This window comes from Panthera pardus, unplaced genomic scaffold, assembly GCF_024362965.1.
Source record: "Panthera pardus isolate Hobbes unplaced genomic scaffold, ASM2436296v1 HiC_scaffold_21, whole genome shotgun sequence".
Lineage (NCBI taxonomy): Eukaryota > Metazoa > Chordata > Mammalia > Carnivora > Felidae > Panthera > Panthera pardus.
In genome coordinates this window covers 4891597-5124690 of record NW_026526777.1, presented here as the reverse complement: position 1 = coordinate 5124690, position 233094 = coordinate 4891597, and the positions used below count along the sequence as shown (strand labels likewise).

Here is a 233094-nt window from a genome sequence, read left to right as displayed (position 1 = left end):
GAAATCATATGGAATTTGTCTTTATCTGTCTAACTTATTTCATTTAGGATAATGTCATCAGGGACCAAACATGTAGCTATGATTTCCCTTATATGTGGAATCTAAAAAACAAACAAACAAAAAAAAAAAAAAAAAGAAAATAGGGGCATCTGGGTGGCTCAGTAGGCTAAGCGTCCAACTTCAGCTCAGGTCATTACCTCGCAGTTTCTGAGTTCGAGTCCCATGTCGGGCTCTGCACTGGCAGCTCAGAACCTGGAGCCTGCTTCAGATTTTGTGTCTCCCTCTCTTTCTCTGTCCCTCTCCCACCTGCGCTCTCTCTCTCTTCAAAAATAAATAAACAAACATTTTTAAAAATAAAAAAAAAATCAAATTACGACAAGAACAACAAAAAACCCAAGCTCGCGGACACAGATAACAAATTAGTGGTTGCCAGAAGGGAGAGTGGCATGAGGGGAGGTTGAAGTGGGTGAAGGGGTTTAAAAGATAAAAACATCCAGGCATAAAATAAATAAGTCATGGGAGGTAATGTATATAATGGAAACAGCAGCTATAATACTGTATTGCATATTTGAAAGTTGCTAAGAGCAAATCTTAAAAGTTCTCGACATAAGAAAAAAGAAATGTGTGACTATGTATGTTGACCAATGATAACTAGACTTATCCTGGTGATTGTTTTCCATTGTATACAAATATGGAATCATTATGTTGTACACCTGAAGCTAATAAAATTATATGTCAATTAAACCTCAATAAAAAAAAAGAAAGAAAAGGAGTCACAGGTCCCAAGCAAGTCTAATACCTAGCAGGGAAGATTCTAGTGGATTTTAAGACATGGGAGTAATCCCCTTTGGCTCCATGCTCTGTCCTTTGGATCCACCTGGGTGGCCCTGCCTTCTGGGACCACCAGGTTCATCCTGTCCACCTTCAGCAGTGGCCCCACACCTCTGGAAGTAAGGATAAAGTAACCCTGACCCCTGAACTGTGCCCTATGGCCCATAGTGGCAAGATCAGCCCTGCCAACCCCTGAGCCACTTTTGAGGTCATTTTTCCCTCTTCTGGAAGGATAACACATGTTTGCAACTGGATAACTTTCCTGGTCTGTCCTGTAGAATTCCAGAAATCCCATGGCCTTCCTTCATCTAGTCCTGTCTCTGCCTCCTTCAGTCAAGTTGACAGCATTTCTGCTGCTAAAAAATTCCCAAAAGCCTTGTGGGTCTCCCCTGCAATTCACAGAGGCCCATGCCATCAGACAAGAGGGTCCTCCCCAGATCTTTCCTGGATAACCCCATCTCTATCCCTGGCTTCTGCTGAAATGAGTAAAATGACTGATTGTATCATAAGTCATACACCTGTGATTCAGCCCACAATAGGACATATATGAAAAACCCACAGCTAATATCATACTCAATAATGAAAGACGAAACACTTTCCCCCTAAGATAAGGAAGAAGACAAGGATGCCTGTTTTTACCATTTCTATTCAAAACAGTATTAGAAATTCTAGCCAGAGCAATTAAGCAAGAAAAAAGAAATAAAAGCATCCAAACTGGAAAGGAAGAAGTAAAATTATCTCTGTTCATAGATGACGCGATCCTATATATAGAAAACCCTAAAGATTCCATGCACACAAAACCTATTAGTGGTAATAAACGAGTTAAGCAAAGTTGCAGTATACAAAATGAACACACAAAACACAGTTGTTTTCATACACTAACAATGAACCATACAAACAGGAAATTGTGAAAACAATTCCATCTACAATAGCATTAAAAAGAATGAAATACTTAGGAATAAAATTAACCAAGGAGGCAAAAGTCTTAAACAAAGAAAATTATAATACATTACTCAATGATATTAAAGAAGGCAAAGATAGGGGCGCCTGGGTGGCTCAGTCGGTTAAGCGTCCGACTTCAGCTCAGGTCACGATCTCGCGGTCCGTGAGTTCGAGCCCCGCGTCGAGCTCTGGGCTGATGGCTCAGAGCCTGGAGCCTGCTTCCGATTCTGTGTCTCCCTCTCTCTCTGCCCCTCCCCCGTTCATGCTCTGTCTCTCTCTGTCTCAAAAATAAATAAACGTTAAAAAAAAAAATTTAAAGAAAGCAAAAATAATGGAAAACATTCTGTGTCCATGAATTGAAAGACTTAATACTATAAAATGAAAATAGTATCCAAAATGATCTACAGATTCAATGCAACCCCTACCAAACCCCAACAATGTTTTTTTGCAGAAATAAAAAAACTCATCCTAATATTCATAGGAATCTCAAGGGACCCTGAATGGACAAACAATCTTGAAAAAGAAAAACAAAGTTGTTTGATTCACACTTCCTGGTTTCAAAACTTACAAGAAAACTATAGTAACAAAAAATGGTAACAACAGGCATAAGACAGACCAATGGAATAAAATAGACAGCCTAGTTATAAACCCTTGATTTTTGACAAGGATATCAAAAACATTCAATAGGGAAAGGACAGTCTTGTCAACAAATTATGCTGGGAAAGCTGGACATCCACATACAAATGAAGTTGGACCCTTATCTTGTTCCATGAACAAAAATTAATTCATATAGATCAAAGTCCTAAATACAAGAGCTAAGACTAAAAACACTCTTAGAAGAAAACATGGAAGGAATCTTTATAACACTGCATTTGGCAACTATATTTTTGAATATAACACCAAAGCATAAGCAACAAGAGTAAAAAACAGATAAATGGGCCTTCATCGAAATTTAAAACTTTTGTACCTCAGAAGACACTATCAAGTGAATGGAAGACACAGTCACAGAATGGAAGAAAATATTTGCAAATCATATATCTTATAGGAGACTAATATCTAGAATATATAAAGAACTCCTATAACTCAGTAACAACAACGATAAAACCCAAACGAACAAATTTTAAAAGGGGCAAGGGACTTGAGTAGCTATCTCTCCAAAGAAGATACACAAATAGCCAGTGAGCACATGAAAAGAAGCTTCATATCTCTAATCATTAAAGACGTGTAAAGCAAGGGGCACCTGGATGGCTCAGTCGGTTAAGCGTCCAACTTGGGCTCAGGTCATGATCTCACGGCTTGTGAGCTCAAGCCCCGTGTCAGGCTCTGTGCTGACAGCTCAGAGCCTGGAGCTGCTTCAATTATGTGTCTCCTTCTCTCTCTGCCCCTACCCTGCTCACACTCTCCGTCTCTCATAAATGGATAAATATTTTTAAAATTTTTTTAAAAAGGGGAAAAAAAAAGAAATGTAAAGCAAACCACAATGAGATACTGCCTAACATCCATGAGGATGACTATTATATATAAAAAACACACGCGCAACACAGATGTTGGCAAAGATGTAGATACACTGGAACTTTTATGCATTGCTGGTGCAAACGTAAAATGGTGTAGCCACTATGGAGAACAGTTTCGTGGTTCCTCAAAAAGCTGACTATAGAATTATCAAATGACCCAGCAATTCCAATCCTAGGTATATATCCAAGGAATTGAAGGCAAGGACCCAAACAGATACAGGTACCCCAGCGTTCATCACAAAATTATTCACAATATGCAAAAGGTGGAAACACTCCAGTGTCCACAAGCAGATGAATGGATAAAGAAAATGTAGTCTATGCAAACAAGCGAATCTTTGAAATTGTCTTATTTAGCCATAAAAAACCAGGATGAAATTCGGATACATCCTCTAACATGGATACGCCTTGAAGCCGTTATGCTATTTGATATAAGCCAGACCCAAAAGGGCAAGTGTAATTCCACTTATATGAGGTATAGAGTAGGTTAGGTTACCGGGGGCTGAAGGAAAGGAGAGATGGGGAGTAATTGTCTAATGGTTATAGAGCTTCTGTTCCGGGTAATAAAAGGTTCTGCAATTTCATTGTGTGTTTTCGGTAGGGGGTGGGTGTCTGAACAAAGAAGGGGTTTTCCAACACCAGCTTGGTGTCCTATAATTCACCTCCATCCTGACACCATTTACCTGGAGGTAGCATCCGTTGCTACAGGTTAAATGTTTAGTCTCACAGGCTGCTTCCCCCCTGCCCACCACCACTTTTTCAGATACCAGTCACAAATGCAGGTTGTCATCAGGGCCACTGACCCCCAGGCTACAGATGGAAGGTTCCAGCAACCATCTCCTCAGGTTCAATTAATCTGCTAGAGCATCCCCCAGAATTCAAGGAAACTCTTCACTTACCAGATTACCAGTTTATTATGAAAGGGTATAACCCACGAATAGCCCAAGCACACACAGGGCACGGGCTGGAGAAAGGGTGAGGAGCTTCCATGCGCTCTGCGAGGTCACCATTCTCCCAAATCTCCACGTGTCCACCAACCCAGAAGCTCTCCCAACCCACCCCCTCCTTCTGGGTTTTCATGGAGATTTTGTTACCTAGGCATGATTGATGAACTCATTGACCACCGGTAACTGATTCAACCTCCAGCCCCCTCTCCTCCCGGGAGGTCAGGAAGTGGAACTAAAATTTTCAACCCTCTAACGATGTGGCCGGTTCCCCTGGCAACCAGCCCTCATCTTTTAAGGTGCAGTCCAAAAGCCACCTCATTAACATAAATCCAGTTGTGGTAAGAAAGATTTTTTATCCACGTGACGCCCGTTTCACTTTTAAGGCTCTGAAGAGACTTTAGGAACTGAAGCTGAGAGATCTTTAGAGCTTGAGATCTTGATCTTTAGACGCCAAATATTATAACAAAAGATACCTCCATTGCTCTACTCACTCAGAAAATTCCGAGGGTGTTGGGAGCTGTGAGCCAGGAACCATGAACAAAGACCAAATATATACAAGAAATGAATGACCCAATACGTATTTCTCACAAATCACAGTATCACAGGTCATGGAAACATTCTGGACCTCAATACAAGCACACCTCAGAGATATTGCAGGAACATCTCCAGAACACCGCAGTGAAGTGACTCTCACAATAAAGCAAACCAAGTGAATTTTTTTGGTTTCCCTGTGCATATAAAAGTTATGTTTACACTATATGGTAGTCTATTAGGTGTGCAATGGCATTTACATCTAGAAACAATACATACCTTCATTTAATAATACTTTATAGCAGGGGGTGGTGGGTGCCTGGGTGGCTCAGTCGGTTAAGCGTCCGACTTCAGCTCGGAAGTCATGGCTTGTGGGTTCGTGGCCCGCATCGGGCTCTGTGCTGGCAGCTCAGGGCCTGGAGTCTGCTTCAGATTCTGTGTCTCCCTCTCTTCTGCCCCTTCCCCTTCTTGAGCTCTGTCTCTTTCTCAAAAATAAACATTTAAAAAAATTTTTTTAATAAAAATACTTTATAGCAGGGGAGCCAGCCTGGCTCAGTCAGTAGAGCACTTGACTCTTAAACTCAGGGTCATGAGTTCAAGCCCCACGTTGGGCATGGAGCCTACTTAAAATAAAGAAATAAATAAAATATAACAAAATAAAGGACACCTCCAACTTGATACCAAAAACCCCCAATCAATGCAGTTAAAAATTGGGCAGAGAACCCAAATAGACATTTTTCCAAAGAAGACAGACAGATGGGCAATAGACACATGGAAAGATGCTTAACATCACTAATCAACAGAGAAAAGCAAATCGAAACCACAGTAAGATGCCACCTCACACTGGCCCGAGTGGCTAGTGTCAAAAAGATAAGAAATCACAAGCGTTGGCGAGGATTCGAGGAAAAGGGAACCTTCACGCACTGTTGGTGGGAATGCAAACTGGTGCAGCCACTCTGGAGAACAGTATGGGGGTTCCTCAAAAAATTAAGAATAGAACTACCCTATGAGCCAACTATTTCACTTCTGGATATTTACCCAAAGGAAGTATAAACACTAATTTGAAAAAAATATATGTATTTCCATGCTTATTAAGAATTATTCAGGGGCGCCTGGGTGGCTCAGTCGGTTGAGCGTCCGACTTCGGCTCAGGTCATGACCTCATGGTCCGTGAGTTCCAGCCCCGCGTCGGGCTCTGTGCTGATGGCTCAGAGCCTGGAGCCTGTTTCAGATTCTGTGTCTCCCTCTCTCTCTCTGACCCTCCCCCGTTCATGCTCTGTCTCTCTCTGTCTCAAAAATGAATAAACTTTAAAAAAAAAAAAAGAATTATTCACAATAGCCAAGATAAAGAATGGAATGCCCACTGATAGACAAATGGATAACGAAGATGTGGCGTGTATACACAAGGAAATATTACTCAGCCATAAAAACGAATGAAATCTCGCCCTTCGCGACAACAGGGGTGGACCAAGGGGGTATGAGGCTCAGTGAAATAAGTCAGACAGAGAAAGATCAATACCATATGCTTTCACTTGCATGTGAATATAAGCCATTCCACCATATGTGGAATCCAAAAAAACACCACCAGCAAAAACAGACTTATAAATACAGGGAAAAAACTGGTGACGGTCAGTTTGGGAAGGGACTAGGGGCCTGAGTGAAGTAGGTAAAGGGGATCAGGAAGTACAAACTTCCAGTTATAAAATAAACAAGTCACGGGCATGAAAAGTACAGCATAAGGAATACAGTCAAGAAATTGCGATAACCTTGTATGTTGACAGGCAATAACTATACTTATAGTACACCTGAAACGAATGATACTAGCTTTATAGTCAACTGTAGTCGATATCGTCAACTATGCTTCAATTTTTTTTTAAAAAGGGGGGGAAAAAAGAAAGAAAATATCTTGTAGTCCTTACGTCGGGTTACATTGCATTGCATGTATTCATTAACTTCATAAATATTTACTAAGTGCCTGTTGTGTTCCTAGGTGCTGTGTTAGGCTGTGGGTAAGGGTGGTTATCAACACATTCCGTGTCCTCAATTAGATTATAAAGAAATAAAGGAGACAGGCCAGTGGAAACATGCTGAACCATGCGAGAAATGCCAGGATGTGAATAGTAAGAAGTCACTTCACCTGGTTTTCAGGATGCTGGGGGAAGCTTTTCAAGGTAGATGATATCTTCTCTGTGAAATTGTGCTACATGTGCACATGTAGACATGTTTGGTTGTAGACACAACCAAACATACCTCAGTTTCAAGGTGATCATGGTTGGGGTGCGTGGGTGGCTCAGCCGGTCAAGCATCCGACTTCGGCTCAGGTCATGATCTCACAGTTTGTGAGTTCGAGCCTCGCCACAGGCTGTGTGCTGACAGCTCGGAGCCTGGAGCCTGCTTCGGATTCTGGGTCTCCCTCTCTCTGCCCCTGCCCCACTCACACTCTGTCTCTCTCCAATAATAAATAAACATTAAAAAAACATTTTTTTTTTAAAAAAAGGTGATCATGGTTTCAAACAGAAGATAAAAGGCAGGTCAACGAGGTGTTGGATAAAAAGTAGAAATATCCACTAGCATTCAAAGGACAAGGGGAAGCATTTCCGAAAGGAAGGATTTTTTAATTCAAAATTTCCAGAGCTGCAGAGGGCCAACAGCGTCACTTACCAAGTTCTAGGTAGGGGAGGAACAGGGCTACCACGGCTTACTTATATGGGGACTTCAAGAGTCTCTTCCGAATATCAGATACGTGTATACCCAGAGACAAATGACATCGTTCAAGGTGCTCTCTCCCTGTTCCTTGACTCTCATTATCTCTGCTCGTCTGTGGTGACCTAATTCTTTTCTCCAGCAAACACCCCTAAGTCAGCATCTTTAAACCTCAGCCATGCAGATACAAAATCATATCTCTTTATCTCTTAACATGCATATATCAGATATGATAAAAGAGCCTAAAACTGTTTTATTGCTAAAAACTGCCAACCCTCGTCCGAGCTTTCAGCGAGTTGTCATCTTTTTGCTGGAGGGGCGTCTTGCCCCCATGGTGCTGCTGCTGACTGGTGGGGGCGGAGGTTACTGAAGGCTGGGCTGGCTGCGGCAATTTCTTAAAATAAGACAACAATGAAGTTTGCCACATGAAATGACACTTCCTTTCAGGAGTGATTTCTCTGCCACGTGCAATGCTGTTTGATAGCATTTTTTTTTTTTTTAGGTTTTTTTTTTTTTTAACATTTGTTTATTTTTGAGACGGAGCAAGAGCCGGCGAGGGGCAGAGAGAGAGGGAGACACAGAATCCGAAGCAGGCTCCAGGCTCTGAGCTGTCAGCACTGAGCCCGACGACGCGGGGCTCGAACCCACGAACCAGGAGATAATGACCTGAGCTGAAGTCGGATGCTTAATCGACGGAGCCACCCAGGCGCCCTGCTGTTTGATGGCATTTTACCCGCAGCAGAGCTTCTTTCAAAATTGGAGTCAATTCTCTTCATCCCTGCCGCTGTTTTTTCAACTACGTTGATGGGACGTTCTCAATCCTTTGTTGTCATTTCAAGGATCTTCACAGCATCGTCCCCAGGAGTAGATTCCATCTCAAAAAAAAAAAATTTTTTTTTTCTTTTTCTCTGCTCCTCCGTGAGAAGCAAACCTTCATCCCTGAAAGTTTTATCCTGAGATTGAAGCCATCCATCCCGTCCAGAGGCTCCGCTTCTGATTTTAGTTCTCTTCCTGTTTCCACCCCATCCGCGGTTACAGCCTCCGCGGAAGTCTTGAACCCTCAGAGTTATCCGTGAAGGGCTGTGATCCGCTCCTTCTGGTTCCTGTGAGTGCTGATGTTTTGACCTCTTCTCACGAACCAGGAACGTTCTGAATGCATCTAGAATGAGGACTCCTTCCCAGAAGGTTTTCAGTTTTGTTTTCAGGTTTGCTTTGTCCAGACCCATCGGCAGAATCATTATCTAGGGCAGCCACGGCCTCACGAAATGCGTTTGTCAAACAATGAGACTCGAAAGTCGAAATGATTCCTTGATGCGTGAGCTGCAGAACGGGTGTTGTGTTCGCAGGCACAACAACACTCGTCTCGTTGTCCATCAGAGCTCTTGGGTGCCCGGGTCATGGTCAAGGAGCAGTAATATCTTGAAAGAAATCTTTTTTTCTGCACAGCAGCTCTCGACAGTGGACTTGATATTTGGTAACCCGTGTTGCAAACAGATGTGCTGTCATCCAGGCTTTGTTGTTCCATTTCTAGAGCACAGACATGGTAGGCTTAGCGTAATTCTTAAGGGCCCCGGGATTTGGGGAAAGGTCAATGAGTCACCAGCTGCATTAGCCTCTAACAAGAGAGGTGGCCCATCCTTTGAAGCTGGGGGACCAGGCATTGGCTTCTGTCTAGCCACGAGAGTCCTAGATGGCCTCCCCTTCCAATATGAGACTGTTTTGTCTACACTGAGAATCTGTTGGTGAGCGTGGCCACCTTCTCTTAGCCGGATCTCCCGGAGAACTTGCCACAACTTCTAAAAAAAATTTTTTTTTTAACGTTTTTATTCATTTTTGAGACAGAGAGAGACAGAGCATGAATGGGGGAGGGTCAGAGAGAGGGAGACACAGAATCTGAAACAGGCTCCGGGCTCTGAGCTGTCAGCACAGGGGCCCGATGCGGGGCTCGAACTCACGGACCGCGAGATCGTGACCTGAGCCGAAGTCGGCGCTCAACCGACTGAGCCACCCAGGCGCCCCATTGCCACAACTTCTATATCAGCACTGGCTGCTACTCCCTGAGCTTCGCTGTTCTGGAGGCAGTTTCTTTCTCGAAACGTCACAGACCAGCCTCTGCCAGCTTCTCGCTGTGCCTGCACAGCCGCCTCCCCTCGCGCGGGCTTCGCAGAATGAAGACAGTCCAGGCCTTGCCCCAGACCAGACTCTGGCTTACGGGGACGTGGCGCATGTGATGCTCCGTCCAGACCACTCAGACTTTCTCCACGTCAGCAGTAAGGCCATTTAGCTTTCTCATCATCTGCGTGTTCCCTGGAATGGCACTTTTCATTTCCTTCAAGAACTGCCCTTTGAGTTCACAACCTGGCCAACCGTCTGGCGCAAGAGACTTAAGCGTCCAGTGTATCTCAGTTTTGGACGCACCCTCCCCCCTGAGCTGAATCACCGCCAGCTTCTGATTTAAAGTGACGGGCGCGAGACTTTGCCTCTCACTTGCACACTTACCGGCCGTTGCAGGGTCCGTGATCCGCCTCATGTCACCGCTGCCCTGTCTCAGGGAACAGGGAGGCCCGAGGAGAGGGAGAGAGACCGGAAACAGCTGTCGGTGAAGCATCGGCACACACACAACATCTAGCAAGTTCGCCGTCTTATAGGGGCACAGCTTGTGGTGCCCCCAAATCATCACAATGCTGACATCAAAAATCACTGATCACAGATCACTGTAAAAATATAAAAATATGGGCCGCCATCGGTTGAGCGTCCGACTTCGGCTCAGGTCATGACCTCACGGTTCGTGGGTTCGAGCCCCGCGTCGGGCTCTGTGCCGACAGCTTGGAGCCTGGCGCCTGCTTCGGATTCCGTGTCTCCCTCTCTCTCTGCCCCTCCCCGGCTCGCGCTCTGTCTCTCTCTGTCTCAAAAATACATAAACATGAAAAAAATAAAATAAAATAAAATAAAAATAAAAACCGTGACGAAGTTTGAAGGACTGCGAAAATTGCCAAAACGTGTCACGGAGTAAAGAAAAGTTGGAAAATGGCACCAACAGTCTGGCTCGACCCAGGGTGGCCACGAAACCTCAGTTTGTAGAGAAACACGATGTCTGTGAGGCTCAACAAGGCAGAGCGCAACAGAACGAGGTAAGCCTGTCGTATTGGCCTCGAATGCCATTCATGCCACTGAATGGGACGGTTACAACAGTGACTCTTGGGTCACAACACCACAACCTGTCATTTGGGCCATTCCGCAACCCCCACCCCCACCCCCCCCCGCAAAAAAAAAAAAAAAAAAAAAGACAGGCAAAAAATGAAAAAAGGAACTAGACAGAAAATGAAAATGGCAATTCACGTCGCACACTTAAGAGCGTTGCACTCCACTCAGAAAAGAGTAAACAGAATAGTAGGCAAATGAGGACTGTCGGTGCGCAGGAAGGCTTACCACACCTCCGAGAGGAAGGAGAAGTCTGGGTGAGAACCACTTTCAGTTGATGACAGAAGCGCCCAGGGTGGACACCGGCCGCAGGAGGCCACCGGCTCCCGTCTGCCCCGCCGTCATGCTCTGCCTGCTCCTGCCTCTCGCGCTGGTCTCCTGCCTCGGCCCAGGTAAATGCGGGGGGTGGTCGCGCAGCCCCCGAGTGACTGTGGTTGTGTGCAGCTCGCTCCGTCTACACCACGCATGCATAGGTGTCTGTCTGTCCCCCGCGGGGCCGGGTGGGTGTCACCGCCTCTCCACTTGGCACACGAAGCGCTCCCTTGGACTGACAGCTTCCCCTGTGTCTGCATTTATCTGCGGGGCATGGGAGGTGAGCTTGTTCTAAGAGCAGACAGTTTGGAGTTTACAACCAGCATGCTGTGAAATACAGAGTTCTGCCGTTAGGAAAGTGAGTTCTCTCCCCAGATGAGCTACTCTCTTGCTGGGTGACCTCAGGTGGGTTCCTTATGCCTCTTGAGTTTCAGTGCCCGCGTCGAAAATATTGAAAACCCTATGGTTCAGTGTAGCCAAAATTTCTAGGCACAGGGAAAACGCTGGAAATAGCCCTATTTTACTACTGTGATCGCTGGCTCTCCCTTCCTGTGATTCATATCAGAGGCTAGCCAGGCTGCCAGAACTTTATATGGCCACAGAAAGTCCTGGCCCGTCCTGCCTCCCCGTTCCCCACTGACCAGTACGTGGAAAACGGGAAGGTTTGTGTCATGTTTGGGGAATCACCGGTGGTTATTGGAACCAAAGTATAGGCTTCAGGGACAGACGGGGCAGGAGACGAGACAGAAAAGCTAGGCCAGATGGGGCACCCGGGTGGCTCAGTCGGTTAAGCGTCCGACTTCAGCTCAGGTCACGGTCTCAGTCCGTGAGTTCAAGCCCCGCATCTGGCCCTGTGCTGACAGCTCAGAGCCTGGAGCCTGCTTCGGATTCTGTGTCTCCCTCTGTCTCTGCCCCTCCCCCGCTCATGCTCTGTTTCTCTCACTCGCAAAAATGAATAAATGTTAAAAAAAAAAAAAAGTTAAAAAAAAGAAAAGAAAAGCTAGGCCAGGGTAGCAGATGAAAATAGCTAATACTTCCTGACGCCTTCTGTTCAGGGCCCCGGGCCAAGTACTGTGCACGCATTATATACATAAGCCTCAGTACAGGTCTCGGGAGCTTGTGCTATATTGACCCCATTTTACAACAAGAATTTAAATAACTGGCCCAGATTTCGTTAGCCAGCAGGTGGCAAGCTCTTGCAACAGTTCTGAGAAACAGTGACCAGTGCCCAGACACAGCTGCAGTGCAAGAGAAAGGGCCGCGGTGACAGTCACCATGGATGCAGAATTAACAAGACGGACACCAGGAGGGTGGGGGAGGCTCTGCTTGTCTAGCTTCTGGGGACACATCGTGAAGAGAGCGGGTGAAAACTCTTCCCCGTGGAGCTCACATCGGAGCCGAGGAAACAAGTTTCCTAAGTGAAATGGCATAGCGGACAGTGACAAATGATAAGGAGGAAAAAAATCAAGCGGGGAATGGGGATATGAAGGATGGTGGAAGGAAGGGGCAGGGAGATTTCAGACAGAGTCGCCAGAGGTGATAAAGTTGGGGGACGAAGGGAAGGGAGGCGGGGAGTTCAATGTCGGATCTACCGATTTGAAGACATCAGGGTGATATCCGTGAGATTTCCGGGGAGTGGCTGGAAATTGAGGACTAGGGGCTGGAGGCGCGGACATCACGGCAGGGAGACCATCACCGAAGCTAAGAGAAAGTGCAAGGAAAGCAGAGCCGTGGGAGATAACGTGTCCGTCCTGTCCTGTCTTTCTAGAGGTCTCCAGGTACAGGGCGTGGCCTCCATGTGATGTCCCCAGCTCTGTCTATCCCAGACATGACCTTTGATGGGAAAGTCAATCCATTACTGCTTTGTAGCGACCTCAGTAGCCCAAATCAGGGGAATATCCATTTTGATTAGGGCCTTTGTCACCTCATTTGCCATTCCTGCCCCACAGGGAGAGGTCTCAATCCATCTAGTGAACGTAACTACAAATATCCAGTATTTGAAACCCCCAGGGGCTGCTGGCATGACGGTAAAACCCGTTTGCCCGTCTTCCGCAGGCAGTGTCCCCCTAGCCTGACTTGCCTCGGCTAATAATAATAATCTCTTTCATCCCTGGACCGTATATTGTCTCTGTTGACCACAGGCATGAAGCTTCTCTGCCACCGTCATTTGGATCTTGTGCACTCTTTAAACGCTTGTTTGTAATGTTTATTTATTTTTGAAGGAGAGAGAGGTAGGGACAGAGAGAGAAGGGGCGGGGCAGAGAGAGGAGACCCAGCATCCGAAGCAGGCTCCAGGCTCCGAGCTGTCAGCCCAGAACCCGGGAACCGTGAGAGCGTGACCTGAGCCGAAGTCGGATGCTTAAGTGACGGAGCCACCCGGGCGCCCCTAGATCACGTGCACTCTTAAGAAGCCCCCAAGAAGTCTGCTTGGGCACCTGGACTTTCCCACTGCTCTTTGTCATCTGATTATCAGGGCCCATCCTCAGCCCGGTTTTGCTGCCTCCTCTGTCCCCACATGGGGGTAGGTTGGGGCGGACTGATAACGAGGCAAGGAGGTTATCGCTGTGCTGCAAAATCTCCCGTGACCTAGCAGCCCTTCCTGTGGCTGCGGCCGCCAAGCTACTTGCCTGTGTGACTTCTGAATTTCCTTTCTGGTGACACTCACAATGCACCATGGGCACCTTGCTCGACTTGTGCGCGGTTTCCAACACCCCGCGGGCCTCTCTGCCAAAGCTGGTTTCTTTACATCCAGGTTTCGTAAGCCTTTCCTTCCATTTGGCTCCATGGGCATGGAAGACAGGGAAGGTGTATTTAGAATCTTTTATGTGGAATAAAGTGCTAATTGGTAGCACTTTATGTCTGCCTTTCGGGCCGAGGGGCCTGGGGTCGGCCTCTTGGCCTCTACAAGAGCATTCAGGGCCACCACGTCCCTGCCTTTCTTGCCCATTTGAAGCTGCCATCTACAAATCGGTCTTCCTCCGCACTGGCCAGGGATCCACTTGGGAGATCTCTGCGACTTGAGACTTGATCGGTTCCTTCTGGGCAACTGTGGGGGGTGGAGGAGCGAGGTCAGGAAGCAGGGTAGCTGGGTTTAAAGTGTGATGCGGCCTCAGCCGTAGCTGAGGGGGATCTGGCAGGTGGCTTGATATTGTCGTGTTCTGTGTTGGGGCAGCCACAGGTGTCCTTTGGTTTCTGATAAACCGGAGACCAGGTGCAGGGTCCAGACTGTCCTAGGTTGACCCCTACTTTCTTTTTACCTCTTTTATCAGAAGGCACGTGACTGCCCCAGCTCTCGGGCAGGGACACCAACTCCTGGCCACCATGTCCGAAGGTTCAAAGAAATCAGCTACCACGCTCTTATTTAAGGTCCCCAGCATCTGTGTTAACACCCCCACAGCCACGCCTTATCTTTCACGTCCATATAAATCAAATGCTTTTCAAGGTCTGGTAACGCTAAGGTTGGGGCTTCTGAACATATGGGATCTCTTACTTTTCTACAAAATAGTTTCCACTGCAATGTGCTGTTGAGTTTTAAAGTTCCATTTTCTGGGGGCGCCTGGGTGGCTCAGTCGGGTGAGCGTCCGACTTCGGCTCAGGTCACGATCTCGTTGTCCATAAGTTCGAGCCCCGCATCGGGCTCTGTGCTGACAGCCCGGAGTCTGGAGCCTGTTTCAGATTCTGTGTCTCCCTCTCTCTCTCCCCCTCCCCCACTCTTGCTCTGTCTCTCTCTCTCTGTCAAGAATAAATAAACATTTAAAAAAAAATTTTTTAATAAATAAAGTTCCATTTTCTGACCACTTTCCTCCATCCTCTAAAGTCTATTGTGGCCAGGCTGCTGCAAAACAACATCACTCGCTTTCACATCAAAGGGGAGTATCCAAAAGCCTTCCAGTGCTGGAGGCTACAGGCCACAGGCTGTTGTTCAGAATGGAACTTGTCCCATGTTCTGGGAACCTTCCTTAGAGCCTCTGAACTTCCAAAGGTCGCTTACAGTGATTAGGGGTGACACAAATGCCACACGATCTTGCTTACAGAATATTTAAGACTCGAGTGGCTTGTCCTTAAGAAAAAGGCCATGGGTGGCTCCGTCGGTTAAGTGTCTGACTGCGGCTCAGATCATGATCTTGCAGTTCGTGAGTTCGAGCCCCGCCTCAGGCTCTGTGCCGACAGCTCAGAGCCTGGAGCCCGCTTTGGATTCTGTGTCTCCCCCTCTCTCTGGCCCTTCCCCTCTCTCTCTCTCTGTCTCTCTCTCTCAAAAAAAATAAATAAACATTAAAAAAAATTTTTTTTAATTGTAAAGAAAAAGGCTAGAGAAAGAAAGGTCTTGGGGACTGCCGAGGACTCTGGGCGTCTATCTTAACTGTTAGTAAGCGAAGTCACACCAGAGAACCGGGGGCCCTACTTACAGATCGCCAGTACCGAAAAGAAGGGAAGGACAAGGTACACAACGGCCAGGCACGCAGGGTGGAGATTCAGACAGTCGACAACCGTCAATTGTGTGAAAACATACTCACAGATACTAGACCAGCCAGGACGGAGACGTCCGGCACATCTCCCGGACTCTAAGCACGAGACACCAGCACAACAGGGTCCAGCGTCCCCAGCGAAGAGGCCAAGTTTACCCTCTGACTAGTCTCAAAACGATCGCTCCCGTTTCGCCAGGCTGGAGCATCCAAGCCTCCCGGATAGCCAGGTTGTGCAGGCTTCCTAATGGTCTTTCCCAGTTCACCCAGACTTCGTGAGACACTCTCAATGTACCTCTAACATCTGTGCCGTAGACCCGGCCTATGCCAGCAGAGAGCCTTCCGAATAAAAACACTCGGTGCAGCCGCTGGATCTCGGGGGAGGGCCCAACACCGGTGGTCGTTACAGGCACCAAGGAGGGGGAAGCCCGCAAGGAAGCCTCTTCCAGCCCGGCCCCGGGAGCTTGACTGGGTGGGCCCAGGACGAGAGGACGCTGCCCTCTACTCCATTCACCGGACACCAGGGAATCGGAGGGCAGAGTCGCAGAAGGCCAAGAGTCCCCCCTGGGTCACCAACATTTGTTACCCAGCCAATGTGGGTGGGCCCCTCGGTGAGTGACAGAGAGAAGCTACACCGGCTGGAGCTGCCTTACCAAGTCCTCTATTTGCAGCAAATACGGAGAACAAAGCGGTGACTCCCCACACAGGAGTGAGCGGACTCCTTTTTTTCCTTTTTCAAACCACTTTTTTAAAATTCAAGTGTAATTATTTTATTTTATTTTATTTTATTTGTGTTTAATTATTTTCTTCATGAAATTTATTGTCCAGTCGGTCTCCATACAACACCCAGGGCTCATGCCCACAGGTGCCCTCCTCCATGCCTCTCCCCCACCCTCCCCTCCCTCCCACCCCCCATCAACCCGCAGTTTGTTCTCAGTTTTTAAGAGCCTCTTATGATTTGGCTCCCTCCCTCTCCAGCTTCTTTTCGAGTGTAGTTACCAAACAGTGTTACATTCGTTTCAGCTGTACGACGTAGTGATTCAACAATTCAATACATCACTCAGTGCTCATCACGATACGTGTGCTGTTCGCTCCTTTCACCTCTTTTCCCTGTCGCCCTACCCGGCCCCAGCTCCCCTTTAGTGACCAGCAGTTCGTTCTCTGTAGTGAAGAATCTGTTTCGTGGCCTGCCTCTTTTTTTCCTTTGTTTTATCCCTTAAATTCCACATAGGAGTGAGACCATATGTATTTGTCTTTCTCTGCCTGACTTACTGATTTCACTTAGCGTTATAGCCTTCGGGTCCATCCATGTTGCTGCAGATGGCAAGATTTCGTTCTTTTTTATGGCTGCATAATATTCCATCGAACGTACATGCCACCTACTCTTGGTCCATTCATCCCTCGATGGACACTTGGGCTGCCTCCATATCTTGGCTATCGTTAACAATGCTGCTGTAAACACGGGGGTGTGTGTATCCCTTTGAATTCGCGTCTGTGTATCTTTTTGGTAAAGACCCCGTAGTGCAACTGCTGGGTCGTAGGGTGGTTCTATTTTTCATTTTTTGGGGAACCTCCCTCCTGTTTTCCACAGTGGCTGCACCAGTTTGCATTCCCACCAGTTGCGCACAGGGTTCCTTTTCCTCCACAACCTCGCCAGCACCTGCTACTTCTTGTGTTTTTTATTTTAGCCACTCTGACGGGTGTGGGGTGACATCTCCTTGTGGTTTTGATTTGCATTTCCCTGATGACGAGTGGTGTTGAGCATCTTGTGTCTGTCGGCCATCTGGATGTCTTCTTTGGACACTGTTCATTTCTTCTGCCCATTTTTTAACTGAATTATTTGGTTTCGGGGTGTTGCGTTGTATAAGTTCTTTATATATTTTGGATACTAACCCTTCACCTGATATGTCATCTGCAAGCATCTTCTCCCATTCAATAGGCTGTCTTTTTATTTTGTCGATGGTTTCCTTCACTGGGAAACAGTTTTTATTTTGGTATAGCCCCAACGGTTTAATTCTGCTTTTGTTTGCCTTGCCAAAGGAGACGTATCTAGAAAAATGTTTCCATGGTTGACGTCAAAGAGATTACTCCTTGTGTTTTCTTCTAGGAATGTTATGGTTTCAGGTCTCGTATTTAGGTCTTTAATCCATTTTGAGTTTATTTTTGTGTATGGTGTAAGAGAGTGGTCCAGCTTCTTTCGCATGTAGCTGTCCAGTGTTCCCAACACCATTTGTTGAAGAGACCTTTTTATTTCCCATGGCATGTTCTTGCCTCCTTTGTCAGAGATTAATTGACCATATAATTGTGGGTTTATTTCTGGGCTCTGGGCTCTGTTCCTTTGATCTGTGTGCCTACTGTGTGCCAGTAACATGCTGTTTTGGTTACTACAGCTTTGTGGTATAATTCAAAATCTAAAATTGTGATACCTCCAGCTTTGTTCTACTTTTTCAAGATTGCTTTGGCCATTCAGGGTCTTTTGTGGTTCCATCCAAATTTTAGGATTGTTTGTTCTGTTCTGTGAAAAATGCTGTTGGTATTTTGACAGAGATTGCATTAGATTGGTAGATAAACAGTTAGAGAAAGACGCTATCACATGACTTCACTCACATGAGGAATTTAAGACACAAAACAGATGACCATCAGGGAAGGGAAATAAAAATAATATAAAAACAGGGAGGGGGACAAAACATAAAAGACTCTTAAATATAGACAACGAACAGGGTTGCTGGATGGGTTGTGGGAGGGGGGATGGTCTAAATGGGTAAAGGTCATTAAGGAACCTACTCCTGAAATCATTGTTGCACCAAGTTAGTTGTAAATTAAACAATAAATAAATTTTTAAAAAGAGAGTAAAAAGGCAATCCACAAAGTGGGAGAAAAAGATTTTCAAAATATATTTTGTATTTAGAATACACCAAGAGCTCCTAAGTAATAAGAAAAAAAACTGAGAATCCATTTAAAAGTGGATCAAAGATTTCAACAGACAAGTGGCTAAAGGAAATATTCAAATGGAAATGGCCAATAAATATATTAAAATGTATTGAATGTAACTGATCGTAAGGGAAAGGTAAATTAAAACCACCACAAGCTACCAATATATCCACATCAAACATTGGGAACTTTATAAAAACTGAATCTGGGTAATGGAAAAAAAAATTGTAGATAAGCAGGTTCCTCTTATTGGGGTCTGGGATGGATACTGAGAGGGGGAGGCCTGATCATCACGTGTCATGGGCAGGCATAGACCTTCACATGCACACCCAGAAAACGTGCCTATACATATAGTATACGGTATGCTAATGGGGTTTATGCCCGTCCCAGGGCAGGGATTTTAATATTGTCCTAGAGCTGAGGTACCTGTCCGGCACTTTATGACTCAGCTGCCCAGGCATGTCCTGGGGGGTCCTACTCAAAATGTTTCTTTTCCTCTTCCAGCAATTCACTAGTTGGTTTCTAAAAGATAAAACCGATAGCTGGGCAGAGGCTTTGAGGAGTTTCCGGAGTGGAGGGGTTCTCCCTGCTGACAGAATCACATCGCCTGGACCCCAAAGCAGCTCTCCTTGTGCCAAAATTCTCACAGAAGGGTTTTTGAACATTTCCTGTAACTTCTGACCTTCCCCTTCCCTGAGCAAAGTGCCCTAAGCCTTTTTCTTCTTCTTAGACCTCCAGGGGACTAATTCTACCTTCCCTTTCTCTACCTTCTTCCCCTTGGTCTCTTTTTCAGCCAGACTCTTTTCTCCTTCCCCTGAACCAAAACAAACTCCCCACAAATATAAGCAGAGGCAAACAGATATTTGAGCCCCTCCTTGAAGGATAAATAGGGACTCAGCAGGTGGAAAAAGCGACAAAGGGCATTCCGGGCAAAGGGAACAACAGGGGCAAAGAAAGAGCGGGGCACTCTTGGAAGAATCACAAATAGTTGGGCCGTAGGAACCTCTTGTTTTTATTCAGAACCCTGCTGTGATGTTATCGTCCCTGTGAAGGGTTCCCTGACAACCCCCAGCTCCCCCAGCCCCGGATGCTCATTTATTTGGGCTCCTTTACAGCACGTACCTCTGTTGGGTCAACATTTATTGAGCTAGAGATTGTGTTAAGTGCTAGGAACACAGAGATAACAAGCACAGTCTCTATCCCCAAGATTCTGGAAAAGAGAGGAAAACAGTCTCATAATTACAACAAGAAGAAAGAAGTACTTGGTGTTGAGTGTACCGGGTGCAATTGATGGTCCATACAAGGTCAATGCAGAAGTCAGCCCCTTCCTAGCTCCAGACCCAGCTCATGGCACTGAAACTACCCGCTTGCCTGTTAGGCTCCTCTTCGACATGGTGAGCCCAGAGGCCCAACATTTCTTATTCATGTTCCCAATCTTCAGCCCAGAAACTGGTCCGTAAAAGGGATCTAGTCCATATGGTCTGAATGCCGTGAGTTCTAAAGCTCTACTCACTGAACTGGCATAGAACTGAGCAAATGGTAGAAAGAATGACTTGGTCAATGAATAGTTGCCATCTATAAAAAAAAAAAAAGGAGGCGTCAAGGAATGTGCTAGGCAGGAGGCAACAGCTCCTGGGGAGTCCTTGGGCCCCAGGGTATGCCCAGGCTCCTTACAAAAGAGAAACTGCTCCTTAATATCTTGGACAGAAAACCTCCAAGAGAAAGAACGGAGTGTCCAGTCACTCAACAGATACTCACTGGATGAATCCTATGGGCCTATGCTGTGCCAAGCAGTGTTCAAGAGCGATCACAACAATGAAAAAGACAGACAGAAACCTTTGCTCTCAGGGAGCTTACATTCTAGCAGAAGGGAGAGAGAATTTTTTTCTTTAGGGCAAATTATAAAGTAGGCTAGGTGGTATTACGGAGAAAAAGAAGTCCAAAAGCAGCTGAATGTACAGGGGTGAGGGTTGGCGATAAGGGAAGAGCGGTCCTCTCCGAGAGGGAATGTGTGCGTTAAAGACCTTCTAGAGATGAAAGAGTGAGCCACATGCACACCTGAGAGACAACACCCTTCCGGGCGGAGGGAACGGCAGGTGAACCAGCCCTGGCCTGCTCAAGGAATGGCCAGGCCAGCGTAGTTTGAGCAAAGTCAACTGGTCTGGGGAGAGTTATAGAAAAAATAGGTCAAAGACACAAACATGAGCAGATCATTTTGGTCTTTAAAAAAAAAAAGTTTTCTTAATGTTTGTTTATTTTTGAGAGACAGAGAGAGAGAGAGAGACAGAGGAGAGCAGGGGAGGGGCAGAGAGAGAGGGAGACACAGAAACCAAAGCAGGCTCCAGGCTCCGAGCCATCAGCACAGAGCCCGACGCGGGGCTCAAACTCAGAGCTGCGAGGTCATGACCTGAGCCAAAGTCGGACGCTCAACCGACTGAGCCACCCAGGCGCCCCACCTTTTGGTCTTCATAGGTCATTGTAACTGTTTTGGTTTGGTTTGAGTTTTGTCGTCATTCTAACATATTTAACTGAAATATACACATGACGAGAAAACTGTACAAATCCTAAGTGTGAACTCAATGAATTATCACAAAATGAATAAATCCGAGTATCCAGACCCAGGTCAAGAACTAGGACATTCGCAGCACCCCAGAGTCCCCCTTTGTGCTCCCTCCTACCTGCTCTCTCTCGCTCCTCCTCAAAAGTAACCACTGTCCTGACTTCAAGCAACAGATCCGTTTTGCCTGTTTTTAAACTTTCAGTAAGTGGGATCAACAACAGAAAAAGGCAAAATACACTTTTTGCTCAAGATTTTGCTTGGGATCGTCCCCCATGCCGTTCCTAGAGGGAAGAGAGGTTAAGATGAGAAATCTTCCCCATCACGTTAAACCCCTGATGGGAAAGATGGAGTGCGGGGCGGGGGGGGTGGGAATGGCCGGCAGCGTTCAGTGCCTGGCTTCTGCACGACCGTCAAGGAAGGAGAGAGGCAGTGTGAGCTCGCCCAAGAGCTGAGCGTCAGGATCCCGAGAGGTAGTTCCTCCCTGCTTAGATCTTCTCCTGAGAAGTAAGAGATCTGGAGAAGGTTGGGGGTCCTGGTTACAGTTACATATTCACCGACTCACTCAAACATTTCCAGACCCTCCTTCATGTTAGACACGGTGCCGAAATAGAAAGATAATCAGGGCACGGCCAGTTAGACAAACAAGCACACACAGGACCACAAAATGGTGTGATGAGTGCTACGTATTTGCAGAGGATGCTCGGGAAGCATCCTCTTTAAGAATCGTTGTGACCGGGGGCGCCTGGGTGGCTCAGTCGGTTAAGCGCCAGACTTCGGCTCAGGTCACGATCTCATGGTTTGTGAGTTTGAGCCCCGCTCTGGCTCTGTGCTCACAGCTCAGAGCCTGGATCCTGCTTCAGATTCCGTGTGTGTGTGTGTCTCTCTCTCTGCCCCTCCCCTGCTTATGCTCTCTTTCTCTCTCTCTCTCTCTCTGTCAAAAAAGTAAATAAACATTTTAAAAAATTAAAAAAAAAAAAAGAATCGTTGCGACCATTTCACCTTTTTTGCTCAAACATGAATGGCTCTGAGATAGGCTCACGAGAACAGGACCACCGTCTATTCCTTTGAAGTTATATTTATCACTTCTGCATTTATCAGTTTTATCTCCTCCATTTTGAGAATAGAAAAGATATTTTCTGGTATCACAAAAAGAGCAAAAAGCAAGTGAGGTCAAAATCATTGGGTCTGAATCCTGACCCTTATTCTGTAGCTGTGTGACCCTGGGGAAAAAAAAAAATGAGTTAAACAATCTGTGCCCCCGCTCTTTTATCTATAAATGGAGATGATAATATCCATCCGATCTGCCTCCCAGAATTGCACCAGCATCGAAGGAAATAATGAATGTAAAGAGCTATAAATTCCTAGTATCAGTCCTCTAACCACCACCCCACCCACCCACAAACCTACTATGTTGGGCACAGCAGATAATCAGTGAGTGTTGAGCTTTCATTAAACTTCATCAGCAAAGACTTGTGATTGTTGGAGTCTATGCTCTGACGCAGTTCCCTCTCTCCCTCCACCTCGGGCCCGGAGAACTCAGAGGCTGGAGTCAGATATTGTGGTCATGACCCAAGAGTGACCAGCCCGGATAGGAGGATGGACTGGGCCAGAACCATCTGGGCCAACTTCCCATTATCCAAGAACACCAGACATTTTGTTGGGGGTGGGGCCTCTGTGATTGTCCATTTCCACACTTCTCCTAACCCTGTGTCTCTTCATCATATGTCTGGGCATCAGTATCAGAAGGCTCTAACAGATGGGCAGAGGTAGGGAAAGGGTGTGGGGAGCAAGGGGTGAGCCGGTGGGGGGGGGGGGGGCGGTTAAAGCAATTTCTCTTCTGTGTTTACAGGGAACACAGCTTCACAAGACAGCTCAACCCCACTGATGGTGAATGGGACTCTGGGGGAGTCGGTAACTTTTCCGTTGAAACTTCCTGTATCCGAGGATACTCGTTCCATCACCTGGCTTTACAAAGGAACATCTATAACCTTCATACAACTAAGCGATCCTTCAGATCCACAGATCATACTGACGAATCCAAAATGGAAAGACCGACTGCAATTCACCAGGAACTACTCCTTACAGCTCAGCAACCTGACAATGGCTGACGCAGGATCTTACCATGCCCAGATAACCACACAAACCTCTACAGTGTTTTCCAGTTACAAGCTGAGGATCTTCAGTGAGTGAAAGCATGGGGGTTAATTGTGTATGGACTGAAAGGTAGGACGTATGTCAATCCTATGTGACAGCCAGTGTCCACCATAGCCTGGTGGTAAACAGCGTCGTATTTGGAGTCAGACTGAGGTCCAGCAGTAAACAATCTCAATGGCATTGCTCGGCCAGTGAGTGACAGAGCGGAGAATAGAACCTAAGTCTTGTGGCTCCTGGCCCCCAATCACATCACTCTCCCTCACCCAATAAAATAGTCCCTCTTGGGGCACCTGAGTGGCTCAGTCAGTGAAGCATCTGACTTTTCATTTCGGCTCAGGTCATGATCTCAGAGTTGTGAGATCGAGTTCCACGTCCAACTCCATTTAGACATCATGGAGCCTGATAGGGATTCTCTCTCTCTCTCTCTCTCTCTCTCTCTCTCTCTCTGCCCCTCCCCTCACTCACTCTCTCTCTCTCTCTCTCTCTCTCAAAGTAAATAAATAAACTTAAAAAAAAATAGTCCCTCTTGACCAGAAATGTAATGGAAGTGGGGCACCTGGCTGGTTCAGTCAGAAGGGCATCACTCTTGATCTCGGGGTCACGAGTTCAAGCCCCACATTGGGTGTAGAGATTACTTAAATAAATAAAACTTAAAAAAAAAAAAAGAAACGTAATGGAAGTAACAGAAGTGAAATAGCTGTGACTGTGTTACCATGTGCATTACCTGTCTCTGTCGGGTAATCTTCACCAAAGCTCCACGAGGTGGATACGAACCCTTACCCCTGAGCCACAGCATCAGTCACAGCAACCTGCCTACAGTCACAGAGGAGACAGTAAGTGGGAGAGTTTCCCACATGATTAGCTGGCATGACACGTCCCTTTACACAAAGGCTCGTCTGGCTCAGTGGAGAATGATCAGTATACAGAACAGTGGTGTACCTAGAAAGTGCTCTGTAAGGATGAGTTGATAACGAGAAAGGTCTTTTCTACAAGGTTATTTAATCTCCAAGAACGTTTTCCCCAGATGGTTCATGTCCTCAACATAAAATTATGGAAACCATGAGACAGCTTGCCAATCAGTATCAGAAAAAAAAAAAAAAAAAGATCCTTCTAGCAATCAGTGGTGTTCGAGATGCCTTGAATGCCTTTAAGACCATCTCTTAGCAGGAATGTTGTATAGGAGATTCAAGCTTGAACTGGCAACTTTGAAGGTCACCGAGATTCCGTACGTCTCATCTACCCGAGAGCCTACAGTGTCTAAAACTCACCCAGAGCCCTTTGGGTTAAGACGTGGAATCCAAAAAAGCACTTCAGTTAAAATAAGATGTCACCACAAATAGGTTACTTGTGAACCTTTATAATCCCCTAAATATTTGGCAGATGTACCGTGTTAGATTGGTCAAAGTCATGTCCCTAAAAGAACAGGACACAGAACAGGGAAATATGATAGGAAAGAGAGGTTGTCTAGAAAAGTCTGCCACAGGAATTCCAACCAAATGGGCAAAATCACCCTGGGACAGGGTATTGATATCTTGATGCTGTTAAACCAATCACCACAAAGTCGGTGGCTAACATCAGAAATTTTATTCTCTCACAATCCTGGAGGCCCAAAGTCCAAAATCAAGGTGTGGGCAGGGCCACTGTCCCTCTGGAGGCCCTCGAGGGCAATCTGTTCTTGGCCTCTTCCAGCTTCTGCTGGAATGCTGCTGGCACTCCTTAATGTTTGTTGGCCTGTGTCTGTGTCACACGAGTCTCTGCCTCCCTGTCACATCGCCTCCTCCTTTCCCTGTGTTATCTCCTCTTCTGTCTCAAATATCTCTCTGCTCTCCTCTTGGAAGGACACTTATCACTGGATTTAGGGCCCACCCAGATAATCCAGAATCATGTCTTCATCTCACTTAATTACATCTGCAAAGACCCTTTTCTGAATAAGATTCTGGGAATTAGGACGTGGAGATATCTTTTGGGAGGGTGTCATCATTCAACCCACTACAGGCAGAATCACTCTGGGTGACCAGAGGTCATCAAGTCAGTGCTAGGACCCTGGAGAGAAGAGAGACATCCGGTAGAAAGTCTGAGAACAGACCCCGAATCAGTCTCCATCACACTGTTGAGACAATGTTCTTTAGCCACTGGTCAGAAGACAAAGCATGACTTCTGCAATAACCATACTCATGAGGTTCAACACCAAACCCTTCTCAGGACCTTTTGGCATCAGGAGTGACAAGGAACAGAAGTCATTGTTAAATGGAGGGGTCATGGGGTGCCTGAGTGGCTCGGTCAGTTGAGCTTCCGACTTTGACTCGGGTCACGATCTCACGGTTCATGAGTTGGAGCCCCGCGTCGGGCTCCGTGCTGACAGCTCAGAGCCTGGAGTCTGCTTCAGATTCTGTGCCTCCCTCTCTCTGCCCCTCCCCCATTTGCAGTCTGCCTCTCTCTCTCTCTCTCTCTGTCTCAAAAATAAATAAATATTTAAAAAAATTTTTTAAATAAATGGAGTGGTCATAATAGGCTGAGAAGATAGCATTTGAGCCAAGACCTGTTGGAGGTGAGGGAGTGAGCCACGCAGATAGTTGAATGGAGAGGCCTCCCCTGTGCCTGGCAGGCTCAAGGAACGCCAAAGAGGTCAAAGACCAAGGAGCAGAGTGAGGGGAGAGGAACAAGAAACAAGGTCAGTATGGAAACAGAGGCCACATCACGTATGGCTGTGAGAGCCTTCACAGGGACTTTGGTCTCTTCTCTTGGTGAGACTGAGAACCATCAGAGGGTTTTGTGAAGTGCTTGGATTCTGGATATACTTTGGAGGTAAAGCCACCAGGGTATCCTGATGTGGCGGCATGAGACGAAGAGGTAAGTCAGGGGTGGCTCCAGGGCTTTTGGCCTCAGCGACTGGAAAGGCGTGATTATCAACCAAGGTGTGGGAGGCTCCGGACTGACCAGGTTCGGGAGAGGAAACCAGGAATGCTTTTGAACATGTGCAGTTTGAGAGACACATTATGTCCAAGGGGAAATGTCAGGTAGGCAGTTTTATATTCATTAAGTGGGAAAAGGTAACGAGAGATTTTTGAGGCCAGCCACGGACACAGGTTGAGGGAAATGTGATATTTTACATATGAGGAAACTCATACGTAAGTTTGTGTAAGGCGTGGAGAGATTTAAAAATGTCTCCACGGTCACATAACCAGGAAATGACAAAGCCATAAGTCTGGCCAAGGTCTTCCTAACTCCAAATCCAACACCCTCCATTCCATGAAATTCCTTTCTGTCAGAATATGTCCCACCTCTGCTCCTCTAACTAAGCTTAGAGCATTCCTCAATATCTTCCCACCAGACAGTCGGGGTCATTCCGTTCTTTACTGGGTCATCGTTACCTCAGGCCAAGCCCCGCTCAGTGGCCTTTTTCTGTACCACTCCCACATCCCTACTGATTCACAGCTACAGACATTTGTTAAAGATATCTTTTAATGTTTATTTATTTTTGAGAAAAAGAGACAGAGCCCAAATCGGGGGGGCGGGGGCAGAGAGAGAGAGAGAGAGGGAGACACGGAATGTGAAGCAGGCTCCAGGTTCCGAGCTGTCAGCACAGAGCCCGACGCGGGGCTCGAACTCACGAACCACAAGATCGTGACCTGAGCCGAAGTCCGACTGAACCACCCAGGCACCGCGCTACTGGCGTCTCAAGAGCCAATATTTTCTGATCTTTGCCCTTAGAAATTTCTCAAATGCCTGGATATATCGTACTTCTTGGTTCTCCAGAATTACTTGCTCGTTCAGTTCCCTCACTTTTTCTTTCTCTAGTTTTTTGGCTCTCTTTCTGTCTCTTTCCCTTTCTGTCTTGCTGACATTCCGCATCAGGATCTCTTTGTCCTCACTGGAGCCAGCATCTGATACAATGAGGACCGGCATTCCTGCAGATTCGTGAGAAGTACAAGTCCCCAAGGACACCGAGCTTTTATCTTCCACCCCAGCTAGGGAACTCTGATGGTGGAGAGAATAGGGCTCTTGAGTCTGGTTTACTGGCTTCTGCCCTGACTAAGGGCCAGTTGGCCCTCAGCTGAACTCCCCAACGTCTTCACGCAAGGCCAGTGTACAAGGCTGGAAAGGATGCCAGGCATACACTGGGGCCCAGGAAGTAAATTGAGCAGCCCAGAATCACGCAACTAGTTGGTGATGGCCGTCGGGTGTCCCCACTCACTTCTCCCCCTGGCTGCTCTGTCTCATGCTGCTGTCCCTCATCACTGGTCACCCCAGACCCTGACACCATCCTTTAGGCAATACAAGCCAAGTTACTTACAGAGTAGACAGGCCATAGCATACAGTAGAGTGTTGGGAGGAACACAGAAGCATTTGGCGGTGGGAAGGGTATTTTTCACGATGGCCTGAAGACCAAGCCATTTGGTCTCAGGCCGGGCCTTTTCCCTGCGTGCAGGACCACTGAGGAACTTAGAAGTGGCCAACCACACTTGGCGATCCGAGAATGGGACCTGTGAGATCCACCTGGCCTGCTCTGTGGAGAATATGAATGACGACAACCTAGTAAGGTGGGAGGTCGCAGGAAGCATATCTATAAGAGAAGCCAACCTCACTCTGTCCTGGGACCCCAAGAAGTCCAGCGAAGAGAAGTACACCTGCATAGCTGAGAATCCTGTCAGCCAACTGTCCTTCTCTGTTTCCACCCAGAGTCTCTGCAAAGGTAACAGTCGGTCTCAGGTCTCCCCGAGAGCCTTGAGCAGCTGTGGGATGTGGTATGTCCCTCCTGCCCAAGGTGACTTCCCAAAACAGGGGCTCAGGGGGAGGCCACCCAACACTGCTGGGATAGGACTAACACCCCCCGCAGCTCCGTACCTCTCATTGCCTCCAGAGGCCTCTCCTCCCTCCCTCCCCCTAGTCCTCCAGCCCACTCAGGGCCCAGGGGCCAAGTCTTTGGGAAGTCAGAACTGCTCCCCACACCGGCTCTACCAGGCTCCTGCCCCGTCCACCACAGGGACTCCCACTCCCAGAAAGGCTGCCCAGAGCCGGAACCCACCCAGCCCCCAAAGGTGGCCTAGAAGAGGCTCAGCAGAGACCCTCAGGAGGGGTCTTTTCAGAAGAAAGACGCTCTTCTTTTTTTCTTTTTTCAGATTTTTTGAATGATGAATCCATTGGTACCCTATGGATTGTACCTGTGACTATTATTTTGATATGTCTAGTCATCGTGTTACTTGTTGTTTGGAGGAAGAAATACTGTTTGTGCAAGAGAGGTAAAGGGAGGGAGGAAGGTCCACTGGGACAGCCCCTGGGATGTGACCACACACGTGCTAATTTTCTCCAGAAAATGCATGACCAAGCCTCAAGGCCTGGCTGCCCTTCCCCTTCAGGTCCCCCTGCACCACATCCTCTAGAGAGACACCTGTGGGCGAAGGGTAGGGTGTGGGGACCTCTCACACTGCACTCACAAATTTCCATTTCCCTGATTTTATTTTCCAGGCATCTTTCATTTCTCTGCTCAGCAAACCCAGACTTCTGGTGAGCTTGTAGACTCTTAGCTCCCAATCCTAAGACAGAGGGGGAGTCCTAGTGAAGGAGGAAAGGGGCCGGTCAGAAGGCTGGGTGATGAGAGAGGAGGGAGTCAGAATACCATTACTCAGGGGGACCAGATGGTGAAAGAGAGGTGACCCGTAACTATGCATGTCTGTCCCTGAAGGATCTCAGGCGTTGGGATGAGGGTGGCTCCCCACCCCTTGATGAGAAACCAGGTACCGGTGGAAGGCTCACTGTCCATTATCAACCAGCAAGTCCAGGGCAGGGACAGGGTTAGAGCATCAAAGTTCCAAAGACAAACTGCCTGACCCTGTCACTCTTTCAGCCAGGGGACTTGAACACTGAGTAGACCCAGTCCAAAAAGAAAAGGGTGATACAGAGACAGGAGCACAGGCTCTGGACTCAGACTGGCTGTGAGTCTCATTTCAGGGGTCAGAGATACACGACATCGTGTGTAGAGGATGAACGTGAGGTTCAGAGTCAGAGGGCAGGCATCCGAGTTCCTGTTCCATCACTTCCTCTTTGACTTTGTGCCGAGTTCATTGAACTTCCTGAGCCTCCGGTTTCTCATCAGTAATAATAAATATAATATAATGTAACTATCCATAGTACAACCATCTGTAATAGACAGCTGAGAAGTCTCCTAATACTTTATATGTGACATAACCCGGCTCCATTAAAGCTTGCCAATGGCGTTCCCTGGCCCCTGTGGAGGCAGTGCTCTTTGGTCCCGGGAGCTCACTGGTCCACATGTGAATCCAGAGGGAGACGCTGAAGCTTTAGGACACCTCAAGACCACGTCCCCCCAAGAGATGAGGTCAGAAATAGAGCACACGGCTGAGAAGGTTCTAGTTCAACCCAGAACTTCAAAGAGTGTCAAAAATGAATGAACCCTAAGGAAGGGCATTGCCTCGACCAACCGCCTCTTTGGGGCCACAAAGTGCCGTGGAGTGGGACACTGAGAGAGCGGGACACTGACTGTGCCTTCCTGTGTTAACAGCAGAGAACATGAATAACTTAGAGTATGTCTCCATCTCTTCGGGGAACACCGTGTATGCTCATGTCACTCATCCAAAGAGGGTGAGTCCCTTCAGCTTTATATTCCGTCATTGGCACGGTTTTTAGAGTCTTCGTACGCAAACTTGTCACCACAGTCATCTCTTTAATCCAATGACACCCACTGTGGAGGAGAGGAGAGGCAGTGGCCGCAGCAATGACGTTGCACGGGGGACCTTGCCAGCCCCCAGGGCTCTCGCCCCATGATGTGTTCGCTCACGCCCTACTTTACACGGTCCTCTAACTGCGTGACGCATCAGTAAGTCTTGTCCCTTGGCAGCTTAATTACGAGCTGCCTGGAAATGAAAATGATGTTTTCCTCTCCGTTCCCTGAGCACGGTTCCCAGTAAACACTTGCTGAATAGATCAGAATTCAATGAAATTTGAGAGTTTCCAGAGAGCACAACTGTGTGGCAGGGGGGTTTCTTGCCCTGGATGGAGGAGAAATAGAGGAACTGAGAAACACTCTCTCAAGGGGGGAGGTGGGGCAAGGATTCGCAACAGTAGAAGACGGTAAAGGCATGAGCGGCCTTCAACGCTCCCCTCCCCTCTGCAACGTAGCAGATGGCCTTGGGCAGCCACCAGGAACTCCTTTGCCACACATCAGCAATTTCCCACCACCCCCCAAGTAAAGCACCCGCAGGTGGACCCTTCTAAATAACGCCATCCACCTTCTGAAAAGTAAGCCAAGATAACTCAGCACTCAGCACTCACCCACTGATGGAAGCCATGATCCCGCTAGAAATCTTAGGTTCCCCAAGCAAATATCCCTTCACACAGCTCCTCATGGTATTTCCAAGGTAGGCTCCTCGAAGGGAGGTGACAAGAAGGGTACTCCCCCTGGTCCAAATATTTCTGCTGCCTCTCTAATTCTCTCCTGGGGACAAGATGTATCACCCTCAACAACCCAATAAACGGCTCTCCAGCCAACTTGCTCACTTCTTCAGAAAAAAAAAAAAAAAAATCGTACTCTGGAGAGTTTCAGAGGTTTTCTCCATGCCCTAAATATTCCTTAGTTCGTTTTAAATGTCAAAACCCATGAGCACCGGGGACTTCTGCCGAAGGAGCTAAGACAAAAGATACAATACTCCTATACACTCTGGCATAAGGTGGAGGAAAGACAGCAGAGTCCGATGCAGGAAAGAATGCTCCCCTTTCTTCACACACCCGCCAACAAGGTTGCCCTTCTGTCCCTCTCTGGCTCTCGAGCCCACTGGTTTGCCGGGGTGTTGTGCTTCTCGCGTGGGCCTCGGGAAATGTCACTCAACTTTCTCTGGCTTGAGAGCTCGTGGTGTTTGGTCGCCAGCCCCTCTTGCTACACACTCTCTTCCTGGAGGATGTTGACATCGCCCCTCTGTGTTGCGTTGTCTTTCTCTGCACAGATATCTCTTTGTCTGTGAGCCGAATGTCTTATGATTATTTTTTTACAGCAAACAAGTAAGCCAACGCCTATGAAAAGCACTGATTCCTCCACGATTTACTCCACGGTTCATCAGTCCAAAGAGGTGAGCCCGTGAGGGTGCCCTGTTCTCACAGCTTACCTCTCTCCTTAGACTTAGAACTTTATAAGGGAAGTAAAAGTAAAGGGGGCCACGGGATAGATGGCACAGACACCGGCGGAATGTAGAAGGTCTCAGGGCATCACCAAAACGTAGAGGTTATCTTGTATGAGGCTCGTCACCCATCACTGAGTTTCCAACCTACCTGAATTCAGTTAAATTGTTTAAATTAAAATTTTAAGTCAGTTTTGCCTTAGCTCCGTATTCCTATCTGTCACTTAGTGCTTCCCAGACATCCTCTATGGCCACGAGAGACAGCCCGAGACACTGGTCCCCATTAACCTGCTTGATTTTCCTTTTTGCCATTAGAGTAAGCCCATTTCTCCCCGGACGACTGCCCTCGGCAACGTCATCCAAGTGGCTGAGGGGTCTCAGCAGGAATGCAGGAAGGACTTGGCTTCTCCCGATCCCTTGGGAGAGAACAAACACAGCGTGGTTTCTGCCTGGAGAACTTGAATATCTAGGATCATCACTTCCAGTTCTGAGGACCGGAACCTGTTCGCCTCCGTCAAATATCGAAGGAATGACATCATTTCCAACATGGGACCCAAATAACATTTTCTAATGTGCTCCGGGTCAAAACACGCCTCGGCGAACAAGCCTGGATATTGACTTTCTCTTTGGCAATGGATGGGGTTGCGATTGACAGGGAGTGGTAATTCAGAAGACAACGACTTCTCTCCTTGTAGACAGCAGCAGGACTGCGATTCGCTGGGAGAGAGTACTGTGTGTTACGTATGTTGTCTCCGGAATCGGACGGACCCATCCCCAAACCCTCACGCATCATTTACTAGACATACCTCCTGGGACCCGTTACGGAACCTCTTGAGCTCTGGTCTGCTAGACTGAAAAATGGGGATCAGCCCGTTATTCAAACCAGGAACCGGAGTTATCCTTGACTTCAGCTGTTTCGTCACCGGGCCCTTTGGACTCTACCTCCACACATGTATGTCAGATCAACCCGCTTCTCTCCAAACCTGCAACCTCCATCCCGTATTAACCCACCATCATCTCCAACCTGGGCTACAACAGTAAACTCCAAACAAATGTCCCCCAGGTTTGCTCTTATCTCCCTCCGGTCCATTCTCCACAAGACAGCCAGAGAAATATCTTTAATATAAATCAGACCCTTCACTTGTCTGCTTAAGATGAACGCTGCGGGACTTCCCGGTCACTCAGAAAGAAACTGAGTCTCCGTGGCTCTGGATGGCCTGGCGCATCTACAACCTCGGCCGTCACCACTCACCCCTCTCTCTCTGATTTGGCCTCTCTGGTTCTCTTTCAGCTCCTCGGAGGAGTTTGCTCACATCTGCCTCCAGACCCTTCTCTGCCTGCCTCCTTCCTCCTCATTCTATAGGTGTCGGTGCACATATGTCACTCTCCAAGAGAGACCTTCAGACCATTCTATCTGATGTGCGTCCCCTTGTATTCTGTCACACTTTCCACGTCGTCTATCACATGCCATCGACTATTTATTATATTTAATGTCTCCTTCTCCGACTACTCCATACGCTCTCGGGGAGCAAGGACCGCGATGATTTCATCTCAGTATCCTGACCACCTAGCACAGGATGTAGCGCCTAGAAAATGTTCAGCCGAGCTCCTGGGTGGCTCGGTCGGCTAAGCGACTGACTTCGGTTCAGGTCATGATCTCGCGGTCCGTGAGTTCGAGCCCCGCGGCGGGCTCTGCGCGGACAGCTCGGAGCCTGGAGCCTGCTTCGGAGTCTGTGTCTCCCCCTCTCTCTGCACCCCCCCCCCCACCCCCTGCTCATGCTCTCTCTGTGTCTCTCAAGAATAAACAAACGTTGAAAACAGTGTTCCATGATACTTTTTAAATAGATAAATGAGCATCTAGTGGAGTCCTGGAAGAATTAAAGACAATGTGCCTGCAGCCCTTGGTGTATTCACAGAGCCCGGGAAACACGAGCGTCAGTGTTGCGTTGTTACTATTCCTGTTGTTAAATTGCGACCTCCTGAACTCTTACAGTCTTCTCACAAACCCTCACCACAAGAAAGGAGAAGGGATACATTGCCTGGGGCCCGCTTCCCTGCCGGTTTGCCAGTTTGCATCATTCCCTACCAGCCTACTCGGCTCAGATTTTAAAACTTCATTCTTTTATCCCCAGAGCAGAATTCTCTGATGTTTTTGTGGGTTTGAGATCTTCAAGATAAAAAATTTTTTGACAACGCCCTATGGAGGTGTGATCGACATACAAGAAGCCGGACGTCCTTCATGGCACACAACTCGAGTCTGGAGAGAAGTATGCATTTGTGAAACTGACCACAGTCGGGACTATAAACATATCTGGCACCATGAGAAGTGTCCTCTAGCCTCTTTTACTTTCAATTTTTAGTTTTTGGTGGGACGCGGACACTTAACATAAGACCTACCCGATTAGAAAAATGTTAAGTACGATATTGTTAATTATAGGCCCTAGGATGTACGGTGAATCTCTCTAGGACTCATTCCTCGCGCTTAACTGAAATTTTATCCCCTTTCTCCCAACTCTGCGGAGCCAGGCCAAGTGCCGAGGCACCGGGTCTATCTTCCCCAGAGCAGCACACAGATGTGCCAGGATAACGGGTGCCAACTCCTACCTCTCCTTCCCTGGTGAAGGAGCAGTCGGGGGTGAGGTGCTTTCTCCCCCTCCTGTAGAGCCAAAGCCAACTGCTGGGATGCAGGCTGGCTGCCGAGCTGTGCGCGCGAGCCGTGTGGCTCCCCCCCATGGGGGACCGCTTGCAGGGGTGGATGCGGGCCTGCTGTGGGGGTCCACTGGTGGACCAGCTCACTGGCAGGGCCCCTAGGCTGGTTTCTGAGATCCACACGTCCGTTGCCGTGGGCCCCAGGCCCCTTGCTTTGTTCTTAGCTGCCCCCCAATGAGACAGAAATGCAACGTCCCTATGCGTTCCGGGGGACAGAAGCAAGCCTCCCGGGCCCATTGCGAAAGGCTGGGGAAGGAGGACGCTCATTTCACGGGGTCTCCTGTGGGAGGAACCAGACTGAGGGAGTCTCTCTAAGCACTGAGCTGTGCCAGCTTGGGGTGATGTGAGTTAAGTGAAATTGTTCTCACCCTTTGCAGTGTGCCTGCTCTCGGAGTCTGTGCTCCACTCGGGCGCTAGGACCTCTCCACGGGACCCCGGGGCTCTCGTAAAAGTGTATTTGTCCAGGAACGGCTGCTAAATCAGGGTTCCCCTGGGAGGAACTCTAATGTGCTGATGTCACTCTAATACACCATTTTTCAACGTGTCTCCTTCTGATCACAAAAATAATAAATACATGCTCATTATAAATGATTCAAACATTCCATAAACAGAAATTCCATACAATCCCCAACATAACTACCACAAATCGTTCCCTATCAAAGGCATAAGCTTTTTACCAAAATGAAATATTTTTTACAATTTTTCTGCTTAAGAATATCTCTTCAGGGGTCCCTGGCTGGCTCAGGTGTTAGAGCATGAAACTCTTTTATTTATTTATTTGTTTGTTTGTTTGTTTGTTTACTTTGAGAAAGAGAGAAAGAGAGAGAGAGAGAGGAGTGAAAGAATCCTAAGCAGGCTCTACGCTGACAGTGCACAGAGACAAAGCCCCAGGTGGGGCTCGATCTCACAAACTCTGAGATCATGACCTGAGCCAAAATCAAGAATCAGACGCTTACCCGACTGAGCCACCCAGGCACTCCTAGCGTGCAGCTCTTGATCTTGGGGTTGTGGGTTCGAGCCCCACACTGGGTGTAAAGATTACTTAAAAAATAAAAATAAACCGTTTTTAAAGAAAGAATATCTCTTAACTCTCCAATGTCAGAACATGTAGTTGTGCTACATTTTTTTTTTGCTTTTGATTAATTTTTATTAATTTTATCTACAAATAGTTCAAATAGTGCTTTAAAATGCTTATAACAACTGGGGTGGCTGGGTGGTGCAGTCCGTTAAGTGTCCGACTCTTATTTTTTTTTTTTTTAATTTTTTTTTTTTAACGTTTTATTTATTTTTGAGACAGAGAGAGACAGAGCATGAACGGGGGAGGGGCAGAGAGAGAGGGAGACACAGAATCGGAAACAGGCTCCAGGCTCCGAGCCATCAGCCCAGAGCCCGACGCGGGGCTCGAACTCGCGGACCGCGAGATCGTGACCTGAGCCGAAGTCGGACGCTTAACCGACTGAGCCACCCAGGCGCCCCAAGCGTCCGACTCTTGACCTCAGCTCAGATCATGATCTCACAGGTGGTGAGTTCGAGCCCGACATCGGGCTCTGTGCTGATGGCATAGACTCTGCTTGGGATCTTGTCTCTTCTTCTCTCTGCCCCTCCCCTGCTTGTGCGCTCTCTCTCTCACGCACACACTCTCTCTCTCTCAAAATAAATAAATAAACGTAAAAATTTTTTTAAATGCATGTGACAACTAACTACAGTCTCTCGCTTTATATCTGCCTCTCCCATACTGTCCTTTCTACACACACACACACACACACACACACACACACACACGCCCCACATTATCTACTGACATCTTATCTGTTTAGATTCATTCTTTCCTTAATCCATCCTCCTAATACGAAGACATCTCAATTTTGGCTAAACACATATTCAGATGCTTTCATCATTATGACTGTAAAATACAGTTGATTACTGAGCCAAGAAGTGACTATGATTACATTTCCCTTCTTGCACAATATTTAGTTTTTCTTAGAGTCAATTTCCTCATTTTCCTCTTTGCTTTGTTTTCATTGAACATCTATATTCCCATGCCCTCCATTATCTCTGTCAATGTGATTCTCAATTTAATTTTCCACTTAGTTAAATCTGTTAAATAATTTATCGGCTTTACATTCTTCTGGAGGCGTGCCTGTTGGAGCATCTGACCCCATATTCCACCCTGAGCTGGTTATTTTCTATGCCTGACACAGAGCAATTGTCCTGGGACTCCCTCACTGTCACCTTTGACAACCCTTTACCTGTCTCCTCTGTGAGATGGTCCAGCTTTTGTACCCTATAATTTCCTTTATGCGTTTCTGAATTATTTAAGTAGCAACAGGAATAGTGTATTGTTTTGTAATTTTAAACCAATTCAATTCTTCTAAAATTTTCAATCCATTTTTAAAGTTAAACGCAAAATTTGGGGGCACCTGGGTGGCTCAGTCAGTTGAGCATCCGACTTTGGCTCAGGTCATGATTGCACGGTTCATGAGTTCGAGCCCCGCGTCAGGCTCTGTGCTGACAGCTCAGAGCCTGGAGCCTGCTTCAGATTCTGTGTCTCCCTCTCTCTCTGCCCCTCAGCTCCCTCACTCTGTTTCTCTCTCTCTCTCTCTCTCTCTCTCAACAATAAGTAAACATTTAAAAAATTGATTAAATTTAAAGTTATATGCAAAATTTTAAACAGACCAGGACTGTTGGAGAGAGCCCATGTGCTAGAAACTATGTAATGGAGACCAGCTTTTAAGACCTCAAGATTCAGTGGGGATGGGTGGGGGAGTCCAAATGGGGAATAACAGAGATGATGGCTGCAAACAATAGATGAACCAAGCAAAATTCATCAAAGTTAAACTAATCTCACATAGTGGCTATCAATTACATTAACAGTGGAATAGGACAGGACTGGAGAAAACATTTGATCAGGAAGAAGGAAGAACTTCTAGGAACAGAGTTGTGGAGGCATGAAAGCAAAGAGAAGAGGGTGACTACCATGCCCGTGCAAGATGGCCTCAAGCTCAGAGGAAATCTCTTTGGGCACCAAAGGGTATCAATCAAAAAAAGCAAGACTTCTAAGGGCCTTCGGAGGGGAAGAAGGAATAATCTGTGACGTCAGGGCAGGTAGAGAAATGTTTTTCAACATCTAGGATGCCAAAACCCAGTCAGAAAATTAGAGATCGTGTCATGGCAGGGATGCTAATCCATCCAGAGCAGAAAATCTACAAGAATCTACCTCGAGTCGGGACAGCACTGAGGAGGGTCACCTACCAAAACAAGAATTAGAAATGTGTCCACGAATATCTGACAGGTGAGTGAGAAAAGAGCTTATAAGAAAAATTAAGCTGGGGCACCCGGGTGGCTCGGTTGGTTAAGCGTCTGACTTCAGCGCAGGTCCTGATCTCACAGTTCGTGGGTTCGAGCCCCACGTCAGGCTCTGTGCTGACAGCTCGGAGCCTGGAGCCCACTTGGGATTCTGTGTCTCCCTCTCTCTCTGCCCCTCCCCTACTTGCACTGTCTCCTCTCTCTTAAAGCAAAAATTTTTAAAAAATTGAGAAAAATTAAGCTTACATTTCACTATAGACCAGGTAATAAAATATAGACTTCTTGATTCTTATGTTTCCTTAAACCTTTTAAACATCCTCCATATTTATTATCGGTGCCACCCTCTCTTCTCTTGGCTTCTGTGACACCACGTTCCGCCTAGTTTTCCTCCTTCTTTACCAGCTGCTTCTCAGTTTCCTTCTGAACCTCCTTCTCCTCTGTGGGACCAGTAAACACTGGAGCTGAGGCTCAGACCTGGGCCCCTTTCACTCTTCCGTCAACATGTTCTTGTACAATGTCAACCAAGCCCATTGTCTTAATACTATTTATACGCCAGCGGTTCCCCAATTTCTATCTCTAGCCCTGGCCTGCGGGCTTATATCCCTAACTGCCTACTTGGCATCTCCCCTTAGACGTCCACCACACATATCAAGTTCGGGATGCCAAAAAGCAAAGAAAAAGAAAAGCATCGGATTTCCTTCTCCAAGGCTTTTCTTCCACCACTCTTTCCCATATCAGCAAATGGCACCATTGTTGTGGGACACGATCAGGTCTCCTCTACAGGCCCGGAGACCACCCAGCACTCACCCTATAATTAATCATTTTTTTTTTTCCTTTCTGGTGGGAAACAAAAAGAATTAGCCAACTGTAAGTAATCCATTGTTATGAAGGTAAACACATTAAGACCTGGATGCCCCATTCCCAAGGGATAGAAAACGCATTTTGCAGCAGGAGGCGGGTGGGGGGTGGGGTGGGGGAACCAGGCAATGCCTGCATGATTCTTACAAAAGGAAAACAAGCATCTTTCTTTGTCCAGAAAGTAAGCTTGTTCCTCAATGTTTTCATTGTAGAATGGAGGAAAGGGCACCGCAGTTCAACTGCTTTCGCTGAGGGAAGAAGTCTGTGATTGGCTGTCCCGGGAAGATAACGGAAGGGAAGAGAAACACTTCCCCCTTTTGAGCAGCCCCCCCCCCCCCAGTCACACCCACCGACAGTCCCACACCTTTGGCGTGACCTGCGAGAGCCCTACTTACCTCTCCACCCTTTCACAGCATCTCAGCCACACTGGTTTTCATCCGCTCCTGGACTAACGCCAACCCTCCTTCTTGCCTCTGTGCCTTTGCACATTCAGTTCCCTCTACTAGTCTACGAACGCACGCAGGCGCACGCACACACACAAGCCAGCTCCTAGGCATCCTTCAGGACTCCGCTTCTACATCATGTCTCCAGAGAAGCCTTCTCTGACATATTCTCCGTCGCTATTCCCGCGATGTGGTCTCAGAGCCCCGTGTGTTTCTCCAACCGTTGGTACAAATTCAAATTTTATGAGCATTTGCGTGATTTTGTGTTTGATGCATCTAATATATCTCATTGCGTTCAAAGTTCCAAGAGAATAGTGACTGGGTCCCAGGAACCTCACATGGTCCCGAATCTATCGAAGTAGACATTCACTAAATAGTTGTTGAATAAACAAGCAAACAATAGATCGGAAGTAATATGGTGGCTGGGGGTGGAGGAGGGAATTTAAAGGCTAGAGGAAGGAGGGGCACCTACCTGGGTGACTCAGTCAGTTGAGTGTCTGACTCTTGATTTCAGCTCAGGTCATGATCTCACGGTTCATGGGTTCGAGTCCCGCATCAGGCTCTGTGTTGGCAATGTGAAGCCTGCTTGGGATTCTCTCTTTCCCTCTCTCTCTGCCTGTCCCTCACTTACGCATTCTCCCTCCTTCTCTCTCTCTCTCTCTCTCCCTCTCAAAATAAATAAATAAACATTTAAAAAAAAGACTAGAGGAAGGACCAGGGTACAGAATGAATGACAGTAAGATTGTTAGAATACAGGGCAATTCTGATACTGGGTAAATCAGTCAGTTATAACTGTAAGCCTCTTGATTTCAGCTCAGATCATGATCTCACTGTTCGTGGGTTCGAGCCCCACATCGGCTTCCATGCTGGCAGCGTGGAGCCTGCTTTAGGTTCTCTGTCTCTCTTTCTGCCCCTCCCCAGCTTGCACTCTTTCTCAAAATAAATAAATAAACTTCAAAAAATCGTTAGAATACAACCAGTTTAGGTGAATGCCGGAAACACCAGAGGGGGTTCCTTGTATACAGAGGGACAGCTCTCCAGTCAAGTCACGCCAGGATGACAAACCCCAATGTCTCTCGTCGCAATGCCCTGATCTGCCTCTGAGATCTGAAATTTGAAATCACCACTCTTCCTTGTCCTTATATTTCCCCTACACTCACTCGTGTTTCCTCCCCGCTTCACTCATTGTGAGTCTCCAAGACCCTTGGTCCCTATCTGAATAGCCTTCATTCCCCGTCCACAGATCAATAAAGTCATCGTCAACACTCTATGTGTTCTCTTCCTTAGCTTTCCATATTGCTGGGCCAGCATCCAATCCAAAGGATTGCCTGTCCTCCATCTTGATTCCCCAGTGCAACCCACAAAGTCCATAGGAGAAAGCCCATGAACCGTGCAGCACATCACAAATCCACACAATTTCTCTTTGGACCTTGGCTCTACTCAGTGACGCTTTTGCTCCCCCAGCGAATCCAAACTCTCCCAACCTTCAGTATTCACCTATCCAGTGGTTAGGTGCTTAGGTGAATATTTTCAGTATTCACCCATCCGGTGGTTCTTAACCCTTGACCGCTCGCTAGAACCTCATGAGGAGCTTTTAAAACCACCAGTGCAGGAACATCCAGAGATACTGATCTAATTATTCTAGACTGGGATGCAGGTAAGCAGTTTGTTTGTTTGTTTTTTAACTCTCTGGGTGACTCCAGTCTACTTAATAGCAGACACATTTTCCAGTGCATGGAGACTACATGGGGCTGTCTTTGAGAGGAGAGTGATTCTCCTGGGGAGGTAACGTGTTGATCTTCAGGTATTTTAAGAGAACGCCAAAGGCATGCTTGTGGACTTGAGAGACTGAGCTAGAGGTCCATAGGCCACTGCCCACTTGCTCTCTCCCTCAGAGCCAGCACAACAGAGAGGAGGAGAAAACAATCTCAGTCAGTGAAGGGTTGAGGAAAGTGAGCATGGGAACCATGACGGGGGGTGTTGGGGGCTGGGGAGGAGTCAGTAATGGAGCAAGGAAGGAGGAAGGTAGACCTTGGCATATTTTCTTAAGTCCTACACCAGAAATCACAAACTGGCTGCTGGAGACCAGGATCCTATCTGTAGATATTTGGCCCCACAATGCTCTAATTTTGTGGTCGTTGTTATTGCCGTGCTGTGCTCACCACAAGGGTAGCCACCATTTGTCATCGTAGAGCGCCATTACAGCACAATTGACCATATGCTCTATGCCACCCCCTTCATCCCCATGACGTAGTCATTCCACAGCTGGAGGCCTGTATCTCCCACTCCCCTCCACCTTAATTTTAAAATTAGTAACATGAAAAATTGAGGCAATTTACCTGGAGATCCTCATTTCTCACTCTTCCTTAAAAATGTTTTCCAGATACCTGACTACATTGGGACCACATGCCTACAGGGCAACAATATCCGGTGCTGAGGGACATTTGTCCTGTTCTAAACGGGGCCCACACTCTACACTTCATCCTTGGCCTGGCCTGCCTACCTCAGTCGTTTATTTGATCTGCCTGATATCTAGAAACATCTAAGCTTTCAAACGCTGGCCTAAGCCATGAAGCTTTGCCCCATTCCATATTGGTCAAAGAAGCAAATCAACAAGTCAGGCAACGTCATAATGCCTGATCTCCCTTGTCCACTCCCATCCCCCCCAAACCAATAGTTGGACCCTGTGCGGCTTTTCTAAACGTTTTTCTAAAGCTCTTAGTAAAGAACCACTGAACGTCCACCAGGGTCTAGTGTATCTGTCGATAGGAGGAAGATCGTCACAGATGGACGCAGAACAGAGAGAAGGTAACTTTGTTCCAGAGTCTCAAGGCAGACATCTCATTCTAAACTTCACAGTGATGAGGGGCACCTGGGTGGCTCTGTCAGTTAAGCGTCCAACTTCGGCTCAGGTCCTGAACTCATAGCTCATGGGTTCGAGCCCCGCGTCGGGCTCTGTGCTGACGGCTCAGAGCCTGGAACCTGCTTCGGATTCTGTGTCTCCCTGTCTCTCTGCCCCTCCCCTGCTCACACTCTGTCTCTCTCTCCTTCAAAATAAATAAATATTTCAAAAAATTTTAAATTTCACAGTGATGAGAATGAGCTGAGAAGTGACTTCTCAACTAGAGAGAGAGAGAGGAAGTCTGAACCCCTGATTCCCCTCTTCCCAGAGATTATCTAAAGATACTTCCTGTGGGGAAGAAGGAAGGGGACATTGTTACTGACCTCTGACCACCAGACCATAGCATAAGTGACTATGCCCAAAGCTTTCACTTCCTCCTACTTGGTCCAACACTCTTCTGAAGTTTCCCTCTTAAAAGCACCAATGTCCAAGTGCATGCTGGTGCCCCCTGTGGCATTTGACATCACAGAGTCCCCTCCACCCCTAAAGTTTCTGTCTTTGGCTCTCAGTATATCTTGCCATGCTAGCCCTCTCCTCTGTCTTTCTGGCTCCTTCTCACCTCTCCTTGGCTTGGCTTCCCTTACATTCTTGTCTCATAAATAAATTTGTTTCCCTAGATCCTACTGACTGGATACTTCCTGGATGTCCAATAATCACCTTAAATTCTGCTTCTCTCCCTCCATTTGTTTCCATAGACAATATATCATAAATATTCCTGGTAACTCCAAGAAAGGAGAAAATCCCTATCAAAGCCCCTCTCGGGATCTAATAACAATCCCAATCATAGGATGAGTTCATGGCCATCTAAAACAGAGGGGAAGGTACGTTAAATGTTGAAGCTCTCACAACAGAGATTGTTGAGAGAAGAAGCGTGCAGGAAAGGAGCCTGCTTCTGACAGAGGGCAGAACATGCTAATGTGAAAAGGTGTAGTCAGTATTACACTCAGGGTTTACATTCCGAAAACAAAATGCACCTCTTCAACAGCTAATCCTATAGATGATCATATTTACTAAGCGGTTGTTACCTAGTTATTCATTCATTCAGTAAACATCCCTCTTCCCTGTGGGCTAGGTACTAGGTGCTAACCTTTAACAAGACGGGGCCTCAGTCCTCAGGAATGGCGGGGATAACAGGCGCTAAACAAATGTATAGTAGATCCAGGTAGATAAACACAAATACACGATTACCTCCACGGTAAGTGCTATAAACAAGTCCTTCAGAGGTACTGGCGGTATCGTTGAGCCCACCAGGCTCTACCGCCTCAGGGCCTTTACACCTGCTACTCTCTCCATGCACGTCTTCATCCCCAGGTCCTGGCGTGGCCAGCCCTTTCTCACTATTCATTACAAGGAGGCTTTCTCTGATTTTCCTACCTGTGCTATAGAAAGGGAACCTCTAACCAGCTAGATGTTCTACACTTCCATGAAGCTGGGAAGTGCCTTTCTGTTTTTCTTCACCAACTTTTCGTTGCACAGATATAGGTTTGAAGGAGGCAAAGAGTCAGACTCAATCAGGGTTAACAAATCAGATTTAGAACTCAGAGTTCAGAAATAGAATTCACAGAATTGGTGACTTGCCTATATATGGGAGACGAGGAAGAGAAACATGACCGTGATGAGTCAAATACATCAGTGATTGATTGAAATTCAAAAACAAAGAGAAGGAAGTTTGGAGAAGATGATTAATCTAGTCTTGGATGAATTTAAGCTGTCTGAAGGACATCCGAAGTCTCTTCAGTGAACAGTCAGAAATCAAGGACTAGAACAAGAGAGCACAGTCAGGGCTGGAGCTACAGATCCAGAAGCCTTTGGGTGGCGGCCAAAGCCATGGGATTGGGGGGTGGGGGGCCACCCAGGAAATGTATGTACAGTGAGAACAGAGGAGGACACACTGGGAGCCCTGGGTAACTGAGATGGAAAATCCAAGAGATGACAGCGGAAGGAATTGACAGAGAGACGGGAGAACCAAGAGATCTCAGAGTCACAACAGTTCAAGATAAAAGAAGTTCAAAAAAGTGGAAGCGATGACAAATTCTGCAGAAAACTTAAGATAAAAGTTGGGTAAACAGGAGATCACGCATGACCGGACAATGAGTAATTTTAGCTTTGAATCTAATGTTGTAAGACTGGAACGCTGTCACCCTTCCTATTAGAGTCACCTGCTATCCTCGGGTCACTGCCCCCCAACTTCTTGAAGAGTTCAGCTCCTGGCTGACTTGTACGCTCTCCAACCCTACTCCCCTTGAACTTCTATCCATGTACATGGTCCTTCCATTAGCCTCACTCTTCGGGTCTCTGACCTCTTCACCTCCAATGAGCTTGTCTTCCACTCCTTTCGGTCCATTAGCCTTTTGGTTGTTCCATCTTGGTTTTCTCCTCTGTCTTCCTGGCTCCCTTTTACCCCTCCTTGGCTTGGTTCCTCTTGTGTGCGATTCCTGCCCCTGAGGCTGATTTGTTTCTCTAGACATAGCTGATTAGACATCTCCTATAGTCATGCTCTAATGCCAAACTCTACACTCTTTCCGTAATCTTAGTTTTAAGCATCCCACTCTCTCTAATCGCCATCTTCTATCTTTCCATTTCACTCCTTCTTTTACCCCAACTCCAACAATCCCTTCACCTCCGTGCCCCAACCAAGAGTCCAATGATCCAACTACCTCTCGCTATCTCTCCTGACCCTTGTGGCAACACTCTTCTCCTTACCCAGTTTAATGTCCGTGGTGAGTCATTACCACCACTCCCTCCGATACGCCCTCACCTCCCTTGTTCCATTTCGAATTGTACTGCCCGGCCAAAAGCCAATTTAAAAAATCAATACGGCTTAGTTCCAACTGGGGCTCATTTGTACCTGAATTTGCACCACGAGCTGGAAAAAAGCATGCAACCATGCTATGACTAGCCTCACTTAAATGTAGGATCCTTAACTCCAATGCTGCCAGGCAATTATAACTTTATTTCTCTCGTTCATTCTTACTCTCCTGAACGACCAGGAGGTGAGAGCAGACCAGCTGCAGAGAGCATCGCCTTCCAATACTTCTTCCACTGTCCTCACTCTCAGTTTCCTCACTGAAAAGACAGATGCCATCTGAAAAGTATTTCCTCATGCTTCCGTTGTAACATCTATCCACCCCCCTTCCTTTGTGTCCTGCTCTGTCTTCTCTTCCTCTCTGCATCTTTCTCCATTCTCCCGTTACTCTGGGCGAATTGAACTGTGTCAAGTAAGGGACAGCTTCTCTACTTATGTGCTAGGACCTAGCTCCGCTCACCTGCTCGAGGGCATTGCCCCAGTAATTCTTCCCGTTTACACTTGACCTCAGCCGAAAGGCCAAGAAGCAATGCAGTTCTTCCCTTTTAAATCTGCTTTCGCAAATTCCCTCTCTGCCAGATCATCCCCATCAGATTACAAACATGTTATTTCTCCCGACTGATAAAACAAAACAAAACTCTTCTGATCCTATTCTCTCCCTAGCTACTACTGTTCTATTTCTCTCTTCATTTATTTACAGCAAAATTCATTCTTTTCTCCTCCCACTCTCGTGACCCATTGAAATATTCCGTCCTCAAAGTACGTGACCTATCAGCATCATTCGATTTGGTCCATCCCTCTCTCCTTCTTGACACATTTCTTAAGTCATCTCCCGGGACACCACGCTCTCCTGATTTTCTTCCCACTTCCTTCCCACTCTCCCAGCTCCCTCACCGGTTCATGCTCATCTTCCCGGCCCATTGGCATTAAATTGCTCCAAGGCTCAGCTCTTAGAACACTTCTCTTTTCTATTTAATCTCATTCCAATGATGATCTCATCCATCCTCATAAGTTTACATCCACCCGCAGGATGTTGACTCCCAAATGCCTATCTCCAGTCCCCTCGACAGCTAAACTCCCTCCTTTATCCAGTTCCCTCAAGACTTCATCTACAACTGAATGTCTTCTAATCACCATCGTATATTTCATTGGTACAAACCCTATCTCTCTTTCTTTGTGTGTTTTTTTTTTTTTGCACCTTTATACCTTTGTTTGACAGTCAGCAATTAGTTCTCGTCCACATTAACAGCCTGTAGATTTTGAAAGTGGTGACAGGTACATAGACAACCAAGGTATAGAGTTTATTTGATGAATCTCCATCCTCATTACATTCTCTGGACAACCACACATGGATATGGTATGGAACATTCCTTATTCCTTTGGCCCAGACAGCTTTTTTTAAAAATTTTTTTGATGTTTATTTATTTTGGAGAGAGAGAGAGAGAGAGAGAGCGTGAAACGGCAGAGAAAGAAGGAGACACAGAATCTGAAGCAGGCTCCAGGCTCCGAGCCATCAGCACGGAGCCTGATGTGGGGCTCGAACCCACGAACCGTGAGATCATGAGCTGAGCCGAAGTCAGATGCTCTGCCCACTGAGCCACCCAGGCACCCCAAGGGCCCAGACAGCTTTGTTGAGCCTGGGGTCGAGGCGCACATTTGGAGTTCCCATCTCCTTCAGAGCAAATTTCCGGATCTCTCTGAGTGCCCGAGGGGCACGCTTCTTGAAACCCACTCCATGGATGCACTTGTGAAGGCTGATGGTGAGTTCTCGGGTCACTACCTCGTGGATGGCAGAACGGCCCTTCTTCTTCTCGCCACCCTTCTTTGCGGGAGCCATTCTGCCAGGCCCGGGTTGGAGAGAAGTGCGCCAAACCCTCTCTCTTAATCTCTCCCCCCCAACCTACTTTTCCCACGGTACTCCCCAGCTCGGTAAACTGCAGCTCCGTCCTTCGGTTCCTCAGGACAAAAATCTCTGCGTCCTTATTTCTCAGACCCCACATCCCACCTCTTATCATGGGTTATCGGTTCTTCCTTCAAAATAGATCCATAACAGGTACGTCACTGCTACCTCCCTGATCTAGGTCACCATCATCTATCATCTGAATTATTGCAACAGCTTCCTAACTAGGCAGGCCCTGCTTCCTTTCTTGCTCTTTTCAATCTATTCTCAACACAGGGGGACCCTTCTCATCTTATTTTTGAACCCATTTCATTTATTTTCGACAGAGACAGAGACAGAATCTGAAGCAGGTTCCGGGCGCTGAGCTGTCAGCACAGAGCCTGACACGGGGCTCAAACCGACAAGCCCTGAGATCGTGACCTGAACCGAAGTTGGAGGCTTAACGGACTGAGCCACCCAGGGGCCCCCAGAGTGATCCTTTTAAAATTTCAGACAGAACGTATCACTCCTCTGCTCAAACCCCTCCAACAGTTTTTCAGTTTACTCACAGAAGTTGGGGCCATTAAGATGGTCTAAAAGGCTTGACGTGACTTGACCCTCCTCCCCTCCATTACTTCTCTGACCTCAACTCCTACTAATCTTTCCCCTCACTCTCAGCTCCAGCCACACTGGCTTTCCGGCCATTCTGAAAACATACCAAACACTCCTACTTGGGGCCTTTACACTTGGCTATTTCCACTAGAATGAGTGTGGTAAGAAATCATCAGGGACCTTAGCAGGGACAGTTTCCTTGACACGATGGGTTGAAACGAGTGAGAAAGTAGCTGAGACATGTTTGGAAAATGTGGAAATAGAGACAGAGATTGGTGGTTACTATTTCAAGAAGCTCGACTCAGTAGAGAAAGAGAGAAATCAGACGGTAGCTAGGGGGTAGATGCAGGGACATGAGAAGGAAGATTTTTGTTCTTCTGGGATTTCTGTGTCGATAGGTGGGGGTGGGGAGCTTGAATTTGTTCATAGGCTAAAAGGAGGTAGTAGAGGGAGAAGTGAAAGATCCGGTAACCGCCCTGCAAAGAAGATTTGATAGCATCCAACAAATACTAAATGATGCTGTGTTAAGATATGATAATGCATGAAATCAACATCAAGTGGCCCAAATAGATGTGAGCAAGGTTAAAACCGCAACTGTAGATTCTGGTTGTAAAGCTGAAAGGAACCAAGAAAGGAGGAAAGGATTGCTTATAGGAAGTTGAGAAACTTCATTATTTTTACAGCCTCTCTTTTCTCAGCATGCAAGAGACTGCAGTCTGTTGTCAGCGAGGGGAAGGGGAGAACGGGGCTTAAAGAAGGTATTTCAGGTCAAAGATCCGCGATAATAATTAAAGGGAATAGGAGAGGAAGCTAATGAAACCAGAAGGAAAAGAAAGATCAAGCAGCTCCGAATGCCTACATGAAACTGACTGCCATTAACTCGTAGAGGATCCATTGTCTCCAACCGTGTCATTTTTATCCACTAACCCTCAGCACTCAAGTACAGAATGGCTTGTAGAACCAGCAGGTGGTTGGTGGCTTCCGGGGCAGGGAAAGAGGTCAGGTGTAGTGCTAAGATCCCGGAAACAGCCAGCTGAGTTGTGTATTTCCAACCCATCTGCCTCTAATAGAGAGACAGTAAATGTCAAACACTTAATGCCCCAGCTCCCCTACAGCTAGGGGAAGCCATGCGTCGATGAGACATGGCAGAAGTCTACAAACGATGCCCTCCTGTTTTCCTTTCTAGTGTCACCAGCACAGTCATGAGGCCTAGAGAGGCAGCGGCCATTTGGTGACCTTGAGGCCACAAGAAGGCGCATAAATCCAGCATAGTAAGGACGTCAGGGCAGAGAGGGGGAAGGAACATGGGTTCCCGATGGCGTTCAGGGCTGCTGTTAGCTCTGTTGCCTATGCGGAACAAATAAACCCTTATTTATGTAGGACATGGGTGGTATGTTTTCTGGTCGTTTGCAACCCAATGGGTTCATAACGGAAGGTTAGGTAAGTACCAGGCTAGGTAAGTACCAGGCTAGGTAAGTACCAGGCTAGGTAAGTGTGTTAGTCACGATGCTTTTGGTTATAAAAAACATTAGGCAAATGTGGAAGCTTCTTTCGTATCCCAGGTGTGGGATGCAAAACAGACCAAGCTGCAATTCAGTATTGACTGGAGAGAGCCGCTACGTCAATGTTGTCTGTCTCAAGATGGCTCCAAATGATTTCCGTACTGCAAAATGAAGCCAAACTCGGGATGGGGGTGGGGGTAGGGAAGGATATTATAAAATAATATAAGGGGAAAGAAGTGGGAGAGGATTTAATGAGTCATATGGCTGCAACAGCCAAGAGATAGAATTGGCTTCAGGTCCAGGAGGGTCCATAGCTCAAATAATATCATGAGAAAAATTGTCTCCCTTCATCTCTCAGCTCTGCTTGCCTCTGTTTGACTCGATTCGTTCCCAAACCTCTCCAAGTATGCACGACAACTTCCAGCAGCTCTGTTTTTACACATTCCTTAGAGCTCATGACCCCATAAGCTGACCCCGACCCTTTCTCTGACAGTGTCCGTATCAATCCCCAACAAGCATTGCTTGGACGGCCTGGGTCAGGGGCCCACGTCTATATGGTGGAGGTGGTTAGGCTACATGACCAACAGCCCCACCAGTACCACGTGGAATGGAAGAAGGGTTCCCAAAAGATACAGGTGTTCAGCATACTAAGAAGCAATGGGCCAACGATGGCGGAAAAACAAAGTGAGGCCGGGAAGGAGACGAATAAACTGGGGGAAAAAATGAGTGGGTTATTGGACTAGAGCGATTGACGAGGCTTCTAATTTGTATGGAGAAATGACACAGGAGTTGGAACGATAAAAACTTGTGGTCACACAGTAAGATACAGACGTTCAGTATTTCAGACAGAACAGTCCTAGATGATAATTGGCAAGGTGTGCCTAGTAGAAAGTAGAAGATGGTGATAGAAATAAAGATCTGAGTCGGAAAAAAAAAAAAAAAAAAAGATCTGAGTCGACAAAATTAAGGTACTAGATCAAGAATCAAGATTATCAAGGATAGGGGCGCCTGGGTGGCGCAGTCGGTTAAGCGTCCGACTTCAGCCAGGTCACGATCTCGCGGTCCGTGAGTTCGAGCCCCGCGTCAGGCTCTGGGCTGATGGCTCGGAGCCTGGAGCCTGTTTCCGATTCTGTGTCTCCCTCTCTCTCTGCCCCTCCCCCATTCATGCTCTGTCTCTCTCTGTCCCAAAAATAAATAAAAAACGTTGAAAAAAAAAAAAAATTAAAAAAAATAAAAAAAAAGATTATCAAGGATAGATTTATATCTTAAGGCCTTAAACTAGTAAAATATTTACGGTACTTGTGTTAATTACATATTCTTATGCAACAGAGTCCCCCTGGGCTCAACCCCGTTGTAGCTTATGACAGAATTTCCTACCTTGTTAAGGCTGCACATCCACTGAGTTTTTAATTTCGGTGATCGTATGCCTCGTGCCTGGAAATTAAATTTTATGAAATCTTGCCTTTTGTTTTACTTTATGTTTTTAATGGTTTACGTATAAATATTTTACGATCTGTTATAGGATGTCAACCTATTATTTTAAGTGCTTGAGGGTTCAAATTTTCCCGTTTTAAGTATGCTGAATTTTACTCGTAATGAATTGCTCCCTTGTGTGCTTTGAATTTCCCATCAGAGGAAACATGGGAAGTTGTTTGTCAATGAGTATAGTTTCAATTTTGCAAGATGAAATAGGTCTAGAGATCTGTTATACAACAATGTGTATATAGTGAACACTCCTGGAGTGTATACTTTACAAGGGTTCAGAGGGTACATTTTATATTATGTATTTTTATTACAATTTAAAATTTTATTTAAAAAAAAAAAACTAGCCATGGAGCGCCTGGGTGGCTCAGTTGGTTAAGCATCTGACTTTGGCTCAGGTCATGATCTCACGGTTCGTGAGTTTGAGCCCCGCATCAGGCTCTGTGCTGACAGCTCGGAGCCTGGAGCCTGCTTTGGATTCTGTGTCTCCCTCTCTCTCTGCTTCTCCCCCGCTCATGCTCTGTCTCTCTCTCTCAAAAATGAATAAACTTGAAAAAATTAAAAAAAAAAAAAAAAAACCTCAGGTGCTCCTGGGTGGCTCAGTTGGTTGAGAGTCTGACTTTTTTTTTTTTAATTTCTTTTAGACATTTATTCATTTTTTGAGAGACAGAGAAAGACAGAGCATGAGTGGGGAGGGGCAGAGAGAGAGGGAGACACAGAATCCGAAGCAGGCTCCAGGCTCTGAGCTGTCAGCACAGAGCCCGACGTGGGGCTCGAACTCGTGGGCTGCAAGATCATGACCTGAGCTGAAGTCAGACACTTAACTGACTGAGACACCCAGGCGCCCCTGAGCATCTGAGTCTTGATATCAGCTCAGGTCATGATCCCTCAGTTCACGGGATCCAGCCCCCTGTCAAGCTCTGTTCTGACCGTGTGGAGCCTGCTTTGGATTCTTTTCTCCCTCTCTCTCTCCCTCCCCTGCTCAGGCATGCTCTTTCTCTCTCTCTCTCTCTCAAAATTAAAAAAAAAAAAAAGTGTTCTTTTCCTGATTTGAAGATATTTTATTTATCTTTTTAGGCACTATTGTTGTTTACCCTTTACAGATGAAGAAACTGAAGCTTAGGAACTAAATTTCTTGCTCAAGGTCCCACAAAAGAGAGAGGTAGAGTTGGGCCTAAAATCCGAGACGAAAGCAAATCCCATGCTTTCCATCAGTACGTAGCAGAAAGCAGTGGGTTTCAAAAGCCTCAGGCGACGACAGTGTATGGGATAGTCTGGAGAAAGAGTCAGGACGCCAGAAATCGTTACGGCGAGAGAGCTAAGGAATAACTTCGGTGTAAGAGGATCGGGGCTGGGGCGCCTGGGTGGCGCAGTCGGTTAAGCGGCCGACTTCAGCCAGGTCACGATCTCGCGGTCCGTGAGTTCGAGCCCCGCGTTGGGCTCTGGGCGGGCTCTGGGCTGATGGCTCGGAGCCTGGACCCTGCTTCCGATTCTGTGTCTCCCTCTCTCTCTGCCCCTCCCCCGTTCATGCTCTGTCTCTCTCTGTCCCAAAAATAAATAAAAAACATTGAAAAAAAAATTAAAAAAAAAAAGAGGATCGGGGCTAACCAGGAGGGTAAAAATGGGAGTCCCACAATTCAATTCGGTCCTGGCACTACCTGAAGTTCGTGTCACATCCCACAGGGTAAGGGCTCAGTCCCACAGAACTGTCCCCACCCCAGCTCCAGATGGCAATTGAAAGCCCCAGCTTGTCACCCGTACTTCTGACCAATTGACTATCAGTTGAGGTGCCCACGCCGCCCTCACTGAGTTTAATAATTTGCTAAAATGGCTCACAGAACTCAGAGAAACTTAGTTACATTTGCTGGTTTCTTATAACAATATATTACTTATTATAGGAATACAGATGGACTTCCAGACAGGGGAGATACATGAGGGCAAGGAGATGTGGCGGAAAGGACGTGAAGGTTCCATGCCCTCACCTTGTGCGCTGTCTTCCCAGCACTCCACGTGTTCAGGGGCACGAAAGCTCTCCAAACCCCATACCCGGGAGGTTTTTATGGAAACGTCACTACATAGGAATGATAGGTCATGAATTCACTCTCCAGCCCCTGCCCCGCTCTTGGAGGTTGGTGGTGGGGCTGAAAATTCCAAGTTTCTAATCAAGGCTTGGTCTTTCTGGTGACCAACCCCCATCCTGAAGCTGTCCAGAAGCCCACCCAGAGTAATTAGGACCAAACACCAACCCTATCACCCAGGAAATTCCAGGACTTAGGAGCCCTCTGTCAGGAACTGGGATCAAAGCCCAAATATGACAGCAAAAGATGTTCTCAGTGCTCTCCACACTTAGGAAACCACACGGATTTAGGAACTCTGTGTCAGGAACTGAGGAAAGAGACACATATATGTATATATTTTCTGCCATCTCACAGGAGAATCTATGAGTTTGGTTGTAGATAAGTTGAGAATTAGATGAAAGCAGAGCATTCAGTGAAAAAGAGTAGCCAGAGGCATAATTAACTTGTTAATATTCAAACACACAACTCTGACAAATGAGGACAGTGGTTACAGATGGGTTTTTATTAACTAAAAATGAGATAGTAAATCCTAACTTAAGGAACAAAGTGATTTGCATCAATGCATTTTTTTTTCCAGATAACTGAAGTTCACATCGTCAGCTAACTTTTTTGTTATAAACATTTTTTACAGAAATAAGTCTAGAATATTTCATTGGCGCCCTTCCTCTTAAATAGACGATAGTAACTATCATCTCACCGCCTCTTGATTAATCATGTTTGTCATTATAGCTATGACTTACAGTAGTCTCTTCGGTTCTTCTATAATCTCCCAACCTCCGGGAGGAACAGTAGTTACTTCTTGTGTCGTAGAGCCTGTCTCTTATCAACCAGTCCCTTCTAATCCGTTGTTGCATTTTTGCTGTGGTCTGAGAAATACAATTACCATCAGTTCATATGAATTAAGAGTTGGTGGCTCTGATGGTTGACCTCCCGTCCTGGGCTTGGGGACAAAGACATGGGGGCCGCCATTTTGATGGGTTAGCTCCTCTCTGCCTCCAGTTTCTCCTGGCCTGGTAATCGGTTGTTGAAAGTTTCTGGGAAGCTGGCAATCTTCCATAATACTTTTTGCTGGCATAACTTTGGGAACTTGCTTTTAGCACTGTCACATGACAAAACTAAAACTAAAAACGGGTTGGATGTCCTTTGTTCAAAGGCAAGTGGTCCAGGGATGGGGGAGCAGTTGGAGACTCTTCCTGAGGGATTTCGGCCAGAGCGAGTTTTATAGAGCGTTAGAAAAGGCAACGTGGAAACAGGCACGATTGGCTGGGAGGTCTGAGACTTCCCAATGAGGCTAATGGTCCTCTTTTCTAGAGTCAGGTAAGCTAGCCAAAGCTGAATTAGAGGATCTCGACTGGTGTATGCGAGGTTTCCTTGACAGGTGTTTCCCGAAGGCTCAGGCTGACTTGGGTTTAGATTTGTGACGTGGGCCAGGCCACTGGGAAGGGCGCGGGGGGCACTCATTTTGTGGGTCCCGTCACACAAACCAACTTCATCAGTACACATTGTCGGGCATCCCTGTTGTCGAGAGAGAAATGAGGATCAGAGTGGCCCCTCTAAATTGGAATAGCTCTTCATGTATCCAGTCTCCAAAGAAAATCATCAAGCTTCATTCTTCTCTTTGTGTCATGCTGATTCATGTAAACCATTTTTACAATGAAGTATTTTTTAAATGCCTTAACCAAATGTCTCTAAGTCCTGTAGACTCCTAGGGTCACCCTTTCATTTACTGTCGAAACAGGACAAGCCCATCCTACCCTCTGCAGACTACCCCTCTTTGTGAGGAGGGCGGGGAGGCAGGGAGCCCCTGATGGGCTGGGAGGGGCTTGGAGCTGGGGCTTTGGAGTCCCCACCCCTAGTGTCACCTCCCCTCCAATTGCTGTGTCCCTCTCCCCGCCACTTGGTCACCAGCGTGGCCCCTGACCCTCGAAGCACCACCAAACACGAGTCTGTGTGACTATCACTCCCTCGCATGTTGGAATAACCGTCGAGGCCTGAGGCAGCCGCCCTGCCGCCCCCCACCCCCACCCCCGCACCACATCGGCCAGCCGAAGGGGACGAGGCTCACGTCCCTGGAAATGCTCCACAGCATGTCCAGTCACCCGAGCCCCATCCCCAGGCCAACCCTGGGCTCTGTGCCAGGGTTTTATCCTATAAAGGCATCCTGCCTCCCACCCCATTTTGCAGGGCTCCGAACGGAGACTGCCCGCTTCATCAAGTGTTAGATAACGTTTGTTTGTCTCATCTAAATGGTCTTTTTAACCGTTTTTTAAAACACTTAATGATTTGGGGCTCCTGGGTGGCTCATTGGGTTAAGCAGCCTGACTCTTGGTTTCAGCTCAGGTCATGATCTCACGGTTCGTGGGATTGAGCCCCGCATCTGGCTCTGCCCTGACAGGATAGAGCCTGCGTAGGATTCTCTCTCCCTGTCTCTCTGCCCCTCCACCACTAGTGCTCTCTTGCTCTCTCTGTCAAAATAAATAAGCCTTAAAAAAATAAAAAAATTAAAAAAAAAAAACACTTAAAGATTTGAGGGAAAGGGCCGGAATCCGCAGAACAGCACAGAATAAGAAACAAATTAAAACGGAGTCCTTCGGGGCACCTGGGTGGCTCAGTCGGTTAAGCGTCCGACTTCAGCTCAGGTCACGATCTCACGGTCCGTGAGTTCGAGCCCCGCATCGGGCTCTGGGCTGATGGCTCAGAGCCTGGAGCTTGCTTCTGACTCTGTGTCTCCCTCTCTCTCTGCCCCTCCCCTGTTCATGCTCTGTCTCTCTCTGTCTCAAAAATAAATAAACATTAAAAAAAATAAATAATAAATAAAACTGAGTCCTTCAACCTTAGCTTGTACTACAAAGCTGTGATCATCAAGACAGTAACAGACATGTAGACACGTAGACCAAAGGAATAGAACAGAGAACCCAGAATCGGACCCACAAATCTATGGCCAACTAATCTTTGACAAAGCAGGGGAGAGCGTCCAATGGAAAAAAGACAGTCTCTCTAGCAAATGGTGCTGGGAGAACTGGACAGCAACATGCAGAAAGATGAAACTGGGCCACTTTCTTACACCAGACACAAAAATAAACTCAAACTGGGTGAAAGACCTAAATGTGAGACAGGAAACCATCAAAACCCTCGAGGAGAAAGCAGGCAACAACCTCTTTGACCTCAGCCGCAGCAACTTCTTGCTCGACGTGTCTCAAAGGCAAGGGAATTAAAAGCAAAAATGAACTGTTGGGACCTCATCAAGATAAAAAGCTGCTGCACAGGGAAGGAAACAATCGACAAAACTAAAAGGCAACCGACAGAGCGGGAAAAGATATTTGCAAATGACATATCGGATAAAGGGTTAGTATCCAAAATCTATAAAGAACTTCTCAAACTCAACACCTGAGAAGCAGATAATCCAGGGAAGAAATGGGCAGAAGACATGAATAGATACTTTCCCCAAGACGACATCCAGATGGCCAACAGATACATGAAAAGATGCTCAACCTCACTCCTCATCAGGGAAATACAAATCAAAACCACACTCAGATATCACCTCACGCCAGTCAGAGTGGCCAAAATGAACAAGTCAGGAGACTATAGATGCTGGCGAGGATGTGGAGAAACGGGAACCTTCTTGCACTGTTGGTGGGAACGCAAACTGGTGCAGCCACTCTGGAAAACAGTGTGGAGCTTCCTCAAAAAATGAAAAATAGAACTACCCTACGACCCCCAAGAGCACTGCTAGGAATTCACCCAAGGGGTCCAGGAGTGCTGACGCATAGGGGCACATGCACCCCCATGTTTATAGCAGTGCTTTCAACAATAGCCAAACTATGGAAGGAGCCTAAATGCCCATCAACTGATGAATGGATAAAGAAGATGTGGTTTATACATACAATGGAATACTCGGCGGCGAGAAAGAATGAAGTCCTGCCATTTGCAGCAACGTGGATGGAACTGGAGAGTGTTATGCTAAGTGAAATAAGTCAGTCAGAGAAGGACAGATACCATATGTTTCCACTCATACGGGGAATTTGAGAAACTTAACAGAAGACCATGGGGGAAGGGAAGGGGGAAAAAATAGTGTCAAACAGAGAGGGAGGGAAGCAAACCATAAGAGACTCTTAATACAGAGAAAAACTGAGGGTTGATGGGGGGTGGGGGGAGGGGAAATGGGTGATGGGCACTGAGGAGGGCACTTGTCGGGATGAGCACTGGGTGTCGTAGGTAAGCGACGAATCATGGGAATCTACTCCCGAAACCAAGAGCACCCTGTATACACTCTATGTCAGCCAACTTGACAATAAATTATATTTTAAAAAATAATAAATAAAATAAAATAAAATAAAATAAAATAAAATAAAATAAAATAAAATAACACTGAGTCTTTCAAATCACTGCCCTCGGAATCCCTCGGCCACCCGTGGAGACTTTCTCCCTGGTGACCTTCTCCTTAGGCTCTAGTGCCTTCTTGGGAGCTCTGACTTCTTGGGAAGTGGCCTTCTTGGGAGCTCTGCCTCAGTCTCTCCCCGCTCCTCTCGCAAAGTCCCAGAGCCCGCAAGCCAGAAGCTGCTCATACAGGTTCACATAAGTCAACCGGTAAAATTTCGGGAATTTTGCAAACCCGTTGCTCAACACAACCGCTATGAGCGACCGAAAGGTACCGGCTGGCATTTAAATACATTAGTTTTTGAAAAGGTCGTAAGTACTCAAAGGGCATCGCTTCCTAATTATTTGGCTACACGTTGCCACTCTATGGCCCAGCGCTGACTTACGTCTATGGTACCCGTAGGGTGGAAATAGCGTAGAAAGGTGCCCGTGTCTACGCAAAGGCTACCAGGGGCCAGGGCTGGGTGGGGGGTGGTTGTTGTTGTTGTTGTTATCAGACAGGTGGTTGTTAAACTTCCTGGCACCCCCTCCCCTCCTCCCCCCTCCCTGCTCCCTGGAACACACCTGTGATTCCAACTGCGGCCCAGTTTAAGCTCCTCATGACCCAAGTTCCCTTTTCAGAGCAGCCACCAGGGCCCAGAGCTGAACACAGGCGGCCTCCCGAGGAGCTCCGAGGAGCGGGAGGACCTTCCACCTCTCAGATGGATTTTTCCGTCCGTAACGTTTGCACCTGCCACTGAGGGTTGTCTGCGCGGTGCGTTTACGAATCTTTGGTGAATCCTGTCTCCTGGCAGCAAACACAGAACACAAGCATTAGGATTCAAGACGGCTTGCGAGACACGCGTGAGAGAAGACCGCTGGGAAGCGTGTCAGGACTTTGGAAAAACTGAATCTCCCTCACAGGAGGGAGTCGGGAGGGGACTGTGTTGTTGTTGTTGTTGCTGGGGGGGGGGGGGTGGAAATCCTAAAAGCAAAGCGAATGGAAACACGGCTCTCTGTGAGGGGGAGAGTAAGAGGGAGGGGAGCGCCCCAGTCTATGGTTTATGAGTCATTTCCTGTTTTAATTCTTCCTGTTTGTCCTTGGTTTTTCCGCAAGTAACCGTTGAGGCTTGACCTTGCACCATCACCTCGCCTCCCAGGGCACGATCAACACAGTCCTGGTGATCGGCAAAGAGCTGGGGACTCTGAGGCACTTTGATGTTCAGAGCTACTGGGGGGTGGGGGGGGGTGGTGGTGCAGAAATGACTTCTCAGTTTGCAAACTTTCCGGTGGCTGTGAGCCTCTATTTGATCGAACATGATCAGCCCCAGCCTGGACACCTTCTCTCTCTCTCTCTCTCTCTCTCTCTCTCTCTCTGTCTCCATCTCCCTCTCTCTCCTTTCTTCCCTCCTTCTCTCTGTCTTCCCCTCTTCCTTTCCCTGCCTCTCCCTCTCCCTTCCTGACCTGTGCCCCTCCCCCCACCGCCTCCTTTCTTCCTTTTTGCTTGGCCGTTGCTCTCAGTGCTTCAGATGCACCTTGATGGGATGGGGGGGGGGGGGTTTCTATCACAAGGAGAGAAAAAAGGAGTCTGAACATGCGATTTTGAGGCTCCTAACTGAACTACTGCTTGTCCTGGGAGGCGTGGGAAAGACACAGATAAGACAAAGGAGAAAAACACTGTTCCTTTGAAAGAGGAAATGTAAAAACGAAACTTACAGCCCTGTTTACCTTTTTCCAAAATAACATCAGAGTACTGGCATCTGAGAAGAATAATAGTTCTGCCGCTGTGTGGCTGCTTTCTTTTGAAGTGTTCTCTGCAGTAGCTGGAAAGAGCTTGGGCTTTGTTGTGGGACCGCACTGGGGGGGGGGGGGGGGCGGCCCCCTCGCAGGCTGTGTGACCCGTGTGGCGGTGTGACCCGCGTGGGCTGCCAAGCCGGTGTCCACAAGGCCCCCACAGTCAGGCTGTCAGCGGCCGGCGTGGTCCTGATTGGTGGCTGACTGTGTGGCGTCCCTTGCTGAATGAGTCTAGTCGATCCCGATTCGACAGTGTGCATAAAGGACCGACTGGAGCCGAGTGTGGACGTTCAATAAATCTTAGCTCCGTCGATTCTTTTCCTACCCAGCCACCCCCAAACATTTTCACCAGCACAGTTCTGTTAGGAAGCAGTAAAAAATAATACGTGATATATTACCATGATGTTCCGCAGCCTCCGTAACGGAAAGCAGAGACCCAGAGGTGAGTGGGCTAAGAGCACCAATGGTGACTCAGACACACCGACACCTGGCCACGGCACCTCACACCCAGCTCAGACCATTGATGGCAAGACTCGAGGCCTCCCTGGTAATCAGTTAACAGTTTTAAAGCGGAAAGAGCACAGACTTGGGAGTCAGAAAAATCTGCGCTCAGACTCTATCCCTGTCACTTCCTATCTGTATGGCCGTGAACAAGTCACATAACCTCACTAAACCTGTTTCCCCGCCTGGGCCATGGGACCCATGTGCCTAAATGTTTCAGAGGGATCACGTATGTGTGAAAAGAACTTAAAATGGGGGTTCTTTCTTTTTCAATGTGGGCTAAGTCTCCAAGAAGCGTAAATAAAACAGTAGTTGCTAAACTCGGCACACGTTACAGAGCTGGCCCACTTTTTCGGGAACCCACAAAGACGACGCGCGGAGGCTGGCTTCGTGGCCCTTGGCACCTCACTCCTATCGGGAGCCGACACCGAAGAGGAAGAAAAGAAAACTTCTGCAAAGAACCCACGTTCTTCACAGCATGGGACAGACGACGTGCCCTCACCTCTAGCCGGTTGGATGGCCTCCGCTAGAACCATACGTGGCAGATCCTTTAGAGTGACACGTGTCCTCGAGACTTTGGAGTTTGCAAGGACTGTGAAGAGAGGTTGAGGATAGGTGAGCCTAAGGCCACAGAGCACAGGACTGACCACCCGCAGACGGTGGCACAAACGCAGGAGCGTTTCCTCAGACAAGACATCAGCTTCCGGAGGTGGCGTTGACCTGGAGCCAGCTTGAAAGCTCATCACATTGGGGCACCTGGGTGGCTCTGTTAAGCATCCCACTTCACGGCTCGTGGCTTTGAGCCCCGCGTCGGGCTCTGGGCTGACAGCTCAGAGCCTGGAGCCTGCTTCAGATTCTGTCTCCCTCTCTCTTTCTGCCCCTCCCCTGCTCGCACTCTGTGTGTGTGTGTGTGTGTGTGTGTGTGTGTGTGTGTGTGTGTCTGTCAAAAATAAATAAACATTAAGAAAATAAGAAAGAAAGCTCATCCCTCCGTAGAGGTCCCCCATGACCAACTTTGGGAGGCTCAGCCCTGAGAGTTGAAGTTCAAAGCAGCCAATCAGATAAGAGGCATCACCCACAGCCTCCCAGGAAGTACAGGTAAAAGATTCCCAGCAGGGGAGTCTTGGAAGGCTTTACAGAATAGTCAGTGATGTCAATCTGCCCCAATCTGGGTCACAGGGATAGAAAGATGGGCTCCAACCTCCATCCTACATCCTTTGTCAATACAATGCCCTCTTTCACTGCATTGTCCTTGTGGTCACCTTTGGCTCTAAACTCTTGCTTCTGCTAAATGAGTGCACTTTATGAATCATTGGAGCAGCCGTGTGTATTTCCCTATTCCCTACCCCCTTAAACCCAGAAAAGATCCGGATCGTTTCCAGAATTTCTGCCTACAGAGCCCCACTTACACAAAGCTGTTGCATGGATAGAACATTTTCACTGTAAGGAAGGTTTTCGGGGGTGAGGGGCCTGGCTGACTCATTTGGTGGAGCGTGCAACTCTTGATCTCGGGGTTGTAAGTTTGAGCCCCACGTTGGGTGTAGAGATTACTTTAAAAAAATAAATCTTTGGGGCACCTGGTTGGCTCAGTCGGTTAAGCACCAGACTTCAGCTCAGGTCATGATCTCATGGCTAATGAGTTTAAGCCCCGTGTCGGGCTCTGTGCTGTCAGCTCAGAGCCTAGAACCTGCTTCAGATCCTCTGTCGTCCTCTCTCTCTGCCCCTTCTCCACTTGTGCTCTGTCTCTCTCTTTCAAAAATAAAGACACATTAAATAAATAAACAAATAAATAGATAGATAGATAAATAAAATCTTTTTAAAAAGAAAGGATTTTGGGGCGCCTGGGTGGCGCAGTCGGTTAAGCGTCCGACTTCAGCCAGGTCACGATCTCGCAGTCTGTGAGTTCGAGCCCCGCGTCAGGCTCTGGGCTGATGGCTCGGAGCCTGGAGCCTGTTTCCGATTCTGTGTCTCCCTCTCTCTTTGCCCCTCCCCCGTTCATGCTCTGTCTCTCTCTGTCCCAAAAATAAATAAAAAACGTTGAAAAAAAAAAAATTAAAAAAAAAATAATAAAATAAAAAGAAAGGATTTTGGAAGAAAGGTTGGTTTACACTGAAGCAACAGACTCAGCTATTATTTTTGTCTTCCCAGAAAGCATTTCTATCCCCGTTCTTCTGGTAATAGACCCTTCCCCTACCCCAGGCAAAAATGTAGTCACATGACCTGCGTTGGATGATCGGTGCCCTATTCCACTGGTACTGATGACTGGCACAAGGAATGGACATAGAATCCAAACAAGGCTAATTAGAACATGTCTCTGGAATTGTTACATGCATGCTGGGACCCCCTTCCCCACAAAAAGCTCTCTCTTTACGGTTGCTGAGTTGGGTCTGGCAGCAACCAGGCTTCTTGCCACATGGTCAAGTCCTGTCTGCAGTAGGAAAGAAGGAATTCAAAGAGGAAGAGAGTCAAAGAGAGGAGCAAGGCCGGAAAAGAAGGAAGGGGAGAAGGAGAAAAAGAAAGAGAGAGAAAGATCAGGTACTGTTAACCCAAGACTCTGCTTAACTCTCTGCAGCACTGGTTTCCACCATTGTTCCTTAGTTGCTACAAACCCACCTAGTATCTTTCCAAACTCTGTAACCCACTAAGATCCCTTTTTAAACTTAAGCTTCTTTGAATTGGATTTGTGTCACTTTCAAACATAAGAAGCCTAATGAACACCACAAAAACCTTCCAATTAGACGCTGGGTATCTCGGGCCTTAAAAAGCCCTTTTCTTACTCCGCCCCCAGAATGTTCACGCCATGCAGGTCTCAGTTTTGTACATTTCTTATCGCTCCACTCCCTTTCCTTGCTCTTCCCCTTCTGCCTTCTCATTTCTGTTGCCTCCTAGAACCAAAAGTAAATTCCTTTCTTTTTGTAGGCCAAACAGCTCGACCACTTTCTTCATTTCATTTCATTCGGTCCTGAAATCCATATCCTCAGATCATATCCTTTACCCTAAATGGTTTATCAAGGTATTTTCCTAAATACAGTTCAACACACACACACACACACATACACACACACAGAGTCTTGGGCCATTTGTTGGCTATTAGGAAAAAATCCAAATCAGATATTCCGTAACAACTTTTTGGACGATTGGCCGGGTAAATTACTTATGTCTTCTCATCTACAAAATTACATGTCAGAGCTAAAGAGGCCATACAGTTGAGCTATCCTAACCCCTTTAATAAACTTAGAGAAGTTAAGTAACTCATCCAGTACCAAAAAGGAGTTAGTAGTGTTATCAGGGCTCCTGATTCATTGTCCAGGGCCCCAGGTCACCAGGCAAAAGAACAAGCCCTTATGACTTTGACAAAGATCATAACACAGGCTGGTTTAGGTTTGCACATTCAGTGTTCAGAAGGCACCTCCCAGCTACGGTCCCTCAACTATAAATGACGTAAGACAGACCGCCAGTTCTCAAACACTTTTCAATCTGGAACTTCTTCTTTAAATGAAATCGTATACTGATTGCAAATAAAAGCAAAATATAATCATAATCATAATCATAATCAATACATTAGTTCAAATGCTTCGAGAATCAAGGTGCCAAAGATATACTCTCCAGGCCACGATGCAGATCTGACCCTCGGGAAAAAGAGAAGAAAGGAAGAAGGACTGAGTAGAGTCTCAGACTGCTATACAGTTCTATGAAAGTTCCATCCGGGCTGATGAGTCCTTAAGCCAAAGTCACCCATCAGAGGTATCTGCACCTCCATTAGCATTCATATCACATTCAGTCCATGGCTAGGGGCAGCCCATCAGCCCATGGAAAGGGGGGCTTTAGGACAAACACAATGTTGTGTTCAGAGCACGCTGCTGGAGTCATCTATCAATTAGGCTTTCTACAACAAAAGATCTGAGTGTGTGCTTCCATGGCAACCTCCAAAGGAAAAAAAAAAATTAAACAGAAGTTGCATTTGGTTCTTTTCTCTATCTTCCACTTCTCTCCTTATTGTATTTACGTGGAAATAAATGGGAGATACAGGAAAGAACCAGATGGGAAGCTATAGAGTTGAAACATACAAGATCTGATCGGACAATTCACTAGCTGGGCCTGACAGGTGTAAAAGAAACGATCAGCAAACTTGGTGGCCTAGTAGGAGAAACCATGCAAACCAAAGAGGAGAGAGAAAAATACTCTTTTAAAAGAAGAGAGGGGCGGGGGGGGGGGGGGGGGAGAAGGAAGCACCTCAGTGAAGTGTGGCTGTTAAGCAGCACAGCACAAATGTAATCAGAGACCAGAGAAGGGGATGGCTGAGAAATATTCCAAGGAAAATGATCTAAAATACTCCACATTTGCTACAACTCTCAACGCACAGAATCCAAGAAGCTCAATGAACCACAAGCAAGAGAAACATAAAAACCACCCAAGTGATTCCGTAACCAAATTGTTGGAAACCAGTGATAAAAAGAAAATACAAAATGTAAACAAAGAAAAAGGAACATTACAAACAAGAAAAAAAAGATAAGAATTATCTCAGTCTTCCAGTAAAAAAAAAAAAAATTTTGAAGTGCAAGCCAGCAAACAACATCTTTAAAGTGTCCCAAAACAAAACAAAACAAAAGCACTAAATCTAGACCTCTATCCTGAGAAAAATACAGTTCAGAAAAGAAAGCAAAATATAGACTTTTTAGGAAGAATAAAAAGGTTAGAAGAATTCATGGCTGGAAGAACTAAACAACAAGAAATGTCTTTTTTTTTATTTTAAATGTTTATTTATTTTTGAGAGAGAGACAGAGACAGAGCATGAGCAGGGGAGGGGCAGAGAGAGAGGGAGACACAGAATCGAAAGCAGGCTCCAGGCTCTGAGCTGTCAGCACAGAGCCCGACACAGGGCCCGAACCCATGAACCACGAGATCATGACCTGAGCCGAAGTCAGATGCTTAACTGAGTGAGCCACGCGGGTACCCCAACAACAAGAAATATTAAAAGAAGTTCTTGGGGCACCTGGATGGCTCAGTCAGTTGAGTGTCCAACTCTTCATTTCAGATCAAGTCATGATCCTAGGGTCACATGGGGGTTGAGCCCCGTTTTGGGCTCTGTGCACGGAGACTGCTTGAGATTCTCTCTCCCTCTGCCCCTCTCCCCTGCTCATGCTCCCTCTCGCTCTCTCTCTAAAATAAAATAAATAACAAATCTAAAAAGACATTCTTAAGGCTAAATACAAAGATTCCAGATGGAGACTTGGATACACACAAAGGAATAAAGAAGAATGGCTCTCACCTCACCTAACAAAACTTGAAAGCATGCCTCAAAACATCAAGCAATTCCCAAGTAAATTAACTTCACACACAACTCAAAATTATTTAAAAGAATTCAAAGAATTCCAATAACTTAAAATTCACTGTATCTGGAACCCAATAAAAAATTACCAGATACTGCAAAGAGGGTGGAAAATGTGACCCATAATGAAGACAAAAGCAAATGAAATATAAATAGAATTTTTAAATGATCCAGATGACAGAACTGGTAGAAAAAGACACTTAAACAGTGGTTGGGGGTAGGAGGATGCCTGGCAGGCTCAGTCGGTAGAACATCCAACTCTTGATTCCTGGGTAGTGAGTTCAAGCCCCATGTTGGATATAGAGCCTACTTAACCAGTGATTATAAACACATTCTGTATGTTCAAGAAGCTAGAAGAAAACACAAGTATATTAAGGAGAAGCATGGAAAATATAAAACAACCCAAACTGAACTTCTAGAGATAAAAAATATAATGTCTGGCATCAAAAAATACACTTGGTAGAATTAAGAACTGATTAAACACTGTAGAGTTTTAAAAAAAAAAAAAGTTTAAAAAAAAAAAGACATGAACTGGAAGACACAGCACTAAAAACCGTCCAAAATGACACATAAAGAAAAACTGGGAAAAAAATAACTAGGAATCACTTACTTTCAGGGCAAGTTCACATGGACCAATATACATGTAACTGGAGTCCAGAAAAAGGGAGGAGAGGGGCAAAAGGTTTGAAACACTAATGGTCAAATTTTCCAAGTTTAATGAAATTATAAAAGGCAGATCCAAGAAGCTCCATAAATCCCAGCCACAAGAAACTTGAGAAAATGACGCCGAGATCCATCATAACCAAGTTGCTTAAAACCAGTGATAAAGAGAAGAGCTTAAAGGCAGTCAGAGAGGGTGCCCGGGTGCCTCAGTCAGTTAAGCAGCTGACTCTTGATTTCGGCTCAGGCCGTGATCTCACGGTTTGTGGGTTCAAGCCCCAAGTAGGAGCCTGCTTGGGATTCTCTCTCTCTCCCCCTTTCTGTGCCCCTCCCCCACTTGTGCTCCCTCTCGCTCTCTCTTTCTCTCTCTCTCAAAATAAATAAACATTTTTTTTAAGTAGCCAGAGATAAAAGACACATTATATACAGAGGAATAAAGATAAAATGATAACAGGCTTCTCAGTGGAGACCGTGCCAGCCAGCAGACAATGCCACGACATCTTGAGAGTGAGGAACAAAAACCGTCAACCTGGGATTCTATACCTAGTGAAAATAGCCTTCAAAAACAAAGCTGACATGAAGAATTTATCAGACATGCAAAAGCTGAGCAGACCATCACTGTAAGAAACGTTAAAGAAAGCCCTTCAAGTAGAATGATAATGATAGACTTTACTCCTTATCGCTCTACTGAGATGCCCCAGCTGGGGACTCTGGAGATGACTCAGAACCACCTCCAATGATTTCTAAGAGCCCTTCCAGTTCTCACCTTTTAAAATGACTTGATTCTGGATTGTGTGTCCTGCTGGGTACTTCCCCTAATAGCAGAAGGAACAGCCATCAGATAAATGTTAGTGAGTGTGTCATAGTTTTGTGATGCAAAGAGTCAGAAATGAACTTAATGAGGTGATTATCCAAAAACATCCTTTCTTCTGATATTAGTGATATATACCGGTATTATTTTGATCATCAGCCATCAGGGGTATGGCAAAGAGGCAGGGTCTGTGCTAGAACTGACAGTCAGACAAAGCCAACAAAAGCAGGCACAGTACAGAGGAACTGCAAACACCCTGAGGCTGACTCCTAAGAAACTGAGTGCTAGGTCCATAGAGCAGGTGGTTAGTTACACAGACTCGAGACCCACTCTTCCCTTCGCGACCTCATTTTCTTCCTATCTACAATTAAGATTTTGGTTAAATGACCCAGAAGTTCCTTCCGGTTCTAACTGCCTGGGAGCCGATACGTGTGGCTGAACTCAGACAAGTCTCATCCTGTCTGTGACTGCCTGGCCCTTCTCAATCTGACTCGTTATCAGCAGGGAAATTCCTGCCACCCCGAAGTGGGCATTATTTTTATAATTCAAAAATGTAAACCCCACAACGCGGATGGACCTTGAGGGAATATGCTCAGCAAAATAAGAAAGACAAATACCGTCTGATTTCACTTAAATGTGAAATCTAAACAAAACGAAACAAAACAGACAAGCCGATGGATAGAGAGAGCAGATCGGCGGTTGCCAGAGACGAGGGTGGGCAAAATGGGTGAAGGGGCCCAAAGGTCAAAACGCTGCTATCAAATAAATAAGTTACGGGGGTGGGCTGTGCAGCATGGTGACAACGGTTAATTGTATTTTTGAAAGTTGCTTAAGAGAGTGGATCTTAAAAGTGTTCATCCTGAGGGGAAAAAAAATTGTATCTATCTATCTATCTATCTATCATCTATTAGATAGATATAGGTATGACTGTGAAGTGATAGATGTTATCAACATACTGAGGTGATCACTTCACAATACATGCAAATATCAGACCATTATGTTGTACACCTGAAACTAATATGATGTGATCTGTCAATCATATCCCAACTTTACAAAGTAAAGTGGATAATGGTTACGTTGGAAAATCTTTCCAAAATTTATATATCATATAATGTCCTTGCAAAGGCACGGAGACCAAGTCAATGATTGCTAAGGTCCACAGGTGGCGAGAGGAGTTGACTGTACTTGAGCAGCACGGGGGGAGCTGCAGGAGCGACGGAAATGTTTCCTATCTTGATCACAGTGGTGTTTCCATGATTGTATTCATGTGTGAAAACCTACAGAATGATACACCCTCAGAATGAATTTTGCTGTTTGTTCATTTAAAACTAAGTAATTTCTGGGGCCTGGGTGGTTCAGTCAGTTGGGCATCCGACTCTTGATTTGGGCGCAGGTCATGATCTTACGGTTCGTGGGTTTGAGCCCCGCATCAGGCTCCGTGCTGACAGTGCGGGGTGTGCTTGCGATTCTCTTTCTCTCCCTCTCGCTCCGCTCCTCTCGTGCTCTCTCTCTCAAAGTAAGTAAATAAACTTTAAATTAAGTGATTTCTAAAAGAATAAGCTATTAGTCCCAAGTTGATTCATGTTGTTTAAAGTTTACATCATTTTAGGGGCTCCTGGGTGGCTCAGTCGGTTGGGCGGCCGACTTCGGCTCAGGTCATGATCTCGCAGTCCGTGGGTTCGAGCCCCGCGTCGGGCTCTGTGCTGACAGCTCAGAGCCTGGAGCCTGTTTCAGATTCTGTGTCTCCCTCTGTCTCTGACCTTCCCTAATTCATGCTCTGTCTCTCTCTGTCTCAAAAATGAATAAATGTTAAAAAATAAATTAATTAAAAATAAATTTTAAAAAAGTTTACATCGTTTTAATAGATACTAAATAATTTTCTAAGCAACTACATTTAACTTCATATTTGAATCCTAAAATCTCTTAAAGTCTCTTCAAAACATCCCAATTCTTAGCATATACTTTAAACCATTTAACGTATAATGTAAAATAAATGCGTTATTTTTAAAATAGGACACTTTGAATAAGAGACTTTGAAGAAACAGATTTATTGAGGTATAACATATACACCATCAATTCATCTATTTTAGGCGTACAGTTCAATGATTTGGGGTAAACTTGCAAAACCGTGCAACCATCACCAATATCCAATTCTAGAACATTCCATCACCCCCAAACGTCCCTTTACACCCATCCACAGTTTAAGAGATTTTCAAACAGTGGTAAAGGAGGAACCAATCTGATCATAATTTGCAAACACAGAATCACCAGATCTCAGAGCCGTAAAGCTCTTGAGACTGACTAGCTCAAACCTGCACCCACGTTCAAATGCCTCTCTAACACGTCTGATGGGTGGTTAGTGAGCCCGGTTAGACAGCATGCAGTGACTGACTTTACAACCCATTTCATCCTTGGCCCATTTCATCCTTCAGCCAGGCCTATTTATTGCAGTCAGTCCTTCCTTCGAAGCCTTGAAGCCTCACATGCCTCCCCCTGCCACCGCCTGCCGTGTGCCCTAACCTGCGGCTGAATGTTGGGAAACCCCAATTCCAGCCGTCTTAGGAAAGTTTCTCTGTTCTAGGGACAAGCTGGGAATCTTAGGGACTGAGAAATAAATTAGTATCCAAGGAAGGTACCAGGAAGAGTCTAAAGGAATGGTTCTTAAGCGCTCAAGGTCCAAACTGTGGTGGGCAGGGAGAAGGGATGGGCGCACAGGATGCGGCCCGCAGAGCGAGAAGTCAGCTCACACCCATGGAGGGCCCCAGGGACTGTTCAGAACCATTCGAGGCAGAAATTTGAAGTCGGTCAAGTCGAGAGGACCCATCAGGAAAGTAGACCAAAAACATGACTATCCAATTAAAAATGAAACTAAAACAAAGATCATTTATATTTTGGTATGTTGCCCCATTCCACGAGCTCCGTGCTTCCTGAGTGGGTAAAGCCTGCGTGACGGGTCCCCATGGATTGCGCTGGACGAGTAAAAAGAACAATGGGGAGGTCACAATCCTACAGACCTCCATGGAATACCAGGAGAGCAGGTGTGCTGGCAGCCTGGGAAATCACAAAACCACCGGGGCTTGGCTCCGTGGGCTGGGAATCTGTGCCATCACACAAGGCCACGCACCCAGATGGTCCCTGAACTTGGTTCCATGCTCTGATGTTGCCCTCTTCAAATTTTTTTTTTAATGTTTACTTATTCTGGGGAGAGAGAGAGAGGATGAGTGGTGGAGGGGCAGAGAGAGGGGGACAGAGGAACCGAAGCAGGCTCCAGGCTCTGAGCCGTCAGCACAGAGCCCGACGTGGGGCTCGAACTCACAGACTGCGAGATCATGACTTGAGCCAAAGTTGGACGCTCAACCGACTGAGCCACCCAGGCGCCTCCCCTCTCGCAATTCTTAATTTTTTAACAGGGGGCCCAGGTTTCATCTTGCGACGGGCCACATAAACTACACAGCTTGTCCTGAAACCCACTCACCCCAGGAGTGGGGTCAGAGGAGACATAATAGGCACACGTCACAGTCACGCGGCCCCTTAGGATTTCCAAGGCCTCCTGCACATCTGGCTTGACCGTGACAATGAGTCTTTCAAGGAGGCAAAAAAGATGAGGTCATTAGTTAGTTGTAGTCTGTCCAAGGGCACAGAACTGGGGACTTTCAGAAGAGATCTTATCTGCTGTGTAATTTATCTTTCCGCACCTCCTTCCACAAATAAAAAGCTCGGGCTCAGAGGAGTTACAGGACTTGTCCAAAGTCACACAAGTGGACTTACCGGGAAGCGGGCTTCGAGCCGTTGTCTCTGGAAGTTCTGGACCGTGAGCTCTGTGAGGACGGGCGCTGATTACGTGTTCCTTGTTCGCAGGCTCAGAGTAGGTACCCAGTGAATGCACATCTAACTGCTTCCGCCTTTAAAATACTTTATTATTTCTATTTCATTTGACCTTCCCAACACGTCTAGAAAGTAAATGAGGTAGGTATTGTATCCTCGTTCGCAAGTGAAGGAAACCATTTCGAAGCGGCACAGGTATCTTTACAGAGCTGTAGAGTGACGGGGACGGGGAGGGGCGTGCGCAGACTGGATGGGCCTTCACCCCTCCTCATCACCTTTTCACCAACTCTCCCCACATGGGAGACCTTCTTTCCAGTTCCTCCTCCAGGGTAAGAAATCAGTTGTCTATTCAACACTGCATCCGTCCAAATGGGCACTGAAAGAAACCCTGGACCCAGAGGAAAAGAGACTAAAACCCACGTATGTGTGATACGTATGGTCACATAGAAAGATGGCGGTGGAGTCCCACTGAATTCTAGCAGAGGATGCCCATAGTCCCACAAATCAGAACACAAGTCAGCCTGGGGTCCCCCAGGATGCAGTTACAGAAAAGACTTGGGCCTTCTTGCTTCTGGGTAGAGCTCCTATGGTTCATTCTCCATGACTTGAATTATCCTTCTGTTCCCTCAAAGTATCAAAACCTTGAGAGGCAAGTATTGGGGGCGGTCACCCACAGGTGGCCCTGAACTGTGTGACTTGAGCAAGGCAGCAGCTGGGGCCACGGCATCCCAGGGAAATTACAAGGCACGAATGTGGCAGTCTGCCTAGGACTGAATCAAGGAATCCTCGATACTGATTGTACTTTAGTATTTTCATAATACCACAAGGTAGAATAACCACATGGGAACCATCAATGGGAAGAGGAAAGAATGGCTGTCCGGAGTCAACAATTCCATTGTTCTCAGGGGCACCCGGGTGGCTCAGTCGGTTGAGCATCCGACTTCGGCTCAAGTCATGATCTCACAGCTCGTGAGTTCGAGCCCCATGTTGGGTTTTGTGCCGATTCTCTGTCTCCCTCTCTCTCTGCCCCTCCTCCACTTGTTTTCTCTCTGTCTCTCTCTCTCTCTCTCTCTCAAAAGTAAAAATAAACATAAAAAATAAATAATAAAAACAACCAATAATAAAATAAAATAAATCACTATGGAGCAACCACACCCCCACTACCTGACCCTGTAAACAAAACTCAGTTCCTTGATTATTAAAGACCCGGATGCAAGAGGCAAAAATATAAAGATCTTATAAGACAATGTAGTAGAAAACCTTCGTGATCTCGGTGTAGGAAAGGACACGAAAAGCATGAACAGTACTCATATGTTACACATTTTTAAGTCTGTTCACCTAAAGACATTATAAAGAAAGTGAAAGGCCAAGCCACGAACTAACACCCATATATATGGGATGCATAACTGACAAAAGAATAATATCCAGAAACATTTCATGAATTCCTGTGAACACATATGCATAAAAGAGAGATGGAAAAAAATAAAATAAAATAAAATAAAATAGTGGCAAAGACATGAAGAGGCATTTCCCAAAGGGCAAAGGGGAAATCCACATAGTCAATAAAGACATGTGAAATTGCTCAACCTCTTTAATAACCAGAGAAATGCACATTAAAACCACAAGGACGTACCATTGCACGCCCTCAGATAACAAAGATAAAAGAGATAACAAAAATGCAAGAGAGAATGTGGAGCAAAGGAAATTCAATATAAGTTATGCTTGCTGAGTGCAGAGTCGTTTGGCGAGTTGGTCTTTTCTCGCACTCAGCCATTCCACCCATAGGTGCATACCCTACACTTGAAGGGGTTCCAGTCAAGTGCGCCAGGAGACAGGCAAGAACGTTCACAGAAACCCCGCGCGTCTTAGCTCAAACCCAGGAAGAGCCCGAATGCTCTTCAATAGTAGAATGGATAAATAAACAGTGATTTCTTCAAATCGTGTACTATTATACAACACCCCCCGCCAAAACTGTAACTGGGAGGTCAATCTAGCTCAATCGCACCAACATAGTAATGAATAAGAAAAGCAAGTCACCAAAGAACAGGTGCGGGGTGATCCATGTATATAAAGACACAAACGAGCAAAAATAAGCTCTATCCTTTAGAGATGCCAACATAGGGAAAAGGAATGAGTACCACAGAACTCAGGGTGGTGTTACCCAGAGGGGCAGGAGGGACATGTCACGGGGAGGGGCGTGGGGAGGCCATACTCTGTTCTTTGACCTGGCGGGTGTTCACGCTAGCGTTTGCCTTAACTTCACCAGTTCGTTGAACAGCACGTGGCATGGGAAATCAGGAAACCGTCGTTTCTATGTGTCAAATCTGAGCAAATACTGACAACTTCAAATGGTTTGATATAAAATATATGTGGGGCGCCTGGGTGGCTCAGTCGGTTGGGCGGCCGACTTCGGCTCAGGTCATGATCTCGCGGTCCGTGAGTTCGAGCCCCGCGTCGGGCTCTGTGCTGACAGCTCAGAGCCTGGAGCCTGTTTCAGATTCTGTGTCTCCCTCTCTCTGACCCTCCCCTGTTCATGCTCTGTCTCTCCCTGTCTCAAAAATAAATAAACGTTAAAAAAAATTTTTTTTAAATATATGTGTGTGTTGACACAATATGATCTGTGCATGCTACACTTCCCAATTAAAAAAAAAATGAAAAGAAGAAGGAAAAAAGGAAGTATTGAATAGGAATCAGGAAACCTAGGTTTCTAAGGTGACTAACTGGGTTCCAAACTGCGTTCTAAGACCACACAGAGCTCTTTACCTCTGTTTCTTTTTTTTTTTTTTTTTAATTTTTTTTTTTTAACGTTTATTTACTTTTGAGACGGAGCATGAACGGGGGAGGGTCAGAGAGAGAGAGGGAGACACAGAATCTGAAACAGGCTCCAGGCTCTGAGCCGTCAGCACAGAGCCCGACGCGGGGCTCGAACTCCCGAGCCGTGAGATCATGACCTGAGCCGAGGTCGGACGCTTAACCGACTGAGCCACCCAGGCGCCCCTCTTTACCTCTGTTTCTACAGAGAAGCAGTGTAGGGCAGTGATTATGTGCGAGGGCCCTGGGGACAGGCAGCTCTGGGTTTGAATCCTAGCCTTGCCACTTAGAAGCTGCATCTCAGTGACTCGATTAATTAATTTACCGAGCCATCGACCTCATCTGTAAAGCCGCTGCGGTAGTTGTACCTATAGAGTTATTGTCAAGTGCATGTGTAAATTTAGATGAAGCAGCTGTAACCGTGTGTAGCTAGCTTAGAACAATGCCTTGTGTTCTGTTTTTTGTTATTGAGAGAGAGAGACAGAGTGTGAGCAAGGGAGGGCAGAGAGAGAGAGGAAGACACAGAATCCGAAGCGGGCTCCAGGCTCCGAGCTGTCGGCACAGAGCCCGAGGGGGGGGGCTCAAACTCACGACGGACACTTCACCGACTGAGCCACCCAGGCGCCCCAGTACAATGCCTTGTAAATAACTGATCAATGGTAGTCCCGTCATTTGCTCTCATTCTCTTCCCTCACATTCCTTCACGAGTTTCAGAAAGGTGCGAAAGAAAAACTTACGCGAGCACGTTCTGGAAATGCACACGATTCTGTGCAAAGCCCCGCGGCTATTTTTGATCCTCCAGGAGTCTGTTCTCAGACTAACGTCCGAGAACTTTAGTCTGTTCTCATTTATCACAAAGGTAGCACCATCACCGCCACCACCGGGAGTTAGGAGAGAATCAGCACTGCCTTTCACACACGGCCGACGTGATCACAACACTTGTGTTTCTCCACAAGGAATTCAACCGTGCTCCTCCTAACCCCAACCTCCTAGCACAAAACTGATTCTTGAACTCCGGATTACAACTTAGGTCCAAGGAGATGAAGACAGAAGCAAGACTTTCTTGTAAACAAACGGGCGGGGTGAGTACCGCCCCGCCGGAAATTGCCTTCGCCAGGGGTCCCAGCACGGAACTTCCCTGCAGCGGGTATGGGAAGTGTTTGGATTCTATAGTCAGGATTACCGTAGAGGGTCTCCCAGCCGTCCTGAGGCCTCAGGAGACCATTCCAGCTTTGTGTAAGTTGCCCATGAGCCTGAACCCCAGGGAAGGGGCGGGCTGGTTGTTAAGTCTCAATGTCTAAGGAAAAACGGAGATTAATAACAAGTGGTAGCTCAGACGGGTAGGGATGATATATTGCCTTACCATGACACGCACGGATCTGACACAGAGGCCTGGTGAACAGCTTGACTTGGTTAGACCCCTCTCCGCAAGGCTCAAGCAATGTCGTCCGGGAACCCACCTTGATGTGAACGCACTGAATCACGGTTTCCTGACCCTGTGGATGAATTGCCTTTAACACTTACAATAAGTTACCACAAACGTTATCCACCCCGTGGATGCTTCACCAGTACCTGGGCGTTAGTGACCAGACCTCTCAAGAGCCTACCGATTCATAGTTCATGTGGGAAGAGTCCTTGCGTTCTGTTTGCTCTAACGCTCGTGTTCATTACAATGAAGGACAGCACATCTGGCCACTGTAGTTTGGATAAATAGACTGGCATAACCCTCGGCCAACTTGGTTTCTTCAAAGTCTATGTGGGTGTTTTATCGCCTCCCTTTAAGAAATGGACAGGGAAAGGGGCGCCTGGGTGGCTCAGTCGGTTGGGCGTCCGACTTCGGCTCAGGTCACGATCTCACAGTCCGTGAGTTCGAGCCTCGCGTCGGGCTCTGGGCTGATGGCTCGGAGCCTGGAGCCTGCTTCCGATTCTGTGTCTCCCTCTCTCTCTGCCCCTCCCCCGTTCATGCTCTGTCTCTCTCTGTCCCAAAAATAAATAAACGTTAAAAAAAAAAAATTAAAAAAAAAAAAAGATTAAACGTAAAAAAGAAATGGACAGGGAAAGCATTGAATCCCGAGGCAGTGAAGGCATAGCGAGGTTTGCAAATTTTATAACCTCTCTCGTAAAATATGTGCCTTGATTACTGCTCATAGACAAAGATATTGCAAACGAAGAGATAATGTCTTTCAGAATTCATTTGCCGACCGTCACCGGTCATAAGCAGTTACTTATGAACTCGCCAGAAAGATGTAAGCATTTACACGGTCACTAAAGCACAAGCAGGTAAACAACACTTTGCTTGTATAAAATCAACCCAAGTATTTAGCAAAGCCCCCACGAGGAAAGGCTGTGCCTCCTTAACCCTCTCCTGACAGCAGAGAAGTGCATACCGTCGCATCAAACAACTCTGGACACACGGAGAAAACCAGCCAGCCCTAATAATTCGTGGAACCCTCTGTTCACGGATGCGATAAGCTACCCAAGCTTGGTGTCACCCACAGCCACCAAGGTGCCTCAAAGAAAACAAACAAAGAAAACAAACAAAGAAAACAAAACAGCACGTTAGCCTCCAAGAACTCTGAGGCTTGGCGGGATTCGATTTTGGAGAAGAGCAGTAAGTGATAGAATGGCCAGGGGAATAGAGTGAGATGTTAACGTAAGAGTGAAGAGAACTGTTTACAGAAATGGCCACAGCCCCGGAGGTGTCATGGACCAAGCTAACCGTTTTTATAACAACCAAAACAGAAAGTAAGAAAAGAACCTGGGAAATGCTCATCGGTTCAGAAGTGAGAAACTCTTGTTTTTAGAATTCAGGAGGTACCCCCAAACCATGGCTGGAGTCAGTCTCAAGAGCTCCGTCTCTGATGAGGCGGTGTTGTTGCTCCCCGGGCAGAATACGCAGAAACAAACCAACAAAAAGACTCTTAACCGCCGCACGGTGAGCATAGACTGCCAGCCAGAGGCGAATTTTCACTTCCTCGTCCTCTAGTTCTCTCCGATCAATTCTACACATTAAAAAAAGGGTGGGGGCCTGGGTGGCTCAGTGAGTTAAGCGTCTGACTTCAGCTCAGGTCACGATCTCATGGTCTGCGAGTTCGAGCCCCGCGTCAGGCTCTGTGCTCGGGGCTCAGGGCCTGCTTTGGATCCGCTCTCTGCCCCTCCCCGACTCATTCTCATTCTCTCTCTCTCAAAAATAAGTGAAAACATGGGGCGCCTGTGTGGCGCAGTCGGTTAAGCGTCCGACTTCAGCCAGGTCACGATCTCGCGGTCCGTGAGTTCGAGCCCCGCGTCAGGCTCTGGGCTGATGGCTCTGGGCTGATGGCTCTGGGCTGATGGCTCGGAGCCTGGAGCCTGTTTCCCATTCTGTGTGTGTCTCTCTCTCTGCCCCTCCCCCGTTCATGCTCTGTCTCTCTCTGTCCCAAAAATAAATAAAAAACGTTGAAAAAAAAATTTTTTTTTTAAATAAATAAGTGAAAACATTTTTTAATTAACATTAAGATTAAACAAGTGGGGGTCGGGGTGCCTGGGTGGCTGTTGGTTAAGCCTCTAGCTCTTGATTTCCACTTGGGTCGTGATCTCACGGTTCATGGGTTCAAGCCCCATGCGGGGCTCTGTGCTGACAGCGCTGAGCCCACTTGGGACTCTCTCTCTCTCCCTCTTTTTCTCCCTCTCTCTCTGCCCCTCCCTTGCTCTCTTTCTCTCTCTCTCTCTCAAAATAAATAAACTTAAAAAAAATTCAATGTACTTTGTAAAGGAAAAACCCACTCCTACCGTCTGTGTTACTCACATGACCACCACACTCCACGAGACTTCCCTTCTGACACCAGTTGTGTGGGTTTTCCACCCGTCGAGCAATCCTCTGAGACATCAGCTGTTCAAAACAACCCACCAGTTCAGGACCGACACGAACCTGGGGTTAGCAGTGGATTCTGCATGTTAGGGGCGAGTGCCCAAGATTCCTTCACATCAGGCACCAATCACAAGCCCACGTTTGCACCTGTGCTTCCGGCCAATCACCTAGAAATCAGGGTTCCCATGACTCCTTCTTTGGGTTTAGTGATTTGCTCTATAGAAAGACACACAGGACTCAGAGCAACACTTGATTACGTTTACCAGTTTATTATGGAATATAGGATACCGTAAAGGATGCAGATGAGCAGCCCGATGCAGAGATATATGGGGGCGAGGTCTGGGAGGGTCCTGAGCACAAGAGCTCTTGTCCCCGCAGAGTTGGGGTGCACCATGAATGGGTTCACGAACCCAGAAGCTCTGTGAACCCTGTACTTTGGGGATTTTTATAGAGGCTTCATCACGTAGGCATGATCAGTCATTAACTCCATTTCCAGCCCCTCCTCCCTTTCTAGAGAATGGGGATGGTGCTGAAATTCCAAGCTTCTAATCAGGGCTCTGTCTTTCTGGTGACCGGCCCCCATCCAGGAGCCCACCCAGAGTCACCTCATTAGAACAAAAGGCACTGCTGTCACCCAGGACACTCCAGGGGACTTGGGAGCCCTGTGCCAGGAACCAGAGTCAAAGAGCAAATATCAGAAGAAGGCAGGCCCCTGGTGTTCTTACTACTTAAGAAATTACGAGGAATTTCAGGAACTCTGTGCCAAGAACAGGGATGGGAAGGGCAGAGACCAATGAATACATACATATTTTTTTTTCTATTATTTCACAGCCTTGGTACGACATTCACATTATTTGACAGTCAAAACAATATTTTTAATGACAGTAGTTATTTAAGCCTTTCAAACTGTCCCTTCCGAAACACAATCTCATCAAGTATTTTATAAGAAGCTACACTGACTGATTTTATTATCTTAACGCGGAGGTCCTGCAGAAGAAAGTGCTTCTATGTAGACAAGAATGTAGAGGTTAAAAACACACAGGAGCACGGTGTGCTGGCCCAGGCACTCGTTTTTTAGTCTCTCTCAATTTTAATTTCTTTAACGGTTGCCTGGGTGGCTCAGTCGGTTCAGCGTCCGACTTCAGCTCAGATCACGACCTCGCAGCGTGAATTCAAGCCTCAGATCTTGTGCACCCTGACAGTGCAGAGCCGGCTTGGGATTCTCTCTCTCCCTCTCTCTCTTCCCCTCCCCGACTCACGAGCATGCTTGCGGGCTCTCTCCCTCTATAACCAACAAAGATATACTAACTAACAAATTCAGTACTCTAGCGCGAAGTCAATTAAGAACCTGAGAAAAGATCATTAATATTCGGATGCGATACAATAACTTAATATTAAGAAATTACCAGAAATACAGTAATTTCTTAAAACTTTACACAGACGATAAAACTGGGTTAACTCTATAGGGCCGCGCGATGTGCAACATTGCCTAAAGTTAAAAAAAAGGACCGACCTAAGGGCGCCCGGGTGGCTCAGTTGGTTAAGTGTCTGACTTCAGTTCAGGTCATGATCTCACAGTTCGTGAGTTTGAACCCTGCGTCGGGCTCTGTGCTGACAGCTCGGAGCCTGGAGCCTGCTTCCGATTCTGTGTCTCCCTCTCTCTCTGACACTCCCCTGCTCATACTCTGTCTCTCTCTGTCTCTCTCTCTTCCTGTCAAAAATAAAACATTTTAAAATTCTAGTTTATTTATTATTTTGAGAGAGACAGAGAGAGCGCTAGTGGGGGAGGGGCAGAGAGAGAGGGAGAGAGAAATTCCCAAGCAGGCCCTGCACTGCCAGCCCAGAGCCAGATGCGGGGCTCAAACCCATGTAGGCATGAGATCATGACATGAGCTGAAACCGAGAGTCGGAGACTCAACCGACTGAGCTGTCCAGGCTCCCTTAAAAAAAGTTTTTTTAAAGGAACCAATATAGATGGATACTACATATTTAAATTATAATTCAATGTGGTGGCATATAACTATGCTTATATTTACATACTTTTAAACAATAGAATAAGGATTTGACCTATAAGACAAGTATGAGAAGTTTAGATAGTTGCATACAATCTAATTTTTTGTTAAAATAGAAACAAAAGATTTGAGCTGGCTAACTGCTGCGTTTGTATGTGAGTTTCATGCTGTGGTGAACACACGAGAAAAAAAGTAGCCATCATTTAACCCCACAGCCACAAAATAATTTTATTTGTCGCAAGGGTCGTTTTAATTAGCCGTGTAAGTAAAACTGAATTTAAGTTCAACTCTCTTGTGTTTATTTTACCAAGTAATATCAAAATTTGGTAGAGCTTGGTAGAAAAGAACTTCTCCGAACCTCTTAAAGGACAAATAAGCCTTTTTGTCATTTTTACCTGTTTTGCAAAATAAACAGGTGGGCCCGAAGTCTCTCGATGAATCCGTAATCAAGTTTAGATTGATGTTTTCCCCCTTAGGAGTCGGAGATCCCTAGAGATTCGCTGTAACCTCATGCCCCTCGTGCTGCTACCCTTTCTCCATTTGAAGAGCAGTTCCTGGTTTGCTTCTGGGAGCTGGTGGACCCCGAATGTTAGTTACCATGGGACACCTGAGTGTCGCACAAATGGCCCAGCATGAACGGGGTGTTGTCTGAACCACCAAGGATACACCTGCAGAGGCGGGTGGGGTGGCTTAGAGACGGCTCCACACTTTCCCATCTCTACCCCTCACCCCCACGCCTACAGCCTCCTGGTGGGTTCCCTCTGAACCATTAACGGAGGAAGAAAATGTACGGTCTTGGGTCTGTGCTCCGGCCCAGCTCTAAAGGGAAGAGAATGGCCTCTCCCCTACAGCCCACTCAGTGGTGGCTTCCAAGTCAGGGATGAACGAAAATCTCTCCAGTAGGAAGCACCCCAAGGAACACACCGAATCGTCCACTTTGGTCGGAAGGAGATTGCCTGAGGTACATATCGGCGCGGCTCGTGAGCCACATCTAACAGGCTGGCCCGACTGACCAGAGACTTAAAAGAAAAAACAAAACATGAAGACCGGTAAAAGGAAAGTCTAGGGAAGAACTATGTGAAACGGCCAGAGTGTGAAGGTATTTGTGCCCCATGGAAGCGTTCTTTAAAGTACCGGGGTTCCTCGGCTGTAACACAAAACTGCTACATGCAGAACACTCACCGGGCTTCTCAGCATCAGCCAGTGGGAGCTGGAGGCAAGGCGAGCCAAGGCAAACATGAATTCTGGCCGCCTGCTGGGCCACGAGCGATAAAGTCCTTTGTCTCTGACCCAGGGCTCTCGTGTCTTCTGTCAGCGTCCAGGAAACGGTGGCAGGCAAGCTTGTTAGCCTGCAAGTGGGACACAAATCTCAGATCCTTGACGGTTGTTAACGGTGTGGACAACGAGAATGAGATGCTGACAGAAACACGGCTTTCTGGAAGAGGAAGTACGAGGGCCCTTTGTGGGCTGGGTTGGGAGACAGGAGAGGCTGCCTGGGATCTGGTAGCAAATGCTCTCATCCAAGTAACGGGCAAGAGGTGGGGAGCAAGGGTCCCCACTGTGCCACCCGTCAGTGAGGCCGAGGGGTGAGAGTTAAGATTGAAGCGAGCTGTCCGGTGGTGCTCGGCTTCTCTTCATCTTCCGGAGTGGGAGGAGGAGGGGGTGTCGGGCCGACAGGTGTACCAGTGAGCCCCACGGCAGCGGCCAATTAGTCAAGATACCCCCAGAGCTAACACGCGTGGTGTCGGCGATGTGGGAACCACAGGCAAACGAAAAGCGAAATGTCCCTACTGCCTACAGCCCGTCGACAAGTCCTTGAGACAGGCTGAGGGACCTTCGTCTGAGAGCTGTCAGCTGCCTCGCCGTTGACACTTCGCTAAGGGCAAAAGGCAATCTCAGCCCAGCCCCCCCACCCCCAGGTTCCTGTAAGTCAGCTTGAACATAGAAAAATTCCTTTGGAATTTTTGGAATTCCTTTGGAAACCCTCCGCCCCTCCCACCGCCGCCCCAGACACATGCTGATAATCACAGTCCAAGCTTACGCCCTCCTGATACACATCTGAAGGGTCTCACGACAAGTTTTACTGGACAGTAGTAAATGACCCGTTCCCAGCAACAGCTAGCCCCCTCAAGGTCCTGGAAACCTTGTTTCCAAAATACCTTAGAGACTTCTGCTACCACTAACCCCGTCCCAGCTTGAAGGTCACTCCTCACAACCCCAGTACAGCTCTTTCTGCCCCCAGATCCTGTCCCCGTGCTTTAATAAACCACCTTTTCGTACCGAAGGTGTCTCAAGAATTCTCTCTCGGCCATCAGCTCCGAACCCCAACATTTTCCGCGGCATCGGGGGTTGAGAAATAGAGCTGGGGCTAGACAAAACCAGAAGTCTGTCTACTTGAGCCTGGGCCACCAGCGGTCACTTGACGCTGAAAAGTGAGTGCAAAGCCTTGCTTCCTGACACAGAGCCGCACTCAAGGATCTGGTTAAGTCACTGCCATCTCCCCCAGAGAGAAGCACGATCTTTATCCTCCAAGGCTATGACAGTTGTTTATAGAAAGCCTCTCTGTGAGGTGACATTAAGCTGACATCTGAATGACGAGAGCCTGGTAAGTGAAGATCAAATGGTAAGCCTTCCAGGCGGAGAACGCCTGATGCAAAGGTCCTTGGCCGAAAATGAGCATGGCATGTTCCGGAACAGAGAGAAGCACTGAATGTGGGGAAAGAAGGCAGGGCAGGAATTAAGGATAATTCCCATGGTTTTAGTTTGAGCCAGAAGGTGGACAGTGATGCGTTTAATGAAACATGATCACCAGGGAAGAAGCCAATGTAAACAGGGAATCGGTTCTGTTGGGCCATATTGAGTTTGACATGACTCCTAGATGTCTTTGTGAAGAAAGCAATTGGATTTCTTCTTGGATCCAGGTTCTGGGTAGAAATCAGGACAAGGAAGAGAGACTTGGGAGTACTTGGCATACGATTAACATTCATCAGGTGCTTCCAATGTCCCAAGCACTCGCTGAGCAATTTATGAAGATTTCCTTAGTTATACTCTCACAATCCCTGTGGGGTTGGCCCTGTACTATTATCTTCATTTTAATGATGAGGGAGCAGAAAATTTCCCCATGGTTGTTCAACCAGGAGTGGTAAAGCCAGAAGAAAATCCCAGGCAGGCTGACACCAGAGCCCAAGCTCATTACCGTTTGGCTGTGCTACCTGGGGCACAATGGCATTTAAAGCCACGGGACCAGAGGCACCTGGGTGGTTCTGTCAGTTGAGCATCCAACTCTTAATTTCGGTTCAGGTCACGATCCCGGGGTCATGGGGATCGAGTCCCAGGTTGGGCTCCGTGCTCAGTGTGGAGCCTGCTTAAGAATCTCTCTCTCTCCCTCTGCTCTTCCCCCTGCTTGCTCTCTCTCTAAAATCGAAATACGTAAATAAGTAAATAAATTTCCAAAAAAAAAAAATAAGGCCAGGGAACCAGATGAGGTTCCCCAGGGACGGCGTGTAGATAACAAGAAAAGGACACAGAGAACAGCCACATCCAGTAATGTCTCTTTGGAGCTCCCAATTCCCTGTTTGCTTTTGTACTTATCAGACAAGACGCTGATTTTCCCATTTGATCGGTCTCCTCAAAAATGTGCCCATACAGATGACGAACCCCGCTTCCCAAACCAGATCCACTGGCTGTTATAAATGAACAGAGTATCATTCTTACCTGTAATTACTCTCTCGTATAGAAGGCTCGTTTGATTCTATCCCCAAAACATTATTTCCCTTTAGTTAATTGATAAAAATGTAACGTCTGGACCCGCCACGACCTTCCGGGATGCCAAGACTCTGTGGGAGCCGACCAGAAGCACCCAGCAGGCTTTCCTGGGCCTCTCTTTACCTACAATATGTGCCATGCCAGGAATTCTGGAAAGCAGAGTTTCTATGTGGCTTACTGAAGAATTCAAGGGGAAATAAAATTCTGAACTGAAAATGCTTAACTCAGAATTTTCCTCAAACGATATATACTGTTTCAGCAACTATGCACAAGCTTTGGCAACTCAGAGACTCCCCTCGGGAAGAACCATGGTCCTTGAGCAAGTACCAGGCATGGGCTGTGTGGTCTAACCATCAGGGATTTCCACAAAGTTCCTCCTTTCTTTAGTACTGAATAATGGGTGTGTGTATCAGCAGGGCATGTTAGATGCTCCAACTCTTCCTCTCTCTCTCCTTTTATTTTATTCTTTAAAAAAAAAAATGTTGTTAATGTTTATTTATTTTTGAGGGGGGGAGGGGCAGAGACAGAGGGAGACACAGAATCCGAAGCAGGCTCCAGGCTCCGAGCTGTCAGCACAGAGCCCGACGCGGGGCTCGAACTCATGAACCGCGAGATGGTGACCTGAGCCGCAGTCGGACGCTTAACCCACCGAGCCCCCCAGGCGCCCCTTTAGTTTACTCTTAGAACGAAGGATTCATTTGTAACATTTATTTCGGTGGCCATATCTGTTTGTGAACAAAGACCACATCTGTATTCTTCCCTGCCGTATACCTAGCACAGCTCATACCTAGCACAGCTCCGGGCACAGAGAAGGGCTCAACAAGTGTTTGTTGAATGACTAAACGAGGAAAGCACGGGACACAGATGAGGCAGCTCCCAGCAACGTCAGCCATAGATCATAATGATCTTGAAGCCTGTGTAGCGATCACAACGATTTTGACAAAGAAACTTGAGAAGGTACCTCTAGGGGCACCGGGGTGGCTCAGTGGGTTAAGTGTCTGACTCTTGATTTCCACTCAAGTCATGGTCTCACGGTTCGTGAGTCTGAGGTTCGTGAGTTTGAGCCCCACATCAGGCTCCAAGCTAATACCTCAGAGTCTGCCTGGGTTTCTCTTTCTCTCTCTGCCCCTCCCCTGCTCTCTCTCTCTCTCTCTCTCAAAATAAACAAACTAACTTTAAAAATAAATAACCATAGGGGCGCCTGGGTGGCTCAGTCTGTTAAGCATCTGACTTCAGCTCAGGTCACGATCTCATGGTTTGTGGGTTTGAGCCCCGCATCGGGCTTTGTGCTGACAGCTCAGAGCTTGGAGCCTGCTTCGGATTCTGTGTCTCCTTCTCTCTCTGCCCCTCCCCTGCTCATGCTATGTGTCTCACTGACTCTCAAAAATGAATAAACATTAAAAACATTTTTTTAATTGGGGCGCCTGGGTGGCTCAGTCGGTTAAGCATCCGACTTCGGCTCAGGTCACAACCTCGTGGTCTGTGAGCTTGAGCCCCGCATCGGGCTCTGTGCTGACAGGTCAGAGCCTGGAGCCTGCTTTGGATTCTGTGTCTCCCTCTCTCTCTGCCCTTCCCCTGCTCATGCTCTCTCTCTCTCTCTGTCAAAAATAAATACACATTAAAGATTTTTTTAATTAAAAAAAAATAAAGTAAAATAAAAAATAAATAACCATAAGAGTAATAATTTTAAAAAGGTATTTCTAAGTTATGGATATATATTTCATTCTGTACCTGTTGCAATTAAGATAAATACTGAAACACATTAAGGCATCTTATCTGAAATTCCACACTTGGTAAAACTGAATTTCTTCTGTTCTATTGATCATGTTAGCAAGAAATTTGTGGTCAGCGATAATTTATATTGGAAGCTGGTCCTTTAATTTCTAAGGCCTTTAATAATAAAATCTCACCAGCTTGGCTCTTTTTTTTTTTTTAATTTTTTAAGTTTACTTATTTATTTTTGAGAGAGACACACAGTGAGCAGGGGAGGGGCAGAGAGAGAGGGAACGAGAGAATCCCACGCAGGCCCCACACTGTCAGCACAGAGCCTGATGCAGAGCTCGAACTCACAAGCTGTGCGATCATGACCTGAGCCGAAACCAAGGGTCAGACGCTTAACCGACTGAGCCACCCAGGCACCCCTGCTTGGCTCTTTTTTAGGTCATTACGAATGTCTCATTGAATCAGTAAGCTTTTGCATAAATTCTACACATCAGGCCAACCTTGAAGAATCCGACAAATGACGTATCTTAGTGGTAAGTAAGGCAAGTTTGGGCCCCTCGAAATGTCACAGGAATACAAAAGCTTCTTTTAGGGTCTTGCCGCTCCAAGTAAGTTCTCCAGAACAGTGACGGCGACAACTGTGCTGTGGACTGAATTGTGTCCTGCCCCAAACACCTACGTTGAAGCCTCTGTGATGGTTTTGGAGGCGGGACCCTCGGGAGGTGATCGGGTTTAGATGAGGCCATGAGATTAGTGTCCTCCTAAGAAGACGAGGAGACCAGAGCTCTCTCTCGCTGCCAAGTGAGGCTATAGTGAGGGGGCAGCTGTCTGCCAGCCAGGAAGAGAGTCCTTACCAGAACCTAACGGTTCCAGAACCTCCATCTGGGGCTTCCAGCCTTGAGAACTCCCAGAAGATACATTTCTGTTGTTTAAGCCACCCGGTCTATGGTCTTTTTTATTTTTTATTTTTTTTAACGTTTTATTTATTTTTGAGACAGGGAGAGACAGAGCATGAACAGGGGAGGGTCAGAGAGAGGGAGACACAGAATCTGAAACAGGCTCCAGGCTCTGAGCTGTCAGCACAGAGCCCGACGCGGGGCTCGAACCCACGGACCGCGAGATCATGACCTGAGCCGAAGTCGGCCGCTTAACCGACTGAGCCACCCAGGCGCCCCCGGTCTTTTTTATTTTGACGGTAACCTGAGCGTCTCAGACACCGGGGAGCTTGTGAGGAATGCTGACTCTCAGGCCGTATCCCAAGCCTGTTGCATCAGAATCAGAATCTGCTTCAAGACAGAATAAAAACCACCTGATCCTTCCACTCCCAGGAGACCGGTTCCCCGGTGTCAAACTCTTCAAGAGGCTCCCCAAAGTGCAGAACTGCCGACCGGTCCTTCAAAATGAAATCGTCGGGGTCAGCTTCCTGGGCAACGGGGCTTCATCTTTGGGGTCTGAGGCTGCACGTTAGGATGCGGGTCCACAGGCAGAAGACAAGACCTTCGACCGCTGGGCTGTTTTCCACTTTCTCGAAGTGTAACTGTCAAACAACATTTTACACAGTTTAAGTGTACCGCGTTTGGCACACGTACGCTTTGTGAGACTATGTTACCACGGTCAGGGTAATTAACACATCTGTCACCTCACATAGTCACCTTGTGTGTGATGCGCGCATGTGTGTGTGTGTGTGTGTGTGTGTGTGTGCGGTGAGAACACAGAAGGTCTACTCTCTTGGCAAATTCAATGGTACACAACACAGCATCATTCACTATGGTCCCCACGCTCCCCGGCAGACCCCCGAGGCTCACTCATCTTGCAACAGAAAGCTTGTATCTCCAGCAATCCTTTCTTACTGCAGTAAAAACTATCTCAGCCAACGTCACCCTAAAATCACACATCCCTATGTCAAACAGAACAAACACCAACAGGAACTTGAAAGAAGTGAAAACAGCACCTAAGTTAAACCACCTCTCTCTTGACCCGTTCAAGCCCGTCCATGCAAATTTCCAGATGTAACGGCACCGATGGACCACCAGACTCTCCTTTTCGGGGGGTTTTATCAGTCCCAAGTTCCATGACTCCCTTTCGGGGGTCCGGGGGAAACAGCATACACTTTCACAAGTGCCTATACTGTTAACTTTCATTACTGGATCTCTGTCTACAACCAAGTAAGGTTATGCTCGGTTTGGGTTTGTTTTCTTAGCAGGCTTTATTCTTTTTGTTTCAGTTTTACTGAGCTCTAGTTGACAAATGGCCTATGGAAAAGTTTAACGTGCATAGCAGAATTACTAGACCTACGATATACTGTGAAATGATGACCACAGTGAATTTGGTTGACATCCATCATCATCTCATACAGATACAAGAAAAAGAAGAAAAGAGGAAGAAAAAAAGAAAAATGGAGTTTTTTTTTCCCCTTGTGGTGAAAACTTTTAGAATCTCCTCCCTTAACAGCTTTCAAATACATCATACGGCAGCGTTAATTATGGTCACCATGTTGTAATTTATATCCTCAGGACTTATGTAACTTGTAACTGGAAGTTTTACCTTTTGACCAGACTTTATTTTTTTAGAGCAGTTGAAAGGTTCACAGTGTGAAATTTAATGAAGCAAAATCTCACTTACAGCAGACTCCGGGGGCCAGAAGGAAGTTCTGGTAGGCTGGGTCCTACCATTCGATGTCAATTACAGGAAGAATGATCAATCACAGACCCTAACAGAAGAATCTTACGGGAAAGAATCATCAATTACAGGCCCCAACTGGCCTTTCATCTCCTACAAGAAATCCACAACCCTTGCAACTCAGCGGATGAGAAACTGTCATTATCCTAAACCCTTGCTTCTCCAGAGGGGACTTTTGTTCAAAACAACCCCTCCCAACTTCCTCCTCCTTCTCCATAAAATAATGTTCCTATTCTTTGCTTCTCGGGACTTGCCTGTGGTTTTTGGCGTAGCTTGCTTGTCCTGGACTGCAATTCTCTGTTATTTTCAAATAGTCTCATCTTTTGCTGATAAAATACCTGGCAGGTTTTTTTTCACGTTTATTTGTTTTTGAGAGAGAGTGATTGGGGGAGGGGCAGAGAAAGAGGGAGATAGGGAATCGGAAGCAGGCTCTGCAAGGTCAGCGCAGAGCCCGGTGCGGGGCTCGAACTCACAAACTGTGAGAGCAAAACCTGAGCCGAAATCAAGAGCCATGCGCTTAACCGACTGAGCCACCCAGGCGCCCCTTGGCTGTTTTAAAGTTAACAACAACGTTGAGCAGAAGGCACAGAGAGTTCCCAAATGCACGCCACCCCTAACACATGTAGAGCCTCCCCACACATCCACACCCTCCCACCAGAGTGCTACATTCGTTACAAGTGATGAACCCACACAGGCACATCGTCATTACCCAAAGTCCACAGTTGACATCAGGTTTTACTCTTGATGCTGTACATGCTATGGGTCTGGTCACATTCAGAATGACATGCACCCACAGCCATCGCGTCACCCAGAGCGATTTCACTGCCTGTAATTCCTGAAAGTCTGCACTTTCCCTTTGAATCACATTATCTGTCCTGGGCGAAGCCAGCAGATTGGGCTAACTGTGCCCACAAGGCAAGCAGAGAGGACAGGACACAACTGAAGATCTAATTCTCCTTTGTTCAACCAAAGTTGTCCTCGTGACAGGATTACCAGAGGGTGCAGACGGCTCTTTTCCAGTCACCACTGAAAAACACACATCAAACAGCTCACCGATCACGCTCACCGCTGTCCCCAAGTGTTGGTTTCGGCGTGTCCCTTGCCCAGGGGTACTTACCGCCTGTAGGTAGAGCTTGCTTCCCTGGGTTGCCAACGGCAAAGTACTAAAATGTCTGCAGTTTTACTGGCCAAAGTCCTTGGCATTGGAGGAAGGGACAGTGTTTTATTTATCTCTCCGACTTTTCCGCACATCCTTCAGTTTGGCAATTATTGTTAGGAGTTCTTAGGATTTAATGTCTACCCTGCCCTTGGTAATGAGGGATACACGCCATTCGCAGCCTACAGAGAAACTGGAAAGCTGGTGCAGTGATAACTGTTCCCCAAGATCTTTCTACGATGGACACGGTCTTCTAATACCTCCCTAGAACCTTCCGCGACCGCTTGTCCACTAATGCCGTGATGGTTTTCTGAAGGCCGACCTCCTCCCGCCCCGTCCTTTCCGACACTTGGAAGGGTATTTTCCATCCCGTGATTAAACTAGCACATAAAAAGCCAGCGACTGTTTTAACCCTCTCTTTCTCATGGAGAAGACATCAAGCTGGCCTGAACAAAAAAAGGAGTAAAGATTTGCTAAGGGACTAGATCTAACGGTGCCCGTCTCCGCTCCCAGTGCCCCAGCCCCGGGTTTCCCCTTTAGTCTCATTTCAGAGGCAAAAGCTGGAAAATCACGTCTGGGCAGGAACGGCCGGGAGAAGTGGGGCGTTATCCCGACAGCACACGAGCCAAGTCCCTGTCCTCAGTGATATGTGCAATACTTCCATGGAAAATACATCCTCTCGGCCAACAGCTCCAAATGTCCTTTGTTCCGTGACAAATGGCCGGGGTTATCGCTTCTGCTTTCTCCAACCCTCAAGAGAAAATATGATCCCATAGATCAAGTATTGAGACCGGGTCTTAAATCTACCGGTTCCTGGGTCCGGTGTTGGTGGAGGAGGCCCGTGAGGTTAAACGCAGACGCCTCGAGGGCTCACAAAGGTTGGGTCAGCGAAGGCAGGTACACATCCACAATCTCTACCAACCAACGTGCTTTAGTGCCAGGCTGGGGGCATCACCGCCACCGAATAAAGACTCGCTAAACCGAAAAGCATTTATTGTATTTGGCCGCGAAGAGAAAGGATAATTTCCGAAGCACGCGAGGGTAGAAGTTTGGTCACAAGAAATCACAAAGTTGGCCTCAAGATGAATTGAAACCAGTAAGTGAAACTCTTAAGTCCTGTTACCAGAAGGACAGTCATGAGAGCAGGGGATATGCCACTTCAAGGGAAACGTGTTTATTCATTTTTCTCATGAAAAAGACTTGCGTACAATTTTAAAGGGAGAAAAAGGGAACGACGCCCTTTATATGCCCGCATGGTACTGTTAGTTTCTTAAGCTCATTACTCATTCAGTAATTTTCTTTTTATTGAGCGCCAACTGTATGCGAGGAATGGTGCAGATGTCAGGAATACTTCGGTGAACGAAACCGATAAAGCCCCTCCGCTCAAGGAGATTGTGTTACGGGCTCCTGATTCTTAAATTCCTTACGTTTCCTGGCAGGAGGCTCCCGAGCTTCTTGGGAGGCCAGCAGGGCCTGTGTGTGCTCTTCTGGGGACACAGCACACAGCCTTGCATCGGGTTACTTGGTCTGGCGCCTGCTGGAGACTTGGCTCTTCCTCCAGGACACGGTTTCTTGTCCTTGCGTCCTCAGCACGGCAAAATATGGGCCGGGGAGAGGAAGACTAAATCCAGGAAATGAGCCAACTCCACACGGAGAAGTTGACATTCCCTTGCTTGTTTGTTTTTGACCTCAGAAGGCCGCTCGTGTGCTAAGCCTGGTGCCCAGAGTCCCAGAGGAGCGTGGGTCTGGGCAGAGCGGAGAGAAGGGTCCAGATCACCCGACGATGACTTTGGGCTTAACTACAAGCCCACTGCCGACGGAACATTTTCACTGTAAATAAAGGACTATTGCTAGAATGCTCTTTTTTTGCGCAGTGCCTGAAAGACTAGAGAGAGCATGGTAGAAATAAGAAGATACTGAAAAAGAAGAGAGAGACTTGGGGCGCCTCAGTGGTTCAGTCGGACGAGCGTCCGACTTTGGCTCAGGTCACGATCTCGCGGTCTGTGAGTTCGAGCCCCACATCCGGCTCAGTGCTGCCAGCTCAGAGCCTGGAACCTGCTTCGGATTCTGTGTCTCCCTCTCTCTCTGCCCCTCCCCGGCTCGTGCTCTGTCTCTCTCTCTCTCTCTCTGTCAAAAATAAACATTAAAAAAAAAAAAAGACAGAGACTTCAGAATTTTCCTCAATGAAAAGTGACGAGTTATCACTGTTGACTGAAACCATCAACTACTGCCTGAAATTCCTATGGATCCACCCAGAAAGTAAGCTTTCCTTCCTCCTTATCCTGACAACCACCCCAGGGAACAGCCGGGTCTTCACTTCCTAGGTTTCTCTCTTCTCAGAATCTGAGTTCAGAATAGGTAGTTTCCAGTCTTACACACACATCCGAGGGGCCGCAGAGTAACGATGGGCTCACACCGCCCCCTGCTGGCCACTCTCCCCCTAACAGGGAGCAGATCCTTGCCTGCTTTGCTTCCCACCCCAGTAAAAAAAGAAAAACAACACAATGCCCCCACAAAAGTCAAATGTCTTTATTTTATATAAAAAAAATTTGTACAGTTTTAGTTCCTATGTTTAAGAAAAAAAAAATCCCTAAAATTGCCATAATGTTTAGATCCACTGCAAACTGTAAAAACAAGCTTTTTATATATTAAAAAAAAATTTACATTTTACAATTTTCTACATGCATGCACAAGGTCTCTGTAACCCAAAAAAAAAAAAAAAAAAAAAAAAAAAAAAGGAAAAAGAAAAAGAAAGAGGAGGGGAAAAAAAAAAACCTAGATTCAACAGTGGCAAATTCTACATTTACAATCTCACTCGGAAGGGACCCAAAAAAGCCCCTTTCCATTCGCGCACAGAAGAACAGATCACAACAATCACACACCAGGACCGAATCCATCAGCAGATGCTGCCCTGGGGGGAAGGGCAGGGGAAAGAGCAGACAGACAGACTGACAGACAGCACGGAGGGGCCCAACAGAGAAGGAGAGGAGCACAGACTCTGGGAACGGATGTTTCCAATGAGAAGGTTCTGGGTGGGGGGGGGGGTCCCGATGCCTCTTCACAGGTACCGTAGCGGGGTGAGCAGCAGGAACAGTGAAGAATGAAAGGCTCAGGTGGAGAGGGATGGGAAGAAAACACGAGAAAGTAAAAGGAAATAAAAATAACCAGAGCGTGAAGGGTCGCTGGAGAGACAGGGAGCAGTGGGGGGCTGAGGCAGAGTGGCGAGGTAGGTGAAGGCCCGAGGCACAGCGTCCTGGTGTGGAGGGAGGAACGAGAAGGTTCCAAAGTGATGAAGAGGCAGGCCTGGTGGGGGCAGTGGGATGAGCTAGGATGCCCTGGAGTTCCGGTGTTCTGGGGGAGCAGTGGCGGGGGGCACAGGTAAGTTCACCCCCCCCCAGGAGGAAAGTAAGAAAACCCAGCACGTGATGGGACAGGCAAAGCGGGGGACAGGGCTCAGAGGCACCCCACATCAGTTCACAGCATGAAGACAGCTCCCCACGTAGGAGAAGCAAAAGACAAACACAGCCACACACTGGACAATTCATCCTGACGTTTTAAAAAATAATAATTATTATAACAATCATCGAAGAAGACAAAATACCACAGTTCTGCCGCAAAGGACCCAAACACTACCATTCTCAGCCACAGCCCTTAGTGCTTAGAGGGGTGGGGTGGGGGGGGGGAATTTTTCTTGTTTTAGGAAAAAGGAATGAAAAAAAATCACAGTGATTAAACACATGGCAGGTTCTTAAAATAAACACTCCCCCGCCCCTAACCTAGGGCAGCCACAAAGATCCCAAACCCTTTCCCTGGGCCCGCCCCAACTCGGTCCTTACGTCCCGACACACCCCACGCCTGCCCACAAAGGCAACGACCCCAATCACCATCCGGGCCCCGTTTTCCAGGATAGTGAGGTATTTAGAAATGTGACCCAGAGGGACTCCTCTTAAGCCCAGGTCCTTGGAGAGAAGATACCATCCCACGACCCCCAGGACAGGATGTATTTCCCTCAGGCAGTGCCTGAGTCAGCCCCACAACCCACATCTGTGGGGACCGGGTTAAGCGTGAACTGAAGAGCCCTTCTCTAGTAAGCGGCGGACGGACAGATGTGCTTTTTCAGAGAGGACAGGGGAGACACGTGATCACTAGGCTGCATCACGTCGGGGGCCGCCCTGCCCACACTGGAAGCCTCCCTGGTCAGAGACCGGTGGGGATCTTAGGCCGAGGGGGTGCTCCGCGTGGCAGGCTGGCCAGGAGAAGACGGGCCTGAAAGTTATTCCGAGGCCTGGCCCAGGGCGGCTCCAGCCCAGCCGCCAGAATGGTCCTCCGCGTGGACCCAGGCTGGAGGTATACCGGTGTTCCCGCTTCCGGTCCTCTTGGCTAAAACTACGTAATTTAAAGGTGTCTGAGTTAAAGGCTCAGATTCACACTGAAAATAGGTCTCAGAAAGCCAGCGGATTTGGCTCAAAACGAGACCTGAACTCGCGAGAAATCAGATCGGGTGGAAAGACTACGGAAGCTCACTGGGGTGAGGGGGGCCGATGCCCACGAAGGCAGCAATCCTGGGCCCTCACCCCAGTACTGAGGGAGACAAGAGCCCAGAGAACCAGGCAGGGAGAGGAGGGGACCCTGGCCAGCCAAGGAAAGGAGACCCCTGAGGCAAAGAAGTGGGCTTAAGGCAGGGGACGAGGAGGAGTTACTGGCTCCCCCCCCCAAAGAGAGATCCCCCCCAAAGAGAGACAAGACAACAGGCCCCTGGCGCCAAGAAGAGACACGCTGGGGCGGGGGAAGGAAAGAAAAACATCGGTCTAAGACCGCGGGGGTCGGGTCATGGTCTGCAAGCCACTCAATCTGTGCAGCAGTCAACTCGTCATCCTTCACCGGGAAGGGGGACCTGCCCCAGCCAGGCGGGAGCGAAGGTGCAGGCAGGTTCAGAGGCCAGGGGTCAGCCATGTTCCCCGGGGTCCCTCCTATCCTTCCCTCGGAGGCTGCCTAGGAAAGACCCAAAGGATGGGTACAGTCCCCCATGGCCCAGGGAAAGTGGTCACAGAGGGTTTCGGCCTCAGTCTGGCTGTGGCCACGGGAGGCAGAAGGTGGAGACTTTAGGGTAAAGACTTTAGGGACCGTCCCTCGCTCTGAATACGTGTGGATGTGAGGGGGAGGTTCTGACAGCCGGAGCCAGTGACCCTGGCAGGGAGACCCCTGACTCGGGCTAGCTTGGGCGGGGCGGGGTGCGAGAGCACCCTGCCCCACAAACTCGGCGTCTGTGACGGGCCAGCTGGGCGGGCAGGAGCAGCGGATGACCCACCGTCTGGAGGCGTTTGGCACGGTGGCTCTGTGTTGTCCTGTCTGTCCCCTGGCGACACCCTGTCGGGGCCACAGGAGAAAACTGCACAAGAGCCTGGTTTGGGGGTGGGGCTCCGGGGGACCCCATGCCCTCTCAGAAGAGAATGCCATCCGGAGGGAGAGGGGGGACAGGCACGGATTCCTGCACGATGACACCAAGTAAGGGCTGGCGAGGGAGGGGAGAGAGAGAGAGGATCCCAGGCACTGCTGACGCAGGTGGCCTCTCCAGGCTCACGGGGGGGGGGGGGGGGGGGGGGCGGGGGCGACTAAGGAGGAGGGGGGAGCAGTCGGGCGGCGGGAGAGTGGGGGGAGTCAATTCAAGTAAAAGCAAAAGGGAGCGGGAGGAGGCAGGGCGGCAGGAGGCGAGAGCCAAGCTCTCCCCGACCCGCGGGAGCCCTGGCGTCACCCCTGCCGCTGCTCAGTCACACCGACGTCTCAGATTGCAGCCTCATGACAAACTTGTGCGACTTGGGATCCACAAACTCCTCGGAGAGTTTGAAGAACGGGACCTTCTTGGTGCTCACCACCAGGCTGAAGTCATGGCGCTTCAAGAGGAAAACGATGCCGTCCTTGAGCCCGCTGGTCACAGGCTCCTCGCTCACCAGTGTCCACTGTTTGGCCAGCCAGCGCTCCTTGTGGTACTGGATGGTGGGTCCGGCCGCCAGGTACCGCTCCAGGAAGGCCTGAGGAGGGGCGGGGGGCTGCGTGGTCACCTCTCCCCCCCTCCCCCCGCCGCCACCCTCGACGTTCCCCGGCTCGCTCTGCTTCCACGCGCTCTAGAACGTTCGAGCGGAAAGGCGCCGAGCTCATCTGCTCTGGACCCTGGTTCTAAGCACAGGGCAGCGGGAGCCCACAGAGGTGACGGGGACACCGCAGGGTCAGGACCGGCGTCCCCGCACTTTCCCTGCACGGGGCTAGGACCGTGAGGCCTCCTCATTTTTCCTGCCCCTGCATCCAGCTCTCGTGGACGCGGTCACCCTGTTCACCAAGGGTGGCTGGGGACGCCACTCTAGGAGGCTGACGATAAAGCCGAGGGAGGGTCATGGCTTGAAAAGAGCACAGCTGGAGGTCACAGGGTGAAGGGGGGATGTCGGGTGCTGCCACCTCGGAGACGGGAATCAGGCCACAGCCTATTCCCCAGGAGAAACTGTCCCTTCTCCTCACCAGCTGGGAACGAGGCGGGAGGGACAGGGCCAGGGGTAAGAGAAGAGACCTGGGGGGGTGGGGGCTGGGATGTGGTGAGAGCACAGGGGCGAGGCAGGCTGCTGTCGGTGGCGGGGGGGGGGACCCGGGGGCGGGGGGGGCGGGCAGGGGGACGGTGGGGGGCCTACCTTGGGTGTCATGTCGTGCGTGATGCAGAACTCCAGGTGCTGGAGAATGCTCTCCATGCTGTGGTACGGCTGCTGCTTGGTGGTCCGTAGATACTTCTGCATGGCACGGGCCATGGAGGCGAAGATGGCCTGGGCGGCCTCCCGGGGGTCCATCACCTCCCTGGGGTTCTTCTGCTCCTCCTCCTGCAGCCGCTTAATGTGAGTGAAGGCCTCCTCCACCGCCACCACAAGCCTGGGGGACAGGGGGAGCCTGGACCAACCGCCCCTCCCCCTCCTTCAGCCCCCACCCCCCTGCTCCAGCCGCCTGGGCGAGGCTGTGCCCCTCCCTGCCACCAGAAGCACCACAAACCCACCTGGAGCCAAGGGCTGGGCTCAGGGGGGCCGTGTGCATGTGTGCGTGGGGGGGGGGTGCATGTGCACAGATGCGGGGCGGGGGTGGGGGCAGGAAACAGCTGTAGAGCTCAGTGAGCCTGGCGCGGGGACCCCAGCGTCCAACCCAGACACAGCCAAGAACCGTACTCTGGGACAGGGTGGCACGTGCCTTCCTGATGCCTTCCTCCACGAGACCCCCAAGTCACCCTTCCCCGGGTGCCAAACCAGCAGAACGCAACTACATCCAGAGAACAGCCTTCTACTCAAGCACGGGCAACGTCAACATCTGTCTGGGGGGCGGGCACACAAGCAACATGACAGCAAAATGCCAGAGGTGAACACACAGGGCCCCAGGGACCGGGACACCTGCTGGGCGTCAGACAACTCACATGTTCAGACAGTACTACTCAGCCGTCAAAACAGGATAAAAAAAAGGAAGGCCTATAACCCAGATGCCGGTTAGGGGCGGGGAGTCATCTGTGAACCACTAGGCAGCGACAGGAGGGACACAGAGACAACGTGGGCGAGTCTCGAGGAGGGCGTTAAGGGGGAAGCACGAAAAAGAAGTCAATTTTCGTTAAAAGCACACAACGTCCGGAAAGCCAGGACCCCAGGAACTTCAAGGAGCGGGGAGGGGGCGTACTCGGGACTAAGTAAACACGTGGAACATGTCCCGCTTCGGCCTCTCTGGTTATTCACGCGCTTGCTCCGAGGGTCTCTCAGTAAAGCTCCTTTTGAAAACCAAGGGAGAAGTCTTTTACTGGTTACAACCAAGGTAACAGGGGAGGGAGACATCGGCCACGGGCCAAGAACCGCACTGGCAACACAGGAGATCCAAAAGCCTGGTTGGGGCAAAAGGTGAAGGGGGGGGTGCCACCTCTGGGTTCCTTCCCACCAGGACCATTTCTGAGACAGCTGGAGACACGCCGAACGGCAGACAAATGGGGTTGCTGATCTCCCATCGACGGCAGGGACACCAGCCTCATGTCAGAACAGGTAAGGGATAACTTCCTCCCTTGAAGCCTGGAGACCGTGTGGGAGGAGGGGCCGAGGGTCAAATCCTGGGGCCCTCTGCTATTTGAGGCCCCCTGGAAATCCCACCAGACCACGGTGGGACCTGGCAGCAGCGAAGACCTTTCAGGTATGACAAGTTTACATTACAGCGTGAACAGGAAAAAGAGAGGACAGTACCTAAGAACGTACCAAGATACGGGACCCTGCGTGGCTCAGTCAGTTAAGCGTCTGACTCTTGGTTTTGGCTCAGGTCGTGATCTCACGGATCGCGGGTTCGAGCCCCAAGTCAGACTCTGCGCTAGCAGTGAGGAGCCTGCTTGGGATTCTCCCTCTCCCTCTCTCTGCCCCTCCCCTGCTTGCTCTCACTCTCTCTCTCCCTCTCTCTCTCTCTCTCAAAATAAACAAAGTTAAAAAAGATGTACCAAGATCTGTACTAGAACCTCATCTGTTGCAGGTAAAAAGGCACCAACAGCCGAGCAGGCCTACGAGATCCACGGGGAGGAGGTCCGATCCAGCCTCCGTCCCTGCTGCTGCAGGCAAGGCTCACCTCGTTTACTGGGCCTTACTTACTCCCCTGTGGCAGGGAGAATTCACAGGTGGCCCGTTCGTTCACCCTACCAGATTCCCATCGTCCCGGCTACTCTCTCTGCTGTCTCCGTACGTTCTGCAGACGTAATTAAAGTGTCGAGTCGGCTGTCCTGGTCGTTATAAACAAGGAGGTGACCCTGGCCAGCCCGCTCTCACTGCATGAGACCCTTCAAAGCGCAGTGTTCTCCAGGCGGTACAGAACTCGGGGAGACCCGTTGTGGCCGGAAAAAGCAAACCGCAGCACCCCGGCTGCCGCCGAGGCCAGATGACAAGGGACTGATTCCACCGTGACCGAGGAGCTTGGAAGAGGACCCCGGCTCAGACGGGAGTCGTCTTGATTTCAGCCTGTGACACTGAGCGCGGGGCCCAGCTAAGCCGTGCCTGACGGCTGTGTCTGACCCCCGCGACCGTGAGCTGAGAAGCGTGTGCTGTGGGACAGCGCTCAGCTGACGGGAACTCGTTAGGAACCCAGCGCACCCCGTCGCGATTGCTCACGCGTTCCCCGCAGCCGCAGAACGCCCTGGCCTGGCTCTGCCCGGCCTGTTCACACCCGGCAGGCCCCGGGGCAGCCTGTCCTGGCCCAGGGACCCACCTGGCCCTCCGCTTGCGCACCCTCCGCTCGTGCTCTGCCTCCTCGTAGTAGTATTCATTGTGACTGTTGTCCCGCCGCCGGGCGGCCGCCGCGATCACAGCCCGCGACTGCCCTGTGGAGTTGTTGGTGCTGTTTTCTGCACGGGAGCGGGAGAGACAGGGATGGTCGCGTCACAGCACGCTCGCTCCCCAGCCCGGGAAGTCAGGGCGCAGCCACCTGACCGGTCCAGAGGCTGTGCCCGCCCGCTGCGATGCCTCCCGTTCCCGACCCTCCTGGCCACGACTGGGAGAGGTCCCCCCCGGAAAGCGACAGAGAGGGCCCTGGAGGGCACGGGTCCTGCACACGTGCCTCCTGGTGCCGGAGGACCTGGAGGTCAGAGAGCTGAGGGCTCGGGGCCAGGGCTGGTGAGCAGACGCAGAGAAGTCAGATTGGGGGGGACACACCACGGCATAAAGGGACAGCAAGTAGCATCAGCAGCTAACACCAGCCACCTGGAGCCAAGGGAAATGACAGAACAAAGGGGCTGGGGAAGCGGGGAAGAGTCTGAGAAGGAAACGGGGAGCAGACGGGAGGGCAGGGGAGCAGGGCCGCTCACCCTCTCCGAGGGAATACACCTTGAAGCCAGACACTTTCTTGGCCAGGACGGACTTGGGCAGGTTGAGGAGGGCAGGGTTGTAGACGGGGAAGTCATGGTAATACTTCTCCAGGATCCACACGGCCACACGCTGGATGCTGTGGGGGAGAGGGCGGGGGGAGGGGGGGGAGGGAGAAGGGACAGACAAGGGGTGCCGGGGGGAGGGAGACATCAGGGCAGGTTGGCAGGGTGGGAAAGGACACAGGACAGGGACAGGCTGCTTCCAGGAAGCCTGGCTCAGGGCCTGAGGTCTACTTACCAGGCTCCCAAGCCTTCCCCAGGGCTGGGCCCGCTAGTCCCCTGCGGTGCTGAAGCCCAGGGGAGAGAGGGCATTGGGCCTGGGTCTCCAGCAAACGGTCACCTCACCCCCTCCAAGTCCCCCAAGATTCCCTACGGGACCAGGAAGTGCCCCTGATATTCTGTAAGGCCTGGGGCAGGGTGGGGGCGGGCAGAGGAACTCTCGCGGCACCTTTCCTCCGGGGGTCCCTCCTCTGGCCAGCTCATCTCCGTGACCACCCACTCAAGAGCTCACAGAGGCGGCGCCTCCAGGGAGGGCTCCAAAGCGATCCCCCAAGCCCCGTCCGTGCCCCACGCCTTTCTGCCCCTCGGTCCAGCCCTCTGTGAGGTCCCTGATGACCAAACGTTCCTCTGCTGTCTCCCCGCTCCCGACTCCCAGCCCCTCCAGCCCCAGGACCCTGTCGGAAACCTACCGCAGGCAGAGCCCTCGGCCCTCCGGCCGGCCCCACCTCCCCACCTGCTCCCCACTCGGCCTCCCCCCACCCCCGGCCCGTCGCCGCACCTGAGGTGGCCCACGTTGTAGAAGCGGCTGGCGCCGTCGGTGGAGCGCACGACCTTGAGCGTGAACTGGGGCTGCAGCTGGCGCAGCTCCAGCAGGACCACCGCCAGGTAGTGCACGAAGAGCAGGGCGTCCACCAGCGACACGGCGAACTGCACCACGCCCTGGTAGCTGCGCTCGCGGGCGTCCAGGATGCGCACCCCGTAGAAGAGCCAGTAGGAGACGACGAGCAGGAAGACCAGCACCATGAGCAGCGCGCGCAGCACGAACACGCGCGGCAGCGAGGCCTTGGGCCGGCGGAGGAAGAGCGCCCAGCTGCCCAGCAGCAGGATGAGCAGCTTGAAGGCCACGGAGATGAAGAGGCCCTCGCAGGCCGTCCCGCACGGCTCCAGCTCCTCCCGCCACAGCAGCGGGGGCAGCAGCAGGAAAGCCAGCGGCGTGAGGAAAGAGAGCAGCGCCAGCGTGGCCCCCGCCGCCACGCCCAGGTGCCGGGAGCAGTCCAGCGGGACGCTGTCCTCCATGTCCTTGGCGATGCGCGTGAGGTCATCGTGGGAGATGCTGTGCTCTGAGGTGCCCGTCACTACAGTGGTCGTCTCCCCCCAGTTGTCATCCTACGGCAGGACGAGGGGGGAGGGGGGAGGGGGAGGGGGGAGGGGGAGGAGAAGCGGGAAGGGAGGGGGGAGGGGAGACGAGAGGGGGTGGGGGAAGGAAGGGGGAGGGGGAAGGGGGAGGGGAGGGGAAGAGAAGCGGGAGGGGAGAGGTGGGGGAAGGGAGGGGGAGGAGGAAGGGAGAAGGGGGAGGGGAGGGGAAGCAGGAAGGGAGGGGAGAGGGGAGGAGGAGGGGCAGGAGAAGGGAAGGGAGGGGAAGGGAGGGGGAGGGGGGAGGAAGGGAGAAGGGGAGGGGGAAGGGAGGGGGAGGGAGGAAGGGAGAAGGGGAGGGGAAGGGAGGGGGAGGGAGTAAGGGAGAAGGGGAGGGGGAAGGGAAGGGGAGGGGGAGGAAAGGAGAAGGGAGGGAAGGGGGAGGGGGAGGGGAGAGGAGGGGGGAGGGGAGGGGGGAGGGGTGGGAGAAAGGAAGGGGGAGGGGAGAGGGGGACAGCAGAGCAAGAGAGAGGAGAGAGGGCAGTCAGCCCATATGCAACCACCAAAGTATTTAGTGAGCTCCACTGTGTGCCCAGGCTTGGCCTCCTCGGGGCTGGCCCATCTGAGGCTGGGCCCTCCTTGCACACATTAGGGAGCCTGGGAAAGAACACCAATGCCCAGATCCCGCCCAGGAGGACGTCAACCCTCTCTTAAAAAACAGATGATTTTAACGTTCATCCAAAATTGAGAATCACTGAACTAAACAGTCCCTAAGGCCTGTTTACTGAAAACAGGGCCTGGGGACCAGCAGTGTAGACATCTCCCGGGAGCTTCTCAGAACTGCAGAGTCTCAGGCCCCACCCCGCATGGACTAAACCAGAATCTGCATTTTGACAAGCCCCCCGTGAATCCCTGGAACATGAAATGTTAGTGTGAACTGAGGCAGCCAGCAGACTGAGTGAGCAGGGTCCGCGTGCAGGAGCAGAGCCGGGGGCAGCCCGTGGGGTCTGGACAGGCCAGGCTGACCACTGAGAGCCTATCCTCCCGACATCGAGAGCCACTCAAGGTGTCTGATTCAGGGAGTGACCCGAAACAAGCAGTGCGGTGAAGGGCGGAGGACGCAGGGAGCGGGGAGGAAGGCAGGTGATCGGTGCATGGCATGGGAGATGGGCAGACTCAGGGCCACTCTGGGTCTCGGGTCTGCCCCGCTAGCCCTGCCATCTGAATGCCCACAGCACAGTGGCCGCCTGTTCCTGGAGGCAAGGGCGTAGACAGGCCAAGGTCCCCAAGTGTCCTGAGTCTGGTCCACTGGAGCTATCTCTGCAGACGCTGGCCACCCTCCCACAGAAGGGCCCCAAGACCACCAGTGGCCATCAGCGCCCACACCCTTCACTCCTAGACGGCCCGGGGATACGGAGTCACAGGGCTTAGACACGGGACGGGGAGTGTAGGAGATGCCCGGCAGGGTCAGCGATCAGGGGGTTGACGAATCTCCTCTCCCAAGGACAGAGGAGCCTGATCTGATGGTACAAAGTGGGTGTACCGACCACTTTCAACTCAAGGTCTACTCCTCACCCTAGGGTGACCTCCAGACACACTGCCTGCCCTCTCCCCCACCGCGGCTGAGCTGACCGTGTCTCGCGGTCCCTTCGAGAACTCAGGGCGCCAGGTCTCAGGGAGAAGACGGGATTGGGAAAGAGGGAGGGGGGCTATTTCCCCCAGGTACTCATCTGCTCCCAAGACCCAGGAAGTCCCCGGGTCGGTCACAGAGCTTTCTTGTGAGGGAAGAGGAGCTGGGAGTCTCCAGCCAGAGATGGTCCCGGGGAAGGAAGAGTGGGAGGTGCCTTCAGAGTCACCCCAAATCCTGCCCCTGCCCTAATCCAGCACGGAGGTCTGCCTGCTGGCCTTCCTACTAGGTGAGCACAGAGGGCCACAGAGCTTAGAGCAGGAGCAACCTGCTCACCCGCCCCGAGTGACCAGCGTCCTTCCGGTGGCCCCCCTTCTCACCTCCCCTTTCTCCACCGACTCCTCCCACACCTGCTTCCAGCTCCAGACCCAGACGGTGCAGTTCTGCAGCCTGACACCAGAGGGCGCGGCAGAGCCCCTGCCTGAGGCTCCAGGAAAACTCAGGGCTGCCCACGCCCCCCCCCCCCTAGGCCGCACCCACCGCCCCCTCCTGCCCCAGGTTCCCAGCCCATCTGACCGGCGGGCCTCAGCTCAGAGGAACCAGGCAACTCCCATTGGACAGCCCAGGTCACCCTAGCTCTCTGAGAAAAGGAGGAAGGGGCTGCGGCTTCCAAAGGGATCTCTACTAAATTCCCTCACTTCTACTGAAACAGGTCCTCCTTTGGGACCCCAAGCACAGGACTTGTGACACGAGATGCCCTCCCTGATAGGGCCACTGCCCGAAGAGACCAGGGTTCCAGGCCCTTTCCCCTCTGACGGACCTCCAGGTTCATGGATCGGCCTGAAAACACCTGGCCTGGCCCCCACGCCCCCCGATGCTCACCCGCTCATCCCCTCGCGTGGACTCGTTGTCCAGCAGGGGCTCCCCTGGGGCCTGGATCGTCACCGACTTGTCGCCGCGGCTCCCATCTCGGCTCTTAGAGCGGTGTCGGTCCCGGCGGGTCCCTGCAGCAGGCGGCCGGGGGCACAGGTCAGAGGGGGGACCTGGGTCGTCTTCTCAGCAACCACTACCCCACCACCACCCCTGTGCACGGCCACCTCTCCCCCCACCCCCCTGACCCTCCGCCACCCGTGTCGCCCCCACGTCTGCCCACCTGTGCTTGCGGGAGCTGCGGGAGTGGCCCGACTTGTAGGAATAGCCCGAGTACTGGGACTCAGTGTCCATGGCGTCCGAACGCCGGGCCTTGTAGCGCTCCAGGGCCACAGGCTGGGGCCTTTTGGGGGGCCCCACAGCCACCTCCTTCAGCACCGGCTTCTTCAGGCCAAGGGGCACCTTCAGGAAATCAACCGTCACCCTGAGGGACTCTATTTTGCTGGACGGGTGGGCTTGTCTCAGAGAAAATCAAGCGACGCGCCTGAGAAGAGGAAGCCGTCGGTCAGGAGAAGCGGCAGCTCCCGTGGGCTCAGGGCAGAGAGGTGACCAGTCCCGAAGAGCGGCTGCCGCAGGAAGCTGTACTGGCCCAGCCGCTGCCCCAGACCAGTCCGCCCCGGTTCCCGCTCCGTCCAGTGGGCCCGGTTCCTCCTGCCCTGCCTCCCAGAAAGCGCACCCCGAGGCTGTGCCAGCGGCTCGGGGCGCAGGGCGGACGGGCAGCAGAGGCCGCAAGGAATGACCCAGCCCGGGACCCCCCGGAGCGGAGAACCAGGGCAACCCTCTCCTTGTTCTCGGCCAGGAAAGCCGTGGCTCAGAGACGGCAGGTTCTGGCCAGGCGGACGGGCTGGACCGACGGAGACCGCACAGAGCACAAAGCAGCTGGCCTCTGTCCAGGCCTCTCTTTCCCCCTCATCTTCCCCCCACTCGTGACTTCTGAAAGGGCCCACGGGGGGAGGGGCTGCTCACAGCCGTTTCTCTTGTCCCAATCTAGCCAGAGCCTACGTCAAACGTACCCGGAGTTACAGGCCGGGTCAGGCTGGCTGCTCCACGGAGTGTGTGTGTGTGTGTGTGTGTGTGTGTTCATGCACACCAGGGGAGCGGGGTGAGGGATGGAAACTATGATAACGTGGGCGGGGGGAGCAGGGAGGAGAAGACCGCGGAAATCGTTCTCCGAAGGCCCGAAGTGCTGAAATGGGCCATGCGCTGGGGAGCCTTCCTGGCTGTGCGTGTCCCCAGGGGCAGCGTGTGTATTCAGTCCGTTCACCTTCTACCTCTGCAGAGAATGAGCTCTTCTTCCTCCCCGCTTCCCGACCCTCAGCCGCATCCTGCTGGGCCCTCAGAGCCCACCCACCACCAACTAACAGCCAACCTGGCATCTTGCCCTCGGGCCCACCTCCACCAAGGCACGCGCGCGTTTCCCAGCCTCCCTTGCCGGGCCATCAGCTCGCTCTCGGGCACCTCTGTGCACCATGCGCCCTGCGAGGCCCCGGGGAGTGGTGGGGGGGGGGGGAGGACAGCGGGGGACCCGACCCCGGGTCTCCAGGCTGGCGGGGCACAGGCACGCTGAACAAGTAAACTGGAGTATGAATGGCTAACTGCAGGAGTGATGGCAGGAACAGGGCGGAAAACCAGGAGAGGCAGCGCCGGGGGCTGCGACTTTGCACTGAGCGGTTCTAGAAAGTCTCTCTGAGAAAACGACACCTGAGCCTGAGGGAGAACAGCACCTAGCCAGGCAGAGAGGTGACAAAGGCAGGAAACCGCCCTGGGGAGACGGAGGGCAGCAAGGAGCTTGGTGGATTCCAGGAACCAGAAAAGGCCAGGGCAGCGGGAGCCGACGAAGATGATGGCTGGAGGCGGCCAGGGGCCAGGTGCAGAGCTCGTGTTTCCCCCAAGCACAAGGACGACGACCACAGGAAGCCCGCGAAGGATTTTAGCTGTGCAGGCGGGGACTGGGGGAGGGGCGAGCAGACACGGGAACACAAGGAAGGAAGCTACTAAGGCGGCCGGAGGCAGCGAGCGGCCCTGGAGGAGGTGACAAACAGCCGGTGCGAGACGCGGTGGTGGTAGGATCAACAGGGCCCGCTGAGGTCTGGCTGAGGGGAGGGGAGCGCCCGGGATCCCTGGCCTGAGCAAGAGAGGAAGGCAGGGGAGGAGGCAAGTCTGGGGAGGGAGGCAGTGAGCTCCATTCCCAGCGGGCTAAGGTCACGGCCAGGAGACAGGTCAGGTGAGCAGCAGGGTTTCAGAGGAGCCAGACTCAGGAGAGTCTGAGCTGGAGGTGAGCGAGGTCACGGGCATGGATAGGGTCACCTAGGGACAGGAATAAATAAGAGGGTTCCTGGGGATCCCAGTAGGGAAGAGCAGGCAAAGGGGCAGACAAGGCAAGGCCAGAGGGGGAGGACAGCCAGAGGAGGAGGGAGGCCAAAGGAGGAGGGAGGCCAGGGGTGGGGGAGGCCAGAAGAGCTGGCTCTTGTGTTTGGAGGCAGAAATAAAACTGACTGGGTCACCTGGTACCCAAAACTCAATTATGAGGGGAACTGAAAGGGGTTTGCTTCTGTGTAGTTGCTAACTTTTCCCCAACTAAACTCAACTATCAACAACTAGAGAGTAGGAAAGACGGCTGAGACATATTTCTGTCCACCACCGTCCGGTGCGCACACGGCCAAGAACTGACGCCCACCCCGTGGATGGACCTGCCCCTCTGACTCTCGGGGTCCTGTCGTGACTGCAGGGCGGTGACATCAATACTACGTCCATTCCTTCCGCCGCCACCAGCTCTCGAGAGGCACCGCCGTGGCCTGGCGATGTTTGTCAACAGCCCCACGTCAAGGCCAGTGTGGGACGGAGATACACCGAGGGGACACAGCCATGACACGTGAACCCAACCCTAACCCGCTCGAAATACCTTTGCCGTGAACAGGGCCCCCATTCAGCACCCTGTCTGCAAATCACACATCGCCCCCCTCCACCCCGGCTCCTGAGGACCCTTCTACTGGTTTAGGTCTCGACACAGTCTCCCAACACCTCACACGCATCTCTCTGGCTGGGCGCAGCCCTAATCTAGTCCCAGCCCTAATCTAGTCCCCACCAGGAGGTTCGAGAGAGCAAGTGGGCTGCAGCGCGGGGGGGGGGGGGGGGGGGGGGATGTAAAGGGGGTCAGAACTGCCCTTGATGGGGTCTAGACAGAGGCACCGGAACCAGGACTCTCCACCTCCTCAGCCTCAAGCACAAAAAGAGCCCGGAATTTGCATCAAGGCTCTGCATTCAAAACCTGACTCTCCCACCAACCAGCTCTGTGACCACAGGCAAGTTACTTCACTTCTCTGTGCTTTGCAGCCTGGTAGGCTCATCGGTAAAATAGGAAAGTAACGACACGTACTCGATGAGGCTGCTGTGAGGACCCCGGGGGGTGAAAGAAGCGCTTTTATAAACTGCTCAGCTTGTAATTAGTTAAGGAATTAATATGCTGTGGCTCCAGGGTCGCCCATACTCCAATCCCCAGACACTTCCTCTGCGATTTAGGGAAGAGGTGGTATAAATAAATCCTGCTGTTTGTACTACTAAATAAAGAAGTCACACGCACACACACACACAGTCCTGACCAGAACCACTTCAAACACACTCAGGAGGGAAGCTGATGCCATTGTGTTTCCCCTATAGATAAATTTCAAACCAGAGAAGGGTGCCAGCCCCTCCCAACCCTTTGTTCGGAGCTGCTCGGCCTGGAGCCCCCACCTTCCTCCCAGTGTCAACCCCCCCCCTTCACCCACCGCTTATTCAAGACCCAGCGTAAACCCTGCTTTACCCACCCCTTCCAACCCAACTCAAGGTGCCCCAAACGTTAGGTGCCTCCCCCACCAAACAGAGGGACTAAAATGAACCCAGTTTCTGAGCCCCTTGCCTGCTGACCCCTCAAGGTGCCAGGAAGCTAACCCGAATCTGGAGAGGCTGGGGGCGAGGGGGATGGGAGGCAAGCGAAGACAAGGGCAGAAGTTCCCCCTTGTTTAATCAGCTCAGGAATCAGGGGTCTAGAGGGTCTCCAGGGTGGGCGGCGTTCCCAGGGAAGGGGGTGGGGGGAGGGGAGCCCTGGATCAGACCAACAAGTGGAAATGGCAGAGGTGGACCGTGAGGGCCCTGGTTTGCACGTGGGAGGCCGTGGAAGGGGATGTGTCCCCATGCGACACACACACTCAGTCCCCTGCTCAAACCAACCATGGATTATCTGGGGTTAAAAGGAGGCCAGAGAGAGAGAGGGAGGGAAGAGTGACTGTCACAAAAACAAGACCCTTCTCCCCCCAAAAGGCCTTTCAGAAATAAAATTAATGGAATGTGTCTCAGTACCATCCCAAGGGGATTGGGGGGAGGGGTGGGGGGGAATGTGGGGGCTTTTGTCCCGGCTGCCCAGCTTCTCCCACATTGATCGCCATGGCAACCAAAGCCCCCTGTTGCCTAGGTGATGGCAGCCGGGTCCTGGAACCCGTACCCAGCATCCAAAGCGAGGGAGGTTGTGAAGGTAGCGGAGGTGGGGGGGGCTAGGGCAGAGGGGGAGAGAATGGGGTTTCTCCTCTGGCAGCCCCAGCTTTTGTCTGAGTTCTGGGATCAGGTTTCTTCAGGAAACAATCGGAGGCCTCTGGAAAAAATACAGTCAGAACCTGGCAACAGGCAAGGGAACAAGGCCTTGCGGGTGCAGGGGGGCGGTTACAGGGGGGGAGGCTGGTGTTGACCAAAATGCACACTGAGACTGGACCCTTCCCTTTGCCCCACTCGGAGGAGCAGCCCAGGTGGACAAGGCACCGGACAGAGAACGGGCCTCTGTGGGCAGGTGCTGAGGACCGACGGGCAGCCAGCAGGTGGCTAAGATCAGTGCCTCCTTTGCCGGCTCTCTGGACCAGGGCCACCCGGCCCCCCAGTCCCAGCTCCTTCGGGCCTGGGATGGGGAAAAGAGGCAGGGCAGAGGTGAGGGTGGGGCCGGAGGAAGGCACTCTGGGAGCTGCAGTGACTCAGCCAGAAAAGAAAAGGTGGGGAGGGGACAGGACCCAAACATGTGCCTAGAAAGGCCACCCGTTCTTCCTCGGGTCTCTGGAAGACAGGGCTGCAGGCCAGCTGTGCAGCAGAAGGCACTTGGGCTGGATCATCCCGCGGCGGGGGAAGTGGATGGGAAGACAAGATGCCAAGAGCTTGCCTCTGGCTGCCACGACAGAGCTGTGACCGGCCCACTCGTTGAACACACAGCCTTCCTCTTCTCAGCCCAGGACGAGGGAAGGCCGGTCCTGTCTGGACGCAAGAGGTCGGGCACCATCTCGTCTTCAGACCCTTGTAGGACAAGACGTCTACAGACACTGGCCCATTAATGGTCTGTGATTCCTACTCGAGAGCCTGGATCTCACTGCACCTGCCTTCCACCTCCCCAATCAACCCAGACAGGTGTGGCCACGTGAGCGCCCCCCGCCCAGGGTCCCCGGCTTCCCCACCACAGTCCAAGGGTATGAATGTGCATTCCGCTCACGGTGCGGCTGGCCACCTCCCGGGAGGCACCAGGTGTCCCACCCCCCCACCCCCTCCAGCCCAGTATCCAAAGAACTAGGTAACTAGCCGGAAAGACAGAGCAGGCTGCCACCTCATCATCAGACTGCTGGGAGGCAGGGCGGACACCCAAAGTCACAACCATCGTTCAGACTGGAGGCCTTTTCTTTCTGCCACGATAGTCTCCATCCAGGCCCTGATGGTCACCAGTGGGGGCGGGAGGCGTCCATGAGAGCAAATGCAGACACCTCACCTGGTACCCGCGGAGGACCGGAAGGTGCCAGAACCTCTGACTGTGCCCACACGATCCCTAAGCTCCCTTTCCCCTCCCCCTCCAGGAGGAAAGCACACACTGATCTCACAGTTTCGTGAGATCGAGCCCCGAGCCCTGTGTCGGGCTCTGTGCTGACAGCGCAGGGCCTGCTTGGGATTCTCTCTCTCTCTCTCTCTCTCTCTCTCTCTCTCTCTCTGCCCCTCCCCTACTCATTCTCTCTCCCTCCCTCCCTCATTCTCTCTCAAAATAAATAAATTGGAAGAAGGAAAGAAGGAAAGAAAGAAAGAAAGAAAGAAAGAAAGAAAGAAAGAAAGAAAGAAAGAAAGAAAAGAAAGAGAAAGAGAGAAAGAAAGAAGAGAAGGAAAAGAAAAATGAGAAAAGAAAAAAAAGAGAAAGGAGAAAAGAACTTACTAATGCTTTAGCTTTGAGGCGTTTGCCTCTCAGAGAGAGACGGGGTTCCTCTAGGAAAGTCCCAGTCCTTGGGGTAGCCAGGATGGGGACAAGTGGCACAGATCCCTGCCCCAGCCTCTCTTCTCACCAGTGACAGGGGACGACTAGACAGGCCCGGGCCAAGACAGTGGAGACCAGAGCCCCTTCCCCTCCAAGGGGTGGTTTCTGCCGCACCCCTCCCCCAGCAACTGAGGCTCTGACGCTCCCTCGCTCGCTCCCTCCCTTCCCTCATCGGTCCCATCCGGCCTTAGGCCCTGGACAAGCCGTCCATCCCAGAGGCCACACTGCGTTTCCCCACCACAAAGAGAACTAGGGCACACAGAGCAGGCCAGAACCAGCCCCAGGCCCTAGACCAAAAATGGGATTGGAGAGTCGCCCCCACCCTCACTCCTGTGCCCTGAAAAAGGCCCCAGTGTCCTTGGGTGAGGCCAAAGCCAGCTGGATCTCAAGGGGCCCGAGGGAGAGGAAAGGGCCGGTTTGGGGAGCCCGGGAGCCCCCGCCCTGCTTACCGGGCACTCTCCCAGGACAGCCCCAGACAGGAACTCACCATCCCGAGAGCCCCGGGGCAGGGGCCGGGGCAGGGTCCTTCCCCTCACTAGGCTGGGAAGCAGGGACGGCTGTGCTTGGGCCGCCCAGGCGAGGATGTTTCCAGAGCAGCTGCTCACCCCCAGACCCCAGAGCAAGGAGCGCCCCCACGCCGGGCTCCCAGCCAGGATACCTGAGCTTGCGTTCTAGCTAGAAGGGAGCTGGGGGAGCCAGGGCCAAGCCCTTCTCCTCCACCTCCTCAACTGCCTCCATCTAAGAGGGGGCGATGCGGGTACCCTCTGATAGCCACAGACACCCTGAGACACACACTCACGCACACCCACACTCCTATCCCCCTCTGAAACCTGGACCGGCTCCCGCCTGCCCCACCCAGCTCCACCCGCCCCAGCCAGGCAGGTTCTGTAGAGACCTGCTCGCTTTCTCTCTGGCACCCCCACCCCACCCCCCGCAGCTCGCCAAGTGTCTCCCCCAACACACCGTACCCCAGTGCACACACATGCACCCACACCACAGCTCCTCAGTCCCCGGCCACCCCCAGACCCATTCGCAGCCAGTCGAGAAGGGAACACTGGGCAGGGGGGAGGGTATACGGCAGAAGGGGTGAGTAATCTCTTTGGCATCTGTCCCAGATGGGGGCCGGAGGGGAGACAGGATGCTAGGCTGGTGAGAGGGTCACCACGGCTTCGAGATGCCTCGATGTTTAATTTGCACCAGTGGGCGGGCCCCACAATTACCACCCACTCTGAGCTCCTTCCTCCGTCGGCTGGGGCACAGGGCTGGCCCCTACCTGCCCACCAGGTGAGCTGCGGGAGAGCCAAGGAGGAAAGCAGGCACCTCGAGTTGTCTCAGGGACAGGAGAAGGGGGACCCCGGGGGGCGAGCAGGCAGGCTGCGTGGACCCGCGGGTCAGTTCCCGCCTACCCCGTGCCCCCCCCCCCCCGCCCTCCAGGAAAACAAAAATGCCTCCCCCTTCACGGTCCTACTGTCCTAGGCAGGCCCCAAGTGACCCTGCCTCCGGGAGACCTTCTGAGCCTGTACACCGGCCCCTGCCAAGGAGGAGGAGGTGGAAAGCAGCCGCTTGGGGAGGGAGCGACCTTGGGCTCACGTGTGGTAGGGGAGCTGGGAGGTGGGGACACGGGCAGCAGGGTGGGCCTAAGGGTGCCTGCGGCAGGCTTGGGTCTCCCCAGCCTGGAAACCTTCTCGTGCTTTGGGGGGCGGGGCCGGAACTGGCAGTGACCAGCTCTCACGCAGGAGAACCGGAGACCGGGCCAGCTGAAAGGCCCACGTACCTACCGACCCCCACCATCGTGCCACTCTCAGCACCTGAGGTTTTCATTCTTCTAAGGGGTCCCAGGCAGCCTCCAGCCCCTACATCTCCCACCCCCACTCCTGGAGGAAAGCCAAGGGACAAAACAAGTGTCCCCTGTTCACACTTGGTTGTTTTTTAGTTCCTGCGTTCACACCTGGGGCTCAGCACCTGTTCTCCTCCAACCCCCACCTCCCCTAAGAAGCCAGAGGCCCCTCCCCCAGCCTCGCACACAAACAGTGCACTCTCTCTGGGGAGAGTGGGGGTCCAGGGATGTTGTGGGGGGGTTGCTGGAAAACTCTGCAGACAATGAGGGCCAGGCCCCTCCCAATCACAAACAAGACCCCCATGGGCTGGGAGTGGCCGGACCCCCCAACACCCGCTCCCCCGCTCCCCCGGAGGAAGAGGCCAGCCCCTGGAGAGGTTCTGCCCCAGGCCCTAGCCCTGCCCCAGGCTGGGGACAATCAGGTCCTCCTCCCAGGAGACCCATTCCTCCAGGGGACTCCACCCAGCCCCACCCTCCGAGGTAGACCTCTCTACTCAGGCTGACCTGGAGACTCCCTGTGCGCCCTTCAGGAGATAGGGGGAATTATTCAAGTTCAAGACCAAAGGTGATGAGCAAATCCGATTCAACTGGAAGGAAGCAGGGGAAGGCGGAGGGAGCATTTTGGAAAATGGAGGGGCAATGCGGGCAGGTGGGCCAGGCACAGCCTCTGGGGAGCTATGCTATCCAAGGTGAGCTGCTTCCCTTCTCTAAACCTCAGTTTTCGTGCCTGTAAAATGGAGTAATGGTGCCTACTTCTGTTAAGAGTTTTCAACAAAATAACATATACAGAGTATCATGGAGTCGGGGGACGTAAAAGATGCTCAATAAAACGTTACCTCCTCCCTCTTTGTCCTTTAGAGGCTGCACATCCAGTCGTCCTACTTCCTGTTCCCATGACCTCATTGTGAGAAGACCCCACCCAGCCCCTCTGGCTGCAGCGCCGGCCCCAGACCCCAGATGATGACCCCGCCCTAATTTCCACCACAGCCTGGGGCAGCCAGAACCCCTCTCCCCATTCTCTTGCCTCTTTCCTGGGCTGGGCTGGGGTGGGGGTGGGGTGTGGTCTCGGATCCCCCTATCCCTCCCTACCCATCCCTCCTTCCACACCTACTAAGGCAGGGCCTGGGCTCCAACACCAGGGCGCTGTGTGTGCAGTGGCAGGGGGACCCCAAGCCTGCCGCCCCGCCCCCAGCCCCCAAGCTTCTCCCCACTCACCGCCCCACCACCGATTACCAGGGGATCCTGGGCTCTGCCGATTCCAAGCCTGCTTCTCCCAAACCCGTTCCCAGCTGTCATGTCTGTAATTACCAGCCTCGCCAGGGGCATCAGACCAGCACAGCAACACCTCATTTCCAAAGGGCCCCACCAGACGAGGCCTCTGCCTCCTACTCTGTACCAAGCAGTGTGGAGGCAGGGATGGAAAGATTTTCCCTGACCACCTCGTTTCTCTCCAGATCACAAGAGGGGCTGCCCGGGGAGATCGCCAGGAGGCAGAATAAAGAATGGAAGGCTGCTGCTGGGGGTGGGGTCTCAGCTGGGAGTCTCTCCCGGGCTTCTCCCTCGCCTGGCTACCAAAACCTCCCCACAAACAAGTTACCAACCCGGAGAGGGGGAGAGAAGAATTTTCAGGTCACTTCGGAGAGAGGGGAAGTTGATGCCCCAGTAACGTTGAAAGGGGTACCCACAGGGATGAGGGCAGCTACGGGAGGGAACTGCCCAGGAGAGAGGAGGAAAGAGCGAGTTAAATGAAGTCCCATCCTCCACCCAGACCAAGAGGCAAGAGTAGCCCAGCCTCCCTCCTCCTTATCACCTCCATCCCCACCAACCTCACAGGACCTCCTTTTACAGGCAGGGAAACTGAGGACAAATCCCCACCCATACTTCAAGATCCAACAGCCCCACGCTGCACACAGCTCAGCAACACCCCCGATCCTTCTGGCCCGCTCAGCCTGAACCTGCAGAGCCTCCTCAGTCCCCTCCCTGTCTGCCTAGCTCAGAGTCTGAATCCTGCAAAGGTCCGTCCACACAGTGGAATAGGGTTCAGCCATGAAAAAGAGGGTGAAATTCTGGCACCCGCTACGACGTGGAGGAACCTCGAGACGCTTGTGCCGAGTGCAGAAAGACAGACATAAAAAGGTCCTACGTTGTGTAAAATTTCATTTACGTGAAATATCCAGAATGGGTAAACCCACAGAAACAGAATAGAGACTGGTGGCTGCCAGGGGCGGGGGATGGGGTAGGGAAAAGGTTCTCACAGGCCACGGTTGCACAACATTGTGAAGGCACTAAACGCCAATGCTCACTTTAAAACGGTAATTTTAGGGGCGCCTGGGTGGCTCAGTGGGTTAACTGTCCAACTCTTGATCTCGGCTCGGGTCATGATCTCACGGTTCGTGGGTTCGAACTCCACGTCGGGCTCTGTGCTGACAGCTTCCGAGCTGGAACCTGCTTCAGATTCTGTATCTCCCTCTCTCTCTGCCCCTCCCCTGCTCATGCTCTGTCTCAAAAATAAATAAACGGTAAAAAAAAAAATAAAATAAATTTAAAAAAAATCTTTTCAAGGGTAATTTTAGGAGCGCCTGGGTGGCTCGGTGGGCTAAGTGTCCCACTCTTGATCTCGGCTCACGTCATGATGTCAAGGTTTGTGGGATCGAGCCCCAATTCGGGCTCTGCACGGCCGGCATGGAGCCCGCTTGGAATTCTCGCTCTCCCTCTCGCTCTCTGCCCCTCCCCCGCTTGGGTACGCACACTTTCTCTCTCTTGAAGTAAATAAAGACACTTAAAAAAAAAAAAACAAAAAAAACATTGAAAATGGTAATTTTACGGGATGTGAATTTCACCTCAGTTTCAAAACCCCCGGCCAGCCCAGGGCACGTCTCCTCCGGTGCCTTTCCTGACACCCACCCCAGGGCCGAGCACTCCTGCTCCAGGCCCCCGTTGGCCTCCTAAACACACCTCCACACAGCACGCACCGGGCTACAGTGAACCGACGTGTCCCGGCACGTCTCCCCTGCGAAAGGCCGCCTCATCCCCTCTCCCCTGTGCTCAGACAGCGCCTGGCAGCCAGCAGGGTCTGCCAGAGGAGAACCAAAGCCTCGCTCTCCTCCCCAACCCACAACTGCCTCCCACGACCCCCTCCGTCAGAACCCGAACCACTCGGCTAACATGTACTGAGTGCTCCCTCTGGGCCGGGCACCATGCGAAGGGCTCGCGCTACATTACTTCACCCGGTCCTCATAAACCGAAGAGACAGGGCGTATTATTAACTCCACTTTACGGGCGAGGCTTCAAAAAGTTCTCTCTTCTGTCTGAGGCCTCAGAACTAGGAGGCGGCGTAACTAGGACGTTAAGAGCAAGCCGCAACCCGAGGAAGGAGGCCACTGGGCGAACCTGGGCTTCCTCGAGGAAGGTCCCATCTGGGGTTGGAGGACACCGTCTGAAGACACCCAAGAGGCTAAAGAATGCGGTTCAAGAACTTGCCCCACGTCACGCCACTGTGAAATACTAATTCCAACCAGTGCTGTCGGGTGTGGGGAGCCGTTGGGGGCAGACTAGGCAAGGACTGGAGTCCCTACAACCCCGAGGACACGAGGGGAGTCCCGGAGCTCCTCTCTCTTCCCCCCCAAAGCTCCTCTTAGCCAAGTACACGCCCCCCCCCTAACCGGAAGGGCCTCTTGGCAACCAGATGAACAGATAAAAATCTGTCCTGCCCTAGGTCCAGGAAAGGGGGCCCTTCCTTAGACTCTGAAGGAGCAGAGGGGGCACGTGAGAGAGGCCTGTCCTGGACGAATCAGACAGAAGCGACACAATGGGGCAGGAGGAGCCGATGTGGCCACTGGTTCCAGACTGGAAGTACGGCCCGAGATGGCATCGTCCATTCTCTGACCACAGTGCCTCCTCCTTGGAAGAGCGGGCCAGGAGGCGTGCACGGAGCCAGAGCCCCCCCACCCCCCATCCTAGATTCACGTGCCTCACTCACCCTGGGAGCCCTGCCCGTCAGACAGGTGTCGGGCTTGAAGCCCTCACGCATCAGGCCTTTCACACTCTGCCCCCAGCCCTAGTCCCAACGTGTCCTAACTCCCACCACCCTCATCCCAGAGTCCTAGGAAAGCCAGGGAGCCCTGGGGACTAAAGACGGAACATCCCGGTTGCACATGCCCCCTAGGGACTCAAGCACTCCGATTCCAATTCCTCGGCGACCCTGAGAAACGTGTGCAGTCGAAACCTCAGCCCCTAAAAGCGGGTGTCTCGCCCTAAGCCCTGGCGGCAAGAGGAACGTGTCTGGGAGGGACATGGGAGGAAGAAGCGTGCGTCCTCAAGAGGAGAAGAAGGCCAGCCCCTTCCCTTCACCCCGAAAGAGAAAGGACAAGGGAGAGGACGGGCAAAGGAGGTAGCTCCTGCTTCTGTGGGGAGGGACACAGCCCCTTCCCCGACAGTGGTGACCTCCCGCCAAACACCAGGACAGCCTGCCAGGGGCGCCCACCCTTTCCCCCACACGCGGACATTCAAGCTCTCACTGGCTCAGCCCCGATTCCTCACCCTCAGCCCCAACCCCGGCCCCAGCCCACAGCTCCACCCTAACCACGCTCCTCACCAGGGAAAAGGGAATCTACTGGATACGTACACGGCGGGCGCGCGCACACACCTGCAGAAACTCCTGAAAATGCACCCCCCTCCCCTGCCCACCAGCCTCCCCAGAGCTCCCATGCCACCGTCTCAACCCCAGGGACGGGGACCTGGGCTGTTCCACACCAGTCTCATCCCTCCAGCAGGCTGCGTCCTCTTGCCTCCACCCCAGACCGAAATCGCGACTCCTCAGGAGCTGGAGAATCCTGGAGGCAGGGCAGTTAGTGCACTCCGAAGTCAAAGACCCCAAGGCAGCTTTCCCGGGAGAACCTTGGCCTGAGGGGGCTGAGCCTGGGCGGGGAAAGCCAAGAATGTGGCCTCTCCACACACTGGAACCCAAGCTAGGATGGGGAGGGAGGAAGTCCCTCTTATTTTCCTCCCCGACTCCTCCAGGGCCTCAAGATTCCTGTAGGACTACAACCAGAACCTCTCTTCTCTGTTCCCCACAACACACACCCTTTTCTAGAAACCCCCCCCCCCACCCAAGCGGGCACCTCGTAAGGTGGCCCACTCACTCCCACTTGTAGGTCTCAGATACTTAAGGCGCTACCTTTGAATCCAGGGAGAGCCAACCAAGAAGCTTCAGAATCGTCCATACAGCCATCCCTTTGGGCTTTCTGCCAGGAAAATGTGCCTGCAGAGGCAAGAGGTAGTACCCCCAACACACACTCAGGAGCACACACACCGCCTAAGGCGGGTCCACACGCTGGTACTTAACCATCAACACAGGTTACACCCAAGAGAACAGATTCCCTCACCCCCTTTCTGGCACACAGGTGCACACACACCTACCCAGCCAGGTATGCCCCATTCAGCTCTTACACACCCACCCTCCTCAGTACCTACACCCTTCTTTCCCAGAAACCCCTCCGCAGTTCACACACACAGACACACAGCCCTTCCCCGGAGTGTACACATAAATGCATATCCAAACACACGGCAGATACGTGGTCAGCCGCTCCCTGGGTGCACACACAGCCGCTGAAAAACCCCTACACCTCCAAACCCAGGGGCCCACCTGCAGGAACACGTAGCACATCACGGCGCGCGCGCGCGCGCACACACGCGCACACACACACACACACACACACACACACACACACACAAAGAATCACGCACACTGATCCTCCACCAATGCTTTAAAACTCACTAATGCAGGGCCCCCAGCCCCCCAAACGGGTAAGTATGAGTGGGGAGAGGGATGCCGGCGCCTGTCCCTGGGCCCCCACCCACGGTGCCCGGGTACCCTGCCCGCCAGCCCCGTCCTCAGCAGCACACACACCCCCCTCCACTCTCCTCGGCCGGTCCCCAGACTCCACATTACACCCGGAATGCATACCTGCCCCGTCCCTCCCCACACTCCTGAGGTGTGTCTGCACCCCTAAACACCCCCGCCTTCCGATACCTCCGGGCTCCTGTGTCTCGCACTGCCTCTCCCCCCCCCCCCCCACCTCCAGCACACACTCCCGGTCTCCGGCTTCAACCGGCTCCCCCCCCCCCCCCCCCCGGGATCATTAAGGCCCCCGCCGGAGCCCCGGGCCCAGGAAAGTCCCTGGCTCTCCAGGCCCGGGCTCCGCCCCCTCCCCACGAGCCCCTGGCCCTCCGCAAAGTTGGGGGGGGGGCACTCCGCCTTGCAGTGGGGAAACGGACCGGAAGGGGGGTGCCCCGCGCCCCCCCTTCCCCCACAAGCCATCCCGCCCGCCCGGGGGCCGGGCACCCTCTGGCCCCCCGCACGATTGTCCTCCTCTCCCGTCTCTCGTCCTCCTTTCTTTTTCTGGCAAACTTTGCCCGCGCCCCCGCGGCCCGGCACTCACCGCCGCCGCGAAGTGCCGGTGGGCTCGGCCCGGCGCCTTTGTATCCGCAGCGCTCCGGGTCGCGGCGAACTCCGCGCTCGCGGACGGGCAGCGCGGGCGAGGGCGGCGCGGAGGGGGCTCCGGTGCCGGCCACCCCCTCTGCGTCCCACACCGCTGCCTGTCCCCCTCGGGGCCCCGGGGGCAGGGGCCGGGGGATGGGGGCGCTCAGGCTCCCATGGCGGGGGCCAGGAGCACGGAACCGGGGGCCGGGGATCGCACCGGAGCCGGCGGCGGAGCGGGGAGGGGACGGGCAGGGGAGCGGGCGGGGGGCGGGGGCGGGGGGCGCGCGCTCCCGGGCGCCGCCTCCCGGCTGTTCCCGCCGCCGCGCCCCTCCCGCCGCCGCGCCCATTGTCTGCGGCCCGGCTCTTCCCGGAGCCGCCGCTCCCCGGCCGGCCGGCCGCCCGGGACGCGCGGGGCCCTCCCGACCCCGGGAGGAGGCCGCGCGGCCCTGCGACCCCGGCCGCTAGCGCTGACCCGGGAGGCCTCGATCCGCGGCCGGGGCCCAGCCCGCAGCCCCTCCCTCCTGGGGCGCCTCTCCCCGACCCGAGGGTCGGAGACCGAGTCCCCAGACCTCCGGGGATGGAGGTGTGCATTCTTGCGGGCCACGGACCCGGCTACGCGGAGTCCGGTCTGGGAAATGGAAAGATCGATTTCCTCTCCCCCCCGCACTCCCCTCCCCTCCACGAGGGCTGCGAGAAGGGAGAGTCATTTCTGATGTTAATTAGTGGCGGGAGACGGTCCCCGCTTCCCGTGCATACGGGGATTTCCCTGACACCCGCACCACCGCATCCCCCTCGCTACCAAAAATAATTTAATTACTCTGGGTTCTAGCTGCGAGCGGCAACCGCCCCGTCAGTATGGGACGCTCCCTCATTAACACTTTTTCCCTCCCCTCCTGGTTTGAGCGCTGGGATTAATTACAAAGGGAACCGTGCCCTGGGGGAGCAAGGGCGGGGGAGGCGCAGGCCCTGGGAGCTTGGAGGAAGGGGAGAGGGGGCCCTCCTCCCAGGAAAACTCCAAGGGCCTATCAGGTCCCCAACCCCAGTCAGGCGGGCCCTTGGCTTCAGATACCTCGGAGTCGGGGTACTCTACAGGGATTCTAGGGTATCACAAAATACCCCACATAATTGGGGCATTTCTGCTTCGGAGCACTCCACAGAACCAGTTAGGGTTCATGAAGTGGGGCAGTTGCTCTGAACCCCACCAAGAGTCTCCCCCATCATAAACGTGGGAAGTCCTTCCCTTTGGAGCGAGCGAAACCTTGAAGTATTATTATATTATCCTATTGCTGTGCAAACCAGCACTTACCTAGGATCACAATACTTCAAAAGCACGGTCACACCTCCACGGGCAGGTCCTGGCCTTCTCACCATCTCAACATCTTCCAGCGTTCAGGCCCGATACCTTCTCGCCCAACCCTGTGATTCAGAAGTCCAAAGGGAAGGACATTCCCAGCCTCCGTGCCTCACTTATTTGGGGAGTTTTGCTCCTCCCTGATGAAATGTTTTCTCTGAGACCTAAGCTCGTCCCTTACAATTGTCCATTCTAACCTAACCAGCCACGAGGACAAGAGCCGTCTTCATCCGCATTGGGACCATTGAAAGATGGAAAACCTTAAGCAGCAGTTCCCTTCTCCTCTGCCCAAACCCTTGCCTCTCCTCATCCCCCCCACCCATCCACATCCTGCGTGAGCAAGTGACTCAATACTGAGACTACATGAAATACGCAGAATCATGACTTCCGGTACCCAAGTCCCTGAGTGGGGCCAGGTACTCCTTAGCGTGGTGCCTGTCATGGGCAGTATTTGAGGGACAAGTGGCAGGAAAGCTAGGAAGGGGAAAGGGAGGTAGAGCAGGCTTAGGCGTCCCCAGGCCTGCCCAGAGCACACCCCCAGGGCTAGGCTAGGCGGCCAGTGTATAACTTGACCCAGTGATGGGGCTCCCGCAGCTGCCCTGCTAGCTCACTGTCCAGCAGGTTAGCGCAAGGTATGTTCACATGATGCTAGCCTGTTTCACAAGCTTCAGAAGGGCCCGAAGAATCAGAAACAGGGCTTCTGACCCCGGAATTACAGATAATTCTGTAGACTGGCCCCGCCTAAAGCCAAAACCAAAGACGTCAACAGATAAGGCTTCAGGATTAACAGATGTCAGGCATCAACCTGGAATAAACTCAGTCTCTCCTTTTTCTTCTCTAAAGGTGAAATTGGGGGCTTTCGGTTCTGCCTCTGCAACAAAAGCACGGGCTTACAGAGGAGACGTCCAACATTCACTCTAACCGGTGCGAAGTGTCCCGTGCAGCCATTCTCTGGACTGCCCTCCATGGTCACCCCTAGAATGGACGCCCATCTGGTTTTCATACATCCTGAACTCACAGAGGGAAGAAATGGGCGCTCCAAAGAGGAGGCCCGCGTATCCTAGGGCCCAAGGGACCTAGCCCAATTCCTTTTTAATTTTTGATTTTTTTAAAGCTTATTTATTTTTGAGAGACAGGGCATGAGCGGAGTGGGGGGGGGGGGTGGGGAGAGAGAGAGAGGCACACACAGAATCCAAAGCAGCCCGACGTGGGGCTCACACCCACGAACCCTGAGATCATGACCTGAGCTGAAGTCAGATGCTTCATTGAACCGAGCCACCCCTTAGCCTTAGCCTAATTCTTTAGGAGACAAGACGACACTGAAGTGACATCCAGCTGGGATTTTCCCAAGGGGCCCAACCCTCAGTGACAGAGGGAGGGCAGGAGCCTGAAGGAGTGGAACAGATTGCACAGCTCCTAGCTTTGAGGACACGGGCAAGTTTCTTCATTTCTTCGAGGCTCAATTCCTGTGTCTATAGAATGGGACTAATAAGGGTAACAGCAGGAACCCCTCCACATACCCATCATGCCCCAGTCAATTCCCAGCCCAACTCCCCCTCTTTGTTATGTACCTCAGAAGATTCCTAGTGCTTTCTGGAATCTGGCTCAAGGAGGGGGCTCTGCGCCAAAAGCCAGGGCCCTCAGTAAAAGTTCTTTCATTTCCCCACCGCCTCGAGGGCCTGAGGCAGCAGGAATGGAACAGGCTGACCAGAGGCCACTCAGGAGCCCTGGTCCTGGTCCTCCTCCACCGAGGATGCAAAAGGTTCATAAAGTAGCAATGGACACTCTCTAAGGGAAAATGTCCCAGCTGAGAGAGAGGGCCTGTTTCTGGTACAGATGAAACTGTTCCCGGAAGTCAGGCCCAGAGCCCGGCCACCAACATCAGGCGTTCCGCTCTGGCGAAAAGTTGGGCCTTTTCGCGGCACCACTGTTGAGAAAGGGGTCTCCTCTATACCTTGCTTAAACCCAGAAGCTTCGCAGCTAGTGGGATGGCCATCAAAGCCCTTCCGTGGGAGTGAGGAACAGTTTCTCCAACCCCCGGGTACAGGTGGCCCCAGTAATGCCCACATCCCAGCCAGACCTACTATCATGGTACATCCCTGCTGATACAACTGGGAACGGTTCTATCTCCCAGGATAATCAGAGCTCCTTCAGCAGCACCCACGTTCCTGGAAAGGCTACCCTCCATGCTTGCAGAAGTATTTCCAGACCCAGTCTCTACCGTGAAACAAGTGACTTTTTTTTTTTTTTCCACTTTCAGTGAGAAAGGGAACAAAATAGCAAAACTCCTCCACTGGTTAAGAATTTTGTGCTGCCACAGGGTTGTTGTGAGGTGTCTCTGTCTTCACGGAGCTCCCGATCTCTTTGAGAAGCAAAACCGAGCCTCATTCGTTTTGCCGTGAATGGCACGTAAAAGTCACTACATCGGTGTTACTTCCCTTTCCCTCTAATTCCCTTCTCTATCCCTAGTCCTCACCTGTCCCAACCCTTTGCCATCCCCTGTCATCCAACCTGTATCAAGCGTGAGCTTCCTCAAATCCCATCCCGCTATCACCAATCTACAAGGTTACCTACAATTAAACCCGTGGTTCTCAACCTTGACTGCAGATTTTAATCACCTGGGAAGCTCTGAAAACATACGAATGCCCAGGACCCATCCCAGAGTAATTAAACCAGAAACTTCCGAGGCGCACCCAGCCATCGGCATTTTTTTTTTAAGTTACCTCTGCGATTCTAATGTGAGAACCGCTAAGTCAGACTCTTTCTGATTCCCTTCCTTCTTCCTCGGCAGAATAAATGCCCCACCTCCCTTGCCAAGGACTACTTCCTCCAGGTTCGCCTTAGATGCTGTCCTTTCCTACGTCCATCTGTCTCTCCTGCGTCTGACTTAGGCCTCCTGGCTCATCCATGCCCAGCTGGCAGAACTAAGTAAAAATAGGCACCTCCCCTCTGTAAGGCTCCCTTTGCTGCAACCCTCCTTCTCTCCTCCTTCTCATTCCACCCTCTTGGAAGAGTAGATTCCTCACCACCGTCCTCCCTCCTCCCTTCACTCCTTGGCTCCTTGGATCCCAGTCATCCTCTCCATCTCCCCTCCTCCTGACTTCAGATATTGATATTTCCCAGAACTCAGGCTTTGGCCCCTTTACTCTCACCTCACATGCTCCCCCAGAAGACTCTCATTCTGTCTCGTGGCTTCCATCAGTACATACTTATCAGTGTTCCTAAGTCCAGATCTCATGTTGCCTGCATCCTGATGGACATTTTCCCCCATTTTACGGATATATCCTAACGTATTTATTTAGTTAGTTAGTTATTTTTAATATGAAATTTATTGTCAGATTGGTTTCCATACAACCCCCAGTGATCATCCGGAAAGGTGCCCTCCTCAGTGCCCATCCCCCACTTTCCCTGCCCTCCCACCCCCCATCAACCCTCAGTTTATTCTCAGTTTTTAAGAGTCTCTTATGGTTTGCCTCCCTCCCTCCCTCTCTAACTTTTTTTTTCCTCCTTCCCCTCCCCTCCTGTTAAGTTTCTCACGATCCACAAAAGAGTGAAAACATATGGTATCGGTCTTTGTATGACTTATTTCACACAGCGTAACCCTCTCCAGTCCCATCCACGTTGCTACAAAGGGCCATATTTCATTCTTTCTCATTGCCAAGTAGTATTCCATTGTGTATATAAACCACAACTTCTTTATCCATTCCTGATGGACATTTTAACTTGGCTCTTCTTTGGGTGTAATAGGTTTAAAGGGAACACGTTTTCTTCCCTCCACTCCCACCCCCTTGGCCTTTTCAGACCTTTCTCACTTCCAAACGTGTATCATTCCCTTACCGATGTACCTTCCCCTGCCTTGCCAATGTGATGTTTCTGAAAGAGAAATCTGACGGTCACTCCCTCGCCTAGAACAACCCAACGGCTCCCCACCGTCTGCAAGATGAAGTCAAACCTTCTTGGCACTCTGTGTGAGGAAGGGCCTCAAGTACCTGACTCCCTCTCCCCCTCCAGCCTTCTCTCCTGTTACCCTCTGTGCATTCAAAGCCCAAAAGTCAACATAGATACATTCAAACTTTCCTCATGAATGGGTTACTCTGCCAACTCAGGACTCCCATGACCGCTTCCCTGTACCTTCATATGGTGTTTCCTTTGCCTGAAATGTCATCCTCCTCCTCTGCTTAGAAAATTCTGTTCACCCTTCAAGACTCAGCTGTGGTCCCTCTTTGAGGCCTCTCCAACTTTCCCCGAGCAAAGTTAGATGCCCCTCCCCCAGAGGGCCTCCTTTGTGCTCCCAAAGCTCTGCATTTTACGACACTGTATGGTAATTTCTTATTTACATATCTGTCTGCCCAGCTGGTCTGTGAGCTTCTGAAGTGGAAGAAACAGGGCTTTATTTATTTTCTAAACGCAGAACTTAGCTCAGTGAATGGTACACAACAGTAAATGTTTGTCTAGAGGAACAGAAAAGAGGAGAAGAGCCTGAGTGGAATATTTGATGTTGAAGGAATCTACTTGTAAGTAATAGAATGATAACATTTTGAGACTGGAAGGGATCTTTCTCTATTCTATGGACAAGGAAAAGCTGCAGGAAAACACCTTGCCCTCAAATGGTACAACTAATTAGTAGAGGCACCAGAGCTGGAACCTAGGTCTCCTGACGTCTTGTTCAGTAGTCTGTCAACGGCCCTGTATTCACAGAGCATTAATTGTTTGAAATAAAGAACAGGACAGTCGCTCTTAGCTTTCTGTAGACTGCTGCTGTCTTTGAGACTTTGATGAAAGCTACAGGTTCCCCACCAAAAAAAAAAAAAACAAAAAAAACCACACATATAGAATTTCACATCCACTTTCAGGGGTGAGAGGGAGTTCGTGGCTCTGCGAAAGATGGTGTGAAGGAAGAATCTAGAAATGGAGAGACCAGTGAGAAGGCTAATGCAGTAGTTGGGAAGAGAGAGAGAAAGAGAGAATACAAGAACAAGAAGCAGTAAGTGCTGGCTCCAAGCTTGGGGGGGGGGGATCGGGGGGGGGAGGAGTTAGAGAGGAAAGTTCAAATTTGAGAGGTGACCTGTGGGTGGGATGGGTACAGTGGAGGGACAAAGAGGCATTTAAGATGACTCAGAGGCTTCTGGTATAGATATCAAGGAAAATGGTGATGCCACGCATCAAATTATGGGCTAGTGAGAGAGAGTAGGTTTGCAGGCAAATAATGTGTTTGATTTGACAGGTGTCCTAGATGCCTGGAGGCCATCAGGGTGGGGATGTCCAAAGGAAGCTGGCAATAACACAAGCACCTTCCACATCTTCTCTTGCCGCTCTTCCTCTGGCCATCTGGATAATCCATTTTTCCCTGAACCAAACACACACTTTCCTACCTCCATCCTCTTTGCTCACCCTACTCCCTCAATATGGTGCCCTTCCAACCCCCTCACCTTTATCCAAAATATTTCACGGTCCAGTTCAAATGATATTTTCTCTGTTAAACCTTTCCTGACACCACCAGTCTGATCTAATCTCTCCCTTCTCTAAGATCCCAAATCTTTCTCTGAACCTCTCTTACCATATTTTATATTTGGACTTTCAGTTATTTACATCATTCAGTAAAAGGCTGAAAGGAAGAAAAAAGGAATAAAGGACAGATGGTACAAAGAGAAAACAAAGAGCAAGATGGAAAATCTAAACCCAACCATATCAATAATTACATTAAATGTGAATGGTCTAAACACACCAATTAAAATGGTCTAAACACACCAATTAAAAGAAAAAAGGAATAAAGGACAGATGGTACAAAGAGAAAACAAACAGCAAGATGGAAAATCTAAACCCAACCATATCAATAATTACATTAAACGTGAATGGTCTAAACACACCAATTAAAAGGCAGAGTTTGCCAGTTGGATTATAAAAGCAGTATCTGACGATATGATGCCCACAAGAAACCCCTTTAACTATAAACCATGAAAAGATAAAGGTGAAAGGATGGAAAAATATATATCATGCTAACACCAATCAAGATGAAGTTAGAATGGCTATATTAAAACTAGATAGAGTAGATTTCAGGGCAAAGGGTATTACCATGAATAAAGAGGGTCATTTCATAATGATAAACAAGTCAATTCATCAAGAAGACATGACGATTTGAGAGGTACCCAGCTGGCTGTGTCGGTAGAGAATGTGACTCTTGATCTCGGGGTTGTGAGTTCAAGCCCCAAGTTGGTTGTAGAGATTGCTTTAAAATCTTCTTTTTTTTTTTTTTTAAAGAAGACATAATTGGAAGCACTTATGTACCTAAATAACAGAGAGTCAAAGTACACGAAGCAAAAACTGATAGAACTGTAAGGAGAAATTGACAAATCCATGATTATAATCAGAAATGTCAATACTTATGTCTCAATAATTGATAGGACAAAGAAATCGGAAAGTCAGTAAAGATATTTAAGGACTTGACCAACACTATCAATTAACTTGACCTGATTGACATTTATAGAACATTCCACTCAATAACAGCAGAATACACATGCTTTTCAAGTGTGCAAGGAACATTCACCAAGATAGACCATACCTTAGGCCATGAAAGAAGTCTTGGTAAATTTAAAAGGAATGAGATCACACAAAATATATTCTCTGACCACAGTGGTATTAAATTATATGTCAACAATTGAAGAATACCTAGAGAATCCCAAATACTTGGAAACTAAGCAACGCTGTTCTTTTTTTTTTTTTTTTAATGTTTATTTATTTTTGAGACAGAGAGAGAGTGTGAGCAGGGGAGGAGCAGACAGAGAGGGAGACACAGAATCTGAAGCAGCTCCAGGCTCTGAGCTGTCAGCACAGAGCCCGAAGCGGGGCTCAAACTCATGGACCGTGAGATCATGACCTGAGCCGAAGTTGGACACTCAACCTACTGAGCCACCCAGACACCCTTAAACAACACTGTTCTAAATAATTCATGGGTAAAAGAAGAAGTCAATGAGAAAATTTAAATTTTTGAACTGAATGAAAATTAAGACACAACATAATTAAATTTGATAGCTAAAGTAGCTCTTAAAGGGAAATTTATAGTTCTAACAGCCTATGCTAAAAAAGAAAACAGGTTGGGGCACCTGGCTGGCTCAGCTGATAGAGGGTTGTGACCTTGATCTCAGGGTTGTGATTTCAAGTCGCATGTAGGTGTAGAGATTACTTACTTAAAAATCAAATCTTTAAAAGAAAAAAAGAGGGGTGCCTGGGTGGCTCAGTCAGTTAAGCGTCACTCTCCCTCTCTGTCTCAAAATAAATAAATAAACATTTTTTTTAATAAATAAAAGAAAAAAGAGGAAACAAAAAGGTCTCAAGTCAATGATGTCAGCTTCCACCTTACAAAATTAGGGGGAAATGCAAATTAAACACAAAGTAAACAGAAGTAAGGAAATAATAAAAACAAGCAGAAACCAATGAAATAGAGGGGTGCCTGGGTGTCTCAGTCCGTTGGGCTCTTGCAGTCTGCGGGACTGAGCATTGTGGCTGGCTCTGCACTGACAGGGCAGAGCCCGCTTGGGGTTGTCTCTCTCCCTTTCCCTCTGCCCCTCCCCTGCTAGTGCTCTCTCCACCCGCGCCCCACCACTCTTAAAATTAAAAAAAAAAAATCGGTGAAATAGAAAACAAACTCAATAGAAAAAATTAGTAGAAACGAAAGCTGGTTCTCAGAGAAGATAGGAAAAATAGACAAATCTAGGGGCTCCTGGGTGGCTCAGTCGGTTGGGCGGCCGACTTCGGCTCAGGTCATGATCTCGCGATCCGTGAGTTTGAGCCCCGTGTCGGGCTCTGTGCTGACTGCTCAGAGCCTGGACCTGTTTCAGATTCTGTGTCTCCCTCTCTCTGACCCTCCCCTGTTCATGCTCTGTCTCTCCCTGTCTCAAAAATAAATAAAACGTTAAAAAAGAAAATTAAAAAAAAAAAGAAAAATAGATAAATCTAGCCAGAGTTATCAGGCAAACAAGAAAAAGAAATATATATCATTAATAACAGGAATGAGAGACGTGGCATCACCACAGATTCTAGAGATATTAAAAGGATAATAAAAGAATATTATTAACAGCTTTATGCAGAAAATTTTGACAACTTAGATGAATGTAAAATTCCTTGAAAGTAACAAAATATCCAACTCACTCAAGAAGAAATAGACCATCTGAATTAGCCTGTGGCTATTAAACAAATTGAACTGTGGTTAACAACCTTCCCACAAAGGAAACACCAGACCTAAGTAGCTTTACTGGTTAATTCTACCAAACATTAATAAAGAAATAATATCAATTTCACTCAAACTCTTTCAGAGAATTGAAGCAGAGGGAATACTACCCAATTCATTTATACAAAACCGCGGTTACTCTAACACCAGAATGAGACAAAGATATTACAAGAAAACTACAAACCCATAGGAACATAGAAGCAAAAATCCTTGACAGCATTTTATTTTATTTATTTTTTTTTTAATTTTTTTTTTTAACATTTATTTATTTTTGAGACAGAGAGAGACAGAGCATGAACGAGGGAGGGTCAGAGAGAGAAGGAGACACAGAATCGGAAGCAGGCTCCAAGCTCCGGGCCATCGGCCCAGAGCCTGACGCGGGGCTCGAACTCACGGACCGCAAGATCATGACCTGAGCTGAAGTCGGACACTCAACCGACTGAGCCACCCAGGTGCCCCGACAGCATTTTAGTAAATCAAATCCAACATTATATAAAGAGGATAATACATCATGACCAAAAATGCAAGGTGGAGTTAACATCTGAAGCATTAGAAACCATTTTTTAGACATTTTATTTTATTTTATTTTACTTATTTTAAAGAGAGAGAGAGAGTTCATGAGTAGCAGAGACGGGCAGAAGAAGAGAGAGAGAAAGAGAGAGAGAGAAAGAATCTTAAGCAGGCTCCACGTTCAATGTGGAGCCCAATGCAGGACTCCATCCCACAACCCTGGGATCATGACCTGAGCTGAAATCAAGACTTACACACTCAACCAGCTGAACCACCCAAACACTCCAGGAAACATAATCATCTCAACAACTATCAAGAAAACATTTGGCAAAAAGCCAATATAAATTTCAGATTTGAAGAAAAACCTCTCAACAAATTTGGAATAGAAGGAAACTTCTTCAGTCAGATAAAAGTCACCTACATACACACACACACACACACACACACACATCCATGCACATATACACACAACTAAGGGATAACATCTTATAAAAACATCATAGTAGAAGACTGAATGCTTTCCTCCTAAGAGCAGGAGCAAGGCAGGGATATCTGCTCTCACTTTTTTTTAATGTTTTATTTATTTTTGAGGGGGGGTGAGTGGCAGAGAGAGAGGGGGACAGGGGATCTGAAGCAGGCTCTGACAGCACTTGGTGCTGAGAAGACCAAGCCCAATGCAGGGCTCAAACTCACAAACCGTGAGATCATGACCTGAGCCAAAGTCAGATGGTCAACCAACTGAGCCATCCAGGCGCCCCTGCTCTCACTTTTCTTCAGCATTATACTGGAGGTTTTAGCCAGTGCAATAAGGCAAGAAAAGTAAATAATGGCATCCAGATTGGAAAGGAAGAAGTAAAATTGTTTTTGTTCAGAGATGACATAATCAACTATGCAGAAAATTCAGTGGAATCTACAAAAAAGTTACCAGAACTAACAACTCAGTTTTAACACGTTTTCAGGATATAAGATCAATATGCAGAAATCAATTGTGTCTCTACCTACTCGTTGTCTTAGTTTCCTACGGCTGCCATAATTAAGTATCACAACCAGGATGGCTTCAAAGAGCAGAAAGGTATTGTCTCAGAGTTCTGGATGCTGGAAGTCTGGTAGCAAGGTATCGGCAGTGCCACGCTCTCACGGAAGGATCTAGGGGAGAATCCCTCCTTGCCTGCGTTAGCTTCCGGTGTCTTCCGGCAATCCGTGTGTTCCTTGGCTTGTAAATGCGTCACTCCAATGTCTACCTCCATTGTCACGGGTCCATCTTTTCCCTGTGGGGTTTTATATCTTTTTCCCTTTCTGCATATCTGTGTCCAAATTTCTTTCTTATACGGACATCTATCACATTGGATTACGGGCCCATCCTACTCCAGTATGACCTCATCTTAACTCTAATTACAGCAGCACAGATCCTACTTCCAAATGAGATTACACTCACAGGTTTCCTGGATTAGTAAGGACTTCCACATATCTCTGAGAGGGCATAAATTTAACCCATGATACGAGCAATCAACACTCAAAAAAATAAGTTTAAGAATATCATTGATATTAGCATCAAAAAAAAACCCCATAAAATACTTGGGAATAAATCTGACAAAAGCTGTGCGTTGAAAACATAAAACATTGCTCAAATAAATTTAAAAAGACCTAAATAAATGGGAAGATATATATTGCCCATGGATTAGAAGACTCAATATTATTAAGATTTCTTATGACTTACATTTTTTTATGTTTTAATGTTTATTTAATTTTTAGAGAGAGAGAGGGAGAGCATGAGTGGGGGAGGGGGAGAGAGAGGGAGACGCAGAATCCAAAGCAGGTTCCAGGCTCTGAGCTGTCAGCACAAAGCCTGACATGGGGATCGAACTCATGAACCATGAGATCATGACCTGAGCTAAAGTCAGATACAGCCAGGCACCCCTATTACTAAGATTTCAATCCCCCCGAATTGATCTAAAGATCTAACGTGATCCCAAGCAACATCACAACAATGTTTATGGAAACTGACAACCTGATTCTAAGTGTTGTATGGAATTCCAAAGGGTCTAGAACAGCCAAAACAACTTTGAAAAACAAGAATACAGCTGAAACACTTACAGAAATTCAAGATTTATTATAGAGCTACGATAATTAAGATAGTATAGTATAGGCGCTTACAAAAGACAGATAGATCAATGGAACAGAATAGAGAGTTCATAAATAGATCCACATACATATGGTCAATGGATTTTTGACAAATGGGCAAAGACAATGCACTAAAGAAGGGACAGTCTTTTCAATATAGAACAGTTGGATGTCTACAGGCCAAGAGACAGAGACAGAGAGAGAGAGAGAGAGGGAACATCAATCCATACCTGGCATCATACACAAAAATTAACTCAAAGTTGATCATTAAATTAAATGTAAAACATAATGTCTGGAAGAAAACATAGGAGAGCAAATCTTTGCAACTTTCAGCTAGGCAACAGTCTTAGGACCCTAAAAAGCAGGATCCATAGAAGATGATAAACCTTAAAAACAAAGTCCATTATGGAGGCGCCTGGGTGGCTCAGTCAGTTGAGCATCCCATTTGGGCTCAGGTCATGACCTCGCTGCTCGCTGCGGCTCGTAGGTTTGAGTCCCGCATCCGGCTCTGTGCTGACAGCTCAGAGCCTGGAGGCTGCTTCTGATTCTGTGTCTCCCTCTTTCTCTCCCCTTCCCCTGCTCACGCTCTCTCTCTCTCTCTCTCTCAAAAATAAACATTAAAAAAAATTTTTAATAAAAAAATAAAGTCAGTTATATTGCCAGCAAAAACTAGGTTTATTCAATAACGGAGAATTGAAATTCAGGACGTACAAACTATGACAAAATTCACAGGCAAGCCCAACAAAGAAGAGGACTGTTATTTTATGCAAAAGAAGGAGATGGGGGTGTGTGTTTTGAACCAAGGTCCACGGAAGAAAAGCAAGAGTTGAGGGTGAGGAGGGTTACACACTGGCTGAGTTGCAGGAGGGCTGATTTCTTATAGAAGAGCCAATGTCCATCTTTTCCTTTGGGGCCTGTGGTTGATCATCCTTTCCTGTTGATGATTCAGAGTGATGATCCAGAATCCCAGATTCTGCAGGGGTCTGTAACTGACAATTCTTCCAGTATTTGACATTGAGTGGTATGGCTTCCCCTCCGGCCTCTGGATTCCACTAATAAAGTTTCCCTTTATTAATTGTCACAAAACATTAAATGATAAGTTGGACTTTACAAAAATTGAGAACTGCTTTCAAAAGCACTTTTTTTTTGTTTTTAAAATTTTTCAAGTTTATTTATTTTTGAGAGAGACAGAGTGAGCGAGCATGGGAGTGGGGCAGAGAGGGAATGGGAGAGAGAATCCCGAGCAGGCTCCGTGCTGTCAGTGTGGGGCTGGACACGGAGTTCGATCCCACGAACACCAAGATCACGACCTGAGCGGAAACCAAGAGTTGGTTGCTTCACTAAGTGAGCCACCCAGGCGCCCCTTGTTTGTTTTTTTAAGGAGGCTCCGCGCTCAGCCTAATGTGGGGCTTGAACTCATGACCCCGAGATCAAGACCTGAGCTGAGATCAAAAGTCAGGGGTTCCCCGGGTGGCTGAGTGGTTAAGCATCTGACTTCGGATCAGGTCATGACCTCACAGCTCAGTTCGTGAGTTTGAGTCCCATATGGAGTGAGCTCAAGCCCCTCTTTGGATGAGACCCGCTTCTCTCTCTCTCTCTCTCTCTCTCTGCCCCTCACTCACTTGCGCCCCCTCTCTCTCTCTCAAAAAAAGGAAAAAAAAAAGAGTCAGGTGCTTAACCAACTGAGTTACCCAGGCGCTCCTGAAAACACACTTTTAAGAAGTGAAAAGACAAGTCACAGACTAGGGGGAAATATTTGCATGTTGCGTATTTGATAACGGCCTTGTATTAGATTATATAAAGAACTCTCGAAACTCAAAAAAAAAAAAAAAGGAAAGGAAATAATATATAACTATATTGCAAATGAAAAAATAAAATTGTTCTTTGAACAATGAAAAGACAGATTATTCAATAAATGGTATTAAGATAACCAGGTAACTGTTTGGAAAATGTAAGCTTGGAGTTCTACCTCACTTCTTGTATCTAATGAAATGCAGCTAAAGGTAAACAACAACACAACTAAAGGAATAATAATATAAGTATTAGAAGAAAGGGGCGCCTGGGTGGCTCAGTCGGTTAAGCATCCGACTCTTGATTTTGGCTCAGGTCGTGATCTCACGGTTCGTGAGATCGAGCCCCGTGTTGGGCTTTGCGCTGATAGTTTGGAGCCTGCTTTGGATTCTCTTTCTCCTTCTCTCTCTGCTCCTCCCCCGCTGTCTCTCTCTCGAAATAAATAAATAAACTTAAAAGAAGAAAAGTGTGAAAGAAGATTCCTAAGTGAAGTGAACATTGTCGAGTCATTTACAATAGGGTGGGGAAGATACTGAGGAAGAAGGGCCTCTGGCTTCTCCCATTTCAAATCTTGGAACACCACAAACACTTGATTTTTGTCATTTGCAACTTGTCCGTTCTACCTGAACCACCTCCTGGAACACATCCTTCTAATTTGGACGGAAATAGAATGTAACACCTGTTAGCTGAGCCGCCCATCGCGTTAGGGAATTCAAACTCTGCAGCACCAATCACAATTCTTTTAAAACAAGTTTTGTAACCTTGTGGCTTTTGAACCTTTATAAGCCTGCACTCCCCTCTCAAAATTGGGGAGGACACTTCCAATTTTGGTCAACTCCATGCCTTGTCCCTTGGGGATTACAATCCTGAAGGCCCCAAATAAATGCATTTGGTTGCTTTCTAGCCTCTCCTCTTGGTTGACAGCCGCAATCGAGTGTTTCCTTTCTTTCTTTCTTTTATGCTTTTGAAGCGGGGATGTCCAAGGCCCCACATACGGAAATCATAGAAGACAAGGTTATAAATGCGATCAAATAAAAACGTCTGCACGCCAAAAGCCTTAACTATCCATGATCCTACCAATCCTACAGTCCTATAGACCTAGAGATCATACAACCAATTGGAAAATCTCCGACAGTCAAACCAAACAGGAAACGAATACCTATCACCTCAGCTTCAGCAGCAGCAAAATCTAGAAGTTGGTATCGAGTGCCCGTGAGGTGGCGGGAAACAAGATGATCCACAGGGGCTGCTGGGAGTCTAACCTGATAGGTCCTGTAGCACAGCCTGGACGTGTCTAAGGAAACCGAATATGGATGTGTAAAGTCTATAATCCAGTTCCGTTCCCAGGACTAGGTTGCAAAAATAACCCTATAATGGATACATGAAATGACAAGTTCTAGAATACTCATGGCAGCAAAAAGTGGGAAACAATCTTGTATGCTAAATTCACGGTAGAAGGTGCACAGGGCATATGTGGATACAAAGAAGGAACTAGTCCACCCTATATTGTTTTTAAATTCCATCTCATACATAAAAGCAGAATGGAAGGTTGTGTGTGTGTGTTTCTCAAAGAATTATTAACATTTGGGGGTGTCCGGGTGGCTCAGCTGGTTAAGTGTCTGACTCTTGATATCGGCTCACGTCTTGATGTCAGGGTTGTGAGTTCAAGCCCTGCATTGGGCTTTGCGCTGGGCAAGAAGCCTACTTTAAAAAAAAAGAGAGAGAGACAGAGAGAGAATCTGAAAATTTTACTACAATTCCGATCAGGGAGCCAGGTTCGTTTCAGCTCCTTCATTGCCAAACCCGGGGGGCAGGGTCTGTTCCGCGTCTCCGCCTTCTCTTTGTCTGCGATGACCAAGGTATAAAGGTACCCGCTGCATTGAACTTTAACCTTCACCTTTTCCTTAGTTTTCGTGATCTCAACAGTTCTGGCATCCTTTCACCTGGCCAGGAGCAGAAAGTCCTTGATTTCTTCAATTTTGCAAGGCGTGACCAAGAGGGGTGCCAGGGAGCTTACGGCCGGCACAGCAAGTGGCAAGCAGCAAGGACAGAAAGCCAGAATAGAAGTTGTTGATGTTTCGAACTTATTTGTTTGTTGCTATTCAGGTGCAGTGGACGCACAATGTTACGTTAGTTTCGGGTGTCCAACGGGGTGATACAACAAGTCTGTAGTTACGCTGTGTTCCCGTGGGTTTGAGCCCCAAATCAGGCTCTGTCTTGTCAGCACAAAGCCCGCTTTGGATTCTCTGCCCCCCTCTCTGTGCCTCTGCCCCGCTCACGGTCTCTCTCTCTCTCTCTCTCAAAAAATAAATGAAGATTAAAAAAAACCCACAGTGTTTAGTAAGAAGAAAAAAGAAAAGTAAAACAAACAGAATGAGATGTTATACTACGCTATTGTCCGGAAATATAAAACACACAAGATATATATATATATATATATATATATATATATATATATATATATATTTTAACTTTTTAAATGTTTATTTATTTTTGAGAGGGAGAGAGAGAGACAGAGTGTGAGCCAGGGGAGAGGGAGAGAGAGAGGGAGACACAGAATCCGAAGCAGGCTCCAGGCTCTGAGCCATCAGCCCAGAGCCCGACGCGGGGCTCGAACTCGCAAACCGCAAGACCATGACCTGAGCTGAAGTCAGACACTTAACTGACTGAGCCACCCAGGTGCCCCTATAATACACTTTTTCAAAGAGAGAGCACAAGAGCCAAGGAGGGGCAGAGGGAGAGGGAGAGAGAGAATCTAAGCAGGCTCCAAGCTCCATGTGGAACCCAACTTGGGGCTCGATCTCATAACCCTGGGATCGTGACTTCAGCCGAAATCAAGAGTCAGATGCTCCACCCACTGAGCCACCTACGTGCCCCAGAAAATAATATGATGCATTGATCAGGTATACATATATGTGTCAATAAATGAATGAAAGGGGGGGCCCACTGCACTGACTAAATAAATCGGTACATGCCCACGGAAGGGGTGGCAAGGAGAAGGGGACAGGAATGGCAAAAGAAGAGGCAGTAAGAAGGGAGGGGTGGCCTAATGATTTCATGTGCCACAAACTGAGGGATTTCGCTGATTATTCCAGTTAAACAAAAGAAGGGCAAGAGCATTGTTTTACTTAAAAGACACTGTATGTTTTTAAGAAAAAAATATAGCATAAAATTTTAAAAATGAACTCAAGTTTTTTTCAATAGGCCAAGGATAGACAATTCACAGCAGAAATACAAACATCTAAGAAGTATATGACATCATGATCATCAACCTCAAGTAAGGAAAATCTCAATTAAAGAAAAATTCAAGGGGCACCTGGGTGGCTCAGTCGGTTGAGCGTCCGACTTCGGCTCAGCCCATGATCTCGCAGTTCGTGGGTTCGAGCCCCGCGTCAGGCTCTGTGCTGACAGCTCAGAACCTGGAGCCCGCTTCGGATTCTGTGTCTCCTCCTCTCTCTTCGCCTCCCATGCTCATGCTCTATCTCTCTCTGTCTCTCAATAATAAATAAATGTTAAAAAAAGAAAAAAAAGAAAAAGAAAAATTCAATATTCCCTTTTGCCCATGAACTTGGAAAGAAATGGAAAAGAATGGTAATATACATTGCTATGAAGGGCGTGAAGAAATGCAGACTCTCGTATGTGGTTGGAAGTAGTGTATATTTTGATAAAGACGTCTTGGAGGGCAGTTTGCAAGCATTTATCAAAAATTTAAAGGTACATTCTCTTTTTTTAATGTTTATTTATTTTGAGAGAGAAAGAGAGAGAGACAGCTCCCATATGCACGTGAGTGCGCAAGGGGGGGTGGGGAGAGAATCCCAAGTGGGCTCCACACTATCAGCACAGAGCCCAACACAGGGCTCGATCCCACCAACTGTGAGTGAGAGCATGACCTGAGCCAAAATCAAGAGTTGGATGCTCAAATGACGGAGCCACTCAGGAGCCCCCGTTTTATTTTGAGAGGGAGAGAGAAACACACACACACACACACACACACACACACGTGGGAGGGGCAGAGAGAGAGGGAGAGGAGGGAGAATCCTGTGGCGCTCGATCTCATGACCTGAGCCAAGATTAAGAGTTGGATGCTTGACCCACTGAGCCACCCAGCGCCCCATTTACTTTTAACTCGGTGTGATTTAGTATTCTTTGAATTTGTTACAATAGGCATATATTACTTTGTTAATTTTTGAAACACTTTTTTCAAATGAGAAATCCTCGGGGCACCTGGGTGGCTCAGTCAGTTGAGCGTCCGACTTCAGCTCGGGTCATGATCTCGTGGACTGTGAGTTCGAGCCCCGCGTCGGGCTGTGTGCTGACAGCTCAGAGCCTGGAGCCTGCTTCAGATTCTGTGTCTCCCTCTCTCTCTGCCCCTCCCCTGCTCACATGCTGTCTCTCTCTCTCTCTCTCTCTCTCTCTCTCTCAAAAATAAAGATTAAAAAATTTTTTTTAATGAGAAATCCTTAAAGAAATAAATCAATAAATAAATAAAATGAGAAATCCTATGGCTTCCAGTGAGGTGGAAAGATAAGACACGGCTTCTGGAGGGAAGTAACTTACGAGAACCCCATCTGAGATGTCAAATGGACTGGCACAGGTGAACAAATACATATTCTCAAGGTAAACCGGTCACCGGGGGTGAGGCGCCTGGCTGGCTGAGCCAGTAGGGCAGGTGACTCTTGATCTCGGGGTTGTGAGTTCCAGCCCCACGCGGGGGGGTAGAGATTACTTAAAAATACAAGCTTTAAAAAAAGATAAACAATTAAAACAATGGTAACAGGTGGGTGCTGGGAAGGAGGAAGGTAATAAAAGCAATAATTATCCTAATATAACCACCATTTGCGGAGCATTGTTACGCGCTAGCCTTGATGTTATCTCTGATGAGGAAACAGATGCTCAGAGATTTCACGTAATTCAACCCCAGGTCACATTGAAACGCACCGGAGAGGAGGTAGGTGACTTCAGCACAGTTCAGCGTGGGGAGGGCAAGGGTCGAGAGATGTATAGAAGGCTAAGGAGCACAGCGGGTGCTGAGCTCGGGGCTGTAGGAGGGCACACCAAGTGGGGAGGTGTCCCCGAGGAGAAGACACCTGCACTGTCTCCAAGGACGAATCCGGACTTCCCTGGGTGACGTAGGACGAGGAACCACGGGAGCGGAAGCCCTATGGAGCGTGCCAGAGAGCTCACGGCTCCTTAGAACATTAGAGCACAGAGCGAGAAGGTCAAGTGGCAGGTGAGGCCAGACAGACCAGCAGGAGCTGCACCCCCGAAGGGCTTTCCAGGCCACGTTGGAGAGTTTGGATTTTATTTGAGAGGTAATGGGGCCCCATTAAAAGAATCTGAGTGTAGACCGGTTTGATTAGACTGGCATTCGGGGTGGGTCACTCAGATGGCAGTCGGGAAGGCAGATTTAGCGGGAGGAAGCCAAGGGGCAAGGAGACCAGTGCGGGAAAGCCAGGGGGGAGACTGGTGGGGATACAGAAACAGCTCCCAGTCACGTGTAGAAGGTAAGAGGGATGGATGCTGACGACAGATTGGCCGTGGCAGTGGAGGGAAAGAAGCGCGATCGCCAGGGCAACTGAATGCAGGGGGCGCCATTTGCTCTTTTGAGAAACACCCAGGCAGAAGTGGGGTTGAGGGTGGAGAGGACAGGGAGGCCAGTGTTGGGTATACGGAGTTGCAGGTTTCCAGCAGACGTCCTCGTAAAGAGATCTGGCTAATCAACAAACGCCCGAGGAGCCAACTTCCTTCCAGACCTCACCGCGGGAAGGTTCCCGCCTGCCTTTGTGCCACGCTCCTTGGAATGTCACCGCCACGGCCACCGTGGTGCCCCCACCATTCCCCACGAGCCTCCTCCTCTGTGGTCGGCCTTGGAAGGGAGCACCTCCGCCCATCCAGGCGCCCGCGCCGGAGACCTGGGGGCTCTCCTCTCGCCCGCTGTGTCGAATCCATCACCCAGCCCAACCGAGTCTCGTTTAAGTAGCTCCCCTCGGTCTGTCCTCTCTTCTCCATTCTGCTTCAGCACCGACTCTTGTCGTCGCTCGGCTGACCTTGCCTTAGCCTGCTGAAACTGCAGGAGAGGACTCGGGGGCACTCTGGGGGACACCTGTTAGGTGTAAGAGAAGCTGCAGCGAGCAGGGACAGAGCTGAAAGGCAACACCCTGGCTGTCCCTCGGGAGGTCTCAAGCGGAGCCAGCCTTTTGCGGCTGCCCCGGGACGAGGGCTCTGTAACCCTCACCTGCTAGTCCTTGCACGCACACTGCCCTAGGGAGGGGGCTCAGACAAAGCAGATGTCTTCCTCCCAAGGCAGTTCCTGAGCCACTCGTGCGGCGGGGGAAGTGAGAGCCCTTGTCCCCAGAAGGAGGAGATGTGTGAAGGGGGTGGGGGGCTGGGGGGGGGGTTCTCGACAGCGCCCCACGGAATTCTCCACAAGCACCTGTCCTGACCTGGCACACCCCTACCTGTCTTCAAAGCCTGGCTCCCATGTGACCTGCTTCCCCCCCTCACCAACGCTGCCCCTGACTTCCTCCTCCTCCTTTGCTCCACTCTGGTCCTGAGCCACTCTCGTCACCGTCACGGGGTCGACGTGTTCAGACGTCTGTCTCCCCGCCGGCCCCCTCCTGTAGACGGCCTGTACCCACAGGCCCACAACTGTGGGCCTGAACCCACAGGGGCCTGAACTGTGGCCAGAACCCACAACTGTGTCTGGCACACGTTGGCTGTTCAACCCACGCGCAGTGCGTTGAATAAAACGGGACTGGCCGATGAAGAGACAGCCACGACGTTATAATAAAAGGAGGCTCCCCCCCCCCCTACCCCACCCCCACCCCCCCGTGGCTCGGTGGGTTGAGCTCCTGGCTTTGGCTCATGACTGTCGGTTGGACCGCCTCGGGCTCTTCGATGACAGCGAGGACCCTGCTTGGGATGCCCTCTCTCCCTCTCTCTCTCTCTCTGCCCCTCCCCCACCCCAAGAAGACACAAATACAATTTTGTAAGAAAAGACCCAGAATCAAGCACACCTATGTTCGCCCAGACAGCAGCGCGGAAGCAGGCGAGCACCCCGGAGACACAACACACACACACACACACACACACACACACACACACGGACGCAGACCCGCAGCCAATGAAATGGACACAGACAGGAAAAAAAAAAAAAAAATCCATCCGGACACGACCGCATTAACACACGTAAATGACCCACCTACGAATTCTGGTCCCTATTCGTCCCTAGGCGGCAACCCGCCCTCATTCGCCTTCCAGAAACTCTGCCAACCACGCAGCTGTGGCTTGCAACCCCCGCCACACCTCCCTCACCCTTTGCCCCCCCCACCCCCCGGCCGGGCGGACCTCTCTCCCAGATTGGTGGCAGCGCCGCTCCAGAGAGAAGGGAGACGGCTCGGCTGGCGGCCGGCAGGGGGCGGTGTTCAACCAGCGATTCTCAGGCGGGCTCGGCGGACGTCGCTTAAGCGGGGGAACCGAGGAGGAGGGGCAAGAGCCAGGGGTGCTCCCGCCCACACACCTGCTGAGCTCTGCCCCACCCCCCAGCTCTTCGGCTTCTTCGGTCCCCCTCGTCTCGGCTGGGGTGTCGCCTCGATGGGTGGCGCGGATTTCCTAGTCTGGCTTTTCTCGCCTTTCCAGGGAAGGCTGAGCTCAGGGATCTCCCTCTCTGGGGTCCCCGTAGCCTCTGGTCGCCTCTGGCTCTGTCTTGCTTTTCAGGGTTGTCGGGACTCCTGGGTGCTCCGTTGGACTCCCGGAAGTTCATGCTCGGGAACCCACATGAGGGGTTGCTTCCCAGGGCTCCCTGTCGGGGGAAGCTGCCACCGGTGGTTGTGGCTGGATGTCAGGCCCCTTCACTACCTTGGCCTGGCACCTTGTAGAGTGCGCAAACCGTACAACAGTACAGGTTGGGCCTGCTACTTACTTACTGCCCCTTACTGTACCATTAAGTGAGCATTTGTCACGCTGAGCACCCCCAGGATGATTTCATTTCACCCTCATAACACCCCTGTGAGGCAGGTCTTAGTGTATCCCCCATTTCACAGGTGAGGAACTTGAGAGCCCAGGAGGGCATGTGGTTGGCCCCTTACAGGACAAAGAGTGAAGGTGCATTCGGAGCTGGGACCCAGGTCCTCGGGCTGCCAGTTGTGGGCTCCCTGTCCCCTCCATCACAACATGGCTCCCTCTGCTTGGTTCCTCTCCCCAAACCAGCCTCTGAGGACCATGGCCTTCTGCAGGTTCCTTCCATTTCTAGAGTTCGGGAAAGGACACAAGCAAGCAGACAAGAGGCAGAAAGAGGGAAGCAGGGGGCAGGGGGGGCGGTCCAGCTAGCGGAAGAGGAGAAGGCAAACGTAGGCCTTGCACTGCGGATGAAGGAAGGACGGGGGGGGGGGGGGGGGGGGGGGGGGAGGGGGGGTGGCGACAGGACAGAGAGGAGCCCCCAGGCCCAGACTGGAAAGGGTCACAGGCAAGGCTTCCATTGTGTGGCACAAAGAGACCGTATGCCTGGTAGCCTACGAAGAGAGAGAGTGTGTGTGTGTGTGTGTGTGTGTGTGTGTGTGTGTGAAGGGGGAGGTGAAGAGTGACTAAAAGCCTCCCCTCCACTCTCAAGCCCCTGGGGCCCTGCTGTGGGCTCTGCCACAGGGGGCGGAGTTTGCTGAGAAAGGGGCAGAGCACTGGCGGGTCAGGGCCTGCGGTCACCAGAAGGAAGAGGGCATGAACCGCAGGAAGGGGCTGGCAGGGATGGGAAGGGGCTGGAGGAGGAAGGAGGGGTGAGGTGCTCCAGTCCCACTTGCCTGGCGCCCCCACCCACCCCGCGCCCATCCCACTGGCCCACGTGCTGGGTTTTGGAGGACGTGGAATGAGGGCCCCAGATGCCTCCTCTCCTAACATTCCCTTCCTCCCTCCCTCTGTGTTAGCCCCAGGCTCCCACTTTCCCTCAGAGCCTGGGGGCTTCGGTCTCCCAGACGGTCCCCTTTCCCAGCGCCTGGCCTCCTGCCCTCTCCACCCCCCCCCCCCACACACACACCCTCCCCGCCTCCAGCTCCTCGGTCCTGGTCCTTGGAGCAGAGCGCAGCGAGGCCAATTGATTATCTGAAGAAATTCGGAGCTGGCACAACAGCTGCGGCTGCCCCCTCCCCCCACCCCCAGGCCCTGAGGGATCCCTGAGCGGAGGGGCCCAGTAACCCCTTCTGCTTTCCAGCAGGGCAGTGATGAGGGGGGAGGCAGGCAGCTCTGAGCGCAGGGGCTGCTGGGCAGGGGAAGGCACCAAGCACCAGGGCCCGGAATGGAGACCCCGGGTTCTCACCCCAGTCCACCAACACCGGTGAGTCACACGGCCCTTGTGGACGGTGGCCTACCTATCGGCTTTGAAAACAAGCCGGTTTTCAAACAAGCCGGTTGGGGGCGCCTCGGGGAGGGGGGTGGTTCAGTCGGTTAGGCATCTGATTCTTGGTTTCAGCTCAGGTCATGATCTCACGGTTTCATGAGTTTGGGCCCGGCAGTACTCAGAGCTTGCTTGGGATTCTCTCTCTCTCTCTCCCTCTCTCTCTCTGCCCCTCCCCAACTCAGTCTCTCTCTCTCTCTCTCAAAATAAATAAACAAACTTAAAAAAACAAACGAACAAGGGCACCTGGATGGCTCAGTCAGTTAAGTATCGGGCTTCGGCTCAGGTCATGATCTCGCAGTTTGTGAGTTCGAGCCCTGCGTCCGGGGCTCTGTGCTGACAGCTCGGAGCCTGGAGCCTGCTTCCGGATGCTGTGTCTCCCTCTCTCTCTGCCCCTCCCCGGCTCGCGCTCTTTCTCTCTCTCTCTCAAGAGTAAATAAACAATAAACAAATATTCAAACAAACAAACAAAAATAAATAAATAAAACAAGGTGTTGGATTCGGTGACTGCCAAGCTCTCTTCCAGCTCCTGCCGTGTAGTCCTCAGATTCTGCCTGGTCTCTGCTCAGCCCTCCCTGCTCTCTGCTCAGCCCTCCCTGCTCTCTGCTCAGGTCTCTGCTCCCATTGAAGTGGGAGGGCTCTGTGCTGGCAGTTCTCAGAGCTTGCTTGGGATTCTCTCTCTCTCACTCCCTCTCTCTCTCTTCAATGCAAGTGTTGAAGGAAAGATGTCATCTCCTTCCTGCGTGGGGGCTTCTCCCTAAGTGTAGCTTAAACTCCTCTTGGCGGCTGGTGTCAGGGATGAAAACGGCACCTTCAGAGACCGGAAGGCGTCTCAGCATTTCCCTCCCACTGCTTGCCTTCAGACTCCTCAGACGACCTCGCGTTTGGAAGGCTCTCCGAGTTTACCTAGCCGATATTCCATCCGGGCAGGAAGGTACTCGCCGGTTTCTGTCTGGGGTCCATTCTCCAGCCGTCCACTTCGGATGCCTCTTCCTGAGGCGGGCGCTTCCGTTGCTGGACAGCTCCGGGAGTCGAAAGGTTTTTCTTCGAGTTAAAATCTGTTTGCTGCAACTTCCGCCTCCTGGTCCTGATTCTGCTTCCTGGGGCCGCCCAGGATGTCTGTTGTTCTTTCTTCTCTCCGTATTTGAGGCTGGGGATCAGATTGCCCCTAACCTACTCTTGTGGAGACACCTATTTGCGGTTTTCTTTCTGCAAAGTTGTCTCCAGACCTTTTGCCTTCTTGGGCACAAAACTGAATACTCTCTAATTTATCAATGTCTCATTAAAGTACGGGGTCCACAGAAGGCCACCTGTCAGGCCGAGTCATTTCAGGGGAGCAGGGTGTTGGCAGTACTGGACGTAAAGAATCTGGGTTTGAACTTCGCTTCTGCCCCTGACCCGCTGTGTGACCTTGGGCAAGGCCCTCCTCCTCTCTGGGCCATAGTTTCCTCATCTGTGAGTTGATTTAGGGTCTTTTCCAGGATTCCTTTGATTTCCTTCAGAGCCCCTTTTTATCCCCTTCCTTACCCGTCTCTGAGTCCCAGGTCCTCCGTTATGTTCTTCCCCGTATCTTAAAGGTTGGGGAACACAAAGTGGGCCAAGAACAAATTGCAACGAATACTGACCCAGCTCAGAGACAATAATGAGGACAGACAGGTTTCATGTCATGGCTTTTCCCAGCAGCATGGACCACAGACCCGTTTTACTTGGGTTCCAGTGGGAACTCAAGCTCTTTCTCAAGCCCATAGAGAGCAGGAGCAGAAGCCCAACATCAGAAGGGTCAGAAAGTATCGCTCAATAAATACCAAGTTGGAGGTACGTGGGACTTTAGGTGGGGAGGTCTGGGACCTGTGTATTATACCCTTCCCTGCACCCGTCACTCCGGCCCCTCCTTTTCTCTCTCTCATCATTTACCCACCACACTGAGCTCTCATAGCCCCATCAGAAGAGCCTTCAAAGCCTAGGGCCTTCCCTGCCTACCCTCTCACAGCCTGCGGGCCAGCTTCCCAACCCAATCGAATGATCCACAGCCATACCTGATGCTGGAACGAGGTCACTTTAATTTTTCTTTTTGTATGAAATCAGAAATGCAATGGGAGGGGATCACATACAGGATGCAGGACACAGACCCTGGGGGCCCGTTGTTGGAGGGGATCAGGATCATGGGAGAGGGCTAGAGAGAGAAGAGAGGCAGGCAGGACTGGGGCGGGACTGTCTGGGGGTGAAGGGAACTATGGAAGGGTCCAGGAGCCCTGGAGCTGGGGGAAGGGCACCATCCCAGAGGACTGGGGTGTCTGGACAGATGGATCTGAGGAAGGGATATGGGTGTGGTGAGCAGACAGGATGCCCACACACACCTGGGGTTGCAGAGGAGTAAGAAAGGGAAAGGAGTAACCAGGGACGAAGCAAGAGAGACCCGGCCGGGGCTGCCAGGAGCCCCCTCACTCTACCCCAAAGTGCACAACTCGGCAATAAATAGTAATATTTATAAATAAATAAGTAAATAAATAGATGAATAAATAAATAAATACGTAAATAAATAATATCCTTGTAGAGCACGGAGTCTGGTGTGGGGGAGGAGGGAGCACGGGAAGGGCAGTGAGCTCACTTCTACACGGGCCCTCTGGCCCTTCATTCCGACCCTGGGCTGCACTCAGTAACACTGGAGGGGGTGCGAAGGGGTGCGGAGAGCCTGCTGGGGGTGGGTGGAGCAGGATGGGGAGGGGGTGTCTTCCCTTGCCGAAGGCAAGCTTAAGGAAGGAGAAAAAATATATATAACGAACTGGCCCTAGGTCCCAGAGGGCAGAGCATTTCTGGAGGGCAGTAATAGAACATTCCCTCCCCCCCACCCCCCCTGCATCTGAGGCAGGAAGCGCTGTGGGTTTTCACATTTTCCCAGCGTGCTGGGGTGGAGGAAGCAGATGTGGATCTGGCTCACCCACCGCCCCGGGCCCTCTGCTGATTCTGGGGGTTCAGCCCCTCCTCCAGGATCCGGGTCTCCCTTTCTCTAGCTGCACACAGGGAGGGAGAAAATTGGGACGGTGGGCGGGAGGGCGCAGGTAGGGGGCCAAATAGCTCAGAGAGGGCAAGGCACTCACTACCAAGTCCGATACGAGGTCTTCATGTGCTAAGCTCAGGGGCAAGAGAGTTTTCCCATCATTCTCGGCCGCCAAGATTCCCCTTGGCAGGAGTATCTCCGGAGGCCCCGCGTCCCCGGGGTTAGATCTCTGGGGTAGAAGCCCACCCCACTCGGAGCCCAGCCTTCCCCCTTCCTGTATGGGTGCCCCCTCCCCACCCCAGGCCAGGCGAGGCTGGAAAAGGGATGGGAGACAGAGACGGGGTCTGGGGTCTCCAGAAATGTGGTCGTAAGAGTGGCCCTGGAAGAGCGGAGGAAGCGGGGCAGAAACAAGGGGGAGGGACAGGCAAGCGGACGGTGCGAAGAAGAGGCAGCGGCCCAGGAGAGAGCTAGGGGGGAGCGGCCAAGGGCGGCCGCCTAAGAAAGCCAGCAAGGACTGGGTACCGAACACCCAGGCGAACGTTTCTAACCAGCTGGGCCCCAACCACAAGCCGTGGGAGGCGCACGAGAATCGCCCTGGGGTGGGGGGTGGGGGGGGTCGGCAGGAGAAGGTGGCCCTCGCCAGCCAGCCAGCCCCAGCCAGCCAGCCACCCAGCCGGAGGGCACCCTGCCTCCCTGCCCCTCCCCCCCGCCCCGGGGGCCCTGCGGGGAGCTGGGGGGGGGGGGAGGGGCGGGGGGGACCCCAGCCAGGCCGAGGTAGCCCCGTCAGACGTCCAGCACGTGGTTCAGGTAGGAGATGTAGCAGATGGCCAGACGCAGGATCTCGATCTTGGACAGCTTCTTGTCGGGGGGCAGCGTGGGCAGCAGCTTGCGCAGCTCGGCGAAGGCCAGGTTGAAGGCTTCCACGCGGATTCGCTCCCGCGTGGCGTGGGCCGTGCGGTACTTGGCCGTGGCCCGGCGCCGCCGCCGCCGCTCCTCCCGGCTCAGGTGCTGGAGGTCTTTCCGACCCGGCTCTCCGGGCTCCAGGCCCCGGGCCTGGCCTCCTCCGGGACCCCCAGGCCCCGCCCCGTCGGGGCCCGCCCCGCCCCCACAGTCGCTGAAGCCCGACTCGGTCTCGGAGTGGGTGGGAGGCAGGTCGAGGTCCACCGCGTCTGAGTTGAGCATCATGATGGAGGCCCCCTGCCCGGTGAGATCAGGATCCCCTCCCCACCCCTCCCTCCGGGAGCCTCCAAGCTGGTTGTGGGAGGGGCAGGAAGGGCCTGGGGGAGTGGGGTCTGCCACTGAGCTGAGGAGGTGAGAGCCACTTCAAGGTCCCATGGTCAGGGTTCCAGTCCGGAGCCTGGAGGAGAGAAGGGGAAGTTGAGGGGGGGCAGAGGGAGGAGGAAGGAGACAGCTCCGAGACGGGGAGGGCAAGAGGAAGGTTGGAGAAGGATTGGGAGCGGGGAGGTCCTGTACACGTTGTTGGGGAAGAAAGGCGGAAACGTGGGGAGAGACAGGCAGGTGGACGCTGTAAAGGGGTAGGAGGAGAGGTGGTAAGAATGGAAGAGAATCCTGGGGGTGAGCGACAGGAAGGAGGAGAAATGAGGAGGGGGTGGGGGCAGGATAAAACCGAGCAAGGGGATTAAAGACCTAAAACTGGACAGCTCCTAGAAGAAAACACAGGGGAAAGCTTTATGACATCGGACTTGGCAGTGATTTCTTGGATATGATGCCAGAAGCACAGGCAGCAAAGGCAAAGATGGACAAATGGAACCACGTCGAACTTGCAAACTTTCGTAAGTCAAAGGACACAATCAGAAGAGCGAAAAGGCAACAGACCGCAGACCGGAGAACATACATGCAAATCGGATCTCTGATGAGGGGGGAGTGTCCAGAATATTATAAAGAACTCTGGCAAGAACAAAACATCAGATCACTCAATTAAAAAATGGGCAGAGGACTTGAACAGACGTTTCTCCAAAGTTGGTATACAAATGGCCAACAAACACGGAAAGATGCTCACATCATTCAGCGCCAGAGAAAAGCAAATCAAAACCACGGTGAGCTATCACCTCGTGTCCCCTAGGATGGCTGCTATCAAACGAAAACAAAACAGAAAATGAGAAGGGTGGATGAGGATGTGGAGAAATCGAGACCCTTGTGCCCTGTCGGGGGTGAGGGGTGGGGCCGTAAGCTGGTGCGGCCACTGTGAAACGCCTAACGGAGGTTCCCCTCAAAATTAAACATAGGACTGCCGTATGACCTAGTCATTCCACTTCTGAGTAGATATCGAAAGACGAAGTGAAATCGGGATCTTGAAGAGATATCTGCATGTGGACGTTGACTGCAGCTCTAGTCACGAGACGTGGAAACAACATGTCCATCGACGGATGAATGGATGAGGATTACGGGGCGTATACGTTCAATGGAATATTATTCAGCCTTAAAAAGGAAGGAAATCCTATCGCAAGCTGCCGCACTGATGAAACTTGAAACTCGTCCTACTAAACGAAATGAGCCTGTCACAAAAAGGTAAATACTGAGCGATTCCACTTCTACGAGGAATCGAAGTCGTCAACTTCATAGACACAGAAAGTAGCATGGCAGTTACCAGGGGCAGGGGGAGGAGGGGGGAGGGGAGGTGGTGTTGAAAGGGGGTAGAGTTTCAGACTTGAAGGATGAAAAAGTTTTGGAGATCTGTTTCACCACCATGGGAATACACCTAATACTACTGAACCGTAAACTAAAAATGGTAGCTTTTATATTACGTGTTTTTTTACCATTTTTTACCAAAAATGCTTAATAATAAAATGAAAGGGAAAAAAAAAAAAAACAAACAAGCGAGACTGCAGTCACAGCGCCAAGAGAGGTTGGCCGTGAGTCTAAACCTTCCCCAGTTGTGATGGGAGAGCTGCGAGCCTTGGCCTCACTATCAGCCACCCCCCCCCCCCCAGGGCCCCGCTGCAGTCCTGCTGCCTCTGGGGGGGGGGGAGGGGATAAGCACGCAGACTGCCCATTGTAGAGTGGACTGGGACATATGGAGCTCGGCACAGCTGTCCCAGCCCAGTCCCTGCCGGCCCCCCACCCCCAACATGACCACCACAGACACGTGATCCTACCGCCCCATCCACTAGAGTCCGGAAGTGTCCCTTCTGGCCACGATTGCCCTGCTCGGGACCAGCCCCTTCCTCTAGCTCTGTCCTCAACACCCTCAACCATTGCCATTCCCTGGCCCTTTTGGTGACTCTGTAAAGAAGATGACGGGAAGGGACCAGAGTCGGCGTCCCGCTTCGAGTCCTCCCCCAGCCCACCATCAGTTCAGATGTGGCCTGCGGGGGGGGGGGGGGGGGGCGGGTGCCTGGACACCGTTCTGGGACTTGGCTAAGGTTTGCTTGTCCCGGGGACCAGAGGGGGTCAGGGCGAGGCAGCAGGGAAAGGTATGGGCGAGGCTCTGCTTAGGACGAGTGTGGAGGGGGAACAGAGGGCCACTCTGCTCAGAGCTCGTGGGACTCAATGGCCAGAAACAGAAGCACTGAGGCTCCTTTTCAGTCTCCATCTTCCCTTCCTTACCAGCCCGGTTCTCCGGCCTCATGGACCCCCAGCCTTGCCCCCGACCCCGCTGTCGTTGACAAATAGTTACTAAGCGCTGGGGGGTGATGGGTGTAAGTGTAAGTCGACATCTGACAGACACGCCGTCACAACACAAAACGGAAGGCGGTTGGTGTTGAAATTCAGAACGCGCTCCGCATCCCGGGGGCCAAAGGAACAGGAGAGGATTGCAACAGGGGGGGAGGCCCCGAAGTCAGCCCCTCCCGGGACACGGTTACTGTCCCCACTCCCCAGCTCCGGGCTTCAGGAGTTCGGCTCTGGGGCTCCCAGCACATCTGTCACCACCAGATTCTCCCTCTGCCTGTGTCCCTTCACCCCCGACCGCTGTGCCGTGCCTTCCCCTCCCCTCTGTGTGCTCCCAGTCTGATCCCCGTCCCACCTCCTGGCCCCGCCGTCTTCCCCGGCTCAGGCCCTGGCAGCGGCTTCCATGTACCCAACAAGTCCTCACCCCAAATCCACTTCTGGTCCCAAAGTTTCAGGCTCCGAGGATGAGGGAGGCCAGCAGCTCCAAGCATCTGGGGTGGGATGCTCATCTCCTGCCCCCCCTTCCGCCATGCTCAACCCGATCGAGAACAGACAGGCACAAAGCGTCCAGGGGCAGGAATGGAGGAGAGGGAGGTGTGGGGACACACGAGAGAGAGGAACTCGAGGAAGGCTCTGGGAGGGGACCTGAGCCAGAGTGCAAGGGACACACCCACCCCTCCCCAGCCCACGGTTCTCCCTTTACCTAGGAAGACCCTGCGAGGGGGTCTGAGCTCGCAGGACAGGGGGCAGCGTTGACAGCCCCGGTCTCCTCTGGCTGCTGGGAGCTCATCCGTCTGCAAAGTTAGTGACCAGCTCTCTAGAGCTCTCGGGGACGGCGGCGTGGCGTGGCTGTACAGGCTCCAGGGCAGATGAGAGGGCTACACATGGTGGGAATATAGGGCCCAGGAGGAGGGGGTGGGCTTGGTCAGGGACTGGAGCCACTGGCACTCACACACACACGCGCACACACACACACACGCACACACACATACACACACACACACTCACGGACACATACACACCTGAGCTGGCCCAGCCCTATGTATATATATATGGAGATACACACACACACCCCCAGCTCGCCATTGGCTGGCCCAGCTCCCCCCCCCTCATCAATATTAAACAGCCAGGCCAGGCAGCCATTGGCAGAGAGAACTGGGAACACCCCCCACCCCACCTCCCGGGAGCTGGGGGTGGGGGCTGGCCCTGGGGGGGGCAGGGAGTAGGGGAGCAGGGACATCTGTTCTCCATGCATATTTCATAAGCAAGAAATGGAGAGCTGGGGAAGGGGTGGGGCTGGGGCGAGAGCCAGGGCAGGATCACAGATGAACCCCCTCGGTCTTCCACACCAGAGGCGGCAGGGACAGAGGCCCCCAGCAAGCCAGGTTTAAGTGCCATGGTCCTATTCTGAGTCCCAGCGTGACTTTGACAGCCCCTTCCCCTGTTTCCTTTCCCCTGGGAAGAAGGCTATCCAAGGTACCAACAGGGAAACCCTAGGTCCTCAAAGAAGACCTGAGAGTCCTGGTCCTCGACAAGCTCTCATCCTTCCTAAAGCTGGTGCCCACAGGACCCCTCGACAGGCTGCCCGTGGCTCCCGTGTGGCCCTGGGACTTAGTCACCCCATGCCCTCTTACCCAGCCCTCGACCTCCCATCTACCTCGTGGTGGGGAGGAGCGGGGTCAGATTCCTGACACAGAGCCCACAGGGAGTTTTTCCAAGCTGACCCGCTGGGAATTCTGGGCTCGTAGGAGGAAAGGCCGGGTTGAAGGAAGAGGAAGGACGAGGGTTGGAAGGATGTGGGAGAAGTCAGGGCGGCCCGGGCAGGCTTGGAGTGTGCCAGGGCAGCAAATGAGCAGTAAGAAAATCAGATACAGAATTATATGCAAACAGGCATTGATTAAGTTCACCTCAGTAGCTCAGCTGCCTCCGGCCTGTGTGTGCACGTGCACGCGTGTCTGAGTGCGTGTGTGTGTGTGTGTGTGTGCGTGTGCGTGTGTGGTGAAGGGTGGCAGGAGCTGGGACTCCACGCAGCTGTTGGGTGTCGTCACTGAGCCTTCGTGAGTATCCAGAATGAACCCGGAGCGCTCCAGAGACAGTGTCTTACGGTGAAGAAAGTCCTGGCGTCTGGTGACCTTGGACAAGTAACCTAACCTCTTGAGCCTCCAGGGTCCTTTTCTGCAAAATGGGGTTCATTAGAGCTGCTTCTTAGGTTGCCATGGAGATTAAGTGAGCTATTGCATGGAAGGGTCTGGACCTTCCTTGGAGCAAGCCCCAGCTGCGGGGGTTGTCGGAGGCATTCGCCGTTTCCCTGTTGCTGATCAAACTTTTCTGGGCTTTTCCTCCCTAAGGGGAGTCCTATGATTCCTCCCCAAGCTCCCCCACCACCCCCCCGCCAGGTCTGGGAGGTGCCAACTCCCACCTGGGCAGGCCCAGACAGGTGCCCAGGCGCCAGCAGATGGGCTGAGCTGGAGGGGAAAGGAGGCTTGAGGAGGGGGGCTGGGGGGCAGGGGACCAGGTGGCATCTCAGTTCTTGCATCATCATTGCCATGGTGCTGATTAAAAACCAATCTCCACCTAATGAGCCCCCAGCAACAGCAATTCTACCGCCCCCACGCTCCTGCCCTCCACCCTGTCCAAGAAATTGGGAGACCGAGAGACCCAGGAGACAGTGCCTTGGGGAGAGGAGAGATGGAGACCAGTGCGGGGTGGAGAGGAGGGGGAGACAGGGGGAGATGTGGGGAGCCAGACAGAGGAAATGGACGAGGGGGGAGAGCGCTGTGGGTGGGTAACAGACAGGGGGGCAGGCACAGTCACGGGGAGACAGAGGGGTGAGAGAGGACGAGAGGAGTTGCCAGGTTGTGGAGGCTCAGAGACGCAACATATGTGGGAGGGGACGTGGGGGAGACTGGGGAAGGGGAGCTGGGGAGGGAGACCAGGCCTGGGAGAAACACGGATCTGGAGAGACACCGGAATTCAGGGGAGGTACCGCGTGGTACTGGAGAGGCCTGAGGGAGGCCCCAAGACAGGGCGGAGACACAGACTTGGGGGAGGCAGAGAGCACACAGTGGTGAGGAAGCAAAAAACTGGGGCAGACAGGGAGACAAGGCCGGAGACAGGATAGACACAACTCGAGGGACAAGGGGACGAGGGACGGGCGACTGCAGCCTGGAGGCTGGGATCCCAAAGGGGGAGACATGGGGGGAAACAGAAGGAGAAGGGCCCTGGGGTGGGGGTGGGGAAGGCAGGAAGGAACGGGGTGGGGGGGAGGGGGAACAGGGGGGTCCCTGTCCCCAGCCTCCCTGCTTGTAGGCGTTCGGGCTCTGATAATTCAGTCCTGGGATTCCATCCTTGACATACCCAGCCCGAGCTGTCCCCACGAACTGAACTGGGGTTTGATGGTGAGCAGGGTGAGAGCGTGCCCTGGGACCTCCTGCTTCTCCTCTGCCTCTATCACCCTGGGACCGGTGGTCGTGGTCGAGGGAGCAGGGAGCGCTCTGAGGTCAGCGCAGGTTGCCAGCAGCCCCAGCCTGGGGGAAGGAGAACCCCCAGGGAGCTGTGTGTGTGTGTGTGTGTGTGTGTGTGTGTGTGTGTCTGCCATAACAAGGGCAGGAAGAGCAGGCCCTGGGGGTGGGGGAGGAGCAGGCTCTATGGTTTGGTTTGTCTTTATTTTGCATTTTATAGGCGTTCACTTTCTCGGGTGGTCGCCCGCCCGCTTTTCAGGTCTACACGGCCTGGCCTTGGAGGTAGATTGGAAGTAGACTGCCGGATGGGAGGTTGGAGTGTAGGGAAGACACGGGGGCCGGGGCCTAGTCCTTGAGGGTGGGGGAGGGCCTGGAGGAGCTGGGAAGCAGTGGGCTTGGCAGGAGAGGGGGTGACATATGCGGGGAGCCCTGGGGACCCGACCAGGCAGGCGGCTGGCAGGGCGAGCAGCCGGCGTTAACCCTCGCGGTGCCGCGCTGCCTGACCCTTTCCCTGGAGTGGCCCCCGCCCGGGTGGGGGTGTCATCCTCGGTGAGAGACCGGCCCTCGTCCTGGGTCCTGGGTCGCAGGAGCAAGCGGGCGGGGGGCGGGGGGGGGGGAGCCCGAGCAGGAGCCGTGGCGTGGCCGGGAGGCCGCAGCTCCTCGTGGATTTTCTTCTGTCTCCTTGTCTGCCTCCACACCGTGCGTGTCAGTCCGTCTTTCTGGGTCTCCCTCTCTGTGCCTCTAGAAGGTGACAGCGGGTCTCCACTGTGGCAAGCCACGCAATCTGTCACTCTCTCTGCTGCCAGCCGGGGCTGGAACCCCCGCCCCCCCCCCTCCCCCAGCGGCCCCTCCAGAGCCCTCTCCCGCCCCGGCCCCCAGGCCTTGTCGCCTTTGTCTCCTGAGGCGGCCTGGCCTTTCTTCTTTCCTCTCCACTCACCTCTCCTCAGCCCCGAGCCCAGCTCCAATCTCATTAAGGCCTCCAACCACTGCCCCTCCAGCCTCCCTCCTCCCTCCCCCATCCATCTGTCTCCTCTTTGTGTCCACCCATCTGTCACCAGCAGCCCCGGGCCCACTCCCTCCCGGCCACGCCCGCCATCGGCCTTTCCCCCCCTGGGTTCCTCTCCTCTCGGGCTCCTGGGCTCCTGTCTGCCACTTCCTTTCCTCCCTACTTCCTGTTTCTCTATACTAGTTTCTTCTTTTCACGATGCCCCCTTTCATCCCCCTTTCCCCTTCGGTCCCCGCACTTTTGCCAAGGCCTCAGTCGAGGTGTGGGCGGAAGGGGACCCCAGGGTCCCAGCCCCCGCTCCGGAGCCAGAGCCTGGAGAGTTGCTCACAGTTGCGTCATCTCTCAGGCCTCCTGAGATGGCCCCCGCACTCCTCCCCATGTTTTCCCTATTTGGGGACTGGGCTACGGCTGCCCGTCTCCACCGCAGGACTGGGAGGGCCCCTTCTGCGTGTGGATTCAGGGAGGAATAAAAATCCGACCTGCGGCCCATCTGGACCCCGATCTTTAAGGGGCTCTGCTCTGCAGGCCCAACTTCCGAGAGGCCTGCCAGGCTCTGTCTTAGGACGGGATGCTGAATTACAGGAATAAGGGCCCCTCCGGCCTCCCTCTCTGGAAGGAAAACTTTCAAACTACCTTAAAAAGTTTAAGAATTGGACTCCTGGGGGGGGCTCAGTCGGTTGGGTTCGGCTTGGGTCATGATTTCGAGGGTCATGAGTTCGAGCCCCACATCGAGCTCTTGCTGACAGCACGGAGCCCGCTTGGGATTCTCTCTCTGCTCCTCCCCCTCCACTCGCGTTCTCTCACTCTTTTTCTCCCTCTCAAAATAAATAAGTAAACAAACAAAAAGTTCAAGAATTGATCCACCTTTTAATCCACCCCCCCCGCTGCCTGACCCTGCATCACACGGACGCCACCAGGGCCCAGAGCTGGATGCCCTTTCCCAAGCCGCACACGCCATTCGTGACACCGGACGATCCCTGATCCTGAGCTCTTTCCGCACTAACCGGCCCCGCCCAGAGCCAACCTTGTGTCCTCTGGGCTCAGGTAGAACCTGTTCCTTGCGCTGACTTTGCGTGGAGCATATGCGGCCCCGCCTGCTTACTTATCCTGCTCGTGTCCCATCCTGCCATCTTGACTCCGGATCCCAAGTCTCTAAGGGAAGGCACAGCATCTCATCATAACCTTTTCTGATGCCAGGACAGAGCGCCTTGCCCACAGCCACGCTCAATAAACGTTTATTGCTGCCGTGGCAGCCAGCGTGGATATGAGACATGTTCTGGTCTCAGCTCAGCGCTAATTTGCTGCGACCTTGGGCAAGCCACTCACTCCTCTGGGCTACGGTTTCCCCTAGCGATGAGTTAGACCCTACATATCATTTCTAAGGTCTTATATGGTTCCATGTGGAGACAGAGTCCTGCTGAGTAGGGTGAGGCCTTGGTACAGAACGCCAGACTCCGGATGAAAATGTCTCCTCCCAGGATGTGCCTTTGGGAGCAGCGACCCAGATGTGGGGCCCAGAAGACCCTTCACTCAGAGAGGCTGGAGGAGAAACACCGGCTGACAGGAAAGCCTTCCGTGCTGAGGTGCGAGGTAGGGACAAGGCTGAGGTAGGGACAAGAGGTAGGGACAGGCTGGGTCCCGGGGGGGGGGGGGGGGGGGGCCAGGTAGTAGTGGGGAGGGGGGAGCCTTGTGGGAAGTGACACATCTCAGAGCAAGGCCCACCCAGACCAGGGAGGGGGAGTGGGGAGACAGGCTGAGAAGCTAAAGTCTGTGGCCCAGGGGGTCTCAGCCAGCCAGCCGGCCCCAGTGGGTCTCTGGGGCACAGCAGGTCCCCGAGGACTCGCCACACCGAGGTCTCAGAGAGGAGGCCCCTGAAGGGGTCAGCCGGGGGTCCGTGCCCCTTCTACAGCGCCTGGCCTCCCCACAGGCCGTGGAAAGAGCCCAGTTGGTTGGTTTTGAATTTGGGGGGTGGCGCGAGGAAGGGGGGGTCGCATGGAAGGCGGAAGACAAGCTGGTGCCCACCGGTGCCCACCCCCCCTCGCCCCCCCCCCGCGCCTGGTACCCGGCCACTTCCCCGCTTCCCAAAGCTGCCAGCAGGACGAGGGAGCTCGCTCGCTGCCCTGTCCGCCGGGAGGCCCTGTTGGCCGAGGGAGGCGCCGAGTCGGCCCAGCACGGTGGCAGCTGTGCCCGCCTCCCGCCAGCGCCGCGTGCGGGCCGGGAGGGGTGCGGGGGGGGGGTGGGAGGGGAGGGGAGCAGGGTTCATTTCCACATCCCGGCCCCCCAGACGTGCCCCCCCCCCCCCGAGGGAACGCAGAGAGAAACCTGGAGCAAATCGCCTCCTCGGCGGGGTGTGGCGAGACTCGGGAAGGTAAGGGGCCCGGAGCTGGTCCTTCCCGGCTCATCTGTCTCGTGGGCGGCAGGGCCGCGGGGAGGGGAGAGGGCTGGCCTCCAGCGCCACTCCTGAGGGGTCTTCCCTTCCAGTGACTCAGCTGCGGCCTTCGTTTAGCTGTGCGGCTACGACCCGGAACTTTGCTCCATGAAGACCCAGGGCGCTAGGGTGTTCCCAGAGCCAAGGTTCTCTTTCTAGGAGAGTCCAAAGCCACCTTCGCTTCCGTCTGCAAAATGCCCACCAGCAACAGAAGGGCCAAACTGCTCGGCAGGCCGCCACAGGCCCTCCGTGACCCAGCCCCAGCCCCCTCTCCTGCAGCACCCCGCATGACTTACCGTTCCCAAACGTGGCCCGTGCCTTCGAGGCCCCGTGCTTCCACAGCTGAACTGCACAGCCTGCAACCCAGATGCCTCCTCCTCTGAGCAGCCTTCCCGGATGCCACCCCCAGTGCCCGGAGTCCTTCTGTGCGTTACCGGAGCACTCCGGAGAGGCCACGCGTGATCACCCCGGATTGCACCGGTTTCTCCCCTCACCCCAACTGCCAGCCACTCAGGGTTGGGGCTGCGTCCCCTAAATTTCCGCAGCCCAGCCAGTGTCTCAGAGTGAACAAAGAAACGTCTGTCGAATGGAAAGTGGGAGGGTCAACGATGCTAACGCGGTTCTTACGAGGGGGAAGCCGGGGTTCCAAGGCTCCATGGGAGCCCCGCTTTGAGGGCTTCCACTGTCTCTGACAGAGCCGCACTCCTTGGGCCTCTGGAGACCCGGAGGGAGCACGTGGTAACAATTTCATGACTTCCAGTCTGAGGTCACCGAGCAGGAGGGCACGCAAGAATGACACATACAGGTCATGAGGGATAGTCTTTTAATGAAACTTGCTATTTATATATTTACACACACACACACACACACACACACGCACGCACACGCACGGAAAAAGAAAACAACAAAAATAGGTATTACAGCTTAATAAAACCACAGCTAGCACTGAGGGCTGGAGGTGACCCGGCAGCACACCCTCCCCGAGGTGCCGTCTACGGGTCTGGAGACAGGACAGCAGGAGGGAGACAGATCGCCTGGCCTGCACCTCGGGGCTTCCTTGTGGTTTGTTCCTGGCATTCAGCCTTTGTGTCCTTCCTGGTCAGGAAAGCTGGGACTCGGGTGGGGTGGGGAGTAGGGGGCGGTCTAGGGCAGGATGAGAAGGGAAGAGGGACCCCGAAGAAGGGTAAATTAGGGCGGGCAGTTAGGAGTCAAACAGGAGCGAGAAGCTTCTATTTGCCCTCCCGGAATCGGGCAGGGGTGAGGAAGGGGAGACAGGTAGGGGGAGCTGGAGAGGAGAGGGAACTTGTTTCTCTCTCTTTGGGGCAGTTCTACTTGTTCATGTTAATTCCAGTCTAAGCAGGCCCAGAGAGGTTCCAGTGACACGCTAGTGGCCTATGTCCCCGTGGGACAAGTGGCCTAGGATGTGAACGGTAGAGCGGGCAGGAGTTGGGCTCCTCTCAGTAAGACACGGCTCCTGGCTCCCGAGGGGTGATGAAAAGGACGTCGGCCTTGGCGTTGATGCAGTAGGTGACGACGAGAGAGAAGACGAGGATGCCGAAGCCCACCATCAGGGTGATGAACTGCGGGAGGCGTGGGCAGGGAGGGAGAGAGACGCTGTCAGAGCCCAGCGTGGCTCTGGATCACCGCTTGGGGCTGGGAGCCAGGACCTCAGGATCCCAGAGCTGGCTCCAGGCACCGAGTGCTGAGCAATCACGGACAAGGTCTTCCCGACTGGAAGACGGAGTGGCTCCGTTCGAAAAGAGGAGTATCCCTGTTCTTCCTCCACTTTGTATTACTAAGATTTTAAGTATCTTTTTTTAAAAAAATTTACTTGAGAGAGAGAGAGAGGGAGAGAGAGAGAGAGAGGGAAGGAGAGAGAGAGAGAATCCCAAGCAGGCTCCATGCTGTCAGCACAGAGCCCAACACGGGGCTCGAACTCACAGGATCGTGGGATCATGACCTGAGCTGAGACCAAGAGTCAGACGTTTAACCTACTGAGCCACCCCGGAGCCCCTAGATTTTCAGCGTCTTGAAGTTAAGATCCATGACTTTGGTGGCAACTCTCCGGTGGCAACTCTGACATGCTGGTGATGGGGACTCAATAAACCGTGGCGCCCGTGCACACCCTAGTGCCAGCAGCTGGAAATCCCAGCTGGGAGGGGAGCTGTGGGGACGCTGCAGGGCGAGGAGCTCCTCCGGGGGGCCCTCCTCCTGGCGGGAGCCCACCTCCGGCGTGAACACACACTCACTCTGTCGGTGAAGACAGACTTCGCGATGGGGCGTGCCGGCGGACAGGGGACAGAGCGGCAGTAGGTTTTTGTGGCAAATGGGAGATGGCAGCAGTTAAGAGGTAAGAGGCAACAGAAAGAGGGCAGGGCGGTCTCTGGCATGCCCCTCCCGGCTCACCTCCAGCTCTCTGCTGGCTACCAGAAATATGCGGGCCCGGATGTCTTTCCAGCGGCTCTCAGTCCATGTGGAGTATTCAGTAGAGCCCCACTGCCTCAGTTCAAAGGCAGGGGACAGGGCCCTGGCCAGTCGCGCCGTGGAACGCACACAGCGGGGCAGCCGGTCCGTCTCGTTGGAGTTCAGAGGGCCCTGAACCCACGCGTACTCATACAGCTGCAACGGAAGACCGGCCACAGGGCGGGGCTGAGGCGATCCTCTCTCACCCCGGCCACGCCGTGCTTCTGCCCAGGCTCCTGCCCTCCAACACTCAAGTTCAAGGGGCCGCGTCCCTCCGCCTTTGCATCCCAACTCCTTGGGTCCAACTGGGCCTAGGACGCTGTCCAACTTCCCCCGGGGGCACGGGGCCCTCGGGGCACCTTCGACACCCACTCCCACTCCCACTCACATCCTTGTTTTCACTGGGGACTTTACTTGGATCCTGGCACTGCTCTCGGGGGAGGTCGACCACCTGGCCAGTCAGATTCGCCAAGGCATACTGTACCACGTAGGTGGTGTTGGTGGGGCTGGAGACGGCGATGTAATGCTGAAGAGGCCCATCACCTGAGTGGAGAGCACAGGGAAGGGAGGGTTTGGAGGGTGGAAGGTGGGTGCGGGTGGGAGGGGAAGGAAGAGCCCGAGGTTGACGGGAGCCAGAGAAGAGAAGGGAACGGATCCCACATGTATCAGGGGAAAGAAAGGAAAACATGGGAGAAGGAAAGGAAAGGAGAAGGAAAAAAAAACAGCAGAGATTAAACCAAGCTGATGACTTTTTCCATCTCTTGCCTCGGCTAAGGGTGCCATTCCCCCAGCGCGTGCTTACCCAAGTAGGACCTCAGGTCCTGCCGGAGGATGGACTGGAACCAGGAGTTGTTGGCCCTGACCAGGAACCCATAGAGCAGGCGAGTGACCTAGGATTGGGACAGTGAGAGTCAACAAGCCCGTGACCCGGAGCCAAGCAGAGGTCTCAGTGGAGACCCTGTCGCAGGGCGGGAGCCGGGTCGGCCAGGGACTCTGGGGCTGGGGACGCAGAGGCTGGCTCACAAGGATGCCGGAGGCCCACCAGGAGCGCCCTGGCGCAGCGGGAAGCCTCGCTGGCACGCGCTGGCATGCTGGACTCCCAGGTTTGGGAGAAGGGGTTAAGTGCAGTGCAGACGGGACGGCCTGCCGCGTGCGCAGAGCCGGAGAGGAGGCGGGCCCCGCTTGCCCTTACCGTTTGGGGATCGGCCTGAATGGTGTCACTGAAGTTGGTTCCTCCTGCCAGCTGGTACAGGGCACGTCCCAGCACCGTGGCCACATCCGCCAGGGCCTGTGGCAGGCGGGAAGGGGGGGCTGAACGGCCCACCTCTTCTACCCTCTACAAGATGGTCTAACCACCTAGAAGACGTTCTAACCATCTTCGCTGTGTTCCCCACGCTCCCGGCCAACCCGGGCGAGTGCTACCTTGGCAGTGTCCGTCACAAAGTTGAGGTCCTCTTCGGGGCTCTGCCACTCGGGGTAGCTCACGTTAATGTTCTCCGCTGTGTCGTAAATGCTCTGGTAATAGCTGCCGGGAGAGCGGGCATGAGCCTCGGCCACACTCAGCCAGGGCCCTGCCCCGGTCCTCCCTCACAGGCCCTTCATGTAGGAGCCTGGCGTGTCTTTTCATCATCCGGGGGGAAGGAACAGAAAATGAGGGTCCCATACTGAAGAGGGTGTGGAGAGGCAGAGCAGTGAAATACAAGGACCTTCCGGAGAGACAAGGTAGAAGAGACAGATGAGATCAGAAGGCAGGAGACTCCCTTCCTGGGAGGTCTTCAAACAGAAGAGACACTTCCCCAGAGTTTGGGCTGGAGACGGCTGAGAGGACTTTTGGGGAGCACGCCCCACATCACCAGAGGTTGGATGACGGTTCCAATGAACGTGAACATTGAGGGTGCCTGGGGGCCGAGGGGGATGAACGGGTCTTTCCCAGACACACGACACTGCCCTGGGTCCAAGCACCGTATGCTCCCTGGGGAGCCCCGTGAAGGCAGAGCTTAGAAGAGAAGCTTAGAGGAGAGCTCCCAGCCTTCAGCACCAACAGATGACGGCCCCACATAGAATCAAGGCCAAATGTGTGCAAATGAGGACTATCCCTTCACCCCGAAGCGATGCTGGGGTCGGCTGACCTCAGGTGCTGGAAGTGTCCCAGCCCTAAATAAGCAAGAAGGTGCTCCTTGGCTGGGGTCGGAGGGCCAGAGCATCAGCAGTGTTACTCAGAAACCCATTTGGCCTCATGGAAGAGGGGAGGGAAGCTGGGAACCTAGCAATCTGGCCCGAGTAAGAAGTCCCATGAGCCCAGGGCTTACGTTAGGGGCTCTTTGGGGTGCCCAGGACCAGGAGAGAGGTGACTAACAGAGCCTCACCCCGTATCTCTGGAGTCCCCTCAGCACAGGGGACGCTTTTACCCCAAAGGCAAGAACACGTTACATTTCAGAGTGTGAGTGTTGCCTGCGTCCCGCTCGGCACCCTTGGGCAGGCCCCAGACCCGGCCAGCTCGCTGTCCTCAGGGCGCTCCTGTTGGGGATGCTGCCCTCTGCTGGCAGCCCCAAGGACCCAGGCCTCGGGAGAGCTGGGGGAGGCGGACCAAGCACGGAAAGGCTGAGGGGGCCCGTGTTCTAAGATGACATCAAGTCACACGAGGCGACCGGCTTAGGTGCGAACAGGTCACTGAGCAAAGAACACAAATTGACCTGAGATTTGGAGGGGTGCTGTGGGGAGAGGGGAGACGGGAGAGTGGTGATCTTTCCTGACACAGGAGACACTCCCCCCTCTGGACCCCAGACCACAGGACAGATTCTCTGGGAGAAGGAAGAGGGTGTGGGCTCGGTGGCTCTTACTGGTTATGGAAGACAGCAGAGTGGTCGGCAAGGACGACACCAGAGATGTTCCGAGCCCGAAGAAACCTCTGCAGAGAAGACGGCGGGAGGGGCTGGGACTGGTTCGGCCTCCGGAGGACCACAGCAGGCACGCCGGCCCCGCTCTTCTCCAGGGTGCTCAGGAGGGCCTCCACCTGGCGGGGAGGGGTAGCTCAGGGGAGGCTGCGGACAGGGAAGCCGGACGCATCTTCTAGGCCCACGACGCTCCCGCCACGTCCCCAGCTCGTGGTGCTGCCCCCGGCCCTCCCGCACCCCAACTCCTCAAGCCTTTCAGGATCCAGGCTCTGAATGTCCTGCAACTCCAGCTGTGTCATCCTCACTAGACGCCTAATTTCCTACTCTGGCCGAACTGGAGGAACAAGTAACAACGCCAAACGACACCAAGGGCCACCCAGGAGCCCAGGGCGGGGAGGGCGCGGACACTGGAGTGGCAGGAACCCCATGAGAGAAACAGGCCAAAGCTGGACGCTGAGAGGAGGGAGGGTCTTGAACAAGTAGTGAGGAGCCTGGAGGACGGTTTGGGTAGAGGGTCCGACACAGCCAGGAAGCGAGCAGGGCAGCCCGGACAGCTGGGCAGCAGAGAGGGAGGGGCCGGTCACTCCCGGGCCCTCTGCGGGGCACGGAGGCGGGGAACCGCCCACCCCAGGGAACCGGGGCCACGAGCTGCGCTCACGGCGCTTCCTGCGGAGCTGGAACAGCCACGCTGTTCATCCTTGAGCTGGTACCCCGCCTGAGGTCCTGTCTCACAGGCCCTGGGGGGTGGCGGGGGTCAGGCCCGGGTGAGGGGTGCCCACATTCTGAGCCGTTGAAACAGAGTGAGGCGGAAAGATGCTCAGATTACCTGATTGTGTACAGACTCATTTTTCTGGGACATGGGGTCTGTGTGCATCCAGAGCTCTAGAGAATTCCTTAAGGCCACCTGGGGGAGGATGAAGAAACAACACTTGGCTGCCCGCGGGGGCCCGTGCCCCGAGACCAGAGGAAGGAGGAAGGTCAGAGAAAAGTCAGGGAAGAGGCAGTGGCAAGGAGGACAACGAACAGCGGAGGAGGAGGCGGGAGGGGGAGGGGGAGGGGGAGGAGGGCACATGCAGCACACCTGTCCCAGCTCCACAAACGAGTCAATGTTCTCTAACTGCACAGGAAACTTGCCCTTCTCCATGTCGTACACCATCCTGGAGCTGCCGATGTAGTCAAAGGTCTCCTGACGGCGAAGACAAGGAACAGAGATTCCCAAGGGTCGGGGCAGGCTCAGTCTCCAGAGGCCAGATCACCAGGGCTCAAGGCACGAAGGCTACGGTCTCGTGTCACCGCAAGTGCTGGCCGGCTTACGCAGTCACGTGACCTCACCCGCCTCCCTGCCCGGCCTCCCAGCTGTGACTTTTCCTCACGTGTGTGCATCACAGGACTTCTCGAGCCCAGAAACGGGGAGAGCAGCCTCGGTAAAGGCCCGAGGCGAACATCAGCTGTTATGTGCCTGCTTCCTGCCTCTCCCTCCCCTCCGCCGACGCAGCCGCGGCTGCCCTCCCCTTATTCCAAGGCCAGGCTGTGGGGGCAGTGGGGGGAGGGGGCAGGAGCCTCAGGGCTCTTGGGTGGAAGTGGCAGTGAAAGAGTCCAGAGAATAAAAGCAAAAGGCTGCCTCCCAGAGATCGCATCAACGGGGCGCGAGGGGGCGGGCAGCACACCGATTCCGATCCCAGGCCAGGGTGTGAAAGCTTCCTAAGATGTGTGACTCTGGGGGGAGACACGTGGAGACACCTCCAGAAGCTCTTTGCTGAATGACGACTCAGGTCAAGCGCCCGGATCGTCCCCAAACGATAGCCACTCTCACATTTACCCTCCCTGCTGTCCTGCCCCTCCCCGCCTACCCCAGCAGAAGAGCCCCTACCCCTTGGAAGAAGACAAACATGACATTGCGGGGAAGGGTCAGCACATCAGGTGCCTTCTGCAAAGCTTCAGCGGCAGCCAGCTGGGTGACGAAGGAGGCGACGGCACTTTCAGCCCCTGGGGCCACGTTCCAGAAAAAGGAACGACTGTCCAGCTGGGTACAGTGGAAAAGGCAGGGGAGGTAGGCTTTGAAAATGGCAATTAGGACCGGGCCCCAGGCTCCCTCTCCTATTCCAGCCAAGGGAATGTGTGTGTCCTGGGACAATGGCCATACGAGGGGACCCCACGGCCCAGACCCCTCTTCCCTGGAGGCTCCCCAGCACAGTGACTCTGAAACGTGATACGCCCGCAAGAGGCCCCCCAGCCCTTTTGGCGCCAGCCCTGTCCACCCTGACCAGGGACCCGCACTCACCCGGGTGGCAGCGACCACAACCCTGTCATCAGGCTCTAATGCCCCGGATATATTTATAGGCTTAAGCATGCTCCACACGTTGTAGTCGGACAGGGGGTCACAGACGATTTCTGAGCAGGACAGAGCGAGAGAGCGACAGAAGTTAGGGAGAAGCCACAGAGAAGGCCTGGAGACGCCTCTGACTGCTGCCCCGTGGACCCTGTCAATCATTTCCTGCCTCCACTGCTTTAGATTGGTTTCTCTGCCCTGTCCGCTGCAGGGACAAGTGGCCTCAACTGTTGGGAATTGTTCCCGCCTCTCTCGCCCCGTGCTCCCTGCCTGAGCTCCCCCCTTCCCAGGTCCCCAGCACACCCGCCGGGCCTCGGGTCTGTCCTACCTGGGTTGATGCTGAAGGTGCTCTGGATGGAGCTGCGCCGCATACAGGTGACAGTGCTGATGACAGCATGCATGTGGGAGAAGAGCTGCATGGCGCACAGCGGGAAGGTGGGCGCTGAGCCGTTGGGGCTCAGGTTGTGATCGCGATAGCACTAGGAGGGGAGACGGGCCCCGCTGAGGCAGCTCGCGTGGAATCCCTCCCCTGCTTCCCAGGAGGGCCCGGCCCTACCCCGACGCTCGCTCGTCAGTCCCTGAGCTATAGTACAAAGCCAGGATGTGTAAGGTCCGAGAGAAAACCTCACCAAGAGATGCGAAGGGGCACAGACTCAATGACTGAGTTGGGGCAGACGGACTGTCCCCATCCCAAACAGCCTGGCCCAAGTTCCCAACGTGATTAGCTGCCAACTGTGCTGAACCAAATATCAAAAATCAGATTCAAGACAGCTTGGACATCAACTCACCATGTAACTTTGGAACAAATCTAACCGCTCTACAGGTCAAAACAAAGAAGCGAGGCCAGAATTAAAGATTATTGTAATTCAGAACATTCAGAAGCCTCTGAGCTGAATCTCTCGCAGCTCCCAGTCTGATGACCTTTTTCCCACACTCGGGGTTCCTAACCAGGCACACCGTATTTCAGATCAAGTAGAGTTTATGTTCTCTTCCAGCCTAATAGCCATCAATGCTGGAAGAAGAGGCAGGAGAGAAATGGGAAGGGACAGGCGAGAAAAATAAACATATTGGCTTTTCTTGGAGCATCTACCATGCAGAGGTGCCCTGGTGGACGAGCCCTCCAGGCGGGCGGAGCGCCTACGAGATTTCTCTTTGCTAGGAGCTGGCAGCCATTACCTGCTTGATGACCTTGGTTTCATTTTCATCTTCAAGAAGGAAGATGGGGAAGCTAAAGTCTTCATAAGCCAAGCCGTCGCCTAGGGGGTTCCACGGGATTTCTCTGCAGTGAGCAAATTCTGGCCCATACGAGTTGGAGTAAATGCCTGAAGGGGAGGACGGGGGACCGGCTGTTGGGACACTAAGCATTCGGGGCCTGAGTGAGGGAGGAAGGCTAGGATATCGTAGGGCTGGGACCAAGAGCTCCAAAGGAAAGGGGGACTCAAGGAAGCAAGCATCGACCTGTCACCACCTACAGGGAAACAGACACTGGTATCAGGGCGCCCTGGGCTGGCTGGTTAGGGATCGGGGCCTATGACAGAAAAGGAGGATGGAGGGAAGTGGACGAAGGGGAAGCAGCAGAGGAAGCGATGAATGGCAAAGACAAAGAAACACTGTCTTCTGTTTGGGAGTCAGCTGTTCACGCTACACACAGACGGACGCATCCCTCCGACCCTCCAAAGACACGAGACTGAAGCACCAGTGAGCTCTGCGTGACAGGAGGTCCCCTGATCCTCCGGGGCTCTTACCAAACCCATCATTGGGACACTGCACACTAGGAGAGGAGCCCGACGCAGGCCTGGGTTTGGCCAAGGACACCGCAAGGCCAGCAATCCGGCTGGTTGTCCCCTTCAGCTTCTCCATCAGATTCCTGGGACAGGGAGGGAGTGCCATGGAGGAAGACTGGGAAGGTTACCCCTGGCCCAGTATCTTGCCCCCAGGGATGGAAACAAATGGGAAACTAACAGAATCCAAACCTCTGACTCCTTGTTGAACACATGCGGTGTGTTGACTCTACTCCTAAAGAAGTGAAAACCCCCCCACCCCAACTGTTAACTCGTTTCTTGCCTCTTTTCTGTCTCTAACTCCTAAGTGAGGACTATGACCCGACCTGAGCTTCGGCTTCATCTCATCTACCCTGTCCCTGAGTGCCCCTATGGGCCCTCCCTCCTGCCTGGGGTCTTTACTCACTGGATCCTATTTGTAAGGTCACCCAGACGACTCCTCTGATGGGGCAGGTTTTCTTCCGAGACTCACTCTCGCCCCCTGCCCCGATCGGACCAGGGCAGCCAAACGAACCTTTATACACAAGTGTGGGGATGGCCCCCCAGATCTTCCCGGCTGTGGCTTCCCTGAAGGCACACGCAGTTCTTACCTGGTGAAGAGCTCGCCCTCCAGCAGAACCACATACGGGGGGTTGGGGCCGTCAGTCAGCACCCACTGCAGGTCCCTTTCTTTCTCCACCACGTGGAGGATCCCTGTGTCCCCGCTAACGGAAGCTGCCAGGACAGAATGGGCTCAAATTAAAGCTCCCGCAGTTGACGACTCTGCCTCTGCCTCACTGATTCTGCAGATCACTTATCTCCCAAACATGGCACCGGACACTGGGTTAACGCAGCCACCTCCAGACTTGGGCTTGAGCTGAAGAGCTGACTGCCCCAGCTCCACCTGAAGGCGACCAGCAGTGACTGGAGGACGAGACAGCCCGAGAAGTCTACTCATTCGCTGAATCTCAGAAAGGTCGTACGATCATTCTCTCACCCTCTTCCCTCAACCTCATTTAGCCACATGTACACATTTCCAGAAGAGGAGACAGCATGGTTTTCAAACCTGTATTTTCTCCAGGAAATGGCAGGCTTTAGATCTCTGGCTCAGAGTTCTAGCACTGAATCTTCCTGTGTGAAGACATATGTGCAGACTCCCTTGACCTGAGGACAATTCCTGGGTCTCCGTTCCTTTGCCCTATTTGGGAATGACTTTACTTGCTTTTAGCCTGTTTTAGGCAGGGTTACTCAAGAACTTTGAGATCTCTAGAACAGAGCTTCCCAACTGATGGGTCTTGATGGGTTAGGGACGAGCTGATATTGACCCCCCTCATTTCTGGGGACCGAGGGTCTCCAGAGACCCTAGGCTGGCCACTCCCAGCCAGGAGCAGGCTGACCCGGTACCCGAAGATGCCCTACAAATACCATACGTCTCCATATATGCCAGAATGCCATACAAATACTATTTTCTGTATCTCACGAATGACAAAGATCGGGCAGCGCTGCGGTGAAGGATGGGTAAGCCATCGTCGAGAATGCCTTGAATTCTATGCAGCAGTGCCTGTCGCGTCCCTAGTGATCCACGTGGAGACATCCTACCATCTCCCCACGAGCCTTCTCGCCAGTGAAAATTCCTATCACGTATGAAAAGTCACATATTGTTTTAGAGCAATAGTTCTCGACCCCAGTTGAATCACTGTGGAGTTTTAAAAAATACAGACGCTTGGGCCTTATCTCAGACCTACTAAATTAAAGTCTCTGAAGGTGAGGCCCAGGTACGTGTACTTTCAAAACTTGCCACATGATTCTTTACTATACCTAGCCAGTCGTGAAAACTACAGCTCTAGATCAAGGCACTGAAACATTTATAATGTGCACAAGACAAAGACCTTAAGCACTTCCAGACTGCCGGCCAGGTAGAAGTTTTCTTCCGTGGGATTTGGCAAAATCGAGACATGGACCCAAGTCCCCAACATTCAACTATGTCTTCCACGTGGTAAGTACCCAATAAGTTCGTGTGGATGGTGATAACGATAAACTTTAGAGGAATATCAGGACCTGGAATAACCGTAATAAAGACTTAGCTACCACCGGCAGTTCTAAGTCTGACAAAAGGCAACAGTCCTTGGCATGTAAAACCCGGAAAAAGGAAAAGCTGTTCTGACAAACAAAATATATATAACTTCAGCTCCAAGGAGGACAGGGAAAAGATAAGCCAGGACGCTGGAATAAAACACCTGGATTCTAATCTGGAGTCCGACTGGTGACTGTATAGTCCAGAGTAACTTGCTTACTTTTTCTGGGCCTTCCATGAAGAGAAACTTTTTCACCCTTGTTCATCTCATACCATGGAGAGAGGTTTAAAAAGGAAGGAAAGGAAAGGAACCAACAGATAACCCTCTTTGAACACTTTAAAAGGGGCCAACAGGGGTGCCTGGGTGGCTCAGCCGGTAGAGCACGTGACTCTTAATCTCTGTGTTGTAGGTCTGAGCCCCACATTGGGTGTGGAGATTGCTTAAAAATAAGATCTTTAAAATAAAATAAAGTAAAATCAAATGAGCCCATAGAAACAGAGCAGTATAATCAGAAAACCAAACCAAATCTTTCTCTCCTTACGTTTACCATGCTAGCAAGCCTAATTAAAGAGAGTGTAGCTTGCTCGGGACGGACAAATACGAAGCAAGACTCAGAAATAAGCCGAAAAGGCGACGAGCTCTTAATGAGGAAGTGGCCAGAGTCCAGCCCCTCCCCTCTCCTTTCTGTGCTGGCACTTGGCTCACTCCTAGAGGCTACTGCTTTGCTTCCCACGGGGCTGCTCTCAGAACACGAAGCCGACTGACTCAGTCCCACAGAGGGCATCTTAAGAGCACACCTCCAGGAAGACAGGGTCCTAGCCTTTTGGCACGAAGAGTGGAGCTCCAGCAAGACCAGCAGTCTGATCTCAGCCCACACTTGGACCTGGCTCCCTTCTACGCACAGACCCAGTTGAAGAACGGAGTCCGAAAATTTTACTTGGAACTGTTCGGAACCAGTTAACCTACCTCCAGCAGGGACACGGCACGGTGAACACAGAGGGCGGCTCAGGGAAGGCCGGGCAGGAAACGAGTTAACTGCCACATTAATCAGGTCCTTCACTTCGCAGCGTCTGTGTCCGCCTACCAAACTAGAAGGTTTCAGGCAATCACGCAGGACTCCTGAGACCGTAGTACTGACTCAGCATCATCAATAAATGTAGGAGATAGTCTGACTTTCAGCTTTGTGCAGGTATGTTCTAACCATTTTTATAGGCGTTTACTGAAATTCAGAGGTGACCGATATGGTGACGAAGAAGCCATGATCTGACTCTAAGTTTCCTGCTTACCGCAGAACTACATCCCGACAGAGCAATTATTCACAGAACAAAATATGAAGAAGGGAGGCTATGTAGCAGAGGAACTGGGGTTCGGCCTTCACATCTCTGCTCTTTCTACTTCCACAGTTTTATAACCATACTGTCATGGTACCCTGTTTTGGGACACATTTACAAAGCACAGAGACGAATCCAAATGCTTCACTAATTCCTCCTGCAACTATCTGGCTTTCTCAATGCCTTCCCTTCAAATAGACTACTGCCTTAAAGAAGTCCACTTTGGTTCCAAAAAGATGGTTCAGGTGACGACGGACTCATAGACTATGAGACTCCTTTCTCCTTAGAAAACAGTACAGTTTTCTACTTTAACTAGTGGATGCTAAGTGTCCTGACTTAGAACCTGAACCATGGGGCTCAATTCCTAGCCTCACCACTTAATAGCCTGATGATCTTGGGAAAGTTACTCAACTTCTCGCAGTCTCCATTTTGTCATTTGTAAAATGGGGACAATAAGAGAATCTACTTCATGGGGCTGTTGTGATGGTTCAATGAGATGCACACGCACGAGGCTCAAGTAAGCAGCACTTACTAAGCATTAGCTCCTATTAATTATCTTGCCTGGTTTGACAAATGGCTCTCTGTCACCTCCTACCCACACAGCCTAATTTGTGTGCTGAGACTCCCAAGCAGGACTTGGATCTTGAGATCTAAGGCACAGATTGAAACATCATTGGCCACAGGGGTACCTAGGTGTCTCAGTCAGTTAAGTATCCGACTTCGGCTCAGGTCATCATCTCACGGCTCGTAAGTTCGAGCCCTGCATCGGGCTCTGTGCTGATGGCTCAGAGCCTGGAGCCTGCTTCAGATTCTATGTCTCCCTCTCTGTCTGCCCCTCCCATGCTCATGCTCTGTCTCTCTCTGTCTCTCAAAAATAAATAAACGTTAAAAAAAAAAAAAGAAATATCACTGGCCACAACACAAATCCCAGCCTCAACTCACATTGGCAGCCAATCTGATGAGTGGCGTTGAGCAGACGGACACAAGGAGCTGTTTTATTTAAGGAGATGTAGATCTTCCTCTCCACTGAGTTTCCCCTGCACAAACCTGCTCAGAAGACAAAAAGTGTTAGAAGAAGAGAGGCATTGGCACTATCAAGTCCTTAGCTCACCGTATGGCTTGGGTATATCATACTCCCTAAAAATTTTTTTTAATCTTTATTTATTTTTGAGAGAGAGATTGAGAGAGAGAGAGAGAGAGACAGAACGTGAGCAGGGGAGGAACAGAGAGAGAAGGAGACACAGAATCTGAAGCAGGCTCCAGGCTCTGAGCTGTCAGCATAGAGCTCGACACGGGGCTCGAACCCACAAACTGCGAGATCATGACCTGAGCCGAAGTTGGACCCTTAACCGACTGAGCCACCCAGGCGCCCCTGAGTACATCATACTTTCTAAAGTGGGATTAATGTCCATCCTTCTCACTTTCTGGACACATTACTGGATCAGATGAATGCGCCCAGCTATGTGCCCCAGAAAGTTATTACAAATTCCAATCAGAACAGCTGATATTAAAGCTAAAAGAAAGAAAACTTCATTTCCTAAGGGAAAAGGCACGTAACCTCAGATGTCCCGGTTTCCGGTTGCATGGGTGAGCATAATTCTGCTTTCTACCTTGCATGTGCATGTACCTTGCACCCTCGTTAATGAAAGGGTGCCAGTCTAAGAATATAGATTACGATAACACATCTTTGAGACATTTTTCCAGGAATCTGAACAGAATTGGGAGAAACCTTATGCCACAGATCTGTCAATTAATCTAACATCCACAGGTCGCTTGTGTGTGGCTACAGTGTGGAGCCACTATAATTTCTCCTCTGGGGAATCTTTAAAGATAATATGAACTTGAGGGGAGGTATGGTCATAGTTACATACAGGCACGTTCGCATTTTAGGGCTTGACCACCGCCCTGCACCCACAGAACGAGGCCGCTCTTGTCTCCGACTAAACGCACTGGGAAGAGGCTGAACTGACACCTGTCCTTTCCGACAGGGGGTGGGGTGGCTCCGGCCGTGGGGAAAACGAGGCAGGCGGACAGTCAGGCTGGAAGTCCGGGAAGAGGCCCGGAGGAGGAAATGGGGCGACACGACGTGCCGCGGGGTAGAAGGGGCCCTCAAATCAAATCCAGGCAAAGAAATGGGGGGGGGGGGACTTCTGTCGTGGGAACGAAAGGGAAAAGATTTACAGGGTGGGGGCACAGAGGAGCAGAGGGGCCAGAAGGGGGGACGGCGGCGCTGGCGACCCGGCCGGTCCCGACGGCTCTCCTAACACACCGGAGCTCACGCGCGGGGGGAGGCCTCACCTGCCAGCAGGACGCAGAAAGACAGAAGGCGAAGAAGACTCCGACTGCCCGGGTCGGCCACAGAGCCGCCCCCGGCCGTGGCCATCTTGCCTCTCGGCTGAGCGGAAGCCTCCCCTCCCCTCCAGCCCGGCAGTGGCCTCTCTAGGCCAACGCTGGTGCCGTCTCTGTGGTCCGGAGCTCCCGGGACCGGAAGTTCGTGCCCGCGGAGCTTCCGGGAGCCGCGGCGGAGCGGCGCTGACGTGGAGGGAGGCGAAGGGCAGCAGGGAGTGGCGGGGCTCGGGTCGGCAGCTCGGAGCCGCGGGTCTCGAGGATGCTGACCAAATTCGAGACCAAGAGCGCGCGGGTCAAAGGTAAATGGAGAAGACGAGGGGGAGCTCGAGGACCGGGTGTCGGGGGCGGTGCTGTCTCGGGGAGTGACCGAGGCCGAGTCGGGCCCACCGCACGGGCAGGAGGAGGGAGGGCGGCCTGGCGGCCGTTCTGCAGCCCTCTCTTCTCTGGAATGCCCTCGGGATGTGATTGACCTGCGGCGGCTCCCGCACCGTTCCCTTGCTTCCCTCCCGTCTTCTGCGGGGGCCGGTGCTCCCGACTTTGATTCTTTGGGTCCCTGTCGGCCTTTTGAGGACCGGGTTGTAGGGAGTGGACCTGGGGATCGAGTCTCGACCTGTGCCGTTCGCATCCACGTCTAACGTTTTCGGAAATGAGCACTGGCTGCCTCTCTCTTAGGGAGGCTTTGGCGGCACCGTATCGACATCCAGCGCCTCCATTGGGCGTTGTTTCCTACCTGGAGACAGGACATTGAGACCTGTAACCCCAGTAAAGTCTGAGCTTGATAAGGTTGTCCGATAAAATACAGGACGCCAAGTCACATTTGGATTTCAGAGAACGAAATAATTTCCAGTGTCGTTCGCTGTTGATCTGAAGTTCAAATTTTAACGGGGTATCTTCATTCCTATTTCCTAAATGGGGCAACTCCAAAGCATGACTATCAGTGGATGGGGGTGGAGGGCGAAAGACTGAAACAGCCGTAGTAGTCTTTTGGAGTGTTAGAATGGGAAAGGCAGAGAAGTAAGGTCTCTTGAGATTTCACATGTGTATAAATGTACGTGCATATGTATGCATACGTACCTATATGTGTATATGATTTGAATATTTAGTAAGAAGAGCAGAGCAGGTTGGCTTGGGAACTTGGTGTTTGGAATCACCTGGCCTTACTTTGGAATCCTGAAACATTTCCCTAACGAGCTGTATGACCTCGGGCAACTTATTAAGGTTTCTTAATATGGTTCCTCATCCGTACAATGTGAATAATTAACATTCTCCTACAGAGAGAATTAGAATGAGATAGCATATGACTACATTTATTACAGTGCCTGCTGTATACTCCGTAGCTCAAAAACTGGAGGCCATTGTTATGTAAGAATAGATTCTGAGCAGTTTTTTTTTTTTCTTAATTTTTTTAATGTTTATTTTTGAGAGAGAGAGCGCACACATGCAAGCGGGGGAGGGACAGAGAGAAAGGGAGACAGAGAATCGCAAGCAGGCTCTGCGCTGCCAGCTCGAAGCCCGACAGAGGGCTGGAACCCACGAACCGTGAGATCATGACCTGAGCCGCTGACGGACGCTCAACCAACTGAGCCACCCAGGTGCACCCCCCCCTTTTTTTTTTTTGAGAGAGAGAGAGAGAGAGCAAACGAGCACGTGCACAGCTGGGGGAGGGGCAGAGAGAGAGGGAGAGAGAGAGAATCCCCAGCAGGCTGTTAGTGTGGAGCCTGATGCAGGGCTTGATCCCATGAGCTGTGAGATCGTGACCTGAGCTGAAGCCAAGAGTCAGAAGCTTAACCGCCTAAGCCACCCAGGTGCCCTGATTCTGAGCAGTTTCTAAGTCTCGTGGGAGTCTTGATAGCGAAGCATGCCAGCAAGAATTTATGGATGGCTGAAGTGGTCTCCCTAATCCTTGAATTTTCTCTTCTGCTCTTGATTTCTCAATGGGCAATAGAAAAGTGAGGAAAAAAGATGTCAGAATATTTGAGAGTTAATATCTCTTAACGAGTATTACTGTACATCATGGAAAAAAATGAACAACGTAATAGGAAAAAACAGAATTCAGAAGAAAAAACGTGAGTGTTCGGTAAAAAAATGGAAATATTCTCCACTAACAGTGAAAGAAATGTTAAAAAAAAAAAGGTAAATAACCTTTTGAATTTGGATTAGTAAAACAAACAAAACAACAAATAACCAATAACAGCCAGTGTGTGCAAAATTGTTACCTTCAGAAATCCAAGGAGACTGTATATTGATGGTCTTTTTGAAATAAGGTAGTATCTATAAAAATGTTAAATGCACATACCTATTTCTGGCAATCCTACTTCCAGGTCTTTAGTCTTAAGCAGTAATAATGCAAATAAGCTAGATTACGCATAGAAGTATTTTCTTTAGGGCCTATTTTCTAGTAGGTGAAAGTTAGGGGGAAAAACTTAAATGCTCATCACTAGAATAATTTTTAAATGTGGTACATCTGTGTTTTGCTGTTGTTAAAAAGAAAGGTTAGGTTTGTGTGTATTTAATAAGATTCACAATGCATAGCTAAGTGAGAAGTTTGCATAACATATTTCCATTTTGATAAAATGATGCCGTCTGCGTTAGAAGTCTGAAAGGATACACTCCAAACTGTTAGCAGTTGTTACTTCTGTGGACTTCCATTTCCAGTCTGTTACTCCAAGGAGTAACAGAGAGATTTACTTTCTCACCTTAAAACAGCTGCACAACAGAACAAAATGTGTGAATCAAAAGTTTTCAGACACTGGGTAACAGGCGGTGCAGGAGAGTGATTCTTGAGAGAAGGGAAATAAACAAGGTGAGTCCTGTGAGTGTTTTTTAGCTTACTACCTGGAGAGTTTCCAGGCTGCAGGATAGGGAAGGGGGAAGAGCCCTGTGGTCTCACTGTGGAAACATAGTTTAGAGTTCAGGGCAGCCAAAACTGCTAGAATTTGCTGGACAGAACACCAGAGAGGGAACACTGGAGTTCTGCAGGGGATCCTGTCAAGCCTTTGTCTGATTTCTAATCTGCATATGCATGTGCAGAAATGACCCCAAGCCTGGTATAGAACCCCTGGAGCTCACTTAGAGCTGGGAATAGTTTTGTGTTCCTATCGGCTGGAATGGAAAGGCCTCCTAATACTGCAGGGCATCATCTAGAGACCTCAGGTGGTATTGCCTTCATAGGGGTGCCAAATTAGATCTAGACTAAAGGCTGTTGTCGACCCACACTAGCAAAACTAAAAGCGAACTTTAAAACAGGCAACCTCATGGGGCGCCTGGGTGGCTCAGTCGGTTGGGCGTCTGACTTCAGCTCAGGTCATGATCTCGCAGTCTGTGAGTTCGAGCCCCACGTCGAGCTCTGTGCTGACAGCTCAGAGCCTGGAGCCTGTTTCAGATTCTGTGTCTCCCTCTCTCTCTCTGACCCTCCCCCGTTCGTGCTCTGTCTCTCTCTGTTTCAAAAATAAGTAAATGTTAAAAAAAAACTAAAAAAATAATAAAACAGGCAACCTCACAGCATCCTAAAACAAAGCCCAACAATATTTAAAGGAATATAACAAAATCTAGCCCCTAATAGCATACAATTCATAACATCTGGCATTCGACGAAGGAGCGTCTGAACCTAGGATTAACCTAGGTGTTTGTTTTTCTTACCTGAATTGACAGGGGGTGGCATTGTGGGGCATACTTAGCTAACTGGATCATTCCTTGTTTTTTTCTTTTCTTCCCCTCTAGGGCTCAGTTTTCACCCCAAAAGACCTTGGATCCTGACCAGTTTACACAATGGGGTCATCCAGTTATGGGACTATCGGATGTGTACCCTTATTGACAAGTTTGATGAACATGATGGTGAGATGACACTTTCTAGGAGGGAATTAAAGAGATCTAAGTATTTATTGTCTTCTGGAGTAGTGTAAACTTTCTTTAGGATTAAAGAATACGGAAGGGCCGGAACCAAAAATTCCTGAATAAGGATCACTTTGGAGATGAGCAAATACAGCTCTCTAACACCCGTCGCCTGCTTCCTTCGCCAGGTCCAGTACGAGGCATCGACTTCCATAAGCAGCAGCCGCTGTTTGTCTCTGGAGGAGACGACTATAAGATTAAGGTACAGAGGGTCTGTCATGACTGGGAGTAAAGGACAGGCTGTCGGGTGTGGCACGCGTAGAAGGGACTAAAAACAGGACCTCTCATTCATACAGAGCTCAGGCTTTTGATGTTACCAGGAAACGTTTATTGAATACTTACTGTGTACCAGACACTTTTATTTTGGGGGAATTAAAAAAACAAGAAACGATCTCGGTTCTCAAGGAGCTTTTATTCTAACGGAGGAGATACATGTATACTCGAAATAATAGCACATGCAGTTTGGTGAGTGATACAATAGGGAGAGAACCGAAGTGAAATAGAGGACAGTCCAGGTACAAAGACAAAAAGGCATGGCACAGGTGGATACGTTTGAGAAGCTGTAATTAGTTGTGTGTGAATAAGCTCTGGAGAGAAGGTGAGAGAAGGGCCCGAAGATGAGAGGGGCCAGATCATGCAGTACCTGTTTGCAGTGCTCAGAAGTTTGGGTGTCCTCACACAGATAGGAAGGAGCCATTTAAGGGGTTAAAATAGAAGAGTGACATCGGATCCACATTTCTTTTTTTTTTTTTTTTTTTTAAACTTTACCTGAGCAGTAGTCTAGAGAAAGGACTGGATGAAGCGGGCAAGCCTGGAGGCAGAAGTGCCGGTTAGGAGACTGTCGTATAAGCCCGAGCGGCAGGTGAGCAGGGCCTGGCCTCGGACGGTACACGCAGATGGAGACAAAGAGTTGGATGTGAGAGCTTAGGGAAGGGAGTCTGTGAGTCTGCCGGAGGGGCGGTTAGGGGAGACTAATGAGCTGACTGTATTTGTCTCCGGCCTCTAGCTCGGGTCACTGGGTGTGCGGGGCGCCATCCACTAGGAAAGGGAAAACAGGAGGCGGTGCGGTTCTCTGGAGTGCTGGGGGAGGCCGGTGTCTTAGTGTGTCGAGGCTGCGGTGACAAAACGCCACAGCCTGGGCGGCTTATTAACAACAGAAACTTCTCAGCTTCAGAGGCTGGAAGTCCAGGATTAGGGTGACCGCCCAGTCGGCTTCTGGTGAGGACCTCCTTCTAGGTTGCAGACAGCTGACCTCTCTCTGTGTCTTCGCGTGGTGGAAGGAGACGGGGATCTCTGTGGAGTCTCTTACGAGGACATTACCTTACCGTTTGGGAGACCTCCACCCTTGTGACCTAAGCGCCCCTCAGAGGCCCCGCCTCGTAATGCCTTTGCCTTGGGCGTTAGGATTTCAGTGTATGAATTTGGGGGAGGACGCAAACATTCAGTCCATAGCAGATGGCTAACGAACACCGTCTTGACACTGATGAGTTTGAAGCACCTCAGGGACGGTCTGCGGAGATGTGTCTGCACCGGGGACATATTTGGGAATTGTCATCACGAGGAAGGGAGCCAAAACAGAGCAGTAGAGGGTGTCACCCCGGGATGATGTGGAACGAGAAGACAGGGTGTCATTTACGATAGAGGAAGTAGAGTTCATATAGGGAAGAATGATTTTAGAGGTTGGAGATGAACCAGAGGGAAGAAGCAGAAGCCTGTTGGATGCCCAGGAAGGAGGGAATTTTGGGTAGGAGGAGAAAGTGGTCAGAAAGAGGTAAGGACCGAGTAACCTTTGGGTTGCTTCATTAGGAAGACATTCGTGATCCTAGCGCCTTAATATGAAGGAAGGAAACAGAATAGACGCAATTCTTTGAAGAAGCTTGACTGATAAAGACAAAACTGGAGTGGGAGGCTTTGAACCTTTAAAAAAAATAATCAAAATTTTTCTCTCTTTACTTCCACATGTTGTTTTCATTAAGCGTGTAAATCCAGTCAACCCAGGAACTGAATAAAGTCTTTTTCGGAGTCTAGCTTAAGATTATACAGCAGAACTTAGGCGTGACAAGTGATGACTGCCTGCAGAGAAAAGAGGCACTGTTTTTTTTTAGGTTTTTAGCACCGCATCCTGAGGGCAGCCAGTGGAAGCTCAACCACCTGATAGACCTCAGAAGCTTCTAGGAATATCACTTCATTGTAATAATTGTAGTAAAGTATTTGTCGTTTCTCCTGATGGCCATTGACGCTCAAGAATGGTTAACTCAGGTGTTTGTAATTTGCTTAGGAAAGAAAAGACTGAGTGACATGTAAGATAAGAGATTTTTTCCCCAAATCATTCACATGTTTTAGAAAAGGATTATTTTCCATGTAAATGAAATGTCCTGATAGGCAAATCAGTAGAGACAGAAAGTAGATTAGTGGCTGTCTGAGGTTGGAGGGGTTGGAAGCGAGTGGGGAGTGAGAGCTATGGGTACAGTGTTTGGGGGGTAGGGGTGAGGGAACGCTCTAAAACTGGTGATGGTCGCACAGCTCTGAACGTACTAGAAACCGTCGAATTCTGTACTTTTAGTGGCTAAGTTACATGGGCTTTGAATTATATTTCAATAAAGCTGTTAAAATGAGGGCATTGGTTAGCTGGTGGGTGTGCAGTGTTCTCACAGGAAGCCGTAAGTGGCCAGCTTCTCAAAACCGTACAGGCCTTTATGGATTCACAGTTTTGGAGTTCGGTAGCAGTCTGTGAAGGAGTCAGGACAGTGCAAAGTTGGAAGTGTGGAAGTTGGTGTTTTTATTTTTTTAAAAAGTTTTATCTATTTTGAAAGAGAGAGTGCACGAGTGTGCCAGTGGAGGGGCAGAGAGGGAGAGACAGAGAATCCCAAGCAGGCTCCGCGCTGTCCGTGGAGAACCCAAGGTGGGGCTCAAATTCATGAAACCGCGAGATCGTGACCTGAGCCTAGATCAAGAGTCAGTCGCTTAACTGACTGAGTCACCCAGGTACCCCTGTAAGTGTGGGAGTTTGTTTTATTAATTAATTAATTTTAGTAAGATTTTGAAAAATGTTTATTTTTAGGGAGAGAGAGAACACATATGCACGTGCATGCAAGTGTGGGAGGTGGAGAGAGAGAGGGAGACAGGATCTGAAGGGGGCTCTGCTGATGGCAGACAGCCCGATGTGGGGCTTGAATTTATGAACCGTGAGATCATGACCTGAGCTGAAGTTGGATGCCCAACTGACTGAGCCCCCCAGGCGCCCCTGGAAGTGTGGACGTTTAATATAAACACTGAACTCTGTAAAAGGCGGAAAAGTTACTTACCAACTGGCATTTTATTATGATCTAATTTTTGTGTGACACTCAAACTGCACTGTGTATGTGTATTTTGTTTATAGGTAATTCACTGGAAAAGCATTCCAGTACTTTCACCTTTGGTGGTGTTTACCTTTTCTCACTTCTGCACATACCTGTTGAGCACCTACTAGCGTTAACCTCTGTGTTAGGTGCTAGGGGGTTAGTGCCGAGCATGATGGACAAGGACCCCACCTTTAGGGAGCTTGCATTCATGTTTGGACAATCATACTTTCAGGTTATCCGAATTTGTTTCAGGAAATGGTATTACCTTTTGTAACTTACAAAAGAGAATTTTAAAAATTTTTAGTAAAGAATAGTAACTAGGTGGCTTGGGGATAGATTATAAAAAAAATATTAGGTGTTAAAAAAAATTTTTTTTTTTTTAAAAGGCAACTCACCTCTTATTTTTGAACTTTTTGGAAGGTTTTCTGGATGGGAGTCTATGCTCACATTTCTGTCTTTCTCAGTTACGTTCCTTGATGCCTGGTACTTTGGTAGTTGGCTCAACTTTGTATCTGAATATCGTGTTTTTCTGCTTAGTTCACCCTAATTGAGCAAGGTAGTATTTTCCATAGTGATGAGTTAAAGTCTGTGTGATAGACAAGTACAGACCGTGAAGGTATGTGTATCATTTGCCAGCGAGGTAGCAGTCTAGGAGGAGGTGATGCTGTATGTTACATTAATGTTTCCTTTAGAGTCATCGTATCTGTCCTGCTTTTTTAATCCTCAGCTAAGATAGTGGGTAACACACTAGGGGGTCAGTATTCAAACTAAGAACACACTTATGCAGTAGAAAGAAGAGTGTCAAGTCAAGCCCTGGACAAACATCTCATCTTGTTGTAAGTAGAGTTGGTTTCTCCCCAGAGAAAGGAAAAACCTTTCCATAATTTCCCCTAGCCTTGCCTTTTCCCGTCGCCATGTGTTTAGCTGACCTATGTTTTCATCTTTGATTTTTTTTCTCCAACCTTAAGCAAGTCTTAAATGACACTTCCTATCAAGGTTCCTACCTATATAGAAATGCAAAAATATAAGGCAAACTTACTTGTTGAGAAACCTGAGTCCCTTAGATGGATTTCTCTTTGCAGGTGTGGAATTACAAGCTTCGGCGCTGTCTCTTCACATTGCTTGGGCATTTAGACTACATCCGCACCACGTTTTTTCATCACGTAAGTGGCCATGGGAGCTCTAGTTGTAGAGCATTCTTCAGTTGCCCTGTGGGGATCTTTACTTGCTTCTCAAGAACCCATGACAGCAGAATTAGTGGAGTTTTGGGAGTGACTCTTGTAGAAACTATGTGGCATTGACCTTTCCGCTTTGTTTCTGTCTTCAAAAGGAAGCACTCAGGGTTATATTGAATTGAATTTAATTGGGTTCAGTGGGCTCTATAAGGAAGTCATTGATTCTCTGTAGGGAAAAGTAGAAACTGGATTTTAGGTTTACTGAGCTCTAGTGAATAAAAGTTTGCAGACTGATCCCATGTGAGGTGTTATTAAGTAGGTGTGTCTGGAGGGAGGTCAAGGTTAGATGCCCTTTGGATGAGCTAACAAATGTTTTGAAGCATTAACAATTAGGTGCTTCTATCTTAGGATTTTAGGGTACAGTAGAGGCTTTTCCTTTACCCAGGCTTTATACCTTTTTTTTTTTTTTTTAATTTTTTTTTTTTAACATTTATTTTTGAGAGAGAGGGAGAGACAGAGCTTGAGTGGGGGAAGAGGCAGAGAGAGAGAGGGAGAATCTGAAGCAGGCTCCAGACTCAGAGCTATCAGCAGCACGGAGCCCGACGCAGGGCTCAAACTCATGAACCGTGAGATCATGACCTGAGCCGAAGTTGGACACTTAACCAACTGAGTCACCCAGGCACCCCCATATTTTCTTTGATCTATCAGGTATCCTAGAAGACAGATACCGAGTTACATATAGATTAGAGACTCCCAGCCTCTTAATCCAGTCCCAACCTGGCTGGATCTTTCTATAATCTTATGCTATTAGATTTAAGTTGTACCATTTCTTGACTCTAGTAAACTGAGTCTCTTGAATTAAGTTAGAAAGAATATAATGAAATAAATGAGAATTTCCTGGCTAAGTATACTTTATATCTTCTTATAAAATTCAAAAAGTAAGTTTTAGGGTAGAACAATAAAAATTAGAACTAAAACATTTGAGAATGATTAACCAAAGAGGTAAAAGACCTGTCCTCTAAAAACTGTAAAACACTGATGAAAGAAACTGAAGAAGACACAAAGAAATGGAAAGAAATTCCATGCTCATGGATTGGAAGAACAAATATTGTTAACAGGTCCATACTGCCCAAAGCAGTCCACGGATTGAATGCAATGCCTATCAAAATACCACCAGCGTTTTTCACAGAACTAGAACAGACAATCCTAAAATTTGTCTGGAACCACAAAAGACCCGAATGGCCAAAGCAATCTTGAAAAAGAAAAGCAAAACTGGAGTTATCACAATTTCAGACGTCAGGCTCTATTACAAAGCTGTAGTAATTAAAGCATCATGGTACTGGCATAAAAACAGACACAGAGATCAATGGAGGAGAGAGCCCAGGAATAAACCCACAGTTAAATGGTCAGTTAATCTTTGACAAAGGAGGAGTGGATATACAGCGGGAAAAAGGCAGTCTCCTCAACAGATGGTGTTGGGAAAATTGTACAGCAACATGCAGAAGAATGAAACTGGACCACTTTCTTTCACCATACACCAAAATAAATTCAAAATGGATGAAAGACCTAAACGTGAGACCTGAAAACATAAAAATCCTTGAAGACGGCACAGGCAATTTCTTTGGCATTGGCCGTAGCAACATTTTTCAAGGTGTGTCTCCTGAGGTGAGGGAAGTAAGAGCAAAGGTAAGCTGTTGGGACTACATCAAGATAAAAAGCTTCTGTACAGCGAAGGAAATAATCAACAAAATTAAAAGGCAACCTATGGCATGGGAGATTGCAAATGACATCTGACAAAAGAGTTAGTGTCCCAGATACAAAGAGTTTATAAAATTCAACACCAGAAAAGCCAAGTAATCCAATTAAAAAATGGGCAGAAAACATGAACAGACATTTCTTCAAAGAAGACATCCAGATGGCCAACAGATGCCTGAAAAGATGCTCAACATCACTCATCATCAGGAAAATGCAAATCAAAACTGCAGTGAGGTATCACCTCATAGCTGTCAGAATGGCTAAAATCAACAAAAGAAACAAGTGTTGGCGAGGGTGTGGAGAAAAGAGAACCCTTGGACACCGTTGGTGGGAGTGAATACTGGTGCAGCCACTGTGGAAAACCATATGGAGGTTCCTCAAAAAGTTAAAAATAGAACTACCCTAGGATCCAGTAATCACACTAGTGGATATTCACCCCCAAAATACAAAAGCTAATAAAAGGGAATATATGCACTCCTGTGTTTGTTGCAACAGTATTTACAGTAGCCAAGTTATGGAAGTAACCTAAGTGTCCATTGATAGATGAATGGATAAAGAAGTGTGTGTGTGTGTGTGTGTGCGCGTGCGTGTGCGCGCGCACACACACGGGAATGTTATTTAGCCATAAAAAGAATGAAATTTTACCATTTGCAATGACCTGGATGGAGCTAGACAGTTTAATACTAAGCAATATAAGTCTGAGAAAGACAAATACTGTATGATCTTACTCATGTGGAATTTAAGAAACAAAACAAATGAGCAAAGGAAAAAAAGTAAGAAACAGACTCTTAACTATAGAGAACAAACTGATGGTTACCAGAGGGGAGCTGAGTGGGGGGAATGTGTGAAATAGGGGGTAGGAATTAAAGAGTACACTTAAAATGATGGGAAAAAAAAATTCTCAGCAACAGTGCACACCTTGCTGTGAGCTTGTGGCTGGGTGTTGTCGATGAGGCCATCCTGCTGGCACTTAATTCTGGGGGACATACTTTAGAGAAACGAAGCCAAGTGCGCTCTCGGTTTGATGCATGACTCTTAATGCACAAAACAAAATAGAGGAAATACATTTTATTAAGGTCATTCTCCAGATTCTTTCATCCTAAATTTTCCTCCAGCACTGCTGGGACTTTGAAGAAATCATGTGCAGTGTAAGACCCTGTGGGGTCATGCTTTTAGGTTTAGAATGGTTGGAGGAGGTGGCCAACGTGAATTGAATGCTTGCTGAGCTGCCAGAACGGTCTTCTGTTACCTTTTCCATGGTTCTCAACCACAGGAGATTTTGTCCCCCAGAGGATGTGGCAGAGTCTGGATGTGGCAGTGTCCAGACGCATTTTTGTTGTTAGCGCTTAGCAAGGAAGGCTGCTGGCATCTAGTGCATAGAATCCAGCTGTGCTGCTAAAAACATCCTTCCATGTGCAGGACGGCAGCCTTCAGAGAATCATTCCACTCAAAAATGTCAATAATAACCCATTTTATGAACGGAAGAAACTAGGGTTCAGTGATGTTAAGTAATTAATAAAAATATATGTGATTCATTAAAAAAAAAAAAAAATGTTTGAGAATGGTAACCGCTCAATAGGATGATCTGTGAACTAGGGACTGTCATCAGTGCAAGGGACCTGCTGAAGACTTGCCTGGGACAAGTTGCCATCTAGCTGGAAAGTTAGGGAAACTTTATTTTCTTGGCCCAGTAAATATATGTGTGCCTTGTACTTGCTAGGTTCTGTGCTAAGCGCTGAAGATACAACCGTGAATAAGAAATGCTTCCTTTTCTCAATTACAGATTCTAAATAAGCTGCATTGTTTTTAGATGTTATTTTCTGTTTTGGTTCCTAAGATGGGAATTTTTTGAGACTGGATGGTCTGATAAGGAGAAGTCAGACCATAAATCAGTGGTCTAATCCTGGGGTTAAAGGGAGAAGATCATTTCATAGGATCTTAAATTAGGACTAGCCACGTATAAGTAGAAATGCACATATACACACACATACACATGAAAGTGAGTACAGTATATGTTATTTGCCTCTCAGGATCCTTTATGCCTTTGTCTGGCTTCCATTCCGAAATCTCCCAAGTGCAGGCGCCAACGTGGGAAAAGCTGATAGAATGGTGGGGAGGAGGCAGCGAGACGGACAAATCCGAGGCTGTGGTCCCTTTGCTGGTACAGCTGAGACGCCAGGCCATGGAATGTTTCCTCCAAAGAGAGAAGTGATCACAGAACCTGAAAGAACATGTTTGTTTAATGTTGAAACCCTTTGTCTTGGATTATCTTTCAGGAATATCCTTGGATTCTGAGTGCCTCAGATGATCAGACCATCCGAGTGTGGAACTGGCAGTCTAGAACCTGTGTCTGGTAAAGCAGGAGATGGGGCTCAGAGACAGGCTTTGTTCTGCCTGTGTTTACATCATGAACTTCTCTTTAGAACCATCGTCTCCCTTCCCTAGTGGGCTCTTCCTGCTGATTAATTACTGACTGGATTTGTAAGATGCTTTTACATACAAAATGAGGCAATCTTGTTAGTAATGTATGACCCTGGCTCTTCGGTCATTTCTTCCAGGGAAGGGAGGTCATATCATTAGGCTTTTAGAACAAATCTTTTAGCTGGTTTTCAGTTCTGTTCCCTTGAAACTTGAGTCAAGGTCTAGAACTCCATCCTGCTTTGTGTTTGGGTTGTGGGCTTTCCACAAAGATGTAAGGACCATGTAAAAGGATGCCCTTTAAGAGGGTTATGCCCCCCCAAATCTGATAGTTTCTAGTATGAATTACTAAGACTCTGCTTATTTTGACATATGAATGTTTTCAATATGCGAGGGGGGCTGTGCTGTCTCACTTCTCCAGAAATTAGTAACGTTTGAATACTGAAGCATTGGAGGAAAGAAGGGGACGGTTGTTCAAACAGCTGACCTTGCTTGTTGCTACTAGTTCACAGTCGTTGGGATGGCTTGCCGTTGCCTCCAGAGAGAGTACTTGGGTCTGTGAAGAATAGAGAATGATATTTAACGTGTAGGAATCTGTTGAGTCCTGCCTCTAATTTGGTATCGTCTTTCTTTTTCTTCTTGCAGTGTGTTAACAGGGCACAACCATTATGTAATGTGTGCTCAGTTTCACCCCTCAGAAGACCTGGTTGTGTCGGCCAGCCTGGACCAGACTGTGCGTGTTTGGGATATTTCCGGTGAGCTGCCCAAGTTCAGGGGACAGCCTAGCCATGTCTGCCACAAAACTGCAATTGCTTGAAATAATGAGGGTGGTTGGCTCAGAACAGGAAAATGTAGACTATTCTTTCTCATGTAATGTCTTTGCAGTATCATGTAGTGTCTTTGCTTCTGAGGGTGTTAAATCTGCTTTTGATGGTTCTTTGTGTTAGAGGTATTCCTTAAGAAAAGTGGCTGCTCCAGAAAACGTATTGAACTCAAAGAAAATTTTACTTTTTAATTAGAACTGTTTTTAGTTAAAATCTATGTACAGTTGGGAGTATTTGATTAAGAATCATGCTTTCCAGTAAAACAAAACAAGAAATAAATATGTGGTTGACAAAGACAAATTTGGGGAATAGATTAGTGCGGGGACACAGGACTCTTGGATCCTAAGGCCTTGTTTAGAAATAGGACAATCCCTCTATTATATTTCTTCTAGTGTAAGGAGCACGGGGGAGGGTGAGATTTCTTATGTCTAGAACACTTTTTAATGGGCAGACTTCTAGAAATTAAAATAATCAGAAATTAAAACAGATGTGTACATGTTGGCTGATGGGGATAGTTCCTCCTTTCACAGTTTATGTGTCTTGATTTGGGGGTTCAGATTCAAATGTTCAGTGCTGTGTGGAGGAAAGCTGAGAAGTTGCTAAGCAGGGAGTTGAAATGCTGGGGAAGGACTGTAACCTGTGAGGCAGGCATGCGGATGGACAGAAGTGCTTTGTGGACGGATGGAACATGGAAACGGAGCTCTAGATGCTGGGGTCCTCTGCCCAGTAAAATTTACTTACCACTTGCTGAATTGTCTCTTTTTATTCGTTTGTTGCCTTAGGAATTCTTAGAGATCGGGTTCTGTGAAGGGTCAGTGGGGAGATTGTAAGACACCTGTTTGATTCTATAAAAGGAAGGCCCCTCAGAGGTCCTTGCCTGGTTCTTTGTGGTGGTAAAGGAGCCACCCTTCTGAATTGTATGGCTGGGGTGGTAACTGTTCTCGGCCCCCTTGTGACAGGGTGGGCCGGGGCAGGAAGCCACTTGCTTTTACAAGCCACCAACGAGTAGCAAGTCAGAGGTTTGGATTTGCGGGAGCAGCATTTGGAACGTTGTAAGAGCAGTTGGTTAAGATTCACGCAGCAAGGGAAGCAGCCGGGGGAGAGGGGGGTCGGTTGCGGAGCAGAGTCTTGGGGTTTTTGTCTTTTGTTTTTGTTTTTGTTTTACTTTCTAGTATGTTTGGCAGAGATCTGAAGAGCTAGAAACTTAATTTCGGTGCCATAAATGATCCCTGTCTCCACCACCCCTTCCCTTCCCAACCGCGGGAAGAGCTTTTGACAGAAACTCCGCGTATGTTACATACTGGCTTTGACCCGGAGATGATAGTCTGAGTCCTGTGTTGTGGTGACTCTCCTGTTAGAATTCCTAGAATTACTGCCGTTTCCAGAGGGTCGGAATTAGAAGGGAATGGGCTCGGGCAGACTGTGTTGGAGATGGGGCGGTTGTGGCCTGTTCCACGAGGGCTTTTGCCATTGCGGCTTTTCGTCAGACTGACAGGGCTTTTTGAAGTACGCCCGGATGTGACCAGCCTTGCCGACAGGAGTTGAAGCACAGGCGCTGTGAGCCCGTGCCCTCTCCTGGCCGCTGGCACCAGGGACCTCGCTTACTCTCTCAGTAACCCGGCTGTGGCTTTTCGTGCTTTTCGCTGCGCGCACATTCCGGTCACCCTCTCTGTCTCGGGCTGTGGGTGCCTGATGGGGGTGGACGCAGCTCACGCTCTTCCAGCTGCTCGGCTGCGATTCTTAGAATAGCCTTTCCCAGCCGGAGTCCTGTGACGGAATTAAGTGCTACTCAATACTTGGAGCGACTGTTTTCTCAGTTCTTATGAGATGGTACGTAGCTCATGGCACCGTAGGTCATGAAGAAGTTAATTTATCCTCTGCACAAACTGCTGCTTTGGCCAGTAGGGCTTGATTCTGTCCGTAGAGCACCGGGCTGAGCAGCGCCTCCTACTGCCGCGCTCTGGGAGCGGTGTTGGCGCCGCCCGATGCCGGCGCGGCAGGTGCCTGTGGCCTGGCTCAAGCGATTGGGACAGTTAGGTGGACGGGTTCTCGCTGGTGAGCTGAAGTCCCCGAGGCAAGAAATCCTTTTCTTGACTTCTGTAGGCTGGAGAACATTTTCACGTCAGAATTCAGGGCCTGGAATCAGAGAAGGGAGGGGGAGAGCGTGGACCCCAGCTGGGGCTTACGCTGGCTCGTGACTGTGTGCAGCGCGTGGATGCGCCATAATAATTCTGCAGCGCTGCACGTATTTAGCGTAAGTGACACCGGGAGTTTCGTGCTAACGGGCTGCGCTAACGCCGTCGCTCTCTCCGCTGTTTCTGAGTGTTTTTCTCCCCTCACGGCTCTCTCGACTTCTAGTAACCCCTTAACCAGAGTGAAAGGAAATGCTTTGGTCTCTAACCAAGTGGAGCTCTGAGTTAGACTTTTACAGTTATTCTCTCCTCTTCTGCAAACCAGCATGCTCTTTTTAGCAGAGTTATTTTCGCCTGAGTTCAGATGAGTCTGCATACAGGAAGAGGGATTACCTCTCGGATCTGTCAGGGACCAGAGGTGGTAATTCTGAGAGAGGAAAAGTTCGTTCTGAGTCACAGAATGAACACCCTCACAGTTAAAGGACTGCTCAAAATTCTAATTTCTCGGCATGTCTAGCTCTCTGAGTTAGATGAGCAATAAGGAAACAAATTTTAAAGGAAAACCTGTCTCCTTGTTATCTGTCCCATGCGAATCGAGCCCCATGGGGCTTACTTAACCTGAATCTTTTCTGTTAGCCTGGCAAAAATATGTGTTAAAAACAGAGTATATTTATAATCTACGTGTAGGAGGCAGGTTACTTTTTTGGCCTGATCTTCCGAGTAAACTGCCAGTTAAATTATCTCCGTGTGCTTCCACCTTTGCATGTCAAGCCCATGTAATTCAGGCTTAATCTTTGCGATGACGACTAAAAAAAGGATGAATTTGCTGCCAATTCCTGTCCTCATCCCTCTCTTTTTACTACTTCCCCTGGTCCCCATTGGGAAGCATGCGTCAAACTGGTCCAGTCTGAGAGTGGACTCCCTTCCCTCTGGATTTGAGTAGCTGCTGTAGAAATTTTCCATCTGTCGTTCCGTCGTCGTGAGTGGCTTGTCGAAGGCTCAACTGTTTCTTCTCTAAGTATCTCTTCACTGCCTGTCACTGTTCATCTGTCTGTTTTTATTGCTCTTCCCCTTTCCTGGATCATGACAGCAAGTGCAGCAAAGCCTTGCGTTCTGTCATAAGCTTTCCTTTTAATGTGTTTGTTGACGCTTATTGGAGGCGAAGTCTCTCGCCGCTGTCTGTCTTTGTGTCTTCCTTTGAATCTGTTTCGTATACCAGACTCATTAGAAGAAGTGGGCAGATCCCATTAAAGAGACCAGCGAAGGAAATGGGAAGAGGCATCCCTTTGACAACGTATTTATGAAGCCGTGGAGAGTGCATTTTTGTGACAGCATCGGCTTTCTTTCTCCCACCTGTTGATGCTTATCTTGGACGGGACGAGATAATTAACACCGTCGGGTCCTTTTAAGCGCCTGCCTCTCCAGTGCTGACGTTTACGTGCTGCTGGAGTAGAAGAGACATACTGTAATTTTAAAACAACAAACAGAACTATAATCATTAAACTTAAATGTTTATATTTTCCTGCAGATGCCACAATTTAGGCTTAAAATGACGTAGGTTTTATTTTCAATGATAGCTTTTATTTTCCCCCAAATTATGGATACTTGTCTTTAATTTTACACGTGCCAGTAGTTCCAATTTCCTCTTTCCTCCACAGATGCTTTAAAAGATAAAATTTTAGTCCCTCTTCTATTTTGTTTATAAACTGGTATAATTATATCTGCTTGCCTGTTTCAAAAGGCCGTTCTCAGGATCAAATTACATAACATGGTAGAGAGTGCTCTGAAAATCACAAAGTGCTTTCAAATGTAAGGTAGTTGCATTGTTAGCATAATTTTGGTTGTGACTGTACCGCAAATAGCTTTTAAAGATAGGTGTAGTTGAGCCATAAATTTGGGTCCTACACAAATAAGACTCTTCTTACTCTGGGAGTTTTTTTCTGTTGTTTTCAAATTATGGGTAGTTCCTCCCGGTGAAACTAGCCTCCCAAAGTTTTAATGGCAAAATACACGTATTCAGATCTGTAACCAGCTTTCTTACGTAAGAGCTTAAAGGGACATGACAGTTACGCTCTAGGTAGAGTTTAAATAAAAATCTGAAACGAAAAAGACATGACAGTTCTGATCATTTTGCTCTCTGCCCAGGAGTCCCACAGAAGAATGAGGACACTTCTTGCATGGTTTGTAGTTTTACGCTCTTCATCCACCAAAGAGCCATTTAGTATTTAGTAGGTCTCGTTTCCATATCGGCTTTGGAACCTCCCCATGAGGTGCCTAACAGCTGCCAGTTTGAGAAGCACTCAAAAGTTTTTGAGATGATGGAAGAAAAGTTGCTATAGTCACAAAGTTGAAAGTGGAAATGGAACGGTCATCATCTGAGGCCAAATTTCAAGAACAAAAAAGACTAGAAATTCCAATAGACTGCTCTTGAGGTGAGGCTTGTTGAGGAAGTTCACTGTGTCCGAGGTTTGGGTTGTCGTCCTCTGGGAGCACAGCCCAGTAGTGGGTCTGTTAAAAGAATGGTTAGTGAACGTACTTTAACGTTCTGAACGTCTCTAGAAAGAAACACATAGGAGCTCTTGAGTCTCCTCTTTTTTCGATCTCTCTAGATTGCTTTTCCCTTCCTTTTCCTTAACACTAGTCGTATCACTGTCCCTTCCTGTGCCTCTGTGACCGTGCTCTCTTTGGTAACACTGTTCTGTGTCTTTCATCCCACTCCTTGTCCCTTCAAAGGTCTGAGGAAGAAGAACTTGTCCCCTGGCGCAGTGGAGTCCGACGTGAGAGGAATCACCGGGGTTGATCTGTTTGGAACTACGGATGCGGTGGTGAAGCACGTGCTGGAGGTACTTACCTTCACAGCCCGAGGCTGCTCTGGGCTCCTCTCTGGGAAACAGGAAGTGGCCGCTTACTTGTGCGTTCCTTCAACACAGATTTGTGCGGTGCCTGTTAAGTACCGGGCATGGTTCTGAGGCCCTGGAAATAGAATAGTCCGTGAGCCAGGAGACGTGAAGCTTCTGTGCCACCTAAGGGAGGGTCACATCACCTGCTAAACCCGGTGGGGAGAGAGGGAGAAGGCCGGCATAGATGCTGTCACCATCCCGCAGCAGAGCCCATTCTCAGGCCTCTGGTAAAAGTGGGGCCGGTGGGAGGGGAGATGTACTCGTTGAGGACCAGCCAGGTGTAAGTCACTTGTGTGCATGGTGGAAAATAGAAGAGTATTAGAGAAAGAAACTAGATTTTTAAAAATACTCAATTTAATCCTGTCAGCTGTCCGGTGAAATAGATATTATCAACCTCATTTTACAGATGAAAAAAAAAAATGGAGATTTAGAGAAATTGAGCAGTTTACCAAAATCCAAATGTGTCTAGTAAATGGAAGAACTAGGATTTGAACTTGGGTCGGACTCCAAAACCCAGGGGATTTTAACCACAGCATGAAGTCTCTCAAAGACACTGCCAATTTGAAACTGCCTTTTCTATGATCTTGCCATGGTACAGAATATAACTATATAAATAAAGTGCAAGATACCTTAAAAGCAGCAATCCTTAAACTTTGTGGTCCGAGAACCTCTTTATACTCTTAAAACTTACTGAGGACCCCAAAGAGTGGTTCATGTGGTTTATTATATCTTTGAGTTTTTACCATATTTGAAATTAAAACCAAGAACTTTTTTTTTTTTTTTTTTTTTAATTTTTTAACGTTTATTTATTTTTGAGACAGAGAGAGACAGAGCATGAACAGGGGAGGGTCAGAGAGAGGGAGACACAGAATCTGAAACAGGCTCCAGGCTCTGAGCTGTCAGCACAGAGCCCGACGCGGGGCTCGAACTCACGGACCGCGAGATCATGACCTGAGCCAAAGTCAGACGCTCAACCGACTGAGCCACCCAGGCACCCCAAGAACTTTTTATCTTCGGGGGGGGGGGGGGATGGGAGACCCAGTTGGTTGAGTCCAACTCTTGACTTCGGCTCAGGTCATGATCCTAGGGTCGTGGGATCAAGCCCTGTGTCAGGCTCTGCACTGAGTGTGGAGCCTGCTTAAGATTCTCTCTCTCTCTCTCTCTCTCTCTCTCTCTCTCTCTCTCTCTGTCTCTGTCTCTGTCTCTAAAATTAAAAAAAAACAAAACCTTTTTTAAAAATTTGTTTTCATTTTTTTAAAACACGAAATATAAAAGCACACATTCCATTAGCTGTGAAAACAGTGATATCACCACATCACCGTAGCCCTCTGGAAAACTCTACTCTCGTGAGAGAGTAAGAGTGAAAAAGGCAAATCATGTCTTAACATTATTATGAAAATAGTTTTGACCTTGCACGTTTCCTAAAAGGATATGGGGACTCAGCTGAGAGTTTCCCAGCCACATTTCCTCAGTTATAAAATTGGTCTTTGTTCTTCAGATGTTAATAATGAGTTGGGGAAATAATATGTAAGTAGATAAAACAAGGCAGTATATCCCAAATGCAAATGAAGCTGAACTTGGGAGTGGAAAGATCTGGGAGTTGCCATGAGAACTTGGATGTAATATTGGATGGGTTGACACGGTGGCTCTCGTGTTCATACCTTAGAATAGCATCACCCCTCGCGTCTTTTCACAGGAAGAGTAGAAGTCAGAGACGTCTTTTATAACCACCAGCGTGGCCCTTCAGTTTGCTTTGAGTAATAGTTATAAAGGCATTTTAGAAGAACCACTTCTTGTTTTCCGCAGGGTCATGATCGCGGAGTAAACTGGGCTGCCTTCCACCCCACCATGCCCCTTATTGTATCTGGGGCAGATGACCGCCAGGTGAAAATCTGGCGCATGAATGGTGAGTAAACCAGTGACAGTATCACTGTGTCCAAAAAATGGACTGCTGGCCAGCAAGGTGACGTAGCCAGGTCGTCCGGACTTCACGACCCGTTTTCCTACCTTAGATGGTTGTGCTAATCCCAGGAGCACAAAAATTGCCGCATCCTCTATTTTCCTGTTTTTGAGGCATCCTGATTTGGGGGAGTCAGAACACAGTTAAGTGGAAGAATTTATTCTTTCAAAAAATATTTATTGGTTGAGTATCTGCTTTGTACTAGTCACTGTTCAAGGCTCTGAAGATACAGAGGTGACTAAAGCATATGGAATTTGTATATTTATTCAATCACGACAGCTAGTGACGAGTAAAACAGGGTAAGAGGATAAAGAATGATGGAGAAGAGGTGCTATTATTGATAGGAGGGTCAGAATGGAAGAACAAACGCGTAGAGATTCAGAGGCTTAAGTGGAGAAAATTGCCATTTTAGAAGTTGCTGATTTAACATTTTGAAGTATACCTAGCATTTGGTTAGAGATGCCATAATTTTATTTTATTAATTTTTAAATTTTTTATCTTAGGACACGCGAGTGGGGGAGGGGGCAGAGAGAGAGGGAGAGAGAGCATCTTAAGCAGGTTCCGTGCTCAGCGAGAAGCTGATACTCCATCTCATGACCCTGGGATCATGACCTGACCCAAAATCAAGAGTCAGACCCTCAACCAACTGAGATGCCATCATTTTAAATCCTAAACATGTAGCAGTAGGGAGTTGTGAGAGATCATCTAATTCTTTTTGGTCCTTTAGAGTCAAAGGCGTGGGAGGTTGACACCTGTCGCGGTCATTACAACAACGTGTCTTGTGCCGTCTTCCACCCTCGCCAAGAGCTGATCCTCAGCAATTCTGAGGACAAGAGCATCCGCGTCTGGGATATGTCCAAGAGGTAAGGGGGTTATGATGGTGTTGACCACAGCTGGGGGAAAGGCCCTCCTCTGTCTTGTTCTGTCTCCTGCCACTTAGATTAGACTGCTTCTGTGTGCCTCTTAACCATCTTCAGCATATGGAGAGGTCAGATCCGGTGTTAGGAAAGCTCGAGGTGGCCTGGAGATCAGCCAGCATTTACAGATTGCCCATCAAATACAATCTCCACGTGCATTCTTTTCTCCTCCAAATTTAAGCATGTTCTTCTGTAGCTAGAGACGTAAGAAATACGCAATGAAGGTAGCGTAACGGGAAATCGTGATGAATAAGAAGAAATTCAAAATAATAGGACCAGTGAGGTTTTGCTGACTTCCACTCACTGCTCTTGTATGTGATAGGCTGAAGATGTCTCAGAAATTAGTATTTTGTTTTGCTTACCTGTTGCTTTCCTAGGACTGGGGTTCAGACCTTCCGCAGGGACCACGATCGTTTCTGGGTCCTGGCCGCCCACCCCAACCTGAACCTCTTTGCGGCAGGTAAGGGTCATTTCTTCTCTTTTTTCCTCGTTGAAGCTCAGAGTTTGTACGACTTGAGCATGATGCTCTGTTAGCTCTGACTCCGGTGGACACAGAGTAGGATGAGAAGGGGATTTCTCAGAGCCACACGGCCGAAGCCCTTGTCCGTCTGTCCCCCTTACCGTCCTGGAGGACCCTTCGTGTAGTGTTCTGTCTCCACCCGGGTCCGCTGGGCAATAAAGCCCATCCTCTTTGACAAGTCAGGAGGCTCATGGTGGACACTCAGCGTTCTCCGGCTGCGGCGCCCGTGGCTGAGCGGCAGTCACGCAGGTAGCGGATGCGCCCTGAGCGCCGGGCCCCGGTCTGGGTGCTGCTGGTAGAGCGGTGCCCGAGGCCGCGTCCCTGACTCTATGGAATGTTATTTGTGGTGAGGGGAGAGGGACCGTAAGGCAATGAACACGCAGAGGAGGCTTTGAAGAAACATTCAGCCAAAGGAGCGTGGAGGGGGACCGGCGTTCAGGAAAGTGAGGAGGTGGCAGGCCCGGGCGGGCGGGGCCGCGCGAGACTCCGAGTGTGTGTGAGGGGGGGCGCGGGGCTGCGGGGCCCGGGGTCTGAGGGGGGCGGTGAGCGCGCGTGAGACGGCGGAGAGGCCAGCGGGAGCGCGGTGAGTAGGGGCCCAGTAGCCCGGGAGGAAGAGCAGGCCCAGCTGTGCTCCGCCTTGCAGGCAAGGCCGGGGTTGGACTGAGGATTTTATTCTGAACGGGCGGGCGGAAGGTCATCGGAAGCGGCTGGGGAGGGAAGCGAATGATCTGATTTACGCGTGGAGAGCCGACAGGTGGACGGTCTCTCTGAGAGATGGATGATGCTAGTAGGGAAAAGGAGAACATTAAAAAAAGAAAAGAAAGGCTTTTTAAACTAGTGTCCGCATTCAGCAGAAACCTGTATGTCCTTGGTGTTTGCTAGGGACTGGGATGCTTGGAAATTACCATGATTCCCGTCTTCCAGAGCTCATGGGATAGTGGAGCTGGTGGACTTCATTACAGTGCAGGATGCTAAGTGTGATGCTAGGGGCTTCTTTGTGTTTTGAATCAAAGCATAATCGACGTATGTATAGCCTGTTAGTTCCGGGTTTACGTGGTAGTGATTCGATATTTTTATATATTACCAGGTAATCCCCATGATTAAGTCTAGTTACCGTCTCTCACCACGTGAAGTTACTACGGTATCATGGACTATATTCCTTAAGCTGTGCGTCACATCCTTAGGGACTTACTTATTTTATACCTGGATATTTATACCTCTCGATCCCCTTTACCTATTTTGGTCACTCTCTACCACCTCCAGCCTCTGGTAACTACCAGTTTGTTTTCTGTACCTAGGAGTCTGTTTCTGTTTTGTTGTTGTTGTTGATGTATTCTTTTTTTAGATTTCACATAGAAGTGAAATCTTAACATTAGTCGTTCTGACTCACTTCACTTAGCCTAATTCCTTTAGGTCCATCCATGTCGTTGTAAGTGGCAGGATTTCATTCTCTACGGTCGAGTAATAGGCGCGCGCGCGTGTGTGTGTGTGTGTGTGTGTGTGTGTGTGTGCGCGCGCGCGCACGCGCACCACATCTTCTTTATCCATTTACCAGCCCTGGGACACTTAGGTTGCTTCCTCCATATCTTGGCTGCTGTAGATAATGTCGCAGTGAACATGGAGAGGCATGTATCTCTCCAAATTGGTGTTCTGTTGTTTTCTTCAGATAGATACTCAGTAATGGAATTGCTGGATCCTATGGTAGTTCTATTTTTAATTTTTGAGGAACCTCCATACTGTTTTCCACGGCGGCTGCACCGATTTACATTCCCACCAGCAGCGCGCAAGGGTTCTCTTTTCTCCACATCCTCGCCAGCACCGTTATTTCTTGTCTTTTTAATACTAGCCACTCTGACAGGTATGAGCCGATGTCTCATTGTGGTTTTGATTTGCATTTCCCTGGTGATTAGAGACGTCGAACACCTTTTCATATGCCTGCTGGCCATCTGTAGGTCTTTGGAGAAATGTCTATTCAAGTCCTCTGCCTATTTTCGAATTGGGTTGTTTGTGTGTGGTTTTCTTTCTTTATATTGAGTTGTGTTCTTTTTATATTTTGGACATTAACCCTTTGTTGGATATTTGGTTTGCAAATATTTTCTCCCATTCATTCAGCAGGTTGGTTGCTCTTGCATCTTGATGATTTCCATCACTGTGCAGAAGCCTTTTAGTTTGATGTAATCCTGTCTGTTTACTTTCAGTGTGATGGAACTTTGTACAACGTGTTAGGAGAACACAGAGGAGGGTGTGTGTAAATGTGACAGTGTTAGGTAGAGTATTAGAAAAGGATTCACAGAAATTGATTTGAGGGAAGCTTCTAACAACTGTGGGAATGTAGACAAATAAAGGACACATTTAGGTACCTTTGTTTTTAGCACATATATAATCCTCATCCTCGTGTATCTCCTGTTTCCAGCTTGCTTTCTTGCCTTCAGCTAATTCTTTCCTCTCTCCTCCCTGTGCCCCAGGCCATGATGGTGGCATGATTGTATTTAAACTGGAACGGGAAAGGCCAGCCTACGCTGTTCACGGCAATATGCTACATTATGTCAAGGACCGATTCTTACGTCAGTTGGATTTCAACAGCTCCAAAGACGTAGCGGTGATGCAGCTGCGGAGGTAAATCAGACACGTTTCCTCCCGCCAGACCCTCTGATCTGTCACCACGCTGCAATACCCGCAAATAGAATTCCGTTCTTTTGATGACATTTTGGGTCTCCTCTCCTGTCGCAGATCGAGTCCCCACTGGGGAAGCTGCTCAGTTTAAACCCCAGGAGCATGGTGGGCAAGGAGGAGGCCATGAAGAGAAGGGCAGTTTCCCTGATTAGAATGCTAGTGAGCCTGTGCACAGGACATCACTACTGCCACAGTCGGCCGGGTTTCTTGCGAACCAGAGAAAGTTTCCTGGTAGAGTGGCCCGACTTGGTGACAGGCCTTTTTGCCTGTGTTTGGCATTTCTGGGACTTTGCTTTGCTTTCCAGCAAAACGCATACAACTCTAAACTAGAATATACGTCTCTGGAAGCTCTTCACTCTGAAGATGTGATCAGCTCTGGGATGTCTGGCAAAAAAACTGTCCTTTCGGAGGGCCAGCTGCATCAGCATGCTGAAACATTGATGGTGGCAGGCTCTGGCACGAGGCTTTGATAACCACCCTCCAGCATTACTACAATAAAAAGATGGGTTTATGTGAACACTCCAAGGGACGGGACAAATTAGCCAGAGACGGAGCCCATCACGTTGCTCTGTGGTGTCCCCTGCAGTTATGTGTAGGAATTTGTCCCCAAGAAGACCCAGTCCCGCTCACTGCAGCGAGTGCTGACCCTACGTTCCGTTGAAAAATCGGACCTGTACCAGGGTTTGCCTTTTTTAAACTGTTTGTCAAAGCTGAGCTAGGGGTGTCCTAGCCTTGAAAGAAGGAAGAGAGTAGATGGAATGTTTATTTTTATTCCTGATTATGAAAGTGACGAGTTATATGTGTAAAGATTGGGTAAGTAGGAGGTGTGGGAGTCATGCCTTTCTTCCTTCCGTCCTTACTCCCCTTCCTCATTTTCTCTTTTTCCATGTACATCCCTAGTGGTTCCAAGTTCCCGGTGTTCAATATGTCGTACAATCCAGCAGAAAATGCAGTCCTGTTGTGTACGGTATGTGACCCCTGCTGTCCTCCTAGGATCTTCCCGTTTTCCGTAGGTCTCTTTCTCATGCCCTTAGGAAAACCGTAGTGGCCGTTTAGAAGCTCTGTAGTGGTCATTTTGAGAGAGCTAACACAGTAAGCAGCCTCAAACCGGGTCAGCTCCAGTTACCATAAGCATGTTAGGGGTTTGTGAACTTACATCTTCACTAAGGCTGGCAATTTCTACACGTAACGCAGCCTCAAGATGAATGACCCGACTCGAGAACGCTTGTCTTGATTCCTTCACGGGGGCAAAAATAGAAGAGCTGACCTGGAGGAGGGGTGCCTTTCAGTGAAGTTGCCTTCAGGGTCAGCAAGTAGCCCCCGTACTTCTTGCCGTGGAATTTGGGGGAAAGAGAGGAATGACGTTCTAGTTTGAGTGCCCTGTTTGCCAAGTTAAAAAGAACGAAAACTTGTCTTTCCCCGTATGACTTCTAGTGTGTCTGATCCCGTTCTTTGTTCAGTATCTAAGAGTCTTAGCATTTTTTCCCCGGGAGTTGTGTTTACTGTCGTCTTTGATTTTTTTTCCCCCTTGAACAAACTTTTAAGCTGATGAGTATACTTAGGTAGAGCACCAGAATACTGGGGATTTAGTTTATTAACGTGTGGAGTCAAGAGCAGTCCTTGCTGCCTTTCAAATAATACCTGCATAAACCTTTGGAGGATACAAAAAATATGAAGTGACGCGAATTCCGAGTTCTTTGGCGACGAGTCTGAGAACTGCTAGCTGTAGACACGTCCCCCTGTCCCTGTGGGTGACAGGTGAGAAAGGGATGGCTACAGATCATCGTGTGACGGCGCGGTTTCCTCTGTCAGAATAAACTGCCATCTTGGGTTCCTGTCACCATCTGATTCCTGTTTCCTCTACAGAGAGCCAGCAACTTGGAGAATAGCACCTATGACCTGTACACCATCCCCAAGGACGCGGATTCCCAGAATCCCGACGGTAGGCGCCCCCTGTGTCTGCCCGGCTTTGCGCACAGCTCTCCTCCGCCGCGCTGTCGCGCCTCTTCAAGTTTTTCACGTTCCCCCCCCACCAGGCCACGGTCACATCACTCGTGTCTGTTGGCAGGTGCTGCTGACAGTTGCATCAGAGGCGACCATGGTGTGAAATATTCATGTTCCTCCTCCATTTTATTACTCCAGCTAGATATATATATTTTATAATTTGGTTATTAGAAACTCTCCGTTTTCCCTTTCAGCACAGCATGTTATCCTAGTTTATTGTCAGCCGATATGACTTTCACCCTGGTAGTTTCATTTATTTAAGAATGTGGTTCCAATCTTGCAATGTCTCATCCTGGGACTGGGGATTTATGCTCTCCCATCCACATCCAGATCCGATTTGCTTCCTTTGCATGTCAAAGAAATGAGGCTGCTAACAGCCCCACACCCCGCCAGGGATCCCAGGATCCAGCTGAGACCCCTGTCTACCTCGTCCATCACCGCCAGCCCTTGTCGCTGTCCTTCCTGTTAGGATTTGCAGACAGCCTTCCAGAATGGGGGTGTCTCACTTAGGCTCTTTTCAGTCCACTTCCTCCCGTTGCTTTATAGAGGCTTTCTTGGGTCCTCACCTTACTGGCACACTTCTATGATATTTTAGACTCCGTGAGCAGATTGTGAGAAGTAATTTTGCCAGCTCTGGCCCTTTTGCAGGTGCCACTCACCGCGTCATGATTGTTTGCTAATACGGTTCACTCTTTTTTGAAAGCGTGGTCTTGGTGAAAGGACAGGGAACTTGTGTGTCTTTGGTATCCATAACCAGTCTCCCCTATAAGTTAAACAGTTGAGCCATTTGTGATCAAATTGTGATTGTGCCCCTCCCTACCCACCTCCTCCCACCTCCTTGTTCTTTTTCCCCACGCATTCACGATTATTTCTTAGTTTTGCTTTGTTACCACTTAGGTTTTATCTTCTCCATTTTTCAAAGGAGGTAATCATTGCAAAGGTGGAAAGGTGCAGCCCGGTGCTAGGCAGCAGAGAGGAAGAGAAAGACCAAAAGCTCGAATAATGTGGCTCCCCAGCCCCTGGAAAACGGGGGTGTCGGTCATGATTAGAATTGCCTGTCACCACAGGTGCCAGAGGGGCACAAAGCGAGGCGGGCCAGCACGTTTTGTCCACTTCGCCGCCGATGGGCTCGCATATGGGTTTCGGCGCATCCTTCTGCGCACGACCCTTGAAGTTTCCCCGAGGGTGGAGTGCCCATTCGGAGTCGTAGTCAGCCAGTGAGGTGTTTGGGAACCGAGGAACATTTCGTAACTTTCTTCAGGGTGATGCGAGTGAGTGACATTTATGGAGCAAGGCTTGGTGCTAAATACTGCCCGGCACCGAGCTCATCTGCCTGTCAAGATTCAGTTGGGAGCGCTCTGCCCCACCCTGCTCTACCGGGGGTCTGCATTTGCATGTTAAAAGCAGCAGAGCAGCTGCGTCCTGGGGAGGGGGCTCTGTCTCCACTCCAGCTTGTTGAGATAGGAGGTCCTGGACACTGACAGGCTGCTTGCCGCGCCACAGCTTGGCCAGCGAGGCCCCGCTCGTTAGCTCGATGGAGTGTGCTGTCTCCCAAGATGGGCGGTCCCTGTGCCAGTACCCGGTGTTGGCTGACAGGCAGCCACTTGGCCTGGAGAGAAGAGGCTTGGCAGGGTGCAGGTTGGAGTTTGGAGGGGACTGGTGGGGAAAAGTCACTGACGATAGCCTCGGGTTACAGCTGAATTAGTCAGGAAGCAGCTGAACCGGCAAAGCGGGCGTGGCAGCCAGCAAGACGGGCAGCTCCGTGGCGCCGACCTGCCAGTGGCTCGCCACACGCTTCCCGCCCTTTGGTTTTGTTCTCAGCTCCCGAAGGGAAACGATCCTCAGGCCTGACGGCCGTTTGGGTTGCTCGAAACCGGTTTGCTGTCCTGGATCGGATGCATTCGGTGAGTTAGGGCAGAAAGGGGAAACTGATTTGGGAAGTGTGGGGGCAGTGGTGTATTGCATGAAGAAAGAGCACGTTCTCTTTCTCCTCTCCCCTGGGGAGCTGCGATCATCGTGCAGATACCACAGTCCCCTTGGGAGACAAAGAGCCTTAAAATTGACTCGATTGGCTTGATGGTCACTGTGGATCTGGGTTTGAGAACAAAGGTAAAGTCACTGTTGACAAAACAGAAGCCCAAAAATGTCAAATTTGAAAGCGGTGGTCTGGGTGAAGAGTAATTCCTTTTTTATCCTAACTACCCTCATTGGTACTTGAAGTGGAAGTGATCCTGAGCGAGAGAAACAAAGATCTCAAGAAAATATGTAAGCCCCAGCCCAGAAGTACCGTTCTCGCTCTGATCGATGGAGGAATTCGGGGGTTAGTTGGACTTCTCAGGGTATTTCAGTTGAGGGAAGAAACAGAAGCTGTCAGGGCCTCCAGAGAGGGTCTTGGTTAGGGTGGTCTGCCAAAATGGTGACTGGCCCGGACAGAAAACACCCGAACTTGGTTTATTTTATTTATTATTATTATTTTTTTTTTTTTGAAAGAGTAGGTTTAACGTTTATTTATCTTGAGAGACAGAGAGAGAGTGCATGCGCGTGCACAAGCAGGGGAGGGGAAGAGAGAAGGAGAAACAGAATCCCAAGCAGGCTCCGTACCTTCAGCGTAGAGCCTGATGCGAGGCTTGAACTCACGAACTGTGAGATCGTGACCTGAGCCGAGATCAAGGGTCAGACGCTTAACCAACTGTGCCACCCAGGCGCCCCCTAACTTGGTTTATTGAAACCAAGGGACAGTTGCTGAGGCGTGTTGTCAGCTGTCATCATCTTATGAGCACACATTTCCGATAACCCCACTTGTGATAATTATTTCAGCTTCTGATCAAGAATCTGAAGAATGAGATCACCAAAAAGGTACAGGTGCCCAACTGCGATGAGATCTTTTATGCTGGCACAGGAAACCTCCTGCTCCGAGATGCAGAATCCATCACGCTCTTTGACGTACAACAGAAGCGGTAACGTGTCAGGTGCCCTTAAGCAGACAGGCATGTAGTGGATGGGAGTGGACGTCTGTAGTGGGAGCTCTTCCCCCAGGAAGTTCGCCTCAGGCTTGACCACTTCTGTGTGTAACTCCGAGACTCTTTCTTGCCACTTTTCCCCTCTGTGATCACTGTCCATCCTGTCCGTACCCACTAGCGTTACAGTGAGGGCCTTATTTATCTGTTTTTGGAGCACTTACCTGAACAAAGAATGCTCTCGGCACTTAGAATCACGGGCACGTAGGGATGAGTGGCATCCTGTGCTTAAAGGAGCTTATAGTCCTCTGGTGAGATCAGACGTACACAAATTCCTGAGGGACAGGGAGTTGATGGCTGGGGTGGGGGGGGGGGGGGCGGGGGTACGGGGGAGCCTACAGTGTGAGCCGAAGTGTTTCCATCACTCAGCTACAATACAGGGACTGTTTATTTGGTATTATTTTTTATTTTTTTAAATATATATTTTTTAGTGTTCATTTCTGAGTGAGAGAGAGACAGAAGGCGAGCAGGGGAAGGGCAGAGAGAGAGAGAAACACACACACACAATCTGAAGCAGGCAGGCTTCGGGCTGTGAGCGGTCAGCCCAGAGCCTGACAGGGGGCTCGAGCTCACAAGCTATGAGATCGTGACCTGAGCCGAAGTTGGACGCTTAACCGACTGAGCCACCCAGGCGCCCCTAGTTGGTATTATTTTAAGAAATTAGGGTTTAATTTGGTGATGAAAAGGATGTGGGTCGTAACCTGGGACTTTGGAGTCAGGTCCACTCACGTTCGCCTTTCTCTGTCCCAGGACTCTGGCATCTGTGAAGATTTCCAAGGTGAAATACGTTATCTGGTCAGCAGACATGTCCCATGTAGCACTACTGGCCAAGCATGGTGAGTCTCCCTTATTCCCACCCTGACGTACACACCAGTCCTGCGCCTGCTTCGCTCACCCTGTCCAGCAGGGCACTCATGGCCTTTGCCTCTTACAGCCATCGTGATCTGTAACCGCAAACTGGAGGCTCTGTGTAACATTCACGAGAACATTCGCGTCAAGAGCGGGGCCTGGGATGAGAGCGGGGTGTTTATCTATACCACAAGCAACCACATCAAATATGCCGTCACCACTGGGTAAGTGAACTCTCTGACACACAGAGCGGGAGAAGGTAGCTTCTTAGAATCACTGTCCCGTCTCAAGGGATGTAACTGAAGTCCTCCTTGAACTCTTCTTCGTGGAAAATCTTTGGCGCGTGTGTGCTGGGCACAGCTGAACGTTCTCTTTCAAGTCTTTAAAAAATCGTGACATATGACTCGAATAAAGAAAAACGCGGAGTATATACGTAGAGGATGGCAAATCGTCATGTAACGAACGTTCCTGCCACCCAAGTCAGGAAACAGAAGAGGCCTCTTGCCACCATGTGGTTGTTGATCACAACCACCTCCGTTTCCCACCGAAACATAACATTATTCTGACTTTTATGGTAATTTCGTCCAAGGTTTTCTTTGTAATTTTACCACCCAGTATGTCTTCAAATGACGTTTTAATTTTGCCTGCTTTGAACTGCATGTAAATCATCCTGAGTATGCTATTTGCGTATTTTGCTTATTTTGCTCTTATTTCGCTCCATATTTTGTTTGTAAGATGTACATACCTACGTTACAGCTCTAATTTACTTGTCTTCGTCGTTGTATAATATTCTGTGAACATACCACAGTTTATCCGCTCTGCTCTACAGGGATATTTGAGTTATTTCTAGGATTTTGCTCCTGTGATAAAGTGTTCTCTGTTTTCTGGTGCATACACACACAACATTTCTCTGGAGTGTCCGGAACCAAATTGCTGGATCATAGAGTGTGCGTCTCTTCACGTTCACTAGGTAATGTGAAACTGCTTTCCAAAGTGGCTGTACCGATTTGCACGGCCATCAGCATCGTATCAAAGCTTCCTCGCTTGTCATCCTGGCCAACGCTTGGCTTCGTCAGACTTCTTTTGTCTTTATGGTGGACCCGTGATGGCATCTCACTGTCATTTAGCTTTGCCACTCTCTGATTCCTAATGAGAGTGAGCAACTTTTCAGTTGACCACCCCTCAGGGTTCCCTTTTCTGTGAATTTTGTTCAGGACTTTTATCTGTTTTTGTTTAATGGGTTATCTATCCTGGTTACTTTAGGAGTTTTTCATATATTTGAGCGTCAGTCCTTTGTCTGGGCTACATGTTACAAATCTTAATGCCTCCTTCCATTGTGTAGTTTGTCTTCTGATTCTTTTCATGATATCCTATCCTTTGATGAATAGATGTTGTTATGTTAATATAGTTGAATTTATGACTCTTACCTATTGTGGATATTGGGTTTTGTATCTTATTTGAGAAACCTTTATTGACTCCAAGGCTATAAAGGCGTTCTTTTGTATCCTCTTGTAGAAACTTTTTGTTGTTTTTTTGTCTACCTTGGGCGGGAGGTGGAGAGAGCATGAGTGGGGGAGGGGCATATAGAGAAGGAGAGAGAATTCTAAGCAGGCTCAGTGTGGAGCTCCATGCTGAGCCAGGCATGGGGCTTGATCTCACAACCATGAGATCATGACCTAAGCCAAAATCAAGAATTAGACGCTTAACCAACTGAGCCATCCAGATACCAGACACCCCTTTTATATTGTGTTGTAAGAACTTTATACTTTTTTTCGTTTTCTTTTCCCCTTTTTTTTAAAGTTTATTAATTTATTGTGAGAGAGCACGAGAGCACACAAGTAGGGGAGGAACAGAGAGAGAGAGAGAGAGAGAGAGAGAGAAATTGATTGAGAATCTGAAGCAGGCTCCACACTGTCAGCTCAGAGCCCGAGGTGGGGCTTGAGCTCATGAACCATGAGATCATGACCTGCGCCACCCAGGCACCCCTATACTTTTGTTTTTCATACCTAGGGCTGTGATCTTCCTAAAGTTGATATTTGTGTGTGGTGTGAGGGGCTGTGAGGGGGCTCAGTTTCAGGCTCAGCTGTCCCAACATCATTTGAACAGACCAGCCTTTCCCCCTAGTTCTGCAGTGCCTTCCTTGTCACACGTAAATCATGTTTACAGAAATGCAAGGACCTGTTTTCCGGGGTCTGTGCTTTAGGGGTCTTCCCACATGCTAGAGCAGATTCTCAGATCTTTCCTACTTTTATTTTTCTTTTAAGTTATAGGCTATTTTCTAATTAATTTTGCCTTGAAAGGGCAAGTTTTCAAAACGTTTTTGCCTTAAAGTATAAGTTTTAGAATCAGCTTGTGAAATTCCATACGAAATAAAACAAACAAAAAGCCCTATTGTGATTTCAGTTGGGATTGCATTGAGGGCGTTTATTGTTTTGGACGTAATTGACATCTTCGCAATATTAAATTTCCTGGTCTGTGAACATGGTGTAGTAACTCTTCATTTATTTAGGTCTTTTGTGGGGCGCCTGGGTGGCTCAGTTGGTTGTGTCAAACTTTTGATTTTGGCTCAGGACTGATTCAAGGGTCGTGAGATCAAGCCCCATATCAGGCTCCACGCTGAGTATGGAGACTACTTGAGAATTTCTCTCCCCCTTTGCCCCTCTTCCGTGCCTTAGCACTCTTCTCCCTCTAAAAAAAAATTATCGGGTCACTGGGGTGGCTTAGTTGGTTAAGCATCCACTTTTTTTTTTTTTTTTTTTTTAATTTATTTTGAGAGAAAGAGAGCAACACAGAAAGAATCCCAAGCACGCTCCATGCTGCCAGCACAGAGCCCAATGCAGGACTCCAACTCTTAAATTTGGCTCAAATCATGATCTCACGGGTTCGTGAGGTCAAGCCCCGCATCTGGCACCTCACACTGACAGTGTGGAGACTGCTTGGAATTCTCTCTCTCTCCCTCTCTCTCCATCCTTCCTGCACACACTCTCTTTCAAAATAAATAAACTTAAAAAAAAATTTTTTTTTTTTAATTTATTTAGGTCTTCCGGAACATCTTTCAGTAAAGTTTTTAGAATTTTCTCCATAGAGATCTTGGATTTCTTTAGTTAGATTATTTTAGGCACTTGGCAGTTTTCAGCGCTATTTGTTGATGGATATGGGGCACCTGGGTGGCTCACTCGGTTGAGCGTCTGACTTCAGCTTAGGTCATGATCTCACACGATTCGCGCGTTCGAGCCCCGTGTCAGGCTCTGTGCTGACAGCTCAGAGCCTGGAACCTGCTTTAGATTCTGTGTCTCCCTCTCTCTCTGCCCCTCCCCTGTTTGTGCTCGCTCGTTCGCTCGCTCTCTCAAAAAATAAACATTAAAAAATTTAATGGAAACTATCCATTTAAAATTTAACCTTCTGGGGCGCCCGGGTGGCTCAGTCGGTTAAGCGGCTGACTTCAGCTCAGGTCATGATCTCGCAGTCCGTGAGTTCGAGCCCCGCATCGGGCTCTGTGCTGACAGCTCAGAGCCTGGAACCTGTTTCAGATTCTGTGTCTCCCTCTCTCTCTGCCCCTCCCTGTTTGTGCTCGCTTGCTTGCTCGCTCTCTCAAAAAATAAACATTAAAAAAATTTAGTGGAAACTATCCATTTAAAAATTTAACTTTCTAAGTTCTGATGATATTTAGAAATATAATTAAGTTTCTAAATTGATTTCAGAGATCTTATTAGACTTTTATTTCTAGTAATTTGCCTTATTTTTGTAAGTAATCATAGCATGTGTGGGTAATTGACCGTTTGTTTCTTCTTTTCCAGTACTTATACTTTCTTGTATTTTCCTTGTCTTGCTGCACTGACCAGGATCTCCAACATAGTGTCGAATACACATGATGAAAGTAGACTTTTTCGTCTTGGTCCCAATTTAAAGGGCAAGCTTTCAGTGTATTGGCATTACCTAAGCTTGCTGTAGATTTCTTTAGAGATAGCTTCTACTTATTAAGGGATGTCTGTCCTGTATCTCAGATAAATACTGAATTTTATTACATAAAATTTTTTTTACTGCGTATACCAAGGTAGTCCTAGGATTTTTCTCCTTTTGTTGATTAGTGTAGTGAATTAAATTGATTTTTTAAAAATACGAGACCAACATTGTATTCTTGATACAGATCTAACTTGGTTATGATGTTTTACCCTTTTCTGATACTGCTAGTTTTAGTTTGCTAATATTTTGTTTTGGGTTTTTGCATCCACGTATATATATAAATGAGATTGGTCTACGACTTCCCTTTTTCTTTCTGTCTTTGCCAGGTTTTGGTATTGAGGTTGTGCAAATTTCATAAAATAAGGAAAATAATATACCTTCTTCTGTTCTCTTAGTGAGTTTGTAATAAGATTGGGTTTAATTCTTCCTGGAATATTGGGTAGAATTTGCCAGTGAAGTCATCCAGTGAAGCCCCCATCCTAGGACTTTCTTTTATAGGAGGATTTTTTGTGACTCAGTTTCAGTTTATCTTGTGTAACAGTTATAGGACTGTCGGGGTTTTCTATTTGTTTTTAGTCAGTTTTGGTAAATTTTACTTTTCTTGGAATTTGCTCATTTAAAAAAGTTTACGCCCACCCTCATCCTGCAGGAGCTCTAAGAATATCCCCTTTTTCATTCCTATTTTGGCCATTTTGTCTTTTCTTCTTAATTAGAGTCACAAAAGGTTTATTTTTTATTTTTATTTTTTTTTTAATATGTAATTTATTGTCACATTGCCTAACATACAGTATATAAAATGTGCTCTTGGTTTTGGGGGTAGGTTCCCACGGTTCATCGCTTACATATAACACTTAGGGCTCATCCCAACAAGGGCCCTCCTCGATGTCCATCCCCCATTTTTCCCTCTCCCACTGCCTCCCCCATCAACCCTCAGTTCGTTCTCTGTATTTAAGAGTCTCTTACGGTTTGCCTCCCTCCCTCTCTGTTTGTAACTATTTTTTTTCCCCTTCCCCTCCCCCATGGTCTTCTGTTAAGTTTCTCAGGTTCCACATATGAGTGAAAACATATGATATCTATCTTTCTCTGCCTGACTTATTTCACTTAGCATAATACCCTCCAGTTCCATCCAAGTTGCTACAAATGGCAGGATTTCATTCTTTCTCATTGCCAAGTAGTATAAACCACATCTTCTTTATGACTCATAAGAGGTTTATGAATTTTATTTAGCTTTTGCCTTTCTTGAACTTCTGTATTTTGTTTCTTTTTTCTATTTCTTAATTTTGTGATTGGCTTCTTTTTTCGAAGTATACTCTGGTTTAACTTGTAAAGGAACAAATTTTTGAGTTGCTGGCTTATTTTTATTGTATTTATTGATTTTCCAATGTATTTGTATAGAGCTCATTAGTTTTCAGCGTTTCTTCTAATGCAGTACGTGCACCTAACGCCCTAGATTATACATTTTTAATTTGCGTTCAGTTTAAAATTATTTTTGCCTTTTACCGTTTCTCGTGTGTGTCAGACTTCACGTCTCCCTCTCTTCCACTTCCACCTGTAGCTGCAAGGAGAGACTTCAGCTGCCCCTAGTGGCCCAGTGATTGTACGTCAGAACTTAAGATTTAACTTTCAGGCCTGATTCCTGCAGCCGTGTCTGTTAGCTCCCAGAGTAATAGCTTATGAGGAAAGATCAGACCATCGGCCCTATCTTTTCCCGCTTCATACAGAAGAATAAAAGCAGTAAACGTGGCATTTAGCTCTGCTCTCTTTTGAACCACTTCCTGTCTATACCGCTGTGCAAATGGCACTTGGCAGAAGAGCAGCGAGAAGATCCAAAGTCGTGTCCTAGGCTTGCTCCATGTCCTCCCAGGCTAGATTTTCCCCCTCGCTCGCCGAAGGTTGAATCCGCTGACTCCTGTTTGCAGGGACTACGGGATCATCCGAACTCTGGATTTACCCATCTATGTCACGCGGGTGAAGGGCAACAATGTGTATTGCCTGGATAGGGAGTGTCGTCCTCGGGTGCTCACCATTGATCCCACGGAGTTCAAGTTCAAGCTGGCCCTGATCAACAGAAAATATGATGAGGTACGAAACGAGAGGGCCCCCTAGGGGTGCGAGAGGGCAGCACTGCTTTCTCCCCGAGTCATGTCTCCTTCCTGCCCTGCCGCACCCCACACGTCTAGGTGCTGCACATGGTGAGAAATGCGAAACTAGTTGGCCAGTCTATCATCGCTTACCTCCAGAAGAAGGGCTACCCTGAGGTGGCCTTGCATTTCGTCAAGGACGAGAAAACTCGCTTTAGCCTGGCACTGGAGTGTGGGAACATCGAGGTGAGGGGGACGGGGTCCTGAGCCCCGCGTCGTCACAGAGAACGTGAGAGGGTGCGGGCTGCGGTGTGAGGGCATATTCCGGGCTTGCCTCTTCAGCGGGGAGGATGGAGTCTGAGGTGGTCCGGTCGTCAGATGGAGCTGTCTTCCTGTTGCGGCTTGCCCGTCTCTGCTACTTGCTGCCTCTGCTTCCGCCACAGCAATGCTACCGTCCTCATTGTCCGTTACTCTGAATCCAGTAGCCTCTAGCGTAGGAGCAACACGGCAGGGACTCTGCAAGTTCTCATTTCCTTCACCTTTTACTTGCCGATTGGCTGCTCAGATGAACAGGGCCTTAGGAAGTATTGGGACCTAGATGTACAGGCATTATTTTTAAATGGGGAGGTGGCTTAGGTACATTGACTCTCTGGTTCTGAACTCCCTTATTACTTCTTATCTTTTCTAAAGCCCCCGGAGATCTTTAGACCCAGCAGGTGGAAAATAAGGTAGCTAAGCAAGAATTGACCCTGTGGAGTCAGCAACTGCTAGGAGATGATTTTGTTTGTCAGAGTAAATTTCTGAGGAGGAGGATGTGCGATGGGATTCTTCTCTCCGTGGAGCCAAAGGGATCCTGTTTGGGGATAGGATTTTCAGTAGAATTAGACTGAATGGTAGGCGTGATTGCAAGTGTAGAGAGTCTGTGGGAGATTTATGTAGAGGCAGATACTTCGACCATGGTCCCTGGTTTTGAGTCAAGGTACCCGCCAACCTGTGACCTCTGACCCTGGGGGTTCTTTAGATTGCTCTGGAAGCAGCCAAAGCACTGGATGACAAGAACTGCTGGGAAAAGCTGGGAGAAGTGGCCTTGCTACAGGGGAACCACCAGATTGTGGAAATGTGTTATCAACGCACCAAAAACTTCGACAAACTTTCTTTCTTGTACCTTATCACTGGCAACCTGGAGAAACTTCGCAAGATGATGAAGATTGGTGAGCCCCAGAAGCTAAGGGTGGGGAGTGGGGGCCTTGAGGGAAGGTGAAGGCAGGTAGAGGGGAGGAGAGAGGGAACTTCGGAAAGAAGACCTAACCTGGTGTCTTACTGACTTGATGCAGCTGAGATCCGAAAGGACATGAGTGGCCATTATCAGAATGCACTCTACCTGGGTGACGTGTCTGAGCGGGTGCGGATCCTGAAGAACTGTGGGCAGAGTAAGTAAGCATGCGGGACTCACCAGCTCCTTTGCGGCTTAGAAAGTATTTTCTCTTCGTGGTGAGTTACCCACGTATAGTGGTGAGGTATTTCCCTTTGTTGTGCATTTTTCCAGAAGAGACAGCATGCTCCTACCATGCTCAGAAGGCATGCTTCAGGGCCAAAGGGAGGTACAGCCAGAATATTCAGTCTGTCCAAGCACTCTTAGGAAAACAGTTAATAGTCAGGAGGAACTAGGAGGTTAGGAGGTTTTAAAAGGTCCTGAAGCAGATACTCTAGTAAATATAGTTGGTTAGAGGTTGTTAGAGTTTTTTTTTTTTTTTACTTCAAGTCTGGAGGTTTTACTCATTCACTTAATTTGTTATAGTCGTGTTTTTTCAAGTTTATTTATTTATTTTGAGAGAGAGAGCACGTGCGTGCGTGCGAGTGGGGAAGGGCAGAGAGAGGGGGAGAGATTGAGAATCCCAAGCAGGCTGTGTGCTGTTAGCGTGGAGTCCAGCGTGGGGCTTGAACCCCTGAACTGAGATCAGGACCTGAGCTGAAACCAAGAGTCGGACGTTCAGCTGACTGAGCCACAGCCACCCAGGTGCCCTCTTATTTACTTGTTTATATATTCTCAAAGGGAATTTTCTGAGAACCCACTATGTACCAAGCACAGTGCTAGCATTTGAGATACGCCAGGAGACAAGGAAGATGTGATTTGGATGACGGTGCTAAGGAGTGAAGGGGTCAGACTCCGCATATCTTGCGCGGGTGGAAACAACGTGATCTGTCGAAGGGCTGGATGTGGGATGTGAGGATTGGAGTCAGGGACGATTCCCAGGTTCTTGTCAGCATCGATGCTAGAGCTTAAGGATAAGCGAGTACATCAGTCACTTGCTGCCGTGTGGCAAATTACCCTAGAGTTGAGCAGCTTAGAGCAACAAATGCACGTTACCTCGGTTTACAGCGTGGCTTAGCTGGGTACCTCTGGCTCACTGTGTGTCAGGAGTCTGCATCAGGGTAGGGTGTTGGCCAAGACTGCGGATGTCTCCGGCTCAAGTGGGGAGGATCCCTTCCCACGCTCCCCGCATGGCTGCAGGCAGTCCTCCGGTCCTTGCGGGCTGATGGCTGGGAAATGTCAACCTTCTGCCACACAGGCGTCTCCATAGGGCAGTTTGCGACACGGCAGCTGGCTTCCCTCAGAGCAGGCAATGGCATCCAGGTGGAGGCCCTGCTCTTTGTATCCCAATCTTGGAAGTGGTATTCCGCGGCTTCTGCCACGTCCTGTTTGTTGGAAGCAAGTTAAGTCCGTTCCACGGTTTAGGGGAGGGGATGGTGCACAGGCTTGAATACCAGGAGGCAGAGACCGCCGGGGGACATCTTGGACCCTCTACCACAAAGTCTGTTTTCTCTACAGAGTCCCTGGCCTATCTCACAGCTGCTACTCATGGCTTAGATGAAGAAGCCGAGAGCCTGAAGGAGACATTTGACCCAGAGAAGGAGACAGTAAGTTTTTATTTACGTGAGTGTCTGATTACAGAATTAACTCTGAGATCGGGGGACAGTTTAAACCTACAAGTGTCACTCTCCCATCTGGTTAGCAGGGGAGGCAGAGGAATAAATGAGGTCAAAGGAGGCTCTGTAAACTTCCCCACATGATTCCTGAGAGCTGTTTGCTTTTAACCTTCTGCCTTTCAGATCCCAGACATTGACCCTAATGCCAAGCTGCTCCAGCCGCCTGCACCTATCATGCCATTGGATACCAATTGGCCGTTACTGACTGTATCCAAAGGCTTCTTTGAAGGCTCCATTGCCGGCAAGGGTAAGTGCCCCCCCCCCCCCATAGTGTTTTTGTTGTCGTGTGTTTGTGTTGTGAAGAGCTGTCCTCCAGAGTACCCTCAGCTCTGGAGCAGTGACACGCCAGTCTGAGCTGTGGTACGTTTTTTTGGGTGTTTTTAATGTTTGTTTATTTTTGAGGGAGGGAGGGACGGAGAGAGAGAGAGAGAGAGAGAGAGAGAGAGAGAGAGAGAGAGAGAGAATGCAAGGGAAGGGCAGAGAGAGAGGGAGACAGAGAATCCCAGGCAGGCTCCGTGCTATCAGCGCAGAGCCTGACTTGGGGCTGGAACTCAGCAACTATGAGATCGTTACCTGAGCTGAAATCAAGGGTCGGATGCTTTTAACCCACTGAGTCGCCCAGGTGCCCTGTGTTTATGTATATATGTATGTATGTGTTAATAAATAGATCGATGTATGTATGGATTAATAAATAGAGAGAGAGGCAGGCTCCATACCTAGTGTGGAACCCAATGTGGGGCTTGAACTCACAACCCCAAGACCAAGACCTGAGCTTAACCGACTAAGCCACCTAGACATCCCATGTTTTAAAAATTAAATAAGAGTATATGAGATGATTAGAATTTGGAAAATAGGGGGAGAAAAGAGAGTTGTCTTAGTCCAGGCCTCGGGCAGCCACTGTGACCACATGGGTGCGTTTCCTCAGGTTTTAGCGTCTGTGTGGTCAGTCCTGTTCAGTATCTCATCATTCGTGAGGGACAGTGTTAAGGCACCGAAGCAGCAATGTCAGACTCTGTCCCGTGGGCGTTTGCAGATGTGTGCTACCACCGTCCCCCACTCCCACCCTTACCTGCTCCTGTTGTTTTGGAGATGTCTGCTGGCTTATTTTTCCTGGCTGACAGCCTAGATGGACCCCAGGGCATTTTGTGCCCAGCCCCGCCCTCTCCTCCGTCTCTGACCTACCCTGTGTCCCCGTGCCCTGCACACGCTGGAGTGGCAGTAACTTAGAGATCTCGGCAGGAGACTCCAGGAGTTGCTAAGTAAAAAACGGTTCAGGGGGTGGTGTTTGGTGTCAGCAAGGCCAGTTGTTCCCATCTCTCTTCTACTTCCTCTCTTTTTGAAACCTGCTGCAAGGTAGCATAGCGTCTGTACTACAGAAGTAAATAATAAAAATACTAAGTGGACAGAGGCTTGGCATCTGCTTTTGTAAGGACGCAGCTTGCTTGCAGAAGAGGCCGGATCTCAGACTTGCCTGGCTATAACCAGCTCCTTTGTGTTCTTCTGTCTGTAGGCAAGGGAGGAGCCCTGGCTGCTGATATTGACATTGACACCGTTGGTACCGAAGGCTGGGGAGAGGATGCGGAGCTGCAGCTGGATGAAGGTGAGAGTTCTTCTGGGGGTCTCCTGGCAGGATGGGTGGCCTGGGGTGGGGGGACGGGTGGGGGCTGGGCCGTGGGGCGGTTCTGCAGGCTTCCAGACCGCGGAACCGACAAGGATCCCAGCTTTGGGCTTTCTTCATGCTAAAATTCCGTCAGTGCAAATCTGCTTTGAGCCTGGATTTTCCTTACAGATGGGTTTGTGGAGGCTACGGATGGCCTGGGGGATGACGCTCTTGGCAGGGGACAGGAAGAAGGAGGCGGCTGGGATGTGGAAGAGGACCTGGAGCTCCCTCCTGAGCTGGTGTGTGGGGTTCTCGCCCCGGGGAGGCTCCCTCTGGGTCTCCCTGTGAAAGCCAGTGGCCATACTGCCCCCCACCCGTCCCGAGGCCCCCAGAAGGGAGGGGGTGTAGATCCTCCCGACCTGATGCTTATCTCCCATCAGCCGGTCAGGCTGCAGCAACAGCAGCTTTTGAAAAGGCAGCAAGCTTTTTCGTCTGAATTGGAGCTTTTGGTTTATCGTTTTGTTACTGGTGAAGCTGCCCCTGTTTTGAGGGTCTTCTCCCACTAGTGCCCCCCGCCCCTTCCTCCCCGGTCGAGGCTGGGAGCAAGGTCAAGGACTGTGTTTGGACTTATCAGAACAAAGTGCTTGAATAGCTTATGAATGACTGATGTTTTTTCTCTTAGGATGTACCCCCTGGGGCAGCCGGGGGTGCTGACGACGGGTTCTTTGTGCCTCCCACCAAGGGAACCAGCCCAACTCAGGTGAGCAGGGAAGCGCCACCCTGCGGGCATGAATGTTTCTGAGCTGGCTCTGCTGGACTCGTGTATAAAGAACGTGGCTACTCTTCTGCTCTAGGTACAGGGGAGGGTAGTTTGGGAAGAGAAGGGGCTGTGTTTCAGTTGGCTTGGGTTTTCTGTTTCTTGTTAGATCTGGTGCAATAACTCTCAGCTTCCAGTCGATCACATCCTGGCAGGCTCTTTTGAAACAGCCATGCGGGTAAGTCTTAGAGTAACGTTGGCTCTTGCGGAGTGTTTCTCGCCCGGGGTCCCCAGGGAGACGGTTGACTCCTCTTAACCAAATGGAAATTAACCTATGCACGAGGGCAGAGGCGTGCATTTATCGTGGAAACCCTGGTCTTGCCTAGGGAAGGTATCCTCCTAAGGCCTTCTTCTACTGGGTGGATCTTTCCAGCCATCTCCCACCCGTTTATAGTCTGCTTTCTGGCTCACATCAGTAAGTTAGCGCCCCCTCAGGAGCAGGTATGTTACAATATGTTATGATAGCAACAGCAGTAACTCCAGTAACTACAAATGCAACAACCGCTAACATTGACACACTGTGTGTCAGGCACTATCCTGAATGCTTTATAGGTATTACTAAACGAGGTAGGCCCTATAATTAAGTATAATTTACTGATGAGGAAACAAGTACAGAGAAGTTAAGTACCTTGCCCAAGGTTAGCTAGTTTTGCAGTGGCAAGGTCCCAATTTTTCTATTTCTTTCCTCTTGTATTCTAGCTCCTTCACGACCAGGTGGGGGTGACCCAGTTTGGCCCCTACAAGCAACTGTTCCTGCAGACCTACGCCCGAGGCCGCACCACCTATCAGGCTCTGCCCTGCCTGCCCTCCATGTATGGCTACCCTAATCGCAATTGGTAAGGCCCCTTGCTCCTGGCTTCTGTGTCTTCCACGTGGGGTGGATATTTCAGATGATAGCCTGAGGGACAGTTAATGGTCGTGCCAGAGGGGAGGTTTCCTAGTAGGAAGGAACTTGGGCTCGACACTCTGTGAGGTTTGGTTTATACATCCGCGTCCAGTTCCCCCACCTGTTTCCCCTTTGAGTCTAGCGGCTTCCGGGTTATCCCTTTTTCTTCCTACTTTTCCAAACTTCCAGGAAGGATGCGGGGCTGAAGAATGGCGTGCCAGCCGTGGGCCTGAGGCTCAATGACCTCATTCAGCGGCTACAGCTATGCTACCAGCTCACCACAGTTGGCAAGTTCGAGGAGGCCGTGGAGAAATTCCGTGCCATTTTACTCAGCGTGCCCCTCCTCGTCGTGGACAATAAGCAGGAGATTGCGGAGGTAGGAGGGGGTAGCCCACCTAGCCCCGGGCACCCTCACGGTCTTGCCTCTGTGCCGTGACCTTGCTTTGCCCCTCTCTCAAGGCCCAGCAGCTTATCACCATTTGCCGTGAGTACATCGTGGGCCTGTCCATGGAGATAGAAAGAAAGAAGCTGCCCAAAGAGACTCTGGAACAGCAGAAGCGCATCTGCGAGGTACGATCTCTCTGGGCTTCTGCACGGTGCAGAGAGGTCCGCCCCTTCAGCCTCCATTAGGTCTGAATTCTTAAAGTCCAAACCCACATTTCAGTCTGGGGAGTAAGAGAAGTTTGGGCCTACTTCCCTGAGGAGAGGGTGTGTTTTTCTCCGCTTCTTCATTCCATCAGTCCTTCACACCCCGGGGGCAGAAGATCGCTCTGCCTCGTAGTCAGCCCCGTTTTCGTTTGCTTTGTGTTGTGTTTACTGCGTGGGCCGCAGCCCATAAATGACCTATGTCTGCTGTACCATCAGCCTGGCATGTGTCCCCCTCTCTGTCCACCAGATGGCAGCCTATTTCACCCACTCCAACCTGCAGCCTGTGCACATGATCCTGGTGCTGCGCACGGCCCTCAACCTCTTCTTCAAGCTCAAGAACTTTAAGACGGCTGCCACCTTTGCTCGGCGCCTGTTGGAACTTGGGCCCAAGCCAGAGGTGGCTCAACAGGTAGATGGGAACTCCTTCCTCAGGCATAAAGGGACCAGACCGGCTCTCACATGGAGGGAGTAGAAGCCAAGGCCTTTGCCTCTAAAAACAAAGCACTGATTAACAACATTCAACAGAAGGAGGCAACCGAATGCCGTCTTCTCTTTACTTAGTGGCAAGGGTGCTTCCTTTTGTTCTTGGAAAGCGAACTCGTAACTCCTTCAGACAAGGCACAGGTGTAGAGTGACCTGCCACCTAGAAGAGCTCCGCCTTCCCGTCCCTGAGCTCTGCTACCCGTTCCCACCGCTGCTAACCACCGCACACAGGTCCCGTTACTTGGGGTCTCTGAAGGCATTCCTCCTGGGCGGTGCAAGCCAGTTTTAACCCTTTGAGTCCTGGCTCTGATAATCTCCAGGCTTGGTGGAAGACTGTGGGTCTAGATCCGTGGAACCACTGATACTGAGAAGGGGAGATCCTGATGCAGCAGGAGTGGTGGTTGTTGTGACCCCTTCACGTGTGTCCTGTACGAAAGGACATACTCGTTCACTCGGTACAATGGCATCTCGAGTCAAGGAAGTTACTGAACCGTGGTGAGTTGTGATGTGCAGCTTTCAGTCCTCTTAAATAAAATACTCCTTCCCTCCCTTAGACCCGCAAAATTCTGTCTGCGTGTGAGAAGAACCCCACAGACGCCTGCCAGCTCAGCTACGACATGCACAACCCCTTTGACATCTGTGCTGCGTCTTACCGGCCCATCTACCGTGGGAAGCCAGTGGAGAAATGTCCACTCAGTGGGGCCTGCTATTCCCCTGAGTTCAAGGGTCAAGTCTGCAAGGTCACTACAGTAAGTACTGTCCTCTAGAAAGACATCCAGGATCTGGAGGGAAGAGGAAAGAAAGAGAAAATAGAAAGAAGCGTGTTGGTTCTTTTTTTCTTCCGTTTTTGCCTCTAGCTCCTTGAGACAGTGATACTAAAGAAAACTAGAGCTTCTCCCCACTGCTGTTTACTGAGCAGTAACAGATCTTAACCACATACTCTGCTGTACTCACTGAGGAGTGGAGGGAGTAAGCTTTCTGGGCTGTGCACCCTCGCAGATTCTCTAACTTTTCCCTGTTTCCTTTTCCACAGGTGACAGAGATTGGCAAAGATGTCATCGGTTTAAGGATCAGTCCTCTGCAGTTCCGCTGAGGCTCCCTCTGGTGCGTGCAGGGTCAAACACCGTATTTTCCTCTAGAGAACCAATCTCTATATCCTAACTTCTTTCTTCCTCGGCTGCCCTTCAAATTATCGACATTGAGCTGTCCTGCCCTAAAACTTAATGTCCCTTTCTCCTCTTCTATGGTTAATCAAAATGTCTAGACCTCTCTGTCGTCTTGTCGAGGTGACTACAGTTGTGGTGATCTCCCTCCCAGCTTAGATCGCTCAAGGAACAGATGAAAGTTCCGTGATGAAACTTTGCCTACTGCATTCCTTCAGTGTTTATCTTTTCCCTCCCCACCACCTTTGTATCTTTCTTTTGGATGGAAGCCGGATGTGATAAATAAGACCGTAACTTTTACTCAGCCACAGCAGACTCTTAGCCATCCCCCCCCACGCCGTTTTCCTTGGGCATGTGAACTCCCAGGCAGGTACCCTGTGTGTGCCCAGGAACTCAAAAGTCTGAGAAGAAACTGGTTTCCCAAGAATGCACGTCACTTTTCTTTGGTTTGTTCTTTATAGCCATTGTTCTTGTGTTTGTTTCTCACACTTAATAAAGTAAATTTCTATGACAATTTTGTGGCTCCATTTGTTTCCTGGACACTCTCACGTTCCTACTTTATGTAGCTGCCCCACCAAACCAGGTGTCTTTTTCTTCTTCTTTTTTTTTTTACGTAGAGAGAGTGAGACAGAGAATCTGAAGTAGGCTCCAGGTTCCACGTTGTCAGTGCAGAGCCCGACCCGGGGCTTGAACCCACAAACCGTGAGGTTGTGACCTGAGCCGAAGTTGGACGCTCAACGGACTGAGCCACCCAGGCACCCCGATATCTTTTTTTTAATTACAAAAGTAATAAACACCCACTGTCTTTTTAAAAAATACATTTTTTTCATAGGATATATTAAACTGTGAGAACATAGCAAGTAGCTCCCTTGTTCCGTTACTGACAGCAACCTTTCCCCTTTTGCTAGTTATAGCCAGTACTTACTGAGCACCTACCGGGTACTTCTCGCTGTTCTAGACGTTTTACAGGTAATACACATGTTACAGCGGTTACATTGGCAATACAGGGTTTTGCTTGTCGTGTGCTAAGACTACATTGGGTAGATTGGCATGCTGTGTTTTTGATTACAGTTTGTACTTTTCATTTTAAACTCCGTTTCAGGGGCGCCTGGGTGGCTCAGTCGGTTAAGCATCCGGCTTCAGCTCAGGTCGTGATCTCACGGTTTGTGGGTTCGAACCCCACGTTGGGCTGATAGCTCAGAGCCTGGAGCCTGCTTTGGACTCCGTGTCTCCCCCTCTCTCTGTCCCTTCCCCACTCTCACTCTGTTTCTCTCTCAAAAATAAGCATTTTAAAAATGCTGTAAAATAAGGTTTGGCAACAACTTTCACTATACATTAGGCAGGAGGTGAATAAATATGGAAAGGAGGTGCTAGGAGTATCACACTAGTAAGGATAGAAAAGCAGAAGCAAGTTTAAGAGATGATGCAAAGGACAAATCATGTTTCAACTCCATCGTAGTTCTCTCCAGTTACCTGCAGTATTTTTCTTTTTTTTTTTTTACCTCCAGTATTTTTCTTATTAACATGTTTATATTAACATAATAGTATAAAGCCAGGCGAAATACCTATAATATGTGCTTGATATAACTATAGTCCTATTAGAGACATACATGTAAGTGGGTTGGAGTTAAATGAGAAAGCCTGGAATAACAGGTGTTGGGGAGAAAGCGGTTAATCAGAGGATTAGGTTATAGAAGTTTAGAATTGAAAAGAACTTTAATCTGAGGCCTAGAGTGATAAAGGGTTTTGAACAAAAGTACTTAGTTACGGGGGCGCCTGGGTGGCTCAGTCGGTTCAGCGGCTGACTTCGGCTCAGGTCATGATCGCGCGGTCTGTGAGTTCAAGCCCCGCGTCAGGCTCTGTGCTGACAGCTCAGAGCCTGGAGCCTGCTTCAGATTCTGGGTCTCCCTCTCTCTGACCCTCCCCCGTTCATGCTCTGTCTTTCTCCGTCTCAAAAATAAATAAATGTTAAAAAAAAAAAAAAAAGTACTTAGTTACGGAATTGGGACTGGGACTTAAGTCTTCTGACTTTCAGTTCAGAATGTTTTCTCCTCACTCACCACTTGTGTCTGGAAGAACACAGTACCGTTTGCACAGGTATGATTTACAAACCCTGTGCCCTATCTGTGCCGGAAAGAGTACCTAATCTGGTACCCGACACGGTACTCAAGTGTGCGTTTAGGAAGCTAAGGACGGAAGCCATGAAGTGACTTCATTTAGTTTAATTTAGTTTGTTTTTAATTAGTTTGTTTTTAATGTTTACTTTCGAGAGAAAACGTGAGTGGGGGAGGGGCAGAAAGAGGGGACTCTGCCGCTGACGGCAGGAGTCCCATGTGGGGCTTGAACTCATGAACTGTGAGCCAAACTGGGCCAAACTCAGACGCTCAAAGGGCTGAGCCACCCGAGCGCCCCTAAGTGACTTCACTCAGATGTGATTTCTCCCTTTTAAGCTTTATAGCGCTTGACCCTTCTGTGAAAACATTTGCCTTGTATCATCCTTACTGTGTGTACCTCTCAGTCTCATCCTACCTCCAGCCTAATCCTCAGGCAGCTCTTTTACAGCAGGGGCTGGTCCCATCTGTGTCACTCTCCGGGGTTGTGCCCCGCACAGGATCCTGCACAACAGTGGGTGCGCTCTAAATGCTAACACAGATTTGCGTGGGAGGCAGCTCTGACCCATCTGAAGAGGAGAACCATCCCGGAGGAGGGAAGGGGTGTCTGGAGTTGTCTTTTACCGAGGCTCCCCCCCGCTTCACTGGATTAGAGGTTGGGTTCTATATGGAGAAAAGGGGATGGTTCGGGGAAGGTAGGTCTATAGCTACCACGGTGAATGGTCCTCTGGCTCAGTCCGAGGTTCCAGACTTGCTTTTTCTGCCTGAATTGCTCCAACGCACCCTGTGCTCTAACTAAGCTCCTAGTCCTGTGTCCTTCATTCTGGCAACCCTGTCGGAGAATAGGAAATGAGAGACAGCCGCCGGATCCCGCGGTGAAGTGTGTCTCATCAGGGTCCGGGAGGGCTGCGAGTGGCCAGTGAGCGCCAGCGGGGTTGTAGGCCCTCGCCTAGGAGCTGAGCTTACATCAGTGAAGACCACGGATGGCAGTCCTCGCCCGCTGGGTGTTCAAATTCCACGCAGTGCCTGGGGGGCCAGTGTAAACAAGGAAGTAAAATCAATAGAATGTCAGAGAGTGCTAAGTGTTGAGAAGCATATGATGAACGAGCCTCTTCTCTGGATAACGCGAGAAGTTGAAATAAAGGAAGCCGGGCTAATCAGTAACCTGGTAGAATTTCACAGTGAGTTTCACTCCGTTAGTTCAACGGTTCCTGGCGAGAAAGAAAAAAAAAACAAAACCCAACCCACAGAGCTTCCTGTCCCTTTAAAAATGGCGGCTCCGGCCCGGCCTGCACTACTACTGGTTGCACGAGGACAAGGGGAGGGGCGCGGGGCGGGGCCGAGGCACGGACGCCGCGAAGCCCCGCCTCCTACGGCAAGCCGGAGGTAGCAAGATGGCCGCCGCTGAGGAGGCTTGTGGTGCTGGGGCCGACGCGGACCGGGAATTGGAAGAGCTTCTGGAAAGTAAGAACTCGTAAAGGGGAAGGCCCGACGGTGGGCGGTTGTAAGGGCTCATTCCGGGGCAAACTGCGCCCGAGATATCGGGGGCGGAGCGGGAGAGGCTTTCCAGAGGTTGGCCGGGGGCAGAGGGTCTGCCTGTGACTCCGAAGAAAATCTGTGGGTCACCCTCTCCTTCCTCCGCGGCGGGAGCTCGGGAGCCCACGTTGGGCCCCAGAGCGTCTCAGACCGTTGATCTCCCTGCCGGAGGGGAAGCAGTAGCCCGCCGGACGGTGTTTCACGATCCGGCACCGAACTCCCCTAGGTTTCGGTGAGCAAGTTCTTGTTAACCTAACTTCCTTCCCGCCAGCGGCTGTTTTCGGTCTTTGGTGGGCTGCGAACGGACTGCTCGCCTTAAGGGTCGACCAGCCCTTGGCGCGGCCTTCTGTGCGCTGCCCTCTCCCCCCTTTTTTCCTCTCGCCAAGCCTTTCACCCTTCCCTCCCCGGGCCCCATTCCAGTACTTTCACCGTCTCAGACAGCTCAAGCCGACTCCCCTCCATTACTCTGAAAAACTGAGGGGGAGAGGGCTTTAGGGGGAGACAGCTCACCCTCCTGAAAGAGGCTGGATGTTCTTTTCTTCCCCGCCCTCCGCTCTTCTGTTGGTTTCTTGCCCACAGTGGGGCCAGTGTCCTCCCGCTAAGCCCAGCAAGCGGATTGGTGGGGAGGACTCAGGTTTTTAGAGCAGAGGTGAATATGTTTTGTCTCTTGCCCAGTCACAGAGACGTGGGCAGGCAGAAGGATGAACAGAAACGGTGAGGAGTGCCAAGTGACTCTGTGGATTGGCACATAGTTATCTGCGGAGATGAGGCCAGAGGAAGCTCTAGGAACCTTGCCCAGGGAGGGCTGAACCCGTGCTATCCCTCAGTCTGTGCGAGTACCAGGACCTACGGGAAGCGGGGTGGAACGTCTTGTGGCTTTTGCTTTCTTGCCAAAAATTACGCCCTCGAGGGCTCCAGAGTGAGTTCAGGAGTTTAAGGACACCTGTGTTCTCTGCTCTCGTCGGATATTGGTGTGGGATTTCTGGGGAATTGGTAGAATGTGGCAAGGAAGTCACTGCGTAGATGGAGATGTCTTTGCAGAGCTTTTAAGTCTCTCTTTCCTGCTATGAGAGAGACGCCTCTTCCACCTTTAGGGATTTCTTCCTCTTTGATCACAATAAATTGGGTAATGAAGAGGGAAGTGGGCAGCTTATTGAGGGGTGGGCCAGGAGAGGGACACTTAAAAGGGAGATGGCACTTTGAAAGACTGTTCTCGTAATGCTGTGCCCAGAACTTACCCCGCACCCCCCCCACCAAGCCTTGAATCCTCATCCGTCCCCAACACACACACTATGTCTCTTGTCTCTGAAGGTGCTCTTGATGATTTCGATAAGGCCAAACCCTCCCCAGCACCCCCTCCTACCACCATGGCCCCTGATGCTTCGGGGCCCCAGAAGAGATCGCCAGGAGACACTGCCAAAGTATAAATTCCACCCTCTTAAGGGAGGGTGGGGGGGGGGGGTGTGGGCAAGCACCTGCAAGCAGAGGTGGGGCAGGCCCCTGTGGGCTGGAGTGGATTGGGGGGAGGGGGCCTGGCCTGACCCTGAGGATGGAGTGGTGGGATCTTGAGGAAGTGCTTCGAAGAGACGGCAGATTTAAAAGGTTGGTTTGGGAATGCCACCCTATACCCTTCCCTCAGTGGCCCGGTGCCTTTCTTACTGTCCTCCTGAAAAGAGGTAGTTAGAATGTCCAGTGGAGGTGGGCAGGAGGGCAGCACTGCATTTCCCTGAGCCCCTGCCTGTGGCTTCTGTTGGTGGGGGCCAAGTAAGAGATGCATTTTGCCCCCCCCCCCCCCTTCGCTGCAGGATGCCCTCTTCGCCTCCCAAGAGAAGTTTTTCCAAGAACTGTTCGACAGCGAGCTGGCTTCCCAAGCCACTGCAGAATTCGAGAAGGCCATGAAGGAGTTGGCTGAGGAAGAGCCCCATCTGGTGGAGCAGTTCCAAAAGCTCTCAGAGGCTGCCGGGAGAGTGGGTGAGGAGGCGGCCCTGGGGGGCTGGAGACCCCTGAACAGACCTCCACAGTGTCTGTTGCGCACAGAGAGCACTCTCAGTCAAGCTGACAGCACTCATCATATCACGGCCATCGGGTGGGACCAGGAGATGGGAGGAGGGACGGGGACACTGCGTCATGCAAGGGGGCGAGGCTGAAAAGTCACAGAAAAGATTACTGAAAACTGACCATTTTAAAGGTCATAGTGTTGTGGGTGTCTTCGTGGAGAACAAAGTGACACCCGGTTCGAGTAGATCTGTGAAAGTGACTATGAAGGTGACCACGGAGGATTCAGAGGTTTGGAGTGCTAGTGACTCACCAGTAAATGCTGCGTATCCAAGCTGATAACCAGCGCAGTCTGGGGAAGCAGACAGTAAAAATCCAAGAGACTTGGCCTTTCTCGATCTTTCCTAGGCAGTGATGCAACCTCCCAACAAGAATTTACATCTTGCCTGAAGGAGACACTCAGTGGACTCGCCAAAAATGCCACTGATCTTCAGGTGAGGGGAAGGGGTAGGGGCCACGAGAGCCCGTCAGACACATCAGCAAAAAGACAGACTCTCTTGGGTAGCATCTGAAGTCTGTCCCTGCCACACTGTTTTGCTGCTGGCAAGTTTAAATAGTTCTTTCCCACTTGAAAGGGTGCTAAGCATCCCAAGAAGGCACTGTCTTCAGCTTACGATGGGGTCACATCCTGGCCAATCCACCGTAAGTTGGAAATACCACAAGCTGAAAATGCATTTAATACACGTACCCTACCAAACATCACAGCTTAGCCACACCTACCTTGAGTGTGTTTAGAATACTTATGTTAGCCTGTGGGTCTGCAAAATCACCCAACACCAAGCCTATTTCCTAGTAAAGTGTTGAGTATCCCGTGTAATTTAGTGAATGCTGTCCTGAAAGTAGAAAACACAACGGTTACGTGGGGACAGAATGGTTGTCAGTGTTATCAGTTGTTGATCCTGGTGATCACGTGACTGCCTGGGAGCCACGGCCACCGTGGCATCTCGAGGGAGTATCATCTGCATATCGCTAGCCCCGGTCAAGGATCCAAATTGAAAATTGGAAGTAAAGTTTCTACTGAATGTACATCCTCTTCACACCATCTAAAACTGAAAAGTGGTCTTAAGTCGGACCATCTGTATTTGCTCACCTCTCTCCTGTCCTTTCTAGAACTCAGGCATGTCAGAGGAGGAACTGACCAAGGCCATGGAAGGGCTGGGCATGGAAGAAGGGGATGGGGAAGGGAACATCCTCCCCATCATGCAGAGTATCATGCAGAACCTACTGTCCAAGGACGTGTTGTACCCATCACTGAAGGAGATTACAGAAAAGGTTTGTGAACTTCTGTTTCTGCCTTTCCTCCTCATTTTCCACTGTGTCGACGACGCCTGTGGGCTTCCTTGTCTGCCTCGAGCCTACAGAGCTGGAGTAACTCGAGTGCACAATCTCTCTGCTCTTTTCTCCTTCGTGTATTTGGAACAGGAGAGTGGGGAGGAGCTGTGTCTTTGGGAATAAACGTACCCCACTGAAGATGCTTAAGGTAGAAGGGGAGGCTCTTCAGCTCTGGTTTTCTGTAAACTGGTTCGAGGCTGTTGTCTGATCAACCCTTTCTTGTATCTCTTACCAGTCATTTCTCTGACGATGATTTACTGGCTTTATGCTAGAAACAATTTAAGATAGTGTAAAAGATGGTCCTTGCTGTCAAAGAGCTTACAGTTTCACTAAAGAAACAAAACACAGGAACAGAAGCTTTTCAACGACATGGTGCAACATGCGGTCAAGAGTGAAGTGGACAGTGGAGACCAGGAGGCAGCAGACTGGGGTCCGGGTGCACCGAATCCAACTGTCAAGCGAAGAGTGGCTCTTGACGTTTATAAAGGTTGTAAAATCAGAACAGACAAAGGAAAGAACATGTGACAGAGAGATCACACGTGGCCCATAAAGGCTAAAATATTTACTGTCTGGCCCTTCGCAGAAGAAGTGTGCCGTCCTCTGGTAACTGTAAATGCTGGCACAGCCAGGTGACGTGGTTGGAGTCAGTGCTACTGACGTCTTTAGTTTTGACTTCCCCTGTGTCCCCTCCCCCTTCGCATCTTATTGCTTTTCAGATTTTATTGCCCTTCCTATCCACTGTCCATTAATTCTTCTGCACCCGTTCTCCCTTTCCTTAGTATCCAGAATGGTTGCAGAGTCACCGGGGGTCTCTTCCTCCAGAGCAGTTTGAAAAATATCAGGAACAACATAGTGTCATGGGCAAGATATGTGAGCAGTTTGAGGCCGAGACCCCCACAGACAGCGAGGCCACTCAGAAGGCTCGTTTTGAGATGGTGCTGGATCTCATGCAGCAGGTGAGGCCTCCTCTTGCCACCTGCCCCCCGGTGCTGCTGGGTGTGTGTTCGGTGGAGCGGGTATCTGGGAAGGAGGCCACACTGCCAAACCCAGGTGGAGGAGGGAGCACGAGAGAGGCCACGTAGCCTGGTCCCCAGGAGAAAGGAGAGAGACAGTGGCTCAGATACTTCTTTCGGACTGCCGTTTCGTGGGATTCTCTCCTTCTCAAGTTCCTCTTACTTTCCAGCTACAGGATTTGGGCCATCCTCCAAAAGAGCTGGCTGGGGAGATGGTGAGTATATCTTCTCTTAGATTTGAACCTGAGCCCAAGTTTCTGGAATTCTGTAGTCTCGAATGATTCCACTTGAGGTGATCGCTGTGGCCACTGGGGACGCACCTTCAAAAGCTGTCGCTTGAGGTAAGAGCAGTAATCTCAGTCCCTCCGTCTCTTCTCCAGCCTCCTGGCCTCAACTTTGACCTGGATGCCCTCAATCTGTCAGGCCCACCAGGTGCCAATGGCGAACAGTGTCTGATCATGTGAAACACAACACGCGTTCGGCCCTGATTCCCAGCCATGGGGAACATCGAGTCAGCAGAACCACTGGGAGCCGAGGCAGGAGTGTCGTCTGCAAGAGCAGTCTGCCCACTGCCCTCTGTCATCCCAGCTGAGATTGTGCCATACCAGCTGAGGCTCTTACTCTGTCTTTCTGGTAATAAGGCCTATTGTGCGGGCCGTTTCTGTGAACCCTATCCGTTGTGGTTGCTGCTGCTAGCAAAGGCCCAGCTACCTACCAGGTGAAGGAAAGCATCCCTTTGGGGGCATGCCCTTCTTCCCCCTCCCAACTAATGTTATATATGGCCACACCGATGTTCACTTTTACATCCAGGGTCTTTGTGCCTTGTCTCTACTCCCTCTCTCGGACTGGGGAGCAGAGACAGAGTCCTGGGGCTCCGTATCTCTCTAGTTCTTTTGGGAAGAGCCTTTGGAAATGAATGGGGAGAAATTCAGCCTGGGCTGGGGCTCTCGGTCTGTCACCGTGTCCTCTTGCCTTCAGACAGACCGTTGGGAATTCCGTGGAGGGAAAGGAAGTAGGGGCTTTTGCCTCTGATCACAGTAGGGTTGAAAGAGAAGCCCTGGGATTCTCCTCTCGCCAGGTGCTGAGCCTCCAGGTCCCTGGTGTAGTTTGAGAACTCAAGTCACCAGCTTGGGTCTTTGTATGATGCTGTGTGATCTGGGTGAACCCAGCCCTTGACCTTCCTGTGCCCCTGCCTCTCCTCCTCTTCTCTCTTTTTAAATACCTGTTTATCCCAGCCCTTCTCTGCACCCAAGCTGTGACAAGGAAGGGCCATCCACTACTCTGATTGGCCTCCTCCCTGGAAAACATACATAATTACAGTGTCAGGTCTAGGAAATGAAAGACCGTTCTTCCCCAGATGTGTTCTGGCTTATTTGAGACCTCTGATTTCTCTGAATCCTGTCCCTTGATTAAGCAGGTGACTTGGGAATGGGAGTGGGGTGCAGCTCGGGTCCTTTCTCTTGACTAATAAATATTCTGATTGAGGAGTGTGGCCTGTTTTTCGTTCAGGTCTTTCTGTGATCTTCCTCGGCTTCTGTAAGCTGCAGCGTGAGGAATGTTTGCAGACCAGTTCATACCATTGCAGTGCTGGTTCTACCACCGCCCCCTTCCCCAGCTGAGGCTGCCCCTCGGTTGGCCAAGGACGCTGGATGGCCATCTTGCCTCGTTGCCTCTGGGTGTTCCAATCTGGGAAGCCCTTCAGTTGGTGTTGTATCCTAAGGTTTCACATTTTTATTATCGTTAGCAATATATTATTAACGTTTTAAAAATTATTTCTATTATCATTGTTATTTTGAGTTGATCTTGCCCTTCTCTTTGGGAACCACTGCATCTATGGACCTTGGCTGCCATGTGTTAGTAGATACTCTGGTCAGACCAGCTGGCTCTCCTGTCTCAGCACTCAGAAGATAATGCACAGGGCAGGTGACACTCAGCCTCTGAGTCACTTGGCGCTCCGAACATGCCACTTTGCAGGGGTTAAGCTTTCTTACCCTTAAGACGATTCCACACATTCTGTGTGGATGGGGGATTGAGCCTCAAGCTGTTTGGGAAGGTCTAGGTACTGGACCGCATCAGAATATGAAAGCCCCAGTCTGAATCTGACTCCTCTGTTGTGTAGGAGGTGGGAAAAGCGGAGGCAGACTCGTGATGGTGGTCACAGGGCCTGAATGGCCAAAAGTCTCTACCAGCTCTGTCCAAACACCGGACGAGGATAGAGAGGAGGAGGGAAGGACAAAAAGACCCTGTCCCTGAACCATGTACCTGCTGTACTGGCAGTTCTCTTTTACCGATTTTCAGTCCTGCTGTCCTAGTCAGGGCTTACTCCAGGAATCCAGACGGATGCTCTAGTCCAATTTAGTTCTGTTCCCAAGCCATTTGTTTTCATTTTGATTGAACATGAACAAACTGACCTCCAGCTCCTCTCTGTCCCGGAAGCGCTGTTGGAGTGGTTCTGGGCTCGTGGAAGACAGAGCGGTCCTTCTCAAACTGTCTGCTAAAGAGCCAGGGTTTTTGTTTTGTTTATTTCACCCAGTCCTTCGTACGCTCAGATGCGTTCCCGTTGCCCGTGACAAGTGTGCAGTTCACACAGCACGCCACCCACCACGCAGGCTTGGCCACACCCAAGCTGACCAGGCCCCTTTCAGCAGGCTGAGTCCACTGATCATGCACCTGGACATCACAGCAATGTCAGAACGCTAAGACATTTCTAGACACTCTGAACTTCTAACTCATCATGTCGCAGACAGGTAGAAAACTGTTCACAGACCAGTACAAGTCTCTGAAGCACCTTGGGTGGCACTGCTCTGGGGCCCTCCCCGGTCTCCACAGCTCCGTCGGCCACACTGGTATGTTTCTGTACTTGTTCTCTCTCACGTGAGGGTTGCCTCCAGTCCACTCTTTCTTTGGCTAGGGTGTGTCGCTGTAAGGACCTCTATATTATTTTTGGAGCCTTTTCTTCTGCTTAAAAATAACCATTAAGAAGTTTAGGTTTACGCTGTATGTGGAGTTTTTATGCTGCTCTCAGACTTTAAAGGAGGTGCCCCTTTGTTCCAAAATTCTGTATGTTAGAAAATAAATTTGTAGTTGTTTGGATGGTTTCATGAGTTAAGAATCGAATTCATACAGAATTTGTGGTAATGAGGGTATTTTCCCGTGACTCTGGAGACCATCCTGGCAAGGGCCCCAGGAGGTGCTTATCATACACTGTCACGATGGCTGGGGAGCTTGGAAAAAACGATGGTCCACAGTAAACGAGGTTGAGATGATAGACCTTACGAGAAACGATCAAAAGGCTTAGAGGAAGTGGGCATGTGAGAATGAATGTCTATTACACCGGAAAACCCACTAGCTGACCATGTTCCTTAGGAAGGTCTGGGGACATTTTTGTTTGCTTTATGAAGGAAAGGCACTAATGAATGGGTCACTGGCATCTTTGGGAAATTTAGAAGTGGCTGTCTCTGTGGGTGGAGGCTGATGGCAGGGGATGTTTAAGAACTGGTTTCCCTTGTAGCAGTGGGGATGATAGGATCCTTGCACGGCGGAAGCCAAGTGGCAACACTTAACTCTCAGAGTCAGGGTGGGTGGGTTTCCATAGGGCAGCATGTTCAAAGTGGAGATGGCTAATGGAACGTGGGTGGTCCCAGGGACCAGATAAATGGACAGCCAAGCAAGGCATTGGTTTGTATTTAATTAAGAGATCAAGAATGATTGAGCAGAAGAATGAGATCAGTAACTTGAAAAGTCAAAATTCCTTGCCCATTTTTTAGGCCTGAGACAGTTCTTAGATTCAAACTACCAATTGAAAGATCCATTTACTTAGTCAACCATGTATTGGGGGAAGATTGCCCAGATTTTTTAAGTTGGAAAATAGGGATACTGGGCCTGAGTTGACTTTGATACCCAGGGATCCAAAGCGCCACCACAGCACTGCCCTTCCTACGCCCCGTCCTCATCGCAGTAGGGGAATATGGGGTCAGAACGGAGTGCTTGCCTGAATCTGCCTCACGGTGGGTCCAGAAACCCACTTTATGGTCATTTTTTTTTTTTTTCAGTTTCCAAATGTATAATCAGAAAGGACATTCTTGACAATCGGCAGAAAGCCCAAGTAGAAGCTCCTGAAACTGCACCCCCACCTCTACCAAGATAGAAAATAAAAAATACTGCGTTCTGGGGGAAATGGCAGTAATTAGTTCAACGCTTAAAAGGGTAGGCGGATGCTGGAGTGTGGGTCTCCATCATTTCTTTTAATTCCACCCGTCTGGCTCTTGCAAAAACTGGATTGGCCTGAGGCGGATTGCATGGGGCTACTGCAAACTTCGGTGGGTGGTAGTCCAAGCAGTACTGTGTTGGGTGTGTTTCCTCTACGAGAGGAAGTAACACAGCTTCTGGTATAGGTACGTGGTTTTTAACGTGTACTGTCTGACCCTCGACAGAAAGCTTGCCAACCCCTCATCTAGTGAATACGTTCTCCCAAGGAGTATCAGAAACACTTTGCATTCACAAGTGGTGGGCACCAGTATATATTCACAGTCTTGATCTGGAGCTATGTTATTTCTCCCCCGTCGTCACCGTGTAGCCCATTCTGCGGGGTACCACGTTTGTATGCTTTGTGTAGCTTACGCTACGCAGGGATTAAGGACATGCTAATCAGACTTGATGAACAAGCAGTGTCAAGTATTCTGGGTTCCTTGGTGAGACACATGCACTCCGGAGAGTGGAAAATAAATCCTGCAAAGATGCACGGTCCTGCCACGTTGGTTAAGTTTGTAGGAGTCCAGGGAGCTGGAGCATTCTGGGACGTTCTCTCTAAAGTAAAGGGTAAGTTATTGCATCTTGTGTATTTTGCCCCAAGAAAGAAGCGCGGTGCCTTAAGTAGGCCTCTTCAGTTTTGGTGGCACCGTACTCTGTGCTTAGGAATGCAAGAAAGGCCTCTGCAGCAGATCCAGGCTATGATATACAAGCAGCCCCGCGGCAGGGGCCGTATGACCTGGAAAATTCTGTGGTACTAGAGGTATCTGTGGTAGGAAGAGATGGTGTGTGGATTCTCGGGCTATCCTCAACAGGAGAGTTCAGCATAGATCTCTCGGGTTCTGGGGTAAGGTTATGCCATCTGCAGTAAAGAAAGTTTCATCATTTGAAAAGCATCTCCTGGCATACGATTAGACCCTGATAGAGACTCAGTGCTTGACCACAAAATATCAAGTGACTATGTGAGCAGTTGCCCATATAACCAGCTGGTTATTGTGAGACCTGCCAAGTTATAAGATTGGGTGGATACAATAGCATTTCGTCTTACAATGGGAACAGTACCTTTGGGAAGAAGCCCAAACAGCCTTGGTGGGCACGAATAAGTTAACCTGAACAAGGGTCCTCAGTTCCCCAGATTATGTACATCTGTTACAGTGATAGCTTTGTCCTAGCCCATGCCTGTGGCAACAGGAGAAATCCTGCAACCATTTGATTGGCCAGACGAGAAAAAAATTCAGGTCTGGTTCGTGGAGGAGTTGGTTTGATATGTTTTAGGGCAAGCCAAATATGGACTATCGCTTCTCAGTGGCCCCATCTGGAGTGGTCCTAAAAGTCAGTGATGAGGGCAAATTCTCAATCAGTAGGTCTTTAGGCAGTGTAGGTGATTATCCGCTTTGGAGAGTGAGAAGTGGCCTGAGGCAAGGGTATATGTGAACTCAAGGTCAGTGGGCTGGTTGGTCAGGGGCCCAGAAGGTGCAAGATAGGAAAATGCGAGAGAAGATCTGGTGAAGAGCATTTGGGTGGGTCTGTGAGAGTGGGACTTACTATAGCGTCCACCAGAAAAGTGTTAGCTAATAACCAAACGGACAGGACGATTTGACCAGGAACCTCACCTGGCCCAGTTCTTCCAGTGTGCTCATGAGTAGAATCACCCTGATGGCAGAGATGGAGGCTGTTTATCGGCCTCTTAGCATTGGACGCCTCTCTTGCCAGAGGCTGACCTAGCTATTCTAAATGTCTAACCGGTCAGCCACAAAGAGCAATGCTGGTCCCCCAGTTCAGTACCACTGCTCAGGGAGAACAACCAGCCACTTGGTGGCAATGATTCCATTCTGGAAAAGTCAGCAACTTACTCTGATCCCATATCTTGCTTTGCTTATCCTGCCTGGAGTGCCTTAGCTAGTAGGACCATCCAAGGACTCAGACGCGTTTGATCTACTGGTATAGGATCCTACATAATAATGCTTTGGAACAAGGGACCCGTTTAATGACAAAGCAGGTGCAGCAGTGGGCGCATGACAATGGGGTCCACTACTGTTACCAAATACCTTTCCATCCAGAAGCTTTTGACCTGGTAGAGCATTGGGATGGCCTTTGGAAGGTGCATTGGTGGTGCCAGCAAGAACGGGGTGCTGTCCTTTACAATACAGTGTAAACCCACATGACCATAATGGGGTGCTTTATCCTCAGCCCCTAGGTAGAATCCAAGGGCTCTGGAACCAAGGGGTGGAAACAGAAGTGACCCTATTCAACATCACTCCCAGTGATCTACTTGAGGATCAGGGGGTAAGGGGTGCCGGGAGGATGCTTCTATCAGGCACAACATAAGAATGTCAATAAACTTAAAGAGATGACCGTCATCTGGTCGCTTTGAGCTCCTAATGCCTGCAGACCATCAAGCAAAGAAGTTACCATACTGTTTGGGACAATTGACTCTTACGAGAAGATAGAACTGCTGCTAACATGGACACAGTGGGAAGCATTTGATGCGCACGTGATCCTTGGGATATCTCTTGGGCCTCCTATACTCAGTTTTAACCATAAATGAGTAAGTAAAGAATTACAGCCTGATTAAGGGCATGATCTCTTAGGGCTCGAAACCCTCAGGAATGAGGGTCTGGCTTACTCCACTGGGTAAGCCATCTTGACTAACAAGTGCTAGTCAAGGGGGAGATGACTCGACTGGGTGCTAGAGAAAGGAGATCATAGCATTTACAGTTTAGGGACTCCCCTTGTAAGTGTCCCCAGAAGTTAGCCAGAATGCCTGGATAGAATGGACTTATGTACAAAGCATATGGATCTGAGCAATGCTAGAAGCGGACTACATAAACATTGTTGGTACCCTGTCCAGATCCTCTTTACCAGGAAGTGTAAGTTTTGGCTGCTGATAGCTCACAGCTGCATCCTCTTGAGAACTGCCCTCTGTACCGACAGGAACCCCTTCTGGAAACTTCTGGAAGGTTATTCCCTCCTGGGGACAGCATCACGGCCAATGGTATGATGCCGGTTTTGGTGAAGAAGTCAGCTGGGATTCTGCTGGAGATTGCATTATCAGCAATGACATGTAATCATTAGTTGTGTTATCAGTAAATGATAATAGATAACTCCCCCCTTTCCTCGAGGTGGGACAAATGTGCCATGTATATGCCAGGAGTTCCCAGTGGAGGCTAAATGTAGGAGCCCTATCTTTACCTAACTTTTCCCCCTGTCTTACCTTGCTTGCCTCACTCCATTTACAGGTTTTACTTGAGAGCACTCCCTCAACGTACCATTTGCATGGAATCCCTTTTTTGAGCTCAGCTTCTAGGGAATGTAGCCTAAGGCAGGAGAACAGTGGAGCCAACCAAGAGAGGAGAACAGGAGCAGTTTGAGTTTGACCGAGGTAGAGCAAAGGTGAGTTCAATTTGGAAACATTAAAGTACCATTGTCTGGAAGAGAAAGGAATACCCTTAACCTGATACAAAGCATCTATGAAATCCCTACAGCTTATGTTATACTTAATGGTGAAAGACTGGTTGCTTTTCCCCCTACGATCAAGAATAACACAAGGATATCAGCTTTCACTACTTATATAAGGTTCTGGCCAGGAAAGTTAGGCAAGAAAAAGAAATAAAAGGCACGGACATTGGAAAGGAAGAAATAAAACCGTATTTATAGACGGCATGATCTTGTATATAGGAAATTCTCAGAATATAGGGTCAATTTACAAAATACATTGTAGTTCTATACATTTGCAATGAACAATCCAAAAATGAAGTTAAGAAAATAGTCCCATTCACAATAACATCAAAAAGAATACTTGGGGAGGGGTGCCTCGGTGGCTCAGTCAGTTAAGCATCTGACTTCAGCTCAGGTCATGATTTCATGGTTCGTCGGTTCGTGCCCCGCATCGGGGTCGGTGCTGTCAGCTCAGAGCCTGCTTCAGAGCCTCAGTTTCCCCTCTTTCTCTGCCCAACCCTAGTCACTCGCTCACTCCCTTGCTGTCTCAAGAGATATATATATATATATATATATATATATATATATATATATATATATATATATATATGTTTGGGGAAAAAAGAGGGGCGCCTGGGGGGCTCAGTCGGTTAAGCGTCCAACTTCGGCTCAGGTCACAATCTCGCGGTCCGTGAGTTCGAGCCCTGCGTCGGGCTCTGGGCTGATGGCTCAGAGCCTGGAGCCTGCTTCCGATTCTGTGTCTCCCTCTCTCTCTGCCCCTCCCCCGTTCATGTCTGTCTCTCTCTGTTTCAAAAATAAATAAATGTTAAAAAAATTTTTTTAAAAAAAGAGTACTTAGAAGTAAATTTAACAGAAGTGTAAAACTATACTGTGAAAACTATAAAACGTTGACAGAGGGAGATCTAAATAAATTGAAAAACATCTCATTTCCATAGAGCAGGACACTCAACATCATTAAGAGGGCAGTACTCCCCAAATGATCTCAAGAGTCAGTGCTTTCCCTCCCTATCAGAATCCCAGCTGACTTCTTTGTGGAAATTGACTAGCTAATTCTAGAATTCACATGGAATTGCCGTGGACTCAGAATAAGAAAACAGTCCTGAAAAAGGAATAAAGAAGGAGGACTCACTCTTCCCAATTTCAAAACTCACTATAAAGCAATGGTAAAACAGTCTGGCATTGGCACAAGAATAGACATTGATACCAATGGGATAGAATTAAGAGTCCAGAAATAAACTACATCTTTGGTCAACTGATTTTTCACAAGGGTGCCAAAACCAGCCAGAGGGAAAGAACAGTCTTTTCAACAGGGGTGCTGGAACAACTGGACAGCCACATGCAAAAGAATGAGCTCAATCCTTACCTCACATTATATGCAAAATTAACTCAAAACAGGTCAAAGACCTAAAAGTAATAACTAAAAACAGAGGGGTAAAACTGTCATAACTTTGGACTTAGCTAAGGTTTCTTAGATATGCCACCAAAAAGCATGAGCAGCAAAACAAAGATAAATTCACCAAAATTAGAAAGCTTTGTGCATCAAAGGAGACCATCAAAAATGAAAAGACAATCCACAGAATGGGAGAAAGTATTTGTAAGTAATATACCTGATAAGGGACTTGTATCTAGAATATATATTCTTACAATTCAGTAAGAGGAAGACAATTTAAAAACGAGCAAAAGGATCTGAATAGGCAGCTCTCCAAAGAAGACAGAAATGTCCAATAAACACGTGTAAAAATGCTTAACATTGTTAGTCATCAGAGAAGTGCAAACCAAAACCATACTGAGATACCACTCCATATCCACTAGGCTGTCTAAAATTAAAAAGTCAGATAACAAATATTGGCCAGGATGAGGAGGAATTGGAACCCTCATACACTGCTGGTGTGAATGTGAAATGGTACCACTGCTTTGAAAAACAGTCTGTTAGTTTCTCAAATGATTAAGCATATGGTGAACCATGTGACCCAGAAACTCCACTCCTAGGTATATACCCAAGAGAAATGAAGTGAAATATAAACCCATACAGAAACTTGTACATGAATGTTTATAGTAGCATCATTCATAATAGCCAAAAGAAACAACCAAACTGTCGGCAGATGATTGGAAACACAAGATGTGATGTATTCATACAATGGAGCGATACTTGATCTAAAAAAGAATGGAGTACTGACACATGATACAACATGGATGCACCTTGAAGACATGCTAAGTGAAAGAAACCGATCACACACACAAAGTGTATTATATGATTCCTTTCATATGGAAGTCCAGAATAGGGAAATCTATAGAGACAAAGGAGTTAATGGTTTTTTAGGCTGCAGTGGGATGGGAAGATAGAGGGTGGTAGCTAAAGGGTACCCGGTTTCTTTTCAAGGTGACAAAAATGGTTGAAAACTATCTGTGGTGATGGCGGCACATATCTGTGAATGTACTAAAAACCATTCAATTGCACACTTAAAATGGGTGAACTGTATGGTATGTGAATTTCATTTCAATACAGCTGTTTTGTTTTTTTTTAAAGTGCCACTGGCTATCAGGTATGTGAGTCTAGAGCTTGAAGAAGCCTGGATTGGCAATAAAGACTGGGACACGGATGGTGGTTCACACTGTCAGAATGGATAAGATCACTTTGGAAGAACACTTAGAATGAAGAGTGAGAACAGCTCATGAAATAAATGGTCAGGTGATATAAATAGAACTATGACATACAGTGTCACAGAAATCCGTGAGATTGGATATTTAGAAGGGGTGATGATCATCACAACCTCAAATGCAACAGGAGAGCCCAAAATAAGATTTGGTGGCAATAGCAATGGTGTCCAAAGCAGTAAGCATAGAAACCAGATCGCGGAGTGGGAGGTTTTCATCTCCAGAGCTCCACTAAAGTCAGTCTCGTTGAGGTCTTAACCTCCATGTTTCCAAATCCAGTGGTCAGTTTTCAGTCCTCAGACTCTTAAACAGGAATGAGAGTTCATAGTGCCCTTCTTGAAACATTTATAAAATTTGTTTTACAGGATTCCTTGCTCTTTTGGGTTTTAAGTTCTTTTTCTTGGTCGCTCCTTTAAAAAAATTTTTTTTAATGTTTATTTATTTTTGAGAGAGACAGAGACAGAATGCCAGTGGGTTAGGGGCAGAGAGAGAGAGAGAGAGGGAGACACAGAATCGGAAGCAGGCTCCAGGCTCCGCGCCGTCAGCACAGAGCCCAGCGCGGGGCTCGAACTCCTGAGCTGTGAGATCATGACCTGAGCCGAAGTCAGACGCTCAACCGACTGAGCCACCCAGACACCCCCCTAGGTTGCTCCTTTTAAATAAATTTTGCTGGATATTTTTTCTCCCTGACCTTTACTAGTTGGAGTGCCTTGAGATTAGAGGGCTCAACTTATATATAGACTCTGCTTGTCTTCTCTTGCGTGTTAACTAAGTGAGCACTCCCCACTGCATGGTTATAGATGCCATTTATACGTTAATAGCTCCCCACTTTGTACCAGCAATTGTCTTCTCCTAGGAGCCTCAGATTCATATTTCAATTGTTTACTCAGAAGCTCCACTTGGAAATCTAATAGGCACCTCCAGTTCAACATGTCTAAAATAGAACTGGACATTTCTCCAACAAAAACCCTCCTCCTGCTCCCCCCTCCTGCCTGGAGTTCTATCTCAGTAAATGGCCCGACTGTTTATCCTGTTGCTCCAGTCCAAAAGCCCGAGACAGCCCGCCTCTTTATCTTGCACTCCAGACTCACTCTATTAGCAGGGCACCTCTGCCACCTTCCACGTTATTTCCCGAATCCGGTCACTTCCTGCCACTTCCACTGCAACTCTAGTCTTGCAGATCTTTTGCAACAGCTTCCTAACTGGTCTTTCAGCTTCCATTTTGCCTCCCTGCAGACAGTGTTCAAAGAACCAACCAGACCAAATCTCTTCATTTATAAATCAGATCGTGTCACCTTTTTACTCAGAACCCTCCATGGCTCCCTAGCACCTGTAGGAGATACAATCCTAAATCGTCTTCTTGGTCTATAAATCTGGGAGTAATCTCTGACCACGTTTGTCTAATCTGCTCTTTCGCCACACTGGCTGCCCTGCTGTTCTTTGAACACACCAAGCCCACTCAGGCTCCAGGTCTTTTTACCTTGTTGTTTCCTCTGCCTAGAAGGTTCTTCCCCCAGTGGATATGATTCACTCTCTCACTTCAAATCTTTATTCAAATGTCACCTCGGCAGAGGGCCTTCCCCTGAACCGCCTCTGTAAAAGAGCACACCTACTCAGGTAGCCCGCTTTTACCCTGCTTTATTTTCCACTAGTCTTCTTAATATTATTATCTTTCTGACCTTCCCCTCCCTTTACAGTCCCAACCCTCTGCACTGATAAATAAGTTCTGTGAATGCAGGAACGTCGGTGTGTTTTCTTCACTGCTTCAGCCCCAGTACCTAGAACAGGAGCTTACGGACGCCATAGGAATTCGGTATATGTTGACGGACTGAATGAAAGAACGGTTGGAATGGTGAGGCATCAGACAGCTGCTTTGTGCTCTGGTCCTCTTCTAGATGTTGGGGTGACAAAGGTGACAAAGACAAGCCATTATAGAGCTTATATTCTATGGTATTTTCCAGTTACAAATTCATAATTATAGCTTAAATGTCACAGGTAAAAATCGTCATGAAAAAACAACGCAGAGTGAGAAGGCAGAGGAGGATGGTGGTGTGGGGTATCATTCTAGTTGGAACAGTCAAGAGCTG

At 49.9% G+C, this 233094-nt stretch overlaps 6 protein-coding genes and 2 pseudogenes across 8 annotated transcripts; 3 read left to right on the top strand and 5 right to left on the bottom strand.

The window, feature by feature from the left end:
* Positions 1-10844: 10844 nt before the first annotated feature.
* On the top strand, positions 10845-33036 carry SLAMF6 (SLAM family member 6). Of its 2 annotated transcripts, XM_019433331.2 has the most exons (8): positions 10845-11058; positions 22782-23114; positions 27516-27779; positions 28207-28326; positions 28553-28591; positions 29607-29686; positions 31093-31167; positions 31531-33036. In XM_019433331.2, exons 1-8 carry the CDS (start codon positions 10944-10946, stop codon positions 31675-31677), a joined length of 1173 nt encoding a protein of 390 aa, XP_019288876.2. In that variant the 5' UTR covers positions 10845-10943; the 3' UTR covers positions 31678-33036. The 2 variants fall into 2 exon arrangements, with proteins under 2 accessions (XP_019288876.2, XP_019288877.2); XM_019433332.2 differs by lacking the exon at positions 28553-28591.
* Positions 33037-45465: 12429 nt separating this feature from the next.
* LOC128778897 (60S ribosomal protein L31-like) lies at positions 45466-46118 on the bottom strand (annotated as a pseudogene).
* Positions 46119-92735: 46617 nt separating this feature from the next.
* Positions 92736-115739, bottom strand: VANGL2 (VANGL planar cell polarity protein 2). Its single transcript, XM_053908915.1, has 8 exons — positions 115450-115739; positions 101090-101352; positions 100821-100939; positions 97737-98344; positions 96899-97035; positions 96304-96439; positions 93738-93969; positions 92736-93089 (listed from the first exon to the last, which is right to left on the bottom strand). Exons 2-8 carry the CDS (start codon positions 101160-101162, stop codon positions 92829-92831), a joined length of 1566 nt encoding a protein of 521 aa, XP_053764890.1. The 5' UTR covers positions 101163-101352; positions 115450-115739; the 3' UTR covers positions 92736-92828.
* Positions 115740-129966: 14227 nt separating this feature from the next.
* Positions 129967-137249, bottom strand: LOC128778907 (uncharacterized; annotated as a pseudogene).
* Positions 137250-142607: 5358 nt separating this feature from the next.
* NHLH1 (nescient helix-loop-helix 1) lies at positions 142608-146528 on the bottom strand. Its single transcript, XM_019433228.2, has 2 exons — positions 146201-146528; positions 142608-143224 (listed from the first exon to the last, which is right to left on the bottom strand). The coding sequence occupies exon 2, from the start codon at positions 143050-143052 to the stop codon at positions 142651-142653; it is 402 nt and encodes a 133-aa protein (XP_019288773.1). The 5' UTR covers positions 143053-143224; positions 146201-146528; the 3' UTR covers positions 142608-142650.
* Positions 146529-153198: 6670 nt separating this feature from the next.
* On the bottom strand, positions 153199-167675 carry NCSTN (nicastrin). The gene is made up of 17 exons (XM_019433226.2): positions 167543-167675; positions 166187-166291; positions 162450-162573; positions 161824-161945; positions 161255-161400; positions 160407-160557; positions 160031-160140; positions 159620-159772; positions 158831-158935; positions 158576-158653; positions 157696-157868; positions 156278-156380; positions 156048-156143; positions 155658-155745; positions 155244-155398; positions 154799-155011; positions 153199-153972 (listed from the first exon to the last, which is right to left on the bottom strand). Exons 1-17 carry the CDS (start codon positions 167625-167627, stop codon positions 153850-153852), a joined length of 2130 nt encoding a protein of 709 aa, XP_019288771.1. The 5' UTR covers positions 167628-167675; the 3' UTR covers positions 153199-153849.
* An 82-nt stretch (positions 167676-167757) lies between these two features.
* On the top strand, positions 167758-213112 carry COPA (COPI coat complex subunit alpha). The gene is made up of 33 exons (XM_019433225.2): positions 167758-167892; positions 171314-171427; positions 171613-171686; positions 175908-175988; positions 180032-180108; positions 180819-180928; positions 185863-185972; positions 187836-187935; positions 188717-188852; positions 189284-189366; positions 191892-192042; positions 193000-193066; positions 193966-194041; positions 195925-196007; positions 196921-197060; positions 197871-197956; positions 198055-198193; positions 203852-204014; positions 204113-204259; positions 205035-205224; positions 205348-205443; positions 206844-206932; positions 207125-207248; positions 208512-208601; positions 208791-208900; positions 209284-209361; positions 209528-209596; positions 210118-210254; positions 210494-210680; positions 210764-210874; positions 211200-211361; positions 211990-212184; positions 212469-213112. The coding sequence occupies exons 1-33, from the start codon at positions 167853-167855 to the stop codon at positions 212526-212528; spliced, it is 3675 nt and encodes a 1224-aa protein (XP_019288770.1). The 5' UTR covers positions 167758-167852; the 3' UTR covers positions 212529-213112.
* A 2947-nt stretch (positions 213113-216059) lies between these two features.
* PEX19 (peroxisomal biogenesis factor 19) lies at positions 216060-222132 on the top strand. 2 transcript variants are annotated; one of them, XM_019433288.2, is made up of 8 exons: positions 216060-216173; positions 217557-217666; positions 218051-218216; positions 218649-218734; positions 219411-219572; positions 220412-220588; positions 220816-220860; positions 221026-222132. In XM_019433288.2, the coding sequence occupies exons 1-8, from the start codon at positions 216104-216106 to the stop codon at positions 221107-221109; spliced, it is 900 nt and encodes a 299-aa protein (XP_019288833.2). In that variant the 5' UTR covers positions 216060-216103; the 3' UTR covers positions 221110-222132. The 2 variants fall into 2 exon arrangements, with proteins under 2 accessions (XP_019288833.2, XP_019288834.2); XM_019433289.2 differs by lacking the exon at positions 220816-220860.
* Positions 222133-233094: the final 10962 nt, after the last annotated feature.

Excerpts from the sequence above, each read along its gene's own strand:
- VANGL2 (XM_053908915.1), bottom strand. The coding sequence starts at position 101,162 with ATGGACACTGAGTCCCAGTACTCGGGCTATTCCTACAAGTCGGGCCAC. Across the intron at positions 96,440-96,898 it reads GGTGTATTCCCTCGGAGAGG|AAAACAGCACCAACAACTCC; the intron begins GTGAGCGGCCCT and ends GCTCCCGTGCAG. Across the intron at positions 93,090-93,737 it reads CGCACGACATGACACCCAAG|GCCTTCCTGGAGCGGTACCT; the intron begins GTAGGCCCCCCA and ends GCCCCTCCTCAG.
- NHLH1 (XM_019433228.2), bottom strand. The coding sequence starts at position 143,052 with ATGATGCTCAACTCAGACGCGGTGGACCTCGACCTGCCTCCCACCCAC.
- PEX19 (XM_019433288.2), top strand. The coding sequence starts at position 216,104 with ATGGCCGCCGCTGAGGAGGCTTGTGGTGCTGGGGCCGACGCGGACCGG. Across the intron at positions 217,667-218,050 it reads CGCCAGGAGACACTGCCAAA|GATGCCCTCTTCGCCTCCCA; the intron begins GTATAAATTCCA and ends CCTTCGCTGCAG. Across the intron at positions 220,861-221,025 it reads AAGAGCTGGCTGGGGAGATG|CCTCCTGGCCTCAACTTTGA; the intron begins GTGAGTATATCT and ends TCTCTTCTCCAG.
- COPA (XM_019433225.2), top strand. The coding sequence starts at position 167,853 with ATGCTGACCAAATTCGAGACCAAGAGCGCGCGGGTCAAAG. Across the intron at positions 197,957-198,054 it reads AGCACTACTGGCCAAGCATG|CCATCGTGATCTGTAACCGC; the intron begins GTGAGTCTCCCT and ends TGCCTCTTACAG. Across the intron at positions 207,249-208,511 it reads AGGCTCCATTGCCGGCAAGG|GCAAGGGAGGAGCCCTGGCT; the intron begins GTAAGTGCCCCC and ends TTCTGTCTGTAG.
- SLAMF6 (XM_019433331.2), top strand. The coding sequence starts at position 10,944 with ATGACAGAAGCGCCCAGGGTGGACACCGGCCGCAGGAGGCCACCGGCT. Across the intron at positions 11,059-22,781 it reads GGTCTCCTGCCTCGGCCCAG|GGAACACAGCTTCACAAGAC; the intron begins GTAAATGCGGGG and ends CTGTGTTTACAG. Across the intron at positions 31,168-31,530 it reads CGGTTCATCAGTCCAAAGAG|AGTAAGCCCATTTCTCCCCG; the intron begins GTGAGCCCGTGA and ends TTTTGCCATTAG.
- NCSTN (XM_019433226.2), bottom strand. The coding sequence starts at position 167,627 with ATGGCCACGGCCGGGGGCGGCTCTGTGGCCGACCCGGGCAGTCGGAGT. Across the intron at positions 158,654-158,830 it reads CGTTTGTGGAGCTGGGACAG|GTGGCCTTAAGGAATTCTCT; the intron begins GTGTGCTGCATG and ends ATCCTCCCCCAG. Across the intron at positions 155,399-155,657 it reads GGACCTGAGGTCCTACTTGG|GTGATGGGCCTCTTCAGCAT; the intron begins GTAAGCACGCGC and ends CTCTCCACTCAG.